At 42.9% G+C, this 261,192-nt stretch overlaps 6 protein-coding genes across 14 annotated transcripts in view; 1 reads left to right on the top strand and 5 right to left on the bottom strand.

Annotated features, from left to right (window-relative positions):
- The window catches only part of LOC129193059 (neuronal PAS domain-containing protein 3), a 179,858-nt gene extending 159,090 nt beyond the window's left edge, over window positions 1–20,768 (bottom strand). The window contains exon 1 of one of the 3 annotated variants that reach the window (XM_054797664.1): window positions 20,134–20,768. In XM_054797664.1, coding sequence (XP_054653639.1) covers window positions 20,134–20,315 — 182 coding nt within the window. In that variant the 5' untranslated portion in view covers window positions 20,316–20,768. Of the gene's footprint in view, window positions 1–17,888; window positions 18,509–20,133 lie in introns of those variants that run through there. The other 2 variants (XM_054797665.1, XM_054797666.1) reach the window with 2 other exon arrangements.
- A 17,041-nt stretch (window positions 20,769–37,809) lies between these two features.
- Window positions 37,810–166,289, bottom strand: akap6 (A kinase (PRKA) anchor protein 6). Of its 6 annotated transcripts, XM_054795647.1 has the most exons (24): window positions 166,211–166,289; window positions 165,917–166,130; window positions 160,236–160,466; window positions 159,941–160,112; window positions 153,504–153,613; window positions 153,283–153,424; window positions 152,660–153,217; window positions 152,255–152,542; window positions 152,039–152,176; window positions 151,840–151,962; window positions 151,493–151,750; window positions 141,700–141,822; window positions 132,352–132,448; window positions 126,296–126,489; window positions 86,449–86,579; window positions 85,010–85,130; window positions 65,470–65,616; window positions 63,540–63,776; window positions 51,665–51,748; window positions 51,262–51,414; window positions 45,370–47,895; window positions 44,007–44,957; window positions 42,517–42,606; window positions 37,811–38,764 (listed from the first exon to the last, which is right to left on the bottom strand). In XM_054795647.1, the coding sequence occupies exons 3-24, from the start codon at window positions 160,424–160,426 to the stop codon at window positions 38,723–38,725; spliced, it is 6,876 nt and encodes a 2,291-aa protein (XP_054651622.1). In that variant the 5' UTR covers window positions 160,427–160,466; window positions 165,917–166,130; window positions 166,211–166,289; the 3' UTR covers window positions 37,811–38,722. The 6 variants fall into 6 exon arrangements, with proteins under 6 accessions (XP_054651627.1, XP_054651622.1, XP_054651621.1 ...); XM_054795646.1 differs by lacking the exon at window positions 166,211–166,289 and having other exon boundaries at window positions 165,917–166,201; XM_054795650.1 differs by lacking the exon at window positions 166,211–166,289 and having other exon boundaries at window positions 152,039–152,173; window positions 165,917–166,201.
- Window positions 166,290–170,695: 4,406 nt separating this feature from the next.
- On the bottom strand, window positions 170,696–224,086 carry arhgap5 (Rho GTPase activating protein 5). Its single transcript, XM_054796104.1, has 7 exons — window positions 223,824–224,086; window positions 207,384–211,302; window positions 205,916–206,069; window positions 181,706–181,783; window positions 178,653–178,784; window positions 177,565–177,670; window positions 170,696–174,050 (listed from the first exon to the last, which is right to left on the bottom strand). The coding sequence occupies exons 2-7, from the start codon at window positions 211,104–211,106 to the stop codon at window positions 173,732–173,734; spliced, it is 4,512 nt and encodes a 1,503-aa protein (XP_054652079.1). The 5' UTR covers window positions 211,107–211,302; window positions 223,824–224,086; the 3' UTR covers window positions 170,696–173,731.
- A 24,159-nt stretch (window positions 224,087–248,245) lies between these two features.
- On the bottom strand, window positions 248,246–250,785 carry nubpl (nucleotide binding protein-like). Its single transcript, XM_054796678.1, has 11 exons — window positions 250,637–250,785; window positions 249,927–250,071; window positions 249,816–249,850; window positions 249,659–249,749; window positions 249,541–249,580; window positions 249,386–249,476; window positions 249,219–249,312; window positions 248,998–249,083; window positions 248,794–248,914; window positions 248,530–248,612; window positions 248,246–248,418 (listed from the first exon to the last, which is right to left on the bottom strand). The coding sequence occupies exons 1-11, from the start codon at window positions 250,763–250,765 to the stop codon at window positions 248,356–248,358; spliced, it is 978 nt and encodes a 325-aa protein (XP_054652653.1). The 5' UTR covers window positions 250,766–250,785; the 3' UTR covers window positions 248,246–248,355.
- Window positions 250,786–251,608: 823 nt separating this feature from the next.
- Window positions 251,609–254,749, top strand: dtd2 (D-aminoacyl-tRNA deacylase 2). Its single transcript, XM_054797477.1, has 3 exons — window positions 251,609–251,906; window positions 252,097–252,166; window positions 252,236–254,749. The coding sequence occupies exons 1-3, from the start codon at window positions 251,790–251,792 to the stop codon at window positions 252,553–252,555; spliced, it is 507 nt and encodes a 168-aa protein (XP_054653452.1). The 5' UTR covers window positions 251,609–251,789; the 3' UTR covers window positions 252,556–254,749.
- Window positions 253,133–258,262, bottom strand: im:7136021 (uncharacterized). Of its 2 annotated transcripts, XM_054797476.1 has the most exons (4): window positions 256,743–258,262; window positions 256,417–256,617; window positions 255,194–255,404; window positions 253,134–255,108 (listed from the first exon to the last, which is right to left on the bottom strand). In XM_054797476.1, the coding sequence occupies exons 1-4, from the start codon at window positions 257,446–257,448 to the stop codon at window positions 254,853–254,855; spliced, it is 1,374 nt and encodes a 457-aa protein (XP_054653451.1). In that variant the 5' UTR covers window positions 257,449–258,262; the 3' UTR covers window positions 253,134–254,852. The 2 variants fall into 2 exon arrangements, with proteins under 2 accessions (XP_054653449.1, XP_054653451.1); XM_054797474.1 differs by having other exon boundaries at window positions 253,133–255,404.
- Between the last annotated feature and the right edge of the window lie 2,930 nt (window positions 258,263–261,192).

The raw sequence follows: 261,192 nt of genomic DNA, 5'->3' as shown, positions 1-261,192 counted from the left end.
ACATCCACTCACCAAGCCAAAGTTAAAAACAGTGGTTCTTTTGAGGTGGACTTGCTGTCAAGACTATTTGCAAACAGAAGAACAAGAGTTGAAACTGGGTGAGATTTTTTCCTTTTCTAATGAGAAAGGGCTGCTTTATAAAACATGCGTCAAAGCCAAAGTAGCAAGTTAGTTTTCGGAGTGAAAAGTGTGGCGGAACTGTGCATGTTTTACTGCCATGCTTTTATTTGGTTTGCCGGACGTACTGGATACAGGAAGTGTTACGCCGAGTTTGTGTTGCTGAAGGACCCGGAAGGTTGGTTGAGAGTGAATTTGAATAATTTTTTTTTTTAGACAAAAGTAGCAAATATAGCATCAATTTCAAGTAAATGCCCAGGATAACATAGTGCCACAGCAGGCTGCTTGAAAACAGAAAGTAAAAGACGAATAAGGAAATGAAAGTAGACCTAATTAACAGTATAAATGGCAAACAAGAAAAGAAATGGAAAATGAAATCATGAAGAAAGGGTTTTCTACAAGATTGAGATGGTTAACTACATGAGACCATGGGGTGTTTTGTCTGAGGTTGAGAATAAAGAACGCTACACTGTGGAATCCTCCTTGCCTTGTTTGAAACCAGTCATTTACTAAATATGACCGAACGGAAGTTCTCAGTTCTCAGGTTATTGACAGGTGTGATACTACATCTGATGTTGCTCACAGAGGTCCAAGGAATGCTCAGGTCGTTTTTGTGTATGCTCAGACACTTGAAAAACTAGGGAGAAGAAGCCAAAGAAAAAAACAAATAAATGGCTCATAATATACTGGCGAAGAATGGAAAGATACGACTGCATAGTTAAAATGAAAAGTGTGGACTCACTTTGGCTTTTACAGCACGGACGAGACAACGCTGGATTAGGACTTCGCAGTATGGAAGAAGTGTCTGACGAAAATACGACACACGGGCATCCACGACAGAAATGCACAACCACCTCGTTCGTCACCATGCTCGTGGAAGAAAACGTCTAGTAAGAGAAATGTTCATTTTTCTATTCAAACGCTAAATGTTGTGTTGTTTAACCAAGAGACATGTTTCGTTTACGTTTTATATTATCGTACTGTCATGTACCCCGCCTCCCACCCAAAAGTCAGCTGGTACATACCCCCGATGATGACCGATTAATGATGATTAAGCGGCATAGAAAATAAATGAATGAATGAATCATTATGTTGTTGACCCTTATCCGTTTTTTCTCTGTCTCTTTCCAGTGAATACGTCACTTCAAATATTGATTTTGTTTCTACCTAATAGGGCTGATCTACTTGTAAGACATGAGATGTTGTGTTTTCTTCACGAGTTTAAAATAGCTTTACTGTGTGTCAGACTCCTAAGCTAAAATCTTGTTTACACTTACGTTGCACTAAAAAAAGGCTCATTCTTTTTGCAGCATTGCTGCTTCTGCTCTGGTTCAAATATGCTGTAAAAATTCCACCTGTTTTCTATATCGTTTACCCTCATTAGGGTCACGGGTAAGCTGGAGCCTATTCCAGCTGAATGCAGCAAAATACAAACTACGAAATTATTATTTTTTTGGTCCATCCGTATCGCCGTATCGAGATACTATCGTTATCGTGAGCCACGCATCGCCTATCGTATCGCATTGTGAGGTACCCTGAGATTCCCAGCCCTACTCCCAATACTTCATGCAGCCCAGCCTCACCCACCCCACCTCTTGCGGGCCACAGGTGAGTTTGAGAGCCGTGCTATAGTTGTTTTGGTGTGGTTTCAATAAAGTGACTGTTGATCGAGCACCTCTTCGTCATTCTCTCATCGTCCGGGCAAAAGCTGCAGTATTTTATATCAACACAAAAACATCCGCGAGATGTGTAACCTGGAAGACTTTCAAGGTGTGGAATGGTCAGTTTCCTAGCATGCATTGTCGTAGTTAAAGTTATCATTTTTGAGTGTCTTATGCCTCTTTAAGGTGTTCTTTTGTACAGACAGGTAATAGTTTTAGAATGTGCTGTTTTTAGTCATGTACAGTTCAAATATTGTTACTTTAACGGTGGTTGTGCAATCTGTACTACATATAAACACTGTGGCCACGTACATTGAGTAACGCTGCAGGAATAGATGAAACTGAAAGACTTACTTAATTGCACAGATCATCAAAAACACATTGTTTGAGGTCCGCGAAACAGGCCAACTTAATGCTTTTTTCCAAACAGTTCCGCGTCTTCATAAAATGACGTGGCGGGCCACGTCTGGCCCGTGGGCCTTGAGCCTGACACCTGTGCCTCAAGCAATACACATGCCGACAAACCCGTTGTATTCTATTCAAGACAATGTCCAGATTTTCGTCATTAATATTTCTTTAAAGTGGACTTTATTCTTGAGACGTCACACTCAATCTAATCAAAGAAAGACACACAAGCAGGCATGTGGTCCCAAAGCAGGTCAGAGCAGGAACAGGAACTTTAAAAATGCAGCGAAAAGGATGATGGTACATGTCAACCACAATGACAATCACATGTATTCTGAATAAAACAATCAATTACGGCGTCATTAGCGGATGCAAAGCTAACGATGTTTGTGCGTGTGTGTGCATCTGTGTGTGTGTGCGCGTGTGCCAATGGAGAAAGGCTTCACTGTGATTGATACAAGCTTGACTTTCAATTTGTTCCACTAGTGAACACTCCCCCCCTCCCTTCATGCTGACCACATTCACAGCAGGTTTTGCCTTCCTGTCCCTTTCCTCCAGCAGGCCGCTTCCAGTTGAAGTTAGTCTTTGTTACCATGACAACAAGAGTGCAATCAGTCTTTCGCATACATTCCCATACATGTATATGTTGGCCCGCCAAAATGAAAGTTAGTGTTGCCAACTTAGCAACTTTGTCACTAGAATTAGCAAGCATTCAGATCCTTCTAGATTCTCGTCTTCAAAAAAGCGACAAGCGACACTGTTTACTGGACACTTTTAGAGACGTTAACGTGAAAGCATGTATCCCTCTTCTCAACGAGCACCGGGTGCTGCTGTGCCCTCCCCCCCCCACATAAAAGGCACTGACAGACAACTCCGTCTTGCTTGTAACATAAAACAAATAACACAAAAAAAGCAACCGAAGAAAGTTCATTTGTATTTCTAATACAGCTGTCAAATGATTACAGTTTTTAATCACATTAATCAGTTTTCAAATTAATTAATCCTGATTAATCGCCGTTCGCCACTATGTCTGAAGAATGCCCATTTTTTACTGTATTTTATTGAAAGAAAGATAAAGGACAGGACAGGATTATAATTTATTTTTATGTATTAACAGCTCCAAATTAACTGAAAATTTTAATCAAGCTAAAAGATAGCAAACACGTCTGAAAATCTAGTTTCTTTAACACTACACTAGTTTCTTTAATAGTAGCAACATTTTAACCACACCTTAGCCGTGTTATTATGAGCAATGAGCGGTTGCATTCAAAGACACCACGTAACAAGTTGAATTCACATGTTTTGAGTTCTGGGATTTCCGAGCATACTTAAATGCAGCCAATTGTTCTTCCGCATTAAGAGTTGCAAAGTGAGAGATAAGAATATCCACTTCTTGTTTTTTTTTGTCTTTCTGTTTATTCAGACCACGAAATAAATATTGGTCGAGTGACAATGACTATTTAGACTGTTGTTCACCATTTTATTGTTATTACTATAATTTACCTTTCAAGATGAAATATCTACTCTTGGTCGCTGTACATTTCTCCCCAAAAATGTGACTTATAGTCCAGTGCGACTTATGTTTTTTTCTTCTTCATTGTGCATTTTTGGCTGGTGCAATTTATACTCCGGAGCGATTTATAGACCAGAAAATACTGTCATTAATTAAATAATTAGTTACCACCATGAATGCGCTATTTTTGCCCTAATTTTCTAAACATATTTGTTTTGCTTTTCATGTTTTTTGCCCACTACTTGTTTCCCACAGCATCCATAAAAATTACATGCATGCGTCATGGCCAATTATGAAAATTAGGCAACAATGCCATGTAACCCTCCCCCCACAACCCACTGCCAAAAATAAATTGTAGTCCTGTGGGAAACACTGTGCAGTGGTGCCTAAATGGGAGGCAAACACAAGCAAGATTTAACCTTTGTTAAGCTGAGGTGTTGTTGTTGTGTCCTAGTGTGTGTGTGTGTGTGTGCGTGGGTGTGTGTGTGTGTGGATGTGTGTGTGTCGTTGCGTTAAATGCCACAAGTGTCGCCTTCGTAATTTGGAGCCAGCAGAGTTCAAATGTCACCACTGCGCAACTTGAATAAATTCTAACTTTATTGGGATTCAGAGTGTGACAGCAGAGAAGCGGCCAGATGCCTGCAATAATGTCACACAGACACGTGTGTGCGTGTGTGGGGGGTGTGTGATTCAACCTGGAGGAACAACAAGACACTTGAGTGCAACACTTGTAATCAGAGAGGCTCGTGTCAACAAGGCCATCCCAAAGAGTCACTTGAGCTTAGGCCTGTCACGCTAACAAAGTTTGCTGGACAATAATTGCCCTACAAATTATTGTCGATAATCGATATTATTGACATCCTTTTTTGAGATATTTTTTTCATTAATTATATGGCAAAATAATGAGAGTACATTGTATCAAAAGCATCCATCCATCCATTTTCTATGCCGCTTATTCTCACTAGGATCACGGGGGTATGCTGGAGCCTATCCCAGCTGACTTCAGGCGACAGGCGGGGTACACCCTGGACTGGTCACCAGCCAATGGCAGGGCACATATAGACAAACAACCATTCACACTCACATTCATACCTATGGACAATTTAGAGTCTCCAATTAACCTAACATGCATGTTTTTGGAATGTGGGAGGAAACCGGAGTACCCGGAGAAGACGCACGCACGGGGAGAACATGCAAACTCCACACAGAAATGCCCAACGGGGATTCGTGCGGCCCCAAGATAAGTAATCATACTACGTATTTTATTCCAATCTGATGTTGTCTTCCGTTTGAATGGGTTGTATTTGAGCTTCACTTTTTTTGTCCACTCACAATGGCTATGGTTTAAATCTGCATATTAATTTAATGCCAAATTAGAGGGAAACGTTTAACAATCATGATAAAGCAGTTTTGGAGGGAATCCCCACTGTGCGGGGATTGGAATGCCAATATAAATGAAATCTTCAAGATTAAACACTCTTAATGCACAAAACAATCGTCAAACTTACGTATTTGTTCATATAATGCACACAGAGCAATAAACAACTACTGTATATGCTCTGTGTCCTTTCCACTTTCTCCCCCGTTCTCTTCTGCGCCGTGAGGCATGCAGGCGTAATTGTGAGTGTTGGGCGCTAATTGTTATTCATTTTTATTCACGTACCCCCATTACAATTGGTGTACACCTGGGGGTACGCGTACCCCACTTTGGGAACTTAAGTCACATGGTCCTAAGGAAGTCGCATCATTCAAATCCTCTGCAGGCCATGGAAAGGCTCACTCGGTTATTTTTCAGTATGTTCCATGATATTTCAACTATGACTAGGGGGTGTTCAAATATGAGCACAGTCGTGTCACCTAAATTATTTTTTGGAATGTTATTTGTTTATTCTTAAAATACAATTGTTTGTTGAATCACTCTAATGTGTTGTCAACATGCTATTAGCATAAATGCCATGTGGCTATATTTTACATAGCGGCTTATTCTATACTAAAAACTCACTCCTGTTACTTTCAGTCCTGTTACTTAAATGAGTTGCTTCCGCCTTAGAGAGTTTATACAAAAATGAAAGAAAGTTGCCTGAGATGGGCCGATACACATTGAAGTGTATTTTAAGTTACAACAAGCAACTGGCAGCAATTCAGGGGAATGGCCCCTAAACAGACTTGTGGGGTTCATGTTGCTATCATCACAAAGTTACATCATCAGTGGGGGACTACTTTCAGTGGCATAGGAATGAGCAGAGAACGAGAGTTGATCATCCTCTATGCTTTGCTTTGTTTGTTTGTGTGTGCGCTCCAAAGTGTCGACATTCCTCCTGGCTAAGCAAACCCGCTCTGTGCCTTCGCCAGAATAATCAATAACCATTTCACACTCGCCTCTTCATCGCTCAGGTGACCACACGGGGTCAAAGAGGCGATGAGAGGTAATGAGAGCCTGCATCATCCTGTGATGACGCTGCATCCACACATACACACACACACACACACACACACACACACACAACAGAAGTGAACACCTGTACCGGAAAGTGAACGGACAAAGTGGACAAAATGGAATTTCCAAATGATTCCTCCTGGGATGAATGCAACAATGTGAGCAGCTGTACAATCAAATGTTAGAGCACCTGCTCCACGCAGACACACACACACGTTTATCATCTCATTATCGTCGTCAGCAGTTTGTTTATCACCACATATTAGAAGCTTTACGGTATTTTACGTTACTGAGACCCAGCATGCACCGGACTGGACCGAACAACTGCAAACACTGACTATGTTTCCATGCACCCAATATTTTCTTTTAAGATGTGTTTGCATCCACAAGCAATAAGAATATTTCCGTTTACATATAAATCATGGTGGCCAAGTGGTTAGCATAGGTACTCCGGCTTCCTCCCACATTCCAAAAAAATGCACACAAGGTTAACTGGAGACTCTAAATTGTCCATTGGTGTGAATGGTTGTTTGTCTATGTGACCTGTGATTGGCTGGTAACCAGTCCAAGGTGTATTCTGTCTGTCGCCCAAAGCCAGTCGGGATAGGGTCCAGCTCCCCTGTAACCCTAATGATGGCAAGTGCTATGGAAAATGGATGGAGGGATGTTAATCAGCACAGTCCCAATATTTTTGCTAATGTCATGACGCCCGAGTTAAAGTAATAGTTTTTTTCTGCCATAAAGCTGGACTCAGAAGAAAAGAATGCTTTCCTTTATGTTCAATGTTCTTACCATGCGTCACATGCTAATCTAAAGCATTAGAGGAGGTCATTGGTCTAGGTACGAGTTCCGTTCCTACAACGGCAATGTTGAGGTTTAGTCTAAATGGGAGCTTTTACCTAAATGAACACACAGGTCATTCACACTGTACACAGAACACATGAAGGACATACAGTACAGTATAAAATACAGTCATAAAAAGATGAAATACAGGAATTAAATGAAACAAATCAAAAAAGAGAACAATTCCTTACTTTTATTCCTGTGGTTATCTTGCAGACTAGAAGGGTTGTTGCAAGGGAGGGAGAGACAGGCTTATTGCGAGGAGGAAGTATCAATAATAAGACCACTGCACTGTCTAGTTGTCACTGTCCATTTCATACGAGCAGACCCTTTCACGTGTTCAGAGATACCAAGTTTATCTTCATGATGGTAGCGGTAGTTGCAACCAATGTTGATTTCTCCACTTTCTGAACGTTTTACCGTGTCTAATTTCACTTCTTTTTCACTTTCACTTTCCTTTTCTTAGCCTCACGTTACATTTACACAATGAAGGAAAACTTAAAAGAACAAGAGTGACATTGCCCTTCTTCTATGTATTCTTCTGCCAAGTGCGTGTAACACGTTCTCCTTTTCTTTTTATACAGTATTCATAGTTTATGGAACAGCGTACATAACCACAAAACATCGCATCGCAAACAATTATATGGACAAAAGCGTCTTACAGATACCGGTATAAAAATATTAGTGTTGATGGAGGCACTCCACAATTTTGAAATATTTATGGATATCCATCAGTACATTGGTTTCCCTTTAACGCCACAATTTTTGTGTGCGATGAACCTGCGCACATCCTGTTTGACCCTCAGCCCACACCATAGTTTGAGAAAACGCAGCAGTGTTGCAGTTAATGTTGAGCCACTAGCAGGAGCAGATATTGAGCAGAAATGGACAAAGAAAAGGCTATTTTGAATAAGTTTAGCTTCAAAAGCCCTGGCAGATGGCTCTCTCGACAAGACCAAAGTTATTCTTATCTGCTGTCGCTGTGAGTTGAATTGTCACCGAAGTACTTCAAGTCTCAAATGCCGCTTGCTGGACTCTGAAACTGAAAAACTGAAAATTCTAGAGGATGTGCTGGAGCATCGCAGGTACAGTGGTACCTTGACACACGAGTGTCCCAACTGAGTGTTTTTTTAGATATGAGCCGTCTCTCGGCTGTCAGCTAAAATTTGGGTTGGCGCAGTCCAAGACACGTATTTGGAGGGCTTGCGTCATAAGGGCGGAAGTGACCGAGCACACACAAGCACACGAGTACTCAATGAGATGGCAGTAAAGGCTCACCAGGGTATTTATTAGCAATTTATTACTATTTATTATTTTACTTCATTTATTTATTTGTTAGCAATTTATTAGTGTTTGTTCTTGAACCCTTATAGATAAAAACCTATTTCTAGCCGTGATTAATTGTGATTAATTACAAGTTAACTGTAGACAAAATGTGATTAATCACAATTACATAGTTGAATTGATTGACAGCCCCATATGATATGGTATGATGTGATGTGATGTGATATGATATGATATATGATATGGTATGATATGATATGATATGATATGATATGATATGATATGATATGATATGATATGATATGATGTGATATGATATGATATGATATATGATATGGTATGATATGATATGATATGATATGATATGATATGATATGATATGATATGACATGATATGATATGATATGATATGATATGATATGATGTGATGTGATATGATATATGATATGGTATGATATGATATATGATATATGATATGATATGATATGATATGATATGATATGATGTGATGTGATATGATATATGATATGGTATGATATGATATGATATGATATGATGTGATGTGATATGATATATGATATGGTATGATATGATATGATGTGATATGATGTGATGTGATATGATATATGATATGGTATGATATGATATATGATATATGATATGATATGATATGATATGATATGATATGATATGATATGATATGATATTATATGATATGATATGATATGATATGATATGATATGATGTGATGTGATATGATATATGATATGGTATGATATGATATGATATGATGTGATGTGATATGATATATGATATGGTATGATATGATATGATGTGATATGATGTGATGTGATATGATATGATATGATATGATATGATATGATATGATATGATATGATATGATATGATATGATATGATGTGATATGATATGATATGATATGATATGATGTGATATGATATGATATATGATATGGTATGATATGATATGATATATGATAAAAAAGACCAGAAATGAACTGTGATAAACAGAAATATGAAATGTAAAATTCAGAATATAGACTCAGTACATATAGCGTGTGTGTGCATGTGTGTGTGCGTGTGTGTGTGCATGTGTGTGTGCATGTGTGCGTGGGTGCGTGTGTGTGTTTACGGCGTCCAAGGTGTGGCATAATTGAAGTGTGTTTTCAAGGACAGGTAGGTATTAGCAGCAAGGCGCGAGGTTGCACAGTCAGCAGCTCTGACCTGATTACACACTTTGTCTACCGGGAGGAGACACCAGGAGGCTGAGCAAGGAAGAGGAGCATGAGGACACAGGAGAAGGAGACAAGGAAGAATGGACACAAGAGACAGGAGAAATGAGAAGAGACAGAAGCCACACAGAGATTACCAGGCAACATGACCAGGCGCAAAGCTGTGGACGTGAAGAAGGTTGTGGATGTGTTTCCACGTGAGTCCGTGCAGGGAATGTACACGTATTGTTGTCTGGTGACAAACTGTTGCCACGGTTACGGCCACAGAGGCTTGGTATGCATTGTGCTGCCAAGAACAAGTCAGTATAGTGTCTATCTTCCGCCTCTGATGACAGTCTTTATGTGCTCGTCTGTACAAAAACAATCTGCTCTAATCGCAGAGGGACAACAACAGCAACAACAAACAAAGTGATTTTTGTTTTATTTCTACGTGTTGAGCTTCACAACACCAAGAAAGCAGCCAACCAGGGCATCATCGCGAGGTTTTTATTTAACACTCGACACAACTTCCTGCCATGAAAACACCTCATACCACACCTCTGCCAAAAGGGGGCGGGGCCTTTGACTGCGTCCAAATGTGTCTTTTGACTGCGGTGTACACGTTCATTCATTCATTCATCACCACAAGCTGCCATCAACACATGCTTTGCCAAATTTTGATAAAATATCAAAATAAAAGACAATTTGCAAAGACAAACATGCTATGTGCACACTCCACACGTCCGCCGCCTCCAGTGACACAAAACAAACACTCCGCCAGGCTCTGAGAGGGACTCATCCAGCCAGCAGGTGCGTTTGATTCACTCCCATCCCTCTTTCTCTCTCGGACTGTCAAATTCCCGCCTGAGCTGACAGGAATTTCTGTCACAGAATGAAAGTCCACAGGAGGTGGAGAACGCTTGACTCTTTGACACAAAGTCATGACAGATTAGCGGAGTACAACGTTCGACATCGCTTGATGGAGAATGAAATCCGGTAGTGTGTCGAGTACAGTAGATCACCGCTATTTGCAGGGGTTACGTTCAAAACGCGAGTAACTGAGACACCCATTTTGACACTGGATTATGCTGCTGCATCGAGGCGCCATTGTACGATACGGCTCGCTCTTCCCCGTCCAAACACTTCTCTGGCTTGACGTTGACGTTCTCCATCAATTATGGCTCACCATTTGCAAAACAAAGTGACCGTTGTAATTATTTGATGACATTCCGCTACAATAACGCTCCCCTTCTCTCTTTAATTGTCATTGTTCGCTCGCGACAATATAGAAGCCAATAAGCTAAATGCACAATCTAGGTTTAAGTCGTAAATATACCGCTCACGCTTATTAAACACATTTTAAAGTGTGAAATGTATTGATACCACTCATGAATGATAATGGAGTATGATCGATAGCACAGATGGAATCAGAGTCATGGTCTAACCCAGCGGTGTCAAACTGGTGCCATGGAGGGCCGAGACCGCAGGTCACTAAAGCAGGTGATTTTAACGATCAACACCTCCTTCAATTTGAGAGAAGAAGCTCGTCAATTAAATCACCTGCTGGAGAAACTGGTTGGAGAGAAAACCTGCAGTGTCTTGGCCCTCCATTGACACACGGTCTAACCTTTAGCCTTTTTCCCACAAACTAAAACATTTGTTGTGATCAAAAATCTACAAATTTGCAGGGACATGACTGCGGAATCACAAATATTCGTGGATCCACTGTATGTTAAACTTATTTGATGGATTTTAAAAGCTTCAAATGTATATTTAAATGTGTGCAATGCTGTCATCTAGCCACCTAGCATGGTGATGTGAAGATAAAGATGTGAACATCGTCCAGTAAGCCGGAACTCTCCAGAAGGCTTGACTGATTTTGGAGGTGCCTCTGAAGGCGTCTCCTCCATATGTTGTGCAGACGGACTCCTCTGAAGGATGCAGCCCCGTAAATTGCTGCAACCGCTACTAAACGGTGTTTGTCCAGCACTTGATGTCACAGCCTCTTTCAGTCGTCAATGCCATCATCTTGCTGATAGTGGAATCTTGGCTATGAAGCCTGTCCTCCTCCTCCACCCCCACTCACTTCCTCGCTCTCTACCTGGAAATTAATTTGGTCTTCTCCAGATGCCTATCGGGGCTCAAATGCCTCCAGAAATGGATCCGCACGCTGCAGCAGCTCAGCCAAAACTGGCTGGGGGGGTGGAGAAAGGGGAGGCGGAGGAGGCGAGCAGCAGATGGCGCGTCGGATTGGAGGCCGTCGGTGAGAGGAGCGTTGGAGGGCGAGGATGACGGATGAACGACGGCAGAAATTAAAAGATGAATTACAGACAAATGTGTACACTTTCTGGCTGAGACAAAGCGTCACTCGGAGGATTGATTCGCTTCCTGGTGGGCAGCGTTTGCCTTCATTTCTCACACAACGCGCAGACAAACAATCCATCAACATGCAGACGCCATCACGCCACCGGGAGTCTGCGTGAGGCATTCAGGGACACGGCTGACGTGGAATCGTCGGACACTCTTTGATGTTTTTACAACAACTATCCATAAAAAATAGATCAGTGTTCCTCCTACGCTTACAACTTGGCATCGCCACAAACACAGTGGAGCCAACTCTGATTGCGATCGCTCCTCTGCAGTAATATATTTCGGGTGTTCACATGCACAGCGTGTGAGGATGTGTCTGTGGATTGGGGGAGATTGGACTGCTGAAGCTGCCACAAATACAATTACGCACGCAGTGTAGCCAAGTCTGATTGTGATCACTCCTCTACAATAATGTATTTGGGGTGTTCACATGCACAGTTTGTGTGTGCGTGTGGATCACGGGGTATTGGGATGACAAAACCGACACAAACACACGCACGTGCACAGCGTACAGCGACTGTATTACTATCATTTCCCATATTTTCACAACAGAAAGCAATAGAAAGACTCCAAACTAATCTACAAGGTCAAAATGAAGACATATCATTTCATGAATGCAGTCGCTCCTCCACATGCAAGACAGCAGATAGATTGTAAATGTGACCATGAGGAGCCCACTCACGTCAAAAAGAAACCGGTCAACAATCCTTCTTCACCTTCCGGAAGACATTTTTAATGATTAGTCAAGCTGAACATAATTCAAAATGTGCTCGTCAGCTTTTTAGACACACATTTTTTAAAAAGTGCACTTCACACACGTGCGTGCTGGACTCCAATGCTTTTAGCCTCACACACACACACACATGCACACGCACCTGCAAGCAGTTTGAAGATAAGATGATGCAATCTGCCAAGATCTGAGCCACTGTTGCTGCTGCCAGGAAAAGCTTTAGTGGACTAACAGCAAAACAAGCACACAAACACTAAATAGTTTGCTGGACAACACGCACAGCTTACACGTTTCTTCTTCTGACACACAATTTTAGCTGTGACTCTTCCAGGTGACAGCCTTAAAGGACAACTGGGTGACATTATGTTCTAAATATTATCATGTTCCCATACATTCATTTATTTGTGGTGGCTAGCCACGAATACATTTGTACCACCACAAATAGAACAGGCGCTACCTGTTCGAGCTCGCTTATAAACACTGGGACTGTCTGTGAACGCAGCAGTTTGGCGTACAGTCGATGGCATCGTGACTCTGCCTCTTAACACCCCTCATTCGCACCTGGCCTACCAGAGAATAAAACAACGTAGCAGGAGGATCACTGTTGCCATCTTATATTTAGAGCGTATTCAGACCCCTGTAGATTCTGTTTAGAGCAACTAGCGACAAATCATGATTTTTCCTTTGGAGACTCTTACATGAAAGCATCTATCACTCTTCTCTACGAGCAGCGGGTGCTACTGTGAGTCCCTCCACCATCTAAAAGGAGTCACGGGCAGTCTTGTTTGTGACGTGAGAAAAAACACGAAAAGAAGCAACAGACGACAGTTCATTTGTATTTGTAAACACATTTGTCTTGCTTTTCATGGTTTTTGCTCACTTTCTGCCACAGCAGCCATAAAAATGCCATGCACATGCGGCATGGCCAAACATGTAAATAAGACAATGACGTTGTCTAGCGTATTTTAAGTGACATTTATGTGATTTAACATAATGTACTGCAACAATAACAACCCGTATCAATATTGTTAATTAATTATCAGTCTACAATTAGACATATCTGTTATATTTTTAGTCATTCAAACACAATAACACTACATTACAAACACAGCTAACTAATTATGACAAAGAAAGGCACATTTTAATAAAACAAAATACTAGCTTTTATATATCTTGCTATTGTTGGTGTGTCTTCATTGTGTGTCTGACTTGTTCAAAGTTGATGTTTTGAACATTTTCACTTTTTACTGACTGTGAACATGACTGCACATGCAATATTTACATTTCTTACATACTGTCGAACATACTTTTATATATTTCTTTGCAGGCGATGCACACATGGTCCTGGCTAAATATTGTAATATGACAGTTAGAACCTTCATGCTTTGAAACTGTAAGAGCATGAAGTCAAACTGAGCCTGTGAGCTTTGTGCAGCACTTCTTCTGACACTTCACTTTCACCTCTGACCCCCGCTGCCCACTCTGTGCTCTTTACCATCTTGCATATGTTAACGGCTGTTAATCTCACGCTGCATTCTGACCCGACATCTCTGACTCGGGTCACAGTCAGCGCCTAGAACTGATCTTCATCCTTGTTTTTTGTCCTGCACTGAGGCAGCATCGCAGCAACACCACCTAGCTAAGCTAACGCCTCAGTAAGTGTGTACTCCGTGTACTTAGTTACTAAGTGTGGGAATTTTGACAGTGTAGTGTTGTTCCAAAGTCCATTACTGTCAGATACAATACATTTTTTCTGTACAGATGCTCAATAGGGTTTAGGTCCATCACCTTTACCCTCAACTTCTTTAGCAAGGCAGTGGTCGTCTTTGAGGTGTGTTTGGGGTCAAACAATGCAGCCCACACTGGTGTATAAATGTTAGATGGTGGTCAGAGAGACCATCAGACCACCCCAGGGCAGCTTTGGCTACAGATGTAGATTAGCACCACCAGTGTGTGACGGAGGGGTCAATGAATAATGGCTTCCCATCACTGTGAAGCGCTTTGGGTATCTTGAAAAACGCTGTGTAAAATCCAATCCATTATTATTATATATAATTATTGTTATTATACCAGGACACTCCCTCCCCCATGCTTGACTGTACACAAGACACACTTGTCTTTGTACTCTTCACCTGGTTGCTGCCACACACACTTGACACCATCTGAAGCAAATAAATCTATTTTGGTCTCATGAGACCACAGGACATGGTTCCACTAATCCATGTCCTTAGTGCGATTATCTTCAGCAAACTGCGGGCGTTCTTGTGCATCATCGTTAGAAGATCTCAGTTTCAGGCTGTTGGCAATCTTCTTATAGCCTAGAACATCTTTTTGAAAGGCAAGTATTCTTTTGTTCAACTTCCAGTGACCAGTATGAGAACGTGTGGGAGCGATAACACCAAATTGAACTCGCCTCTTGCCCATTCACACCTAACACCTTGTAACACTAACAAGTCACATGACCCCAGGGAGAAATTTTGACAAATTTAACATAGGGATGTACTCACTTGTTGCCAGCGGTTTAGACGTTAATGTTTGTGTGTTGAGTTATTGTGAAGGAACTGCAAATGTACACTGTATCCGAGCTGTACACTGACTACTTTACATTGTACTAAAAGATACAATTAAATATTTGCGGAAATCTAAGGGGTATACTCTCTTTTGTGACATATCGTAGCTTGTTGTCTGTCATCACGGGCAATGTGCACACCTAAAGAACATCCCAGCATTCCCCTGGACGGCCGCCATCTTTGCGGGACCGGCGCTCCTCAGCATGAAGCGTCATCTGCAGCGGAGCAGGTGTCGCCTTGTTAAAGTGGAGGCCATAAAAGCGGCGGGCCGGCGAGGGAGGCGTCCTCAGCCAGCCGGAACAAAATGATCCACGGCGCCGCGGTAACGACAGATGTCGGTGTCGAGGTTACACCGCGGAAAAATAAAAACGTCTGCGTGTCACAACGCCGCATGCACCTGACTAACTCCATCACCTGCTTCACGTTTAACTCCTTCACCACCGCACGTGCACAAAACACAACGTGCTGCTACACACGTCACCTTTGAATAAAACATTCATACAATGCAAAGTACCAACGCATGATCTTTGACAACCACAACGTATGCCACCAGCTGACCATCACAATATATCACTGTGTTTATTTTCCAGACATGTATCACCAAATCTACCATACGTAATTAACAGCTTCTGTGCCAAATGAACTATTTTGATTTCCTGTTATTTCTTAACTAGGGCTGCACAACAAATGATATCATGATTAAACCTTATAATGGGCTATACAATTGATTCCTGCACATTCACAACACAAATTCGCTGATTTTTGGTCCAAAAGATGTTTTTGAAAATAGGTCAGGTTGTCAAAGTGACATCACTTCCTCCTTCTTCTCCAGGCTCCGACATAATTGTTTTTCAGTGGTGAAATGAGGTGGCGAATGTAATTAAAATTAAATACGGTGTCATGATCTAAAATCTGTTTTTATGCATTGGGATTCTAGTGCTTGAGTTGCTGGGATGGAAAACAACGATCAGCCACACCCTGAAGTGGACACTGATTGGCTGTCATTGTGTTTGTGATTGTTCAGCATCAGCTTCCATTGTAGTTGGGGGGCAAGGTGAGTAGCGGAGAGGAGACGTGAAAATGGAAGCGCATGTAAGAGTTGTCAGTCCAATGAATTTACATTTCAAAAATGCAACGACTGCACCGTTGATAAAGGTAAAGTGATATGCCTTCTTTGTAAGGAGTTTGCTTCCCACCGAAGCAGCGGTACCATACCGTATCAACGCAAAGCGTTTCATGTTCTAATTGAATGTAAATGTCTCGGACTGCAATTCAAGTCTGTTAAAAACAAATGTCTTTATAAAACACTTTTTGTTATACGGTATATCAGCATTTTCATCTGCCACAACAATGTCACAAATTTAAATGAAAATTCCTCAAAGTGAGAGCTTTTCACTGATATTTTCAGGTTAGATTGAAAGAGAAATTATTTCGATCAATTAATTAAAGATCATAATGAATTAATCTCTCAATTGTTTTAATCTCTTGACAGCAGTAGTGTAAAGACAGTAATAGATTTGGGCCAGCAATACACTGTCAAAATGCACACACTCAGGAAATAAGTGCACAGTGTAGGCAGTATACGTATTGAAGGGTACTGACGGAATTATTGCATTTGAGGCACCACCAGAGTGAAAGGGGCTGTTATCCTCAAACACCGTATTCTGTAACATGTAGGACAGTCTCATGAATAGGACAAAAAACAATTTAGATCATCAGGTGGACAAGCATTCAAAACATGTGAGCGACGAGTAAGAACGATCGTTTATGTTTTTAAAAATAGCCCAATAAGCTGTCATACTTCTCATTTATAAGCCTCACCCTGCCACTACAATTAAGCTAACAGTCAACAGGTGCATCGTGTAGCCTAAATAAGAACCACTGTATATAAGAACAATAGCGTACATAGATCATGTCTAAAAAGTAAATAATATATATAAAATAAATCATCTATACAAGATGAACTATGTATATAGGACAAATAATGTATACAATAAATAATGCATGAATGATAAATTATGTACAGTATATCAGAAAAACCATGTATAAAAATGATGTATATAAGATCACGTACAGGAGAAATAATGGATATGAGATCAATAGTGTATATAAAATAATACAGCCTACATCGTTTTTCTTATATACATAATTTGTTGTACATATTTGTTATATACAGTATATATAGTATTATATACATGATTTATATATGATTTATCTTATAAACAATATTGATGTTATATACATTGCTTCTTGTACACATGATTTATCTTGTATATGATTTGATTTACATAGATGATTTACCTGTATCAAATAAATAATGTAGGCTTATATAAAAAAAATATGTATACAAAATAAAATAAATAATATAATGTAAAATGAATAATGTCGCCTATATATGATAAATAATGTACATAAAATAAATAATATGTACAATAAATCAGGAGATAAATGTATAGAAGATAAACATAACAGTCACAGTGAGGTCACGTGACCTCTGCTCAGGCGCATTCACGTGCATGCCTCTACTAAAAACTTCTCACACACATCCACACGCACGCACCCGCCACTGTTGCTCATCTCAGACTGCACGTGCACGCATGCACGCCAAGGTGCAAAAGCGCGCGCGCGCGCACACACACACACAAAACCACAGTCAAAACACTGACACACGCACGCGCGCGTCTCCCGATCAAAAGGCGCCGTGGTCATGACACGCGCCGCGCGTTACCGTTCTCTGCGCGCGTGCTCCTGCTGGATGCTGGGCTTGGTGGGCGCCATCTTCCCCTGCAGTTGTTCGATTCCTCACTTCGTGTCCCTTCCCGCGCCGTGGCGGTGACAGCAATGCGTCATGTCGTTAAGACAAAGCCATGTCCGTGCGTGCGAGCGTGCGTGTGCGAGCCTCTTCCTCTCAGCAGCCCACAGACGTCAGGCGGTCAACGAGCTGCAGCAGCGGCGGCATGCCGGACGCGATGAGGGGGACCCCGGCCACGGAGCCTCTCACGTTCCCCCTGCGTGTTGTCGCCGTGTCTCCCTGTATCACCCCCGCCCCCCGTCAAATCACACCGATGTCAAGACGTAGCGTAAGCGACTGACATTCACGCCAGCAGCGCCGCGGAGCCTTCAACACTACACGCCGGCGCCGGAGCGTCTTTGGGCGGCCAGACGAGGAGCAATTTGTCCCCCTTCCTCCGGCGGCTGGCACATCCCGCGTCTTTTCTCTCCAGCCTGGCGCAAAAACACGCCGATCTCCGTGCGTGTGCGCGCATCCGCCAGCGTGTGTGCGTGTGTATGTGTGTGTGTGCTTTTATTTAATTCTCCCCCCGGTCGCGTCTTACAGGTTGCATCCAATTTCAGCCTGTCGAGCAAGTGCGGGGGAGGGGGGCAGATTGGGACGAGTGCATTGTAAACATAGTTCTGCGCGCACGCACACACGCACGAATGTCAAACTTTTATGATGGATTATTTGTAGCATATTTCAAGACAATGCATATGAAAATAAAAGGTCCAATAAGCAAAGGCAATGTGACATTGATACAATTATTACAAAGGAAATGATTACTAATATTAGATGTCATCTAATCAGTCTAATCAATGATTATGTCTATGTTAACAGTGTTTTAAAAGTATAATTCATTGTAATGTGGTCGCGTGGCGGTGTGATGAACCCTGAGGATCCTCCCTGCACGCCAATGACCTGTCAAGGTCAAAGGCATGCTGGGTATTCACAAACACCAAGGGAGCGGGCGGGGCTGTGGCGGGAAATAAAGGCTGGCGAGGCGACGCAAGAGCGGGCCGTGATCGGCAGTCTTTAAAAACACAAAATAAAACAATACTGGTCACATGACACACCTGGTAAAGGTCACAGCTTTGACCCTGTGATGTCGTTTAACCATCAACGATCCTTAAAGAATGGAAGCATCATAGTCTCTGGACTGCTGGTCTGGTTTAGAGCGGTCCAGCAGTGGCATCCTGTACACACTTTCCTCCAGCTGTTTGTTGGGGGGGTCATATGGGAGCGGGCGGCCAAGTCATCAAAACGTTGAAGCTGGCTGTCAAAACCCAGGTCGGGGGCCTCTGAGAGCCCCCGCGGGAGGTTCTGACAGGTCGTAAGCCGCCAGATGACGACATAGTTAAATTCCAGCAGGTTTTATGTCACAGCAAATGATCCCGGGACAAATCCTCCCGCCTGGCGGTCTCAGTGCGGCCATATTTAAATAAGAATGGAAGACTCATGGTGGGGCCTCGCTCTGATTTATGTCCCCCAAAGCTCTGAGACTTCATTGCTGTTCAGGTAATACCTGACTGTGCATGTGTGTGTGTGTGCCACCCCACAGCTTGTGATGATTAGAAAAAACAACCCCACTGAGCGGACGAGGAAGCAATCATTTAGACTGAGTGTAAGAGTGAAAGGAAGGAGGGAAGGAAGGAAGAATGAAGGAATGAGGGCTGATCTTGGCCGCTGTGGCGTAACGTCCTACTGGAAATCGACTGCCAAATTTCCCAAATTTCCACAAAGTGACCTCAACGCCTGTTCCCACTGATGTAGCAAAGTTAAATCTGCTTTTTTTCCACCAAATTATTTCAGCGCTGTCATCAGAAATAAAAGAACTTTTCATTTTGGTTTGTTTCATTTTGTTTATTTATCTTCTATTTGTTTGCCATTCGTTTGTCTTAATTCGTCTTCAACACCGCTTTCTCGCTGCTTCCTGTCTACGCCATGACGCCCAATGTTTGATATGCGTGGAGGGACGGATTTGGATTCATTTTAGGACATTTGGATCAATTAGCCAAGAAGAAATAAACCCTAAATGTGCCTTTAGAGGAGCACCGCAATGTTGGTTATTGACAGTACTAAATGATTTCAATGAATAAAATAATAGAAGATGTTTTAAAAAGTCTTTTATAGTTTAAGACGTCAACTTTGGCTAAATGTGTTTCTTCCTCCTCTTCCACTGCAGCTACAGGTCGTTTACCTTTGCTGGTAGCCCGGAAGTCCCTGCAGGCTCTGCGGGGTACCGTTGGTCGCTCCCGGGACCGGCATCCGACCCACCGGGGCTCCGGACACCATTCCTCCACCGCCTCCTCCTCCTCCACCGCCCCCGCCTCCTCCGGCAGCAGTCACCTGTACGCTAAAGTCCGGGAAGATCCTGATCATGGTCCCGCTAAGATGAGCTCCAGTTCTTCGTCGACGACTGCAATAAACACAGCAGGTACTCTAGAACCTTCTTCTTTTCGTCTTCTTTAACCTTCTGTTGGAACTCTCGAGCAAGTCCGGACCATGGTCCCGGTCCAAAAAGAAGAAAAAAAGCAAAGACGAAAGGGACTAAGTGGAGTGAATGTGTCACAAATGATCACAAATATTTCTCCTTTTGTCACTTCTTCCTCTGGGTTCCGATGTTGCGCGCACTGGTCCGGATCATGGTCCCGGTGTCTTCTGTCTTCTCGATCTAAGAGGACATCATCCAGGACACCTTCTCCGCTTTTCTGGCCGAGAGATGCGTCCTGTGTCCGGCCATCCTCCGTGGAGTGTGTGCTGAAGTGATGCTGATGAGATGCTCGTCAAGTGTGTCTGCGCGCGCGCGCGCGTGTGTGTGTGCGCAGAGTGTGGAGGAATGTCGGAGAGCGCCTCTGTGCGCGCACGCGTGCGTGTTTGCGTGTGCGCTGAGAGAGAGAGTGATGACGTTGTTTGTTCACGTTTTTTGTGCAGTCTGGAAGAAAACGGTGGAGCCGTTAATTAAAAAAAAAAAGCTTTATTCCACCATAAACAAGTAAATGTATACAAAGTCACGTGATGACTACTGGCTACACACTGCAGCTTATTTTTTCGTTCATATGTGATTTGTATCTGATTTTGTCAGTGTGAACAGTACAATTCCCATTTTTGAAAGTCTTACCTTCTTCCTTCCCCCCGTCCACACGGAAATGTTCCTGGGATTTTGATTTTATTTGATTGAATTTGCATCCCCACTGTGATTAGTAAATATTAGTAAATAGTTGCATCCAGACAGAACAGATCGCTGGGTGAAAATGATGTAATACATAAGGCACACCTACCTGTGGCGCTGTAAACAGAACCACGTGACACCAAAACCATAGAAGAAGAAAGAACGCATTCGCATAAAGTCCGTCATCTTCCGCTTTCTGAGGTTCGTCTCGCCTGACGACAAAGTGGAATTACTTCAGAGTCATTTTAAAGAAAAAGACCAAAAAATATCAAGAGAATATTGACTGTCATGCCAGTCGAAGTATTCAGACATTTTGTCGGCTTGTCGCTTCTGGTCACGTGACGGGGTAGGTGACGTCATCGTTTTCAAAAAGTAGCAGTTTGCCTGTCTACACAGCAAAGACAAGCCGCAGTTTTCAGATTTTCCCACCGTGGAAGCAGTTTTCAAAAATTCCAGTTTCCGGACACCCAGAACACGATTTCCATGTGGATGAATGTGTTGTGTTTGTTGTGTTGACTCTGTTTTGCTAGCTTACCTTGGTGACGTTTCTTTTTTTCTGTTCCCCCTTCGCTCCTGTGACTCCCTGAGTGGGCGGCGCCACGACGCGCACCTGTCGCCGCTTTCTCATAGCTACCTGTCTACAGGAAGAGGACGCGGGATCGTACTGCTTTGCACTTCCCGGGCACACTGAGTCCACATTACACACAAATACAAGTCCCATACCTTGCAGTGTGAACGTAGCTTTAGAGTAGTGGTAGATTACGTGCAGCGTTGGGCAAATTACTTACAAAACATGTGTTATAATACCTATTTACTTTCCCCAAAAAAGTAACTGAATTACTAAGAGAATTATTACTTTTCATAAATGCAATTTGTTAAAATGGAAAGTAATGATCGTGCTATTTTTGACAAAGCTTCAAATATGTGAAAGAATTGGGATTTAGTTTGTAGTGGTGTTAAGAGATGCTTCGTGAGGTTAGAGTTACTCATAATGGCCACGGACAAACACTTTGGACATAATGCACCCTCCACATGTACGTTCCTGTCTTTTAAATCAAGGAAGTTGAAGTAGTGCATGTATTTACACCCTGAAAACCACACTTTAGTCCGCTCTGGCTCGCCATTGTTGCATCGAGTTCTCTTAGAGATGTGATGTTCGCGAATGAGTCTTTTAAGACAAGCATTTCCCGGATGCGTATCAGAACGGCTTGTTCTTACACTCTGATATGTGCAAATCGCTCCTCATTGTTCACTTAAAAGAGCCGCTGAAAAGACCCGACTCGTTTGCGAACATCACATCTCCATGAGCCAGGTGGCGAGCAGATAACGGCCGTCAGGTATCAGTGAATAATAGCACAGCACATCTCACAGCGTTGTAACGTCTCTAATAGGAATTCATTACCTGTTACTGGAATACAGTAGCAACGTTGTTGGAGGTTATTTTTTAACGTCAGTCCTCTCAACAATCCAGCTTCTTTGTATTGTAAAGTTTCATGTAGTATGCATGCCAGGCCACTAGTTGGTGATATTGCTTTCTAAAGAAACAGGAGCCTTTATCAATGTACATGTCATCTATGGAAGTCATGTGACGTACATGAAATGACTTGAACTGCACTCAAATGTGAAGGAAACATTCATAAAGTTGACCTTTACCCTCCTCTCAATCAACGACATCCTTGACTTTTGAACTTTTAAAACCACTTTGTCTGTGTCCCAAATGGAATACTTGCGTCAGTACGCTTCAATCCGTATCCTGTGTATGTAAGTTATATGTCGTGTTCTGGCCACTAGGCGTCAGTACAGACACAAAACATTGATGAGAAGACATTACAGAACATCACATGACGTTACACTGCATGTAGTCAGCCATGGCATGTCCGACATGATAGAGTGAAAAGAAACTGTCCTCCTATTTTGTGTGGAAGTGGTACGTTTTTGCCTTTTTAGTTTGTCTTTCTTCCCCATTCCATTTGAAACCCTTTCTTAAGCTTAGGAAAAATACATTGGAGGCTAACTAGTTAGCTCACGAGCATGCTATGCAGTTGTCGCTTGCGTCCCTGCAGTGATCCTGTAGCCTGTGCATCAGCAAAGACTACAGGGGTGACTATAGGGGTACTGTTTCATGTCTACAGGGCTCTAATAATGATTAAAAAACATATTTATAAAGTCATAAACAGCTTTGTATGGAAATATTACATTTGTGGCGCCCGTGATGCTTGTTTCCCGGTTGTTTTTCGGGTTATTTGCTTAGCCTTCTGACTGTCACGCACAAACAGGCGGGTGTTGTCCGCATTGCCGTGTAAGCTGAGCCTCAAAAACTCACCATACTCCGTCAAGTGTTTGTTCTTTAAATGCCTTATTAAATTAAATCTTGTTACCGTGCTACCCCTGCAAAATCATTTTCGTGGCATGTGTTGGCAGCTAAGTTCCACACGGCAGACATGACTGTTATGTTTTGGCACGCCTGCGCACTGTGGAGGAAAGCGAGCGGAGGAGGCTGCCCAGGACGTTTGTTAGGGCGAGACACTGCACGCATGCAGGGATCACTGCGAGCTGTACGATTTTTCACGGAAGTCGGCCAGTACTGATCGGCGGCCGATCGATCGGCGCATCCCTACATATAAAATTGCAGTTTACTAATTGAGCAATTGCAAAGCACGAGCATGGTCCTTAACGAATAAAAGTGCAGAAACACATGACCTTCGCAAATCACATAATGTACCTGAGTTTTTGAAAAAGAGTTCAAGTGCATGTGATGGCAAATGTAATGCAAATATTAAATAAAACCTTACTGCAAATCAAATGATAATTTAAATGATAATTTAAAGAAAAAACATCAGATTAATCCCAGTTTTCAAATTAAATAATGATGATTAATCACCGTTGGCAACGATGTCTGAAATACGCCCATGTTTAGTGTATTTTATGAACAGAAAGATAAATGACAGGGCAGGGTTGTATTTATGTGCATGCAGGGATATTCAGCAGGGCATACAAATATCTTGAATGCATTTTTCTTTTTGACTTTTGGAGTTTGGAGTTAGTCCCTCCCCTTCCACTAATAGCCCAGATGGCGGCTATCACCATTTTCAGCGAGCATCCGTACTGACAGTGTACTGCATTTTGCTGCACTTCTTGGCGTAAACACACTTATGCACTCAGTGTGACTAAGTGTACTAAGTGTACTAAGACTAAGTAGGCAAGTGTGCCAAATTGAGACAAAGCATTTGCGTTTGACAGAACATTCTAGTGAAACTTGTGCTTGAGGCCTCAAGACATGCTAAGCTAAAAGCTAACTTGATACCTCCACAAACTTCCCAAAGAAGCTCGCATTTCCTCTTCCTTCTTCAGTTCTTGAACTCGCCACTGAGTCTCATTTGCATATTGACATTTACACTACACTGGGAATCAATCCCGAGACTCTTAGACTTTAACCGCTTGACTCGATGGAACTGTAATACATTTCACTACACCATCATCTTCCACATCCAGAACTGTCTAGTGTGTGTGTGTGTGTGTGTGTGTGTGTGTGCACTAATAATAGAGCAGATTAAATAGCAATAAAAGCTCACAGTGGTCGCTGGCAGCTTCAAGTCTAAATTAGATCTGCGCTCTAAGCAGAGACTCCTAATGAAGACCGCCACCACCACCTCCAGGCCCGCCCACCTCACACTGCTGCCTCCCACTAAGATAATCCAATCAATTGTGCTGTCTCTCAATTGGTGCACTTCTGTACTTTAGTCTTGTGTTCACACTGGGAAGTTGGGCACAATGAAGTACACGGCGAGTACCAGGATGTTGCACTCAAAGCACTCAAAATGGTGAGTGTGCAGTGATGGACACTCAACAGTTGCCCGCCATCTTGGCTACATACTGCAAGTGGAGGGACTACCAAAACCTTTCCAAACTTAAAATGGAGAGAACAAGAAGAAGAAAAGGGTAAATACATTCCTGATCAAAATTTTAAGACAAAATTAGAAAATGTATTTTGATGAAACTAAATTGTTTTCACATAACAGCCTTGTTGTTCTGCATAGCAAAGCATGTACGCTCCTCATCACAATGTTAAGGCCAGTTGAAACATCGCAAGAATTAACATTTTGCACTGTTGGATCTTCAGGAGGTTCTAAAGAGCGCTTCAAATGCAAAAAGAAGAAATGGAGCGAGCAATTTACTGCAAACAAGCATTATCAAGCATTAAACTGAAATAGGCTGTTCATCAATTAAGACCATAGCTCAAAAAACCCTCACCCCCCCTAAAATAGAAATAACATTTTCAATAGCTTCAGTAGCTGCACCATTCTTGTTAATCACCTCAAAAATTGGTTTGGGCATGCTCGATGCCAGTGTTTCCAGGATGCTAGCGGGAATGTTGCTCCAGGTGGTGAAGATGGCTTCAACGAGGGCATCCACTGTCTGGAACTGATGTCCGTTTTTGTAAACTTCCCTTACCATCCATCCCCAAATGTTCTCAATTGGATTTAGATCAGGGGAACACGCAGGATGGTTATTCCTCTGGAAGAAGTCCTTTGTCAGGCGGGCATTGTGAACTACAGTGTTGTACTGTTGAAAAACCCATTAACCACACAGACGAGGGCCTTCAGACATGAGGGATGCCCCCTGCAACATCTCCACATAGTTTAAAATGACCGGCTTACTGCATACAACCTGAGCAGTAATGGTGCGCTACAAGAGGCCTTGCTTAAGCGACTAAACAATCCAACCGCGTTCATCGAGAGAAAGCTCTTTTGCCTTTGCCATCAAGAGATCTTGACAGTGTGAATACCTGATTAAAATGACATTGAATCCACATTTTTGCCAAGATTTTGGCTTTTAAAGGCTGTGGTCTTAAACTTCTGATCGCAAGTGTGATGTGCAAGTGTGTTTGGAATTCATCCATGGATTTGGGATACATGGTCAAGATTGGCCCACTCTGGACTTGGAACTAAATATGCTGATTGAAGTGTACTGAGGGAAGTATTCCATTTGAGACAATGGATCCACATTCTGGACCCCTTGTCCCTTGCTCAAGGAAGACTGGGCACTCGCAATTTTCAAACTCTCAGTTCGATGTCCGGGCTGAAAACAGTTCTATTTAGCTGTGCATATGACAACTGAAAGTATTTAATCTTTTATTTTAATTAGGGCTGTCAAAATTAGTGCGTTAATGGCGGTGACTAATTTATTTCATGAATTACGTTCATTTTTTTAGCGTAATTAACGCATTCACATCATGCAAGCCAGGCCTCTCTGTTACGACGACTGACACACATGCAGCTCCCTTCAGAGTCACACAGTCTGACGCTATTTCATAACTTTATTCTGACCTGAACACATGAACAGCAGTGCAAGTCAAACGCCATATACTGTATGTATCTCCAACTCACAAACACGTCTCGCTCGTTCAGCCTCTGAACAACACTTCCTCATTGTCATTAGACTACTGTGTCAGGGACGCTCCGAACATCACAACAACCTTTCCATTATGCGTGGATGTGTGGTCGAAATAAACAGAAAGACAAAGAAAAACAATAAGTGGATATTCTTATCACTCACTTTGTCACTCTTAATGTGGAAGTACAATTTGCTGCATTAAAGTATGCTCGGAAATGGATGCAACCCCTCATTGTTCATAAGAACACAGTTAAAGTACGATTCAAGTGTTTTGCTACTATTAAAGAAACCAGTGTTAGGCAAATGGATTTTCAGACATCTTCAGAGATCTTTTAGCTTGATTTACATTTTAATTTGGAGCTGTTAATACATACAAATATATTCTAATTCTGTTCTATCTTTCTTTCAATAAAATACAGTAAAAGTGGGCATACTTCCGACATAATTGCAAATGGTGATTAATCATGATTAATTGATTTGAAAACTGTGATTAATCCAATTAAAATTTGTAATCATTTGATGGCCCTGCTTTTAATTCATTATTCCTTGTATGTTTTATGGAATGACTTTATGCTTTATGCAATGATTTTATGGAATGTTTTTAGAAGATTTTAGTGATATTTGCCTTCTTTTCTGTAGAGTACTTTGAATTACCTTGTGTCTGAATTGAAGTGCTCTATAAATTACCTAAAACAAGGCTGAGCGAGGAGAAGAAGATGGTAAGAAGAGAAGAAGAAGCGAGACAGGAAGTGACGTGAAGTAACTTGTTTGTTGTCGAAGTTACAGTGTTCTACTATTAACACTGCTTCACTTCTGTTTGCACTTGTGTGACATTAAAACATTGCCTGGACACCAGATGAAGCGTTTAGGACACATACAGTTTTCCGTTTCTACTGACGTGATTTCCAGTGGGCAAACTTTCTACAACAATCAATGGGAATGGTTTAATGGTGCTTGAACATCACCTCAAAGGTGGAAAGCACTTGAAACGAACAACAGTATCCTTGCTGTGCTGCATTCAGGTACCGTACAATTTTGCAGCGCTCTTGTACATGTCCAAAAGTAACTTGAATGAAGCAGGCAGACATTTTTGCCTCCGAGTAGATTAGTGATGCTGATGATGACGCCGTGATGAAGCAATGATGATGAAGAAGCGATGAAGACGTCCAAAGAGTTTAGAGTGATGATGACGAGAAGCAGCTCTTCATCAGACAACGACACATAAAATCAGAAGTCTCTCCTCTCCAGTCCGACTAATGACGTTCCCGTTCTAATATTTCTTTCCTCTCTGCGTCGTGATGGATGGGGTCGGCCTGCCAGCGCCTGGCCGGGGTCAAAGTTCAGAGCGGCGCGTGGGCCCTCCTTGCCGCCGCAGTAATGGGAGCTGAAATATTAGTCGTAAACGCCTCGGCAGCCGTGATGAATGAACTGTTAGCAGCAATTACAGGTCTGAAGTTTACACACGCACGCATGCACACACACACACACACACACACACAAACACGCACACATCTTAGCTGCACACCTCCGTATGCAAATGATTGATCATAGACATCAACTTATGTCTTTGTCTCTGTCCTACACACACACACACACACACACACACACACACACACACACACACACAGGGATGATTGATGGCGGCCGCCAGCGTCGCGGTCTGACGCCGCCATCATCAGTTCTTTTATTTTTGGGGCCTTTCGGACGCTGCGTGGCCTCTTGCCATCTTTTATCAAATTGTTTTTTAAATGTCTTTTGATGGCTGCTGTGAAAACTCAATCATTCTCAAACTACACACACACACACACACACACACACTTCATTACAGTCATCGTGATGTGTTCAAGGACCACCCACTCGCTGGGCTTCGCAGTACAAACACTTATTAAGTACACAAGCTAATAACATCCAACACAAACAAACAGGAAATGTATGTCGGTAGACGTACTAGACCACCACAATGTACGCCACAGGGCATCCTGTCATGTGTAAGACGGTACGTTAGAGAAGCGTAAGGACTGAACAACAACAGCAGTTCCTTCTTTTACATTCCTGATCTAAATTTTAAGACCAGTTGTAAAATGGCAAGAATTTACATTTTGCAGTGTTGGATCTCAGGGAGGTTCTGAGTAGAGCTCAAAAATGCAAAAAAAAAAAAAAAGAAATGGGAGTGAAAAATTGTGACTAAGCAATTTATTGCAAACAAGCACTGAGGTGAAACAGGTTGTTCAAAAGCCAAAATGTGGATTCAGTGTCATTTTCTGTCGGGTTTCCACACTTTCATGATCTCTTGACAGCAAAGGCAAAAGATCCTTCTCTCTTTGAATGCAATCGCACTGCTGGGCTGCATAAGCAAGACCTCTCGATGGGGCGCCTTTGCTGCTGAGATTGGACGCAGCAGGGTAGATTGGCCATGGGGAGCACCGGGAGCTTTCCTGGTGGGCCGGCCGAAACTGGGCGGATGGACGGAAGTTTCTTTGTTAATTTATTGCTGCGCCTTACAATTTTATGCTACATTAAATGGAAATTGAGATTGGTCAAGCACGAGGACCAAGCTCAAGTTGAAGCCTGTTTCCCTTCAGACCGCCCGCAAGTTCATCGATTCTACCATCTTGATTAGCCATTAGCCCGCTGTCACTCCATGGGCGCCTGGACGTGGCACACCGGTGTTTGTTAGTTGGCCAGGAGTCCGTGTTCATCTTCCTCTGTACGTTGGCCCATTGTTTTTACTATCACATATTATCTGATTTTAATATCACAGGTTTTACTGACATTGACATTAGAATCTGCATTCATGCCACTGGTTGAAAGCATGCTTAGCTGTCTCCTGTATGAACTTTACTTGACATAATACAGCAAACACGTTGTGGTGTGTTACAAAGTATTAGAAACCGATAAGCATGCTATACTGATTCATGACGAGTTGCTTTTATGAAGCACTTGAGTGATACTTTCATTAAAGGATGTCACACGTTGCAATGGGATGTTTAAAGCACATATATTTGCTATTTTAACATCCCCACAATCATGTCAGCCGATTGGCTGTCTGTCAAGACACGGGATGATCCTCAGCCCAAATGAAGGTTGTTACCGGTGCCGGCCGCAGTCCAATAATCATCAGACACCACAAAATTGCCCATTTGGAATTTTTACGAGAGCACCAAACATGGGACATTGAGAGGTGGAAGAAAGTTTTATTCTCTAATGAGAAAAAATGTCATTGACGGTCCTGTTGTCTTCCTGCGTTACTGGCATGACCAGGACATCTCACCTGAGATGTTTTCCACACGGCACAGTGGAGGGGGCACCATCATGATCTGGGGTGCTAACTCTGTTGTACTCACCCCCGCTAGCGCTAGCTAAAAAGGGTACGAGGTAACATGTCAAGGCGCAATGAAATGTGGGACAAATCGGAGGAACTTGTTGCGCATGTGCGAGTTTATGTGACTTGAGTGAATCGAGTGCCCGATTCACTTCAGTGAGTGACTCTTAAAAAGTCAGTAAAAGGAACCGAGTTTCCCATCACGACCGTACGTGCGCAGATGTATTTTGAAAAAGTGTGTAGCGGTGGAGTAAGTTGAAAGGTCACATAAAGTAGATAGACTCCTCCCCTTCCATCATCACACCAGCGTTTGATGATCACAACCTCAGCACTTTCCTTTCCAACATAATAACGTAAGATCAGCCCACGAGTCTGTTTTCAATCTCAACTTCCATTTCCTCGTCGAGAAGAGACGGAGGCAGCGGCCATGATGAAGCGGCGGCAGCGCTCATCAGGGCAGGCGAAGGCTTCACGCGGTGCCACCAGGAGGTCGTTAGGCGCCAACGTGCCTCGCTCGCCGTACGTCCCATTTTCATTTGACGGCAACACAAAGAAACACTCTGCTGCATTTGAATGCGACCGGCATCCTATCCTGCAGCCTGTTTGATTCCGACACTACGCCTTCTACTGTCATTCATATGACCATCATAACACTTATTACAGTTAGGTGATCAAACGTCCCGTTTTCCCAGGACATGTCCTGTTTTCACGTCCTGTCCTGGCTGTGCTGGGCTTTATTTGTGTTTTTTTTTAAGAAAATCAGGAAAAATGTCCTTTTTTCATTGGGCCATTACATTGACCGGTTATTTATTTGTCCAGGAAGACTTGAAAAGAGCGCTATTGTGTGTGTGAAGTGTGTGAAGGAGAGGTTTTGCAGGTCTTTCCTTCCTACTGCTGTCAGACTCCCTAACAAAACCTGCTCCCAAAATGCTGCGCGATAACCGTGCAATAAACCGTGCAATAAACGTGCAATAAACCTGTGGCTTGATCAACATGTGCACAGTTGTAAGTAGCGTGTATAACTTCTTGATTTGCATTACCTTGATTTTGCACTTTCTCTGCCTTTGTGTGCTTTTGTATCTGCTATTGTGTACTTTTCCCCTTGTGGGACTAATAAAGACATCTTATCTTATCTTATATTATATTATATTATATTGTATTGTATTATATTATATTGTATTATATTGTATTATAATATATTCTATTCTATTCTATTCTATTCTATTCTATTCTATTCTATTCTATTATATTATATTATATTATATTATATTATTCTAGGGATTGTAAAGTTATTTTTGCACCATTGAAACTGATAAATAGGTATTATTTTAGGCATAAAACATATTGGGTAAGCGCATGTCTTTGGTTCCAGATTTCAATCTTGTATTCCTGCAGAGGAGGCATACATTAAATGTATTGACATTGAAAACAGCATGTTTGAGTAAACTTCATTTGAATATCATCTGAGTACAGTGGACCCTCAGTGAGCGTACGCCCTGCTTAGTGTGTTATTCGGTTAACGCCCAAAATTTATGGCATCATTTTGCTTTGGTTCACGTACACTTTTAGCGTACAATACGGCGCGCATCTCGTCGTGTTATTAATACACGGCGTAAGTCCTTCTGTGTTTGTAATTAACATGAGCCAACGCCATCAAAGAGTACAAAACGTTACCAAACGTAAGCAAACAGCTAACTATTAGCGAACTGCGGTTAGCCCTAACAAGCATTAGCAGCCTGTAGCTAACATCGGTGTTAAAACTCTTGCTAACAATGTCGTAAACTCTATGTATGATTACTTTGCATGAGGAGGTATGGTACACATTAAAAGAAAGGCAAAAAGACAGGAAGTAGACGACAGGAAGCAGGAACAGCAGGAAAGCAGGATTTCAGAATAAGAAGTAAAAAAAGCAAATATTTGTAACCAAAGCAACATGATTTCCCTTCGTTTGCGCCGTGATAAGTTAACGTAAGACAGAATGTACGTTTGATGAAGTGTTTAAGAGATGACGTCCATAAAAACAATGTTTAAAGGCAAGTCTTCATCCTGGTGAGGAGGACACGATGATGATGATGATATGATGTGATCTCTTCAACAGGGAGCGTTAATGCGGCGCGAGCAGGCCCCACCCCCCCACACCCCACCCCCACCCGCCTCCCAGCCGGGCAGCAGTCTGAGCAGTAATTGCAGGGACGCCACGCTTGGACGAGCTCGACCTTTACGACCTTAAGAGCCATTTCCATTCTTGCCGCACAAAAAAATAACATATCTTGTTAATTGCGAAAAGTCAAATCTCCTCCTTTGATTTGTCTTTAAAAGCTTTTTCATTCATCACTCTTATCAGTCATGAGAGGACAGCCCCCCCACACACGCACGCCCCTCACCACCCCACACACACACACACACACACACAGCCACCATCTGCACCACAGCGCCACCTTGCTCATGACGAGCGATCACCTCGTCACCTTCTTGCTAACACACTGTCTGATACCAAAGAAATACGTTCCTTATATGAATATAAAAACATGAAACACCAAATGTCAACACAGTGCTTGGAGGACGCACGCTTGCTGTCATGATAACAACAACAATAATAATAATAATAATAATAACAACAACAATAATAATAATAATAATAATAATAATAATAATAATAATAATAATAATAATAATAATAATAACAACAACAATAATAATAATAATAATAACAATAATAATAATAATAATAATAATAACAACAACAATAATAATAATAATAATAATAATAATAATAACAACAACAATAATAATAATAATAATAATAATAATAACAATAATAATAATAATAATAATAATAACAACAATAATAATAATAATAATAATAATAATAATAATAACAACAACAATAATAATAATAATAATAATAATAATAATAACAATAATAATAATAATAATAATAATAATAATAATAATAATCATAATAATAATAATCATAATAATAATAAAAACAACAACAACAACAACAATAATAATAATAATAGTTGTCCCTCACTCAATCACGGTTTTCAAAAATTCATTAATAAATGATGGCTATTATTTGTGCCAAAAATGCATACTGAAGCAAACGTTACATATTGTGACTGAAGTATTTTCGAGCATTCTAAATAAAGTAAAACACAAATACAGTTTAAGGCAATACAAGACGTTGATGAACTGCAGCCTGCACTGGCCACTAGGTGTCACTAGTGACACATACTGGACGTGATCTGCAACGACAGGTTTTTATTATTTTATATTATTTATCTTGCAACAGGCACAATAATAACATAATAATAATAACAGCCATCATCGTCACCATCAAAATAATAACACGGGCTGCTGTTGTGGCCGCTAAAACTCAACTCTCAATCCTCGACGAATCCTCACTTCCTGTCCACACGTCCGGAAGACATTTATTGAAACACACACGACACGCGTCTTATTTATGTCTCAAGTAGCTTATTTTCTCTGATTCTATCTACGTCACCTGGGAGTGTAAGGGTGACTATAGGGGTGTTATTTCATGTCTACAGGGCCCTAATAAGTGGAAACATCCTATTTAGAAGCTTCCTGTGCTCCAGCTACAAAAATATTCCGTTCGTTAATATTGAATCCTACTTTGCGGAAATTCACTTATCGCAGTCGGGTCTGTGATAAACGGGATTGCTGTAATAGTATTTTTTTCCTTTTTTTCTTGTAAATGTTTCACTTTTTTGCTCATTTTCTGACTCTGTTCTTGTAACATTGCAATATTTGCTGGTAAAAGTATGACTTTTTCTTCTAAAATTACCACTTTTTCTCATAATATTCCAAATTTGAATTTTGCTAATTCTCTCCCAAAAATTAAAAGGAATTTCATAAAAGGAATATTTTTTTTTCTACATAATTTTCTCACTTTATTTCCATAAAATTGCAGCATTTTCCTCATAAAAATGATTACTTTTTAAGCAATTAAGTTTCTTAAGTACTTAAAAAACAGTAGTACTAAGTACTAACTTTTTTTGTCAGCTTGTAAAATTGAAACATATTTCTCATTCATTTACGTTTTTTCATATAAAGACTTTTTTTAAAATATTTTTTTTCTTTTTTTCTTCTATTTTGACTCTGCTCTTGTAACTTTTCTTTTTTAAAAATTATTTTATTCAGTTTTTTCTCATAATATTCCGACTTTAATGTAATATTGGTACATAAAACTTAAATAAAGTTTGCTAACGGTTGAAGCGTAGTCTGAATAGCTCCAGCTTATAACCCCGTTGAACTTATCCACTTGTTTATGTCCGTGTTTATGTCCACCTGGAAGGACAAGTGTCCCCAAGTGTCCCCAAGCAGGAGACGTTAACCACAGAGGAGGGTTTTCAAGCTCTGGCTTCTCCCTGGCGCCATCGCGAGGCGTGACTCTCGCTAGCCAAAGGTTGGGCTGCACTGTATGTCTTTTCCGAGTAGACGCATGACGCCATAAACACTTCCTGCCCCCCCCTCACTTTTGTGTGTGCCGTGGGGGAAGCCGGTACGCCGCCGTTCCGCACCGAAAAAATCCCGTAACGAATGCATGTAGCATAAAAGCATAAAGGTGTTTATGTCACCATCCGTGAGTTAGCAAGCACGACAGTTTGTTTACGTTCCCTTTTACGCCTTAGTTCCCATGCTTAGACTCTTATTTTGTAATCATTCCCTGCCTTGCCCTGTTTTCTGCTTCACATGCGGTACGTTAATCACTCGCACCTCTTTCTAGTCGGAGTCATTTACCTATTTGGTTCAGGTGTGCTGTCCTTTGTGTTGTCAATGGAACGCTCTCGCTGCGGTCCCACCGTTACACTACAAACACAATAATTAAAGAAAGATTTTTTTTTACCTGCGCTCGTTCCTGCTCCCTGCGTACTGAGGTCGCCGCCTCAACTCCGCTACGCCAAGACGTGATACTTGATATGAATTTGCGCCGAGGGGCCGTGTCTTCTTTTCCCCAAAGAAGCGACAGGATGAGTCTGGGACTGACGTGGGTCTCCTTCAATCAGGGGAACATTAAGACGCTTTGTGATATGAAAAGACGTCTCCATTCATTCGTTCATCTGTCACAACAAGGTCATTGAGATGATGATGAAGACGACAACATGTCCACACTCGTCACCAGGCTGGCAGGCGAGCGGCGGGAAAGAGGCTGATTGAGGGCAGGACAAAAGAATTTGTTGTTAATGATGCTTTTGTGAGAAGCGTGAAACCAGAAAAAAAGACATTGAGAGGAAATCAAATGTTAAAGATACTCGGCGGGGAAGTGAAGAGCTCACCAGGAAGACCTCTGCTTGATCCACTGCTTCTTCTACGATGAAGAAGTGTGTGGTCCTCTTTAGAACCTGGTAGGACAGTCTGGTCAGACTGGACTTACGAGAAATGTTTTGGTTTGGGCCATTCCCCCGAATTGGTGCCATTTTGCCATTTTTTCAACTCTAAATGTGATAGTACACATATTGAACTACTCAAAATGTTTCCTGAGTCATAATGAGTCATTTGAGTAACAGGACTGAAACAAAAGGAGCCAGTTTTAAGTATAGCATTAGCAAACACATGGCATGTAGCCACATAGCATTTATGCTAACATGTTGACATTTACCACATCACACTGACAACAAATTCCTTCCATCCATCCACTTTCTATGACGCTTATCCTCATTAGAGTCGCGGGGGCATGCTGGGGCCTATCCCAGCTGACTTTGGGCGAGAGGCGGGTCACCCTGGACTGGTCGCCAGCCAATCGCGGGGCACTGATATCAACAAACAATAAACAAAATAAGAACAGGACTGTGCTGAGATTTTTCCCTTGTTTCTGTTACTCCGCACATTCTGAAAATATACTTCAACAACAAGACGGAAGAAAAACCTGCAAAGTGGAAAAATCAGCAATCATTTTACAAGAATAAAGGCAAAATATTAAGAGAAGAAAGTTGTAACCTAACGAGAAAAAGTCATATTTTTACGAAAATAGCACTGTAGAAGATTCCGTTATTTTAGTCAAAGTATGAAGGAAAAAAAAAAATTTAAAAATATTTTTTTTAAGTCATAATGTTATGAAAAACAAACAAAACAGAGAATAAAGTTGGAGTTTTTGAAAAGTTAGGTTGGGCAAAAAGCTATACTACAAGAATAAAGTCATAATTTTCCAAGAAGACAAAGACAGTTTAAATAACAGCAAAAATTGGAAAAAACAGCAGTAACTTTACAAAAATAAGGTGAAAATGTTCAGAGAAAAAGTTGTAATCTAACAAGAAAAAAGTCATATTTTTACTAAACTAACACTGATATTATGAGGAAAAATAACGTCATTTTAGTAGCATGAAGTCAAAATATTATGGAAAACGACTTTAAAAGATTGTTTTTTTTAAGTCATATTGTTATGAAAAGCAAACAAAACAGAGAATAAAGTTGGAATTTTTGGAAAATTAGGTTGGGCAAAAAAGCTATACCATAAGAATAAAGTCATAAAAGGACAAGAAGACAAAGGCAGTTTAAATAACAGCAAAAATGTAAAAACAGCAGTAGTCTTACTAGAATGATGCAAATTAAGAGAAAAACAGTTGTAACCTACTGAGGAAAAAAAGCCCTAATTGAATAAAGTCATAATAATGTGAGGAAAAATAATATCATTTTAATTGCATAAAGTTCAGATATTAGAGTAAAAATGCTATTTTTAAAAGTCGTAATATTTTGAAAAACATGCAAAACATAGAATAAGGTTGTGATTTTTAGAAAATTAGGTTGGGGAAAAAGTTCTAATATTATGAGAATGAAGCCAAAATATGGGAATAAAGTCATAATTATGAGAAGAACATTTACAGGAAAAAATGGAAAAACAGAGCAAAGAGCGACGTTCATGCTAATAATATTTTTTTTCACCTGCATCGCAAAGCTGAGGTCTGCTTTTCTGGTGAAGTGACAGTACAGTAGTACCTAGCATAGCGTAAACCTCCTTTTACGTAAATTCCACTGAACGTAAAGAATTTATGGAAAGTTTTTGCATCGTATTACGTAAGAAATTCCATATAACGAAAAGCGTCAAGTCGGTGCAAGTTCAGAAATTCGATTTGAAAAGCTCGCGCGACAGAGAGAGGGAAACATTTTCCATGACTAACAGAGTACACTTGGTGACGCCTTCTGACGCTTCACGCTCTCATTGGCTGATTATCGGGGCACCGCCTACGCTCTCATCTCATTGGCCGACTTATACAGCGCGTACGTGAGTTTGTGTGAGAGACAGGCTTCTCCCTTCAACCTCCCTTCCTCTTCGTAGTCGCCCTTAAACTAGTTGATTGTTTTGTTTTTCAGTTTTATTCATTTACAGTAATCTTATTTATTACCTTATTTTATATTGGAATGTTACTCTACTATGTTTATGCTAACGTTTTCTTATATTTTCCCACCTTATTTGGTGGACTTTGAATATTTTGAAGGGCCAAAGGTGTGAGTTTGGGAAGATCTTGGAACGGATTAGGCTATTTACATGTATTTTACGCTTCGTATAACATAAAAACCCTATAACGTAAACGTTCTCGGAACGGATTATTTACGTTGTCGGGGCGTCTACTGTATATCACATCTTCTCATGTCTACGTGTTGCTTTACCAACTATCAAAGTGGCCCTTGGATCCTTTCATTTTTCACTATGTGGTGGAAAAAGGTTGGAAAAAGTGACAAGTGTCATGACTATAGGTGTCAATTTTTTTCTAGAAAATAAGGATACATAAAAATTAGGGCCATCAAAACTAACGTGTTAATGGCGGTAACTAATTTATTTAATTTATTATGTTACAATTTTGCCGTGCAATTGGCTGGTGACCAGTCCAGGGTGTACCCCGCCTCTCACCCGAAGTCAGCTGGGATAGGCTCCAGCAGACCCCCAGCACATATAAAAGAAATATGTATTTTACCGTTCATTTTATTGTGCATGTATATATATATTTATATTTTATTTCCTGGGATTGCAAATGGTAGCAATTGGTTGTAACGGCCCAGATAGCTGCTCACTAGCTTGACTAATAACGTAGCCTAGCTTGTCGTTTATTCCACAATCAGGTGACACAAGAAAGACAAATAACAATCGGTGCTAATGATTCTTTATTTTTTATTGAATATTAGCCTAGCTTAGCATGCCTCTCCCAGGATGAGGAGGTACAAGAGGAATAACAGGACCACCTTCTGATGCATGCTTTGCTAATTTAGCAAACAGACATCTTTGACGTCCTGTCACAGAGTGTTACATAAAAGAACAAACAACAAGTCTTGCAATGAATGAACTTTGCTCGCTAGCAGTTAGCAGGAATCATGCAGGCCACTTGTAACGCTAATGCTACCGAGGACACGACACACGGAGCTACACGAACACACACGGAACATTCCAGCTTTACAAATGTACACTAGCTCACTTCAGGCTCGCATCAACGTTCATCGTTGTCTTAAAAAGATGTCGGCATACAGCAAGGCACAAATACACGCTAAAGACTTGAGACTCGCGTTCACGTCAAACAGAAACACACACACGCTCGCGCGCCACCATCGCACACGCAACATGGCTGCTTTGGTCGTGTTGCATAGATTAAACCTTGTTTTCATCTCCTGTTTCCTTCTACGTTTCGCTTTCACATCATCCTGTATGCCTCGCCATGTCACATGCTCACACGGGCACGTTTCCGTCCGTACACTTTCTCGGCTTCTTCTTCTCTTCAGACCTTCTTCCACGTTCTTCTTCGTCAGTGACAAGAACATTCTTTTCTTCTTATTTAACACCACCGTTGTGTGTGTGTGTGTGTGTGTGTGTGTGTGTCATAGAGGTGTTTGCAAGTCCGTGTTACTGTAGGACGTGCTCTCCGTCGGTGAAGATCGTCGGAGGTCTCCTCACGGCTGGACTCGGATAGCTCCGCCTCCTGCAGGTCCACCCTGGAGGGGTGGGGGGAAGAGAGAGCCATGTCAGGAGGGGGATATGGATGGGTATTGATACCATCATCGCACCTGTGCTGACGTGATTGACAGCAACCAGACAGGAAAACAGTTGATATCGCTGCTTCATTTCAATGTGAAATGAATAGATACTACTGGTCCTCGTGTTTCATGGTTACATACGCACTCCCAAACATTTGTAACACCATAGAAAAGAAGGAGACAACTGCTGTAGTTACATGAAGAATACGGAGTTGTGCATTGTTACACTGAGGAAGGACACCGTCCCTTTTGTTCTTTTTCATGAACTTTTTTCCCTTCGTGTTGTTTCCCAAGCGGGAGGCAGACTCATCTGATGGTACTGCGTCAAAGAAAAGGAACGTGGAAGTGAAAAGTCAAGTGAAATGGAAGACAAGGTAGAATACTCGGAGAGAGGAAGTGCTGCACTCCCGGTCCAAGCTGCTCAAAATCTTCGACCTTCGACCAGGATAAAGATGGTATCGTTGAACACGTGACAGGATCTGATCCTATGAAATGGACGGTGCCAACTTGGTCTCATTATTGACACTTCCTGCTCCCCTTAAGCCTGTCTCTCCCTCCCTTGCAACACCCCTTTCCAGTGTGCAAGACAACCACAGGGATAAAAGTGAGGAGTTCTGTTTTCGTTTCATTCTTGTATTGAATCTTTTTATGGCTGTACTTTAGATGTCCTTCATGTGTTCCGAGCACGGTGTGAGTGACTTAGGTGTTCAATTAGCTAGCTAAAGTGTTCCGGCCTTCACCTGGAAAAAGCCGCTGAAAGTGATATTACACAAATATCGTCTTGTACTCGCAGTTACTAGCAGACACCGACTCCCGTATAACATCGCCACAATCAATGATCAATTTCTGCTCCAATTGTGTGGATTGTTTTCACTTAAGCTGCAAAATATTTGTTTTGCACACTCCCGTGTCTCCGGTGGGCACCTCCGTGTGGAGTTTGCATGTTCTCCCCGTGCGTGCGTGGTTTTTTTTTCTGGGTACTCCCGGGTTTCCTCCCACATTCCAAAAACATGCATGTTAGGTTCATCGGAGACTCTAAATTGTCCATAGGTATGAATGTGAGTGTGAATGGTTGTTTGTCTATATGTGCCCTGCGATTGGCTGGCAACCAGTCCAGGGTGTACCCCACCTCTTGCCCCAAGTCAGCTGGGATAGGCTCCAGCATACCCACGCAACCCTGATGTGGACAAGCGGCATAAAAAATGGATGGGTTGCTAGACTGTGATAATTAGAATAATTGATCTCATATTGGTGAACGTATGACATAGTTCATTTTATTGGAAGTATTTAAACGACTATTCTGTTCAACTTGTGTGTCACTAAATTCCATAAAAACAATTTGCATGGTTTTCCTTTTTTCTAAGTACCATTTAAGCATCAGAAGCGTTTGAAAAGTACCGATGTGGCACCGGCATCAGGTAATATGTAAAGCATACCCACTAAAATGTCACTAAAGTCACTAACATGACCAAGAATCAGTGCACGATATGTCAATCAATGAGCCCAATTCATTCATACAATCTCATCAATACAGATTTTAAAACTCTGTGTTTGTTATTTTTGTGGGTTTTTTGTGGATCCAAACTTTGTGAGCATGATGAAATCCGAACACACGCAAACACACACATTGTCTCCTGTGTGTGCGTGTGTGTGTGCGTGTGCTGTCTAGGTCACAGAGCACATCATGAGCAGCATTCACCATTGCTTTAATTGAGCCTGTGTGTGAGTGAACAGGTGGGCTAGACTGGGACACCCTATGGGGGTCAGCACCAGCTGCATGCATCACTGATATGATGTGTGCATGTGTGTATGCAGCTTTGTCCTCTGCTGTGTGTGTGTGTGTGTGTGTGTGAGAGAGAGAGGGAGAGAGAGAGTGCACGTGAACAACAACCTGCAGCTGTCAGAGCTTCTACAGGACTAGTGTGCCCTGCCCTGAGGGGGGTGTGTGTGTGTAGAGTAGAGGGGGCAGTGAGGTTTACCCAGCCCTGGAGGGGCCCATAGGCCAGCCAGCACACACACACACACACAGGTAGTCTTTGTTCATGTTCTTCAGCTTTCTGGTTGATTTTATTTTGTGGGGGGGAAAAAAAGAAATAAAAAAAAGAAAAAAGCCAGTTTAGATATGATGTTTTTATAATAGGTGCGCTTCCACATGCTAGAGATGTGTGGGAAAAGCAGAAGCGCCCCTCCACACCAGCACGTGGCACCGCCCTGTGTTTACATACTACGACTGATGTAGTGTGTCTCAAACTAAATACTTCTGTTGCACACTTAAGTCACCTTCTGCTCTCCTTTTTAATGGTGAATTGCAACCACTCCAGGTGGTCCCTCCCCTTCCGCTAAGTAGCCAAGATGAGGCTGCTAAGTGTAGCGTGTGTCAAGCTCAATACGAGACGCACGCTTTGTTGGCAACCCTCCATCACATAGCAGACGTGTACGCTTTATGATTGGCTTTGAAAGGCGTTTATCGGCGTACGCCGATCACGTCTTTTTTTACGGAAATCAGCCGACATTGATCGGTGGCCGATCAATCGGAGCATCCCCAGTGGGAACGGTTAGTTAGCACTGTCCCTTTCATAGGAGCACATCCTTTCACGTGTTCAAAGACAGCACCTGCCTCCTTCAGGATGATCACGTTTGTTTGCATGCAACCAATGTTGATTTCTCCGCTTTCTGAACATTTTACCACGTCTAATTTCACTTTCACTTTCCTTTACTTTGACACACTGCCAAGCAGCAGTCTGCCTCACTGTTGGGGGACATTATGAAGGAAAAAAGTTAACGAAAAAGAACAAAAAGGACGTTGTCCTTCCTGTAGCAAGGAGCGCCTGCGTGTTCGACCTCTGTGTGCATGTAACTACTTCTCCTATTAATCATTTGTGGGAGTACAGTGTTCCCTCGTTTATCGCAGGGGAAATAGCCCGCAATAAGTGAAATCCGCGAAGTAGCCAACTTAATTTTTTTTTTACAATGATTATATATGTTTTAAGGCTGTAAACCCCTCCCCATACACATTATACACTTTTGTCAGCGAGGCATTAACATTTTCTCATCTCTTGTTTAAACACTGTTAAAAAAGTTCAAACCTCCGTTTGAATTGTAATGCTCAACCTACGAGGTCGGACACAAGAAATTATGAAGTAACTCACGCATATTTCACTCATCTGACCGTGCCTTTTCGTCCCGGCGCTGTTCCGCTGTACTGTAGCGTTTTCGTATCCTTGTTAAAACATATTACTCCTGTCGTCGCATTGCCCTCGTCGTCTTCAGATTCATCTATTCCGCAATGGCGCCCGCAACTTCTACCTTCCTTCAGCATGTCCAGAAGTCCAACTTTGTGTGCGATGGTGAGCATCCTCCTCTGCTCTTTAGGTGCGACCGCAGGAGCCTTTGACGGTGCAGAACGTATCGTCGACATTGTGGGTGTTGTCGGGGATAAAACTTGCAAACATACTCTACAGCACTTCAGAGTCACACTGCTAGCGATCCAACATCTATATAAATTTGGCAAGCCGAATGCATTCTGTACTGCACAAGAAGGCACGGTCCCTTAGCCAATCAGGACGCAGAACACAGTGCACGTTCATACGCTGTAAAAAAAAAAAATCAGCGAAACAGCAAGTGCGCGAGAGGTGAAGCGCGATGTAGCAAAGGAACACTGTACATCGTAACAGGAGGACCTTTATTTTGTGATGTAACAGTAGACCTACTCTAATTGGCCCCATCCTGGAGGCAGGCGGTCTGATGGGGATTTGGCTCCGCCCCTGTGACGCCCTGGTGGTTTGATTGACAGAGCTGACCTAGCGAGAAAGAAAAGAGGCCCATTCAGCGTCAGCAGAAAAAGTCAAAGAAATGTAAACAAAGCAACAGATGTCGTTTTGAAAAAAGGCAAGCATCATTTTTCTTTTCGGAGTTAACAGTTTGTTCTCTAATCAGCTTTCTTGTTCTTTGAGCCCAAATTGATACAAAGCTGCAAATGAAAGCCAAAACAGCGTCAGGCCTTCCAGAACAATCCTTCCCAGCGGAGACAAGCTGTGAGTCAACGTGTTACATAGCCCTGCTTTAAGGCCACGTGGCCTTCATTGATATGCAGGAAACAGGCAAAGAGGCTAAAAAAAAAGCGCTAAAAGTTGCTAAAGCTAGCAAGGTTGCGTGGTCTCATTTGCATGAGGAAATAGAAAAGTTAAAAAGAGCACAAACACGCTAATTCAGCGACGGAACGAAGGCTGATGAATCCTAATCAAATCCGACTGCTAGTAATTATGCTGATGTTGTTCCGTGGACCTTAAAGTGAGACGTCTGCAAATCCCACCTTGCATTAACACCTGGGGGGGAGGGAGGGGAAGGAGCAAAGGATGAAAGGACAAAGGATGGAGGACACACATCACATTTACACACTCAACAAATGTAAGACCCATGATTTATTTATCAAGGATATATTTAGTGAATGTCATATTTTGTTTATTTATTTATGTAACTATTTGTCATTTTTTAACTTTTTTCTCCTAAAATTGCAGCATTTTCTCATTAAAAACATTACGTTTTCTCGTCATAGTCCATTTTTGTCATTGCACAATTGGAGTATTTTGTCAGAAACATGACTTTCTTGTAGTGGTACGATTTTTTTTTAATCGCACTATTTTCTCAGAAAAATTATTACTTTTTCTCGTAGTAGTACAACTTTTTTTCTCACGAAATTGCAAGTTTTTTCTCATGCAAAAGTATTTTCTTACAAAAATGATTACTTGGAAAAAAAGATACATAATTGTCCTATTAAAACTGTATATGTCTTAAAACTCAATAAATAAAAAAACAAAAAAGATTCCTGTTTGTCGTAGTAGTACAACTTTTTTCTTGTAAAACTGTGACAATTTACAACTTTTCCCGTATTCAGGCTTTGTTTTGCAAATTTGCATCTTTGGAATTGAATATTTATGATGTATTTCTTTACATATGTGTATATTTATTCATGTATTTGACATTATTCATTTATTTGCCGTTCATTACTGAATAAGCTACCTGTCTATTGTAAAAGTGTGTAGCGTGTGTACTTTGCATATCAGGGTGTCCTAGTGAGCTGTGAAATGGAAAAGGGAGGACTACACGCGGCCTCATTACATTCACACACACAGAGGAGATGGGCTGGGACTAATACCCGGAGCAGAGGGCTGAGGATCAGGCTAATACCCACGACACGAACCTGCTTGGCCGCTGTCGTGGTCGTCATCTTGGCTTCCTGTCGCGAGCCTCGCCGCCCTCTCGCCGTCGCCTCCGGCTGCTTGAAGCTGCGAGCATCCGCCTCTCCTCGCCTCCCCCCAGCCGCTCTATCAGCCTCTTTCATCGGCCAGCAGTTCATTTTGGGATTAATACGCGCAGCGGCAGCGGCCGGCTCTTTTGAGGGATTTGTAGCGGCTCCGCCGACACTTATCTTGGTCATTACGACGCCAATATTGGATTCAAGCGCTTTAGTGCGTGCTGCTGAGGGCGAGTCTATCAGGGGATGAAGATAAGAAGGAGCCTCATTAAGACTCGTCTCCCCCCGCCATGCTCCCACACCGCCGGCGACATCACAGAGGAGGCGTGGGTCCTCACCAGAACCAGAACAGGAAGTCTCGGCAGGGCTCTTCATAGGGGAGGTGCTGATGGAGAAGGAGCTGTAAAGAGGCTCCGGGACAGGAGGGATTACCTCCTCTGGATCGGACCCTCTGTGACGTGTGAGGAGAGACGCCTTGGGTGCTTTTTTAGTGGGGGGCATGCTGTAGCAGAGGGGCGGGCCCAGGTAAACCTCCTCTGTGCAGGCTGGAAAGAGGGTCTCCTCATCCCGGATGTCTGGGCTTTGAGGAAAAGAGGGGGAGGGGCTTGTTGCAAGATGATCATGTGACTCCAAGTCAAGAGCGCAGACCTTGTTGTCATCACAGCAAGTTGAGGACATCTGAGAAGTTCCCTGGCTGGGGTTAGTGTCCGGTTCTGGGCTGCTGAGGCCTTGCGTGGGCGTGGCGTATGCTGGGATGACGTAAGGCGCCGGTGTGGCGCTCTTGTCCTCGGTGCACTGAGTGACCTCACCGCAGTCGCTGTCGTGCGAGGAGAGTGCCAAGTAGGAGTAGAAGTCTCCTTTACGCAGCTGCAGAGGCTGGTGGGAATGCTGCAGCACCTGCAGCAAGTCCAAAGGAAAAAGATCACCGTTGTAAAAGTTCTTCAAGTGAGCACTGACACATCAAATGAAGCCATGGAGAAAAATCATTACATTTGTTTGCATATTAAACCACTCATTGACACTTTTAGCAGAACGGCTGCTCAGAAATGAACACGCTCACGCAAACTTTGTCATGCGATTGATTCAATTACTGCAACCAGTGAACATCTTTTAGTTTTCTATTCATTTGTCCTTGAAACATACAAAATATGAAGCCAACCAACACTTCATCAATCTCAAAAGATTCCTAAATATCAACAAGCGCATCCAATTATACTTTATTTGATTATATTATTTTGCATGAATTACTTGCAATGTCAAAAACATGTGACAGTGTGTGTGTGTGTGTGTGTGTGTGTGCGTGAGTTACCTTGTCTCTTATCTGTGCTAAAGAGGCAGGTCGGCGGTGAAGATCAGACTTCCTGTCAGTCTGCTTCAGTTCTTCTGGAATGTCGTTGCCTCTCCTGGCCATTTCCAGGATCTCCATGACAAAGTCGTGCACGGCCTCCTTCCTGCCTGGCTGGGGTGAGGAGGGTGAGGAGGGTGAGTGTGAGGTGAGGTGTTGGCAGCAAGAAGTGTTAGAACTTTTCCATTTTTTGGTTGGGAGGCAGGAATCTTTGTCTCGGACCTCGCTCCTGCTCTTTTCCATCACCAGAGAGGAGAACTTGAACTTCTCCTGGATGGTGATGGCCTTCCGCACACCAGGCCTGTCATCTGACTGCCGGTTATGTGATTGGCGGTCCAGGCGTGGCAATAGCGGCGAGGAGGAGGAGCTCTGGCAGGGTAACTCCCCCTTTAGCTGTCCCACCAATGAGGAGGTAGGTGTGAGGAGCTCACAGGACGGAGATGAAGGAAGTTGGTTTGTTGAATCTGTGGGGATGAAGACGTTGGAAAAGGTGTACGTCTCCCTGAGGGGTTCTCCTTTCTTTGTGAACACACTGGACTCCTCTCGGAGGAGCAGGTCATCCTGGTCTTTCCCACTAAAACAGCTCGGCTCTATATTCCCATTTTCCAGGTCATCCACGAAATGGCTGCTGAAGCTCCTTGGAGCGTTCCTGAGGTTCTCCTGCGCCTCCTGCTGCTCCCTCTCCTCTTCTTCCTTTTGGTGACGACAGTTTAGGAGCTGATGTTGCTCTGAGGAGGTGAGGTTACTCCCACACTGAAGTTCATCCTGAAGGCCCTCCTCTGTCTTTGACAAAGAAGAGGTACGAGTAGGTCGGCTCCAACCCTGCAGCTCCTTCTTCATGTACTCCATGTAGGAGTGATCCATTGTGTCTTCATCCTCGTCCTCCTCGTTCCCAGATGAAGCAGGTGTTAGCCTCTCCTCTTCCTCCTCCTCCTCTCCATCCCGCACTCCCAGCTCCTCCTCTGTCAGGGTGAGGGTGGAGGAGGACAAGAGGTCACTGTCGTCCTCATCGTCAGTGCAAGTGGAGGTGCAAGACACGTTGACCACCATGCTCAAGCTCAGGGCGTCCGCTTCCTCTCTCTGGCTGCTCCTCTTGCAGCACCTCCTGTAGAAGTTGTGCTTGTTGCTCGCCTGATCTGGAAGGAGGTTCCTCTGATTGGGGAGCACGGTTAGGTCTTCAGAAGCCAGAGAGGAGTCTTCAGTGCTGCTCAACTCTGTTAGCGAAGCTGAACTCTCATTGATGAGGGACGGCGGTGCCTTGCGTGAACTTCGAGAGAGTGCTGCATGTCGGCCTCCAAGAGAAGGAGAAGCTACGAGTTGACGACGGACAGGAGAGCTGCTCCGAAGCGTCATATCGGACACGCTACGAGTCATCTTGGCTACCAGAGGACTCTGAATGTTCTCCAGGCGCTTCAGAAGGTCAAGTGTTCTTCTGCTCAGCTCTCCTTGAGCTCCTTCACCAATCCTCTGGTCTTCCAGACCACCATGGTCATCATCATGGTCACCTTCCCTCATTTGGCCTAGGTCCAGCTCCACAAGGCTGGCGAGACTGGCGCAGGTGTCGCCGTCCACACTATGACACGGAGCTAGACCGCTCTCCAGAGACGCGCTGCGATGAAGAATTTCTTTGGAGGGGAACAGTTCCAAGCCCAGAGCCAGGAGGGACTCCAGGGAGGAGCCCTGAGATAAGACAGGACTGGAGGTCAGGTTTTGTAGGGCAGGAGGCGTATCCAAACCACTGCAGCTCAGGAGAGGCTTGGCTGCATGACGGCCTGAGTCAGGTGGTGCCCCGTTGATCAGGATGTCAACTGCTTCACTTCCTCCTGTCTTGTGGCTAAACTGCCTTTCATCTTCTGTTCTTTGAGTTGTGCCTCCTCTTTGGTCATCTTTGTGCAGCGTCACAGTAACATCTTCTTCCTCCTCATCCCCCAGGAGGCCACAGTTGGTGGTCACGGTCTCAATGTCTCCTCCATCGCTAACAATCCCACTTTCACTCTCTGATGGACGACTGCTGATGGATGACTGGCCGCTTGCCCTGCCCCCCTCCCTCTGACAGCCCAAAGGCCTCTCTCCTCCTCGCTCTCCTGGCATCAGCCCACCCAGGAGGTCCGGGAGAGACTCCATGGAGGAGAAAGTGGAGTCCTTACTGAGACTCTTCTGGAACATATGCTGCTTCCTCTTTTCCACCTTTGAGAAAGCGTGAGGACTGTAGAACTCGACCGTGTGGAGGCTGTAGACCTGGTAGGTGGCTTTGTTGTCAGGGGGAAAAATTTGGGATGTGATCTCAGGATTCTGGCTTGTCAGGATGCCGTCTGAAGTGGGAAGGTTGTGCGTGAGGTCGGGTTCTGGTACTTCTTGAGATTCTGTGATTGTCATGTCTGTCTCATCCCATTCCCACGAATCGTCTGGAGCCGGTGCCACCGGGGGGGCTCGGACTGGGCTAGGCTGGTGGATATCGACAAGCCCCGGTTCCAGAAAGTTCCCTGGGACCTGTAGACAAGACGGAAGAGGGGACATTTTTACTACATTTGCGCTTTTTGAGAATGAAACATGCACCCCTGTAGCCTCTGCCTCTCACTTTTAGGGGTTGAGCTGAGACTCCACTGAGTCTTAGCTGTTCAAGGTAAAACTACACTTTGTGGGCGGAGTCAATGAAGCGGATCAATCACGTAACAAAGACAAGCTGTGTGTTTGAAGAAGTGATCCTGGCTGTGATGATGACTGTAAAGAAGCTCCCCCCAGTCTCCCCTCCCATGAACAAATGACTCCTAAATGTGAGGGTGAAAGATTCCACAGTGGAACAAAGAGATGAATAATTCAGAGTCGCCTTGCGAGGGGCGAGAGAGCGCGTACGTAAACACGTAATCAAAAGCCTTCAGAAAGCTGCGGCGCTCTGCAAATGTGCTTAGATGCCGGAAATCTATAATTATACAAATTGCTCCTCATCTCGTTAATATGGGGGGGGGTCCATATTAGTCATTCATAGCCTATTAATCTCATAAACTAGTTGGTTGTGTGTGTGTGTGTGTGTGTGTGTGTGAGAGTGATGAATTTCTATTAAATGTGTTTATCCTCTTGCTGCTGATAGAGCATACATTCACTGGACACAAAGGGGCGGGGCCTCCATCGGTCTAATCCAATCAAATCCCCCCACAAAGCTTCTGTATTATTTATGTCTGTCATTGATTTCATTTCTGTCGCTCCTAAGCAGTTTAGCAGAAAATGATGACTTATTTTTTCATGTCAAGCAGTGACTTGAAGAAAACTTTCACCAAGTTTGAGAAAATTAACATCAGTGTCATGGAAGTTGGAGGAGGAGACAAGAATGCAGGGTTAGAAGGACTGAGCAGGAATCGGGCATTGAGAGTTTTCCCCATCTTCTTGTTTGTGACTTCAATGTTTTTCGAGGCCAAACGAAGAAAGTTTTTCCATTAGCTCCCAGGTGACTGCTCCCATTTGTTAGCTTAGCATGCGCTGGGAGCTCCAAGGAGAGCGCAGCTATCTGCTGCAGTCAGGGTGATTAGTCATGGCGCTGCAAGCGCCCCCCGCTAGCGACGCTCGCAGCGTCTCGGCCGTCAAAAAGCTGCAAGGCAGGCTGGCATCCATGCTTGGTTCCCGACAAGTACACGAGCACGGATGAATCACCTCTCTGTGCACGCAGGCACATGTTGATCTCAACTACGAGCTAACGGTGAAGAACATCAGCAAACATTTTTTACACACAGTCTGATGGATTTACAAGATTCACCACAAATACGCACATCTGACAACTTGTCCAAAATGATAACCAGTGTTGGGCAAATTACTTTGAAAAACTACTTTGTCATGATTACTAGTTATTTTGCAAGAAAACTAATTGAATTAGTAACAGAATTACTCCTTCATAAATGTAATTAGTTACCAGGGAAAGTCATTATTGTGTTACGTTTTTGAAAAACCTGCAAATATCTGGCATGTGCCATTGAGAGTTCACCATGTCAGTGCAGAATGCAACCACCTGCTTGTGTTACTGTATGTATTGATGTTCGGCGTTCCAATGTCAGGGAATTCACCTTGCATGTGATTGGTGGAGAATAAGGAAGTGTTGTGAGGGTGTGGGGAGGATGCAGAGCAGGCTTGTGCAAAGTTCCGTATTTGGAATTTCAATGCATTTAATTTGAAAAATTGGAATTTGAATTGACTAGGGCTCCACCCCACAGGATGTTGAATTGGACAGACATTCAGGTAAATTCCTTATAGTGAAGTAACAGGAAAAATGTGTCACATTTACGGTTTTGGCTTAACTACTTCAAATATCCATCCATTGTTCTCACAAGGGTTGCGGGGGTATGCTATCCCTATACCAGTTAACGTTGGGCGAGAGGCGGGGTCCACCCTGGACTTGTCGACAAACACTAACATTAAACATCCATCCATCCATTCTTTTTCTATGCCACTTATCCTCATTAGGGTCATGGGGGTATGCTGGAGCCTATCCCAGCTGACTTTGGGAAAGAGGCGAGGTACACCCTGGACTGGTTGCCAGCCAATCGCAGGGCGCATATAGACAACCATTCATACTCACATTCATACATATGGACAATTTAGAGTCGCCAATTAACCTAACATGCATGTTTTTGGAATGTGGGAGGAAACCGGAGTACCCGGAGAAAACCCACTCACTGGGAGAACATGCAAACTCCACACAGACAGAAAGATTCGAACCCAGGTCTTCCCAAACTCCTGACTGTGTGGCCAACGTGCTAACCGTGCGGCCTAACATTAAACACAAATTTTGAATTCTTAAAGTAAAGATAAAGTAAACCATTCTGGGTAATGAAGTGTTTATTCACCAGTTTTCATAATTTTTTTCATAAAACATCAAATAAAATAATCTGTTTTTTTAGAAGATTCTTTTATTTTCACTTGTTTGCTGTAATTAAAATATAATGTGTACATGAGGTTCATAGTAATAATATTTCTTATGGAATGTACTGTAAAGCATGCATCTGGAATACACCAAAATGATCAACTGGAATTTCATGTCATTTCATATTTCCTTCAATCCAAATTTGATGGCAATTCTACTTTTTGTTTGCAACCTCAATTCAAATCCATAGAATTGAACTGGAATTTGGGAGAACATTTCTCCCAAATCCATCAATTCATTTCGGAATTTTGCACAAGCCTACTGTGTACCTCTATCAGGACGCTACAATGACAACTCACCAAATTTCACCATAATAGCATTGTAACATTTTAATTAGTCATTACTTACATTACCCAAGGACAGCGTTACTTTAACGCTGATATTTCCAACACTGATGATAACAATTGAAGAACGCAGAGCAGCGCCACCTGCTTGACATTTCTCACCTGATGTCAAACAGGTGCAGTCTATTTGGGCACACAGGAAATGTCTCCTGAGAACACACACACACACACACACACACACACACACAATAGGAAGGCACAGACACTTCATCATGGTGCACAAGTGTTCATTTATAAGCCAAAGCACTCGTGTTGGTCTTCCTCCACACAGGAAGTCAAACGACTCTGCAGTCAGGCGGCGAGGTCACAGCGTCCCACCTCCCTTATTTGTCATCCCTGCTTGTGTGTGTGTGTGTGTGTGTGTGTGTGTGTGTGTGTGTGTGTGTGTGTGTAGTCAACAGTCTTAACTCAGGCGCTCCAACTGTTTAAAGTCATTTTTTATAGTGTAAAGCTCCTTGTCCTGCTCTTGGTGTTTTTTCATTGAATTCCCATGCAGATTGGTGAAGTGTAATAAAGTTTGACATTGTGATAAAGCATAAAGATACAAATGCATCTTAAAGATGTCGTTTTCTCCCCAAAAGGAAACGACAATGAGGTTCTAACCTGCTGTTGTCCCAGCTCCTTTTTGAGTCGGTTCTGCCACTGCAGCGTCTGCATGACGATGGCCTCCCACCTCCTCTCCAGGTTGATTGACAGCAGCTGCAGAGCCTCACGGTGCTGCTCCGCCTCTGGGCCCGCTTCCGCCGCGGGGCCGGACTGTACCACGAGCAAACATTTATGTTAGGTTATCAAGAAAAAAACAACAAAAAAACCCCTAAAACATTAACAACAAAATAATAAAAAAAAAAACATCAAAATCAAATAAAAAAATTACAAAATCTAATAAAATACAAATAAATAAAAATATTTATACAATATTTATACAATAAAAAGTGGAAAAGTAAAAATAAAACATTTATCGTCTCAATATTGATGGCAAGTCAAAGGGGGAGTCTCTGGTACCAACCTGGTTCTGCTGGAGAAGCTTCTGACAAAGTTTGAGGACCGAAGAGACTCCTCTTCGTCGGGCTCGCACGTCTGAACACAAAGACTGTTGACATGGGAAGAGGAAGGTCAGCTGAGAGAAGCACGCTCAGTACGTTACATGCTATATTGTACATCCTACACAAGGGGTGCCCATTACGTCGATCGCTCGCATAAACGTCACTTTGTAGATGTCATATGACATCAGTCAGCTGACATTAACCGCCCCTCCTGATTCGCTCTTGCTGCCCCGCAGCAATGGTGAACATTTATTTGATGGCTTTGTTTCTCGTAATGAAGTCCACTATAGAAACGTGTGTTTTCAAGATTCAAGATTCAAGATTCAAGAGAGTTTTATTGTCATGTGCATGGTAAAACAGCAGTTATACCATGCAATGAAAATCTTATTCTGTTAATTCTCCCAAGAAAAGAAAGAAAACACAAGAATAAATAAGAACATAAGAAACATAAACACATATACCAATAAATTAAGCAACAACAACAGAAGAGACATTAATACAAATAAATACACAAATAAATAAATAAATCAATAAATAAAGTGCTATGAGTGTGTGTGTGTGTTGCGTGCGGCGTGTGTGAGTGCTTCGTTGAGAAGCCTGATGGCTTGTGGGTAAAAGCTGTTTGCCAGTCTTGTGGTCCTGGACTTCAAACTCCTGTAGCGTCTGCCTGACGGTAGGAGTGTGAATAATGAGTGTTGTGGATGTGTGCTGTCCTTGATGAGGTTGTTTGTTCTTCGTAGGACTCTAGTTTTATAAATGTCTTGCAATGAGGGGAGGGCTGCCCCAACAATGTGCTGTGAGGTCTTGATCACCTGCTGGAGTGCCTTCCTATCACGTGTTGTACAGTTACCGTACCAAACAGTGATGGAGGCGGTAAGGACACTTTCGATGGTGCATCTGTAGAAGCAACTGAGGATTTTTGTGGACACGCCAAATTTCCTCAGTCTTCTCAGGAAGTACAGTCTCCTTTGGGACTTCTTCATAATCTGTTGGGTGTTGTGAGACCAGGTGAATCCTCGCTGATGTGTGTGCCAAGGAACTTGAAGGTTTTCACCCTCTCCACCTCAGTCTCATCAATAAACAGGGGTCTATGCGGCTCCTTTTCCCTTGTTCTTGGGTCAATGATCATCTCTTTAGTCTTATCTGTGCTGAGAAGGAGATTGTTATCATGACACCAAGCTATGAGGTCCGCCACCTCTCCACTGTATGATGTTTCAACACCACTAGTGATCAGTCCGATGACTGTAGTGTCATCCGCAAATTTAATGATGCTGGTGTTGTTCTGGGAGGCCACGCAATCATAGGTGAAGAGCGTGTAGAGGAACGGACTCAGCACACACCCCTGTGGGGTTTCAGTGCTAACAATTCTTGAGCTGGATGTGTGATTGTGGACTCTAACTGACTGGGGCCTGCCTGTGAGAAAGTTAAACACCCAGTTACAGAGGGAGGGAGACAGGCCAAGTGTGAGGAGCTTATGTGTGAGTTTGTGGGGGCTGACTGTATTAAAAGCAGAGCTATAGTCTATAAATAGCATTCTGACATATGTGTCCTGGCCCTGTAGGTGAGAAAGGGCTGTGTGTACGTGAGAAAGGGCTGTGTAGATGGCAGTGTTGACTGCATCATCCGTGGACCGGTTCTGGCGATATGCAAACTGTAGAGGGTCCACAGTTGCCGCCGGGATGCTCTTTTTGATGTGGGTCATGACTATTCTTTCAAAGCACCTAATGACAATAGGAGAGAGTGCTATAGGGCGATAGTCATTCAAGCAGGTCACGTTGCTCTTCTAGGGTACTGCTCATCAGGAGTTTGGGTGTCAAAGTGGGCATAGAACTCATTCAGCTCATCTGGAAGTGTGGTTTGGCTGGACGTGGCTACGCTACTCTGCTGTCGATAGTCTGTGATGTGCTGGAGCCCCGCCCACATGCGCCGAGGGTCTGAGATGGAATAGTAGCCCTCCAGCTTCTGTCTGTTTCTACACTTCCGTTTCTTAAACTATTATTTCATGATGAACTGGAAAATGTGCCCGTTGCTGAAATCTTTTTAATATGTTGCCTTGACTTCGGCTGCATCGTCTTTTGCACATCGTTTTCATTTCATGTAACGTTTGATAGCAAATGCTAACTGGACGTACTGCATCTGTGTCTAATAACTAACGCTATGTAGCTATTTTGATGGACATATTACTGGTACTCAGGTTATGCACACAACTATTGTGTAATTATCTTTATTGCCATATTAAATTGAATTGTGACTGATATCAGCTACTTTGATTACCTGTAAACTTGGAAACTGTGAATGTGAAATACTAATCATGAGTATTTAGTATAGTACTTTAAATGTTTACTGGTTAGATTTTATATATATGTTATATGTTTTATAGTAAGAGATAAATCATGTCGACTTACAACTGAAAAAGTGCGTGTACCCCGATATATACTGTATGTACAATGTACATAAATATTCATATTTATCAAGACAGCAAAGATATATTTTCTATATTTATAGTAGGCGGTAGATCTTTGGGACTTGGTCATTTTAAAAGTAGCTCGCAGGCTGACAAAGCATGAGCACCCCTGATCTACACACTACATAGAGTTTTGTTCTGCACAGGACTGCAATCTATTTGTGACAGTGGCGGGTTGGACTGGGAGTTTGGCAGGGAGCGACATGATGACGTGACTGTCGCATTTGCATAATTGGCCATGACACATGATGCAGTGAGTCGAAAACATTCATCGCAAAATAAATAGGTGTAGAATGCCTGATGAGCTTTCTTGTTACTTCTCACTCCCACGGAAAAGAGCGATGTGTGCGTTCATGTCAGAGTTGCCAAAAGTCTCTTCACTATATTTGTTGCTCGTCGCTTTTTTGAAAAAGAGCGCCTACGTATCTACGTCATGTTCAGAATATTCATGAATTACATTACCTATTAAGGGATTCATGGAAAACAATAACAATTTTAACACCATGACTCCCAACACTGGTGGTGGTATTACTTTTAAATCACCACAAGTTGATAAATGTGGATAATCATTCATGATGCTTTTTTCAGGACTCTAATTGGAGTATGTTTGGCAAACTCCTCCCCCTCCGCATGAAGACGACCGTCAATTTTGCAGGTCCTGGATCAGTAGCATTCCCGTTTAATACGGAGAACCAGCAGGAAAACAAGCATGCTGTGTTATGCTGTGTGCAAAGGTCAGGGTGTGTGTGTGTGTGTTTACACCACCTGTGCACGGCCATGCGACACATGCACGTATGCAACTTTACTCCCCAAACACGAGCACGCTCCAAACTATTTATGCTAATCCCGCCTGCTCGCTGAGAAGCACTTCCTTTACATTTTCTTTACATTTTTCCAATAAATATTAAACACTATGACAATGAAATGGGATTTCTCCCTCTTCTTGCACACACATACACACTCTGTCTTTCATCTCCTCTCTGGCTGGGTGCAGTTTAGCATATTTGTGGCGGGCCTGCTTGTCTAAACAGGAAATAGGATGCACGACACAGCAGACAGGATCAAGAGGACAAGCCTGCTGTGTGTGTGTGTGTGTGTGTGTGTGTGTGTGTGTGTGTGTGTGCGTGCGCGCGTGCACGCGCGTCACATCGATGTATTCCAAGCAGGAGGTGTGTGTTACGTGAGGCTGAAGGCTCTAAACAACAACAAAATCGGCGGCGTGACGCCCGCTCACAGCCAACATCGTGAGAAGAGCACGGAGAGGCAAATTAAAGCGTAAGAAGAATTCTTCATGGAGAAGGAAGACGAGCGGGAAGACATTGTCATGGAGTCAAAGAGATAATAAATGTCGTCTGAGAACAATCATCAGTAGTGATCCTCATCATCCTCATCGTCATCATGGTCGGACATCAGCAGAGAAGATGACCCTTTACTGTTTGCTTCTGATTCATCACTGCATCTGCACGTCACGTTGTTGACTGAGGACAGTCCCAGACAAATGATTGTATAAAGAGACGCCAGCATTCATGGAGGACTCTGATTTTGTAAGTTTGTTCCAATAAACCTAGCATAAAAACGATGGAGTGCTCATATCATCGTCGGGGTTAAACTTACTAAATCAAGATCCGGATCAAATACATATTTTTCCCGCTGCACATGAAAAGAAGTGAAACAAAGATTACAAAAAAACATGTGGCCATCGTAAAACCTACAGACAAGTGTAAAAATAAGTGAAGCAGTGTTAACAGTATAAAATGTTAACTTTGCTAACAAGTGCGTGTGTTGACACTATAGCCTTCCTATTTTGACTGTTCATGTAACTTCCTGTTGTTCTTCTCTTAACACTGCGCAAACAAAACAGCTTCTTAACGTCATGACAAGACGTCCTCGGTCCACGTACGAGTTCAACCTAAATGATCGCTAAATGAACGCCTAAATCACGCACAATGTACACAGAACATACGACGTATATAATACAGTAATCAAAAAATGATATACAAGAATTTAGCCAAACAGTCATATAAAAGACAGAACACTTCTTTACTTTTATCACTCTGGCTGTCCTGCACAGGGCCTAGCAAAGAAGCAGATCCTTTCACATATTCAAAGACACGAGGCACGTAAATCTCTTTGTGACAGACGATTCGATTCACCTCTAGATACCAGGTTACCATACGATTAAAAAACGATTCAATATGATTCCATAGTGTACAAACGATAGGATTCTACGGTTAACGTTTGTTGATGTAGACGTTAATCTTACATTATAAAACAAAGAAGGCAATTCTACAAAAGTGGCATTCTCACAGTATTTTCAAATGTGTTTTTTGGTAAGATGGAATCAATATAAATTATAGCAAAAAAAAGGGCACTAATGCAAGGCCCCTCAAATAATAACACATTTCTTCAAAAAGTGCAAAAATGTGTCCAAGTGAAGCACTATTTGCCACATGGTATGGTGCAGAGCTTATATTTAATCCTAACCCGTCCTCTTGTCTATTACTGATAATTCATTCACACCATAACTTCTACTTGTTCACACTTACAATATTTCACTTTCCGACATTCCTGGATGAAATGGGAGCAATGAAAATGTTGTGTTAGCTTGGAAAAATAAACAATCCCATACTGAAAATGTCATAACTAGGCCTGCCACGATAACAAATTCTGCTGGACAAAAACTTTCCTACAAATTATTGCCGATAAACGATATTATTGTCAACATTATTTTGAGACCATGTAATGATAATATATGGCATAATAATACAAATGCACTATTTAAGAATTTAATTTGAATGTCAAGAGTTTTTAAATACAATATATGAAACAAACAACATACAAAATTAAACAGACAAAAAACCCTAATGAATCGGTGTCACTTTCATTATTAAAAACGAAGAAATAACCCAGAAGTACTCTGAAGTTCACATTGTTTGTCAATGCAGACGTCAGCTCATTTGCATATTCATTTCCTTGATTCACTTGCAACATTGTGTGTGGAATACGATGTTTACATTTAATGGGGTGTAACGTTTTGTCGGAGTTTGGCCAAAGTACTTGTTTTGGATGCAGCAAACTGCTTTTGGTGCAAAATGAGGTGATACTCTGCAAATCACTGAAACATAAGTTCCTCCGTTTTGTATAATTCATTTCATTGCCTTTCTCACAAACCTTTTCATATCACACAATGACGATACACAAACGGGCAAATTCTGGTTGTGTTTTATACACAACAGGCACAAAGAAAGTATTCGATCGTGTAGCACATGACACACACCGCTAGCAAGTACTGCCCTCATTGACTGAATAACTGACAGGAGGGTTCACTCACTCCGTTCATTCCGCTATAGAACCAACGCTCCCAGTTGTTGAGACAGATTCACGGAGTGAACCCTCTTGCCATCCAATCTGTTTGATACGGAGTGAAGAGGAAAACAAACACGCATGTACATGTCAATTTATTGAGGCCGGCAAAATTGTCAAGTTTGTTTTTATTTATCTTGCGGTTAATTGATTTATTGATTATCGTGACAGGCCTAGTCATAACTACAGTAAAAGCGTGCAACATTTCAGCCTGGGCATGATGTTTTCAACACTCCAGGTAGGTAACAAAGGTGCAACATTTAAAAATAAACAACTTACAAAGCAAAACGGGTAAGCAGCATCCCTTGAAAAAAGGGTACAATTCTTGCCTCTGTTGGTCTGGCGGTCAAGATATGTTGTGCTACCTTTGGACTTGCATCTTTGCATCGCTGACAAATGGCCTGGCTTTTGTCGAGTTTTCTGTCCTTGTAAAATCCAAAAACATTCCAAACTTTTGTTTTTTGTTGTGCTGATGTGTTGAAAATCTTTCGCGGTGATTACCTAACGCTAGCACGCTGCTGCTATTGACATCCATTCTCGTCTTCAGTCATGGTAAGCTACGAAGCAATCCTTTAGCCGACAGCCCAGGCTCTCACGTTGTTTAGGAGACACCCTGTCAGCCAATTGCTTATCTCATGATACCCGACGCATGTCTCTGCAGTCGATTCACCTATGGACTTTTGGCGGATTCTTATTGATAGCCTCCTGTGGCTGCTACCTTGTCAATCCGATAAACAGTCGCATCAGCTTATCGATAACAACCCTAAAGATACAGTACCATCTTTATCCTTCATTATGGTTGCAACTTTTTAGTGGCGGGCATACAACCAGTGTTGATCATCAAGTCTAATTTCACTTCCTTTTAACTTTACTTTTCTTTGACGCACTGCGATCAGAATTAACAGAAAAAATCTAACTAAAAACAACAAAAGTGACGTAGTCCTTCTTCACTGTGGCAAGGCGCGACTACGTATTCTTCCGCCTACGTATTCTCCTGCTGCATGCACATAATTAGCCCTATTTTTGTTGTTGTACAGTATTAATCATTTATGCCAGTGCGTTGTAACCATGGAAAGTCATAACAAGAAATGTTGTAACATTAAACGTTGTGACACAAGGACCGCCTGGATGTTGCTAATACGTGACCACAAGGTCACAGTCAAGGTGGAACAGCAGAGGTAATGATGGACAGCCCAGGTATCCTAGCAATTGTCTCTCAGCGTTGTCTTCCTGGAAGGATGAAGGCATCCCGAGGAAGAGGAAGATCTGATTCCCTCTTATTCTTAAATCTCTCCTAAAAAAAAACAAAATCCTCTTAACTCTGCTCTGACTCTTCATCTCTGTAATCTAATTACATGGGGGTGGGGGGGTCATATGGCAATGTCACTCAAGCATTTGGACAAAGAAGAGCAAAGCCAAAGCATTTTTTTTCTGTTTGTTTGTTCCAAAGAAGACATAACTTTATGCTAACACGTTTTCATGTCAGGGTGCTCCTATAGCTTAATAACACTTTTATGTCCAAGTGTTATTCCGGGAAACAGAAAAGAATTGTGTCCATAAGAAGTTAGAGATGGCGACCAAAGACACCAAGGACAAAAAGAAAGGATTTTGTCAGCTGGACGCTTCAATCAATTAACATTCATTACAAATCTCTGGTGAAGTCCATTTGTTGATGAATTCCATTAAAAGCACGATGCCACTAATGAATACCTGACAAGCTGAACCCAACTGTCCTCATTGTCCTCTCGTCAACGCCCTCTGTCCTCCATCTTGTCTTGTGTTTGCTCTCTGATGCTGTGTCTCAATGGAACACTAGTATAAGTTCACTTCAGTAAGTATACTGTGTACACTGTGTACTTAGTTCCTGAGTGTGTGAATGTTGACAGTATAGTCCATCCACCCATTTTCTGTGACGCTTATCCTAATTATGGTCACGGGGGTGTGCTGGAGCCTATCCCAGCTGACTTCAGGCGAGAGGCGGGGTACACCCTGGACTGGTGGCCAGCCAATCTCAGGCCACATACTGTATAGACAAACAATCATTCACGCTGTTGACAGTATAGTGCATATGTCCCAAATTCATCACCGCTGTTGTCCACTTCCTGGAAATGACAATCACAATATTAACTCACTTCTTCTTCTTCTGTCCTTGGTGAATTGCAACCACTCAAGGTAGTTCCTCTCCTTCCACTGCGAAGCCACGATGGCGACTATTGAGGGTGGTAAATTTCCATTACTATTTTGACCGTTTTGAGGGCCAGGCACTGACAGTGCACTGCATTTTGCCGTCTTCCAATAACCTTTGAAGGACAAGCTGTTTGGAAGGTTCCACAACATTCTCCTTGCTAGATGACCAACTTCAATTGACCACCATGTTCTCTTCTCTGGTGTCATGTGACCTGTTGTGTTCTTTTTCGCCATTTTGGCTTTGATAGAACATCTCTTTTCACTAAATCAACTTTCTTCTTTCATCTCAGGCGGCCTGGTCTTCCATCTTCTCCTCTTTCTTCCTCCTCTCTATCTGCTTTGATTCCCCATCTCGTCTCTTTAGGCTGAGAAAAGTCTTCTTCTGGTCTCGCCGGGATGAAGATGAAAGTCTGTTTTTGTGGACGTTGTTACCGCGGCAACGCCTCACCTGTTGTGCTCGCCTTCAACCTCTAACGAGAAAAGTAAGCTTCAAAATGCCGAGTTGTTCTTCATCATGTTTGTTCGCACTCGCCTTCTGTGAGCTTCCAGCCTGCCGGTCTTCAAACTTCAAACATGGAGGACACGCACATGCGGTCATTAGTGAGTCATGTGACCCTCTCGCTAATTTGTTAGCTTCACCATCATGTGTGGGCGCCGTCCTCATGAAGGCCGCACAGTGTTTGCGGGCCGGGGTCGGTCTTGGAAATGGGAAGAAGGAATGATGAAAATAGAAAATTGAGAAGGTCAAAGAGCAGGCTTGGTGGGGCTGAGGGGGTGGGGGGCTAACGGGAATCAAACAGCGGGAGGGAGGATTCATCTCCACTCATCCACAGGGGGGAGACCGGCAGACTGACTGATAACACAACAAAAGAAGAAGAAGAAGACGCTTGTTGATCCTCTGAGCATGTACGCTCATCCTCACGAATCTGTGTGCGTGTGCGTGTGCGTGTGAGTGTGTGTGTGTGTGTGTCAGGAGGTTGCCTTCCTTTCGTGCGTGAACGTCTCCATCATGATAAGACAGCATAGGACGGAAGGACGGGAGGATAAAAGGTAAAGAACGAAGGCAGAAAGTAAATGGTATCAAAGTTTTAAATTATGTTCAAATAATTAACATTTAAAACTTTCATCTGCTAATTAAAAAATCTGTATCTTCATCCTGGGGCGTCAAAGTAGACATCAGCATCATCACACAGGCATGCACCCACTGGCGGCCACTACAATGACCTTTCACCTCCAGCTATAACGCCAGAAGGCCTCGCTCAAACACACACACACACACACACACAATATTCACCATCACGCTTTCTGCTAGAAAGGCAAAGTTTAACCTTCCAGAAATATCCACTGTGTGTGTGTGTGTGTGTGTGTGTGTGTGTCAGTCTATTAATTTTTGGTGTGTCTGCCACCCCAGAGCGCCTCGCCTACAATGGATAGTCGCAGCAGGCCCGAGGTCTGCCGGAGGGGCGTTTGGATGATGTGGTATCTTAACAGAGCACTAATTCAATTAAGAGGCAGGTTAGATGAGGAGGAGGGCTTTCTGTGTGTGTGTGTGTGTGTGTGTGTGTGTGTGTGTGTGTGTGTGTGTGTCAATGAAAAAATGAAAAAAAGAGGAGAGGACAGAAAGTGAGAGGACAGACATGAGGACATAAGTAGGTAGGAAACATCCCGCCTGCAGAGTCCCAGTTGACGAGACCAGGTCATCTTAATAGTAGATACACAATCACCCGCTTTAAAGACGCACAAAGAGACCCCGGCCCTCGCCGTGCTGTAATAGTCCACATTGAATACAAATCTTTCATGAGTTCACGCCTTCACAAGCAGAACCGACAAACGAAAGCAAAGTCCCGTCCCTGCACTTTGCCTCGCTCTCCTAAATGGCCGCCATCAATACTTACAATCTTTGGCGGCTCCCAGCTCCTTTCTGCCTCGAATCGATGGCATCCCGCTCTGAGCCGTGACGAGGATCAAAAGCGAGAACATCACTTGGTGCGATAAAAAAAAACCTTTATGACAGAATGACACTAACTTGTTTCAGTGCCAAGCGTCAAAATGGATCATGTGACATGTGACCACGCACCTTCTAATTTCTTCTACTTTGTCACCTAAAGTTGCTTCCAAGAGTGTTTGTGTGTGTTCATCATTGTGTGCTTCTTTATGTGTCTGCATGTATGTGACGCTCATTTGCATACATTTGCTTTACACTGAGTGTGTGTGTTGCTAGGCTAATCAGACGATGCTAGCTGTTCACTGTGTGCTGATTAATATCCTGTTAGCGTCATGTGGCGACGGTTCCTCCATACATCCTTTGCCCTCATTAAGACGATGTCTACGATACTCAGCACGCGGAGAAGGGTTTTTTTCTTCAACACTTTTCTTTTGATTGGCTGAAGCTTTGTTAAAGTTTGTCTTCTAGAACTTAGCTGCTCACCATGTGTATTGCTACTACAGTATGTTTGTAAGCTGGGGTGTAAAATGTACAGCCCAGGGACCATTTTCAACCCACCGCTTGTTTTTATTGTAAAAATAGAAAGGGTTAATTATTAATGTGATATATATATACTACCAGATATTACACTAAATTGCTTTGTCACCCATAACACAAAGCTAGAATGTGTGTGTTTTGTGCAGATAGCTTGGCATACGGGTCATTCCACTGAATTGACCACATTTGCGTCTGTTAGAAATAAGGGCGTGACGAAATATGAGTATATCAAACTATTTAACCCCATGATGGATTATCAGTACTCTCTCGCCGTGGATCGTTTTTTTTATTATCATTAAAAATGTGTCAAAGTGGCCTCCCGTCTTTTGATTCTTCTGCATGTGAACCCCAGGATTATGCTTATAGCAGTAGTGTGCAGTCAAGGCCAACAAAGCCTTCTCTGGTGGCCTATCAGAACCACTGACCTACATTTACAACTTAAATTCTACTATTTGTTCCACCAGATTGATTTCTTCAGTCCATTATCTTCATTTAGCAGTGTGTTTCTTGGCTGCACTGCGTCCAGTAGAGTGCGTGTATGTTCAATTTTTTTGTCCAATCAGATTTCAGCTTCCATGTGTTGCCATATCCCTGTAATCTGCTCAGGGCCTTGAGAATCAGGAGTTCTGGCCCCTGTTACATACACACTATTAGCAATGGGCTGTTTTTTTTAGCCAATCGGACGTCAGAATCACCTCTCAGGGCCAGCTAGCTGGCCCACAATGACATCAGCACTCTGGTTAATCAGAGAAAAACTGTTCAACAAGCCAAGTTACGCCCACAATAGCTGATTGAGGAGGAGAAACACCTCCTCAATCTACTCACCTCTGGCGAGTAGATGTATTTTACTTAAAAGGTTTTAGATTTTCGTCATGTTACTTGATAAATATAAACATGATGATGTTATAGTGTAGATTGTAGGAGTTGTCTGAACACTTAATCACCAAGCCATTCTATTTATGTTCGATCACCGGTGGAAATAAATGAGTCACTATCTTAAAGTTACTAGCAGTAATGTAAGTCAGGCATATTGGTGACTATGCATTCGAAGATTATCGAGAGAATATTGGTATCCTGGCAATCTTACGTCAATTGCTATCTGACTTAATGTACTGGACTTCACTCTTAGCTAAGCACCTGTATGGTGCAGTGCTATGTATCTGTCACTGTACACGCAGCATGGCAAATAATCAATATCATTATTTTTTGGTCCTGGCTCTCATGGTGTCTGGTGAAAAAAAATCTGTCCGACCCACTGAAGGCCCAGGTTCCAAATGTACCTTATTTGTTACTTTAATACGTAGCTCAGACATGAACTCACGTTGGAAGAGGCCACACCTACCTTGAAGCTGGCCAGTTGGGTTGAGGCTTCGCTGTCCCTGCGGAGGCAGGAGTTGAAAATGAGGAGCTCAGTGTGTCGTAGCCACGCCTTCAGCTCCTTGATGCGTGCCTGCAGCTGCTCCAACATGGCCGTGCTGAGCGGCGAGAGAGGGTTCTCTGCTGCCGCTGGCAGGGGGTGCACCTTGGCGGGGGAGCAGTGGATCAGCTGGGTGGACCCTGAGTGGCCAGACAGGATGTTCTGCAAAAAGAGAGGCTAGTGTGTCAAAATCCAACTATTATATATTTCATTTTTGGAGAATTTTACAAAACTTTTAAGTAAATGAAAGCAAATTTTGCAGGGAGATAATTATAATTTAACATGAAACAGTAATATTTCTTGCAAGGGAAAAAAAAAATTAAATCTGCTGTATGTCACTAGCTAATCTGCTAAACTTTTTTCAACCAAAAAACAAAAAAAGATATACGAACACCACCACCACTAGCATATGTTACCAACCGTGGTTTGAAAGAACAGATTGAACAAAAAAGGTCAAAATTATTCACTATTACAAATGAATCTGCATATCATCTACATAGTGATATGGACCTGTGTGTCTGCAACAAAGTTTCTATCTGCATACAAAACTGCCATCAATTCACTGAAAATATCGACTTTTGGGTGTATGAAAATAATACACATAATTTCTACATCGTAAAGTCAGGATTCTGTGCTTACTAACTTGTTATTCTATGTAATTAATTACCTTAACTAAACTTTTTAAAACTTACTTTAAAATATTATTATTCAAATATTGGTATTATTTTATTTATTGGTGAATTGCCTGCGAGCAGTTTTTTATGTTTCATTTTAAAAATCATTACAGCTGTTTCCACAAAAGTGAAGTAGTGTTTTCTTTTATTTACATATTGTTCCCTGAAGGCTTCACAATACAGAATAGTCATTACGTCTTGAAGCTGCTATGCTCTTCTGGACTGAACTGAAGTGACTTGTTGGCCACAGATACATAATAATAATTAGAAAAGCGCTCACATTTGCACATTTTTTTGCTGAGACTCTCCTCAATTTGCTTTTTGTTTTGGCGGATTTTACAATGTCCTTTGCAGTGAGGAAAAACAGGACAGGCTCGTGTTTTTACTTTTCATGGCACTTTGAAAGAGTTTGCCTAATTAGCATACATAAACGCCCCCATTGCTTCTGCCAGGCGAAGGCTCAAAGGTCTTGAAGATCAAAGTTATTTGAGTTGTGTTTGTTGTGGTTGACAATGGCAAGCGTTGAAAGGTCAGTGTGACCTCATGAGGCAAGTGTAGGTGAGGACGTAAAGGTGATTGTCGCTTCCACACTTTGTTGATTAATTCCAGTGCGCGCGGCGGCGACAGCTGGCGGTGCCTCATCAGGACGATGAAAGGCGACGACGTGACTTTGTTCCCGGGAAGAAACAAAAACCCTTCTCCTGTCGACCGAGCTCGTCGCCGCCGACGCCATCTGCGAGCGTCTCATCTGCTCCGCGTCCCTGATCGCAGTCGCAACGTTAGCAGAAGCGTGCGAGCGCGCTCTGACATATGTAAGCGCCCCTTCCGAACAGATTCCATCTCGGAAATTGAATGACAGCGGCAGATGAGGCGTCGCTCTTCCGCCGCAGTAAGCAGGCTGTGATTAAACTTCATGTTTGGACCGCGGCCCGCGCCCGTCGCCGGGGGACAAAGTGCCAGGGAAGCATTCACATTCTGAAGATATTTGATGCATAAGTGGACCTGAGGAACTGTTCACCGCTCAAACAACTCAGAATTCTACCTCCTCATGTTTGACCTCCGAGCCTCCACTGGATGTTCTTGCTTCTTTGCTAAATTGAATCCATGTGTGACATCATCAAATGTAGGAGTGGTTTTGAGGAGTGTGTGTGTGTGTGTGTGTGTGTGTGTGTGTGTTTTACCTCCAGCTGTGTCCAAGTGTGTGTCAGGTTGTGGATCTGATGGTGGAAGTTTGAGGGCAGTTCTGTCCCACTCCTCTTCAGAGACTCTGCTCGGCCCAGCAGGCTGGTCTTCCTGTTCTCCATCGCCATCAGCTCAGCGTGGCTGCTCTGCACACGCACACACGCACACACATCATGACACACTGACACACTCATGTAAAGTCACACATACTTTTCTCTCTGTAAATAAAAAGAGCTCCTGGGGTACAAAGTATAACTGGCTACAATGGAGCCAATGATATCTTACGTTCAGATTATGTCTAAATGGAATACTTCCATCAGTACACTTCAATAAGTATACTAGGTCAACTATGTACTTGCTTCCTGAGTGCACACATTTTGAAAGCGTAGTGCTGTCCCAGATCCATTACTGCCATTGCGCACTTAGCAGAAATGACCGTCACAATATTTACCTTCTTATTATTCTCCCCTTTTTAATGGCAAATAGCAAGGAATGAGGGTGGTAAGTGTCCATCAGTGCACACTCACCATTTTGAGTGCAACACTCGGGTACTGACCGTGCACTGCATTTTGCAGGAACGCACGTCTGCACTCAAAAGACTAAGTGTAAGTACGCAAGTGCCACAACTGAAACACAACCACAGTGTGAGGCAGCCATGTTTGTAGTCAACATATCAATCAAGCGTTTAACTCACTGCATTGCTAAATTTGACCACTTTAAGGCCAAATAGTGAAAACATTCTTGAGAGCATCAAATACGTCTCTTTGCCCGCTTCCACTCCCTGTGTGTTGGCTGGGAAGCGTTGCGGAGGTGCGGAGCTATTTTGGAACCAGAAGGTAAACAAGGTTCACTTTTAAACTAACAGCAGCAAAAAAAAATGACCAAGAATCGGCTTTCTCTTTTGTCAATCACTTCCTTCATCTTTATTTTCTTCACCGTCACGCTTGCTCGTCCTCATCTGCGTTGTTAGTGCAACTCTTCATCTTTTTAGCGCCTCTTCCCTCCTCCTCACTCCTCTTTTCATTTTCTGCATCGATAGCTGCTTGATTCTACTCTTCCTCGTCCTTCATCATTACCGCCGCCGCCATTTGAATATTTAAATGTCTCCAACGGCGCACGCACGCCCGTGTTTCTGCTCATGCTGACATTAGAGCGGCGGCGGCCGTTTCTCAATGTCGCCGATCCTGATGGAGATGGTATCTTTTGACGTGTGGCCACCATCCATCCCCTTCACTTAGGAAGGAGGCGGAGCAACAAGGTAAATATGTGGACCAACAGCCAGAAAGTGTTAAGATTTATTTGCTGATGGCAAATGTTGATCTGAAATAGGAGGAAGGACGTTTATCCCTCACTTGTTTGTTTGAAGGATGCCATTGAAGAGGAAGAGGAGGGAGGAAGAAAGCAGACATTAAAATGCATGAGATCCAAACTTGGAGATAAATGCTGATCTTGAAGAAATGAGGGTGAGAGGCGGAGGTGCACGGATGGCTAGTTGTGATGTATTCACGCCTGGGGACAATCGCCATGCAAGGATGGACGGAGACGTGGAGGCCTGAGGACGGAGGAGGATGAGGACGAGGAACAAACACTTTCCCACTTCCTGGTGGAAGAACATTCCAGACTCCATGGCTGTGTCACAAATGGAATGCTGGATCGGCTCCAGCTTACCCATGACTCTAATGAGGAAATTCAAGTCTGTCCATTAGAATTCCAAGCAAAACACAACACCCCCCCACTGCCCAACTGCTTATTGTGGTGCACCCATGTTATTTGCTTTTATTTGCTTTTATTTTGAAGGTAGCTGTGCTGCTCTGGCAGGACCAGAGAGGATTTCTTTCTTTCATGAAAGGTCAATTACAGGAAAACGATTAAAATGGTTGGGCGCCAGGAGAGAAGGGCAAAATATGGGAGCGTGTCTACGGGACAGCGCAGCGCCGCCCCAAATCTACGACTGACTGAAATGACAGTTGCAATATTTACCTTCTTCTTCTTCTTCTTCTTCCATTCACTACTTTACACTGCTACGAGTTGCACTTCAGCCGCCATTATTTCAAGTTAGTCCCTCCCCTTCCGTTATGTAGCCAAGATGGCGACGACCTGAGGGTGGTAAGTGTCCATCACTATTTTGGGAGTGCCACATGCACTGCATTTTCCCGTACTTCTGAGCGTGAGCGCACTCATGCATTCAAAAGACTAAGCGTAGGTACGCAAGTGCAGAGCGCAAAGCATGATGAGCCTTTTCACCGGTTGTGTTGAAAATGCTTTAAAAAAAAACTTTTTGCAAGAATAACAAGTCGGGTTGCATCAAATGGGTTACCATCACCATTATCCCAATGACGCTTGAGTCCATAGTAGTCCGTTCAGTACCCGTGGCGTATGCACATGCCTGCATACATACATTCTTCTAGATACATGAAAACAAAATCAGCATTATTTGACATCATAGCCACTTTTTCCAGTATTTTCGTCCCTTATCTGTGCATTATCTCAGCGAAAATCCATACAATGTGTATCCTGAATTATTTTTTCCCATTCAATTGTTCAATTGTTGGGGGTTCTTTTGACAACCATTTTTTAGTCATTGCTTTCTTACTACCACCCAACAGTGTTTGCAATAAGTATCTGTCCCCTCTTCTGCTATATTTCCCAAGTATAACCCCGAAAGTAGGATTTATCTTGATTCTGACGAGTTGTTTAATCGCAGAAATAACCCCAATACAGCAGATAATTGGACAGCTCCAGAAAATATGACAATGACCTGCTGAATTTTCACCACACCACATAACCCCCAACAACACCCACCATCTGGTTTGTTGTTTTGTAGTTGAGTTATTCTGGGGGGTAATAAAAAGCCTCATTCTTAAATTTAGAAAGTTTAGAAAAACAGTTTTATTCTTAATTTAAGACAAACACTCTTAATATCTTATTGAAAAATAATCCAAATAAAGTAGAAAGTCAAATAAAGTAGAACAAAGTAGAAAAAATAACTAATTTCTCACCAAAAATATCTTCATAAGAATTGGCTAGCTATACTTTTTTAACATGAGATTATTTTTCGTCTGTGAAAATTGCTAGACAAGATACTTTTTCTTTTTAGGAAAAAAAATAAGAAATGGTTGCTTCAAATAGGACTTTTTTACTTTCTTGAAATGTAGTTTTTGCAGTGTACAGTAGAAGGTAATCCCTCGTCTTAGCCATTGCTTGAATCTCCGATCCATTTTAGCTGGTAAAGAATCTAAATCATGAGCAAGCCAGTGTAATACTTTTGGTGATTTTTCAAATTTTGGATCTCTAAATTGTTTACACCAGAAGTTTAGGGGGACAGCACTCCAATTGGGACGTTTATCTGGACTTTGCTTCTGGAGATTCTTGTCCCCTAGAATAGATGAAAGGGGTATTTCTATTGCAGTGTGCTCTAGTTCTCGCCATTGTTGTGTTATAATCGCACCAACAGATTAAGGATGTTGAAAATGTTTACTGACGTTGAAGCGTTGAAGTTTACTTGATCACGCACAGCTGGTTACCATGGCTACGACCGTCCTGTGAGTCCCACCATCAAGACAGAAGTACTTTTTTTCATGTTGGAATCAAATATAATTAAAAGTTTTTTAGCATCTGCACAAGAGTCATCCAACGAGTTATGTGACTAATTGAAACAAATGAGTCGTCACTTAGCTTCCATATGCTGGAGAGCACACGTGTCACCATGCTGGCGCCCAAAAACGCCTCCAAACGCATTGTTGACAGCGGAAGAGAAACAAACATCCCTGTGCTGCATTCTTCCACCAGTAAAATAAAGAGACATTCTTATAAAGATGCTGGTCTACAGCTAAAGACATGTTTGAATGAAAAACAAACAACACTTTTCTTTGAATGAAGTGATGACAACAAAGCTCACACATGCTGTACTTTCGGCCAAACACACACAGACGGAGAGGAAGTTTGAGTGCTATGATAGGATGAGGATGATGATGTTGCTGAGGATGGAGAACAAGCACTTCCAGTAGAATATCTTGTAAATATTCATGAACACAGGCTGACACGACAGCAGAAAGCAGTCACACATGAAAAACATTTCATTTACTTTCTCATTCATGATGAGCAAATGTGGGTGAGACACTTTGGATTGGACAAGCCGGATTAGACGGTTAGACACTTTCGACGAGACATGGTGGATGAGCCATTTTACATGAGACATGTTGGGCTGGACACTTTAGATGGGACATGTTAGAGTATATGACACATGTTGGATGACACACTACATTATATGAGACATGGAGGCTGAGACATGTTGGATGAGATACTACATTATATGATACATGGAGGCTGAGACATGTTGGATGATTCAATTTATATGAGACATGTTGGATGAGACATAATGGATGAGAGACTATATGAGACATGTTGGATGAGACACTTTATATGAGACATGTTGGATGATTCAATTTATATGAGACATGTTGGATGAGAGATGATGGATGAGAGACTATATGAGACATGTTGGATGAGACACTTTATATGAGACATGTTGGATGATTCAATTTATATGAGACATGTTGAGTGAGACATGATGGATGAGAGACTATATGAGACATGTTGGATGAGACACTTTATACGAGACATGTTGGGTGAGACATGATGGATGAGACACTACCTTATATGAGACATGGAGGCTGAGACATGTTGGATGAGACATTTTATATGAGACATGTTGGGTGAGACATGATGGATGAGGCACTACCTTACAGTATATGAGACATGGAGGCTGAGACATGTTGGATGAGACATTTTATATGAGACATGATGGATGAGACCCTTTATATGTGACTTGTTGGATGAGACATGGTAGATGAGACACTACTTTATTTGAGACATGGTAGATGAGTCACTATATGAAACATTTGGATGAGACACTTTATATGATACATGTTGGATAAGACACTTTATATGAGACAGATTGGCTGAGACAAGTTGAACGAGACGTGTTATGCATTATACATGTTGAATGAGAAACTACTTTATGGATTGGATAAGACGCTATATACAGTTTCCTCCCACATTCCAAAAACATGCATGTTAGGTTGATTGGCAACTCTAAATTGTCCATAGGTATGAATGCGAGTGTCCAGGGTGTACCCTGCCTCTCACCTGAAGTCAGCTGGGATAGGCTCCAGCATACCCACGACCCGAGTGAGGATAAGCAGCATAGAAGATGGATGGATGTACACAGCGGGGGTGTAATGAACACATGTATTCTTATTCAGATCAAATCGGTACTCCGCTGTGCCAAACTGACAGCTCCTTTCCGATTCCCCACTCCACATTTCAAGTGAGGGACAGGAAGTGAATTGTGTATTGTTGCTGCGATGCACATCCACAAGCTCACGTAGAGTGACTAAAAGTGGACTGCATTTTGGATTCTATTTTTAACTTGAGAATTTTTTTACTTGAGATTGCAATGGCATTTCCACGCTTTGTTTAGATAAATCATCAACCGTACGTTACCACAATCTGTGATGGCGCCGAGCTAGCGAGTGATTGATGCTGTACGCTAGGTATGCTGGACTAGTAGGAGGCAGCAGAGCTAACTAGTAGCCACCCCGAGTGCTACTTCAATGCCGCTTTGATCGTGATGTTAATAGAACACATTCGCACAATATTTATTTCTTCTTTCCACAATTTGATCGACAAACTTGAGTATTTTATAGCCACACAACAACAATCCGAGAGATTTTTATCATCAGTCGGGGTGTCGGAAGGCAGAAGCAATTTCCGGAAGTCTTCCGCAGAATCCGAAAGAGTTGGCATCTCTGCTTTACTGTACCCAAACCATGGCCTTAATAGCGAGGTACGTTCTGCACCGTGAGGATGCCATACCGTAAGCAATGCTGTGTGTGTGCTGTGAGAGTGTGTGAGAGAAAAAAGGGACCATTAGGGCACATTTTATTCCTTCATTTCTCCCTGCCCCCTCTCTTGTTGTGTGTGTGTCTGTGTGAATGTCTCCGGTCGAGATGGATGTCCCAGTGGCTGTGAAAGAACAGGAAGTGGCACACTGACACTCCATTTATCCCCTCACACACACTCCAGCTTGTGTGTGTGTGTGTGTGTGTTAAATAGATTAGTTTGTACACAGTGTTTGACATTGTTGACCTTCAGGCCTCTCAAGGACATGATGAGGGATGGTAGCAGAGGACATATGATGTCATGTTTGTGTAGACATGTTGTGTGTGCAAAGCTACAATGACATTCTCATTACTCAATTACAGTATATATACACAAAATACTGTACATATAGTACATACAGTACATAATGTACTCTATATACTGTATATACAGATACAGATACAGTATGAGGTTATATAATGTGTTTGGGATCACAGTGGTTTCAGAGAATGTGTTGAGCGAATGAAAGCGGTCCGTTTGGACAAGAAGGAAAAGCAAAGAGACGTTCCCTATGAGGCACCCACAAAAGAGCCGGGAACACGTTTTAATTGTTGCCATGGAGACCACATGAATGAGCCATTTGACTGGCCGCTAAAGACGTCTCGCCATTCAATGCATCACGTGTGTGTGTTTGTGTGTGCGTGTGTGTGTGTGTGTGTGTATGTGTGTGTGTGTGTGTATAAAAGCTCATCAATCAGCATAGAAAGACAAACACTGGAATGTTTACATGAACAACCTACACCACACAACATTCCCATGACGCCATCTTTGTTGATGTTTACCATCCAGCATGCTGCCCTGTGATTGGATCGTTCGTGTGAGACGCTGCGGCTGTTGGTGCCAGGCGACCTTTGACCCTCTAAGAACCCTGGGAAATTTCTCACAGAGAAAAAGGCCACACAAAACCAAAAGAAGAATGACACCAAGTTCTAGCCGAATATTACTTTATTTTTGCGTGTTTTGTTCACAGTACTCTTGGTTTTTCGCCATTCGCTGGTGGTCCCAAAAATGTAATCCTCTTGAAAAGCGGGGATCAACTGTATTCCTTATTTGAAAAGAAGTCAACTTGACACATTTTTCTGTAGAACAAATGCACTTTCGACAGTAATGTAAGACTTTTCCTTGACTTGAGCACCTCCTCTTTTTGCATTCTTCATACGGGACGGAAATAAAGTAACGCTGGTTCAGCACGTCAATCAATGCAAAAGTGGTGTGGTCTGCCTTATTTATATGAGGATTTTGTGTCTGCTACCGGCTGTCACCATGTAGTCACCATGTAGGCACATGGCTCGTTATTACACCAGTATACTGTGATGGTGTGCTGGAATGATCCACATGCAAGAAAATGCAGTGTTGCAAAATGAGTGTTTCCTATTTTGACGAGCACACAGAAGATTTTCTCTCACCATCGTCTGTCATGCCTCCTTCTCGCCACAATGACAGCGCCTGTGCTTAACGCTCAAGTTTGCATCTTCCTTCCAAACATGCTAAAAGAGACGCAAATATACCGACCGCAAACAGGTTTCAAGTTGGAAAAATTACACTGCGTGTGCAAAACGATGACCTATGCCTCTGCTCCTCCCAATATTTTGATAATCTGCATATATTACACATATTCCTGAAAGCAAACTAGCAAAATCCTCGTTGCACCCTGTTAGTAGCTCAGCTTTGCATGCACTATCAAGTTTGCGCGTGTTTTTATTCACATAAACCTTTAGTAGATCAGGCTGAACATGTTTTTTATGGATTAAAAACCGAGCTTTGGGAAAACTCCGGAAAAGTTGTGTCATAAGAAATGTGTGACATTATTGCATTTCAAACAAAGAGACAAAGAGTGGATCAGCAGACCCAAAAAAAGAGACAAAACTTTGGATCAACATTTCCCTCGCTCGGACACGGGATACCCCCCTCTGGAGCCTGGCCTGGAGGTGGGGCACAATGGCGAGCGTCTGGTGGCCGGGCCTGCATCCATGGGTGTCCAGCCGGGCACCGCTTGAAGAGGTAACATGGGTCCGCCCTCCCATGAGCTCACCACGCATGGGAGGGGCCAAGGGGGTCGGGTGCAGAGTGAGCTGGGTGGCGGCCAAAGGCAGAAGCCTTGGTGGTCCGATCCTTGGTTGCTGAAGCTAGCTCTTGGCACGTGGAATGTCACCTCTCTGGTGGGGAAGGAGCCTGAGCTGGTGCGTGAGGTGGAGAAGTTCCGAGTAGATATAGTTGGACTCACCTCAATGCACAGCAAGGGCTCTAGAACCAATCCTCTTGAGAAAGGTTGGTCTTTATTACACTCTTGTGTTGCCAGCAGTGAGAGGCGACGGGCAGGAGTGGCAATTCTTGTTGCCCCCCAGCTCAGGGCCTGTACGTTGCAGTTTAACCCGGTGAACAAGAGGGTAGTTTCCCTTCACCTTCTTGTGAGGGGGACGGATCCTGACTGTTGTTTGTGCTTATGCGCCAAAAAGCAGTTCAGAATACCCGCCCTTTTTGGAGTCCTTCGAGGGAGTACTGGAGAGTGCTTCTGGAGAGGGATTCCCTTGTTCTGCTGAGGGACTTCAACGCTCACATTGGCAGCGACAGTGAGACCTGGAGAGTTGTGATTGGGGGGAACGGCCCCCCCAATCTGAACAAGAGTGGTGTTTTGTTATTGGACTTCTGTGCTCATCACAGACTGTCTATAACAAACACCATGTTCAAGCATAAGGGTGTTCATATGTGCACCTGGCACCAGGACACCCTGTGCCGCATTTCGATGACCAACTTTGTAGTCGTGTCGTCGGATTTGCAGCCAAATGATTTGGAGACTCGGGTGAAGAGAGGGGTGGCGCTGTCAACCTCAGATGGTGGGGGAGGATGCCGGTCAGACCTGGCAGGCCTAAACGCATTGTGAGGGTCTGATAAGAACGTCTGGCAGAGTCCCCTGTCAGAAGGAGTTTCAACTCCCACCTCCGTGAGAGTTTCGACCATGTTCCGAGGGAGGCGGCGGACATTGAGTCCGAGTGGGCCATGTTCATGTCCATTGTTGAGGCGGCTGATCAGATCTATGGCTGTAAGGTGGTTGGTGCCAGTCGTCGCGGTAATCCTAGAACCCACTGGTGGACACCAGTGGGGTGGGATGCTGTCAAGCTGAAGAAGGAGTCCTATCGTGCCTTTTTGGCCCATGCGACTCCGGAGACAGCTGACGGGTACCGGCAGGCCAAGCGGTCTGCGGCTCTGGCGGTCACTGAGGCAAAAACTCGGACATGGGAGGAGTCCGGAGAAGCCATGGAGAACGACTTTCGGACGGCTTCGAAGGGATTCTGGACCACCATCCGCCATCTCAGGAGGAGGAAGAAGTGCATGGTCAAGACCGTGTATGTTGCGGATGGAGTGCTGCTGACCTCGACTCAAGATGTTGTGGACCGGTGGAGGGAATACTTCGAAGACCTCCTCAATCCCACCGACACATCTTCCAATGAGGAAGCAGTGTCTGGGGACTCCGCGGTGGGCTCTCCCGATCTCTGGGGGTGAGGTTGCCGAGGGGGTTAAAAAACTCCTCGGTGGCAGGGCCCTGGGGGTGGATGAGATCTGCCGGGAGTTGATTAAGGCCCTGGATGCTGTGGGTGTGTCTTGGTTGACATGACTCTGCAGCGTCGCGTGGACATCAAGGGCGGATTGGAATACCAGGGTGGTGGAGGGTGTGTTTTATGTTAATTATCGTGGGATCACATTTCTCAGCCTTCCTGGTAAGGTTTATTCAGGGGTTCTGGAGAGGAGGATCAGCCGGATAGTTGAATCTCGGATTCAGGAGGAGCAGTGTGGTTTTCGTCCTGGTCTTGGAACTGTGGACAAGCTCTACACTCTCGGAAGGGTCCTTGAGCGTGCCTGGGAGTTTGCCCAACCAGTCTACATGTGTTTTCTGGACTTGGAGAAGGCATTCGACCGTGTTCCTCAAGGAATGCTGTGGGTACTCCGAGAATATGGGACACTGGACCACCTAATTCAGGCGATTCATTCCCTGTATGACCGGTGTCAGAGTTTGGTTCGCATTGCCGGCAATAAGTTGGAACCGTTTCCAGTGAGGGTTGGACTCCGCCACGGCTGCCCTTTGTCACCGATTCTGTTAATTACTTTTATAGACAGAATTTCTAGGCGCAGCCAGGGCATTGAGGGCTTCCGGTTTGGTGTCTGCAGGATTGGGTCTCTGCTTTTTGCAGATTACATGGTTCTGTTGGCTTCATCGAGCCGTGACCTTCAACTCATGAAGGTTTTGAGCGCTATAATGTGACCAAGTCAGCACGTGTGCTTTTTCAGGTTTCTGATTGGACAAAATGAACATGACAGCCAGTAAACGTGTTTTTATGTGGACAAGATTTTTTTTTTAAACTACACTCATTAAGAATTTTTTAAAATATCCGTGTTAGTGTGACATGACCGATGGTCATGAGCTTTGGGTTGCAACGGAAAGGACAAGATCGCTGGTACAAGTGGCCAAAATCAGTTTTCTCCGTAGCTCTCCGCTCTCCTTAGATATAAGGTGAGAAGCATTGTTATCCGTGAGAAACTCGGAGCTCGCTGCTCCTCCATATTGGGAGGAGCTGCATGAGGTGGCTCCGACATCTGGTTGGGATGCCTCCCAGGATGGTATGCCTCAGGGCATGTCCGAACAGTAGGAGGCCTCTGGAAAGACCCTGGACACGTTGGACACCCTGGACATGTCTTTCAAGTGGCCTGGGAAGGCCTCGGGATCTGCCAGAAGGAGCTGGACAAAGCAGCCAGGGAGAGGGAAGTCTGGACTTCCCTGCTTAGGCTGCTGCCCCTGCGACCTGACTGCGGATACGTGGAAAAAGATGGATGGATGGATGTACGGATTGGTGTGGACATAGCCTTATTATCGTGTAGTGTCATGTAGAAGTATTGATTAAGAATGGCATGACACATGGAGCTGATCCTGATGCTGACCATCTTATCGTAGAGGGGAGTGGCTTAGCTGTCATGTTTACTGGCCAACCTTGGCCCGACCTTGGCGCTGACTACTTTTGATTTGCTGGATGAGCTTTCTGCTCGTTTCAGCGTGCCAGCGTGGAGTTTGAGTCAGACGGCGTTCCTGGGAAGCCACGAGTCTCCGGAGAGACAACGATAGGAGCGCGGGAGAGAGAGCGGGCAGGAGAGGGGAGGAGGATGGAGAGATGCTGCTGAGTCGTGTCTCTTTGTTCTAAAGCAGATATATCCCCGACTTTATCAAGACTGACAGAACAAACGCTCAGGAAACTGTCTCCCACAGGACACCTAATCCACACACACACACACACACACACACACACACACACACACACACAGAAGAATCTTTGACAATGAGAAGGTAAAGGTTTGACGATGCACTGAAACACACTCACGGCTACACACAACTTCTAATGTGTGTGTGTGTGTGTGTGTTAAGGTGTGCACAGAGGGTGTGGAGGTGAGACAAGACATAATGACATACAATGACATCAAGTTATTCTATGAAGCTGATGATAAATTCTTGGCCCCGCCCCCTGACACACCTGCAGAAGTCACATGTTTCTAAATGAAGGATTAATGGAAGCGCCCCTCTTTCCTTCCTTAAACATCCTTTCTTTCACCTAACTTGCCTTCTGTTTTCTTTCCTTATCTGCTTAAGCAGTGTTCACACTTGTGGTCCGGACCAAAATGTAAAAAAAGATAAACACTTTGGTGTGGTTGATTTAGCTTTCACACTGGTGTTTTTTGTCTTGCGGCCAAAAGCGGTGCAGTAGAGAATGATACAACACGTTCTCGGAACCGGCAGAGATCTTCACAAGGATCTCCTATTCTACTGTATATATATTTTGAAATTGTTAGTGGTCGGGGAAATGGAAATTCCATGCTTGGAATTTAATTTATTGAGGTATAGTGATGATAATATGAATCTTGGATAACAGTTGGTTGATCGATGATTTTCTCCTGGATATTGGAAAAAAGGACACCATAACCTGCCAGTAGTATTGTGGTGGGTGGCTCTGACATGAACTGTAATTGAATCCTGTCAAATGACTTGGAGTGGAAGTCATTATTGTTCATTGTATATGTGCTGTTTGCAAAATACACACACAGTTTCAGCTACACAGATAATATTGGAACTTATTGGAAATCAAATAATCGTTCCCTTTCATGTCTGTGCCTTGAACGCCTTCTGTTTTTCTTCTAACACACACGAGCTGCAAGGCAAGAAGCTAGACTATAGTTATGGGGCCAAACGACTCCACATGAAGTTAATTATGTATTGATTACATTAATAATTAAATAATAATGAATAAATTATGGATTGATTGACACGTTAATTGTGATTAATTACAGTCATATTTTGTGTGTTATTTTTTAATAGCATCTAATTTTTCATCGGTAACTTTACTGTTTCTATTTGCAAGTTGCCTTTTAACCAAAATACGTTTTTTTATGTGTTGGGCTTCTTGTGCTTGAGTTTTTGGGCGTGGGAATCACTCAGTTGCACCCTGAAGTGGATATAGTGTTTGAACTTGCTTAGCATCCGCTGAGGGCAAGGTCGGAGCGGGCAGGAGATGTAAAAATGGAGGAGCATGTGAAAGTTGCCGGTCCAATGAATGGGAAATTTACATTTCAAAAATGCCCCGACAGCAACATTGATAAAGGTAGAGTGATATGCCTTCTTTGTAAGAGTTTGCTTATCACCGAAGCAGCTAAAATTTAGCCTACCACAGCTAACGTTAGCAGCAAAGACATTAGCAATTCAGCAAGCCATAGCGAAGCTCTTCGCCAAAGTAAACTTGAGGAGAACACCTCGTGTAGGAGCAAGTCTGCGATCGACAGGCTGATGAATGTTCTTGCCAAGTGGATAGCGATAAACTGCAGGCTGATGAACATAATGGAAGACAAGGGGTTAACAAGTTTGTAAATACACAGGACTTGATGGAAATGTCCTTCATGCCAATAGATGGTAATCACATGAGGAGTGGATGTTGAGAGTGGAGTGGGAACTTGTACACTTTAAGACACATCATCAGTAGTGTACCTTTGAATCAGTGGGTGTTTTCGGCCTTTCAAAACTAAACACCCTCATTAAAGGAGGCAAACTACAGGGCGATCAAGCCTGAGCCTGTGTCCCATGCCCAATCATGAGTAAGGTCGTGCCTGGAAGGTGGAAAGTACGCCACTCTCGTTGCCATGGCGAATGAGTGACTCTGTGATCGGTAGCATGGTCTATTTAAGGAAGCCGCGTGCACGCACTGATCCAGGATTGGTTTCACCTAGCTTGATTAATCCGTGTCTGCTCATCCTGGCTTGGTCTTTGTACAACCAATTAAGCCTAGATGCTCTTGTTTTGGATTGGTTAAGCTCAGCTCAGTCATTTATCCTGGATGTCTGAATCCTGCTTTTGTGCAACGGGCCCCTAGTCTAAAATGCCTGTATTTGATCAATTTTGAGAGAATATTCAGGGGATTCAGGGGATGATAAAAAATGTCAATGGGGGTGTAACTATAAAAACGTACCAAATACTTTAATTTGTTTAATTTGTAAAAAAGTTTAATTTTCAATAATATAATTCTATACTACTATACTATACTATACTGTACTATAGTATACTGTACTGTACTATACTGTACTATGCTATACTACAGTATAATACTACAATTGTGTTGCTTAACAATGAATAAAATAAGTGAAACACCATTGTTCTGAATATTATGACTAATTTGGAATAGTGTCTATCAAGTCAGTTGTCAAAGCAGTGTAACCAACAGTCAAGGAGCCATTTTGTTTGTAAAGTTTAGCCTCACCATTCTTTTAGGGTATGGTCCGGTGTGCTTACAGTACAGGTACATGTAAAACCATTTAACTTTAAACAATAACTGCAAAAAGACATATTTATTTTAAAAATGTGCTTGAAATCTTCACGTCATAATGCCTGTTAAATTCGAATTTCAATTCAAAAGTCAAATAGTGTAACCGCTCTTACACCATTTGATTTAGGATTAATCAGTTGGTGTAACCAGTATGTTTAATGAGAATGTTCTATTTTACAGAAAAATGTATGGGGAATAAGATGTCATGCTCTATTGCAATGTACGAACACATATCCTGACAGTATACACATCATTTGTCAGATGTTATTTACAAAACGCCAAGGGTTTTCAGCCTTCGTCGTGCTCCATATTGCAAAAACGCATACATTTCTTTTTTAAAGCAATCCTAATAACGTGGATTTTCAAGTTATATATTAAAAATAAGTAACTGTTTTTATAAGTACACTTGCATACACTTAAAACATAGTAAACATTTAATATTGCTCCTTTAGTTGTGGTTATATCAATTGCCATTTTCAGGGGGGAAATTCCGAAAAAACACTTTTTGAAAAAAAATATTCAAAAGCTGTTAGAAATGTAACAGACAGAAATACAAAATATGCATATTTGTAAACCGGATGCAAGCTTTGAAAACAATTTATTAAAAGATTTTTCAATTGCTCATAATGCAAACTTGTATTTGTCACTGACATAATGCTGCTGGGTTTAAAACATGGTTTATTTTTATATTCTGCTATGTTTACCAGCTTAGTGTTCGTGAAAAGCTTCTAAAATATACTGATAAAGATCAGCTTTTGTGACACAATATTCCAAACCAAAATGGCCCCTGCTGGGCTGAATACATGGCTTATTTTTATATTCTGCTCTATTTATCAGCTTAGATTACACCAACAGCTTCTAAAATATACTTTTAAAGCACCGACTGCACACACACACACACACACACACACACACACACACACACAGATGGGGAGAGACGAGCAGAGAGACGTGCACTTCCAACGCATTTTCGCTTTCATATTTGTCATTTCTGCAGGCTTATGGCTGTCATTTTAACACTGACTTCCTTCCGTCCTGTTCATCTTAATCCTTTCAACATTCCTTCTTTCCTCTCATCATTTCTACTATCAAACATAATTTCCAGCCTCTTAAATGGTGTGTTTCATTTATGAGAAAAGAAGAAAGTGTGACAACAAACTTGTTCTTCCACCCACCGTACACCCGTCCTCCCCCCATCGTCCCCCGTCCTCCCCCGATGGAGGGCAGCGCAGGAGGATAGAAGCAACAATTACATGTGAAATTAGCTTCGCCTCGTAGCCGCCAGTGTAATTTCAACCTTCTGAGGCATGGAGAAGTCATCTGTCTCTAATTAAACATTCTACCTCTCTCTCTCTCTCTAAAACTTCACTCGTCCTGTGGGGGTGGGGTGGGGGGGCTCTGTAGGTGTCGATGTGTGTGAGTCAGTGAGTGTGGGGGGGATGTTTAATTTGGTACAGCTCACATTTTTAAGCAGCTGTAAAACAAACTTTTACTTCTATTCATTTTGATTTGCAAATATCAGCTCTTTGACTGATATCACTTCATTGTTCATAATACTAGTTACTGCTTTCACTACTGCAGTGATTCCAGAAGTCTTTTATAAGCTGACAAACATGACTGCGATTGATTACAGGACATTACAGGACATCCTCATTGAAAACCCTCAGTTATTATTGGTGGGACTTCATCGTTTCTACCTCAGTGTTTCTCATCCACATCATTCATTTGCGGCCCCCCCACAATTATATTTGCCGCTACCTGTTTGCCCTACCCCATAAACACAGTACAACACATCTTGTCTGCCAGAGAAGAAGACGTAGCAGGAGGGATCTGTGTTGCCAACGTAGCAATGATTACGACACGACATTATGTCATCCCCCCAACCCGGTCCCCCACCCCCCACGTCTTACGGGAAACACTGTACTTTTACCCTTTGTGCTAAATCTTATTTTATTTTTGGATGAAAATAAGCTAACAATGAGCATTAATCTTGACGCTTGTTCACTTTGTGTGTAGTTTATGTATTGCTTGTGTGTGTCTCATTCTGTGACAACAACGTTGCCGGTCACTTTCCCAGAATCCACTTGGCGCTTCTTTGCACCTTTTTTACTCAATTACACCCAGTCCAGATTTACAGAACCTCTCAAGAACCCCAAAGTCACTGGTGTCAACACACACACTCAAACACACGCACACACGCACATACCCACACACACAGCCTTCCCCACATCCACGGTTGATAAGTGCCGCCATCTAAGATCACAATAAACAGTAGAGTCGCACTCTGCCAAGAAACAACTGACACACACGCACACACACACACACACACACACACACACAAAGAGAACTCGAAAAAGAACAACTTTTGTTGGCCCCTGGTGTTACTATGGTTACAGGGTCGAGTCCTCCCAGCATTTCAGGGGAACACTGCGAGGTTCTTTAACGGTCGCAGGCAGGAAAAACACATACACACATGCAGAAGAACAGACCTGCCGAATGTTTGTTCTTCTGAAGCATAACGCACACACACACACACACACACACACACACACACACACACACACACACACACACACACACACACACACACACACACAGTGAAAGGCTGCAGGTAAATAGGCCAAATGTTGAAGTTCACATTGAACAATATTTCACAGGGTTTACTATCTTAAAATGAATTTTTTAATTGGATGAATACAAACTACGAATGAATTACAAGGCAAGTTTTGGAATGTTAATAAACTTTTAAAAAAACGTTTCCTGGCAAGCGCGAGACACGGTACAAGACAGCGACCTTGGGCCCGGCCAGGAGGCGGCGTCGAGCGCCACATCAATATTTAAAGAGCAGAGTTGACACATCAAAAAAAGAGAAGAAGAAGAAGAAGAAGAATGGCCAGTGATTCCACGCTCATGTAAAATTGATGGCCGCCATGAATATTCATATGCAGATGAATATTTGAGTGGACCTCCTTTGGAGAAATTAGCTTCATCTTTACACTTATCAATAATTCGCAGACCAGGTGAGATGAATAAATCATGCCAGCACATGCACACACGTGCACACATGTAGTGTTGGAATACCAGGAGACAACATGGAAACGTGACAGTCGTGTGTCCAAACAATGGCCTCTCCAAACCCTTCACCTGTGATGTCAAGGCTAGCACATTTTAATCACAAATCTTAATGACATTAGAAGCCTCATCACACTAATGTAGCCCATACTTTACCGTGCACGTGGTGCTCAACAATGTGAGCGGATCGCACATGTGTTTGGACCACAACAGTCCAAGACAAACATGACATCACATGCTAGCAAGTGGCTGTGTCTCCACTGGCGGACGGGTGTACTTATACAGTCAAACCTGTCTTAGCGGCCACCTTTATAGAAGGGCCACCTGCCTATAGCAGCCACTGAAAAATCCCCCCCAGCAAATTTACATGTTATAGCAGTCACCTGTCCAACGCAGCCAGCAGCCACCCATTTTGTCTCCCTTGGTCAATATCTGACTGCATATACAGTAGCAGCCAAATTACCAACTCAAGTAGAAGCTTCATGCACGAAAAAGTTTTGTTTTTCAATCAATGAAGGCGTCGTGTGTAGACTTTAATTACTGAGTCCTAACTCAGTCACAATCATTCACAAGATCCACACAAACTGTCAGTTGTTCCACACAAAAAAGCCGTCTTCTTTTGAGCTTGCTATTTCCTGGTCAAACATGTAACTTTAAGAGCATTTGCACCAAAACATTACCGCAAAGTAGGCTGGGAACAGGACGTGCTCCCAGCGACGCTACAATAAAAAAAAAAACATATGCTAGCATGCATGCGGCAGCGGGAGCAAAACTGAGTTTGGTTGTACTTAACTGAAGTATTTTATCAGTTATCAGTTATTATTAAGCCTCTAGCTTCCTTTTAGTAAGTAAAAACCTTGGCTATGATTGCACTACATTGTCATGTAGCCTTACAAAGTACACTTGGAAGAACAAGAGGTGAATAAATGTATTGCAACTGATGTGAAACTGATGAGGGGTAGGATTAAATAAGCTTTGCTTCTTCCTACTTCTTTTTGGACATGCAAAATTGTGAATTGTACTATGTGATGTGCTACTGTTTGACTCATGCATGTCCAGGATGAAAACCATGAACCATGATAATAACAAGCCTAGTAGTGTTGTACAACTTTTATCAGCAGTCCGCAGTGCCATCTACTGGTCAACATTATTATTATTATTTTTTTCCCTTTTTTTTCTTTTTTTTTCCTCTACTGGTCAACATTCAAACTGGATGCCAACCTGTCTATAGAGGCCACCTGCAGACTCCCTCTAGTGGCCGCTATAGACAAGTTTGACTGTATTTAGTCTTTGGAGTGCATAAGTGCGTTTACACTGAGAAGAAGTTGAAGAAGTGGTTGCAAATCACCATTAAAAAGGAGACAAGAAGAAGCGGGTACAGTGGTACCTCAGTTATCGTACGCTCTGCTTTTCATAGGATTCAGTTTTCGACAATAATGATTGCCAAAAATATGTCTAGGTTTTCGTATGTTGTCTCGGTTATCGTATGGCCAAACATTGCGCCTAACAAACTAGTCAGTTTGCCTGCGTATCATACCACCAAATCGACTCCCTAAGCAAAACATCCGCACACTGGTGACTCTCTCTGTGAAAAATAGATAGTGGTTCTTCAGGAATTGCGCCACTATAGACAGATTCCAGCCATGGAATCCTTCAATCATCTTTATTATGTGTGGGTGTGTGGTTTATTTGTTTGTAAAACACACACAAAATGAAATGTTTCTGTCTCCTTCCTTCTTCCTAATAAGAACTGTGCACCCTGTGCTGATGAGGTGTTCACGCGCACTGCGTATTTCTGAGTTTGAGCCGAATACTGTACCCTTTCAGACCATTGGTGCTTTTTTTATTGAGTATGGCTGCAACATAAGCCATCACGGGGCCAAAGAAAAGTGCCAGAACTTTGACAAAGAAGGTAAGAAACACTATTGAATTCAGGAAAGAAGTTGTAGCAAAGTACAAAGGGTGCGTCTGTTACAATTGGATTGTAATGTAAAGGTTCCTAATTAACACAGGTTACAGGGGAAACGGTTTAAGGGACACACATAACAGAAAGTGAGCCAGGCCAGTGTGTGTAATGATGATTGCTAAGTTTGCAATGAAGTTCAAGTGAGCAAGTATACAGCTCTAACCGTCCACGCTTTAAAATGAAGTTTGCAACGGACACGGACAAGAGTGAAACAGCATCCACGTGGCTCTATCGTCCCCTCATCTCCTCCTTCCACTCATCACCATGTTAACCTTCAGTAATGGTAAAAATGATGTTAAATGTTCATTTCATTAGTTTTCTGCATGTAAAACTATCATTATGGATTATAAAATGTGTTTTTTGTTCATATTTTTTGGGTGTCTGGGACAGATGAATCTGATTGACATTATTGCTTGGTTTTCATATATTTTGTTTTTCGTGTCCTTTTGGAATGGATTAATGACAAAAAGCGAGCTTCTACCATCCATATTGTGACTTATCATGGCAAGTGTAAAACAGCAGTAATGGATTTGGGACAGCACTACGCTGTCAAAATCCACACACTCAGGAACAAAGTACACAGTGTATACAGTATACTTATGGAAGTGTACTAACGGGAGTACTCCATTTGGCACACAGGTGTGGTCTGAAAGCTTCTGCCATGTTGGTGAGGTGGACATTAGGAGGATGGTGAGTGAAGCCTCCTACCTTGAAGAGGTGCTCTCTCTGCTCCTCTGACATCATCAGCTGGTGACTGTCCGTTACCATGGCGTCCATGTCCATCAGCCAATCCCAGAGCTCCTGGTACTCCGCCTCAAAGTCTTGCACGCTGAAGACGAGAAAAGATGAGTTTTGTTGGAATTCATTTTGTTGTCAACCCTCGGGCCCCCCTCCGCCACCTTGGCCCCCCCCAATTCACCCCTCCCACCACCTTCCCTCGACACAGCCCATCAAATATTGATGCTTTTGGAACATCGGCTGATTGCTCAAACGCACACATTACTGTCAGCCGCTTTGTTAAGCTGTCTGTGTGTTTATGCATATGTGTGTGCGTGTGTGTGTGAGAGCGGTGGGGGTGAGGGGAGGGTGTATTATTTATACATTCGCTGGTCTTCCAGGTCTCGGCGGGGCTCGCCGACATGTTTCTCAACATTAGCGGCGAAATTGTTTGGAATTCTCCGGTCGCCATCGCCGACAGTTTGACAGCTCTGTCGGGCCCACGGTGACACACACACACACACACACACACACACACACACACACAGAAAAACACCGGGCGTCTGACAGGGTGTCAAAGTGAGGAATAAACTATGAATGAATTGACAAAAACAAGCAAAATACAAAGAAAATAAAAGTGTTCTTTTATCACAGGTCAACATGTTGCAACACAACTCAGTTGAGATTCATAACAAACACACACGCACACACACACACACAGTCACCTGACTGGATCATGGTCATACCTCTCCCCTCCACCTAAACCTCATTGTCAGAAGGACCACTGGGATAACGTGACCACATGGTACACCAATTGCACAGCAGGCCAGCAACGACTAGGCCACGCCCTCTCGTGTTCTCATATTCTGTCAAGGGTTCTTGCGTCTTTTCCAAGGTCTGATTCTTTTTCAAGTTTTTCCAAAACTTAACAACGGATTGAAATGAAGGTCACAATTAAATGAGGGCAGGAAGTCACTGAAGAAGAGTGATGATGGTGGAGACACCGAAGAAGAAGAAGAAGGAGATAAAGGAAGCGGAGGGCGGAGTTCGATCTTCATCACTTTTACAACGCTCCTCCATGAAGGAGGAAGCCCAGGAGGAAGTAGAGCAGACTGGTATGGCAGAGACGCTTTGGTAAAAGTTTGTGCACAAACGGGAAGGAAGAGGAGGAGATGTCAAATGGGACCCCAGGGTTGAAGGGATGGAGGGGGAAGGTGGGGTGTAGGAAGTGAAAAGGTTGAATGAGTCATATCGTCATATCGCCACCTTTCAGTCGGCGACATCGTTGGATTTATGAGGCGATTGGCCACCGCTCGCCATCTTTAATGGCTTCTTCCTCTGGAGATGAGAACAATGACAGAGCAGCAGCACAGCGCCCCCTGCTGACACTGCATCACTCATTCACACACTGGTCTTGTCATTCACCGTACCTGCTGCTGTGGACGAGTTGGCCATAGTGCCTCCTGCTGGAGGGCATGGTGTAATGCAGGCTGCTCAGTTTGGCCGCCATCTGCTCCAGCGCCACCTTCTGTACGTCATGGTGACTGGACACCAGCTCGGCCTGGGGAAAGATGGCCATGTTTGCATGAGTTACCACGGCGACAGTCACATCAAACCATCCTAAACATGAAAAAGCACTCAGCTGCGATCCACTCCATTCCAGAGGAGGCAGTATTGTGTCATCTGTCACATAGAGACGCTTTTTTACCACAACACTATTTGCTGGACCTGCTGGGTCACCAGGCTGTGTCTCAACTGACTCACTTCTCTACTTACACTTAGTCTTTTGAGTGCATACGTGCGTTCACAGTGAGAAGTACGGCAAAATGCAGTACAATATTGGTAAGGATGAAGATTGAAACACAACGGTAGGCGTCATTAATGTGACATGACATTAGATGACCGTCATACCGCATGTAGTGAGCCATGACATGTCCAACATGATAGAGTGAAAAGGTCTCCTCCCATTCCGTGTGGAAGTGTTAAGTTATTGGCTCCTTTGTCTTTCTTTCCCACTCCGTTTTAAAACCTCTCTTAAGTTTAGAATACAGTAAATAAATTGGAGGCTAACTAGTTAGCTCGCTGGCTTGCTAATGGTGAAAGCCATGGCCATCTCTTGAGTGCCTGCAGTGATCGCATAGCCTGCGCATTAGAGTTAAGCAATGTGGCAGTCGGGTCTGGAACCAGTTAGCCGCGATAACCGAGGGATGACTGTACAGTACTGCTCCTTGTCCACTTTTTTTTTCAAGAACACTCATGTCAACTTTCTCAGGAAAGAGACAAGCCCGCTCCACACTGACACGAAGAATTTAGTTGCACTGATTAGGGGGTTGACAAAGATTCAAGTTTCACTGACTCACTGGTTGACGAAGACTTGAGTCTCACTGGTTGATGAAGACTTGAGTCTCACTGACTCACGGTTTAAAAGACTGGAGTCTCACTGAAGCGTCTTAGAGACGCAAGGATTAACGAAAACATGAGTTTCACTGACCTACGGGTTGATAATGACTTGAGTCACATTGACTCAAGGGTTGACAAAGACTCAAGGTCCACTTACTCACGGGTTGACGAAGACATCGAGCCTCAATGATGAGTCTCAGGTTGATGAAAACATGAGTTTCGCTCACTCGCAGTTTCATGAAGACTCAAATCTCACTGACTCACGGGTTGACAAAGACTAGAGTCTCACTGACACGTCCTAGTGACGCAAGGGTTAACGAAAACATGAGTTTCACTGACCCACAGGCTGACAAAGACTTGAGTTGACAAAGACTCAAGGTCCACTTACTCACGGGTTGACGAAGACATCGAGCCTCAATGATGAGTCTCAGGTTGATGAAAAGTTTCGCTTACTCTCACGAAGACCTGAGTATCACTGACTTACGGGTGCTCTTTGGACGCGGTTTGAGACAATGACTCTAGTTAATCAAGTACCCTGTTCACTTCAGTGAGCGACTCCTAAGAACTTGATTCAGTAAAAGGAATCCAGTTTCCCATCACTAGTACACACAGCAGACTTATTGAAGTGTACTGACGGAAGTATTCCATTTGAGACACAGCAGCAGTGAGTGTATAACAACACTAATGTATGACAGGAAAGGAGTGTGACAACATGCATGGTTGTGTGTGTGTGTGTGTGATTAGCTGTTTATTGTAAATGATGGATCTTGGCGCCCTGTTGTGATGGACGTGCCCTTTAAAGCCCAACAATGGTGAACACGCCACCAGAAAGACACTCCAGCCTCATTCTGCTTTCACGTTTTGGTGTGTACGGTCACACCTCACACACACACACACACACACACACACACACACACACAAACAAATACACTCCTGCTAACATAAATCACACACACCTTTAGCATGAATCGCATTCAGCGGAACAAATTACCTCTCATACAAGCACGTAACCATGAAGAGTGTCAAACACACACATATAGACACATAAACACAAACACAGGCACACAGTGAGCGGCAGTCTCCTTCACGCACATCATCGCCAGTCGCACAATCATAGCGAGGCACACTGCGGCGCTCACGTGTAATTGCATACAAACTCTATGGAGATGAGGCTTCAATTGAGCCAATGTACAAACACACACACACACGCGCTTCACCTCATCCTGCAACAATCTGAATAAAAGTGTTGTGCGTCGTCCGCCGTCTCATCTACTTAGCGGACTCAGCGGAAGGATCTGGAAAGGTCATCCAATCTGGTGAAGGCAGAGCGCCTCAATCAGGGAGCTAATAAACAAACCGGCAACACGCAATCATCTGCGTGTGTGCGTGTGTGTGTGTGTGAGAGCGCTCTCACTTTGTTTAAATGTGCCTCCACTTTCATTCATTAGAGCGCACGGTGCCGGCTGCTGACTTGTTCATTACTGTTTTAGATTGTTCTTTTTAAGTCGCCAAGTCCCAAACTCAACTCAACCCAATTCTACCACAAGAAGTTGTCTTGTGGATTACACCAGCAGCCAATCACAGAGCTGGGCAACGTCCTGCAACCACACACGCACACGCACATGCACAGTCAGCTGAGGGCTGCATGTAGGTCAATCAAACAGTGTGGACCACTTTGTGTTCACATTGAACAAACAAAGTGAAGGTTGTGTCTCAAATGGAATACTTGCATCAGTACACTAGAGCAAGTATACTGTGTACACCGGGGCTATTCAACTGGCAGCCCACAGGCCACATGCGGCCCACCAAAGCTATTTATTTAGCCCGCCAAACTTCATGCGGTACTTCCACTGCCCTGGAGAGGGCAACAGAGAGGCGTAAGTGTACATTGCCGTACTTTCCACAGACATTTTTCTAAGTTTATCTTCGCTACTAGCAAGATCCGGTACTAGCAAGCGTACTCGATCAACACCAGCCACTTTTCCTCCTCTGAACTGCTTGAATTCCTCTGAACACTCAATAGACTATAAGTACGCAAGTGCACCAATTGAGACTAAAGGCCTTTATAAAGGAAAGGGAAGCCTTGACATCACCTGATTGGACAGTTTGGACAGCTTTAGAATATCTTCCAGCATATGAAACAGGTGATGTGTGACTATTTCATTTCAAGTGTAATGCCTGAATATTGACCTTTAACAACAGCAACACAATAGGAGGGCTGCAAAACAACTACACACTACAGAGAAAAAAAGGCTTAAATCAGCCAAGCTTTGACTTTTCAGTCTAACGTTGACGGTAATTTCTTGCGACATAAGTGTGTGTTTGTGTGTGTGTGTTTGTGTGTGTGTGTGCACGCAAGTCAATACTGCAGGAGAGATATTCCAATAACAGGGTGTTTTTGTCTTGATAGAGCAGAGCAGTGTGTAATGATACAGGATCAATAATGGATATGAGGGCGGGCGGCGGCGCACGCACATACAGGTGCACGTACACATGCACATCAATACTGTAATACAGTTTAATTTGTGTGAAGCTGCTGAATGAATGCTCCTGTATCATCGTGGAGGCCACGATAAATAACTGACAGAAGTACACACACATGTGCACACGTCCGTGTGTGACACAAACTCTTCACTTTTCACCGTGTTCGAAGGAAAAGATTGTCATTTCTTTCCAAATAGATGTAGATCCCCACTTTTGGTTGGGATTACCTTCCGGGACCAACAGCAAATGGCGGAAAAAAATGAGACGCCGATAAAAATGTCAAGTTTTGATATACGGCTCACTCCTCCCCTTCCAAAACCTCCTGCTAGCTTGACCTTGATGACTCAGATTTCACATCAGCATTTGCAATAAAAGTGACTGTAGTCATTATTTGATTAGATTGCAACACAATCCATCTTTAAAGTGCTCATACCACCCAAAAAAGTTTGAAAAAAAAACAATTACAAAATGAAAGTACTCACCTAATGAAACATTTTTACAAACTAGGAGTGAAATGAAGTGGTGATTTTGATCCGATTTTTTAACATGCCTCCACGGAAGTTCTCTGAACCGACTAGCGCTAGAAGCCAGCAGGCTAAAGAAGGTGTTTCTCCAAGCCGCAAAATGTGAACGCTTGAAAAAAAAAAAAAAAAAGATCAGTGCAGCATAAGAAATAAATATGTAAAAATGCTGGGGGGGTTTAACAGTAGCACATGAATGCTCTACATTTTACCTGTATTATTACATATTTAGAAATTATTACCCACTTGAATGAATCACATTTACTATGGAAAAATGACTTATTTTCAGACAAAAAAATAAATAAGGCCGCACGGTGATCTAGTGGTTAGCATGTTGGCCAACACAGTAACAGTAAGGAGATCGGGAAGACCTGGGTTCGATTCTCCGTTGGGCATTTCTGTGTGGAGTTTGCGTGTTCTCCCCGTGTGTGCGTGGGTTTTCTCCGGGTACTCCGGTTTCCTCCCACATTCCAAAAACATGCATGTTAGGTTAATTGGTGACTCTAAATTGTCCATAGATATGAATGTGAGTGTGAATGATTGTTTGGCGATATGTGCCCTGTCATTGGCTGGCGACCAGTCCAGGGTGTACCCCGCCTGTTGCCCGAAGTCAGCTGGGATAGGCTCCAGCATATTGATTGATATTGATATTGGTCTTGAAGGTCATTTGTGGGGGTGTCACAAGAGCTCGCGAGATTAAAATGTGACAAGATTTGTCGTTCAAAAAAGAACTGTCTCGTGGCACGAGGCCTGGGACGATAAGAAATCAATTCATTCATTACTTCGCCATGTGCATGCGTGTCTGTTTTCCTCGTCTCTCGCCTCCAAACAGGCAGAAAGAGTTCACTATGTGCATTGGTTTCAACACTTGGTGCGTTTGTTCCACAGAACAAGGGGCCCTTTTGTCAGTCATACAGTCTTTTTATATTTTTTCATTGTGCTTGTGAAGCGAAAATCTCATATCGTCTCGTTCTCGTAGTCCCAATGTCGTGTATCGTCTCATCTCGAGAAGTGAGTGACGCCCCAAGTCGTGTGTAATTTCATTATGACAAGCGCTGATGCTTTTTTTTTTTTTACATTACACAAAGTTTTGGAGACGTCCTTTCACATCTCCTGCGAGGAAAACAACCTGTGTTCCTAGTACCCTAAACGCGGCTTATTTTCCCACCAGTGTTCTTGAAGGCAGCATTAGTCATAATCAATGTGGCTGTATTTTAATTTAATGGTGTCTTTTTGACATTGTGACACTTATTGATGTTTTATTCTCCACCAACTAAATGTCACCTGCTGAACACTCGTGTGCCACCCAAAATGTCCCCCCCCTCACCCCCACACACACATGATGAAGATGTTGAAGAGCGAGGCAGGTGTCAGCAGCGCACTGGGGGCAGGTGTTACAGCAGCAGCCATTAATAGAGCTAATTAACATTAGCCACTATTGTAATTAACATGCAAACTAATGAGGAAATAATGAAGCGACATCAAAAAATCAGAAGTAAACGAGCGCGAGCTCGAGATGAGTCGACTGACGGAGGCGCGGAAGTGCAACGCATCATGGGACATGCCCATGTGGACTCGTTAAGAGCGGACCAATCAGCACAGTCATCTATTCTCAAGACTGAACTTTGATCATTGGAATTTGGCAAAGGTTGCGGAAATCGCAGGAGGTCCATCACTCAATATAACAGTCTGACTAACGGTGTCATCTTACAGAGAACGCTAAAATGATCACACTCCAGAGGGATCTTCCAGAGGGGCTGGGCTGTTGGTGGCAACCGTTGGCAAATGAACTGCTCTGCTGGGAGCCATGCAAATTTGGGGAAAAATTTACAATAGCTGGTTTGTTTATTTTGTTTTATTTGAACAAAATTGGTATTGGTACTTAGTACTTGTCTTGTACAAGTCCTAGCTACCTTTTGAGTGTTAAGTTGCTGTGTGTGATTTCAGCACTCTATGTACGATGACACTGTAAGTCAGACTGTTATATTGAGTGATGGACCTCCTGCGATTTCCAAAGGGGTGACAAGCTCATCGTGAGTTTTTTCATAGCTTATGATTGGCTCCTGTCAAATAAAGAGCTGCCCGGTCCTCAAGGACTCGTGCGTGCCATAAGATGTCATTTTATGACGTGGACATATGCAGTTTATAGTCCGGTGCGGCTTATATATGTACAAATCTCTTTTCCTCTCTAAATTTAGTGGGTGCGGCTTGAACACCGGTGCTTCTTATACACGGGAAATTACGGCAATCATTTGACAAGAAATGATTACAACATTACAAGAACAAAGTCAGAATATGAGTAAAAAAAGTTTTAAAACATTAAAAGCTCACAGGAAAAAGGAAAATTTAATTTGAGAACATGTTATAAACTGACGAGAAATACATTAGTAGTAGTAGTACAGTAGATGACAGTCACATTTTTACATGAAAAAAGTTGAGAAATATGAACTATGAGAAATATAAACTATGAGAAAAGCTATGACTTTTTAGGAGAAAATACCCCAATTTTACAAGATAAAAAAAAGTTGTACTACTAAGAGAAAAAGTTATATTTTTTTGTAAATTAAAAAAAAGGCCGAAATATTGTGGGAAAAAAATCCTTACAATACATTATTGCAAAGACGAAAAACGTTGTAAAAGATGAAATAGGTCGTCGTTTTAACACGATTTTAATTATTGGAGATTTACCTGTTACCAGCTTGCACTTCGTCTCATTTGAAAAATCATGACAGAAAAGCTAAGCAGTTTGGTCGTTTTGCATTTTGGTCCCTTACTCTACCTTAAAACACAGGTACATACCGAACGGTGATGATGGCGTACCGTTACACCCCAATTTATCATTTATTCCATTCACTTAATACGTAATAACAGTATGGATGTTGAAAATCACTGAGTGACTTTAAGAATGTCGTAAACAAAGATAGACTTGACATTTAGAAGTTTTCAGAGCTTGAAAAGTTGAAAGTCAGGAAAGCAGTAATGACAAGAGAGAAAATGTAATCCCACAATAAAAGAGTGGATTAATTTTAATCAAAGAACGTAAGAATGAATTCTATTTCCTTTCTTGGAAATGGGGAACATTCAAATGTTAAACAGCTTTGTTGTTTTTATTGGCTCTCTCTTTTTCGGGTGAAACGTGATCGCACGTTAGCGAATAACAACATGGCGTAGTTTCCCTTTGAAACGAGGCCTGAGCGACCTGTCGTTACCACGTCTGCCAGTAGAGGGCGCTGATGCCAACTTAGCGTTAAAACTGCAAAACCATCACGCCGCATACGACGACGTCTACACAGTGTGACATGTTAGTAAGTTGCTAATGACCAACATGGACGCCAACACACACGGAGCATCCACAGTACACAAGTAATTAGCAGGAGTGCTAACCAGACCACAGGCGGCATTTTCTGCTGGCCCTGGCAGAAAGACGACACGTTTTTCTTAAATGTTTGATTAATTATTTTGGTTCCAATCCAGTTCTGCTTCCCCCTTATTTAATTAAAATATCATTTTAAAACATAATTAACTTTTTAATCTGACTGCATGCCAGCGAGTCCACTGCAAATAACACTCTTTTTCTTTCTTTTTGTTTAGTCTTTCTTCCTTCCTTCCTTCCTTCCTTCATTACTTCCTGCTTGATTCTTTTCTTCCTTCTTGTCTTTCTTCCTTCCTCCATACGTCTTTCATTCTCCCTGTCTTCCATCCATCCTTCTTTCATTCCTTTCTTTCTTTCTTCCTTCGTTCCTCTGTTTCTTCCTTTTTCAATTCTTCCTTGCTTCCATATTTTCTTCATTCATTCATTTCTTTCTTCCATTCATACCACATCCTATCATTCTTTCCTTTCTTTCTTTCTTCATTCATTTCCTTCCTTCCATCCCATCTTACTTCTTTGTTTTCTTCCTTTGTTCCTTCATTGCTTCCCTCCATTTCTTCCTTTCACACTACATTCTATCATTCTTTCCTTTCTTTCATTCATTCTTTCTTCCTTCTTCCTTTTGTTTTATTCCTTCCTTCTGTCATCCTTCCTTCCTTTGTTCCTTCTTCCTTCATTACTTCCCTGCATTTTTCCTTCTTTTCTTTCCTACTTTGTCCCCACAATACTTCTTTCCTTAAAACCTCCTCTATACCATCCTTCTTTCTTCCTTCCTTCCTCTCTTTGCTTCTTGTTTTCATTCCTTTAGTCAATTCTTCCTTCCTTCCATACTTTCTTCTTTCTTTTCTTCCCTCATTCATTTCTTTCTTCCATTCATACTACATTCTATCATTCTTTCTTTCTTTCTTCATTCATTTCTTTCTTCCTCCCATCTCATCTTTCTTCATCCTTCCTTCCTTCCGTTCCTTCTTCCTTCATTGCTTCCCTCCATTTCTTCCTTTATTCCTTTCTTTCTTCCTTTCATACTATATTCTATCACTTTCCTTCCTTTCTTTCTTCACCCATTTCTTTCTTCCTTCCTTCCCATCTTACTTCATTCTTCCTTTTTTGTTTTCTTCCTTCCGTCATCCTTCCTTCCTTTTGTTCCTTCTTCATTACTTCCCTCTAGGCGTGCTCCGATCGACCGATCAGTATCGCACAATTTCTGTGGAAAAGCACGTTATCGGCATATCTCGATACTTGCTTTGAAACGGCAATCCACTTCTCCGATCAGCTCCGCCTCCATTGCAGCAGCCAGCCTATAGCCACCGTCTCCCGCTGTCGTGTGCGACTTCCTGTCATTGTGAGATATAAGTTTTGCACACTGCAAAACACGCCTTACAACTCTTTAGCTTGGTGCGGCATTTGGGCAGTGGGCACTTGGCAAGGTGTGGTGAGTTTTCACGGCCCGCGATGTGATCGTCGGTCAGGCGGCGGCTAATTAGCCAAAACGCGGGACACGCGCCCGTGATAGCCCAAACAGTGGTTGCATTCGTCAGACTGGATGGCTGGCCGTCGGCGGCGGTGGAAGAAACCGGGTTTGCCGACTGCCTGGGGTCCTGAGTGCCATCCGACTGCTCTTGCATCCAAAGTCTCCTTAAAGAAGGCGTCTCATCCTCTAAGTTTCACCAGTGTTTTGGAAAAAGTAAGTCAAATAGGTTTTGTTCCCCGTTTCGTATAATATAGCTCAGGAGGCACCAACGTGGTGCCCGCCTGCAAACGCCTGCTTTTCATGCAGGTTTTCAGTTAATGTGAGAACACTAGAAAGAAATGCCTTCTGAGAAATAAGATATGAAAATAAATGTTTTTTTATTTAAAAATGTACGCTTCGGTGATCGGTAGCGGTAGCGGTGTCAGCCGATTCCACTCATGGATGGTTGGTATCGGTATCAGCGGCATAAAAACCTGATCAGAGCATCCCTACTTCCCTCCATACTTCCTTCTTTTCTTTCTTTCTTCCTTCTTTCCTTCCGTCTATGCTTTCTTCTTTCCTTCCATCCTTACTTTCTTTCCACATTCCACTTTTTCCTTCCTTTCTTCTTTCTTTCTGTCCATCCTTTCTCACGGTATCTGTGAGACAGATGCCACCCGCAGCCTTCTTGCACACGCACACGCACACACACTAATGTGCAGTGCAACTTCACACCTGTTGGACCTGTACTGTGCGGGTGTGTGTTAATTTACAACATTGCAAAGTGTCATTTTGAGATTGTTTAATTAAAAAACAACTCTTGTGGTGTGTGTGTGTGTGTGTGTGTGCGTGTGTGTGATGATAGCGGGCGGGGAAAATAGCAATCAGTCAGTGAAGCTTTTATTTTGAAAGACAAAAGGGCTGATCCTATTACGATGATTAAAAAAGATGAAATCGCCATCGTCATCTTCCTCAAATCAACATGAATGACTTGAGTTTATTTATTTTGTGACGTATGCATGGAAATAAAGTCAATAAAAGTCAATGACATCAGAAAGGTTACTTTGATTAAGAGCGCAGATCACAACTAAATTGTCTTTACTGTTTTTTTATTCTTCCTCATCCTCATCCTGTCTCACCTTTAGTCCCCTCAAGGACGTGATTCCATATTTTCAATATCCAAGATGGAACATGAATCAAACCCCACCACCGCCCACCCCCCACCATCCACTGAGACACGGAGGAGGACACACATGAGATGACAAAGACGAGGACAAGCAAAAGAGCTGGAACGCTTTGTATTGAGAATTGTCTCATTGGGAAGACTCATGTTTAGAACATTTTTGGAGATGTTTTGCATCAGGCTACTAAAGCTTTTTTACTATGGCTATCATATATCCCCACATTCCAAAACATTCCCACATTTTATGTAATTCCGCATTTTCCACCTCAACATTCCCATCGAAAACGAAAACATTTCTCATTTCCCACAATTCTCAATCGATCTAACTCATTAAAACATGACAACAACTCATTCAGGCCGTTCGGACTAACAGTTTTCTAGGGCTGCAGCTCTCGAATGTGTTTGTAATCGATTGCATTCTACTGAAAATGATTTCAATCGAGAAATGGAAAAGATTAAGATATTGAGTTTTTACAGTGTTCAAAGTACAATGAAGACACCTGTACATATTACTCTACACACTGCTCACAAATAAGTGAGCGAGACACGCACTTCCTTGTTGCATTCCACAGTATTGTCTGCCTGAAATGAGCAGCTACTGCTCAGTGAGCTGCAATGTGTTTATTTTCCATCACTGTGCTGTGGTTTTGCAGATGGAATAAACCCTGTATGAAGTCACGTTACCATCCTAGTAAACTGCCACACATTCGACAGTAGTGGTAATTAAAAGAAAGCTAGCCCTCCACATGGCTAAGGTTATGTTAGTAAGGTACATTAACCTCAATCTCACTGATTTGCGCTACGTTAATTTGACCTCGTCACGGATCTTCGGCTCCATTCAGGAGGAGATGACGCAACATATCAGATGTGCTGTTGCAGGACGTAAGTGCCGCGTTACACCAGACACACGTCACGGTGTTCAACTTGCTGTTTGGCCACTTTTTCTGTCTGTTTTTTTTACATTTTGTTCGGCGACAAAATTGCAACTTCCTTTTGTTGCCTTGTCGCATTCGCTCGCCTCCTCAATCTTCCCCCGCCTTCCGTTTCCTTCTTCGTCGTCTGCGTGGCTGACGTAAGCGCATTGGTGACGTAAGCGATTCCTCGAGGCAGAAAAAAATTATCATTTTTAGGAATCGAGGTACTCGGATTATTCGAGAAATCGTTGCACCCCTAAAAATTTCCTCATCCCAAAAATGTCCACTTTTCTCAAAATTCCCATACACAGATTCTATTTAATTTCAGGAATTCTTACTACTTGCACATTTCTCAAACCATTCCAACACCAAAACCTTCAGCTCATTGAAAACATTCAAGCTATCTATTTTCCATATCCCAAAAATCCCTATCACTCCACATTTTCCATACACTATTTCAGTTCATCTTCCGCTGGTCAGCATTCACTCTCAATTTCTACAGATTTGAAGAAGATATTTCAAGGAATAAAGGCCAACATTCCTGCTATGGAGTGATGGCCCTCCTCTCAGGTGTCGTTACAGCGGCTGATAATTCCCGCCCGGTCCGAGCGGGTTTCCATCGTGGCTAACAAGGCCGTAAAAAGGCTCGCAGTCTGTTGGCGCCCTCTCCCCCACTGCTAATTTCAATATCCCCCTGCCGCTGATGTGCGGTAGCAGAAAGCATAAGCATGGTGGGAAGGAGACCCCCGAGGGAGAGGCTGCCATGCTGTGGCAGATGCCAACGCTCGTAAAACATTCTGCTGTCAAAAAAAAAGACAAAGCTTCTTTTTGTTGTCCACATCAGAACATCACCACATCACTCTAAAACATTCTGGCACCTGACATTTGACTCTAAGACTGTTGGGCTGCTTTCAGGATTAGCAGTCACTAAAACAACACAAAAAGGGTCATTTTTAGGATTAAAAAATGTGGGAATGTCATTTTTACAAGGTGCAAAAGGTTCAATATTACAAGCCGTAACGTAGAAGGAAGGAAAGATTTAAGAAGAACTGCGATAAACAGAAAGCAGTTGAGTTTCAACAATAAAAATGTTGTCTTGTCTCATAAACAACAGATGATCACTGCCTCTTAGAGTTGCTCTCACATTAACAATGTCACATATTCCTTATAAAACCCTTTACTTCAATGTAAAAAAGTAAGCATGTACAGGTATAATCACATTCCGTTTCAGCACAGAGGCGTACTGATTTCCCACACGGTACACATTAGATGCGAGGGGCAGGAAGTGTTTATGGCGTCACGTACAGTATCTGCTCGGCGAACAAATACTGTGCAGTCTAAATATTTACATCGGATGGTCTTATACATCTGCAAATTCAAGTGTTTTGGCCATAAACAGTAGATAGAACATCATGAGTTACATCCAAATGCGTGAAACAGCTGCTTAAGTATGAGTAACATCTTCATTCAGCCCAGCTTACATAACATCAAACGCCAGAGTCACGTCTGCTTAAGTATGAGCAACGAACGAAATGGCTGAAAAATGTCTGAAATACGTCCATCAACATCCAGTTTGCATCTTATAAAAGACCAAGCTCCACCCATCGCCTCATCACAACAGTCATATAGCTCCTGGACGCTCCACATCGCTCGTTTTGAAATGATATTTATTTATTTGTGTTATTTACTTGTATTAATGTCTCTTCTGTTGTTGTTGCTTAAATTCTTGGTATTTATGTATATGTGTTTATGTTTCTTATGTTCTTATTCTTTCTTGTGTTTTTCTTCTTTTCTTGGGAGAATGAACAGAATAAGATTTTCATTGCATGGTATAACTGCTGTTTTACCATGCACATGACAATAAAACTCTCTTGAATCTTGAATCTTGAATATTTGGATCGCTATTATCTTGGAATACAGGTTTCCCTCGCCACTTTGCGCTTTGAATTTCGCGGCTACGCTCTATCACGGTTTTTCAAAAATAGATTACTTATTAAGTCATGCTGTTTTGTAGTTGAAGCCTATTAGTCTCTTTTTGCCTAAATTAAGTATTTTCAAGCATAAAAATGGCTAAATGAACTAAAATACAAATACAGTCGTCCCTCTTTTATTGTGGTTAATTGGTTCCAAGCCCGACCGCGGTAAGTGAATTTCCGCAAAGCAGGATACAATATTAATAAATGGAATATGTTCGCAGCATAGAAAACCTGTTGATGACTTTCCAAATATGTTTTTGACTATTATTCGCGCCACGTAGACATGAAGTAACACAGACTCGATCACCAGAACAACAGGCTTTTATTGCAGGTTTGAATTATCTCACAACAGTCACAATAATACTTAACTCTCTTAAATCTCAACTCTCAACCCCACACGTCACCTCCATCCACCCCACCGGAACACATTTACAGTAGCACACAGGAGTACAAATCTTATTTATGTCTTAAAATGTATACTATATTGGGTAATACGAGTGTAAAGGTGACTCTAGCGGTGTTATTTCATGTCTAGACGGCCCTAATAATGTTAAAAAAAACATATTTAGAAGGTCGTGAACAGGTTTAAGATGAAAAATTCTATTTATGAATAAGGAATGCTACTTTGCGGAAATTCACTTATCACGATTGGGTCTGGAACCAATTTACCGCAATAAACCAGGTAATGCTGTACTTTTATTTTGGAGTACTATTACACTTGCAGGCCCTGTGCGAGGAACTTGCTGATCACCATAAGCAACTTTCTAATCTGCAGGAGAGAGCGTGACGACGAGCGCGCTGCCCACTTGAAATATATGAGCCCAGAAACTTGTATATTTCACAGATATGATTGCTGACCTGAATTCATTTCATTCTATGAAAAAACATGTCATGGCTGTGAAAACATACATTTTGTCAAGTTGCATGTGGTGAATTCCGTGGCTGGAGGAGGACAAACTGTCTGCCTGCCCAACAGCCATGGTAGTCTAAAAAGCGGTATGATTCTGCTCGAAATGGCCAAAAAACACCAGCGTAACATATGCCAACTGCCAATTGCTATCCAAAAATGGCTGAGGGAAATTTTGAACATGTCCAAATTTTGGAACAGCTAGACATTCATTCAAAGTTATCGCATGTTGTGTGTGAAAATGCTTCTGTGTATTGCTAGTATTTCCACCCTTTCCAAATATTGTCATCCTTTATCGTGAAATGTAACCAAACTTTCCAGCGTTTGTGCCGCCTGAGAACTAGATTTCCTCTGTCGATGTCTAGATAGTTGCTGGGGTCTCTTAAGTTAAGCGTTTTTCTTCTCAAAACAATATGCGTTCAAAAGAATTGCACCACAAAACCGTTGCCCACAAAAAAGTCAGACCTCTCGGTCGCTCGGCTTTATTTTGTCTTCGTTCATATCACTGCGCGCTGCCGCTTGTCCATTGTTGTGTATGTGTTCCACTGTGTTTACATGCGTGGATGAAGACCACTGCGATGCGAAGTCCCTCGCGCCACAGCCGTCTTCATCCGTGCATGTAAACACTGGAAAAAATGTTTTTATAGAAAAGTAAGTTTTAATTTTACAAGATGAACGCTGCAATTTCAGGAGAAAAAAAAGTTAGACAAGAAGAAAATACAACAAGAATAAAGTGCTAATGTTAAGAGAAAATCAGCATTTTACTAGAAAAAAAAGCTGAAAGATGAAAGTCGGCGTGTTATGAGAAAAAGTCCTAATTTTTTGAGAAAAAAGTTACATTTTACAAGCAAAAAATCCTACATTTTACCAGAATAAAGCGGTGAGGTAGTTATGCCTCATTTATCATTTTTCCAGACCTGACCATGAAAAGTACATTTCCACACAGTAGGATTCCTTATTTATAAATCTGATATTTTCATAGAGCATAGAAAACCTTTTTTACGACCTTCTAAACAGGTCAAGATCAACTTTATTATCCCCGAGGGGCAATTTGTTCTACAGCCAGCAGTATCACACAGACAACAAATCAACAATAAATATAATATTAAAAACAATAAATACAGCACCAACATTACAAAGAATTATTCAGCAGAACAATGGCTGCCGGAACTAAAGAATTCCTCATCCTATTGGGCCTGCATTAAAGAACACCGTATCTGTGACCCGATGGAAGCAACCTGAACTCATCATGCAGGGGATGACTGGAATCATCAATGACTGACTGAGCCTTCTTCAGAGTCCGCCTCTGGTACAACACAGTCAGGTCATTGAGTGTGGTGCCAGCAACTCTGCTGCACACTTGCAACCTGTTCCTGTTTTTAAGGGTGAGCAGCCCATACCAGGTGATAAAAGAAAAGGCCAGCACAGACTCGATAAAACAAAAATAAAACATTTCCATACAAGTGTTATCCACTTTGAAACTGCAAAGTTTACGGTAAAAATAAATCCTCTGATGAGCTTTTTTACACCTGAGATTGGAATGTTAGCCTGTGGTCCAGCACCATTCCAAGATATTTATACTGCTGAACCACCTCAATGGCCTGCTCATTAATGACGACATGAGAGAAGACTGTAGGATTCTTCCTAAAATCTATAATCATCTCTTTTGTTTTGGGCACGTTCACGTTTACAAAGGACGTGCTACACCAGTCAATGAACTCAGACACTACAGAGCCATGATCAGGGTCATCATCCCTGGGAAGAGACACAATCACAGAGTCATCTGCGTACTTGAGGACATGCCGCCCCAGGTATGGAGTTTGGCACTCATTAGTATACAACACAAATAAAAGAGGGGAGAGGACGCACCCCTGTGGCGACCCAGTGGAAGATAAAAGAACATTAGATAAAACACTGTTTACTCTCACACGTTGAGACCTCTCCGATAAAAAGCCCATCAACCAGGATATGAGGCCGGTCTTTCCGCGAAATATGGGGTTGGATGCAATTAAAAGCTGAGGTGGAGTGTGCGGGGAGCTTGCACGCAGCGGTGGAGCTACGTGGTGGCCAATGGTGGCCGTGGCCACCGCACAGGCCATCTAGACATTCCAGGTATCAACTTATTGCCACCCCTATGTTAGTAATGGTCTGACCTTGACTACGCCAATGAAACATGTCTGGCTCCGCCAATGCTCGCACAGGAAGTGCTGCTGTAACCGCTGGTTGTTTATACTAGGGACCGTCAATAAATTACTATTACTCTGAATGGAGTTTGTTTAAAAAATGTCATATATTTTAAATCACACCACAAATTGATCTCTAACCATGCCAAATGATTATTCCTACCCTAAAAGTGTTTTGCACTCCCATTTTTTCCAATTTTATCCTTTATTGGATGGATATTTTATTGGATTAGGGACCTGACTCACAGTTTGTTACGAAAGCCAAACAATATTGTTGGTTATACTGTGTAACAAAAAAGTAAATTCTGCAATACTTTAGTTGCATTATTCTTAATCCATCGGCTTGGATGTCCAGATCCGGTCACCCACCGCAGTATCCGACCGGATGATCTCTGCGGGGAGAGAGATCCACGGTGCCCAAACCGGAGAAGCGGAGAAACGGGAGGAACTTCCGGCCATACTGTAAAGGCCTCCGGAGTTCATAGAAGTCCCTCAATCTTGGCTGAGTCACAGTTGCTTCCATTACACGCCGATCAGTTGAAAAAAAAATATGACGATTTAAACACTGGTTAGAGACTACCACACACAACGCACTGCACGACTGCCGCTACCTTTGCTACCTGTTGCCATTACCAGCACCAAATACGCCCCTTTACACCTTTACACTCCTACTATTACCCAATATAGTAGACATAAAGAACAGAAAATAAGCCAATTGAGACATAAATAAAACATAATATAGATTCAGTGTTTTGCACTGGGAGTCACATTATCTCCTGCGTACTTCCTGCCAAGTCCATTGTCTCATCAATGTAACATTACTGACACTGGCCCTTTAAGAAAAATTGTATTGTGGGAAGTTCAGTGTCTCTCTTTTCCCTCTCTCCTCTGTCTGCACCGCCCATCGTTTTTCTGCGTCCTGATTGACTGTAGACCATTGTCAACCAATCTCCTTCGTGCCGCCCTGCCAGGTCTCCTGTGTCATAGCTTGCTAGCTTGTAAATGAATCATCGGCTTGAAGGAGGAGGACTGCAGCAATATGTTTTAACAAGGATACAAAAACGCTACAGTACAGCGGAACGGCGCCAGGACAAAAAGGCACTGTCACAGGCCTGAAATACACACAAGTGACTTAATACATTTCTTGTGTCCAACCTGTTGGTTGATCATTAAATTTCAAATGAAGGTTTGGACGTTTTTGAGAATGTGTAAACAAAAGAGAAATGTGAGAAAATGCTATTGCCTGTCTGAGAAAAGTGTCTAAATTGTATGCTGAGGGTTTTTACATGATAAACGTGATAAACGGGGGAACACTGTACTACGTTTCAACAACATGCATTTGAAGACGTCTTCCCAATGCCTTATATTTATAATTATTTATAAATAATTATATAATTTTGACATTTTTATGCTTGAAAATACAAAAATACGTAAAATTTGCTCAATAATGCATATTTTATAATAATAAAATAATTTTAAATAATAAATAATTTTATAATAATACACCATAGTCAAACACAAAACAGCATGATTTATTAATAAATTTTTGAAAAGTGTGAAGCTGCAAAATTGGAAGCATAAAGTAGCCAGTGATGACTGTATTAGGAGAATAGTCAAAATATTATTAGAAAAAAGTGGCATTTGTAGAAGATGAAAATGGTTATACACTAGGTCCCCAACTTACGAACACCCGACTAGCGAACACTCGCGGATACGAACACAAGCCGACTGGTCTATATTTTATTTTATTTTGCCTTGTAGTCGCTCAATCAGTATTTATACTGCTACTGTACATGCTTGACCCGTACAGGGCACCGTGACACTGCTAATGTGACGCTGGGGAGGTAAAGCTAAATGGAAAGGTAAATTATACAACCCGGACAGAGCGTGTGATTAAAGTTTATGAAGAGTTAATAGGCCTGCTTAATTCTACACCACCCACAGAACACTACCTCTTTTAGAAGAGTCTAACAACGACGACCATTTGTGCTTTTTTTCAATAACTCCTCCTCCAACTCCTCCACAACGACGTATGCTCGACCACTCCTCTGCAAAGGTAAATAACATTTATCATTACGTATTATATCATTTTTATTATTGTTTTTTTCATTAATTATCGTCGTTTAATATTACTACTGCATCCAAACTCATATTTACATACATACACATATACTGTATATGTATACACGTACATGTAGTACCTATATCATTGGTAATATTACCTTTTCCCCTACTTAAGAACAATTCGACATAAGAACGGTCGTCTGGAACCAATTGTGTTCGTAAGTTGGGGACCTAGTGTATTATGAGGTGTGTCACAAAAGTTCCAGCACTGTTGATGTTGATGTCATTCTTGGATGTGTGGGTCATTAGCCACTGAGAGTTCTTGAGTACCACATGGTCAACCAGCACGTCCACAAAGAGATCCTGCGGTGTTTGCTTTGTTCAGTGCGTGAGAAAAGGCAAGAGAAGCAACTCTTGGCTGCTTCACCATGCCAATGTGCCCGCTCACAATGCCCTGAGTGTAATGCTGTTCAGCCCTGCACCCTGGCTGGGGCTCGAACCTGCATCCACAGATCCCCACTGAGCGAGAGTTGAGCAGGGCCAGCCAACAAGCAAACAGCTCGAGCTGTCAACTTGTTTTCCAACGCAGCTCTTTAAAGCATCAGGGAGTGAGTGAGGTCTACCAACGTACTTTTGCAAAGCCACACCAGCTGGCATCCGTTGCATGAGCATCTGACAGTTCCTGGGATCCAGAACCTCAACCGTACAGGAGCAACTTCCCTCCACACCCAACATCTATGTGAATTTTTTCCTATTTCCCAAAATCATGGTGGTCATCAGAGGACCCGCTTTGAAGACATGTACTAATTCAAGATGGACGCGACCATGGAGCTGGGAAGGATCCCGCGGAAAAATCCTTCCAGTAGTGCATGAAGGCATGGCGGAGAAAGCTGGGAAAGTGGGTTGGACTCCAGGGGGAGTACTTCCAAGGAAAAAACTTGTTGCTTGTAGTCTGGGGTTGAAATATACCTTTTATGACATCAGTCCTGGAACTTTTCTGACACACCTCGTATGGGCAGATTTTATTTCTTGGACAATTACATGCAAACAGTCAGCATTTTGTTTTATTTTGAAAGTCATGAAAGCTGTTTACACCAACGCTAAACAGTGTTATGCTTTGCATTTTGTTCCCTGTACCCAAAACGAACAAAATGTCAAAGCTGAGGTACGTACAGAACCGTGATTATGGCGTACCAATACACCCATAAGAAAATAGTACCAGTACTAATAAAATGGTACTACTATTTTATTATCATTTTGTAGTTATCGCTTGTATTTTTTCTTGTTACTTTTTTTGCTATTCAATAAAGTCGTTGATGTGCTAACACTCTAGCTTGCGTGTGGCGTTGGGGCGGAGCTTAGCACGTGCACTTGGTTTTATTGATTTTCCATACGCGTGATTCATCATCATATTGCCAAAACAATCTTCTTCCTTTTCCTCTTTCTTCTTGTTCCTTCTTCTTCTTCTTCATCCTCTTCTTCCTCCTCCTCCTCTGCATCATCATCATCATCATCATCATCAAACACTGGTCAAAGCGGAATAATTGTCAATGAATATTTAACAAGGTTTCAGATGGAGGATAGACATCAACCCCTCGTATACACACACACACACACACACACACACACACACACAGAGCGAGGTTAGCGATGCGGCGTGGTCAATGGTGCGTTCAGCTGCCAGTGGATTGGTGAGGTTGGGGGGGGGGTGATGATGAAGTGCAGAATAAATACTAAATAAACACCCTCTGAGTCGCTCCACATACTGTAACCACGCTCTACACTGGCGGACATTTTGTGTCCTCCTCCAAGTGGACGCCGCTCAAGGTCGTGACATTGGCATCAGGCGGCGATATCACACATCCAGTAGCCAATCAGATATTGATTAAAAAAACGGGGGAGGGATGAAGTGGAAGTAACAGCACCAGGAGCAACTTAACACCAGAGTGCAAGGCTATTTATGAAGTTGTTTGGTGTTAGCAACAATGCTAGCTGTGTTTCAGAAACATTACAACCTAAAAGACGTCAAAATTGCGACATAAAGGAAGCAAAAACAGTAACTAAAACCTAATGAGGCGAGAGAAAAAAACATTTACCATTGCAAAAAGGCATAAATGTGTCCAGTGGTGTTTTCTACTGGAAGATCTTTACCTTTACATTTCCTTCTCTGACACTCAGGTCCAATTAGGCTGCACTCATTTGCATTTTTGTTCTTTTGTGTGCCAAATAACCAGAATGAAAGGCTGCACGCAAAGGCTAAATCTTAAATAATGTAATACACAACACACTTCCTGTTGCGCGTTAAATTCAAAGACATTGGAAGACAATACTTTGTAATGATGACATTTTGGTTGTCATGAATGTTGTCAATTACAAGAAAACCATAAAAAAATACTTTAATTACTGTTGTCATGTCCTGCAGACACGTGTACAGTAATCCCTTGTTTATCGCAGTTAACTGTTTGTAGACCCGACCGTGAGGATTCCCATTTTATGAATGGGATATTTTCATAGTTAGAGCATGGAACACCTGTTTATGTCCTTGTAAATACAGTTTTTAACATTATTAGAGCTCTCTAGACATGAACTAACACCCCTATAGTCACCTTTCCACTCCTATTACCCGATATAGTAGACATAATAAGAGTACATAAGACATAGATAAGACTTGTGCTCGTGTGTGATGTTATAAATGTGTTCCCTGGGGGAGCAGAGTGAGTGGCGAACAGGAAGTGACATCAGGGGTTCAGACTTGAGTTTTAGCTTGCCGTAGGTTGCAGCCGCAGCAGTAGCACGTGTTTTTGTTAGGGCTTTTTATAAATATAAAATATAAAAATGAAATAGCCTGTTGTCCCAGCGATCAAGTCTGGTGATTGTGTGTCTCACCGAACATTCCAGGATCATTACTGACACTTATACTACACATTATACGTCTTTGAATGCATCTTCTGAATGCTTTATACTGTATATGTATTTTAGTTTATTTAGCCATTTTTGTGCTTGAAAGTGCTTAATTTGGGCAAAACAAATCTTTTTGACTAATAATAGGCCGTATTCAACCACAAAACAGCACGATTAATGAGTGAAGCCGCGAAATCCCAACCACAAAGTGGCGAGGGAAGACAGTGTTTTTTTTCATGATGTTCTTGTGATTTGTCTGGTTCTAAGTCAGTGGTGCTCAAAGTGTAGCCCACCGGACATTTATGACCTGTATCTTGTTTTTTTATTGGCCTGCTGCTCAGTCTAAAAAACAATTACACAAAAAACTAAAAAAAAAAAAGACAACAGCCAAATTTTTTTTTAAAGCAAGAAGTCGTAATGTAACAAGACAATGTTGGAATGTTAATACTAATAACACTATATATAACAATACTTTTACACAAAGCTGACACACATTACACATACATGTACAATATATATGTAACTTCTTGCTTTTAGCCTGTTTAAACAATTAACACTACCAAAATGTCCCCCGCACCCCCCGTATGCAGCTCTCAGTGCAAAAAGTTTGGGCACCCCTGTTGTAAGTCGTGACACTCCCCCCACAGAGCGTTCCAAAGGAAGGTGCACGGCCTCGTTTGGGAATGTTCAGCTTCCTTGCAGCTTGTCTCATTGTAATCAGCAGCCCTCACAGCCAATCTGCTGCCCATAAAAACGTCTGCTGCTGGATGACAAACGGCCTGTAGAATTACCTTATCTGCCAGTGATTTAGTGTGCCTCTCAGGTGGAGACAAAACAGCCTCCACACCTCCAACACGCCATCTTTCCATCCACTCATCCATCCAGCCTTTTTATCACTCCTCCATCATCTTGCCCTCCTTCCCATCAGCGTATTCATCTTCTGCTTTCATCCTCTTCCGCCTTTCATTCAGCAGACATTTACATGCACGCTTTAGAGGAGCTAGCACCGACATTAACACACTCATTGGACTACTTGTGATGTATACATGTGTGACCCACATGTGTAACCACATTTACATGCTTACAGGGGGTCCTCCTTACAGGAGATCTACATGCGAGTTCTGTTCCTACAACGGCAATTTAAGTGTTTTAGTGGAAGTCGGAAGTTACCTAACTTATAGCTAAATGAACACCTAAGTCACTCACGCTGTACACAGAACACATGAAGTGCATATAAAATACAGTAATACAACGATTCTATACAAGAATTACATCATAGCGAATGACTCATAAAAAAGGGGAACACCTCCTTACTTTTATCCCTGTGGTTGTCTTGTACACTGGAAGGGGTGTTAAGCCATCACCACCCCAAAACCACTAAGGAGTTGTCCTGCTCAACCCTCATAAGGGAACACAAGCAGGTTGTGGATAGACGGGGGAACACTTCCAGACACTTTTAAACCAACCTGCCACTCCTGATCTGGCAGTGCTGCACGAGCCCCCCGGCTACCCAACTACTGAAGAACCGGATCTTCCACCAACCTCTGAAGTCTGGGCTGCAGTTAGGTCACTGAAGAACAACAAGATACCTGGCCCTGATGGCGTCCCTGCTGAGATCCTTAAAGAGGGAGGTTATCTCTGCACCAGAGCAATTTTCCACTACATTGCTGATGTATGGAAGTATGGAGCAGTTCCCAAACAATGGTGGGATGCAAATGTTGTAACCATATATTGTATAAAGGGAAGGGTGAGAAGTCTGTCTGCGGCAATAGTAGGGGAATATCCCTTCTGTTTGTTGCCGGCAAGGTTCTTGCCAAAGTGATGCTGTCAAGACTCATACGGAGCATAACAGAACACCTATTGCCCGAGTCTCAATGTGGCTTCAGGTAAAATGGCAACACTGTGGACGTGATTTTCACAACTCGCCAACTAGAGAAGAGAAGTGTAGGGAGAAACATCAAGATCTATGCACGGCTTTTGTGGAACTATCACAGGCCTTTGATACGGTTGCCAGAGACTTGCTCTGGGCGGTCCTTCTCAGGGTTGGCTGCTCGCACAAGTTTGTAAACATCCTGCAAAGTTTTCACGAGGGCATGATGGCAACAGGAAGGCAGGAGTCCAGGCTCTTCAGAATATGCACAGGTGTTGGACAAGGATGCGTGCTTGCACCTGTACTATACAACATCTTCCTCATGAGTGTCACCTGGCTTGAGGGAAGCAGTGGTGTGTTGGTGGATTACAGGTTGGATGGGAACCTACAACATCTGAAGGCTCCAGGCTGCCACTAAGGTCAAAACTGTGAACATAGTGGAGCTACAGTATGCAGATGACTGTGCTTCGTTGCACATACATCAGAGGCTCTGCAGGCCACGTTAACAGCTGCTGTGAAGGCCTTTGGCAGACTGGGTCTAACTGTCAACACTGTAAAGATGGAGGTACTCTGCCAGTGGAACTCCCCTGTAGTCCCAGACTTCAAGTATCTTGGGAGTATCCTCTCCAAAAACTGCAGCATAGACAATGATGTTTAAAATCGAATTAGAGCTGACTTACTGACTACGTAAGAGGGTTTACATGAACAAAGATCTCAGCATACATACCAAGGTAGCAGTCTACCAAGCCATCTGTGTCGCCACACTACTCTACGGCTGTGAATCTTGGACCCTGTATCACCGCCATGTCCAACAGCTGGAGAACTTTCACATCAAGTATCTCGAGCGCATCCTTGGGTTAACACTGCGTGATAGAACTGGTACCAACAGCATGGAGGCCATCTTTCTTCAGTACCAACTGTGATGGGCCGGCCACACCATCAGAATGCTACATGACAGACTTCCACGAGAACTGCTGCACGGTCAGCTACATCATGGCCAGCGATACAAAGGAGGTCAAAAGTGGAGACACAAGGACCAGCTCAAGATAACACTCGAGAGATGTGGAATACAGTCACACAGCTGGAAAGCTCTGCCTCGGATAGTCCTCTCTGGATGCAACTTTGCCATGCTGACTGCAGCGTTTTGAAGAGAAGAGCAGCGAGGCAAGGGAAAGGAAACGCCAGAGGAGGAAGATGGTCCCTGCAGCCAAGGCAACAACAAACACTAACTTCATATGACCCCATTGAAATAGCCCGTGCGGCTCTCGTACTGGACTTTTTAGTCAACTAAGAAGTCACCAACAGAAGAAATCATCATTGAATACGATGGACAACCATAAGCTAAGAAAGGGGTGTTGCAAGGAAGGGAGAGTCAGGCTTATTGGGAGGAGGAAGTGTCAATAATGAGACCACTACACTGCTTTGTTATCACTGTCCATTTCATAGGAGGAGATCCTTTCATACAGTATGTTCAAAGGTACCTGTGTCTAATTACACTTAGCTTTTCACTTTCCTTTTCTTTGACTCAGAAGAGCCTGCCTCACACTTGAGAGATGTAATGAAGGTGATGAAGTTCACTCTAAAAAATTCCCGTTGTCCTTCCTCTGTGTACCACCAACACGTGACTATGTATTTTTCCGCCTGTGTATTCTTCTGCCACATGCACGTAACCAGTTCGCTTTTTCTTTTTGTACAGTATTAATAATTTATGGGAGTGTGCACATAACTATGAAATGTCGAATAACAAAACATTGCAGCACAAACTGTAACACAAGGACCGCCGGTACGTTAATTTATTGGCTGTCCTCCCCTATCATAGTTAGCGCTAAAATGCATTTAGCTTCTTTCTTCTGCCCTTTTAGTTCAAAACTATTGCTGTGTCTCAACTGGTGCACTTCTGTAGTAACACTTGGGCCCTGATTTACTAAGATCCCAAATAACAAGCACTAAATCGCATGACAAAAGAGACATCACATCATCACAATAATGCTATACGAGTGTATTTTGTCATTATATATTTATGTTTTACACTACAACATGTTGCATAAATATATACAGTACGTATTTTACACTATTAAACAATACATTTACAGTTTATTAGGTTATGATATTGATGAGAACACTTGGAAAATGTACTTATATAGTGTTAGCTAGTTACACATTACTGAGATAGCTGCATATCCAGGTGAAATCCACACTAAAATCCATAATATTGCACTGTGGGACAAGACAGGGGTGCGTGGCTCGTTATTCCACCAGCACACTATGATGGTGCGTTGGAATGATCCAGATGCAAGAAAATGCAGTGCTGCAAGAGGTTTTTCGATGTTTTCGATTTTGTGACTGACTCCAAATAAGCCCTTCCAGTAGCTCAAATAGCTCAGGATAGATGATATTTTTATTTCTGACAGTCCAAATACATTGAGATGCGCACGTAAGATTCTCTCTCTCCGCCGTCGTCTGTCATTGCACTTGTGCCTCCTTTTCGCTACACTGACCGCGGCCGTGCATACCGTGCCGGTTTGCACCTGCCTTTCAAACGTGCTAGAAAAAAGACGCACAAATACAGACCGCAAACATTTTTCAGTTTGATAAATCTCATGCCAATATTTTGTGCATTCTGAAAATCTGCATAACTTCTGCATATTCATGAAAGCAAGCACGCAAAATGAACTGCAATTGCTATTTTGCAGCCTGTCCTTGTTAGTATATCAGCTTTGCACACGCCATCAAGTTTGCATGTGTTTTCATACATGCAAACCTTTGGTAGATCAGACCCTTAGTCTTTTGACAGTACAGTAATGGATTTGGGACAGCATTGCACTGTTAATGTTGGCACAGTCAGGAACTAAGTACACAGTGTACATGGTGAAGTGTACTGACGGAAGTCTCTCATTTGAGACACAGCACATCTGTATTTGACTTCTATTATTAATGATGTGTGAAAACCTTCCTCACTTTTAAGTGAATGGTAACAGCCACTGCTCCGCGTCGGCTTTTATTCAACGACATTGACTTCATTGAGAAAGACCGTGTGTGTGTGTGTGCGTGTGTGTGTGTGTGTTGTTTGAATACAAATAAGTTAAACAATGTGTTGAAATGTGTTTTTGATTGTGTCGCTTTGAGTGCAGCGGGAGGCGGGGTGTAATTGAGTAGCCAGGAGGAGGGTGTATGTATGTGTGTGTGTTTGCATGTGAGTATACGTGCACGAACACATGCACAGATGTTTACATCCATGGCCGTGCAACCTTGTGTTATGATGGTAAAAACGCGTGTGTGTCTTTTGTTTTATTATTATAGTGGGCTGAATTATTTCTCCACGCTCCCTAATGAAAAATAAATGGAAGCCAATGTTTTTGTCACACCGACGCACACGCACTAAATTCAGACTAAGGTTTAAAGAAAGTGAGCTAATCATGTGACTTGTAACACATAAAAATACACAACATCTATCTTTCTTTTCAGTGTTTTGCACAGAACTGCAATGTAACTGCAATGGGGGAGGTTACTTCATCATCTCATTTGCATAATTGGCGATGAGGCAGAAAAAAAAAGCAAAAAAACATGAAAAGCAAAACAAATGTATATAGAAATACAAATAAACTTTCTTCTGTCGCTTCTTTTTGTTGTTTTTTTAATGTCACAAACAAGATTTTATATGTGTTTATATGTTGGTTGAGAAGAGGGAGACATGCTTTAATGTCAATCTCCAAAAGTGTCCAATCGAACCAGAAGGAGCTGCTAAATTTGTCGCCTTTTTTGAAAGCGATTATCTAAAGACGTCTGATTGCGTGTCGCGTGTAGGGAAAGACTTACCTAGCATGCCTTGCGGTGTGTCAATAGGGGTGTCATTTTTCCTGTATGTTTGTGCGTAGATGTTTATTTTCATGTTCGTGTGGTGCAGTGGATAAGGTTTCATCATGTGCTCTGTGTGTTAACTTTCTGTTGTTGTTCGCACCATGAGTGAGGTGAGTGTTTGGATTACTGACGTCATGTTCCTTTGAGCAGTGCACTTAAGTACTTGCTAAACCGACGCTGAAATTTGCCTCTGATTAGTTCCTGTGTGTCTCAAGCTCACCACAATAATGGCAAAGTTGCAACATGGATCCCTCCTGCTACATCTTCTTCTCTGGCAGACCAGGCACTTATGAGGTGTGTTAACAAGTGCAGTTGCCCTCCATACCGCGACCCACTGTACGGCGTTGTAACGACAAGCTACATCACAGACAGTCCCATTATAATGGTCTTATAAGCAAGGGAGAGCAGGTACCGCCAATCTATTCATTTATAAAATAAATTAATGTATGGCAAACACTGGTTTTAGTTTTGTTTCCTTTTACAGAGCAAAGTGCTGATTGTATTTGACATCTATTCCTCCCTAAAGTGTCATACCTTCGAACAAGCTCGTAATTATTTAAACAACCAGTAAGTTGATGATTATTATAGCTTGTTACTTCATTTCCATGAAACAAAAGAAGGAAGTTGTCAGTGATGTTCAAGTACAAACATGAAGTGGTGACATGCTTAATTAAAAAGTTTCAATGGCGTTAAATAAAAAAGGATATGTAAACCTTCATCATGGCGTCATGTGTCGACTCTTGACAACTTTCATCAAACTGTCGCAGTGTTTAACGAGTCAGAGTGACACATGCAAAAAAAAAAAAAACACTTTACACTTTTACCATCCACGTAATTAAATATTTGAAAAATATCAGGAATGGGAAATTAAAAGAGAAAAAAGAGCGAGAGCTCAGAGCTGCTATCAATTTGTTAGCTCTCAGAGAGCATTAAAACCGTCACACTGCTGCCGGCAAACACACACAAAGAAACCCCCTTTAAAAATATATATACATATATATATACATATATCTATATCTATATATATATTCATATATATAGATATATATATATATAAATTCGCTTTATAAATTACATTTTGGAGAGCTTTCGCATGTTAATACCTGCCACCAGCGACAGCACACGCACACATCCTTAATTATTTCTTATTGGTAAGGGCGCTATTTGCATTTTTCATTTAGCTGTTGTGATGGGGGCGGAGGAGCAGCTAGACAGGATGCCTTTTTTCACGAATATTTGTCACAGTTTAAAATAAAAGGAGGACGTCTTTCACGCTGATTCTGGTGAAAAAACACATTACTGTGATTGGCCGCAAATGATCTAGAGATGGACAGGAGCCCCGCCCCCTTCATGTAGACAACTTGGCTGTATAGCACACAAAGTAGTGGAATACGATTAAAATCACTAAACAATATACAGTGGAACCTTGGTTAGCGTCTTTCATTCGTTCCAGAAGGTCCGGCTCAAACCAAAATGGACTCAAACCGAATCAATTTTTCCCATAGGAAATAATGTAAATCCAATTAATCCATTCCGGATACCCAAAATTATTAACACAAATTTTTTTTAATAGTTTTACATTTATAGTTGTGCATGCAGAAAATAATTCAAAATGCATATCAATGATGAATGAAAGGGATACATTTACATTTAATGTCCCTTTTACTTTGATTGAAGACTTGATTATTGAAGACTGCGATGACGAGCAGCGAGGAAGGAGAAGAGCGATCCACACAGACACCACCTTCGTGTTTTGCTATGAGTAAATTCTTGAATTCAATAGTGTTTCTCACCTTCTTTATCAAAATGCTGGCACTTGCAACTTTCTTTGGCTCCATTGTGGCTTATTTTGCAGCTGTGATCAATAAGAAAAGCAGAGACTTTGGGCGAAACTGTTAGTAAAGAACTACAGAGTCAACCGCTGATGATGTCATTAACGGGCGACAGAGCTGGGAGACTTGTGGTTTCGATTTTCATTTAGTTTGTTTTTGTCCTTAAAAACTGAGCTTTTGTAAAGCTCCGTCCAGAGCGGAGCTTTTCAAAAACTCCAGCTTTAGCGTTTGTGTGTGGACAGGTAAATGGAACTTTTTGATTTGTGTCTTAAGAAATGTGTGACATTTTCTCATGTTTTTAAATTTTATTTAATAACAGATCATGAAGTCATTGACTTCCAGGTTTTGGTTTCATTTTTTGCAGTGGTAGATACGCGTGTGTGATTTAAAAAATAATGTACATCTAATATACTTGTAACACTATAGTGATGAATAGATGCCTTATAATACACAGGGTGTATTAAAAAAGGAGACTCTCCAAAAAGTAGCCACTAAATTTCTAGTTGAATATTTTCATGAAATGTCTTTATTTGCATATGTTGGTATGGACATCATCCTTCGGTCCATACCAAAATTTATTGCATAATTGCATGCATGACTGAACACAGACCCAATTTCCGGGGGGCAAATAAAATTTTCCTCCAAAAAATTAAAGGGTACAAAATTTAAGGAGAAGTCATAAACTGTGATGCAAAATGAGAATTTTTGTTCTTGTACGCTGCGATACCCAGATTATTCCGACAAGATTGGTTTTGTCAGAAATGGTTTAAGTGTTGCACCGTACTTTTTCCCGCAATGAACGGTGACGATTGTCTCTGAATGTTGAATGAGCATGTCGTTCGTACTGTGAGGAATGCCGCGTTTTCGTCTTCAAGGAAATGGTCGGTTGGCACGTGCTTGGTGGGCCCAAGATGGTGCTCCACCACACCGGAGGAGAACTGTAACTGATCAGCTGGGATTAGCTTTTTGGTGACCATGTTATTGCTTTGAACCACCCAGTGGAATGGACCCCGAGGTCACCTGACTTGACACCGCTGGACTTTTTTCTGTTGGGCCATCTCAAATCAAAAGTGTATGTGACACCACCACATGACCTTGGACGACATTGAACAGCGAATCAGAGCTGAAGTTAACATCCTCCAGAGGGACAGGGGAATGATCAGGCGAGCAGTGCAGGACATGCGGAGGAGAGCGCAACTGTGTATCCAAAGAAATGGAGCTCATGTTGAGGACTAAGTTGACAAAAACTTACATCCATTACCCCGATGCAAATAGCTTGAAACAAAGGGGTCATCTGGGTGTCGCAGCGTAGAAGAACAAAAATTCTCATTTTGCAACACAATTTAAGACCTTACCTTAAATTTTAACCATTGAATTTTTGGTGGGATTTTTTTTGTGTTCTTTTTTTGTTCAGTCATGCATGCAATTATGCAATCAATTTTGGTATGAACCGGAGGACGATGTCCATACCAACATATGCAAATAAAGAAGTTTCATGAAAATATTCAATTGTAACTTTAGTGGCTACTTTTTGGAGAGTCTACTTTTTTTTGGTACACCCTGTATGACTAAGTCAGTTGTGGTTGCTTGCTTCTGATTGGCCAAAATGCGCATGACAGCCGGTGAATGCGTTTGACAAACACTTTTTCCCCTCATGTGGATGTTCTTTTTTTTAAACCACTAGATTGGGGAAAACGTGCATTTTTGAAAATATCCATGTTTGTGTGGATGTAGCCTGAGGGCGTGTGTGGGTTTTCTCCGGTTTCCTCCCACATTCCAAAAACATGCATGTTAGGTTAATTGGCGACTCTAAATTGTCCATATGTATGAATGTGAGTGTGAATGGTTGTTTGTCTATATGTGCCCTGCCATTGGCTGGTGACCAGTCCAGGGTGTACCCCGCCTGTCGCCCGAAGTCAGCTGGGATAGGCTCCAGCATGCCCCTGCGACCCTAATGAGGAAAAGCAGTATAGAAAATGGATGGATGGATGGATGGATGGATGGATGGATGGTTTTGTGTAATCTGCCAAAAAAAAAAAAACAATCAAAGTTTTGGGTTAATAAATCGTAGGCCTGTCAAGTGATTACAATTTTTAATCAGATTAATCGCATTTTTCATACAGTATTAATTATCATGATCAATCACCATTTGCAACTGGTTAGCATGTTGGCCACACAGTCAGGAGATCGGGAAGGTCTGGGTTCGGATCTCCTGGAGCTTGCATGTTCTCCCCGTGCGTGTGTGAGTTTTCTCCGGGTACTCCGGTTTCCTCCCACATTCCAAAAACATGCATGTTAGGTTAATTGGCAACTCTAAATTGTCCATAGGTATGAATGTGAGTGTGAATGATTGTTTGTCTGTATGTGCCCTGCGATTGGCTGCTGACTAGTCCAGGGTGTACCCCGCCTCTCGCCCAAATTCAGCTGGGATAGACTCCAGCATACCCCCGCAACCCTTGTGAAGATTTTCATTATTGTCTGAATATTGACAAAAAAAAAACAAGAAATAACCCGGAAATACTCTGAAGTTTACATTTTGTGTCAATGCAGACGTCAGCTCATTTGCGCATACACTTCCTTGATTCACTTTTGGCAACACTGTGTGTGGAATACGCTGTTTACATTTAATGAGGTGTAACATTTTGTCGGAGTTTGGTCAAAGTACATGTTTTGGATGCAGCAAATGCGTTTGGTGCAAAATGAGGTGATACACTTTGGGAATCTGGAAGCTGAAACATAAGCTTCACTGTTTTGTATTAGTTGTTTCATTGTCTTTGTCACAAACTTTGTCATGTCACAAAATGACAATGCGCAAATGGGCTGAAATTGACATCAGACAACAGGCACGAAGAAATATATCGACACCGTTTCCTCTTTTTAATCAATATGTTTGCAGTACATTTTCACATGGCGATGGCTTCACGTCACTGTAGTCTGTGGGTCATGACCCTCGAAGTAACTGCACTGCCGCTGGCACCCTTTTCAGAAGAACCACCCATTTGCATTTGCTTGCTTGTTAGTCCTCAATTGTGTGTGCACTAACTAGCGCTCCGCCTCCCCCCACTGGGACAAAGAGACTGAATGGCTGACAGGAGGGTTCACTCACTCCGTTCATTCCGCTACAGAAGCAACATGCCCAGGCGTGGAGACAGATGCACAGAGTGATCCCTCTTGTCATCCACTTTGGTAGAGACAGAGGAGGAAAACAGACACCCATGCACATGTCCATATATATCTAGGCCGGCAAAATTATCAAGTTTGTTTTTATTTATTGTGCGATTAATTGATTTATTGATTATCGTAACAGGCGTAGTTGTGCACAACCAAAAAGTGTCACCAAAAAGTTTTGCAAGCTCACATAACAAAAACTAAGTGGGATAAAGTATAGAAGTTAGTTAGTAAAATGATGTTAGCGCCGCAATGAAAAAAAAACATCTTTGCAGGGGAGTGTTTAACATGTCAACTTGTCTGATGTTTAATGCATCAACTTCATGCTGATCATACTGTGTGTATGAATGTGAGTGTGTGTGTGTGTGTGTGTGTGTGTGTGTGTGTGTGTGTGTGTGAGAGAGAGAGACGCACAAAGCCGGCGGCTGCAAACACACTCTGATGGCTTCCAAATGACCGCGACTTAAACACGGATTAACACCAACACCAACTTGAATGTTAAATGATGGTGCGGTGCGGTGGCGAGCAGGATGAGGTGTCTGATTGGTTGGAGCAGGTATCATGCATCCGTCCAACACTACCTCATTTACTGAAAAAGCTGCTAAGAACCTCAGGACAACATTTTCATCGCTCACAGGGGAGACGACACACCACCAATCCTTGCATTCTTTATATCTGACAACCTGGATCTTTGTCACATCCTCATTATCCTCCTCACTCTACTCGGCCACATCCTTATCCTACTCCTCATCCTCCTCATCCACATTATCCTCGCCTCCTTCATCCTCATTATTCTTATCCTCCTCATTCCTCTCATCATCTTTCTCAACCATATGCTCCTCATCCCTTAGCCTCCTCATTCTCCTCCTCATCTTCCTCATCCCTATCATCCTCATCCTTCTCATTCCCCTCATCATCATCATCATCCTCCTCATTCTTATCATCCTCATCTTCCTCATCATTACCCGCCTTATCCCTTTCATCATCCGCATCTTCTTCATCCCCTTCATCCTAATCCTCTTCCTCATCTTCCTCATTCCCATGATTCTCATCCCCCTCATCCTCACCTTCTTCATCCTCATCGTATTTATCTTTTTCCTCCTCATTCTCACTCACTGACCTCATCCTCTTTGTCAATCTCATCTTCCTCAACCTCATATTTGTCCTCTTCCTAATCCTCATCATCATCCTGGAACAAGAAAGGGTAATCATCATACACATAGCACCATATTGTATGCTAACCGGGAAATGTACACAAGCCGTGGCAAAATTTGTACCGAAAACCGGAAAATACGCTAGCCGGGGGCATACACTAACCGAGGTTCCACTGTGGTAGAATTTATATGCCGAAGAATAATATGCTGATGTATATTGTTATCACAAGAGACTGCAGCATATACAGTAATATATCATATACTGTGGTGTGAAAAAGTGTTTGCCCCCTTCCTGATTTCTCATTTTTTTGTCACACGTAATTTTTTTGTTACACGTAAATGTTTCAGATCATCAAACAAATTTAAATATTAGTCAATGACAACACAACTGAACACAAAATGCAGTTTTTAAATGAGTTTTATCACTAAGGGAGAAAAAAAGTCCAAACCTACATGGCCCTGTGTGAAAAAGTGATTGCCCCCCAAACCTAATAACTGGTTGAGCCACCCTTAGCAGCAACAACTGCAATCAAGTGTTTGTGATAACTTGCAATGAGTCTCTTACAGCGCTGTGGAGGAATATTGGCCCACTCATCTTTGCAGAATTGTTGTAATTCAGCCACATTGGAGGGTTTTCCAGCATGAAGCGCATTTTTAAGGTCATGCCACAGCATCTCAATAGGATTCAGGTCAGGACTTTGACTAGGCCACGAGGCCACTAGGCCAGTCTTCATTTTGGTTTTCTTCAGCCATTCAGAGGTGAACTTGCTGGTGTGTTTTGGATCATTGTCCTGCTGCAGAACCCAAGTTGGTTTCAGCTTGAGGTCACGAACAGATGGCCGGACATTGTTGAGGATTTTTTGATAGACAGAAGAATTCATGGTTCCATTTATCACAGCAAGTGTTGCACGTCATGAAGCAGCAAAACTGCCCCAACCATCACACTACCACCACCGTATTTTACTGTTGGTATGAAGTTCTTTTTCTGAAATGTGGCATTACTTTTATGCCAGATGTAATGTTTCCCAAAGGTCTTGGGGATCATCATGATGTTTTCTGGTAAAATTGAGACAAGCCTTAATGTTCTTTTTGTTCAGCAGTGGTTTTCATCGTGGAACTCTGCCATGCAGGCCATTTTTGCCCAGTGTCTTTCTTATGGTGGAGTCATGAACACTGACCTTAACTGAGGCAAGTGAGGCCTGCAGTTCTTTGGATGTTGTTGTGGGGTCTTTTGTGACCTCTTGCATGAGTTGTCACTGTGCTCTTGGAGTCATTTTGGCTGGCGAGCCACTCCTGGGAAGGTTCACCACTGTTCCATGTTTTCTCCATTTGTGGACAATGGCTCTCACTGTGGTTGGCTGGAGTCACAAAGCTTTAGAAATGGCTTCATAACCTTTCCTGACTGATAGATCTCAATTAATCTCACTTAAGGGGAGCAATCACTCTTTTAAATTAGTCGTTTAGATTAGTCAACTATTCTAAAAATGAGTCGAAAGGTTGGCGGCAGCACTAATGTGAAATAATACACAATATGTTCAATGTTTGAAACTATAGGTTACATGGGGAATTCCCTCCTACAGCCTTGAACACAACATCCATTTCTTGTTTCCTGCTTGACCTCCTTCTTTCCTTTCCCCTTTTTCCTCCTCTTCACCTTCATCCACCCCCACCTGACACACACACACAGCTCTTTGTGGTCTGTGGGGTGAAATAGAAGCCTGAGGCCAACAAGCTGTCTCCACCAGCTACACTGATAAGAAACGCGCACACGCACAGACACACACACAGTTGTCACACAAGTGCCAACAGTCACAATCACACTTGTACCTCAGCCACACACACACGCACATACGCACACATTATTTAAGTGAGCTGAGGCTATGTGAAATACTACCCAGGGGATCACTTATCACGTCTTACCTTAATATTTGCTGCTCTCCTACGAATGTACACACACACCACCAAAAGTGTTTAACAATATTACACACTTATGACATCACGTACGTGTGTGTGTGTGAGTGTGTGTGCGTGTATTGAGATGAGTTTAGTTGAGCTTCTCTAACAAGATTTGAGTCCTGCGTGTCCAAAAGAACATGTTCTAATCCCCCACCCATCACCTCAGCCCTACGTGACACTCCCCTCTGTCCTCCTCCCCCCATGAGCAGAATGATTGCTGTAGAACAGTGATTCTCAACTGGTGGGTCATGACCCTAAAATGGGTTGCCGAGCCATTTTCAGTGGGTTGCAGGATCTTTGCCAAAAAAAGTGTAATGACCCGATGTCCGTGAATGCCACCTCGTGTCTATTCGCTTGCTACACCACCATGAGGTGTGCGCCATGTTTATGGGTGAATTGTTCAAGCTTGAGCGGGAGGGGGAGGGACCACGTTGTGTTGCATGGGGAAATCCCGCCCAAAATGAAGACTACCAGGTAGAGTATGATGTTACTGCTTAATGCCCAATTCGATCTACTGGCCCAGGCAGAGGGGTGGTCTACAGATCAAATGGTCCACCTATTATTATGAAACTTACCTACTGAGTCTTGAATCAGAGCAACTGGACTCGCTTAATTTTGAACTTCTTGTTTCACCTCTCATCCAGGTCCATGTGCAAATGCTCTGATTCAACTCCCCAGACGTAACATGTACTGAAAACCTTTACACACACGTTTTTCCAAAATAATTTAAGGTGTTGCGGATTTAAACATATTGTTGCTGAACTGATCATAAAACCTTGTTTGTGCTGGTACATCGTGTTATTTTGCACTACCTCAAATTTAAACTGCACTTCACTGTCTTTTCATTAAAGGGACTGTTTGCAACTGGCTCAAAATTACATCGGCAACTCTTAGCAAAGGCTCCTTCCTGCACATGTGTGTGTTACCTGGGGCGCAGCAGGAAGAGGGCGGGATACAATGCTTGCAACATGTTCAAAAGCTAGCGTCCTCTAAGCAGTCACGTAGCCGTTGCAAACCATCTTTTTACATTTTATGAAATAAATGTAATTTACAAAATAAGATATTTGAGTTTACATAAAAAAATGTCCGCAATTTGGGTCGCCGCTTGTCATTGAAGGGTGATAGCGGGTCCCGCAGTCAAACCAGTTGAGAACCACTGCTCTAGAAAATCATATGTAATCATAGGTGAGGGGGTGTAGATGTGGATGCGGGCAAGATAGAAAATGTCCAGACCACGACCACTACAGTATGGCTGTGTCTCAAATGGAATACTTCTCTCAGTGCACTTCAGTAAGTACACTGTGTCAATTGAGTGTGTGAATTTTAACAGTCTACTACTGTCCCAAATTTAAGTGTTGTTGTGCACCTACCGGAAATAACGATCATAATTTATCTTTTACATCTTCATCTGTTCACTACTTTCCACCACTACGTGTTGCTCCTCAGTGGCCATTATTTCAAACTTGCCTTCTGCCACGTAGCCAAGATGGTGACTATTGAGGTTGCAAGTGTCCATCACTGTGCACTGACCATTTTGGGTGTTTTGAGTGCAACATCCAGGTATTTGGATGGATGACAGTACACTGCATTTTGCCATACTTTTCAGTGTGAACGCACTTATGCACTTAAGACTAAGTGTAAATACAAAAGTGTGCACTTATGCACCCTAAAGACTAAGCGTAAGTACAAAAGTGTACACTTAAGTACTCAAAAGAGTACGTGTAAATACGTACGTGTACACATAAGTGTGCACTTATGCACCCAAAAGACCAAGTGTAAGTACGCAAGTATGTACATTCTGGACCCAAAAGGAGGCGGCAGTGGCTCAGGAGGTAGAGCAGGTCGTCCAGGAACCGCTGGATCGATCCCTGCTTCCTCCATCCCAGTCGTTGTTGTGTCCTTGGGCAAGACACTTCACCCACCTTGCCTCCAGGGCTTCTCACACTGGTGAATGATTGTTCGGTGGTGGTCGGCGAGGCCATAGGCGCAGCCACGTTTCTGTCGGTCTACCCCAGGGCAGCTGTGGTTATAGACGTAGATTACCACCAGCAGTGTGTGACTGAGGAGTGAATTAATAATGGGTTCACTGTGAAGCGCTTTGACTAACTTGAAAGGTGCTATATGAATCTAATCCAGTATTATTATTATTAATACAAGACTACCGTAAGTGTATGTACACACGTGTGCACTTATACACTCAAAAGACAGAGTGTAAGTGCGCAAGTGCACCAAGTGAGACACTGCCCGTGTTCTAGTAGGAAGCAAGTTAGAAACAAAGTATAGCTCTTTAGCAGGAAAGCAACCATCCATCCATCCATTCTCTATGCTGCTTATCCTCATTAGGGTCGCGGGTATTCTGGAGCCTATCCCAGCTGACTTCGAGCAAGAGGCGGGGTAAACCCTGGACTGGTCGCCAGCCAATCGCAGGGCACATATAGACAAACAATCATTCACACTCACATTCATACCTATGGACAATTTAGAGCCGCCAATTAACATAACATGCATGTTTTTGGAATGTGGGAGGAAACCGAAGTACCCGGAGAAAACCCACACACGCACGGGGAGAACATGCAAACTCCACACAGAAATGGAAAGCAACCGCATTTGCTAAATTAGATTAACAAAATCATAAAAACTGTAAAATCATGTGACTTCTCCCAGCCAATCAGACAAGCTGATGCTTGCTCATGGAAGGAAATTTTGTCGTATTTTTCCATCATGATCCAATTAGAACATGTTTTCATTGTCAACTTTGCGGACGACTTCAAGTCTACTTCTGACGCACTGATGAAAAATCCTACATCAGTAGGATGTCTTTGTCGTCTTTGTCTAACACTGTCAAGTAAGATGTGTGTATTGTCCTGGTCCAACATGTCTTCAGTGTCAAAGATTTGATGGAGAATATTCCTCATGTTCTTCATGTCAAAGTATCTTCATGAGACTTCATGAAACATGAGACACTTTAATGACGTCTGAGTGATGAAACCGGCGAAAAAGATTCCATCTCTGCAGCAGGAACACTGAATACATCTATCCTCCATCTCGGTGTGTGTGTGTGCGTGCGTGTGTGTGTGTGTGTGTGAGTGCAGCAGACTCAATGTGCTCCTGTGTAATGTGACAGACAAATCCCACTAAGCTGTTAAATATTACACTGCTTTCGCACTCGTATTAAACACCTCTCTACCTCTCTTGTGCGCCCTCCTTTCACACACACACGCACACGCATGGACACACACACACGCACACACACACACGCAATCTTCAATATGCAACAAAACACTACAGATGTCACTTGACAATCCTCACACATGCACAACAAATCCTTAAAATGCGGCGACACACCGCAGTCGTCTCATAACACTGTGCAAAAGGTGTGTGTCTGTGTGTGTGTGTCCTAATCCCCAGTGCTGGTGGTCTTGTCAGAGCGTTATATTTGCTGCTATCAGTGTATCTTCTCCTCTCCGCCTAATCCCAGCACCCCGACTGTGATATTTCCTGACATTTACATGAAGCAGCTCTCCACACTCACAAGAGACCAGGATCAGGACGAGGACGAGAACGAGGAAGAAGAAGAAGAGGAGGAGGAGGGAGGCGGACAAAGAAATGGAAGGTGCAGGAAAGACACTTGAGGATCGAGTAGAGAAATGGATGATTGAACAGATGAATGAACAAATGAATGAACAATGGATGACGGATGAATGTATGGATGGACAGATGAACAAATAAACAAATGAAACAATGAGCACATGAGTGGATGATGGATGAAGGGATCAATGAATGAAGGAATGGATGGATTAATGGATAGACGGCCAGATAAACAAATGAAAGAATGAACGCATGGATGGATGAACAGATGAATGAACGAGTGAATGGATGGCGGGGATGGCGGAATGGATGAATGGATGGATGGGTGGTGGGTGGATGGATGAATGGTTGAACAGACAGACTAATTAGCAGGTGGACAGATGAATGAACAAACGGGCGAATGAATGAATGAATGAACAAACAAATGGATGGATGGATGAACAAATGAATAAATGAAAGAATGAACAGAATGAAAGAATGAATGAATGGATGGATTGATGAATGGATGGCTAGATAAACAAATGAAAGAATGAAGACATGGATGGATGAATGAATGAATGGATGGTGGGGATGCGGGATGGATGAATGGATTGATGGGAGGTGGGTGGATGGATGAATGGATGAACAGACAGACTAATTACCAGGTGGACAGATGGATGAAAGAACGAACGAACTGGCGAATGAATGAATGAATAACCGAAAAAATGCATGGATGGATGGATGGTTGGATGAACAAATGAATAAATGAAAAGATGAAGAGATGGGTGGATGAACAAACGAATGAATAGATAGATATATGAATAGATGAATGAATGGATGGATGTTGAGGAGTCAGTCACATGTTTGAATCATTTTTCCTCCATTCACATTTCTTGTTATTCTGACTTTTCCACTGAGGACTTTCTTCCATGTTCTGATTGGCTAAAAGCTCTTACAGCTACAGCGCCACCTACAGCTGTCTTACTTTAACAGTCATGTGTGGGCACATGGTATAGATGTAGTAGCGTACACCGTATTTCCTACATGTGTGCACATCTTAATTGCACCAAAAGTGAAGATGAGATAATGAATTATTGATACAAGTTGGTATTTAATCTCTAGTAATGATCTGCTGCTAATAAATATTGTACGAGGCTTCATCGTGTGATACTTTCATTCCAATTTGCCCTTTAGTTTGCCCTTTATTCAAGGTCACATTCATTTAAACACACACACACGCTGCTGTGCATTGACAACCACCACTTACATTGCCCTTGGACGACCTTGCACACACACACACATGTGCACGCACACACGCACGCACTAATTAGGCATGCATGTCATTAAGAGCATGTAATGAAGACACAGTAAAGACACAATGAGGACTTTTATGTCCTCACTGTGGTTGAGGAGAAGGAAAAATGTGATGGACGAAAAGAAAGGAATAAAAAATATTTAAAAAAACAAATCAAAAGAAGCCAAACAGGAAATAATAAAAAGCTCAACTGAGTATTTTTACCTGGAGGTGGTCTGCTGGAAATAGAGCCTGCTGATTGGCTGTCAGCTCCCCTAAAGGCTCTTGTGATTGTTTGGAGTTGAGGAGGCGGGTCTGGATGCAGCGGAGAGCGTGGAGCATCCAGCTGTGTTGGCGGCGGATCTGGAGCTGGAGCTGCTCCCATTGGCTGGACACCATGTGGAGGATCTCCCTGAGTCCTGAACGACAAAGGAGTTTTCAGGAAAGATGATGGGATGTATGGATTAAGGACATGTGATCAGCATTTTCTTGAACACGCTACTACACAAACATGTCAACAGAGGACACACAAAGTCAAAGTTGAAATATGTACATGTTTAAAATGTTGTACTCGTTCTACATAATGTGGAGTGGCTGTGGATTTTCATGACATCTTTTGAATTTCTCACATTACATCACAACTTTTGGAAGTCCATATATGATAACTTGCTTGAGGGGGGCGTGTCTATATGCAGCTCTGAGCAGGGGTGAGGGTCGGGGGTTGGAGCCAATCGCAACAGAGTAGGCGTGGTCAGGGAAGGAAGCTGCTAATTCTCGGAGTTTTCGCCAAGAGGAGAAGAATGTAACATTTATGGAGTATGTATCAGAATGTATGTAAATTGTAAAGCGGTAGGGATGTAGCAAGGAGCAGGAGTTAGTATTTACCATTAAAGTCCAAAAAAGACTGAGTGAAAAACGTGTCATGCACAAGTTTCCTGTGGTGTCACAGAAGGGGGAAAGTTTAATACCACCATCCTTATGGAACATTTGAAGCAGTATCACAAAAAACAGTATGAGGATTTTCACAAGACCACTGAAGCAAAGAGACCAAGCCCTCAAACATCTTACGCTATCTGAAACATTTGCAAAGCGTAAGAAATTCCCACGGGACTGGCTGGATAAAGTTTAGACATCTCAGCTTTTACGGGGATCCTAATCATTAAGGTCCAAATTTGCATGTTCCCAATGCAATTCTTTCATGTTCTCTATTTAATTATAGTGGAACTTTGGTTAGCGTCCACCCCAGTTCGGTTAACTTTTCTGTTATAATTTTGCCTCGGTTTGTGTACATTTTCCTGTTAGCATACAATATGGCGCGTGTCTCGTGCTATTACTACACAGCGTGAGTTCAACTGGTTTCTTAATGTATTTTTTTTTATCACAAAACGTCCTGTTAGCATCCTTAGCTTGCTAAAAAATGTCAAGCGGAACCAGAAGTCAGCTATGTCATCCGTCTATCATGTCATCAGAGGTTGACTCTCAGAAATGTTAACACAAAACACGTTTTTTATAGTTTTACACGCATTAAAAACATCTAAATGCATATACAGTAAATGACGAATGAAAGGGATAAATGAACATTTGAGCTTACTGTTACCTTCATTGAAGACTTGACTCTTAATGTGACTGTTCCAAAAACACGATGTGGCAGCGAGATACCACACGTACGCCATCTTCCTGTTTTGTCATGAGTTATTTCTTGAAATGAATAGTGTTTCTCACCTTCTTTATCAAAATGTCTTTGGGAACAGTCAAATCAAGAATCACGTCTTCAATGAAGGTAAAAGTAACCTTTATGTGCATTTCAATTTTTTCTGCATGTAAAACTATAATTGTAAAACTACAAAAACGTGTTTGTGTTAACATGTTTGGCTGTGTGGAACAGATTAATTGCATTTAATTTGTTTCTTCTGGGAAAAACTGATTCGGTTAGCATCCGTTTCAGTTAGTCTGACCTTCTGTATCAAATAAATGACGATAACCGAGGTACCACTCTATAGGACAGTACTTAAGAGCCCCCATTTTCACTGGGATTACCTTCTACGACTACCAGTAAATGGCAAAAACCTGCAAGTAATTAATCCGGCCATAATTTTTGTTCCCCCTTTGGTCTTCCATTCCAAACACTCCTGCTAGCTTGACGTTGACGTTCTCCTCCAATTTCTGAACAACTTTTGCAATAAAAGACCAAGCCCCACAAACAGAACAATTCAGCACTAGAGCAATTAACCTCCTAAGAAGATCATGATGTCCTGGGGGAACTCAATTACCTCCTGCTTGCCAAGGCAAAAGAAAGAAGTACCATCACTCAAGGCTGCTACTCAAAGACTCACAGCCTTTGCTACCTGCCTGAAGAGGTACACGAGAGAGGTAAAGGCCAGGAGAATAAACACGATGTTCTCCAACAACCCAGCTAAGGTCTACTCTCAGTGGCAGAGTACTAGTAAGACCGTAACAGGCCCGCCCAAGGCTGAGACCGAGCAATACTGGAGGAGTATCTGGGAGAGGTAGGCGTCACACAACACGTCCAATGGCCGGCAGACTTACAAGCAGAGGGCAGCAACTTCCCAGAACAACACCCAAAAGCGTGTCCAAAGTGAAGGGATAGACAGCACCAGGGACCAACATGACTCATGCCTTGTGGGTTAAGAAGAAAACTGCTCCATAACTTTCCATGAAGACCTGTCAGCACAAATGAACCAGCTGCTAAGATCCGGGACCCACGCAGAATGGTTAACCCAAGGTAGACCAGGCCTCATCAAGAAGGACCCCCACAAGGCAACAGCAACATCCAACTACCAACCAATAAACTGCCTCAGCACCACATGGAAGATCCTTTTAGGCATCATAGCAGCCACATTGAGTAGGTATATGAATCAATGCATGAGCAAAGCACAGAAGGTTATTGGCAATAAGACCAGGGGAGCCAAACACCAGCTATTGGTTGACAGGGCAATCGCTGGAGACTGTAAGACCAGGATCACCAACCTGTGCACTACCTGGATTGATTACAAGAAAGCCTACGACTCATTGCTATACACTTGGATACTGGGATGCCCGAAACTGTATAACATCAACAGGATGCTAGGAACCTTCATCAAGAACCAATGAGGCTGTGGCAGACAACGTAGGAGGCCAACTCAAACCTAGTTGCACAGGTGAGCATCAATTGTGGCACATTCCAAGGAGATGCTCTGTCCCCACTGTTGCTTTGCATAGGCTTGAACCCCCTCAGTCAGAACTGACCCAGAGTGGCTTGGTTATCGGTTCTGAAGTGGAACAACAATCAGCTACCTTCTCTGCATAGATGACATCAAGCTGTATGACATCGGATTGTCATTCGGACTAGATGAGCGTCGGCGAATGACTACTAGACGCGGGAAGATGATCACTACTGAAGGGGTTAAGTACCTGAAGGCAACATAACAATTGCACAGGACAGCTACTAATACCTGGAGATTCCACAGGTAAATGTCAACCATGAGGAGGCAGCTTAGAAAGTCAGCCACAGCCGAACACATGCAGAGGGTGAGGCAGATCTTGAAGAGTCAGCTGAATGGAAAGAATAAGATCCTGGCAATTAACACCTATGCCCTGCCAGTAATCAGATACCTTGCAGGCATAATACCCTGGCCACTGGCAAAAATGCAAGCCACTCATATCAAAACAAGAAAGTTCCTTTCTCTGCATGTGCATTTTGTTCTGACCCAAATCCAGCATCCTGAGGCTATACACAAAGTAAAAAGAGGGTGGCTGAGGACTGGTGAGTGTCACAGGCACTATCCAGGAGGAAACAACAGGCCTACAAGAACACATTAAAAAGATGACCCCAAGAATGACCTACTAAGTGAATGCCACAGGCAACAGAAGCCCAGTAAGGAGGAGGAACGAGACAGACTGTCATGGAAAGACAAGCCCCTGCATGGCATGTACCACGGAAAAACTGACAAAGTGTCTGACATAAAGAAAACCTGTAGCTGGAAAAGGCTGTACTGAAAAACAGCACGGAGGCGCTATTCATGCAAAAAAAAAAAGTTCTACTTCTAATTTGAAGGCAACAGTGACTGATCACGACACTCGAGGCAGTAACCCCAGCTTGGGGGTTACATGGGGGTGGATTTAATGTGTCTAACAAATACAAGGAACAATATATGACATCTCAGTCCAGAAGAGCGCAATACTCGGAACAGCTAAGATCCTATGCTTAACCCTCAAGCTCCCGGGTCTAAAATATATAGTAATCCTTCGTTTATCGCGGTAAATTGGTTCCAGGCCCGACTGACCTCGATAAGTACATTTCCGCAAAGTAGGATTCAATATTAATAAATTGAATATTTTCGTAGTTATGGCATATAAAATCTGTTTACGATCTTCTAAATATGTTTTTTAACATTATTAGAGCCCTCTAGATATAGTTGATATAGTTGATACCATCAGAGTAAATAACACTTCTTAGACATAAATAAGATAACACAGACAATTAAAATGTTTCTTCTGCCTTGTATTTTTGTATTTTAGTTGATTTAGTTACTGTAATTTCCAGTGTATAAGCCGCTACTGTTTTCTTAAACTTGGAACCCTGCAGTTTATAACGCGGTGCAGCTAATTTATGACCATGTTCTAATCTCGTGAAATCTCCTATACTTCAGAAGTACTACTACTTGTTTAGATACTGTGTCATTTGCGATTCACTCAGGAAACGGTAATGGTAATGGTAATGGTAATGGTAATGGTAATGGTAGCTCTTTCTTCACAAGCTATAAGGGAACTCACGATGAGCTTGTCAACCCATCGAAATTGCAGGAGGTCATTAATATATCAATATCAACATACATATATCAATATCAATATACAGTACATCAAAATAACAGTCTGACTCACGGTGTCATCTTCGATAGAAGGCTAAAATCATCACACAGCAACTTAACACTCAAAAGGTAGCTCGGAAACATACAAGACAAGTACGGCTGCCATGAGGGAGCGGGAGCTCATGGGGTGATGCAGTGAGGATTATACTCTTCTAAGATGACCCTGTGAGTCGGACTGTTATACTGAGTAATGACCTCCTACGATTTCCGATGGGTTCATAAGCTCATCGCGAGTTTTCTCACAGCTCAGGATTGGCTCCTGTCAAATAAAGACGTGCCTTGTCCTCACGGACTCAGGCGCGCCACTCCACAATGTGTCATTTTATGACATGGACATGTGCTGCTTATAGACCATTGCGGCTTATACACTGCTCAAAAAAATTAGAGGAACACTTCAAAAACACATCAGATCTAAACTGGGGGAAAAATGATCTTGAATATCTTTCATCAGGTACCGCAGCGATACCCTGGTCCAGATCTGGGGGGAGATCCCCCAGGACGTCATCCGTAGTCTCATTAGGAGCATGCCCCGACGTTGTCAGGCATGCGTACAAGCACGTGGGGGCCACACAAACTACTGAGAATCATTTTAAGATGCTACAATGACATTTTTTTTTTTTTTTTTTTTAACAATGACATTTTAGCAAAATGAACCAGTCTGCTGCATCATTTTTTCACATTCATTTTTAGGGTGTCTTTGATTCCCCCCCTCTATAGGGTGATCATTTTCATTTCTATCAAATGATGTGGCATCATTTTGTTACTAATACATCACCCAATTATTATCAGGAAAGATATTCAAGATCATTTTTCCCCCAGTTTAGATCTGATGTGTTTTCGAAGTGTTCCTCTAATTTTTTTGAGCAGTGTATATGTACAAATCTGTTTTTCGCTCTAAATTTTGTGGGTGCAGCTTAAACACTGGTGTGTTTTATACAGCGGAATTTACAATAGTTCATTTTGCCATTTTTATGATTGAAAATTCTTAATCAAGGCCGAGAATATGTCCAATTTTCTTAAAGATGCCTTTTTTTTAACTAATAATAGGCTGTAAACCACAACCACGAAACCACGAAACAGCAATCACTTATTTATTAATTACTTTAATCAAGGGTGGAAACTTGAGGGTGCAATGTTCGAACCGCAATGTTGCGAAGGATGGGATGACTGTATTCCTGATTCTACTCCCATGTTCCCTCCATGTTCCGTCCCAAGTTCCCTATTAAACGCTGACATTCCCAATTCAACTCCCACATCTCCTCCTATTCCGCTTCCATGTTAAAGCCACGTGTCTTTCAACCACGTTCCTGTCTGAAGGTCATTGTGTTAATCCAAACATTAATAATGAATGTAATGTGTGTGTGTAGGTGTGTGTGTGTGTGTGTGTGTGTGTGTGTGAGTGTGCGCACGAACCTGACTGGTGGGCAGGAATGGTGGCAAGGAGCGCTCTGCCATCCTCCATGATGTTCTCTTTGAGAGCACTGTGACTCTCCACGTTTAGTTTGAAGGTCTGAAACAACAACAATCATGTCATGTTGGTGTCCCTCCGCAACGTTACACAACATCGTGAGGAGTTCAGATGTGTACTAAGAGAAGGAGGAAGGAAGATGTTCCAGTTTGAGCTTAAAGATATAATGAGGTGGTGAGAGGTGATGAGAATGAGAAAGCAGTGTCGTTAAAAAACAAAGAAGTGGATGAAGTAGCTAAAAAGAATGAAATAGATGCTGATGGACGGAGGCAGCCAGTCGCCTCAGGCAATGCTCAAAACACTTCACTCTCATCTCGACGCCCTTTTTTATCTCTGATAGCTGCGTGTGTGTGCGTGTGTGTGCGTGCGTGCATGTGTGTGTGTATGTGTGTGTGCGTGCGCATGTGTGTGTAAGACTTCAAGCACACACACATATACTTGAAGCGTGACCTCTTAAAATGCAGTAATTGTAATTTAATGATGGGAGTAATTCCAATTTGATTATTTCATTCTGACCTCCTGACTCTGTTTTTTTTTGGTTGTGCTTCTCTCCGAGGTCAGACATCACACTGTGATTTTGTAGGAGTTGGAAACAGATGGGATGCAGTTTTTTTTAATGTATTTTATTAGTGGCGTACAAGTTTTTAAATGTATTTTATTTCTAGCGTACCATTTTTTTCATGTATTTTATTAGTGGCACACCATAGCACAAACAGCAGCCTGCATAGGCGAAACAACAGCCTTTTTATTGCAGTCACACAATCACCACACAGCACAACAACGCCTAACACGGGCCGCTGTTGCGGCCGCAACCCACGCCGTGCTAACTCAAAGGGAACTGCCAACACGGGGATCCTCTCTCACGTGACGTCCCAAGTTCCCATCTGTTCGTCTTTTCACCCCCCCCCCAACCCTGGAACACATGTTTCACGGCAACACATACACAAACACAACACAACACAGCCCCGCAGGTCGTATTTTTAATGTATTTTATAGGTGGTGTACATGTTTAAGTTTCTTCATGTTTTTTATTAGTGAAGTACACCTTTTTTTAATGTGTCTTATTTATTGGTGGCGTACAAGTTCAAGTTTTTTTTAATGTATTTTATTAGTGGCGTCCAAGTTTTTTTTATTTTTAATGTATTTTGTTAATGACATACACGTTTTTAAAAAAATATTTAAGTGTTATTGAGACAAAAAGTACAAATTAACAAGAAATACAACAAAAACAGATGTTGGCATTTTTAATTCTAGGTCAGCTTTAGCAGTGGTGGAGCCAGGAATTTTTCATTGGGGTGGCCGGAAAGTGACAGTAGCTCCGCCACTGCTTTTGAGCCATCTACTGTATTAGAGCAGGGGTAGGGAACCTATGGCTCGGGAGCCAGATGTGGCTCTTTTGATGACTGCATCTGGCTCTCAGACATTTCTTAACACCATCAAATTTTAATAACAGTATTAAAAATAACGTTCAAAATAAAAAAAACTTTGTCATGCATTTTAATCCATCCATCCACTTTCCAGCGCCATGCGGGTGGCCAGAGCCAATGCCAGCCGTCCTTCCCATATTTTCCAGCTCAAACACCAAAACTTGATTATTACCCGGGTCATTGAGAGGTCAAGAAGTAAACTTCCCTCCTTTAAACAGTCAGCTAGCTAATTCTGCACAGCAAACCCTTTTGATGAAGAAGATGGCAAAAAGAAAGACCGATACGGCGTACGATGTAAAACCATACGGCACCAGAAGTTGCATTGTGTTATCAAAAAGAATCAATTCAACGACTTATTGTTGGTCTTGCTTAAAAACGCACACATTTAGTTGTATTCAGTGTTGCAAAATATGATGTGGCTCTCACGAAAATACATTTTAAAAAAATGCGGCTTTCATGGCTCTCTTAGCCAAAAAGATTCCCGACCCCTGTATTAGAGCAATGAATAGCTGAGCAGTGTGCCGAGGACATGTTTTCAATGCATACTTTCTGGATTCTGCTCACCAACATGGCGGCCAAACCCGCGTAGGGCATAATATGGCAGTGCATGCCGATCGGCACTCCTTTAACTCTAGACTCCTTGGTTTACATGCCCCCTCATGCTGCTACAGAGAGCTTCCAATATGAACAGATTTATGTGCTGACTCACGCTTCAGAATTTAAGTCAAAGTCTACACAGTCAGAAAACTTGACCGAAACCGACCACCGGAAAGTTGGGTGCTGCAGTGAAATGCGTCCAAGCGGAAAAGGTGGTTTGGCTGAACTAATGTTCCTCACCACAGGGCTACGTTTGTCAAAATTGCAGAGAGTGACTAAGGGTCTCCGCAGCTCTGCCCCTGACCTGACAGGACACACTCTGACCTCGCGGTTGATGACTTAGAACGTCAAAATAAAAGCGCTAGTTTGTCGAACCTCAGCGAGATAAACGGTACACATCTCCTAAACACACAGTGATACATTGTTACAGTCATTACCGCTCAGCAAACAGACATGATAGAGTCACTTCCCAGCCGCCTCAGCAGCTCTCAGATAAGACGCCAAAGATGGCCGCTAATAAACATGGAGTGCAGCTAGCGGCACTCTCAGCCGGTAAGCAGTGAATTAGCACGAGCAGATTAGCCGTGTTATCTGAGAGACATCGTATTTCAGCGCCGCATTCTGCCGGCAACTGCGTTCCGTTTTCCTGCACTAAATTTATGGAGAGCATAGAATCGATAAGACGAGAACAGCTAGCCATCAATCACATGATGATAAGACGAGCAACAGCGCTGCTTTTACGCACGTCACACTATTTGGATTTATGTGAGTGTGTGTGTGCGTGTGTGTGTGTGTGTGTTGTCTTTAAAACACACTTTTCCCACTGCAGGTTTAAAAAGTATAAATAAATAATAAACATCAGTCCACATGTAAACAACTTGCCATGCTAAAAATACAGAGGGTGTTACATGAAATGTTACAACATATTTAAGGCATAAAATGAGTAAAAACGAATAATGAATAAAGATAATCAAATTAAAAAATGAATTTAAAAACTAAATTTCTTCAGTCTGTTGAAGTTCCACTCCAAAACAAGAGGGGCAGCGTGTTAGAGCAAAGCTTGTGTGTACGACAACAGTGAATGCTAACATCTTTGGCCAAACGTTAATGTTCAACAGCAAAAGAACCTCACTATCACTTCTGCAGGAAGGAAGTGGTATTACAAGCAAGCTAGCTTGTTTAGACACATAGTCTCACATCAATAGTACAAATACAACAATAAAATCAGGTAATTTTTCCTTAAAACATTTGACGCAGTCGACTCAATAAAATATTGTGCGCGTTAGCGTCACCAAAAACAGTTTAACGTGTACAGTCTCACTTCCAAGTGGTCTTAAACACATACGGTGTTTCAGCAAGTGAAGCTAGCTCTGTGGATTGGAGGATTTCTGATCGTCGGTGGCTGGCGGGCTAAAAAGGTTCAAACTCCTTAAGCTAATTTACATAACCACATTGAGTGGAGGCGCTTCAAAGCCTGGCGCATCAGATTACCTGTTAGCATTAGCATATTAGCCTGGAGCACAGGACCATATAGCACAGCTGCCTGCCACGCTTTAGCCCTTAGCATTAGCATATTAGCGAGGCGGGTGTGCAGCAAAGATAGGCAGATGACATTGAGGCGCGACTTTGACATTGTGTATCGGGCAGTACACGCGCACACACGCGCACACACACACACACACACACGCACATGTGCAGGGGCTTGATGAGACATGATTCAATCAAAGTGTTTGCTGTAAAGAAGATCAAATTGTCTCAAGCAGCGGAGCTTCTGCTGTGCACCTCAAGCCGTTTGTCTCATGCTTTGTCTAAATGGTGGACATTAAAAGCTTGAAAGTGTCATTCTTTGACATGACCAGCAGGGCATCGTGTACACAAGATCTACATCAGAAAACCAACACTATATGGTGTTAGTAACGTTATGGTTTGTGTTGTCAGTGTTGGGAATATATTGTTTTGCAGTAACGTGTAATCTAATTAATTACAATTTCAAACGTGACAACGCCGTTACCAATACCGGCGTGAATGTGGTACGTTATTATGCGCTGATGTCTAACGGCTGTTATCCACTCATAGAGATGTGATGTTGGCAAACGAGTTGAGCCTTGTAAAGGGCTCTTTTTTAAGTCAACAAGTAGAACCGGTTCGCAGATACAGTGGAACCCCGGTTTTGGTTATTACCTCCGCCAAGGAGGTTATGTTTTTGCCGGCTTTTATCTGTTTGTTTGTCTGTTTGTGTTCAAAATAACTTGAAAAGTTCGGAATGGATTTGGATGAAAGTTTCAGGAATTGTCAAAAATGGGATATGGAAGAACTGATTCAATTTTGGGGGTAATTTGAATCACGGCCTGGATACAGGAATTTTTTTAAAAATTCTTGAACATTATGAGATAGGAACATTTTCGGTATGCAGGGACATTTTCGGCATTTGTGCATACAACTCCACAAAAAATGGTTAGAGCACTTGGAAAAAAAATACAGCACAATTTTCCAACAGGTTCTACAAAATACAATCCTGATCAAAATCTTAAGACCAGTTGAAAAATTGCTAGAATTTGCATTTTGCACATTTGGATCTTAATGAGGTTTTAAGTAGAGCTACAATATGCAAAAGCAAGAAGGGGGAGTGAGACAAAAAGCATTTTGAAAAAGTAATTTATTGAAAACAACAATTAAACTGAAATAGGCTGTTTATCAGCTGATGAAAAGTTTAAGACCATCGCTCAAAAAATAACAAAAAACTCTCCAAACCAGAACAAAAAATGTTCTCAGTAGGACTCAGTAATGAGTAGCTCCACCGTTCTTATTAATCACTTCAAAAATTCATTTGGGCATGCTTGATGTGAGTGTTTCTAGGAGGCTAGTGGGAACATTGCTCCAAGTGGTGAAGATGGCTTCACGAAGGTCATCAACTTATAAATTTCCCTTGCCATCCGTCCATGGCGCTCGATCCAGATGACAACCGCCATTGCGGAAAATGTGATTTTTGTGAATAATTACTGAACTAATATTGATATCATTATGAATCCCATGTAGGACTAATAGTCTTCGGCATCCGTCAGTCTCGGAAGACTATGGGTCTGGCCTTGAGCTGGGATAGCGGGATTAGGACAACTTTGTTTGTGGCTGTATAGCCCGATACGCGAGTGACAGTCACGGTTGCAGCGGTTGCAGATGCAGGTGCTTGGTTTTGGTGTCTTTTCCAATGCATTTTTTCAAGCCAGTCGTTTTTCGTCGGCTGACTGACGGAGGCGCTCCTCTCCCCTTCTTAGTCCGTTTTTCAGCTCATGACTCCAGCGAGTTCGGTCGTCTGCAGTTTCTTCCCAGTTGCTCACGTCCAAACCCAGAGCTTTCAAATATTAGTCCTACAATCCAATGTAGGACTAATATTTATGGGGTAAATCACACTATGGGGGGAAACTATGGCGCTTGGCGGAGGTCTGCGCTCTCCGAGTGCTTTTCTAGTTATGATAAACAACAGTGGAACCTTGGCTAGCATCTTTAATATTATTGAATTCAAGATATAACTCATGACAGAACAGGAAGGTGGTGTTGAAGTGGAAGGTGTTGATCTCGCTGCCACATCGTGTCTTTAGGAAGTCACATCTTCAATGAAGGTAAAAGCAACCTTAAATGTTCATTTATCGCTTTCATTTGTCATTTATATGCATTTAGAATAGTTTTATGCATGTAAAACTATAATTGTAAGACTATAAAAAAAGTGTTTTGTGTTAACATTCTTTAGAGACAAACGCTGATGACATCACAGACGGGCGACATAGCTGACTAAGGATGCTAAGAAGGACACTTTGTGATACAAATATGTTGAGAACACGATTGGACTCATGCAGTGTATTATTAGTGCACGTCATATTGTACGCAAAATGTACGCAAACCCATGCAAAATTTTGGCATACATTTTTGACATTAACCGAAAAACACGCAAACCGGGGCGGCCGCTAACCGAAGTTTCACTGTAGTTTGTTGCACACAATATTGTAGGAAAAACAAGGTTTGACTGTATAAGAGTACACCATATTGTCACGCTTCGCAGGACAGAAGCGTGTACTTCCTGTCCTGCGCCATTATTCTGGCAAGCGATGTTTCCGGGGTGGCGGAAGGAACTGCCACTCCACGCCTGGTGGCCGCACAGCTGCAGTCAATTCTAATCACTGACAGTTAAAAGACCAGCGCCGTCGTATGCGCCGCGCTGGTTCATTGTTGTTGTCATTTCCATCGTTGATTTTTCCGTGCTGTCACCTACCTGTTTATAGTTTGTATTATTTTTCCCACAGAGTTTTTCCTCTGTCACTTTTAGTTTGTTCCTGTCCTGTGCAATAAAATTACTTTTATTTTTGCACTTCGCCGCCTTCTCTCTGCACCCTGGGGGTCAACCTGCCGACAGCTTCAACGTATCGTGACACATATAAGGACGAGACCTTCTCATTCTTCTGTTTTTCTTCTGTTACAAAATTATTTTTTGGGAAAAGTAACTAGTAACTATAACTACTTACTTTTTAAAGTAATTTGGACAACACTGCAACTTACACAAAAATACTTTTTCTTCTTTGTGTCATCCTCAGCTCTTCGGGTTGTTTCTAATAATTAGATTCACGGGCCAGGATCAACCATCAGCACTAATCAATAGTTCTTTCATTGGCCGCCCTCTCACAACAACACACAAAGACCATTCTGTGTGTGTGTGTGTGTGTGTGTGTGTGTGTGTGTGTGTGTGTGTGTGCGTGTGTGTGTGCGTGCGTGCGTGTTGGCATCCTCTCGCCTCACTGATCTCCCCTGGGTTCCGGAAAAGACCTGCACTCCTTCACTGCACGTGTCCACACACACACACACACACACATACACACACACACACACAAATACTCCACTCGGAGAGCGGCCATATTCCGCCTACTGCTGCTCTGTGTGTTCGCGTGCGTGTGTGTGTGCGTTTGAGGGAAAATGATACAGTTTGCTTTTTATACCTGTTTGGCTGATCATCTCCCGACTACTTAGGTTATCTACTAAGAGAAACTGTGGGGTTTTTTGTGTAGAACTATTAAAGTGCAGGTACTGACAGCAGACTACATTTTGTGGTGCTTCTCAGTGTGAACACACTTATGCACTTATAAATAAGACTTATAAGAAGTGTAAGTATGCAAGTGCACCAGTTGAGACACTAATTGTAGCCTCTTTCACATAGACTTCACTTAAAATTAGTGCAAAAGAGTCGTAATCGTAGAATGTTTTCACAGAGCACCCAGCAAAGGCAGGATATCGCCATAACTGTGTTTTCACGCAGCAACACCGCAGGCAGCATTCCGCCTCTGTTACAGCTCTGACACTGCCGCAGAAGCCCAGAAAATGCCTGATCAACGTCCTGTTGTGTGTCGGCGCTGTTCACACAGAACACTGACGAAAAAAATCCAGGAGAAAGCTGTCTCTGACAAGCAGGCTGAAAGGAGTTTACATTATTATCACGTGTACATTATTATCACATGTAAACACTCTGGAAACACCACCAGATCTTTTTGGCTGTTACATTCCTCAGTAGATTTGACTTTTTCCGCCTTTTTTCCACGCCTCTATTCTGTGTAACCAGCACCGACATTGAATGGGGGCTAACAAAGCCAACCCCACAATTTTCTGGCTTTTAAGGGGGTGTCACAGCTTTAACAGAGGCGGGACATCACCTGTGTGAAATTGTATTACACATTGACGGGACAGGAGTCCACTATTCCCACCTTGCTGTGTTGAAGCCATTGGTGCTGTCAGACAAGCCTTTCATACATCACACCCGACGCTGACGTTGTCTAATTATCTGATGGATGGATGCACGTACAGGTAGGGCAATAGCCCGCGTCTCTGTGTCTCTATGTGAGAGCACACACTATTGTGCTTCACTGGATTCTGTGTGAAAGACACACCCTGCCATATCCCGACTTACTGGCTTTTGTGTGAAAGCACACTAGTTACGGCAATATCCGACTCACAGCGTCGCTGCGTGAAAGCACGTACAGTTACGGCGATATCGTGCCTCACCGTGTCGCTATGTGAACGCACACACTATTGCGCCTCACTGGCTTCTGTGTGAAAGACACACCCTGCCTTACTGGCTTTTGTGTGAAAGCACACTAGTTGCGGCGATATCCCGCCTCACAGTGTTGCTGCATTAAAGCGCATACAGTTACGGCAATATCGTGCCTCACCATGTCACTGTGTGACAGCACACAGTTACGGCAGTATCCCACCTCAATCGGTTCTGTGTGAAAGTCACAGGCGAAAAGTCAAATAAAGTTAGAAGAGAGACAAAGTGAAAGAACAAACTACTCAACATCAATCAGCAAAACCCACAATTAAGCATGCTAGCGTACGCAAAGAGCTACAAAGTGCAAGTGTGACTATCAGCGCCAACACACACGCATGCAGAGTTAGCAAAGACGCTATCAAGAGCATAGCACTACACAGTCCTATTAGCCATGCCTTTTCATCCCGCTCTGCTTTATTTAACGAGAGGCGCCAATTAGGAGACGGCAATTCTAATTGAAGCTAACCGCCGCTAACGGTACCGCTGCTGGCGTGCACAACAAAGTTGACACGTGTAAATAAACACACACACAGAAGCAAAATAAATATCTAGATAGGCCAAGTGTGTGTGTGTGTGTGTGTGTGTGCGTGTGATGATGTTCTGCTGGGACTATAGATGCTCATTTGGAAGTCTGTCCAGGAATATGCAAATATATGCTAATAGCACCCAGCATAGTGTGTGTGTGTCTTATATATACAATGCAAATACAATCTGTTTTTCTGTGTGCGTGTGTGTGTGTGCGCGCACAATCTCTGCGTGCTCATGTCTCGTCTCATTGCACCTTGACTGCATGCGTGCGCACGTGTGTGTGTGTGTGTGTATGTGCACGTGTGTGCATCCATATGTTTGGAGCTGCTTGTTGTTTGATTTCTTTCCTACAAATGAGGACAGAGTGATATCAAGAGAGACAGCGAGAGACAACAGACTGTCTGTGTGTGTGTGTGTGTGTGCGTGTGCGTGTGTGTGTGCGTGTGTGTCTGTGCAGGGTGGGGAGGGAGGTCAGGTGGTACAAAGAGGCGGATAAAACAGGAGATTAAAAAAAGCCGCAGAAAGAAGAAGAAAGTGATGAACTTGCAACAAATTGGAAGAGACAGACAGAAGACAGGATGAAAGATGGCAGCCATTGTTGTCTTTCAACTCTACCATTCGTGTGGGCGTGTGCGTGTGCGTGTGTGTGTGCTGACCAGGTGTGTGTCCAGGTAGACTCTGAGGCTGTCCAGGTCGGCTCTGGGCTGAGTCCAGTTCTCCGTGCTCTCCAGCGCCTCCTGCAGCCAGGAGATGAAGCTGTCCAACTGCTGCACCAGGTTCTGTGGGACAAGTAGACATTTTTCACATGAAGGCATCGAACGACGAATTATGTAGGCCATTTTTTTCACCTTGAAGAAAGAACAATTGTAAATATAAAGACTATTGTACATATTGATATGCAAGAACATGAAGAACATTTTGTGTCGAAAATGTTGGTCAATTTCAATAAAAAAAATTTGAGTGAAGAGGACAAATGACAAAAGACAAGATGCGAAGAAGATGATGGACTGAACATGTCCCTCTGTCCTCACAGCAGACGGCAAAAGACAAGCGGAGTCGGAGAAGAAGACTTGGTGGAGACCTATTGCCACCTGCTGGCTGACACGAGCATGGACACACACACAAAGATCAAGCAGGAGGACGTCCAAAGTCTCACTGAAGCAGGATCCACTTTTAAGGCGTGTCCTCTCTGATCACTGAGGTGAAAACAGAAGAAGAAGACAGCTCTGGTCCATGCGTAGCAGCGTCTGATGTCTTATTGATCCATGCCGCTAAATCCACTTGACTCCGGAGCACCTTCAAAGAAAACACTTGGAAGACTGCAGCTATGAAGGAGACATGGAAGGCCCAGATCACGGCGCAGATGAACGAGCACTTGGACCTTCAGAGACCCACAGTAGATGAGACGTCCTTTTAAAGGCTGCTGGTTAGCCATCTTCATGTGGAACATCCACCTACTCAAGACTGGATTTGTCCTTATAAATGAGTCCATTGGGACCAACTCATGAGAACTATTGGAGCTGAAGACATGTGGACAGAACCTTATTTAACCACGTACTTGTCTGGGAGAATGACAACCTGAGCGCGTTTACGACAGGTGTCTCCACACTAGAGACATTAGGGAATAAAAAAATTCAGATAACCAATATATTGGCAGATAAAATATTTGTATGTTTCACTTTAAAAAAAGAGAAAATACCTGCTTTGGATGGGTTAACTACAGTTCCAAACGTGTTACAAAGATACGTAGCCATTTTACTATTTTCAAATACTGCTATTATAAGAAACGGAGTACAACAAGCAGCACATGAACAATTTCAACATAAAATTTCACCGGGTACTCCGGTTTCCTCCCACATTCCAAAAACATGCATGTTAGGTTAATTGGTGACTCTAAATTGTCCATAGGTATGAATGTGAGTGTGGATGGTTGTTTGTCTATATGTGCCCTGCCATTGGCTGGCGACCAGTCCAGGGTGTACCCCGCCTCTTGCCCGAAGTCAGCTGGGATAGGCTCCAGCATACCCCCGCGACCCTAGTGAAGATAAGCGGCATAGAACATGGATGGATGGATGGATGGATGTACAAAAGGACGGAAAACCGCTGGGAAACAAAATAATCATACAGTATATCAACAATATCAATAGTATCAATACCAAACGTAACACAGTATCAGATCGATAGTAGCGCGATGAGATGAATATTTTCAGTTGTCTTCTGTGTTTATTTTCACAAATACGTGTGTTTTTCTGTTGTGTTGTTCATATTGTTATATATATATATCTTCATATATTGTTGAACACAGGAGGACTTTGAAGGATTTGAATGAGCTGTGTTGTTTTAATTTGAGATTAATGAATTATGATCTGTAATTAATTGATGTAATTAATCTCTTTCTAATCTCGCCAAAAAATTGCTGAGAAAAGCCCTCACTGAGGTATTTTCATTTAACTTCATCGCCTTATTGAGGGAGATCAAAAGACTGATATATAAGGAAAAAAAGTGGGTTTATAAAGTCATTTATTATGTTTATGGCGTGAACAGATGCAGTCCTAGCCATTAATAGTATATTCCTCTGCCTGCAACCTTTAGTTTCTGCTACCAGGGCAGAGCTGAGGTTACCAGCTGAGGCCCAGTGATCTCCGGTTATAGCAACACAGTCGGATGCATTCTCCACCAAATTCTTAAGTTTGTTTTTCTTTTCGCCATTACACATCTTGTTGATGTTGGCGGCCGCTGCAGTTATGCACGGTGGCTTGTATGACGAGTCACTGGATGCAGTTTGCTATGTTTATCAGCCTGCAAGTCATCGCTATCCACTTGGCAAGAACGTTTGTCAGCCTGTCGGTCACAGACTTGATCATACATAGCAGGTCATCCCGAAACCGGAACGTTGGCGGTTCGATCCTCGCTCCCTCCACCCAGTTACTGTTGTTGTTTGAATGTGAATGAATGTTTGGTGGTGGTTGGAGAGTCCATAGGCGCGAATTGGCAGCCACATTTCCGTCAGACTACTCCAGTCAGCTGTGCGTTGATGTGTTAGGCTAAACTCGAGCTGCTTTGGTGGTAAGCAAACTCCTTACAAAGAAGGTATATCACTCTACTTTTATGAATGGTGCCTTCAGGGTGTTTTTGAAATGTAAATTTCCCATTCATTGGAGTGACAACTATCACAGGCGCCTCGATTTTCATGTCTCCTCTCCGCTACTCCCTGCTCCTCACCTTGCCCTCCCAACTACAGAGGAAGTCTGTCAGCTAATATTTTTACTTATTTTTGCTTTCCGATCTATAAAATCTAATTCCATACTTTTCCATACTTGCGTAGGGACCCTCTCATATGTTATATATACAATATTTACGTGTAGTAATACGTGTGTAATAAGTGTATTATTAGTAATGGTATTTGTATTAACATTTTAACTTTTTTGTTACCTTTCAAATTTTTGCAAATTTTTTGTTTGCTGTTTTTGTTTTTTTTAAGTCATGTTGTTTGATTGTATTTTTATAATATGCCAAAGGCCAATAAATGGTCCTCAGAACCAAATTTGGACACCCTCGCTTCATGACCTTGACAATACTACAGAACCTTGAGAAAACTTGTAATGGTGGGGCGGAGCAAGTGAAAGTGAAACATGGAACATTCTGGAGACGCCACATTGCTTAAATTGCTGTATTGAATTCTTTCAACGTGTGTGTGTGTGTGTGTGTGTGTGTGTGTGTGTGTGTGTGTGTATACAGGCCTTGACCGATTGAGCGGCAGTATGTTAATTACAAGCGTGACCCTTCAAAAAAAAAACGTCAATATGGTTGAGCGTCGGAGGAGAAATGTAAATGAAAAGTATTGACGAGAGGAAGAGGAGGATGAGAGGAGGTGAGGAAGGCAACGAGGGCAGAGGAGGAATATTGAAGGAAAGTTGAAGAGACAACACTGTACATGCAACAAAATGTATTCCAAATCCAATTACAACAACAACAGTGTTTCCCACAGGCCTGCAATCTATTTGTGGCGGTGGGTTGGGGGCGGGGGGTTGATATATTGATGAAGTCGTCAGATTTGCATAACAGGCCATGACGCGTTTGCAAAAAGTGAGTAAAAACCATGAAAAGCAAAACAAAGGTGTTTCGAACTACAAATTAACTTTCTTCTGTCGCTTTGTTGTTTTGCCACAAACCAGACGAGATGTGGACTGTACGGTGGTGTGAAATAGTGTTTGCACCCTTCCTGATTCATTTATTTTTTTTTTTTGCATATTTGTCACACTTGAACGTTTTAGATCGACCCATTACGTCGATCGCGAGCTACCAGTCGATCGCGAAGGTAGGTTGGGTCGATCGCATTAACACCACTTCGTAGATGTCATATGACATCAGTCACCTGTCATTAAGCTCCCCTCCTGATTCGCTCTTCCTCCCCCTCCCCGCAGCAATGGTGAATGTCACATCTCAAACTACTGTACATGCATAAATGCAACTTCCGTCTTTATTAATCCGATCAACTTTCGTCTTTATTATTCCGATTATGGATAAAATAACTAAAATAACTAACTATGGATAAAATATGAAGGGGGCTTTTTCACACCAATGTAGACTGTATGTGTAGAAAACAATAAAAAATGCATAATATAAATGATGACTCAATGAAATAAATAAAACAAATAACTTTAAATAAAACATTTAACATCACTTTTACCTCAATTGAAGACTTGACTGTTACAAGAGAAGAGGCAGAAGGGATGAGCAGAGATCCACTCGGACACCGCCTTCGTGTTTTGCTATGAGGTATACCTTGAATTCAGTAGTGTTTCTCACCTTCTTTGTCAAAATGCTGGCACTTGCAGCCTTCATTGGCTTCATTTTGGGTTGTTTTGCAGCCATTATCAATAAGAAAAGCAAAGACTTGTGGAGTAACTGTGTTAATTAGCAAAGAACTACAGAGTCAACTACTGATGGCATCATAGATGGGCGATGGAGCTGTGGGACAATGACTTCCGGGTCTGGTTTCCATGCTAACATGATGCTAACAGGGACATTTTGCGATAAAGACATATTATGAACACAGTTGGACTCAAGCAGTGTATTAATAACATGACAAGATGTGCACCGTATTTTATGCTAATGAGGATATGTATGCAAAGCAAGGCAAAATTGCTTGCAAATTTTTCATGTAAGCGGAAAAATACGCTAATAAGGGCATACACTAACTGAGAAGCCACTGTACGCTTGAAACTGCTTTTAAAACAACTGCTTTTAAAGTGGCTTCATTTGGACTGTACTAGTCTTGCTACTGTTCATTTTCTCTGACCTTGAAGATTTCTTACCTGAAAATTTTAATTTAAGTTCATTTCTACCAAACAGGTCAGAAGTATTTCAATTTTTGATATGTAAATCATTCCTATGGCATCCAGTAGAAATGGCCATCTATATCATTTCTATAAAAATCGCAAACCATGGATGTAAATGTTTTCGTTTGAGGAGTGATTATGTAAATGAGACGACTGCAGTGTGGATTTCATGAAGGAATCCACTCAGTTGTGATAAAATGACAACTTTACTGTCATACCATTTGCCTTTTTCGTCTCGTGAAATCTTTATTGTCGCTGTAAAATCCCTTTTTTTCTTATAAAGTTGAGACTTTATCGTCAGAACTCTAGAGTTTTGTTATGACAGTTGCAGCTTTATTCGTTGTTTTGCTTTGTGTTCATATTTTAACTAACACTGTAGTGCAACAAGAACAGCAGCATGACCGCGCAGATGATGACACGCAGCAAGGTGACAGGAAGTAAGAAGTCGGATGTAAGTATAAAGGCAGCATGGTCCATGTCCATCAACATGGTGCTATACAAGTGAAAGACCATTTACCATTTACTTCCATCAGTACACTTCAATAAAGTACATTGTAAGTACTTATGCACTCAAAAGACGAAGTATGCAAACGCGCCAATTGAGACGCGTCACTGGACTTCCTGCGGGACGGCGTTCCCAGGGGAATGTGTTCAGTTAGTGTGGTTCTGACATGAACGTTAACACAACATGTGTGCATTCCCTGCCTGCTTGATGATGATGATGTTGTTTTGTTACACTTTGACTTCTCAAAACCGCATCGTCTCTCTTTATCTTTCTTGCCGCCACCCCGCCGGGCCAATCAGACGGTTGTGCGGCGTCGCCCCCTGCTGGCAGCTCCGACTCAGACGCCTCACGCTGAGGCCAGACAGCAGCTGAGATCGCATGATGCGGATCTGAGCGCGGACTCTTCCAGAAGCTTCTTTAGCTTTCCTGAGAGCACTTCAGACGGCGACTCCTGCTGCTGCATGTTTATTTGGCGCCTCATGAACTTTCATGAACGAGCCGCAGCTTTACGTGCCCGGGACACAAATGTGGGCAAGCCGGGACCTCAAGGTCGGGAAGGCGGCCGAGGAAGAACGCGAGAAAATGTGATGAAATTTAAAACAACATGAAACGTTGTATAAACATGCTTCTGAATGACGTTGCAATCTGTGTGTGTGTGTGTGTGTGTGTGTGCGTGTGTGTGTGCGTGCGTGTGTGATTGGGTTCTGATGTGTTTTCGTGTGTTATAGTTTGCGTGTATTTTGTCATGTTGGGTGAAGTCGCATTGCGGCGAGAGAGAAGGTCGTCTTCTTCTTCTCTCTTCACTTCCTCAATTAGGCAGCTCATCCATCGCCATGATTACATGCTGCTAATTAAGCAGCTAATCAGCTAATTAGCCGCGAGCAGAGAGGAACGACCTGTGCATGTGTGTGTGTGTGTGTGTGTGTGTGTGTGTGTGTTTTTATAACAAATGAAAGCATTTCTTTCTTGCTGCAGAAGAGCAGATAAAACTCTTTTAAGCTGTCATCTGCAGCTTGATTGCTTCAGTCTGCAGAAGGTAGGAATCCTGTCAGTGACGTCAACTTGGTTTGTTTCCATAAAGAGTGTCTTTAAGTGGACAATATTTGGATGAGAGGAGCAGGCTGCTGCCTTGTTAGTCACTTTGGTGTTGATTAGGGCAATAACGATATGTGACTTTGTAATGAACCGTTTGGTACGCGACATTAGGTTCGGCACGAGCCTGTACCGTATTATTGAACGCAGGATATTATTTTATTTTACTATTTAAACTACTTAACATATCTCCGAGTTGCCCGGCGGACATAATTGAGTGATGGACAGTGGACGTGCCATTGAATTTCAACCTCCACTTTGTGCAGTGTCCAGTGTTACCAGGTCCACTTATTATAAGCGACTTTGGGCTTGTTTTTCTGTAAAGTTGCTTGCATGTTCCTTTTTTTTCTCTCTCGTGAGACCTGCCAACACTGGCAGCATCTCACACAATGGCAAAAGAGCCTGATGAGCTACAAGTCCCACCTGCAAACCTCAATTCCCCCGTTTGGGAACACTGTGGTTCACAGTATAAAATAATGGGCGAGACAAAAGTGACACCACCCGAGTTTGACCGTTAACGGCACGACTAGAAAGAGCATTTTGTTGCAAACTACGTTGTATGAAAAGAGAGCTTCCCTGACCATGCTGCTTGTGCTAAAGAAACAACCGATCCTGTTGGAGTTTTCATGTCATCAGAGCTACAACTGTACTCGGGATGTACGGTACGGTAAAATTGTGTCCCGTTCGGCCTGCCCTGTATGGGACAATCCACCTAATGGACCAGCGGTTTTGTGGTACATGTGTGTGTGCACGCGTGTGCCTGTCGAGGCTGGCGAAAAGCCCTCCGTGCGACGTAATGTACGTACCATTTCCCACACCGTACAGATCTCAAATGAGGGACAGTCTGTCTGAGCATAGGCAGTAACCGCGACTTGGACCTCGAATGCATAAGATGAACGCAGCGTGCTTCCATTGTTCAGTAAAGACGGTAACCCTGCACTTCAGGGGGTTATTTTTAGTAAGGGAGTTTACTAAAAATAAAATAATCATCACCCTGTTCAAACTATTACTGGTGCACTTGCACCTTCCTAAAAAGAAACACTGTAAACCAGGGGTGTCCAAAGTGCAGCCCGGGGGCCATTTTCATCTTGCAAGTGGTTCTTTGTTCTTTCCAATGAAATATATTATTAGACATTACTCTAATTTGCTTTGCCCCCTATAACAGAAAGCTTCAATTGCTTATAGTATAATATTCTGACCTACATTGGTTTGCTTTTAGCATTTTTAATATACACATCAAAGTGGCACCACACGTCCTTCAATATTTATTATTATTTAATAATCTATATTTTTATTTTTTATTTGAGAATCTTATTTATTGACGCCAGACTCTTCTGATAGCATTGTGTCAAAGAAAACGAAAGCGAAACTGAAAGTGAAGTGAAATTAAACATAGTAAATCAGAAAGTGGAGGTATTAACACTGGCTGCATGCTTGGTCCAAGCCGCTCAAAAAGGATCTGCTCCTATCAAGTGGACAGTGATGACTAAGCAGTGTATCCGTCCATCCATCCATTTTCTTCCGCTTATCCGGGTCCGGGTTGCAGAGGCAGCAGTCTCAGTAGGGAAGTCCAGACTTCCGGTCTCCAGCCACCTCATCCACTTCCACCGGGAGGACACCAAGGCGTTCCCAGGCCAGCTGTGAGACATAATCCCTCCAGCGTGTCTTTGGGCTGCCACAGGCCTTCTCCCGGCTGGGCATGCCTGGAACACCTCACCAGGGAGGTGCCTGGGAGGCATCCGGACTAGATGCCCGAGCCACCTCAAATGGATCCCCTCGATGTGAAGGAGCAGCGGCTCTACTCTGCGCTCCTCCCGGACGACCAAGCTCCTCACCCTGTCTCTTAGGGGGAGTCCAGCTACCCTACGGAGGAAACTGTCCGCAATCTCTTTCTTTCGGTCACGACCCAAAGCTAATGGCCATAGGTGAGGGTGGGGACATAGATCGACCGGTAAATTGCGAGCTTTGCCTCAGCTCTCTCTTCACCACGACAGTCCGGTATAGCGAACGCATTACTTGACTGGACCGAGCAGCCTGTTGACCTCACGCTCCAACGTTCCCTCACTCATAAGACCCAGAGATACTTGAACTCCTCCACCTGGGGCAAGACCACACTCCCAACCCGGAGGGAGCAATCCACCCTTTTCCAACTGAGAACCATGGACTCGGATTTGGGGGTGCTGAGTCTCATCCCAGAAGCTTCACACTCAGCTGCAATCCGCACCAGTGAACACTGCAGGTCACAGCACGGACCGCATCATCTGCGACTAACAGAGACAAGATCCTATGGCCCCCAAACTGGACTTCCTCGACACCTTGGCTGCGCCTAGAAATTCTGTCCATGAAAATAATGAACGCAATCTGTGACAAAGGGCAGCCTTGGCAGAGGCCAACATTCGCCGGGAACAGGCTCGACTTACTGCTGGCAATGCGGACCAGCGCGCCACCAATCCCGTACTCCCAGAGCACCTCCCACAGGACACAACAAGGGACACGGTCGAATGCCTTTTCCAAGTCCACAAAGCACATGTAGACTGGTTGGGCAAACTCCCATGTACCCTCCAGTAAGCAGGGTAGTGGTCTCGTTATTGACGTGTTCTCCTTCCAGTAAGCCCGTCTCTCCCTCCCTTGCAACGCCCTTTCCAGTGTGCAAGACAACCACGGGGATAACCACAACCAGAGTCTTTTTATGACTGCATTTTATATGTCCTACATGTGTTCCGTGTACAGTGTGAATGACTCAGGTGTTCATTTAGCTATCATTTAATTATAAGTTCCGACTCACACTAAAACATTACTTATGTTGTCGTGGTAGGAATGGACCTCATAAGTAGGCCGAGGACCTCCTGTTTTGATAATATCAGCTAAGACTGCAGACACCGCCCAACTCAGAACTCCATTGATGAGGAAATGGATTTCTGTGGTGGGAATGTGAGAAGAAGTCTCCAGAAGGAAGCGTGGACAGCAAAGTAAAGATATAAAAGCAGCGAGCATCGTCTAATTAAACATGCAGCAATGACGCACACAAACCCTCAGTGCTATTGACATTTTGCCATACTCAATATGGCAGATATGACTGATTAGTACATCGCCTCATCAATAATCCACCTGCCAATCAAATGTGACCTTTCCAGGTGAGATGATGGATTAACGGACCCGCAGACGATCCGATTGCGACGCTCCAATCCATCACGGCCACTGCCGTCAGAGCCAGAGAAGTGATTTGACTCCAACTTGTCGTTCTTTGTCACGATCAAAGTCTTTTCGAGGCAAAAGTGGACGTTTGCCTTGAGGGACCTCAGTGGACATCATCACTAACCTTTCAGGCCACGTTATTCACTGCCATGTTGGCGGTCTGGACTAAATGGGTTTGGTGCTTGTAGACAAAAGTGTGGAGTCAAACTTTTCTGCAGTTTTTGTTTGTTTTGAAACCAAAAAAGTCAGATTTGAGGCATCATGAATGTCTTGTGACCCTGAGACACTTGAAAGATGTGACAAAGGTGTTCTTACCTCAATCGTCTTCCAAACATCCGGGTTTTTGTCCTGGCGAATGTCCTCCAGCAGCTGCCGCACCAGAGATGCACCACCACGTCTGTCCAAAGGGGTTGTCACAGGCTGCAGTCGGTGGTCCGCAGACCCCCGGCCATCTTCCTCCTCAGACTGCAGCTCGCTCAGCGGGCCAGACTCAATGCTGTCATCCAAAGAGGGGACGATATCGCTAGAGGAGGCGGGGCTAAAGCGGCCCAACGGGTTTTGCCTGTTTGGACGCTGGGTGGGCAGCGGGGTGGGTGTCAGTGACAGGAAGTCGTTAAAATTGATTAAACGACATAAAACATGAAAAAGCTAATGTGACATACAAGTAAAGGAGAAGGAACATCATCTCCACTCTCAGGAGAGTCCCAGTCCGGGTTGAGCTCTGTCAGATCCCAGTCGTCCACATCCTGCAAACCATCACAGGTAACTTCCTCATCAACGGGCCTCTGCAACAAAGACATCATGGTTTGGTCCAGAATACGACGTGGGCTGAGGGTAGAACTTTCTCCAGCATCCACTCACCAACGTGCGGGCCAGACTCTCCAGGTTGATGGCCAGCATGTCGCTCTTGTGGAGCTGAGCAGGAAGCGCCAGGAACTCCTCTGAGCCGTACCAGTGCTCCCGGTCTGGACTGGTTTCTGATGAAACATGGACCTCCTGCTGGGGGGTACAGAAGATCTAACTGGTCCACAGAAGAGAAGAGAATACAGTCCACATACTCACAGAGCAAGGCCTAACCTTGTGTCCTTTGGGTTTCACCATCCAGACCGCCATCTTACCAGGAGGTCTGGGGTCCAACTCCTCTCCACTTGCCTCCAGGTCTGATGACAGGACCTGCTCCCTCATGGGGGATGGTAACGAGGAGTCAGAGTCACCCTCGCTGTGTCCACATGTCTCAGCTCGGGTTCTCCCTATCAGAGACACTCCTTCCTGTGGAGGCGGGGCTACGTCTCCTCGAAAAGAACCCCTGCGGTCCATCAGGGGTCTCATGTGATGTCTCTGGATGCTATGAACATTCATGACCTGCTGAAAGGAAATCAGGTCAGAGATCGGTTTCTTCATGAAGATAAGAACCGGACAGGAACTAGATGGTTTGGTTCAAATAACAAAAACCTAAAAAGGAGAGAAAACAGAGGGACAAACCTGCAGGTTCTCAAAGGACTCAGAAATATCTTCTGGGCAAACTGAGTCCAGCTCCAACCAGAATTTGGAGCGGTCTGGAGGATCCATGAGAGCAGTGGTGCGTTGATTCTGAAGCTCGGAGACTGGACTGACACTACTCAAGCCTCCTGTGGTGTCCACCACCTGATCTGCGACCAGAGCGCCTCTCTTGGGGAGCAACGGCACACTGTTGTGGTTCTGACCCGGCAGAGACCGCTTCGCCGTCTCGCTCTGGTTGGTTTCTACTGAGGGAGGGGGGGTATGGCTTGATGAGTTATCACATGTCACAAGTTTAGCTAAACCGTTTTGCAGTTCGTGTTTTGGTATTTCCGGTTCTTCGATCTGCTCTACATCTGGTTTTTGGTCCACATCCTGGACCTGATTTAGGGAGGTGTCTCGGGCCTCAGGTTCCTCCCCCGGGCTGTAGTCGCTCAGCTCAAAGGCCGTGATGCCGCAGTCCAGAGAGAAGTAGTCCTGACTGCAGCGGATTGTCAGCTGACCGCAGTCATCCACCTCTGTCAAGGCATCCAGACGACGGGTCTGCGGGACAAGAGGCTAGTGAGTAGGAAGCTAGGGTGGTAGAAACATATGTGCACGTGAAGAACCTGGTGCTGGTCTTGGCTAAAGGCCTGCAGAATGTCAGTCTGCCTGGTGAAGTTTCCGTTAGGGTCCTGCAGGCCCTGCAGAAGACGCTCCTTCAGAACCAGAACAGAGACCCTCAACTGGTGCCACAGCAGCTGGACTGTCCTAAACACACACACACACAAGCATTAGTGCACAGCTGAGAATGTTATCTGCAGTTTCTGATGGGTGTTTTGGTTCCGACCTGATGTCAACTATGATGTTGACCGAGTAAGACAGAAGCTTGAGGGAGAACTCTGTCTCCAACAAAGCGTGGATCTGCTCCACATGGTCCGAGATGTCCTCACAGATGTCCTGAAGCAGACCACATGGACACACATCAGAACCTCACATCATACAATCCTGTAGCTCCATTTGGGTCGAGCAACGTGTTCTACATTGAAAGCAGAACTGAGTGAACCTTGTGACATTTCCACATTTAAACATGACTCACTTCCACGGCCAACACGCATGACCCAGAACCCACACGAGTGTTTTTTCAAAATAAAGGTAGGCCTACTGTGGTCCATTCATGAAGAGGGCATGTCATTCCAAATGATTCTGAACCCACAAGGTTGTGTCTGGCCATAAAGTGCTGATGGTCATGTGACTATAAATAACATTCTCAAATGTGAATAAGCAACAGTCTCATTCTGGACTGCACTGGCGCCTGCCAGAAGAGAATGTGGGTCACAGACACTGCCAGCTTGGCTCGTGCTCGCTGGACTAACGGCGACGACGTGACCCGCTGATGGCTTTCCAAAATAAAGCTGCCACACTGTAAGCGGGCCTGAAACAAGGTGTCAGAACAACAGCCAGAACCGCAACACAGTCGGGTCAGCTGTCACTGTCACATTTAGAATGGGGGCAGACAGAAGGAGAGCAGTCCAGAACCAACATTAAGACAAAACTGGTCCATATGAGGTTCTGAAGGTTCTGAGCCTTCCCTACACACAAAAAATACATCTTATTTTGAAAGGCATGTCATAGCAGCCGCACACCAGCACAAGTGGAACTTACAGAACCAGCATGTAGAATTTGTTCAGATTTAGCAACCTGTTTCCCACAGGAACTAATGGAAAAAGCAATAATCTGTTCCGGGTTCAAACTGAGTCTATCATAGAAGCATTATTAAGTGGACAAGTTTAACTGTCAAGCAAGTCTAAAAAGAAGTGAAGCACTGTTAATAGTAGAAAATGTAAACTTTGATAACAAGTGAGGATGTGCATGTTTGACTTTAGAGGTTGCGCTCTAAGCGTGCGTGTGTGTGCATGCGTGCGTGTGAGACGTTGTGTCAGTGTTGCCTCTCACAATCAGGGAATCGAACACACGGATGGCTTTTATCTCACGACACCAGAGGACAAACGCCTCCTCGTCGAAAACGTCCCGCTGGGACATCAAAAAGCGCCCGGGGTGTAGAAGGGTGGGGGGCGTGTCATGAATTACATTACACACACACGCACACAGTTTTGCCATCAAAGTTGGTGCAAAAGACTGATGAGCGTCTTTGTGCTTCTTCACTCATTTGCACTCTGCTTTCATATGCTAATACGCACACACATGTAAGCACACACACATTAAATGAACATCAAGTGTGTCTTTTCCATCTGAAGTAAGATGTAAGATGTAAAAGACAGCTGGGAGATCATCATTCATCATAGAAAGTGTGTGTGTGTTTGTGTGTGTGCGCACGTGCTCGGTGTTCAGTGTAAACATGAGTGGCTATCGTGCACATAAGCCAACACACACACACACACACCCAGGAAGTAGAAGATGAAAGCATCAATGGACCATCACGTGCACATACAGCCAAGACACCAGCTGTCAATCACAGCGCACACACAAACACATGCTAGGCCCAGGTTCTAATGGTGGACGTGGACATCAGGTCCAATCTCGCCTCGCCCTCGTCAGCGCCGACATCAAAGCCATCAGAGCGGCGGCCCTCAAACGACCTGCGACAGCTCGGCCCATTCCATCCAATAACCTTCAAACTCCTCCCCCTCGGCCCGGCAGCGCCGCCGCCTTTCACCTCACCCATCAAACGCTCATACACACGCGCGCACACACACACACACACACACACACACACACACGTTCTGATGAAGAGACTTCAAAAAGGCCAAGGTTGGCAAAGTGGAAGCTTAGGAGCCAATGGGGCATGTTGTGCATGTAATGTGCATGCAGTGTGCATGTAAGTGTGCATGTTGTGGATCAGTTCCTTGTGATCCATGATGGTTCCGGAAAGAAAGCGGATCTAAAAAACACAATCTAGAATGTCCAAACTTCACAAAAGCTGTTTGTTGGTTGCCATAGTGATAGCTTAGCTCAGTATCGCTTGATTTGTTAATGTTGACTGAGCGGTCACAAACAGTACCTGAAGAACAAAACAATAAGGACGGGTCACTTCTTAACGACACTATGTAACCATAGCAACCACACAAAGACAAGGTGTGGTGGGTCACGTGACTACGTCCACTCGCTGACAAATCTCCACAAACTTTTGTATTAACACTCAACAACAACAACAACTAGCAAGAAGCACACACCAATGTGGGGTCAAAGGTCACACCCATGCACACCACCTTACCTTATTTCTTTTTTTTTTTTAAAGTCTAAAGAAGACAAGCAGCTCATACAAGGAAGTCAACGCTCCAACATCCATGTGGACTGTGTGTATGTGTGTGTATGCTGACCTGCTTCTTTCATGGGAGTGTTCAGGGGAGGGGGCACAACAGTTGCAAAAGTTATTTTTAGAGCGACCTCACCCACCCCCCTACTCACACACACACACAGATGACAGCTGAGAGGAAGACGAAGGGGAGACACGAAGGTGCCAAAATACCAAAAAGGACGTCAGTGTGTGGACAGTTTAGTTTTACACTTTTTCCTCTTTTCTTCCTTCCCAGTTCCCTTCCCTCTGTTCCTTCCTCTCTAATTCCCAGCATTCCAGACTCAGTGACATCAGGCTTCTGTTTTTGTGCCACGTAACTAAAGATCTGCAAGTCTGAAGCAGGGACACAACAACGTCCACTCTTTAGGACCTATTCCATCACATGCACACCTCTTTGAGTCCTTGCTTGTCTCCTCACTAACGTGCTAGTTAGTGGTGTGTCTCGATTGGTGCACTTGTGTTCACACGGAGAAGTAGAGCAGTGCACTGTCAGTACCTGAATGTTGCACTCACATACTCAAAATGGTGAATGTACTTTGTCTCAATATGCACACTTCCATACTTACAATTAGCATTTTAAGTGCATAAGCGTTAACTTATAAGCGTTCACTTATGCACTCAAAATGCTACTAGCAGTTCGTGTGCATTAGTGTTCATTTATAAGCATTCGCGTTTTTTAGTGCATAAAGTCTTCAATTAAAATTGAATAAGGTCCGTTTCTGCAATTTTTTTCACAGCATAGGTTCGAACCCTAACACTAGTTTCTTTAATAGTAGCAGAACATTTGAATCACACTTTAACCTTGTTATTATGAGCAATGAGGGGTTGCGTTCAAACACACCACGTCATTTAAGTTGGTTTCACATTTTGAGTGTACTTTCGGGGATTTCCGAGCATACTTAAATGCAGCAAACTGTACTTCCGCATTTAGAGTTACAAAGTGAGTGATAAAAGTAACCACTTATTGTATTTCTTTGTCTTTCTGTTTATTTAGATGCACAATAAAGACGTTCTTGTGATGTTCGAAGTGTCCCTGAATGCATCTCGCGGTTGTGTAGTGACAATGAGGGAGTGTTGTTCTGACGACAAAGGGACTAAAGACGTGTTTGTGAGTTGGAAATACATATGTGTTGTTGGAATTACACTGCTGTTGATGTGTTCAGGTTACATTAAAGTTATAAAAGAGTGTCAGACTCTGTGTGACTGTGGGTAGCTACACTATGCTGCCTTCTGTTGTCACAACAGATACAACAGATATGGCATATGCCTTAACCATGCTAAAAAAAATTATGTAATTAATGAAATAAATTAGTTATCGCCGTTAACGCGCTATTTTTGACAGCCGTAATATGACAGCCGTAATATGACCGTATTTAAAATCAGGGGACAGAAAATAACTGAGAGCATTGCTCTACAACACACTTATTTTGGCACCTGCATTGCATTTAAATGAAAACAGGACCACATTTCACATTCATCCATCCATCCATTTTCTATGCCGCTTTTCTTCATTAGGGTCGCGGGGGTATGCTGGAGCCTATACCAGCTGACTTCGGGCAACAGGCGGGGTACACCCTGGACTGGTCGCCAGCCAATCGCAGGGCACATATAGACAAACAACCATTCACACTCACATTCATACCTATGGACAATTTAGAGTCACCAATTAACCTAACATGCATGTTTTTGGAATGTGGAGGAAACCGGAGTACCCGCACAGAAATGACCAACGGAGATTCGATCTCCTGGCTGGGACTGTGTGGCCAACATGCTAACCACTAGACCACCGTGCGGCCCCACATTTTACATAAATAATAAAAAGTTTGACTGTGCAATGAATGAACACAAGAGGCCTATTTAAGTTAAATAAAACTGCTCCAGTTTCTCTGAAAGAATATTATTCAATATTCATTTAATAAGTGTGTCATTAACAGAATGGCTGTAACAGTACACTCTGTTAAAGTTTCACATTTTCTTGTTATTGTTGTAGCTGACATTGGGATTTGCCTGAATTTGTCACACAATTCCTCTTTTTGTTTACCTTTGAGTAAGATCTCTGCAGCAGAAGCACTCCACAACACTCCCGTATAGTGAAGGTGATTTTTTTGTCTTGCTCCAATATCCATACAATCCTTAGCGGCCATCACTGGGCCCTTCCGGACCCAGTCCGAAGTGAGCCATTTGGTGATGGCTGTAATAGACCATTGTGTTTTAAAAAATGACAACGTTTAGCGGCTCTAACATGCTGAACTGCATCACAATGCCAGCGGCCTCACCCTCACAGAGCAGCCGCGACTTTCCTCATGCAGCTGCTATAAGAGCACACATGCAGCTCAGAATGGCATGCTAACACACGCGCACACACGCGCACACACACACACACACAGGTTGCATCATGGTGTCCTAGCAGGCAGAGACAAGGTCATGTTGCAGTAAAAGGCCTGCAGGCAGAGGCGTCGTCAAGATGACAGCGAAAGGAAGCAGGGTGGAGATGAAAGTGAGAGAAGATGATGATGATGATGATTACCAGAGGCATGAATTCGCTTTGACATAATAACACTCTGCTAGTTTGACCTCCTTCATTAAAAGTCATGTTTATGTCAATCCTACTGACGCACCTTCCAAAGAGGAAGCAGAGTCTGAGGACAGGAATATGGGAGAGGTAAAGCTCCGGGGGTGGACGAGTTTCACCCTGAATTCCTTAAGGCCCTTCAAGTTTCGTGGAAGTCGGGAACAGTCCTACTGGATTGGCAGACTGGGGTGGGGGGGTCCCCCTTTTCAAGAAGGGTGACCGGAGTACTCCAACTACAGGGGGATCACACTCTACAGGTGAGGTCTTGGCCCAGGTGGAGGAGAGTTCAAGAGTCTCAAGACCTTATTTACGAGTGAGGGAAGGCTGGAGTGTGAGGTCGACAGGCGGATCGGTGCAGCGTCTGCAGTAAAGCAGTCGCTGTACCGGACCTTCGTGGTGAAGAGAGGGCTGAGGCGGAAGGCAAAGCTCTCAATTTATCAGTTGAGCTATGTTCCCACCCTCACCTATTGTCATGAGCTACAATAGCATTACCACCACACACGCATTCATTTCAACATTTGTATTGTATTGGCCTGGTTTTATGGACACTTCCTAGTTGTTGTTCCCTAAAATGACCACTAGATGGCAAAACAGCACCGCTGAAGTCGACTGCTGTTTCTTTTCATTCAACCAGCATTATTTCTAATAAAACTATGTTTACTACTTATTATTTATTTACTACTTGGCCTATAATGTACATTTGATCAAAAAGAAATAGCGAACTTTACTGTAATTATTTCATTAAAAGAATAAAAATGATTCTATTTTCTCACCACCAGATGACGCCAAAGAGTCCAATAAAAGTCACTTTCAAAAGGTTCTGCTCACACCAGCCATCTTATATTTAGGCCAAATACTACATGACACGACAGTCTGACGTCATCATCTGTCCCAAAAAAAACAGCAGATTGATTATTAAACTTTGAGTGACGTCCATAAATCAAAGAATGAAAAGTTGCATAAGGAAGATGAACATGATGGGAAATGTGGCGCCTGAGGTCAGAGGCTGCAATCTATTGATCAGAGGATGCTCACACTGACCCTGACCCACACCCACACCCACACCCACACCCACACCCACACCCACACACACACACACACACACACACACACACAGACAGAGCGCTTATTAATGGGCTTCTATATTTAGCTCTAAATTGGACCAGCTGCTGCAATGAAACCAGAACCAACAGGAACATCACATCATGGTGGTTGTGTTCTGTTGAAATATCCAAAAAGTATTCTTTCATTGTATGCTGAACTTTCACCTCAGAATGCACGCTTAATAGACAGTGGTTACCTGGTTAGGGACCTTTAATACGTTAATGTTGGCCGTAAATGTTTTAATATTAGCCAGAGCTGTCATGTGACCACACACACACAAACACATGATTACCTTGAGCTGCACCAGGTGTGCGTCCACGTGTCTGTTGGCACCATCTTGTCCAACAGAGTGCGACAACTGCGTCACTCTGTCGGCGGTCGCTCGAAGCCACTTCTCGATTTCAGGAAGGTGAAGGACGACCTTCCAGTCGGCGCCCGTGTGGAGAGGCGGCGGCTTCTTGGACCTGCGAAGACACCAGGTGACGCCCATCAGACCACTTCCTCTTCCTGTTTCGTCCAGGTTTGTTTAATTTCATTCAGGAAGTCAACATGAGACAATCATCATCATCATCATCATGACTACGTACCCTTGGGCCGAGTCTCTCTCACCCCGCCCCCCAGTGACGCGGTCTGGGAGGGGTCCCAACGAGGACCCCCCCTCCTGGTTAACAACAGTGGGTATGGCTGTGGGGGTGTCGGTGTCCAGGGTGGGGGTGATGGATGTCACCATGGGGGAGGGCGGCTCAGGGGCCACAGGTGAGAGGGTCAAGACGCTCATGGTGAGGAACAGATGATTGGGTGCCGTTCATGGGCGGAGTCTGAGGGGAGACAAATATCCATAAAAGGAGAAATAAACTAGAGCAGGGGTGTCTATGGATTTATGTACGTACTGTATGTATGTATGTATATACTGTATACACACCCGGTATATATATCCTATACAGTATATAGCCGCACGGTGGCCTAGTGGTGCGTGGGTTTTCTCCGGGTACTCCGGTTTCTCCCACATTCCAAAAACATGCATGTTAGGTTAATTGGTGACTCTAAATTGTCCATAGGTATGAATGTGAGTGTGAATGGCTGTTTGTCTATATGTGCCCTGCGATTGGCTGGCAACCAGTCCAGGGTGTACCCCGCCTCTCGCCCAAAGTCAGCTGGGATAGTCTAGCTGGGATACCCGCGACCCTAGTGAGGATAAGCGGCATAAACGATTGGATGCTTGGATATATATACTGCATATAGTTGTATAGATCACCGAAATCTGACCAGAACTGGACTTAGGAGACCAAATGGGAGGTAAGTCGCCGTTATTGTACTACAATGCTGATGGAGATGTCATACAACTTCATGTCAAAATATCTGAATTATCCCTTTAATGTTTTTTTTTTTTGTTCAGCAGTGGTTTTCATCTTGGAACTCTGCCATGCAGGCCGTCTTTGCCCAGTGTCTTTCTTATGGTGGAGTCATGAACACTGACATTAACTGAGGCAAGTGAGGTCTGCAGTTCTTCTGATGTTGTTCAGGGTTTTTATGACCATTTGGATGAGTCATCACTGCGCTCTTGGGCTAATTTTGTTTGGCCGGCCACTCCTGAGAAGGTTCACCACTGTTGTTGTTTTCGCCATTTGTGGATAATGGCTCTCACTGTGGTTCGCTGGAGTCCCAAAGATGTAGAAATGGCTTTATCACGTTTTACCTTTTATTAATATCAGTTAAGTTATGTTTTAATGGGGGGGAGGGCCATGTAGGTTTGGATTTTTCTCTCCCTTAATAATAAAAAGTTTAATTTAAAAACTGCATTTTGTGTTCAGTTGTGTTGCCATTGACTAATATTTAAATTTGTTTGATGATCTGAAACATTTAAGTGTGACAAACATGCAAAAACGTAAGAAATCAGGATGGGGGCAAACACTTTTTAACACCACTGTATATATACACAGAGTGGGACGAAATTCCATTTTTTTTATTCCAAACTTATTATTTTATTCTTATTTTTTATTTCTTATTTTTGTATTATTTTGGGGGACTTTAATAAAAACAGTAAGTGTGAATGCAATTAAAGGAAAGAAAATTGTATACCTACTTTTGGCACACCCTGATTGTTGGCCTCAAATGGGATATTCTATATATTATAACATTTAATGTTATGCAGTAAATTAAATAAAATTGCAAATTAAGCACATACCCGCGACCCAAGTGAGGGCAAGCGCTTTAGAAAATGGATGGATGAATGCAAATTAAGCAACTTAAAAAAAGATAGCAGTGTCATCTACAGCTATCAAAAAGGAATTATGTGTTCTTGAATTAGAATCTTACATAATCTGTTATCTACTGACAGTAACTGGCAAAAAGGAAATAAAATGAAACTTAAAAAATTAAAAAAAAAAACGTATCCTTTCATTTTTCTTGCGGGAAAAAATTTGGACACCCCTGAAATTGTGTAACACTTCCTAACATGGGTGATATTAGTATTACATTTTTCGTTATACAGTGGAACCTTGTTTAGGGTTGTAAGATTTCCAGTTGTAAAAATGGCCTCTTACTAGCCCAGGATAGCCGTAGCATCTGAAGTATACACCAGAAGCTGAGGTTGCGAGCTCATCATATTTATTCTAGGTACCACAAGACAGTCCAACAGCATTTCCCTCCTCCCGTTCATACCTATGGACAATTTCGAGTCGCCAATTACCTGTCACCGCACGGTGGTCTAGTGGGTAGCATGTTGGCCACACAGTCAGGAGATGTAGAAGATCTGGGTTCAGTGGGTTTTCTCCGGGTACTCCGGCTTCCTCCCACATTACAAAAACAATTCTAATTAATTTGTTCCAGAAAGTAAAAAAGTTAACAAAAACATGTTTTTATAGTTTCACAATTCTAGCTTTTCATGCAAAACCAAGTCAAAATGCATATACTTGTAAATACATATAAATGTTGACTGAAAGGGATAAATGACCATTTAAGGTTACTTTTACCTTCATTGAAGGCCTCAAGTCTCTGCTTTTCTTTTGATCACGGCTGCAAAATAACTCAAAATGGAGCCAAAGAAAGTGCCAGCATTTGATAAAGAGGGTGAGAAACACTATTGCATTCGAGAAATAACTCACAGCAAAACACTAGGTGGTGTCCATGTTGATCTCACTGTGAAGGGGAAGGTAAAAGTAAGGTAAAAGTTACCTTAAATGTTTATTTATCCCTTTCATTCATCATTTATATGTATTTAGACTTGTTTTATGCATGTAAAACTAGAACTGTAAAGCTATAAAACGTGTTTTATGTCAACATTTTTGGCACTTGTGGCGTAACTGTGTTACTTAGCAAAGAACTACAAAGTCAGCCGCTGATGACATCACAGCCGGGCAATGGAAATGATTTCCGGTTTCTGTTTGCGTGTCTTAGCAAACTGCTGACAGCAAACATTAAGAACACAGTTGCACTCACGCAGTGTATAAATAACACAAGAAGATGAACACCGCTAGCCGAGGCAAGATTTTGACGTACATTTTGGTGTCAAGGCGTCGGCTAACGGATGTTCCACTGCTATACTTGTGTGTTCTTTATCACATTGAAGTGTCGCGGAGGAGACGTTACTGCCGGTCTGCGTGAGGACCGACAGGACACCATGACGATGATGTCATGTGACCACGACAAAGAGCCTTTTTGTGTAACGCACATACACGCACGCACACACAAACACACACACAAAACATAATAAGAAGACACTGTACCTTAAATAGGTCATTTCTCTGCACTGACAGACACACGATTACATAATCACACGTGTACATGAACATGCATGTGTACACAAGACACCCGTGTTGTTTGAGGGAGGGGCTAACTAACAATAATATTAACAGTCAAGGATGTCAACACTCAGGATGTATTTAAAACATCATACATGATCAACAAGCTAAAATAACCTCAGCTAAACGTAGCTAAATTCAACAAAATGAACTTTCACAAAAAAAAAACAAATATGCATGCATGTTTTTTGTTTATATTTGACGGGAATAGTGTAATACGACCTACTTCCCATCAGGAATAACACAATATTTTCTACTTCCCATCAGGAATAGTGTACTATTTCCTATTTCCCACAAGATATAGTGTAATATTTCCTACTTTGAATCAAGAATAATGCAATATTTCCTGCTTTCCATCAGGAATAATGCAATATTTCCTGCTTCCCACCGGATATACTGTAATGTAATATTTCTTACTTCCCACCAGAAATGGTGTAATATTTCCTGCTTACCCTAATAGTGTAATATTTTCTAATTCCCATTATGAATAATGCAATATTTCCTATTTCCCAAAAGATATATTTTAATATTTCCTACTTTCCATCAGAAATAGTGTAATGTTTTCTAAATCCCATCAGGAAATTCTAATATTTCCTACTGCCCATCAGGAATAACGCAACATTTTCTAATTCCCATCAGAAAAAGTGCAATATTTCCTACTTCCCATCAGGAATAATGTAATATTCCCTACTGCCTATCAGGAATAACACAATATTTCCTACTTCCCACCAGGAATAATGTAATATTTCCTACTGCCTATCAGGAATAGTGTCATATTTTCTAATTCCCATCAGAAAAAATGTAATACATGCTACTTCTCATCAAGAAAACACAGTAATTCCTATTTCTTACCAAAAATTGTGTAATATTTCCTGCTCTCCATCATGCATAATGCAATATTTCCTACTTCCGACCAGAAATAATGCAATAATTCCTATTTTCCACTCCTTTCTAAACAGTCCAGATTGCAGCACAATGTACCAAAACAATGGCAGCCATCTTACTTTCTTCCATGTTGACATGTTCATATTTGAATCTGTAATACAACAAGCCGTCGTCAATGACATCATATGTGACTCAACTTAGTTTCCCATCATTTGAAATTCAAACTTTCAAACAATCTTAGTCATCTTTGTTCTTCTGTCCTGACGGTGAAACCTTCAGACAGACTTGAGGGTGAACTTAGCTTGTGTTAATCATTTAAAGCCCAGCAAAGAGGCCGCTTGCTACACACACACACACACTGCAGACATGCAGGGTGTGAGGGTCCCTGGAGTTTCCAGCACAGCCGCCATGTAAATAATGTATCGAAGAGGAAGAGGAAGACTACGTCATGGAGGACGCTGTGGCCCTATGCATTTATTATTAGAAAATCAAAGTCGGACAATCATCAACACCACCAATCAAATCTGCTGAGAGCCAAAAGTAGACTAATAATGTCAAGTTGTGCTTTTTATATAGTTTTCCTCAGTGGGGCTGTGGGAGGCTGCACCCAAAGGTGTCGTTTGAACACAAGGTTAAAGGAACTGTGATGCGTTTGGAAAACAATGCTAATCAGAGACACTACCCGCCTCTGATGTGCCATGTGTCGTCACTCTTCACATAGAAATGTTGTACTGATGACTCAGCTCACCTGGGACCATGATTTGATATCGTATGACATCACATTCCCGCCCTTCTTATTCCACTCCAGCGTGTTTTCCTGGCAGCTCACACCGTAGTATGCTAGCAAGGCCTTGAAGCTAAAAACTTCAAGTCTTAAAGCAGGGGTGTCCAGGCTTTTTCCAGTGAGGGTCCCGTACATAAAAATGAAAGGATGCTGGGGTAACAGCAATCCAATGTAGGTTGATACACGCTAAGCTATCAGACATCTTAGCTTTTTATTAGTGCAATATCCAATAATATATCTCATTAATCATCTTTTTTTTTTCCAATAAGCCGTGGGCCAAGAAAGAAACTAGCTGCGGGCCGACAAGGTCTCCCGGCCGCACTTTGGACCCCCTGGCTTAGAACCCCCCTGTCTTTCGGGTGACATGACAGCACGAAGGTGAGGATGTGTCATACCAAATGTTGAGAGAGTCATGCGTTTGAGGTTAGATGGCCTCGAGCCTCGCACAGGGGCATTGTGGGTGAAACGTAGAAAGTTGAAAGTAAAGCTTCAAAAGGATGACATTTTATTTGACACCTTCTATCATCAGTCCAAAACAAGGCAACGTTTACCCACATTGGGAGCACGTGCTGGAACCTTTCTAAAGGTTACTGACACACTGAGGTGTTGGCCTCTCGCAGGCAGAGCCAGCAGGCCGCCATAACAAAGCAGAAGGGGAGGCAAAGGGGGGAGATATGGGTGTCACCTCCCTGTGTCTCCCTTTGCTTCCCCTCTGGAAGCACTGGGAGGCTCCTGAATGCAGCATTGCATGAAGGATGACACACACAAGCACACATGGAGCATCTTCATCGCTACGTACCACATATCGTCCTTCCTCAGTGCTCCGCCTGCATCATCCTCCGCAGTGAGCCGGATGCTGGAGGACAGAGAAGGATGGAGAAGGACGGAGACGGACGGGCTGATGGGAGGGTGGTGCCTCACACGTCGGGACTGTCCCACTGCAGCAAGAATGCTAATGCTAAAAACTAGCCAGCTGCTAAGCTAAGCAGTGGGTGACGGCGATGATGCGGCACCTTTCAGAGAGGAAACACGAGCAGAGGGAAAGCGAGTGAGAGGAACGGGGGAGGGAGGAGAGCTGGGGGCCCCCTGTTACCTTGGAAACTGAAGAGGATGTGATGGAGAGGGCGGGCCCTACTCTGATTCGCTGACAGGGTGTGGTGCTTCCCGTCCTGGGGGAGGCAGAGAGGAGGGGGTATGACAGAGAAAAAGCCTGAGCAATGTCTTCTTCTATGCCTGATGACGGCAACAACAGCGCCCCCTGCTGCTGCTGCTCAACAGAATGAGAACTACAAAAGCAGAAGACACACCCACATTAATATTGATCAATTTTAGTGATTAAAGCTTATTCAACTAATGACACGACATGGAATAATTATCATTATAATCAATATTGTAATAGATATTCATTCCAGTCAGTATATTAATAAAAATTCAAGCTACACACACACACATGGGATTGATAACCACCTTTTTGTGCTAATGTTTACCACAAACTGAGACTGTGCACCACATTACCAACAGTTTTTTCCCCCTGGTTGTCAAACTATTGAATACTTAACAACAATACTTAACAATGTATGGGTGTTGCTTCATGTCAGGATGGCTCTAATAATGTTTAAAAAAAAACATATTTAGAAGATGGTAAGCAGGTTTTCTATGCCATAACTACGAAAAGGAGGAATCTGACTTTGCCGAAATTCACTTAACCTCTTGGGTCTGGAACCAATTAACCGTGAAAACAAGGGATTACCGTGTACCAAATTAATGCAGCTGATTGGTCAAAACGTTATCACTTCCTGTAAAGATGGGATTTTGTATATACCCATTCTGGGTGGTATAATTGTAATTTGTTTTGCACCACCACCGCAGCACAGTGCCCTAATGCCTCTCCACTTAATGGCCCAATGACATCAGGCCATTTTCATCACTTTCTGGAAAAAAAACGGGGGCTTTCATTGTTTAAAAAAAAGCTTTGGAAATGAGCTAGCTTACCTGACATGCTGCCATTTTGGGGGAGCCATATCCTGCGATAAGTCATATGGCAACCACTCCTAAATGTACACTTTCAAGTCCAACACAAAGCTGTATATGACGCATTTAACACATTTAAAGTCTTATGGCTACGGGTTAGAATTGTAATTGCAGGTTTGTAAGGTGCAGTTCGGCTTTACACCACCAGATGGCGGGGTTTACCTTGGAAACGTTCGTCTATTGAGGTGGAACCAGAAAATGAGTTCATTACCACTTTATACTTTATTTCACTTCATTAGGTAGACCATCTAATGAATCCGCGCAAAAAAAAAACTTTTACAGCGATAATAATGTTGACTTTAGAGGTATTGCTGTAACAGTATGTGTATTATTGTGTTGAACAATGTTATCATACTCAGAGCTGATCATGTAAATTGAGTATGATCGACGATTCCACCGAATCGGATCCATTTGATTGCTGTTACTCTCTCAAAATTACGGAGCCCCGTCAATTCCAACTCAAAATATTCCTCGAGGCCACCACAGAAACGTGTATTGGCCCATTTCAGAGAACTTTATTTAGTTTTTGTATAAGTTTACTAAGCCAAGACGACTCATTTAAGTAACAGGAGTAATTTAAGTAACAAGCTGTGATATGTAGTATTCTACACTTGTCACTAGGTGTCAGTAATGTTACATTGATGGCGACAATAGCCAGGAAGTACGCTGTCCAGTAATTCCCACTGCTAACGTAGGAGTCTTGTTTATGTCTCTTATTTTCTGTTATTATGTCTACTATATTGGCTAATACAAGTGTAAAGGTGACTACGGGGGCGCTATTTCATGTCAAGTGGGCTCTAATGTTAAAAATCGTATTAAAAGGTCATAAACAAGTTTTCTACGCTCCAATCTTAAAAATATTTGAATCCTACTTTGCAGAAATTCCAAATCTCCAAATCCGAGGCCATGGTTCTCAGTCGGAAAAGGGGGTGAGGTCTTGCATCAGGTGGAGGAGTTCAAGTATCTCGGGGTCTTGTTGACGAGCGAGGGAAGGTTGGAGTGTGAGGTCGACAGGCGGCTCGACCCAGCGTCTGCAGCAATGCGGTCACTGTACCGGGCCGTAGTAGTGAAGAGAGAGCTGAGCTGGAAGGCAAAGCTCTCAATTTACCGGTCGAGCTATGCACTGCAAAAACAGCCATGCTTGAAAGAAGCCCAAATTATCTTAAAATGAGACAATTTTTCTTATTTCAAGTAAAAAAAAGTCTGCCAATGGGGTAAGCAAAATTTGCTTGGCTAGAATTCTTAGAACTATAATATTTTCCTTGTGACTTGAGAATATAATGAGTCCTACAATAAGCAAGTTGTTCTTAATCACATGGCTAGATTTAAGTAAAACGTTCTTATTACAAGGTAAGAAGTAAGCCAAATGCTCTTATAAGATTCTTAAATTGAGATCAAATTTGCTTTTATGAGGCTGGATTTAAGCAAAAATGCTTTTACATATTGTAGATGTAGTTGTGTTATTCTATTTTCTTAGTCTCCAATTAACGTATTATGCTTACGGAAGGACGGGGCATAAAGTACACAGGCGGAAGCGTGTGAGTTTCCGCACAGATGTGTTCCAACGAGGATTTGAAAGCAGGTTTCCTGATTGAGGAGGTAACGCACTAACCACTCGGTCACCATGCAGCTAACGTCTTTGCTTGTTGGCATGTTAGTTATGTTGGTTACTTCTTTTCAACACGCATGAAACAAATTATGCGAATGGAACTTTTTTTTTTGAAAAAGAGTGTGATTGTATTCAACATTCACTTAATTCAGGAAAACCTATTGTCATAAACACTATCGGAATTCTTTTTTGCCATGATTTGCATGTAAATTCACTAGTTTTTACATTTATAAACTAGATTTAAAAAACTTTAAAAATTCTTGAATCAAGTTTAATAATATGACACATTTACCCAGATTTTATGACTAGATTTAATTTAATAAATGTTGGTACGCTCTATGAAATTTGCTGTGCAGCCTTCACATTGACTGATTTCTGACCAATCTTAACATTTATTTTCTGTGTGTTCTAAAATTTAGAAAGTTTAGAAACCAGTTTTATTCTTCATTTAAGACAAATATTCTTAATCTGTTGTTGAAGAATAATCAAAGTAAGGTTTTTAGCTTATTAGAAAAAAGAACTATCCATACATCCATCCATTTTCTATACCGCTTCTTTCTCATTAGGGTCGCGGGGGCATGCTGGAGCCTATCCCAGCTGACTTCGGGCGACAGGCAGGGTACACCCTGGACTGGGCGCCAGCCAATCGCAGGAAAAAAGAACTAACTTCTGGCAAAAAATGTTTTCATAATAATTGGCTAGCTATACTTTCTTAATAAAAGATTATTTTTCCTCAAATGATTGCAGTGTTGTTCCGAAATCAGCCAATCTTTAGATATATTTTCTGTGTGTGAGTCCGTTCTTAAATTTAGAAAGTTCGGTTAATTTCGGTTCGGTTAATTTAAGGCAAATATATATGAATCTGTTGCTGAAGAATAATCCAAATTAAGTTTTTAGTTCATTAGAAAAAAGAACTAATTTCTGGCAAAAAAATATATTAATATTAATTGGCTAGCTATACTTTAATATCTTAATATAAGGTTATTTTTCTCAAGTGAAAATTGCTAGACAAGATTTTTTGTCTTTTTAGGGGGGGAAAAAAGGCAATGGTTGCTTAAAATGGGACTTTTTTTTACTTTCTTGAAATTTAGTTTTTGCAGTGAGTTCCCACCCTCACCTTTGGTCATGAGCTTTGGGTCATGACCCAAAAAAACAAGATCGCGGATACAAGCGGCAGAAATGAGTTTCTTCCGTAGGGTGTCTGGACTCACCCTAAGAGACAGGGTGAGGAGCTCGGAGTAGAGCCGCTACTCCTTCACATCGAGAGGAGCCAGTTGGCTCAGGCATCTGATCTGAATGCCTCCCGGATGCCACCCTTGTGAGGCATGCCCAGCCAGGAGAAAGCCCCCGGGCAGACCGAGGACACGCTGGAGGGATTATGTCTCACAGCTGGTCTGGGAACGCCTTGGTGTCCTCAAGGTGGAACTGGAAGAGGTGGCTGGAGACGGCAAAGTCTGGACTTCCCTAATGAGACTGCTGCTCCAGAGACCCCCGACCCAGATAAGCGCAAGAAAATGGATGGATGCATGGATGGATGGACTTTGTAGAAATTCAATTATCACTGTTGGGTCCGGAACCAATTAACTGCAATAAACAAGGGATTACTGTCCAACATTCCTGCAAAATGTGAATGAATATATTTCATGGTAAAGTCCAATTTCAGGAATCAGGATGGGCAACAAATGCTATTTTTCCGGTGTCCAAGGTAGGTTAAATGAACCTTTTTAAATTGTATTAAGTCTGCAATCAGATCAATGTGCTGGACACTTAAAAAATGAAGTTAATTTGATACTTTTTATTCCCTGAGGACGCAAATAGCACCGTTTCGGTGTAATGGCCCTGATACGGGTGAACTCCAGGGCACTATAATGAAGTAGCAGTGTTAATTAAAGTGGCAACTGTTGATCATGACATGAAAAACAGTGACTTGGAGCAGTGTTGGAAAAAAGGGAAATTTATTAGGAAACGATTGAGAACGTCCGGTTTCTTGACTATGTTACAGTTGAGGTTCTTACACTTTGTGGCAGACATGAGTTGATGGAGACTACACAAATAGCGCCGTATCTTCAATTAGCTAGCAGCGGCACACGCCTCCTCTTAAAGCGCCACAAAAACTCTTGGCCGCATTCCATTCCCATCGTGTCTTGTCTACATCCTTGTCAGTCCAGCATCGTAAAAGCTTCTAAAGGCCTTCTGGCTGTGTTCCAATTTGAATATTTTGTCCCTTTAGTCACTCAGAAAAAGCATCTCTCTCGCATCACTCTCATTCCAGACGCACGTCCTCGCCAACATGACCTTCAACCAATCAAATTTGACGGCATTTGACGCCTTTCAGTCTGATTGGTCTGTTTCATCAAGGTTCAACAAGTGTCGGGCTGCATTCCAATCTGTCTTAAATGTTCACATTATTTCAAAAGCAATACACGCTCCCCTTACTTCAGGGTGTCCAGTGAGGGTCGCGTACATAAAAATTGAAGGGTACATTCTGTACATTAAAGATGCTAAAAGCAATCCAATGTTGGTCAATAAATGCTAAACTATCTGAACAAAACATCCACATCGTAGCTTTGTGTTCTAGAAGCAGAGCCAGTTGGCCCACTGGCATTATAAGCAAAGGCTATGGGCACCACTAAATCGGCAAAAAAAAAAATTCACCTTCAACATAATTAAAAGTAGTTATGACGTACTATTGAAACAAAAGCAATGCCCAATATGAACACAAATTATTAAACACAGAAAGTCTGTTTCTGTACAGTTATTTTGATTTATTTTAGCTCATTTTACTTATTCATTTACCGTATTTTTTATTCACTTAATTTTGAGTGCTTATTTAAATTTGATGCTGCTTGCTGTATTTCTAATTTATTACTATTATTGATCGATTATAGGATTTTTATTTTGAGGTAAGGGTATGTATATTGTATTTCTGATTTTTACATTTGTAATGTGTTACGCATGTAAAAACACTGCTATTCCACTTCTTTTGGGGGTGCCACGTCTGGTAGGGCCGGCTCTGTATCGTTGCATAATATCTAATAATATATCTCAATAATCATCAATTATTTGATTTTTACAATATACCCATGCACCATTTGCATTATAAAATAAGCAAAATTCTGATCTTCCCCAGGATGTGCTTATTATACTATTAGAAATAGGGAAACTATTCAAACAGGAGAGCGTCGTGAAAGAAGGGCAAATACGTGGTAGAAGACGACGAGAAGCAATAATAAAAAATAAAAAAACAGCTGTGGGGTAAAAATGGCCCCCAGCCCACACTTTGGACACCCCTGCCTTAGTTTGTTACATTCAGTTGCAATTTCAGTGGATGGAAATTGTGCACTTGAGCCAACAAAAAGACCTTTTGTTTCCATGTGACGTCACAGCTAGCCTGCCAACAGTCAGCGATGTAAACATGTCCACCGTGTTGGCAGGAAGCGGCGAGGACGAGCGCTAAACTTTTCTACATCCTTCCATAGCGTTCGACACAACACACACACACACACACACACACACACATACATACACACGCACGCACACGCACTTCCGCAAGTCATACATCCACACAAGTCATGTGACTGTGGGTGTGGCCTTAGGTGTGCCGGGGTCATCACGTCACAGGACTTGACAGGTGTTACGTGGCTTAAAACCGTCACCCGTTGAAGCACTTTCACATTTCTGTCTCTTTAAGAAGTCAAACATCGCGTTATTGCCGTCTCATCACGTTCCGTCTTTCCAGCGTCAGAAGATCATGCCACAAAAGATCATGCCACAAAGTGCTACGAGCGTCCGAACCTTACCCAACCATTACTTAACTTGAAACTTCTCATCCTGACGGAGGACAGTAAGACTCATAGCGTGCTGCGTTCAAAGACAGTCGGGATTTCATCTATATTGAACCGTTTTCTTGGAACATCCTTATTGGTACAGCATACACATACACACACGCGCGCCACTTAGCTTCTAGGAGTACCCGGTTACGTTTGAGTCCATCAGCAACATTCCTGCTGATAAATTCTTATATATTTATTCTTATATAAACTTTTTTCCTCTATTTAGGAAAAAAACATTTAACCAAAAATATGATATCAAGTTCAAAATAAAAAACTTCCCCTTAAACTGAAAAACATTCCGAATGAGAGATGCAACGGAATAAATGCGCCTTTTAGCGTTTTTTCTTTTGTTTTGTGTTTTTTCACTAAAAACATGCAGACGTCCCAAACGAGTCGCCACCTAGTGGTTATATCGCTCATGTGCCTCGGCAGAGGGCTTGTCCCTTCAAAATAAAAGCATCAGGAGGCGAAAACGCCAACAGGCTGAACTTTTTTTTTTCTTCCCTCCTAAATCCGACCATCTCTCTGTGGAGAAGGTTTGAATAGACACACACACACACACACACACACACACACACACAGGACATACATACATACACACACACACACACACACACACACACACACGCACGCACACAGACAGGATAAGAAATTAGACGACATAGAAATATATCAAAAAGAAAAGTCAAAATAATAAAAACACAAATGAAATGGTCAATTATGACCTTTGACACTGTGCTCTTCTTTGCGGAAGGGGGCTGCCCCTCCCATACTGAAATTATCTACAATTGATGGCGTCTTCAGCTGAGGTCAAACGTTACAAGTGTTGCTGAAATGTGAAGACCTGCAGGAAGACGGAAGTCATTTCAGCTCACCAACCACAGTTGGGGGCGAGTGGCAAAAGGGGTGGGGTCAGCTAGACGCCGTGTGCTGTGTCATCGGTGGGAGGAATCAGACCCTGCTAATGATTAATGTCATTGCTATGTGCTAAATCACGTTGCTAGAAAGAAAAGGTTCCAAAGTGGCTTCATGTTGGGAGTTCTCCAGTCCGGGAGCAGCGGGCGCCGCAGGCAGCGTCTGACGTGTCCTTACAGCCCGCCTGCAGACACCGCCGACGAAACCGCGCTCCCCGGCACGCTTCTCAGATGAGGGGGTCGGGGGGCAGGGCGTGCTGGATCTGCTGGGGCTGGAGGGGGGGCGGCAGCTGCAGGGGCAGCAGCGCCTCTACCATGTTGTGGCAGCGCGGGGGGGGCGTGCCCCCGCTACTCGAGCTGTCGGCCACCTCGCCGCCGTGGAAGAAGTAGTCACTCTGCACGATGAATGACTCGATGACTGCCTGGTTGAGCTTAGTGGTGGACAAGGTGTCCTTGTTCTCAAAGTCTGGTCTCATCAGCGTGGGCCAGAAGCAGATGGACAAGTTGTCTGCCGTCATCAGCGTGCTCTTGCTGTGCTGACTCACCCTAAAACACAAAGGAGCATTTTATGTAGTGTTTTCCATACGAACATTGATCCGTGGCGGCCCACCACACATAGATTTGCAGTACCTGTTCGCCCTCATTCATGAACAAATTATGACCGCACCGTTTGTGTAGCTTGTCATTACAACTCCGTACAGTAGATGGCATCGTACCTCTGCTCGTTGAGAAGAGTGTTATGTGCTTTGTGTTAGGAGTCTGCACAAGTCTCCAGTAAGACCAGTGAAAGTCACTTCATTTGTTGCGAGCCTCCTTTTTTGAAAAAGAGAATCTAGAGGGGTCTGAATGTTGAATGTACACATCAAGCTCGGCGAAGGGAGCCGCAACAAGAAGGCTGAAGAGCCGCATGCGGTTCCGGAGCCGCGGGTTGCAAACTCTGGCCTAGAACATCTTTATGTAGAGCACCAATTATTTTTTTCCCACATCCTCTTCAGAGTTCTTTGCCGTGAGGTGCCATGTTGAACTTCTCGCGACCAGTCGGAGAGCGCGATAACACCAACACACCTGTTCCCCATTCACACTTGAGATCTTGGAACACTAACGAGTCACAAAAGGCCTGTCACAAAACTTTTGCTGGACGATAATTGTCCTTCACATTATTGCCAATGAATGATATTGTCAACATTATTTTTGAGACAATTATTAATGTAATGATAATATATGGCATAATAATGCAAGTACAAAGCAATAAACTTTAATTACTCAAGAGGTTTTAGACAATTGGACAATGTAGATAATTGGAAAGGCTCCACTTTTTGTGGAAAACATAAGAGAGCGCTTGGTTTGAAAACATCTTACTGTGTATCTTTTTGCTTTTCATTTGATTTACTGACACTTAAGTAAAATAAAAAAGTCTTACCTCATGTATTTATTTTCCTTTATTTACATCAGTGTAGAAATATACTACTCCGCCATACAGTGGTGTGAAAAGTGTTTGCCCCTGTCCTGATTTTTATTTTTTATTTTTTTTGCGTGTTTGTCACACTTAAATGTTTCAGATCATCAAACAAATTTGGATATTAGTCAATGACAATACAATTGGACACAAAATGCAGTTTTTAAATTAAACTTTTATCATTGAGGGAGAAAAAAATCCAAACCTACATGGCCCTGTGTGAAAAAGTGATTGCCCCCTAAACCAAATAACTGGTTGGGCCACCCTTAGCAGCAATCAAGCGTTTGCGATAACTTGCAATAAGTTTCTTACAGAGCTGACTAGGCCACTCCAAAGTCTTCATTTTGTTTTTTTTTTCAGCCATTCAGAGGTGAACTTGCTGGTGTGTTTTGGATCATTGTGCTGCTGCAGAACCCAAGTTGGTTTCAGCTTGAGGTCACCAACAGATGGCCGGACATTCTTGAGGATTTTTTGCTAGGCAGCAGAATTCATGGTTCCATTTATCACAGCAAGTATTGCAGGTCCTGAAACAGCAAAACTGCCCCAGACCATCACACTACCACCACCATATTTTACTGTAGGTATGATGTTCTTTTTCTGAAATGCGGCATTTTACTTTTACGCCAGATGTAATGGGACACACACTTTCCAAAAAGTTCAGCTTTTGTCTCGTCAGACCACAAAGTATTTTCCAAAGGTCTTGTGGATCATTAAGATGTTTTCTGGCAAAATTGAGACAAGCCTTAATGTTCTTTTTGTTCAGCAGTGGTTTTGGTCTTGGAACTCTGCCATGCGGGCCGTTGTCCAGTGGCAAGTGTCTTTCTTATGGTGGAGTCATGAACATTGACCTTAACTGAGGCAAGTGAGGACTGCAGTTATTTGGACGTTGCTGTGGGGTCTTTTGTGGCCTCTTGGATGAGTCGTCGCTGCGGTCTTGGGGTCATTTTGGTTGGCCAGCCACTGCTGGGAAGGTTCACCACTGTTCCATGTTTTCACCATTTGTGGATAATAGCTCTAACTGTGATTCGCTGGAGTCCCAAAGCTTTACAAATGGCTTCATAACCTTTTCCACTTGAACTCCAGTGTGATAAACTACAATTAAGTTATGTTTTAACAGGGGTGCAATCACTTTTTCACACAAGGCCATGTAGCTTTGGATTTTTTTCTCCCTAAATAATAAAAAAAATCATTTAAAAACTGCATGTTGTGTTCAGTTGTGTTGTCATTGACTAATATTTAAATTTGTTTGATGATCTGAAACATGTACGTGTGACAAATAAAAAAAATAAGAAATCAGGAAAGGGGCAAACAACTTTTTCACACCACTGTATGTGGTATGTAATCGGCCTGATTTGAATAAGCTACTCTGAACTTTGAAATGTGGTGGATGTTGATGCATATAATTCCTTAAAAATCAAAGAAGTATTATTTTCCCCGAAGTGAGCGTCGCACTGTAACCAACAGGACATCATCTACGTCTGAGAAATTACAAAGACACAATGTACAATGACGCTGCCAATGATGATAATGATGCCCTTTGTAAACTGTCCCTACACACTCGTCTCAGCATCAGCTGTTGCAAAAGCACATTCTATTTCCTGCTCAGAGCACAAATTGTGTTGCTGAAGGTGTTGTCTACCGTCCAGTGGTTAAAAAGGCACATTGTTTGAGTTTCTGACATTTCAATTTTGATCTGATAACGCAGAATCTGTTAAGTGTGGCAATAACTCCCACAACTTCAATAAATTCCTCTAAAACATCTCTCGCCAACTGAGGGAAAGTTGGAGCATATCCTTCGTAGCCAGTATCCAAACCAAAGCCATCATTCAAATAGATTTGCGCTAGCCCTGCACACTGACTTTGGCTGACTGAGTTTGACAGTTTAAAGAAATTTATGAAGCTGTAACACAGGTGCATGAAATAAATATTTGAATGATCAATTAAATAATGAAATAATTGTTTAAATAATGAAATAATTGTTTGAATAATTTTATATATGTTTTTATATTATTAAACTGGCATTTTAATGGATTAATGACACTTTTAATCACACATTTATGCATTTTTAATTCCAATTTTAATTAATGACACATTGAAATAATTATTCAGTGGTGGATTTATTTATTTCCTGAATTAATGGCACATTTAAAAAGATATTTATGTATTTAATTAAAATTGCATTTAATTAATGAGACATTTAAGCGATTATTTAAAGATGTATTCATTTATTTCATTCTGTCCCATTTGATCCTCCTTCGTGTTGTCCCACAAAAAGATATACTAAAATATTTGCAAAAACGTGAGGGGTGTATTTACTTTTACGACATACCGTATAGTCAATTAAAGGCAATTGTAGATGTTTAAAGTCATATAATTTAGTATTTTACTTAAATAATACTTGAATATCCAAATTGTGATCAATATTTAAAATCTAAATGTTTGTGTTCTTGTCAGTGTGGACCTAATCATCCTTGGTAATGTTCTGGTGCAGGTATGTTCTGCCGTTGCCAGACGTTGCACACCACCGCTCTGCTGTATGCTATTTACTGTGTGTGTGTGTGTGTGTGTGTGTGTGTGTGTGTGTGTGTGTGTGTGTGGTTTTACCTGTTCAGGTGTGTGATGATGTATTTGAAGACATGGTAGTTGACCGAGGGGAACTTCTTCACAATCTCCCTCAGGACCTGCAGGCGCTCGATGTAGTCCACGATTTCTGTCAGGCACAAAAACAGAGCAAAGTAAATATTGTGTTGTTTTCCTTCCTTGATATTCCCCATTCTCCCGTGAGGCTTCATCACTTCAGTGTCGACAAGGGCTCACTGGAGCTGAAGCACGCCATAACATGATGACTATTCAAATTTCAAACCGACTGAACAAGCCTCTGACCTTCCCTGCTCGTCTCGGCTATGAAGTCCAGGATATTCCCGCCATTCTAGGAGCAGTGTGAAGTCTTATAACTCTTACACATACACACGGTTGAGATTTATTCTTTCTACACACCATCAGTCATCCAAACGAGGAAGCAACAAGAGCCTTTCCACCTCTAATGCTTGTGACAGGTCGAAGGGCAATAATCTATGCTGCCAGAGCTCATAATTAACTAAAAGTATAACAGAGTGAAAGAGCTTATATAAAGCCACCTCGAACTTTTGCCTACATCGGAGAGTGCCTTTATCCACGTTTTGCACAATAAACCACAGCTTTCGATGACTGCCTACATCCTTGAGTACCTTTAAAGTCTCGGTAAGCACGGCAATAGACGCCTTTCGATGATGTAGAGGGAACTACCCACAATGCAACAGCTTCAATCTACTTAAAAGGGACATTTTAAATTAATCCAAGCTTTTATGTGAGTAAAAAAGTCCAATATAGACGATGACAAGTAACGAGTTCGACTTTCATGTGAACTGAGTACTGAGTACAAACAAGGCAGATTAAATTCACTTTTGATATAATTGATCCCCATTAACAACAATCTTTGAAGAACTTAAAACAACCCTGACATGAAATGATGTCACTTGAGTCAGCGAGCTAACAAAGAAATCCACCCAAGGCGTCGCTGAGCTTTCGCCTTCATAGCGACAGACTGACAAGTTGCACAAAGATTGCCTCGAGCCAAGCTTGGCGTGAGCATGAGGAGAAGCCAGTATGGGGAGGAGTTTGGACAGGAAGTAAGCAGAAAGCTGTGTTCTTACTTGCGGCCTCCACAAGCTCCGGGTGCAGACTGTAAGGGATCAGTGGGTCGGGCAGGTCGGCGAAGAAAGCTTTGAGCGCTCCGGCGGCTGCGTTGACGGCCACGTCCATCACTACAAAGTCGATCGTGTGATCTGCACACACACACGAGCACACACAAAATCACACACAATCATTAACAGCAGTAGATGGTAAGGGTGCAATGGAACAGTTAACAGTTAACCCATGGTACAGTCTGTATCTCGGTGCTTGGGCTAGGAAGACTGTTTGTTTCTTTTTTTTTGCGTGTACGTTTTGTGTGTGTGTGTGTGTGTGTGTGTGTGTGTGTGTGTGTGTGTGTGTGTGTGTATAAAGAGAACAACTTTTTTCTCCCAAAATTGTCTTTATTATTTATTATTAAACGATTATTTTAGATCAGGGGTCACCAAAGTTTTTCCTTGTGAGAGCTACTTTTACAAAATGAAAATGGCCAAGAGCTACTCATTTTTGTAACATTTATTTTCAGAGCTTATTTTAAACCCAAACAAAGCGAAGATGCTTGTTTTACCAGAACATTAACAAAATGCTGGTGTCCACAACTCACATTTTGTATTTCAGAATGCATTTCTTTCTACTGTTCTTTCATTATTAACTGAAAACCTGAATAAATAGCAGGCTTGCGGGCACCTCATGTGGCCGTGGGGGGCTACCTGGTGCCCGCAGGCACCACATTGGTGACGCCTGTTTTAGATGATGGAACTGAAAATGTTCTTAGCAAGTAACTAAAGTAAACTATATAAAACGTTTTTATAAAGCTTATTTCATTAAATTTTGAATTTGTTAGTATAGTTGCAAATACTATGAAATACAATTCTTACAAATAATTAAATGTCAGATTCACTTTAATAGTCAAATCACACATGGACTTGGTGCAGTATTGTAACTTAAATCAACTTGTGCGTTTTCCTGTACTTTTTTTGTACAACTGTGTCCACGACAGAGATGGGCTGGTTGTCCACAGCAATAAATTTGACTACCTTTTCAGTGATTCGCTTTGCCTTTTCGCTCTCTTTTGGATATTTGCTTTTCCTCCAAAAGTCCAGAGGTTGATTGTATTAAATTTGTGATAATAAAAGTGCCACCCCTTGAAATTGTCATTTTGCAGACATTGCAAGTGGCTGTAGGCCTATTTTAATTTAAAATGCAGAAGTAATCCCACACTGATGACATGGCTTTGTTGGCCTGCTGCAAAAACAAAGCACATTACAGCAGCTGCTGTAAAGATTAGGTGGGCTCATCCTCCCATCTACGATCAACAAAAATGGCAAAACTCATCCCGATCCCGGTACCTGTTCAGGTGTGCGATGATGTATTTGAACGTAAACAGTATGTCATTACATCCCTACTAGATGGTGAGGAGTTGAGCATGGTAATGGCACTGAAGCTTGGATTACGTTTGAGAGAAGTCACTTCACGATGTTGCTCGCTGAGTCAATGCAGCAAGCAACCGTGACACTTGTTCCACTATTTAGCTTGTTCGTTTCCTTCATCATGAGTGAACCATGACACTTAAAGAGAAATGGAGCGTGTTATCAGAACTGGAACTAACCAATGTGCTACAACCGTCACTTTTATCGTAAACGTTGATGGCTGTACACCCTCTGACAAGATGTATCCACGCAGGAAATAACGTACTAAAAGCTGACCAATCACAAGGCTTTCAGCAGCTTTTACCCTGGTTTATGATTCTGCGTTGAGGCATCAGTGTACACTACTTAAGCTTGCGCCTCTACGTCCAAACCCTTGTGTAGTTAAGATGTGCACCTCTCAAAAAATTCAACCTTGCATTGCATTGACACAAACCATACAGGCTATGATTGTTTGGATTTTAGTGAACGTCAACTCCTGAGACGATCTCTGATCAACATTTGCAATTAGCGTCGCAACACATCGATTTGTTGCAGGCTGCCACTGTTCCCCACTGACAAGGGAAGCTAACGAGCTAAACATGGTTGCTCACTAGTTGACCGCCCCTAGCGTGTTGGCGGAAAATGTATGACACGCGCTTTACAACAAGGCAGAAGGTGTCAGAAAGAACGGTTTAGTGACTATGCAGAAACAAAAAACACGCTGAAGTGTGGTGCTGTTGGTGTGTTGTCAACACCATAACAAAACAAAGTGATGTTGTGTTTCTTTGACACACTAAATAAGGTTTTCAAACGGGAGCAATCTCTGAGCCGCTTCTTCTCCTCCAGCTTGATGAACACAAAGGACTTACATCACATCAAGATGACATCCTCTTAATCACATCAGAGCAGTGCACACAGTTTAAGCATTGTTAAAAAATATTTGAAAAATATGAAGTCGGTTGCTCTGTTTAGTGGAAACGTGGTGATGGCTGACGGGAAGGAAGAGCTTTGACACACTGGAGAAGACAAACGATGAAGAGTGGAAGAGGAGGGGGGAAAAAAAGAGGACAGAGCCCTGAGGTAACAACAGCTGTCACACTTAATCTTAGAAACACACACACACGCAGAGCAGAGCAGAGCAGAGCAGAGCAGAGCAGAGCAGAGCAGAGAAGAGAAGAGAAGATGTCAAGAAAACAGTGATAGCAGCGAGGATGTAAAGAGGGAAGGTATGACAATGAGAAGATAGTGACCGCATGATGAACATCAGGTGCTGACAGTTTGTGATCTATTTCCATTAATACGGACACATCGGGTCCTGATGTATGGTTGCAGCAGCTGATTGGCCGAAGGGCGTCTTTCACATCACATCACACAAAGTCACAACAGGTCAGTGCAGAAGTATGCGAATAACAGCGGAGGTTGAACTTGTCACATGCATGTTCACTAAGGTTGTGTGTGTGTGTGTCCCTTTAAGGACTAGAGTCAGTAGTGTGTGTGTATACTGTATGTATGTGAAAATAAATGCACACGAACACGGTTCCAGGAACGTCTTGCACAAACATGTACAAAGTTCACGCATCTTTGTGCTGTGTTTAATGTCATGCTTCATCTGTACATGTGTCGTCCACATTAATATTAAATCGTGATGTGTGTGCGTGTGCGGTTACCTTGGTCAAACTGCTTCTGGATGTTGTCCTGGTCAGTCTTGTTGCCACTGACGCGGTACAAGCCTTCTGTGGTCAGACCTGCCAACACACATCAACAACATGCTCAGACCACGGAGACCTTTTTTTTTTTTAATGATGATGATGATTATTAAGAGTTCAACTGTGGACAAGTGTGACAAGGAGGTAGTGGGCAGGGCTAAATGCTGTTAAATGCTGCTACCAGTTACACACGTCACAGTGAACATTTTTGTTAAGCTGACAGGGCTTTCTGTCAATTCACCCTCACTCATAAACATATTATAATGGGACTGGCAGTAAATGTGGCGTTGTTACAACTATGTACTATATGTGGCGGTATGCATTGTAACTCTTCTGCCAGACTTAGCGCCTTTAGTAGAATCAGACTGCTTCAAGGTAGTATTTTTCAAGCTGCTGGCGACAAACCTGCCAACTTTTTCGGGTCTTATTGGACACTTTTGGAGACTAACATGAAAACATGGATCCCTCTTCTCAATGAGCAGTGGATGCTGCTGTTGGCTCCCCTCCATTAAAAGCACTGACAGGCGGCTCACTCGGTTTGTGGCATTAAAAAGACAAAGATAAAGAAGCGACAGAAGAAATCCATCCATCCATCCATCCATCCATCTTCTTCTGCTTATTCAGGGTCAGGTCGTGGGAGCAGCAGCCTAAGCACAGAAGCTCAGACGTCCCTCACCCCAGCTACTTGGTCAAGCTCCTCCCGAGATGTTGCCTGGCCAGTTGAGTGACAGTCTCTCCAGCATGTGCCAGGTCTTCCCCGAGGCCTCCTGCCGGTCTTACGGGAGGCATCCTGACCAGATGTCTGGTCTGTCTCCTCTCAACATGGAGGAAAAGAGGCTCAACTCAGAGTTCCTCAAGGATGACAGAGCTTTTCACCCTCTCTCTAAAGAGACAGCCCAGCCACCCTGCAGAGGAAACTCATTTCGGCCACTTGGACGCGCGATTCAGCCACTACCCAAAGCTCATGACCATAGGTAAGGGTAGGAACGTACAACAAATCAGGCAATCCAATACCCCAGCCAATGATATCCCACCGACCGACCCAAACCCCCCAATGACACAGCCAATAATGCAAATTAGACATTGATGCCATCCATCACCCACCACCACAAATACCGGAGATTGTAGTCCTGTGGAAAACACTGAACCGTGATCTGCTTCTTTAAAAGTCATCACACACATGTGCGCAATATGATGACACCTTGGGGTTGTGTTCAGCAGTTTGTGTATTTGTGTTTGTGAGAGCTTTCCTGCAATGAGCCCACCTGAAAACAGTCTTTCATTTAGTGCATTGTGAGAACAGGATAGTTAACATATGTCTAAGAAAGTACCTTTATACATTTTAAAACCTGTTTGATGACATTTGGGAAAATATGAGCTCACTGTATCAGCAAGTATCTTTGTGATGGAAAGTTATCACTAACAGGAAAAAGCTCATCTTCATGATGTCATGCTATCCTCGATGGGCATGTCCAAACATTTGAGTCATTACTGAAGTGTCTAAATCGTTCCCATGTGCCTTGAATGCACCATTCATCTTTCCCCTCTGACTTTAAAATGACCCTGAAACACCCACCCCCAACTACAAGAAGTCACCGCCCTGCACATGGATGTAGCGCGCACGCACACACATGGACACACACGCACGCATGCTCAGAGTGAGGGGAAGGAAGTGAACCATAGCACTGATGTTTGCATGCTGGGATCAGTTAAGACCGGTGGTGCCGAGTTATGAGCTAATATCCTGGCACATTCTGTAGCTCCACCTCCACCCCACTCTGTGTTAGCCATCAAATCTGCTACGTGGTCTCCTGTCTCGTCTGCCAAACCCATTTCATTGCCATCACGACCAGCCGCCTGGGGGCTGGATAGATCAATGACTGAGTCGAGCCCATCATTGTCTATTTTTAACTAGTCTTAAGCTTTACACATTCATGTTATAGTACACACTACATTACATAATCCCCGCTGCCGTTTGGAGGCCCTGTATGTATGTGGCGCTCTCTGCCCTGAGCAGTGTGATGGAGGACACCTGTGTGTGAGGCAGACACGAACAAAGACTCAATACTGACTTGAAGATGTTGTCTCAACGCGAGATAATCAGATTTCAAGTCAAGTGTTCACACGCTGTCATCAAGAGGTTACGTGGCAATTATTTCCTGCACAGGAACATCCAGTGTCCACGTTCCCACGAGAGTAAGGAAGGGAACAAAAAAAAAAGAAAGAACTCAGGTTTTATAAATAGCAGAGACGTGTGAAACAACTAACAGCAGTTCTTTGAGCTCTTACTTCATACATCATAGTTTACATGTGAAAAACCTTTATTTAGCTTGAGAGGATTTCAAGAGAACGAACCCTTTATGTTTAAAACATAACAATCCCTGTGGACTACATTCAAAGATGAATCAGACTTTCTGTTTCTCTATCCTAATCCACTCGCATTCATACATTCATCAGTGTTTCGCGTACATTCATTTATTTGTGACAGCCCGCCACAGATACATTTGGACCACCACAAATAAGTTTGTGTGTCACCTGTTTGCCCTTCGCTCATAAACAAATTATAACTAGGGTCGGGCATCAAGTCTAGAGCATCAATGGGAACCGGGACTAACTTTCCAATTCTCCCGGGATCGTTCAAAATGTTTATTTTGATTCCTTGATTTGATGCCCACTTTGCCGAGCGGAAGAAATAGTCAGCAGTATGCCAGCTGATGTGGAAGTTCAGTGTACATAAAGAACAGGAGCTACGGTTATGGCTAGGCAGGTTTACCATTTGCACAGTATGCCTCGGTTAGCAACAGTCAAGGGACCTTCTCAACTCACAAAACACACTTCCAAATAACAGAGTTTCGGCTACATCCTTTTTTCCTGTGTTCATTCCACATACCATTCTTACTCACAGTGTCTTAAAAGGAAAAAAAAAGCCCTAAATGTGTAACTTAGCAGCCATTTACAACAACAGTAGAGCAAAGCACGCTGGGTTTGGTTGTGTGTATGTTGTCAAAACCGTAGACTATAGATAAGACGGCGTACATCAATGTCACCGCCATATTTGATGTGTCAAGGCTGCGCTGTAAATGAATACAAGTAAATTAACTTACTTTCATAAAGTGCCTTTCTACAAAGAAATTTAAGTTAATGCCTCTCGTTTATACATTCGCACACGCACTAATATACTTGGGAAACAAGCACCAAAAACAATGTATTTCATCTTCTAGGATGGCTAAGATAAGAACTTTACTGATCCCACACTGGTAGGTAGTAATTCACATTACATCAGCTATAGAGCACAAAGTAGTGGCCAAAAACCATACACAATATGCACTACCTTCTACTTTATTATATATATATATATATATATATATATATATATATATATATATATATATATATATATATATATATATATATATATATATATATATATAAAAGAACGACAAGAAGCGACAGAAGATGGTTCAATTTGTACTTGTAATTTGTACATAACTGTTTTGCTTTTCATGTTTTTTTACTCTTGCAAATGCGCCATGGCCAATTATGCCAATTCGACGATTTTGTCATTATGTGACAACCCACCAGCAACCCACCACCGGCACAATTATATTGAAATCCTGTGGTAAACGCTACAGTACATACACACGTACACCCATAAGTACGCTAGCCATAGCACCATAGCTCCTTCAAGTCCAATCAGCACATGAGCCGGCAAGTCCTACTTTCTGCCGTTGAGCACGCTCAGGTGCTCGTTACAGACGGGACATGGCATGATGAATGTGCAGGTACAAGGGTTTCTCTCCCGCGAGAGCAAGCCCACAATTTTCCCACAATCCTCGGCTGAGAAATGAGCTGCGCTTTCCCGTCTGGAAGTCATTCTGCCGCAGAGGCTTCACACGTATGTGGAAATAATGACCCACGGAGAGTGCATACATACACACACATTAATGTAGACACAATGTAGGTATACTACACACACTTACACACACACACACACACACACACACTGAGTTGAGTACTGTGGTGGAGTCATCAGTTTCTGCGCTGGTGTGTTAATTTAATGGCTGACCCTCCACACAAGCAAGGGTCAATAGAAATCAATAGAATTCCTTCTAGTTTATGTGTGCACGTGTGTGTAAAATATCTGGGTACCTTGTAATGAAACACACACACACACACACGCATGAACGCACACACTCACACACAGAATCCAGGAGGGGAAACGTGCAGATGTGACCAAGTAAAGATCACTGCTGTTAAATCACTACACTTCATTGCGCATGTGAAATGACAAACAACTCTTACTGTGAGCACCACAGTTTCATCCCCTGAAACCAGAAGCGAAAGCCAGGAACCTAGATCCTGATGAGTGTGGCCAAGGAGAGAACGGTGGTGACTCAGCGAAGCAACACAATCAGAGCTGAAGAAGTCACATGAGTGTTTGTCACCACAACAAAAGACACACACTGAGAGTCCAGTCGGTGTAAAGCTGCTCCGTGTGTGTGTGTGTGTGTGTGTGTGTGTGTTTTTGTTATAGGACAGATGTCCAGTTTACAGGAAGTGTCTGACAATACACACACATACACACAGTTTACTGTAATGCCCAATTTACAGATGGGCCATTCTCTGTAAATAGAGTTGTAGCTGTCGTAGTGAGCTACCAACTGCTCTATTCCACACATACGCATGCACACACACACACACACACACACACACACACACACACACACACACACACACACACACACACACACCACTCCCTTTCAGTGTTTGTGTTTCCACCTCCTGCAGCATAACATGATGTCAAACAATTAATCCCCTGAAATATTAACACAAAGCACAGGGAAGCACACATGCCGCTGTTGTGCTTTCGATTGCAGAGTTTTACAACATCTGCGGCTGCTGCACATCAATAATGCACAAAAAAAAAATCAGTGTGGCGCTAATGAAGCGGTTTAATTGGCATTAAAATTCAGGACTCATCACTTAAACTGAAAAAAAAAAAGGGGGACACGTGAATTTGTTAATGACTCCAATTAACAAGTCATTTGTTAAACACAAACACTTTGCTGACGTTTGCGACAAAGGCTGCCTGCATTCTTGGCGAGAGGATGAAGAGAGGCGCATCTTAACTTTGTGTTGGACAACATGGGCGAGCCTCTTCCTGAGAGGCCTTCATCACATCACAGCTGCATCATCTGTGTGTGCGCGCGTGTTGTGCCTGCAGCAAGGTACCGAGAGGTCAGCAGGCAACAGACTAAAAGCAGAACTTGAAAAAAACCTTGCAACGCATTCCCATTTGCAGCCTATGCGCCTGTTAAAGGGACATACATGGTGTTGTAGAGCCAACTTTCGGTACATTTAGACAACACCAATCCTTGGCCACTATATGCTAACGAGGCATGACAGTAGGTTTTCAATGAGGAAAATACGTCATAACTTGATAGTTCCGTCCCATTTGTCTGCTCATCGTCAACCTAAGATCTCCATTAATCTAATCAGTCCATCCTTGAGTGGTCATGTGTGCCACATGGAACGGGATTCTCTCCAGGCATTCCCAAGAGAGAGGGATCATCACAGAAATGTCAATTGGTCTGCTTCCAAACTGACTCCACATTTGCTGTGGCTGCACTAAAACAAGACAAAGTCTGCAGGTAACCTACAGCAACACTGCCCCCACCCGTTCATGGAGGACTGGACTGCTGTCAAGTGTCACCATCAGCTTTAGTACAGGATGCTAACATGCTTAAAGGGGCCCTATCCTGCTCATCTATCTCAAGCTCAAGTTTTTGTACAGGGCAAATCTGCAATCTTCTCCTCTTGGTCGAAACAAACAGACTCGGCAGCCTCCTTCCCAAACCACGACTACTCTGTTGCGATTGGTCAGGGGTCCTTGGGAAGCCCAAGGAAAGATACACTAATCTTACGTCCGGAAACACACTTTCATTCACAGAATGCCATGTAGAACAAGAGTACAATATTTCACACATATGCATTAGGTCTGAAAAGTTGTAAATATGGACAGAGGCACTTCAAGACAATTATCTCCTTGGAGACAGAAGAGGCTCTCAGTACATAAACAAGAGTGTTTTTGCTGTTTTTGGATAATACAAAAAAAATAATTTTGTGCTACCATTAACGTGCACACGCTGGCGAGTAAGGCCAGAAAAAAAGAAGCAGCTAATGGAGTACAGTGACTGCTCACACATAAGGGCCATTCGAGCAGGATGACTGTCTCGGAGCCAGGTGGCAGCGCACTCGCACCGCCTCCTCGCTCGCTCACACCCGTTCCCTCTCTCTCTCACGCGCGCAGAGTCTGCTCCCTCTGGCATGGATCAAACAGGCCTCATCTGAGCTTTGCCTTCAGGTTTGCTGCAATTGGACTGCGAACTGTGTGAATATCTCCTGCGCACGCACACACACACACACACACACACACACACACACACTAGGGGCCGTAGCCAATCGCCTTAATCTAATCCTCACATTGGCTTTCTCACTTCAGGCAATAAAATAAGACAAGGAGGGGGGGGGACAAAGACTGAGGACGCCGCTCGGCCCAAGCTAAACTCGTTACAGGCAAAAATTGAAGCAGACTGTGTCCGCTAAAGCCTTTTATATAATTAAAAAGTATGAAAGGCTTTGCTAACTCCTTAAATCACAGCGCGTCACAAATCATAAAACACTGGCTACATTTACCTCGATGGTTCATGTTGTGTGTGTAGCCAAGAAGCGAGTGCAATGATTATCAGCAGCATTGACATTTAGAAGGAAGGAAAGGTCGTTCAGTCATGTCAGTGGAGAGTGAAGGCCACAGTGCAGACAACCTTCCCTTTTCTACTCACATTGTGAGATTAACACACACTTACTATATGAACAGGACTGTGGGGAGTGGCAGGGCGAGGTTAGGCTGACGACTGTTTTACTGAATCACCACACAAAAGCAAACCGTGAGGCATCACGCCATGAGCCTCATTTCCATGGTCACTGGTGGAAAAATGTCTCAGGCCATACATAGCAGGCTGGTTTGCACTACCAGAGGGAAGCTCATGAAGCTCACTGTCGTCATCAAAATAATCATTGTAGCTTTAGGGGGAAGAATGTCTGAACAATGCTGTGGACGCTTGACTGCCACAGCCTCAGAACATACACAATAGACTTTTTTAGTGTCCTTGAGCGCCGTCCAATGATTGCTGCAGTGTCTCCACTGCCATCATATTACCATCCTGCAGCCCCCAAAAGAAGGAAGAAGGTCACATAAATGTAATGAACATTTTTATATAGCGCCAGATCACAGGGTTGTTCTATTATTAAACTCAATACAGTATATCCCTAATATTCAAGGGCCCATAAAAAATTTATATTTTTGACACACGGCTCGATGTTCTCCCCTGATTTCAGATCAACATTTGCAATAAGGGTGACTTTTAGAATTTTTATTACTAATACAATTGATTCAGCTCCGGAACCCTGCCCTTTTCGGCATACCTCACACACTTATTAAACCCCTAGGGTACCCATAGGGTACTCACCACGAATGAGTGATAATCTAAGATCATCCACAGATTGAATTGGAGTCAGGCTATATAAATAAATTATTATCATTATGACTTATTATAATAAATGATAAGTTTCACTTCTGTGTCTCAAAGCAAATACAAGTATGATGCGTTCAAGGACCGCCAAACAAAGGTGGGAATCTCGACACTTGACAAAAACAAATCAGTGAAGCATAAAGACATAAACATGTAAAACTCTTTTGACAGTGGTACATGTATGCTGCACATTTGAGCTGTACTATCACATATTGATGAATTATTACACACTTGTCCTATTTTTGGAGAGACTATATTTTAAAAATTATATGACCAAAAATCTACAAATTTGCAGGGTAGCAAATGCTGAATCACAAGTATGCTGGAATCCACAGCAGTCTCATCTTATTTATCTTATTTACGGTGGAGCGATCACATTGTTGTATGCACTGACATGTCTCGTCTCTGTGCAATTCCATCAATTCCATCCATCCATTTTCTATGCCGCTTGTCCTCACTAGGGTTGCGGGGGTATGATGGAGCCTATCCCAGCTGACTTTGGGCGAGAGGCGGGGTACACCCTGGACTGGTTGCCAGCCAATCACAGGGCTCATATAGACAAACAACCATTCACACTCACATTCATACCTGTGGACAATTTAGAGTCTCCAATTAACCTAACATGCATGTTTTTGGAATGTGGGAGGAAACCGGAGTACCCTTAGAAGCAAGGGGAGAAAATGCAAACTCCACACAGAGACGCCAAACAGAGAATCAAACCCAGATCTTCCCGGTGGCCAACATGCTAACCAACATGCAGCCCCCTGTGTGCAATTATAATAGCGACAATTTAATAACATTAAGTAGCTAGATAACGGCAATGTCTGAAGACATTGTGTGGGAATGTTGAAGCAAAATGAAGAGATTAAGGGAAAAACAGAAATGAGTAGGAAAGACATGAGTGTCGAAAAGCAGAATGAATATAAGAGTATTTAGGACACGGGGAGAGCAAGCGATTGTAAAGCATTATTGAATAGCATGGTAGCACTAATTGTCTGCATATGTATGTTAACACTTATGAAAATGTCCAAAAAATGCTACTATGCTAATCTTAGTATGAAACCGGCTAAAATGTTACTATGCTAAAGTTAGCAATGTTAACGTTAGCATGCAAACCTAGCATGATAGCGCTAATTGTCTGCCAATATTAACACTAATGAAAATGGCTAAAAATGCTACTACGCTAATGTTGGCATGATAGCAATGTTTCAATAAGTTCTACTTATAAAAACGGCTAAAAAGGCTAACGTTAGCATGCTAACTTGCTAATGTTGGCAACGTTAGCACCTAGCACGGAAGCGCTAGTTGTCTGTGTATGGTAGTACCCATAAAAATGGCAAAAATGCTCAAATGCTAAAGTTGGCACGTAAACAATGCTAACATTAGCATGCAACACCAAGCATGGTAGCGGTTAAGTGTCTACATATCTTAATACTTATTAAAATGTCAAAATCTACTGTGGTAATGTTAGCATGCTGGTGCTAACATGCTAAGATCGAACATGATAGCAATAAGTGTTTATATAAGTTTCTACTCATGAAAATGGTTAAAATGTTACTCTGCTAATGCTAGCATGTTAGCTATACGAACGTTAACTTGCAAAACCTAGCATGATAGTGTTAAGTGTCTGCCAATGTTAATACTAATGAAAATGGCTAAAACTGCTACAATGCTAATGTTTGCATGCTAGCAATGCTAATATGGTAACGTTAGCATGCTAAAAACGTGGTAGCACAAAGTGTTTCTATGAGTTGTACTTATAAAAACAGCGAAACATGCTACTTTGCTAACATATGCAACAACTAGCATTGTAGCGGTAAGTGTCTGAATGAAATGAATGAATGAATGTCCTGACTGTGTTAAACAGTTTGAGTTTGGAATGGCTTGAATGAATCCATCCACAGCGGATGAAGACGCCGCATCCACGCATGTTAACACTGTGGAACACATACACAACAGCAATGGACGCGCAGTGATACGACGGGAGAGAAAGTAACACCAGGCAATTGTCAGGTCTGATTTTTCAAGGAGGCATTTTTGTGATGCAAATGTATTACTCTTTTGAACGCACATTGTTTTGAGAAGCCAAACTCTTTACTTAAGTGGGCCCACAAACTAACGGGAACTACGTTCCTCATCACCAAAATCTGAACAGAACTCCGTTAACGGGACGAAGTGGGGGGTAAGATGTCATACAACTCCATGTCAAAAAATCCAAACTATTTATACCCTTTAAGTTGTACTGGGACATCCCTTGTCTGTACAATGTTTTTGATGCTTGACTTTTACAGCCTGAGGACAGATGTGTCCCTGAGCAACGTCCAACAATCACTCTATGGACAAATGCTATTCTATTCTGACTATTTTTTGACAGCAGTGACTTAATCTTTCTTGTCGACCCGTCATGCCACTGCTGAGCCCATCAGTCTGCATGTTTCCATCAGACATGATTTCAGGCCAGCAGAAAACAGAAAAATCAATACTGGACTTAAACTCTATGTGGGTTCAAACTGCATCATTTGATTGACAGGAAGGCGCAAACGAGACAGCTTATTAATATTCATTATTCGCCTTCCTCACACACACACTGGGAGATCTATGAATTATTTTTACAAAATCTATTTTGCCAGCAAGTGAGGAGTGGCAATGTGACTTCAAAGCAAGCAGAAAATAGCCAATAATCAGCTTTGTATGACGGCTGCTTGGCAAAGCGGCTGAGAATAAATCCCAGCAGAGGCTCACTGCACAGAGGTTTCTTGAGGTATCGAAAGTAGCTTGGCATAGTCAACATCACGATAGCTCAAAAAGTACATTAAATAAACCACCATCATTGCTTCATTTTTCTCACTGGATTAATACACGAGTACTATCTAACCTGAAATGATTAACAAAAAAGTCCTCCACAAGTCAAATCACCTGAAAAAAATTCCTTTGCCCATCTAATGGCGAAGCGGTCAAACTAGTCACTGTGCTCCGACACACACAAACGGTATTCTCAATCGATCTGCTGCCAGTGATGTCAAAAGGTTCATCGTGAGCCTGGTGTCTACATTTATTTTAAGGAGACTTATCTGCTAAAACAAGAAACAAGACTTAACATAGAGAAAAACTGCCATGTTGCTGACAATGTGTGAAACTTTCCTTGGACTCAATTTTTTTTTTTTTATGAACATGGGAAAAGGTACACTGAAGATTAGCTGTGTCCTAAATGATTCAATCATGTGCTCTGGGGTGTTTTACGCATCATTGTGGTCATTGAGAAACTGCACGTGATCATAGTTTCTCTCGTTTAAAAGTTCAAAAAATACTTCAGTGCATTTAATCAGTTAAACTCTCAGAAATCATGCTCAGAAAACGCAGAAAAGTTGAAAAGTGACAAGTTAAAAATGAAGCGGTAATAAAAAGATTTCCCAGACAGGTGAACTTTGTTTAGGTTTTATTAGGTCACACAGCAATGGAGGTTCTTGTTGAGAGCAGAGAGCACATTAAACCAAGTGCTGGGGACGATAACAAGCAATGGGATTTCCAAATGCATCAGCATCAAAAAGCCATTTAATCATGGCTGCCTCTCTTGCTGCCAAATACCGTCTCACGTCTCTGGGGAGCAGGAAACGTTTAATAAAATTTCACTAATCGAGTTCAGCGGGAGAGGACTGTGCGGCCTCGCTGGCGCAGTCGCAGCCATCTGTTAGTCCTCTGAAGGACTCCACTTCCTCTCCAAGACCCACTTTCCTTTTCCCGGGCCAAAGCCACACGTTCAGGACTTTCATGTACGCGCTGTGCACACATATCAAGCCCATTTAGTGCCATTAATGTTTTGACTCAGGGTCGAGACGTGGCCCAAAATAAGGACCGCTCAGGTTACAACAGAACTGGATGATCCAATTAGATGGATAATTCAGTTTGGAAAAACCACAATGTGTGCAAAAGTTCATTCAGTGCATTTACATGCACTAAAACAGATTCCCGAAATAGTTCAGTTTCTCCATTTTTCACACTTCAAAGTCCCAGTTTACATGCACTCTAACTCATCTAATTCAATAGTGTGCCTCCAAATAGCAAGGGGGAAACTGTGGTCATTTCAGTGTGTTTAGCTATGTGTGTAGAGGAACAAAATGCTCCATGCTAATAGCTGTCACTCGCAGGAGCAGTCTGTCTAACGGATAATACAGCGCTTTCGTGTTGTCGTTTTTTTGTGTTTAACGGGTTGGTTCTTGTGGTTGCGGTGCTTTCTATTCTATGCAGGGACAAAACAAATTATGTAAGACTCGATACAAACTGCTATGCAGTGAATTGTTTTTAAATTCATGGATTAAAGGTCAATGGCATCTAAACTGCTGTATAGACCTCGATACGTGAATTTCCGCAAAGTAGGATTCTTGATATGTAAATGGAATATTTTTGTAGTAAGAGCATAGAGAGCTCTTCTAAAGAGGTTTTAACATTGCTAGAGCCCTTTAGACGTGAAATAACACCCATATAGTCACCTTTGCATTCGTATTAGCCAATATAGGAGATATAATCAGAAAAAATAAGCCATTTAAGACACAAATAAAACTTGTGCTTGTGTGTATTGAATTAAATGTGTTCCAGAAGTGTGGACAGAAAGTGACGTCGGGGGTTCAAAGTTCAGTTTTAGCTGGATTATGGCAACGGTACGCAACGGTAGCTTGTGTTATTATTATTAATATTATGTTATTGTGCCTGTTGTGAGATAATTCATACCTGCAATAAAAGCCTGTTGTTCCAGCAATCAAGTCTGGCTTCACCTACTGACACCTAGCGACCAATGTAGATTGATTGATTGATTAAAGTTTAACGACACTATCAACACAAAGTGTTATGTAAGTGTCTGGACCTTAATATGTGAAGTTATTAATGACAAAACCTGTTTCTCGGGAGTGTAATCTATCAATTTAATTAGGGAGTAGAGCTTGTAAGATAGAAACTGTGATCTACTTTACTGGGAAAAATTCCCTACTCTTTTCGAACAGAGAAGTACGGTAGGTTCTTTAATGTTCAAATAATGTGGCTTTTCTTTATACGGGATGGCGGCTTAAAGTCTCCTCTGTAAGACTAGATACTGAATAAAATGGCCTGCCAAGGGCCTGTTTCCATTATCTAAAACCTAATAAAAAGATTTATTTCTTTAAGAAACTATGATGCAGGATCGCGGAACTTCGCTGAACAAGGTTTTCAGATCAGGTACATTATAAAAATTGACACGGATGTGAGCAAACCCAATGCATTCAAGAAGGATATGTTTAACTGAGAGTGTACTATTACATGATATACAACGGGGAGGATTTTCTGCTGCAAGTAAATAGGAGTGTTATAAGCGAGAATGACCAATTCGAATACGAGTTAGCACAGCGTCTTCCCGTCGCCTAGCTAACGGGATTGTAGTATGTGGTTCAATTCTAGGCTGATGTTGGTAGAGTTTGTTACCGGGATTTAAATCCCATGACGTTTGCCACTCTATTTTTTTGTATTCATTCATCTTTGGTTTTAAGTCTGTATAGAGTATCTTCATTTCTGTTACAGCCATATTAAGTGCCTCTTTTGCTAACATATCAGCTTTTTCATTCCCTTTGATACCTATATGGCTCGGTATCCAAACAAAAACTACCAGTTTAGATAATACACCGACTTTGTATAATGATTCTAGTAAGTGTACAATATAGGGATGTTTAACATCTCTACATTGTAAAGCCATTAGACTAGATAGAGAGTCTGTGAAAATAACATTGTTTTCCATCAGTGTTTTGTATTATACCCAAAGCCATTTTCAAAGCCAACAACTCGGCAGTGTACAAGTATATGGAAGCACTGTCTGGTAATCTAACCTGTTCTTTTACTGTGCCACTAATACAGGCTGATCCTACTTTATTGTGATCTTTTGATCCGTCTGTATAGATAGCATGGTAGTTCCTGTATTTGTGTCTTATTTCTCCAAATCTATCCAGGTAGACCAGATCACTTGTAATGCCCTTTTTGAATGTTGCTAATGTCAAGTCTATTAAAGGTTCACTGATCACCCAACGAAATATCAGCGGTACCAAGAACTTGCATTAGAGCTTCTTGAACACGAAAGCCAAACGGTTTGATGGAAGATGGTTTAAGGTCGTAAAAAACCCGGTATTGTGGTCTGAAGGTATGTTCATACGTTGGATTTAATGGGTTATTCTTTAATTTGATTGCATAGTTAAGAGATCGTTTTTGATATCTTAAATGGGCTCATTTGCCTCTACATACAAGCTTTCCATTGGAGAAGTACGAAAAGCTCCAAGGCAAATTCTAAGTCCTTGATTTTGTATTGTTTTTAACTTATCAAGGTAGGACTTTTGAGCAGAGCTATAAACTGCACAGCCATAATCAAGTTTTGATCTGACTAAAGACCTATAGAGACGTAGCAGGACAATGCGATCCGCACCCCAATCCATTTTAGATACTACCTTTAAAAGCGACCAATGTAGAATACTGCATATTGAATGCATCATTTTAATGCATCTTTTTAATGCCTTATATTTGTATTTTAGTTCTTTTAGCCATTTTTATGCTTGAAAATACTTCATTTAGGCAAGAAGTACATAACATTTGCTTAAATATGCATACTTTTTTTCACTAATAGGCCATATCATTCAACCACGAGACAGCATCATTAATAGAACCACCATTAATATAACCACAATAAAGTGAAGCCACAAAATTCAAACTGCAATTTGGGGAGGGAAGACTGTATATAGACATTCCAATCTTACTGGTATTGTGTATTTTGTTAGTCAGTGATGAGTAAACAACAATAACAGCGGCAGATAACAAAAGTATGGAATAAAAACATTCCCAACCAACATCCATAATCATATTTGATTTAGTAAAGTAAGAATTGAATGTCCATATAAAGCCATTTAGACATCCTCATTGACATGTAATCCACAAATTAAAAACAAGTCACTACGTAGCGGAAAGTTTGTATTTAAATAGTCAAAGCAATCTATCACCATGACAATTTTTTTCTATGCCTCTGAGGAGCACCACAACCACAAGAACCAAAGCAGATGTCATTTTTTTGTCCAAAAACAAAGCAAGACATATCTCCCCCAAAGAATTCCAAGGAACACATGGACCAATCCGCATCCAGATGAAACCGAAAAACACATGGAATAACATACCAAAACAACACATGACACTGCCCACAACTCATACAAACAAAGCTACTACAAACTAAAAAATGTGTACGTTTCAAAGTCCTTCCAAGTTTTTTGCATTTTTTTTTCCACAGTACCAAAAGGCACGTATGAGGGAGTCACTTTGGCGGCAGCACTTCAGACAAGTAGTGGGAGCTGTGGTGTCATACAGATTACTTATCAATTTTCTTCTTTTACTCTGAGCCCAAAGTGCCTTTAATACTGAAGGGACCACATTTACAATATCAGTTTTCTTTAACCCAATTTCTTAGCAGAAGATACTTTATCTGTGTCTTTATGAGGTGAATGTATATTACTTGAGGCTAGAAGATCAGAAAAGAATTGAATGCCACTATCCTTCCACCTCTTCCAAAATAATGTTGTATTTTGTATTTTAATTGATGGATTATTCCAAATTGACATGTGTAAAGGAGTCCCTATTTCATGACCTTGGAGGGGTTTTCCACATATTTAAGTTATTATTGGACAAATCTGAGGGAGAACTTAAACGACAGGAATAGCGCGAGGCCAAAACAGGGAGTTTTTTTGAAACATTGATAAGGTTTTACACATTTCTGCTCTGCTTTTAATACAGTCAGCCCCCACAAACTCACAAATAAGCTCCTCACACTTGGCCTGTCTCCCTCCCTCTGTAACTGGGTGTTTAACTTTCTCACGGGCAGACCCCAGTCAGTCAGAGTCCACAACCGCACATCCAGCTCAAGAATTGTGAGCACTGGGACCCCACAGGGGTGTGTGCTGAGTCCACTCCTCTACACGCTCTTCACCTACGATTGCGTGGCCTCCCAGAACAACACCAGCATCATTAAATTTGCGGATGACACTACAGTCATCGGACTGATCACTGGTGGTGTTGAAACATCATACAGAAGAGAGGTGGCGGACCTCATAGCTTGGTGTCGTGATAACAATCTCCTTCTCAATACAGATAAGACCAAAGAGATGATCATCGACCCAAGAACAAGGGAAAAGGAGCCGCATAGACCCCTGTTTATTGGTGAGACTGAGGTGGAGAGGGTGAAAACCTTCAAGTTCCTTGGCACACACATCAGCGAGGACCTCACCTGGTCTCACAACACCCAACAAATTCTGAAGAAGTCCCAAAGGAGACTGTACTTCCTGAGAAGACTGAGGAAATTTGGCATGTCCACCAAAATCCTTAGTTGCTTCTACAGATGCACTATCGAAAGTGTCCTTACCGCCTCCATCACTGTTCGGTACGGTAACTGTACAACACGTGATAGGAAGGCACTCCAGCGGGTGATCAAGACCTCACAGAACATTGTTGGGGCAGCCCTCCCCTCACTGCAAGACATTTATACATCTAGAGTCCTACGCAGAACACACAACCTCATCAAGGACAGCACACATCCACAACACTCATTATTCACACTCCTACCGTCAGGCAGACGCTACAGGAGTTTGAAGTCCAGGACCACAAGGCTGGCAAACAGCTTTTACCCACAGGCCATCAGGCTTCTCAATGAAGCACTCAGACACGCCACACGCAACACACACTCATAGCACTTTATTTATTTATTTATTTATTTATTTGTATTATTTACTTGTATTAATGTCTCTTCTGTTGTTGTTGCTTAAATTCTTGGTATTTATGTATATGTGTTTATGTTTCTTATGTTCTTATTCTTTCTTGTGTTTTTCTTCTTTTCTTGGGAGAATGAACAGAATAAGATTTTCATTGCATGGTATAACTGCTGTTTTACCATGCACATGACAATAAAACTCTCTTGAATCTTGATTTGTTGACGCTCATCAAGTGTGTTATATTGTTATTTCTATTTTATATGTATATTTGATACATGTTCTCTTTTTTAGAAATGTTGTTACAGTTGGTTTTAAGCTGTTATTTATTAGATTCGTTTGTTTTGCAATAAATGTCACGGTCTGTCTTTTACAATTAAAAACCAAAAAGGTGTTCTGAGGTAGGCTATATAACATTGAAATAATGTAGCAATGTATGCGCCTTACTTCGTGGTAGGAAACAGTTATTATGAACAGTTAAAATATCTCATCTGCCTGTGTCACAGCCAGAAAGCAGTGAAGAGTGATGATGTAATGAGAATCAATTGGTGTTGCATTTCTCAGTGGCTTCTTCCCCTTGGCCCTAGGTTTTAAGGGGTAGGGGAATTGGTAAGACGAAGGGGAAGGGCTAAGGGCCTGTAATGCAATCTTCAAATCCTGCCTGCACTTCCATATTACGTACGTGTATTATCATTCATAACAGCGATGCCAAAGCTCACAGTCTGATTGGCTGCCCTGTTGTTACGAGACAGCTTTTCTCTGGACGAGAACTATCGTCATGTTTTAACCACCCTAGTCAATACGAATGAATAAAATCTAAATTATCATTTTTATCCACTTACAAAATAATGCTCTACTTGCTGATGTACTTAATGTTGCTGACAGATCTCTAGGACTGACCCTTTTAAGCCATTGTTATGCTATTTGACTAAAACCTGAATTTAGTTAGATGCTTGTTTTGGGGTAATATGAATACATTGGAAACACATTGTTGACTAATTTATATTTAGAACAAAAAAACTTGTTACAGCCTGGGGTTGAACAGGGTTTCTTTGCCATGGCAGGTATGTGTACACCATTATACCACTCTGGTTTTCTGGCAGAAGTGAAATCATTCTATTTATTCATGATAACGGTGACAGCGCAGGCAAAAAGTTTGGCATTAAGTGTTGTAAAGCGCTCTGTCATTCATGAATGACACTGACATTTTATGACTTTTTTTTTAATTCTCACGGGAACGAGACAAATTGCTTCACTTTTGAACTCAAAACGGGACATGTACTTCTGTTTCTAAATACTGGAGGATTCCGTTTTTCAGTGCAGCCCTAATTGTCCTTTTACCTTTCGTCCCCCTCCTTTCTCGCTTTCCTTTTTGAAAAACTGATTTTATTTTACTAGGCCACATTGTACAGTATCTCTTTGGCAGCTACGAAGCACAGTCACCGGTCTGTGCGCAAAGGCAGAACCAAAGCAATTGATGCAGATATAGGGGGTTGTTTCTGCCAAACTCACAGACAGTTTTCATCGTTTTCACATTTCAATTTATACCTATGCTTTGGGGCCCCTGGCTTGGAAGTGTCCTTACCGTTCCCCCCCTTTACGGCGCAGCTGAATAGCAATAGCACCCACCAAGTATTTACTGTATGTAAAATATTGAACGCTATCTGTGGGTGCTGATTAAACTTGCATTAAAAGTCCTCTCAAAAACTGTTTATAAGTGCTTTTAGGAAGGTCATTTTTCCCAACCTAAGCGTCTCTCAGCTGACTACAGTGGTAACCTTTGACCTTCCAGCCTAATGCTGCATGTCCTCTCAGATGAAAGTAAGAGTTTTTACCTTGTACACTCAGGTAACACTGTGACCAAACTCTTGTTCCACAAAATGTAATGTCAGGACCTTTTGAGTGTGCTTTAAAGGCCACAAGCAAGGAAACTGTTCTGTTGTGATTCGACAGCAGTAATGCTGTGAGCTGAACATCAACCATACAGTGAACTTGGTTTTCAAACGCTTCAGTTTACCAAACAATAGTGTGTGTAACAATACATTGTATCTTACCCTTTAGTATGTTGTATGTATCTTGTGGTATTAATAAAAATGCGGAAGGACTACTCCTAGCATTGCTTATTTATTCAGCCATTTTGGATCACACACTCAACACCAAATTTGGCAATACGTAGTTGACACAATACTATGGTATACTGTAAGGCTCATTCATTTGGCAAATTCAAACTAATCCTGTCTGCCCACGTATCAATGTGCGGATTTGAGTGTTGAAACCAAGAATTCCACACTTTGGTTACTGTGACTGTGGTTCTTTGCTAACTAACAACAGTTACACCACAAGTACTTTTTTATTCAGTATGACTGCAAAATAACGCACCAGAGGGTCAAAGAAAGTTGTGAGTTCCAGCACTTTGATAAAGAAGGTGAAAAACACTATTGAATTCAAGAAATAACCCATAGCAAAACATGAACGTGGTGTCCGTGCGGCTCTCGCTTCCCCTCCTGCCTCGCCGCTCATCAACGCCATCTTTGGCAACATGAGTTTTCAATAAAGGTAAAAGTGATGATAAATGTTCATTTATCCCTTTCGTTCGTCAATTTTAATTTCACATTGCTTCTGCATCTAAAACTATAATTGTTCGGTCTTAAAAGTGTTTTGTGTTAACCTTTTTGAGCGTCCGAAAGTGATTAATTTGAGTTATATCGTTTCCTATGAGGAAAATTGTTTCAGTTTTCATACGTCTCAGTTTTAGATTAATCTTTTAGAACGGATTAATAACAAAAATCATTGTACCAAGGGGAAGTTAGAAGTCGGTCCTTCAGTCCCTTGGTAAAACATTTCCTGAGATCAAAGCAATGGCAGTACCCAGCTCATTTCAAGTTACTCCATTTGGGATAAGTACGATGATGGTCCATATCCTAATGATATTCACAGTAAAGGACGTTATGGAAGTCAGGGATTCATTTCTAATCATGTCAAGTCATGACCTCGTCACTTAAGTCTTCTACTCACAGAAACCCCTTGTTATTAAGCCCTGACGTTTACGTTCCTTCAAGTGGCCCTTGGGAGACATGTTGAAGGCACGGTTTTGAAAATACACAAATTGGCCACAAACGTCAACTTACGTTAACGTTTGCATAAAGATGACGTCTATGCACCTTCAGTACACAGTCAAGAAAAAGATTACAGAAGAGGAAATGCAGATGAAAAATCAAGTCAGATAACTGTTGCAAAATCAAACTCAACAGCTGAAAAGCTCACAGACGCACTTTCGCTCTTATTCACAGTTATGCTGACACACGTGCGCACACACACACACACACATACGAGGTCACACTTCTTGCTGAGAAACCGCTAACACCACAAACAGTCATCATCACCTCCCCCTGTCGGCTGCTGGTTTGTTTCATGTGGTCACAGCAGTTCCTGATAGAGGCAAACATCAGCAGCCGCTAGACGGATGCTAAAAATGTCACCCTTCTATCACATATACATACATATGTACAGAAGTGTTTCTGGAAGCAAAAAAACTACAACAGGCTGACTTCAGCTTCAAAAATACAAACATGCAAGACCAATAGGTTCATTAAAAACAATAAGTCACAAAGGTTACTCCCGGCAATTGGGTTAGTGGCTTGGCAAAACCACGCAAGTAATTTGACCCATTACAAGCGGTTCTACTGTTATGTTTTCTTTTACATTTTGTGGTTACGTACTTATCCCTACCAATTATTATTACAAAAATAAAAATAAGTAGTCAGTGGCCCTCAATTACATTTATCCAAGGGCCAGAATTATTTTTCTCGGCAGATACTTTGAGGACCAAATGGTATCATTAAAAAAAAAAAAAAAAAAAAAAAAAAAACAGAAGAAAATGAGATTTACTGTATTTTTTAGCAAATGTCTGTGTTAATAGACTCAAATATGATATGATAGCGCCATATTTGGTTCAATGTGAGCAGTCTTCTACTGCTGCTGCATTGTGACATATACACCTGACCGTTTCCCCAGAGAAAGTACTGCATGAGCGAGCACTTGTTTGGTTATTATTTGAGTCATGTTTAGCGGCCCAAATGAAAAGCTTTGACTGGCCAGATGTGACCACCTATTGAGGGCCATTGCTTTATAACCTCAATGTGTATTTTCAGGAAAATAATTTGGGGGAAAACGATTTTTCTGCTTGGCATAATCTTTTTTTTTTCCTTCTAAATGCACATCATCAACATTGAAATTGCACTTCTGAGAAAAGAGCATTAATGGTGAAAAAGATAACAAAAAAATCCTGAGTGGAGCCTAAAACCAGGTAATAAATAGATAGCTGCCAAAATAGTTGGCTCTGTAAGGGTGTTTTCTGGTAATGTGCTGCAGCATCAGCGTGGTACTGTTGTGGAATGCCAGCTCTGTTTGACAGTGCAAACATTGCACCACGTTGTCGGTCTTTGAGTTTGAAATGATTCCAACTTTTGACAGCTTCTGTCGATTTCCTTTGGGCTCTTTCTGTCGCTATTTTCGTTTGAGCCACCTCTCTCCGTTGCCACTCTCCACCGCACACCGTTTCCCAGCCGTGCAAAAACAATTTCTGCATATTTTAAGTTCAAGTCAGTCTGGCCGGTTTATCAATTTTATTGGTTACGCTCTAAACAAATAATCAGAGCAACATAACTACAATGACCAAACTTGACCAAACTACAATTTATGTGGGTCCAGCCCTTAATTGAGTGCCATAAGTAACATGGAACCCTCAATGGCACATCAAAACCTACTTCCTCCCTTAAGTAGATTTTATGTAGGTGCACTGACCAGAATAATGTTGATGTTATAATTATTTCCACTGGGAAATCATGTCGTGCTCAGAGGTCTGCAAAAGGAGCAGTCTTGAGGCATGATGCATCACACGTGCACCATGTACCTGTAAAGTTGACACCACGAGCACTTTCCACTGGTGCAGAGTGTATAGACAACACACTGAGCTATAAACTGAAATATGTTGGACACGGGCACATTAAAGCTTTTCCATGGCAGCCGGCATGTAAATTAAGTTCCCAGAACTTTGCACTGGAGCAATAAAACCTGCTGAAATGTAAATGTTCACAAATGTTCTGATTATGAAACACCTTAGACAACAGCAGCCTTTGAAATGAAAAAGCACAAAGATGTTCTCATTTGGCCGCTTATGCTCTGAGGAGATTTTGTCGAGGGGGAAGCTGGTCGGCCATGAATCCTGCAACACAATGTAGTCAGCTGGCACACTAACAATAATCCTACTTTTGGTTGGCAGACACAGGCGAGCTCATGTAGATCCAGCTGAGTATCAAAACATATTCGAGAGGGATTTTCAGGACAGGAATTAAGAATGAAAAATCTCAGGCGCAAACACCACCCCAAAAACTAAACTCCACATTCGCTCAAAGACAGAACACAGAAAAGAATGCAGGAAGTTCCTCCTCCTGATTTACAATACAAGACATTTGCTGCACATATGGAGCAGCAGGGAGAGATGCCAGTAATTCTGTCCAAATTGAAAACCAACCTTGCCACCCCCCCCACAACTCACACACCTCATGTGAACATAAACAACATATTGAACAGCATCAGGTCAAAGTCGTTTGGAAAGATTTACACATTTTTGACTGAGGTTACAGTTAACTAAGGATTTATATTCTGCTTCTTAGTACATCCACAGACACTGAACATGGGATTATGCATAAAATGATTCAAATAACAACACATCCAGAGTGGAAAAGATTTAATTTTGATGGTTGTTGACTTATATATTTTGATGTTTATGAATTTGCGTTGTGTTGAAAAACGTTCACCAAAGAAATACTGGGAGCCTCCATGTAACAGTTTATGGATATCCAACGACATCATGACTTCATTGTGGAATCTCTCAGTCAGTGTGCACAAAGCCAGACAAGACTCCCAGCATGCACTAGGTCTGCATCACCAGCAATGACTGCACATGTGCCAACATGCTGCTTTCCTTTAACTATACTGTAGTTTCACCATAATGGGTGTGTCAGTCACTCCCCTGCTGTCAGCTAGGTGACGCATGCCGATGGAGGATGACGGCCTGACGCAACCCACACATACAGCTCTACACACACACACACACACACACACCGCTCTGGAAAAAAATCTAAGAGGCCACACTGGACAGCATGCCGATATGCATAACACAAACGTTGACTAGTTACAAACATAGCCATGAATGACACTCACCTTCAAAGTATCACAGTATTCCAACAGCAGATGACAAGTCTGACAAATACGGTCCTGTTGCGTTGACAATGATTCAGTAAATGTATTCCATTAAAATCGTCAGCCCACACAAGCCTTACAGCCATAAACACACACTATCCCCTTCCGTCATATTGGTCAGATGCGCATATTTTCCACATATTATTGACTGTAAATTCAGTTACTGCTCTCACGCAGTGTACACACTATCCGCTTCCGTCATATTCGTCAGATGTGCATATTTTCCACATATTGTTGACGGTAAATTCAGTTACTGCTCTCACAGTGTATTAATAACACAAGACGCAAAATACTGCTGTATACAAAAGTCTGCTATTGTGCTAAAACGCTAAAAGTACATTACTGTATACCAGATGTGTCCAAAGTGTGGCCCGGGGGCCATTTTCGTCCAACAGCTCGTTTACCGACCCTTAGCATGTTGAAATGTATTCATTATTAATAACCTATATTATTAGATATTACAGTATTAGGAATTGTCAGATACAACACAAAGCTACAATGTGGCTGTTTTGTTAAAATAGCTTAGCATAAATTACGGGTGTCCAAAATGTGGTTGATTTTTTAAATCAGACCTTGGCACGTTTTAAAAATACAATTAAACAAGAAATATATCAAACACAAGGAAACTTGAAAAAAAGAGCAGTAATTTTACAGGAAATAGTAGAAATATTATAATAATGCCATAATGTAAAAATTGTGAAATTACGACAAAAAATTCCTTTCACAATAATTTCCGCAATCATTTTCGCAATATTAGTAACAAAAGAATAAAGTTGCAATTTTTGGAAGATTCGGTTGGGAAAAAGTTGTGATATTATAAGAACAAAGTCAAAAATATTATTGGAATGAAGTCAGTATTATGAAAAAAATTACAAGAGGACAGCTGAAATATTTGGAAAACAACTGAAAAAAAATGTAAAATGAGCAGTGGAGAAAAAGCAATAACACACTTAGTCATCTGGAACACAGCAAAGATGCAGGCTGTTTTTTCTTTAAATATGTACAGCTTTCTAGCATGTCTACATTGGTTGGTTTACACAATGTAAAATATTAAAGTGGCCCCTGTATCCTTTGATTTTACTGTGTGCAGCCCTTGCGAGGAAGAGTTTGGACACCCGTGGCATATATTGACCTACAATTGATTGGTTTATAGCATCTTTAATGTACAAAATGTAACTGTGGCGCCCCCCCAATCCTTTCATTTTCTGTGTGCGCCCCTCACTGTAAAAAGTTTGGACACCTCTGCTGTAGATACAAAAGTCTGCTATTGTACTAAGATGCTGAAAGCGTTTTGGGAACACATCAAGCACCCCCCTCCATTGAAGCTCATTGAACTTGTAGTGACCGGTATCTTGGCGAGTGCACAGGCACGCCAGACTTATAAACATGTTTGGAGGGGATAATCAGAGCCAAGACTTGTCTTTCTAAAGTCATTTATAGGGATTCTACACGCCTACATCCATCCTTCCACCCTCTCGGACCAAACAAAGGTAAAAAGCATTTGCATGTAAAATCAGACAAACCCCTTCTTTAAAAAGATGCAAATACACAAAAAGATGACTCACCTGTACGCTCAATGTAGTCCACACACTTCTCAATAAAGAGTGGGATGGGTCGCTCCGGGGTCACCAGGTTCTGCAGAGGAACGCCAAAGTAGTTGCTCTCCCACGTTCTTCTCGTTGGGGGGTACAGTGGCTTGGGGGGCTTGGAAGATTTGGCCTGTAACGGAGAAAAGGGGGTGAATTTAGAGAAAGCGAAAGTTAAAGGACGCTAATGGGCAAGCAGCAGAATAGGATGGTTGTTGAAGGAGGAAAAAAAAGGAAAAAGGGAAAGCTGACGGGGAAAGAATTTGAAATTGTGTTAAAAACAAGAAAAGAATGAACGTGAGGGAATGATGGGACAAAAACGGGGGAAAAAATCAAGCAGACATAGAAAGTGGGACAAAAGAAAAAAGTAAGTGTATGACTGAAGACAGGAAAAAAAATGAGAATAAAAATGTGGAGACACTGAAGACGTTTGAGACTTTTTTTTTTTTAGGAGAAAGGAAAGTGAATCAAAGGAAAGAAGCAAGAGATTTGACACATGAGGGAATGCAAAAAAAAGTTTTGGAAGAGTGTGAAGAGGAGGCGGAACATGTCGGAGGAGAGATGAGGAAGAGGAGGGCATACAGGGAACAGATCAGATGCAAAGTTAGTGGGATGAAGGCGGAGAGAGCAAAAAATGAGAAAATGTGGAGGATGACAAGAGACGTTCAACAGAGGACACCAGCAAAGTGCAGAGGTGGCTTTCATTTCCCACAATGCTTTGCCTTTCAAAGACTAGCCAGACCTACAGCGCTTCACGTACCGCTCTAGCAAGGACTACTAAAGGCCGTCATTACTGTACGACATCCCCTCACATTACCAGAAAAGGTCTGAATGTCCCCACAAAGCCCTGCATTCATAGCGACCATGTAGCGCCCAAGGCCGTTTCTCCACCAATTTGCACACTATTAACTGATTTGTGACGCCTTACATGAATGGCATCCGGACTGAAGGGAATAACAAATCATTTTGCTCCAAGCTGCTATCAGGTCACAGCAGTGCCACATTTATGTATATCATTTTGCTCATCATGCACTACCTGAGCAGCACAATACCAGATGATCAGCAATTTATTTTATGGAAGTCTTAAATCTTGAAGCATTCAGAATTTACTCTAATAAAAGTGTGTGTGTGTGTGCGTGCGTGTGCACCCTTTACAGGCCTGTAATCTCATCTTCAGGCTCCTCTGAGTAGTTCAAACAGTACAAAGATTGTAATAAGGTTTTTAAACATCTTTTGATGACAGCACTGGGTCCTTGTTAATCAATCATCTAATAAGAATAGCTGATATAGCTGATAAAAATACACAAGAATGACTTCTGCTCTCGTTCACATCCACATTCAATGCACCAACACGAGCCTTGACTTTGGAGTCTTTAAGGTGTTCTCCAATTAACCTCCATTAGTTAACCTTGGTTTACTAATGGATGTTTGATAAGACTAGACTCACCTTCTTCGGTTCCTTTGGTGTCTTGGTTGTCTTCTTCTTCTTCATTTTCTTGTCTTCCTGCTCGGGGTCAGACATGATGGCAGGGTTATCTATACCACCCTTCCAGGGGTCAGCAGGAGACAATAAGGGGTCCTCCTCGCTGCCCCGATGGGCCCTCCCCTTCTTCTTCTTTTGCGTGGCGGGGCCTGTCTCCTCTCCGTCGCTGTCCGACTGGAAGCGTCTTTGGTAGGCCTTTGTCTTGCTGAACAGGATTTTGGAGCGATGTTTGTATTTGGAAGGCCGCCGTCCAGCCTGAGATTTGCGGTCGTATCCATTCTCCTCCTCTCCTCCGCCGTGGAGGCCAAACGAGTTTCGGATTTTGACCAGGCGGCTGTGCGCGTCGTCGGGCTCGGCATATGTGTCGTCACTGTTGAAGCCTCGGGTCCTCAGCAGGGTGTCCACAGGGTCTGCATAGTTGTCTGAAGGCTCCATGTCATTTGAGTGCATCATGGGCCCACGTGGAGTCTTGCGGTTGCTTCGCATTCCAGCTTCAATAGTTTTAAGCAAGTTTGGGTCCAACTTTTTTACATTAGGCTTGGAAAGAGCGGGTTTGGGTCGGACAGGTGGAGGCACTTTGTGGTTGCGTTCGTGGTCGCCGATGGGTGTGCTATGGACCGGATACTCATTGCCCTCCAGGTCGATGCGGTACTTGGCCCGTTCACTGGGTGTGGGAAGAAGCTGAACATCATCGCCTATTGGACTATAAGGTGGGGGGGCTTCATTGTCCTCATCAGATTCCACGTAATAGGTGTTGTATGCTGGTGAATGGCTATGTGGTGAGGTCTGAAAGACCTCTTCACTGGCACCAGTGGTGCACTCCCTTGACGAGCTATCAAACAAAAAGGAACTCTCGATGTTTGGCTTTTTCTCAAGCACTTCGTTGAAGAAGGGCGTAAAAACTTCAGTCTGCCTGTGGTACTGTGACAGCGAGTAAAGTGCTGTAAATTTGGCGGCAATCTCTGTGGCAATATGCTCCCCTTCCGTCATCAACTCCTTGATGGCGTCGTTTTCAAAGAAGTCTGCCTGGCTGTCTGTGATGGCCACCATTTGGACAGGGATCACATCTTGGACCTCTGCCAAGAAAGCACGAAGGGTCGCCATAGAAGCCTTGCGTTTCGCCGAATAGACCAAGATGTAGCCATGCACCAGCTCATCTTTGCGTACACCAATGGCAGAGTGATAAGAGAGGATCGTGACTTGTATCCGCCTCCTGCTATCCCCAATGATCTTGTCCAACATGAGTGTGTTGCTCTGGCCCGGCTGCCCTGCGCTACAGCAGTGCGACTCGAGGAAAGGCGAGAGAATGAGGTCGACGCTGAAGGGGTCCCAACACATGGCGCACATGACTATCCGGAGGTCGGCCTCCGACATGTCTTTGATTGAGGGCAGCGGGGCGAGGACATCAAAGTTCTGCTTGAGCCCCTCCAGCACTGCTCGGAGGCCCTGCTTGATTTGGAACTCTGTGAACTTCCTCGGAAAGGCACCGGACGGGATGTCTACGAACGTGCACTGAAGTTTGTTTGCCAGCTGCTGGCCTTGGTGTCGCAGGATAGGTATGTTTTTACAAACACTGTCCCTCTGGTTGGCCAGGATGAGGATAAAAGGAAGAGGCGGCGCAAACCTCTCTCTTCTGCTCTGGGCAATCTCTGCTCTTATCCTGCCAATGCAATCCCCAATACAGTTGAGGGACTCTATGGAATTGAATACACAGAAGCAGCCATGTGGCTTGAAAGTGGAGACCCATGTATGACTAAAGAGCAGTGTGGAGTTGACATCCACAGGAAGAAGCTCCAATTCATAAATTTTGCCATCAACGGTGTACTCGTCGTCTGTGGACTGAGCTCGAATCTCATTCGCTAGTTCTTGTGAGAGACCCTCCCTTCCCAGGAGACAGAGGTTGATCTTATCTATGTTGGCACTATTGTAGTACAAATTGGAGCGGCCGTGGTCGAGCTGTACCAGCCTGTTTGCTAAAACCTGCTCCACTTTCAGGTCTACACAGTTTTGCCCGCTCAGGCATGTCTCCTTAGTGGGGTGGTAAACAAAGCCAATGTGTTTGAGGAGGAGTGACTCTCGGTCTGGGGCAAGTTTCTGCAACGCTCTGTATCTGGGCTCCTCATTTAACACGCTGTGAATTTCACTCATCTTGTCAAAGCTTGGGGTGGCATTCAGATCCAAGTCGTAGAACAGCTCAGCGTGTTCAAATAGCATTTCCTGAAAGTCCTCTTTGGCCCTTTCAACTATTTCCTGCTGGTGTCTACAGTAAACATCCCTCCTATCTGATTCTGCGATGTACTTGTAGGCTTCATCCTCCATAACAAAGCACATGACCTCCTCCCAAGGCTGCCCTGCACTGATAAAATGAACCCTCTCCAGCGTCTTCTTGAACCTTTCCTTCATCTCCACCCTCCTCTTCTCAGAGAGCAGGTGCTGGACATGGTTATGGTAGATCCTCTCACCATCAGGGGTGTTCAGAAGGTCAAACGGTATTCTCCGATCACTGTTGTCAATGTGGTCTGTCTCGTCCCACGGCGTTTGCTCCAGTACCACAAACCAGCACTGGAAATCAGAGCGGTTCCGGATCACACTTTGCGCCTCGGACCACGTAAGGTGCTCAACCTCTTCTAAGCGACTCAGGAGATTGTTTAGTGTTTTGGGCAGCGTTGTCAGGTACTCTTCTCTCCTCCTTTTGATTTGCTCTTGTTTCAGTTGTGCAATGTGCTTTGTGAACATATTTCTGCCCTTTCTTGAGCCCTCCAAGGTGATGAACTCCTCATAGTCCGGGTTACCTTTCATGTTACTGACCACTCCTTTCCATGTGGTATGGTAATCTCTCACCATCTGCACCATTAGTTTCTCAAATCTTTCTGTTACTGAGGCAACTAGCTGCCTTTGGACTTTAGAGGCGTCCAAGTACGGCACAGTTTTTGGCTTGCCTCGTGTTTTATCCAGCTGCTGGATGAGAGCATTGAAGCAGAGCTCCACGTTGACATTGGAGCGTGCTGATGTCTCAACAAGAAGTACATTTTTCTTGCTGGCAACAAAAGTCTGAAGGTCCCGCAGATGCTGCTCTACTAACTCGTCACATTTTGTGGCAGCGACAACAATGGGTTTCTTTGACTTTACAATTTGGGAGTAGAGGCTGTTGACAAACTTCATTTGGTCATCAAACTTTCTGTTGCAGCCTTTGCTGACGTCTATGCAGAGCACAAAACCATCAATATTCAGCTTTCCATCAGGCATTTGCTTCTGGTCAAAGTCCTGCTCCAAGCCAAGCTGGTCGGTACAGATATACATGAGCTTCTCTGCAGACTGAAGCTTGGTCGCCGCCGCCCGTTTGGTATACGGCTGCAGGTTGGTACTCCGGTGTGGAAGAAATGTCTGATCATCAATGAACTCTGTCTGCTCGATGACTTGGATTTTACAGTCCAGTCCCTCATCCCCTCTGTGGGGAACCTCTCCCCAGTACAAGAAGTGGTCATTGTTAACCACGCGCCCCCCAAAGTCGATTGTGCTCAGCACTGAGGTGTGCTCAGAGAAGTAGTTGTCCGCGTCAGGACGTATGTATCTATTGCACAGGCAGGACTTCCCCACGCCACAGTTTCCCTTATCTTTCTCCGTCCCGGAGAGGCCAACCACGCTGACAGCAAATGTCGGGGGGCGTGCATCCTTGTTCTTGGCCATTATATCCGCCCACTCATCGCTAACTCGCTTCCAGGAAAAAAGGTCAGGATATCAATCCAGGCCTGCTTGTCAGTGGTACGGAGGCACGTTCATTTTCAGATTCTCCTTCAGCTCGTGGTGAGACCCACTTTCTGGTTCTATCCTGGGTATTCTTGGAGCTGGGATAGAGCAGCTGGTTTCTCCTCTTATCACCTGCCTGCAAGACACAGCATTCACAATTAGAGAAAAATAATGGCTGAACAGTGTAAAATATGCATAAAGGCTATCACACAAAACAATTAGGTAGTCGTTTCAGTTGCCTTATGCCTGTGAGGCCAACCACAGTAATCTGTCATTATTCTGAATGAACATGATAAAGTAATCTATCCTATCACCCTGATCAAGTAACATGCATAACAAGCTGGTCTTAAACGGGATAATTAGGAATTTGAAAGAATTTAAACTCAGCATTTTAAATTGAGCCCCACTTTATTTTGAAAAAAAAAGTTGTTTCCAAACACGTGACAACAAGCTCTCCCCCTTCTGAGCAAACAAAAAGAGAAAGGAAAAGTGATTCGATGACAAGCCGCTCTTAACGTCACTTTTCCCCCGGGCGGAGAAAAAGAAGTCGTTTGGAGCGATTTGTGCCAAGGCAGGATAAAAATGGCATGCTAGTCTGGCCCTTTGACAGCCACTGACCTAGAAATTATTTGCTTCGCAGCGAGAATCAAACCACAGAAATCAAGTCAGAGCAGGGATCTGTTATAAACACCGCCACTATGTAAACCACATCATTTGGGGTGCTTTTCAGCACACATGTTTGAATAAAATCATCATGCTACATAAAAGACCATCTTATTTGCAGCATTTCTGTGGTGATAAAGGTCAACCCAGCCTGAAGGCGTCCGTGACATAACAGGAGGCGGCTGATTGTTGACCATGACGATGATGGCATCCTTTCTAGTGTTGGCTATCCCACTGCCAATGTGTCTGCATGAGCCAAGAAAGTACATGTGTGCAAAAATTCAGTCCACGGGGGACAAATGAGGTTGAGAAAAGATCATGTTTCCAGGGGGAGGGGAGACTTTAGCACCAGCACGGAATCACCCGATTAAGACTCACAACTATTCTGACTGAGTCTTCAACTTAACAGGAATGCCGAGCAAAAACATTATACAACCTGCAGCAACGATGCCTTCCGTTCTGTCACATGACCTGCAGAATGGCTACAACAAATGGCATCCTTCAGACACGCCCAAGACGTTGGATGATGTCAGCAAGAAAACGGTCCAGCAGGTATAGCAGGTTGGCAAACCAAAACACACCTGATCACGAAGAAGGCAGCTAAAGCACTACATCTGTGTACACAACTCCATTTGCACAAGTCATTTATGAATGAAGATATTTATTTCAATGGGTTTATTCACAAAATATATTTATGAATGTGTACTGAAATTTGGTAGTTACCGGTGACAACGATAGTAAAAAAAAAAAACTAAGTAGCTATCAGAGCCACATTTCAGTGCTGAATGAATGCAGACTCTGCCACCTGCAAAAAGTAATGTCTCAGTTGCTCTCTACACCCACACACACACACACACACACACACACAACACTTCCTCATTATCCACCAATCACGGCCACGGGGAGGTGCATTCACAAACACCGGAATTCTGAACATCAACATAACAGGACGAGCATGCCTTAACACTAACTTCATTTTGCTCGACTCCTGCCTTTAGGATTAAGTAGCAAACACCGTTGGAACTATTAACTAGCTATTGTGCAGAATGTATGCAGGGAGGGAGGCGGTCTGGTTGCCATCCAATCGCAGGGCACATATAGACAAACAAACACCACAGGTAATTTAGACTCTCCAATTAACCTAACATTTTGGGAATGTGGGAGGAAGCCAGAGTACCCAGAGAAAACCCACGGTTTTAATTCCTATTGGTAAATTTATAATTGTTATTTTATTTATCATATTGTAGTATTTAAATTGCAGTTCTGTTCAACTTGCATGTCACAAAATTATGACAGCATATCATTTTAGTAAACACACACAGGGCGACTACTACTACTCTGGCGAATAATAAACAACAACAATGTTGACTTTAAACAAGTAACTTTTTACAAAACAAGTGCCGCAAGGCATGCTGGGAATCTGGAAGCACTGCCAGCGATGCTGTGTAAGAGAAAGCGCTATACCAAGGCTCTGGCAGCAAATAATAGGCAAGAGGAGCCTATGTTCACGCTCATGTTCTGAACAGCCTTTTTTAAAATACTTGAAACAATTTTTTGTGGAATACTTGATTCGGCCCAGACTCTACCTCCAGAGGCCCCCAGGTAAGTTGAGTTTGAGAACCCTGATATAAATGATACCCAAATATAGGTAGTTATATATGTCCTGACTAATGCGAGCAAAAATGCAAACTATTGCATTTATGAAGTGACAGCTGAGAAAATGTGCAATAGTATTGTTTTTGGTTGATTGCCCAACTGAACATTACAGCGTGGCATTCTTCATTGTTGGTCGGCATCCAGACCGCAGTGTTTGAGCGAGTCACTCACCCAAATCCAAACATCTGGTTCACATATTTGGTGAGGCAAAATCAGTTCCCATTCCCGCCTGTGTCTTAAAATACATGTAAACAAACCGAAGATGGAGCCTGTATACGGTTCCACTTGGGCACAGCCTGTGTAAGTGTTGTGACTACGTACGTCACACATCCCTATCGGTGTATTGGTGTGAGGCTGCATTAAGGATGTATTAAACTATCACTCGGCAGGCTGCTTTTAGAGATGACTAAATGCTGTTAAGCCCCCTACCGCAGCACAACACACCACCAGGGACGGTAAACCTTGTCAACTTAAACCCTGCTCGATTAAAATAAACAGGTTGCCTTTTTCAACCTAAACCACTAAGCAGGCCTCCAACAAAGAAGAGTTTTACTTTAAACAAGCCAAGATGCTACTGACTCATCCCATTTTTCCCACGAGAGGTCCGATGCAAGAAGCAGTCTTCCAGGCGGAAAACATGCATTAAACTTTTAGGCAAATTACAAACGACCTCTCGGGAAGCAACATATGAGCTAAGCGGCTAGACAAGCCTCTAGCTTTGTACTTCCCTTGTCATAATTTATGACAGCTATGTCGGATCATGGAGCCTTCCAGGCAGTGGGAAAGTTTTACATGAAGATCTGTCAACATGCTCTTTTTATCTATGTCAGCCATTTTCATTAGTTATGCAACAAAAAATGCATCTCTAGTCACACTAACATGCGATCCAATTTCTAAATTGACAATATTTTTTATGTTTTAGTTAACGTGCTGCATCACAAACAAATCGTGTCATTTTTCATGAGAACTCACGCCGCACCTTCGACCTCCTGAAATTCATCAGCTCACAGGAGAAGCAATTGCATTAACTGACTTTTCTTTTGACTTATCTTTATAACATGCATGCCACTTTTTTAATTGATTGATTTAAATTCTATTCTATTCATTTGTATTTTAAAAAAAGAAACTCATTGCAAGTTCTTTCTTGGCAACGGCCTGCCCAAACAAAGAGCCGCTTCTCGTAAGCAAGCTGATGTGCCTCTGACCATCACTTGGGCAAAATAAGCGCACCACAATATTATATTTTTATACTTACTGTATGTTTTATTTTATTTTATTTTTACCACTTATGGCCTACCGTAGCTCAGGCTTGCAAACCCAAGTTAGTCACTACAGGTAAGTAGCTACAACAGCTACAACTGAGCAGATAACTTTTGTTATATCTTACCGCTGCGTTTATCCGTAATAAGAATAATACAGATAAAAGTTGTGTCTCCGTGTGTAGCTTGAAACACCGCGGGGGAGCAAGAGCGAACCAGGAAGGGCGCTTAATGTCAGCTGACTGATGTCATATGACATCTACAAAATGACGTTTACGCGATCGACCCAAACTATCTTGGCGATCTACCGGTAGCTCGTGATCGACGTAATGGGCTGCTATACAGTCCTTTGATTTCAATTAGGAAGGACAAAAGAATTCATAAATGTGTATTTATGAGAAACATTTCATCTAGATTTTTTTTTTATTTCACTTCACTTTGTTAGGACCTAATTAAAGAAAAATAACCAACCAAATATTAAAACCATTATATAACCATTAAATCGACAGTCAACATGCACTGAGCCCTGGCTACTTACGCCATTTTTAAAGCTCCAAAATGAGCAACAGGTGCAGTATAATGCTGTACGCAGCTGAGAGCGTGCTGTAGTTGAGCTGTACGTTGGACTCTTTCAGGGGAAATGGCTGTGTCTGGATGCGGAGGCTCATCTGTGTCCCTCAAGTCATCCGACACATTGCCACTGATGGCGGTTTGACTAAGAATGGCAGCCATGCGCTCATCCAGTGGGGAGAGCGCTGGGGTTCCCTCTGCTTCACCGGTGGCACACACATTGTTAATGTGCGCAGTGATGAGCTTTTTAGCCTCTCTTTTAATGTCTCAACATTTTTTTTAATCTCCTCCAGTGTTCTCATCACAGAACTCGCCCAATTCACGGCCTGTTACCTTCTGCTATTCTATTTGCTTTGTTTTGTTTGTCATCCCTGTGCCCAAACCTAAAACATAACTTTGGCACACAGAGTGTTTCATGCCGCTATGAATGAGCAGCCCGTTTGGGAAACATTTCCCCCCACAAACGTTCCTTCTCGTCATGATTACAGCATTTCATTCCCAATATGTCAATATCCGCGAGATCCCGCGTTTAAAAGTAGATTTCATGATTCCAATAGGGCCCTGGATTGAGTGTGAATTTCACACACATTGCAGCTATCGAACACTATTTAACTACATTTTCAACATGCTAATGTAAATACCATAACCTAAGAGGTCCTAAATGTCATCACTTAATCGCTTGTCACGTAAAAATGTATTGACACTACACAATGACAAAATACACTAATATATCATGAAGTGAAAACTTTGCATTCACATCAAATTCCTTCAAAAGGTATGCAAATTCAGAAGATTTACTCCTGTAACATGAGGCTTCCTTGTTATGCGCACGCACAGTAGCGCTAGGTGGCAAAACTTGACAACAAGCGACAATTGGCAACAGTTGCTAACAATCGTCACGACCCGGAAACAGAAGTGAAATTTGGTGACATAAAACTCAGCAAGTAAATAATCCAACAACTCCAAAACACTTGTGACCTGCACATTCACCACGCTTATATAACATTAACGTAACATTACAAGTTTATTTAAATTATTTATGCTGTGATCTTTTTGAGCCGTCACTGCATTTATCTACATTTTGCTTTGTTTTTTTTGTTACTAAAAAAATATTTGTGGTGTTGTGCATTAATTATTTTAATTATTAATAGCATTAAGAACTGCATTTGATTTATTATAATTCTGTTATTGTTTGTTATTTATACATACATATGTTCTACTTCACGTATTGTTTAAAAATGACAAAAATGTCCAACAGAAAAGTTTTTTTCCCCTCTTCTTTGCAATAAAGATATTTCAAAATAACACATTTTTGAGCTGTAATTGTAATACTGTGAAACTGTGATATTTTTGCCCAAGGTTATCAGACCGTCCCATGCCTAACAGATACTTTAATAATTCAGAAATTAAGTTTAACTTGGTTAAGAGAATTTAGCAAATTTAATCAGACGTATATAAATCATATTCAAACATGAAGTAGGACAATTGATGAGAGAGAACTTCCCATGTGGCGTTTGAAGTGAAGCACCCTGGTGGGCCTAATTGGGCTCCCCGTCGGGCTTCAACAATCAGAAGCTGCATGTACATTTCCAGAGGTTTTAATCATAAAATGTCGCACAAGCACAGTGTGGCCTCCAGACACACAATCTGATATTGTATCATCAGTGTTACACAGTTTGTTCACATTTGTAAAAGACACCATTCGCCTCGTCAGATCGGCAAACTTCGTGGGACAAATGTTTCCATACTGCCCCGCAGATGAAAATGGTAGGTCAAAACCCCACAAGATGCTCGATCGTGGAAAAGCGTGCCAATGTGGCACTAAGTCAATTCACATTTCTCCTGCTGATATGCTTCATAGTAGCCAGCCTAGTGCTCATGGCGGCTAATGCAGTGTGGATTCCTAACTGACGCGCTAGCTAGGCGGCTAATGTGCTATCTGCTGTTGCGATCACTGCCAGTAAAACGTATACACCTCACAACACAATATTAGTGAATGTTATTATTGTTGGAAATATATCCCTTTCTTCACGTGCGTTCATGGCTGTGCTTGTTTGCACCTGGTTGCTGGTGTCACCCTTAAGTGTTCTCGACCTGAATTGCTTGCAGTCACTCGTCTTTCTATTCTATCTTGCAGTCGATCTGTCAGTTTCAGGAAGTAAATAAATACAAACTTGTCTATAGCGGCCACTAGAGGGAGACTGCAAAAGTGGCCGCAATAGACAGGTGGCCTCTATAGACAGGTTGGTGGCCATTTAGAATGTTGACCAGTAGAGGGCACTGTGGGACTGCGGATAAAAGTTGTAAAGCCCTACTAGGCTTGTTATTCTCCACCACCCACAGAACAAAGCTGTGCTAGTATTGTCTTTTGTTATGTTTGTTTTTAATATATTGTTTTCGAATTTGGATTTGGTTGGCTGATCTTAAACTTTTATGAAGAAAATTTTAGTTTTAATAAAAAAAAGTTGTAATATAATCTTTACATTTAAAACATAATTACAGTACGTTTCTTGTTTCAAATGTGTTTATTATTATTTTTTAACAAATTTCAATTGCAAACTACTGTACACGTTTGTGTGTATGTAACAGGTTTACTTGTTGTGATTCCACTTGTTCTAACAGTGGATGGAATAATGATTCAATAGCGCCCTCTCTCACTCGTGGGCTGTATATACCTGTATGGCAGAGTGTCATTACAGCTTTAGTTCATCAGGAAGTGACGGGAAGTGACGGTGCAATGTCACGAGCAGGAGAGCTAGGCTGAGGCTAACTGTGAGTGTCAAGAGAGTTGGGAAGTGTGTGGATGTAAAGTCCTGCAGTGTTCTCCGCTGTTATTAAAGCGATTAAAGTGCATCGGCGACGTGAGTCTCTCCTTCCCCACAACAAGCGGCATTACAGTATTGACCAGTGCACATTGTCTCACACCAGGAAATAAACGGTGTCACTGTAGTAGCAAGCTCCAAAGAAGACGGCTTTTTTTTGTGTCGAATAGAGAAGATGAGGACTTTGATGGATTTGTGGATGAGGATTGATCAAAAATAACGCGAGTACATTCAAAATACTTCAATTAAGTACAACCAAACTCAGTTTTGCTCCCGCTGACTTTTTAAAAACATACGATAGCATGCATGCTAGCATATGTTTTGGCGTGCATGCAGTATTGTATTGTATTGTAGTGTCACTGGGAGCACATCCTGTTCCCCAGCGTACTTTCCGGTAATGTTTTGGTGCAAATGTTCTTAAAGTTACATGTTTGACCAGGAAATAAACGGTGTCACTGTCTGCAACAAGCTCCAAAGAAGACGGCTTTTTTATGTGGAACAACTGACAGTTTGTGTGTATCTTGTGAATGATTGTGACTGAGCTAGGACTCAGTAATTAAAGTCTACACACGACGCCTTCATTGATTAAAAAATGAAACTTTTTCGTGCATGAAGCTTCTGCTTGAGTCGGCATTTTGGCCGCTATATGCGGTCAGATATTGACCAAGGGATACAAAATGGGTGGCCGCTGGCCGCGTTAGCGAGGTGACCACTATACACAGGGTCTATAACACGTAAATTTTCTGCGGGGGATTTTTCAGTGGCCGCAATAGGGAGGTGGCCGTTCTATGCAGGTGGCCGCTAAGACAGGTTTGACTGTATATTTTATATATGTATATTTTATATATGTATATGTATATTTTATATTACATCTATTCTACGAACACTATGGGGTTTCATTTCAGGGCTAACTGGTTTTATTTTCCAGTTGTCAGTGTCACATACGAAGCCAAAAAAACATACTTGTGGCCATTTTTTTGTGTGTGTTATATCATAGTTATCATAACGCAAGATCAGTGAATGTTATGTTATTGTTGTGATTGTCATTTTCTTGGCTTTGCTGTGAGTTCATGGCTGCATGTGTTTGATTGAACATAGTTTAGCAGTGACGTCACAACCAAGATGCCGTCAGTTCAGAAATCTCCCTGGGGGGCGTGTCAGAATCAACACTTCATTTCACTCCTATTTCACAGTTATTTATCTATGACAGCAATATGACAAAAATGTTTTATTAAGCGAGTGCTTTCATTTTGTTGTTTTTTTCAATCTTTTTTTTGGTGTCACGAGCACTTTGAGGCTAAGACTGAGACTCACTTTCTGGTGTCTGGCTCTTCAGGTACATAGCGACACAGACTGATAACACTTTGACCTCTGCTCGGACCTTCAGGAAGACCACTGCGGTAATTTCAGCAGGAAAGATAAACAATTGATGTTTTGATTGGTGGGGGAGACACAATCATTAGTCTTCATCTCCCAGCAGGACTTAAAACAATTACAACACTGACTGTCACTTCCACTGGCTCAATGAAAAATAACACAACACCCCCCCCAGCATTACTAATGAACCCTTCAATCATTGGATGATTCAAGCATTCCAAGTGGTCCTTGTCTGGTGTGCTTCCAAGACGAAGATCACTTCTATAGAAATGATGCTCCCCAGTTCTGGTTAGGGGTGGGGCAAATCATCAATTCTTAGATGCATCACGATGCAGACATTGACGATTATTAATCGATTCATAAATGTCAATAATTGATGCTAACAGAACCAAAAAAACGGAACAAAAAGAAAGCGCAAGGGCTGCTCAGGTGGTGCACCTCATGTAAGACGCTACCAAAATGGCTGTGCGTAAACTCCGCACCCGCTGGATTTAAAGCAAGCGTCTGGAAGCACTTTGGCTTTCACGTAGTTGAAGGTAAAAATGAGCTGGACAAGAGCCAGACAATATGCAAGCTTTGTCATACAAACTTAAAATATTTTGGGAACACGACAAATACGAGAAACCACATGGCACGTTTCCACCCGAACGTGGAGGAAAAACAGCCAGCTGAAGTTGCTGCCAACTACAGAACCATCGAGCAGGTGATAACTAATTTTCCACCCAACTCGGAAAAGGCGAAGTGAATCACAAAGTCAATCGTAACGTTTATTGCAAAGGATTTGTGGCCGTATTGTTGAAAAGCAGGGCTTTCGTGCTTTGTTGCGCACTTTGGAACCCAGATACGTCTCACCTCAACGTTATTTCACAGACACTGCAACTGTGAAAAAGTTTAGCCGAGTTTTTTTTCTTGTTCTTAACATAACGTCTGCAAGCATTATTCTTGTATGACAGCCGCTAGTACAGAAATCTAGATTTTGTATGAAAGCTGTACAGCAAAAATATTATTTTGATATTCTAATATCAGTCTAATATTATTCTATGATTCTAATAGAGTCGATGTTCTGTATTTTAGTTTGAATTCAGAAGTCTTATTTGTGAATAATGGCAGATTTTTTTATGTTGGTTACTCAGAATATGCTGAAGTTAGTTAATTGTATACATGCTGCTACTGGCGCACTTTACTTTTCCTGCTGGTTCTGTGCAATGGCAAATATGTTGGTAGATTTAACCTTCCAATTATTAAAAGATAATAGAAGTAAATTAATCTGTTTCATGTTTGTTTTAATTGTGAATCGTTACAAATATGCTTTGCTTTAGTAGTACACAGTGAGTAAAAAATTGTATATATAAAAAAATTATGCACGAAGAAACAGACAAACTATTGATCACAAAAAAAGATGCACTGAGGTCCATCGTTTTATCATCGCATCACAGGCATTTGAATCAAATTGTGAGGTGGCCAGAGATTCCCACCCCTAGTTCTGATCACTGATGACTGTCACTGAGGCGGGCAAAAAGTCAATCATAGGAAGGCCATAAACCTGAATTATATGCTCCAGCGCAACGGAGCCAGTGGAAATGACGCAGGCTGACTCCGCCCGCTCCAAACCCTCTGGCGCAGCTTGACGCGCACCTCCAAAAAATTTCTAGCCTCACGTTAACTGCAAAGCGGACTGCAGAGCTGTGATTGGTCACCTTTTTTTTGTACACCATTTCACTTCTTCCCTCTCGCCAAAGTTTAAAAAGTCGGCCATAATATAAAAAATAAAGGAGCAAGTTAAAAAAGTTTGCAAATATTATCACCTATGCGTTAGTTTTATGAGGACGTCCCTTCAGTCACCATTGTTTGCTACTACACCGGAAGGGAAAATAGCTCGTCAAAGAGAAAAGTGGGTTGTGGTTGCTCACACTCAGTAAAACAATGTTTTTGTGGAGAATTGCACATCAAGGGCTTGCCCCCGGCCAAATGGGGTAGAATTAAATAAGCTTTGCTTCTCTTTTTTGGACATGTGGAACTGTGAATTGTAATATGTGACGCATTCCCCCTGTATGCATGTGTATCCATCCATTTAATGTTCTCACTCGGGTCGCTATCTTGGGTACACCAGTCGCAGGACACACATAGACCTTCAACCACTCACATTCACACCTATGGCAGTCAGAATGTGGGAGGAAACCGGAGTACCCGGAGAAAACCCACGCACGAAGATTCGAACCCAGATCTTCCCGATCGCCTGATTGTGTGGCCAACATGCTAACCCTGTATGCATGTTCAAAATAAAAGAATAAAATTAAACCATTACCATTACTCCGCCAGTTAAATTTCACAAACTTTCAGTGATAAGCTCTCATCGTGTTTGCCACTAACTTCTTTCATCATTCCTCTTTAGGGAGCCAGGGTCATCATTTTACATCCTGAAAATTTGTCCGGGCCGAAGTCACAGAAGAAGAAAAAACAAACAATGCCGCTAATATGGCGGATGCGAGCGATGAAGTTAAAATGAAAAATGCGCTGGTAGCGTTGAAAGACACAATGTGAATTCGCATGGGCGTTCATCATGTGGATGGGACAAAGCTGGATAAGGACTTTGCAGTATGGAAGAAGTGTCTCACTAAAGTACAATACATGGGCAGCACGAGAAACATGCACAGCCTCGTTCAACACCACCCTCCCTGGGATCTGAGAAAATTGCGCCCAGTAAGAGAAATGTTGATTTAGAACAATATATCGATAATCGCACTATCATCCTAATTCGCAGCCCTAACAGAAAGACTGCAAAATAATTCACAAAGTTAAAATTACGACGTGCTGTCGTATAAATAAGCTATAAAGATGTAAATAAGATTAGGCTATTTAGTTTCTTTAATAAAAAGGACAATGTATAGACCTGCTCTATACAAAATGTATAATGACTTGGCACGAAATTGACAATAAAGTGCCTTTCCGCCATGAGGACGAGACACAGATGCATATCTGATACACATTAGTGCCTTTTGCAGCTGTGTAAATATACAAATATGGGAGCAATTTAAGGTAAAAAACTACATTACCAGGGCCGGCAAGGTGCCTATAACTCATAAAGCAATAATACATGCAGCACACTTTCTATATACTAATCATGTTTTGTTTTTTTTGCTTTCAGTTGTGGTGACCTATAGTGCATGAGGACGTCTTGTCTTTGTACTGTCCAGGTTTCATACAGAAGTGGAAATATACACTTATCTTTCAAATCAGGCGAGCAATAACGTTTGAATTCAAACACTGACCACATTAGGATGATAAAACAAACACACCTAGTTTATGACTACTTTGATGATAATGATGAACATCTGTGCTCTTGAATGGACCAGTCATACATTATTACATTAGTTCGTAAGAATTAGACAATATGTGGTCTGTGGAGGCTGCATGGGGGGGATAAAGGTTTAAAGATACGCTTGGGAAGGCTCAGCTGCACCTTCAATGAGTCCAGAGGATGGACTGGGACTAGAACCAGGCCCGTGAAACCATGACGTGACCCAACCATGACACATTGAGCTAAGCTGACATCACAGTAGTGTGTCGCAATACACTGTTTCTGTCAAGTGTTTTGTTTTTTTAAACATTGTCCATCCACCCCCCATGGCCCCCCACCCCCACCCCTCTCCATTTCTGATCCACCCCGCCTCCTTCCCAATGATATCCTGCAGTAAGACCAGTAAGAACGTCCAAACTTTGGAAGCGATGAACCGAAAAGAGGACAGTCTGAGCTCATCGTTTAAATAGTTTTAAAATTGATTAGTCAGCGTTATCGGTCTGAGCTTGGACGACTGATGGTTAAAATGGGCCAGTTTTGAGTTGGTGAATTAAAGCAGCCGGTAGCGCTTATGCGTCAAAGCACGCAGCGAACATGAACCAGGACACACTTTGCTGTCGTGGTTACTCGCTTCTATCACAAAAGCAACACCACCCTGCTCTGTTGGGGCTCAAATTACAGTAAAGAGAAAAATTAAAGCACCTTTCGACATCAGATAAGATAACGTTCGCAGGGCTATGGGCTAGCTTAGCATGACAGGAGCCGATGCTAGCCGAGACGTGCTAGTTTAGCATGCCCGCTAGCAGCTTGCTCGCTTGCCGCAGCTCAGCCAGCCTGCGGCGGGGTCGAAACATAACTCGGAGACGTTTAACGTCAGGATGTGTGCTCTTATGTCAGTTTATTCCAACCCAGGATGGCCACACTGGGCAGGCAGGTCCTCCCCCCAACAGAGTAGTGGAGCTAGCCGAGCTAACGAAGTCCTAATCCAGCCCAGAGACATTCCAGTACCCACCTAGGAGGAACATGGTCGCTCCCACGTCCACATACCGCGGAGAAGAGCAGCACCCAGTCCCTCATGAAAAACGCAGAAAAGTCCTTGGCAACATCCACCATACAAGTCCTGTGGTGTCCCTTGGGGCTGCTCGGTCCGAAAGAAGGTGACGTCTGCTGCGATGTGACGATGAAGGTTGTGTTTTGGTGCTCCAGGAGAGGAATGTGTTGCTCTGCTTACAAGCAGCCAGTAATGGCGACTCTCTCTCTCCTCCACCATACACACACACTCAATCGCTCCACCATTCCATTCATTTCTCTCTCTCTCTCTCTCTCTCTCTCTCTCTCTCTCTCTCTCTCTCTCTCTCTCTCTCTCTCTCTCTCTCTCGCTCGCTCTCTCTGTCTCTTCGTCACCTGTTTTCATTGCCTTAAAAGAAACAACACTCTAGTTTAAATGACTTCTTTAATATTTATCCCTTTTCAAGTACAATGACGACGTAAAGGAACACATTAAACGTCACATACAGTTCGTCATAAAGCAGCCACTTAGCATAATAGTACTGTACTATCGGTGTGGTGTTTTGAGTGTTCTTTATTGTCTAGTTGTGCTCATTTGTATTTAGCGTGTATATTCTTCTAACATTATTCTACTGCCATACCTTGTTGTTGTCCATCAAAAGAAGAATGAAGACGTGTCACGTAAAAAAAGCCAAAGCAAAAGCAAGACAGTCCTGGATGAAGCGCTCATGTGATGTTGTGTCATTTGTGAAACTTTCATTATTTAATTATTAATTCTTTATAAAATTCTTTATAGTTCTTTATAATTAAATCAGAATTATTCTTCCCAAAAAATGTATTCATTCAGCTTTAAAACCATCACGCTCAACATATACTGCGGGGTGTAACTTCATACCCAGTAATCAAACGTGACATAACTGAATGATATTATTGATTCATAATGACTGTGAAAAATTACCTATTGGTCTTCGATAGTCATGGTCTATTTAAACTACTTTAAAGATCACAAAAAACAAATCTAATTAAATAGAACAAAATATAATTCTAAAAATATATGAGCACATCATGATTATATTAAATAGTATGACCAAAAATGAGCATAAAAAGAAAAGTGTAAGTGGACAAAAATTTTAAAAAGAGGTGTCCAAAGTCTGGCCCCGGGGCCATTTTTAGCCAACAGCTGATTTTTTTGTTGGCCCAGTGTTAATGTTCCCGTTTTTCAGTACGCCTTTTATTGTTCTTGCCTGCTTCCTGTTTCCATAGTCCCTTATTTCCGATGCAAGGCGGAGCAACGAGCCACACCGACAGTCACTTAATTAATGTTTAGTTAGCAGCGTCACGGCACAAGCGACGCCTTCTGGCTCCTCCCTTTTCCCTCCTCCTAAACCTCCGGCGTAGCTTGGTGTGCACCTCCAAAAATGTCAAGTCTCGCATTAAAAGCGACACGGAATGAAGAGCTGTGATAGGTCAGCTTTATTTAGTACATCTTTGTTGGTTTTCCATTGGCATTTTTTAATCCTCCACAACAAAACTCTGCCTCGTTCTCACACAGTCCGTCTTCGTGAGTGTCATCTCTTCCAGTTTCAGTGCAACATGTACAATAAAAGTAACTGTAATAAAAGTGACTGTTGTTTCAAAAAGATTAGTTCCAGCGCCAACAATGATCTGGATGTTGCTTTAAAAGTCACCATTGTTGCTTGCCGCAAATGTGCCAGGATTGCGGCTGTGTTTACTTCCGTAAACGTACTGAGACGCTAGTTTGTGTGCATGCGCGTCATTTCCCAAACGCATTGCATTCACATTCCACAAAAATGCAAGTCGCATTTTTTAGGTAATGTGAACAACAAAGATCGCATTTTACCACCCCACCCCCCAAAATTGACCTGCCGGTGTTGTTATTTTACATGCACCACCGCCTCTAAGTGTATTTGAATTTGTTGTCATTTTGTACGATGTGTTGTTTTTCATGCCCACACTCCGTGAGCATTTAAATAAATACTTTGTCAATGGCCGCTCCTGTCTCTGTTTTGTTCATATATTAAACTACATTGCATTGGTTTCAGCATTTTGCATGTACAAATGCATCAAAATGCGTTCCACATCTTTAATTTTTATATATGCAACCCTCTCTGGAAAAAGTTTAGGCACCTATGTCTTAAAATGATCAATGTTTTCCTGTGGCGGAGCACAGACAGTACAGAAGCTTCATCTGCGACGATAATGGCGGGAATTGTTTTCTGATTCATGTCGATAATCCTCTTCATTGGCAGGAATGTTTGATGAATAAATCAATCCAACATCAATGAGCAGCCCTTCCCACCCACCTCCGCACTCCCGTGATGTAATTACATTTGGTATGATTTTTTTTTTTTCCACCGCCATGGAAAATGTTTAATTATGTAAAATGTGCCTGGATTTACTCATCAGGGAATGGAAGGATGAGCTGCTTGATTGGCGTGATCATCCCAAACTAAGCTATACATGATAAACAGTGTTAATAACCGCATCAGATGTAAAATAGAAGATTTATCTGCATGTGAGGATATACAGTAGATGTCAGCTATTTGTAGAGCTTACGTCCTAAGACCACCCGCTAATGGCAAAAAACATACATTAATTAAGAAGCCATAAAAATGTATATTTCAAACACTAATCAAGCCTGGGCTGTGGCTGTGGCGCTAGTGTACATAACATCAATTTGCATGAGGAGGTGATTTACAACCATACTCATGCAACACAAACCAACAGGAAGTCATGAAACCAAACAGCACCCTCATTCACGGTGCAACCAAAAATCACAAGCAACACGTGTGGGACACACAATGCAACTGCACCACACAGACTATGCTGGTATTGAAATATACGCTTACACATGCAAATGCATGCAAATTAATACTATTTTATACTACTTTATAGCACGCGAGGCATGCTGGGTAACCTGTTGGGCCAGCATGCCTTGCGGGTGATAAATTAGTATCAAAAAGGACTGTATTGCATGTATACTACATGTGTGAGTAAGGGTGTAAATACAAAGTTATTATTTTCTGTGAAACTCAAGATTTTGGGGCAAATGAAATGGCTTTTCGACCAAAAAACAGCCTAATTATGGAGGTTAAAAGCACAAAATGAAGTTTTTTTTCCCCCAATAATTAAATAAATAATCTTCTCTATTCATCACAAATATTCCACTGACTACACGTTCATGGTTGAATCAGTGGGGTATTTGTCAGCTTTATCTCAAATCTCAGGATCTCAATCCATGACAGCAAAGAATGCTTTTCTTGCTGACTGTGCTCCCAACTCCTTTGACATCATGACCCAGCTTCTCTCTCGTCATTCTGGGCTGCTCCGTCACCGTTCTCACAAACATCCTGACCCCACAAGGTACAATTTTCCATGGAGCTCCACAGCAAAGGTTTTTTATCATTTATCAATGAGTGCACCAAAAGGGCTCTCTTTCTCACCATGCTTTTTATTGATGGTCTTGTAGTCCATTTCAGTCTTGCGCAGGTCTCCAATATTGTTCCTGAGGTCTTTTCACAGCTTTTTGGACTTGCCCATGGTGGTGGAGAGGTTTGAATAGAAGTGAGTGTTTGTATGACAGGTATCTGTCGTTTGCATAATGAGTTGCGATTAGAAGTATGCGGAGTACCCTGGTACCTCGGGTTTGGTGTTTAATTTGTTCCGAAAGGTGCGACAAAACCGAAACATGCAAAAACTGAGGGAATTTTTCACATGTGAAATAATGTAAACAAGGCAGAAGCTCAAAAAGAGAAGGAACATCATCACAGTATGAATGAAAAGTACATATCGGACGCCAGCCAAGTACATTAACAAGCATATTAGCATTGTTACGTGAGTTAATTACGACATAATGAAGGACACATGGTGATGATGCAGCAGAGACAAAATAAAGAACACACTGTCATGGAATGTTTACGCTCACAATCTTACGTCCTCTCTCTGGTGCATCATTCAAAAGTGACACCCGAGGGCTTATGAGAGTGCTTTTTCTGCAGGAAAATCTCCTTAAAGCCACTCTCTGAAAGTAAAGCTGGAGGGTGTGAGAGCTGAGACAGACGGCCTGTCCTCGCTTCCCGCTGCTCCCAAGTCAAGATGCTTCCCCGCCTGTTCCATCCCAGGCGACATCTGCCTTTATGTCAGGAAGTGATGCGTTTGAACAAGTCGTCTTAATTCAAGACAGTTTTAATACCTTCACATGTCAACAATGGTAATGGCTTAGTTTATTTCCAACATGCTTAACAAAGTTACACTGAAAAACATCACGTTTATTCTTGCACAATTCAACATCTTAAAAGGAAGAAGAACAGTTTCCGTGTCTCAGAAATTAATTTATTCACTTTCTGTGTTTAACATTTTGCCAGTATCTATTGGAAGAAAAGAATAAACATGTGAAATTGTAACATTAACAGGATTTTTAGATAGCTTATTCAGTAATATAAAAAAAGAAAGATAGAAATGAGTAAAGTTGACAGAAGAAGGCCATAAACATTGTGTAAGTAATTGAGATCTATCAGTCAGGAAAAAGTTATGAAGCCATTTCCAAAGATTTGGGACTCCAGCAAACCACAGTGAGAGTCATTATCCAAAAATGGCGAAAACATGGAACAGTAGTGAACCTTCCCAAGAGTGGCCGGCTAACCAAAAAGACCCCAAGAGCACAGCGGCGACTCATCCAAGAGATCACAAAAGACTCCACAACAACATCCAATGAACTGCAGGCCTCACTTGCCTCATTTAAGGTCAGTGTTCATGACTCCACCATGAAGAAAGAAACCAGGCAGAGTTTCTGCATGGCAGAATTCCAAGACAAAAACCATTGCTGAACAAAAAGAACACTAAGGCTCGTCTCAGTTTTGCCAGAAAACATCTTGATGATCCCCAAGACCTTTGGGAAAATACTCTGTAGTCTGATGAGACAAAAGTTGAACTTTTTGGAAGGTGTGTGTCCCATTACATCTGGCGTAAAAGCAACATTGCATTTCAGAAAAAGAACATCATACCAACAGTAAAATATGGTGATGGTAGTGTGATGGTCTGTGGCTGTTTTGCTGCTTCAGGACCTGAAAGACTTCCTGTTATAAATTGGAACCATTAATTCTGCTGTCTCCCAAAAAATCCTGAAGGAGAATGTCCGGTCATCTGTTTGTGACCTCAAGCTGAAACCAACTTGGGTTCTGCAACAAGACAAAATGATCCACCTCTGAATGGTTGAAGAAAAACAAAATTAAGACTTTGGAGTGGCCTCGTCAGAGTCCTGCCCTGAATCCTATTAAGATGCTGTGGCATGACCTTAAAAAGGTTGTTCATGCTCCACTGTGGCTGAATTACAACAATTCTGCAAAGATGAGTGGGCCAAAATTCCTCCACAGCGCTTTAAGAGACTCATTGCAATTTATCGCAAACGCTTGATTGCAGTTTTCTCTGCTAAAGGTGGCCCAACCAGTTATTACATTTAGGGGGCAATCACTTTTTCACACAGGGTCATGTTGGTTTGGATTTTTTTTCTCCCTTAATAACAAAAAGTTTCATTTAAAACTGAGTTTTTTGTTCAGTTGTGTTGTCATTGACTAATATTTCAATTTGTTTGATGATCTGAAAGATTGGGGTGTGACAAACATGCAAAAAAATAAGAAATCAGGAAGGAAGTTTTCACAACACCTTATAATCAGAGAAAAGAAGTCATTTAAGGTGTAAATAAAACTCGTGCTGGTGTGTGTCGCAGTAAATCTGTTCCGTGTGGAGGACAGGAAGCGACGTCACATGCTCAAGAGTTGAGTTTTAGCTTGTCGTGGATTACAGCCGCAACAGTAGCCTGTGTTGTGATTCTTATTTTTATTCTTATGTTATTATTATTGTTCCTGTTGTGAGATAATTTAAACCTCCAATAAAAGCCTGTTGTTCCGGCGATCAAGTCTGGTGCTTGTCTCACCGAACAATTAGTGACATCCAGTGACCGATGTACAATACTACATTCACAATTGGTCACAGTCAAATCGATAGTAGCCAGATTATTGCATGATAAAGAATAAATAACCCAAAAAAGTCAAGTTGACAGAAATATTGTGCAGTAATAAACACGTGCAGGATATGAGAGCTGCATGAAATAATGGATGGACAAATGCCATCAACATTCAACAATGAATAGATCAATACAGTCTGTTAGAGATGCAACATTGCCATTAATAAGTGACAACTGCCACCACAAATACATTACAGTCCTGTGGGAAACATCATAATACCTTATTAAGTTAATAAATGATGACTTGGGGATAGCAAGGCAAAGCATTTGTCTTTCTTGTAAACGCCATATGTTTGTAATTGTTTCTTAAACTGGCTCATATTAGTTTGGAACAATGACTTGAGCGTCACAGTAATGTGATAAATAACATGTAAGCATCTCAGGAAATTACATTTGAGCAAGTCTCCTTAGAGTACTGTAGTAGCTGGACTTCATCGCAGAGATGAAGATCAGCTGTCATTGTCAAAGTCTGCTTGACTTTTAGGGACTGTTAGACAAAAAGCCGTCCCGCTCTGAGCTCAGCAGCGTAAATGAGTCTTGTATAATGGTCCAGCATGAAGGTCTGCTGAAGGTCGGCCGCTCTATTGTGTCTGCCTCAGCTGGGATGCCGTGCCAACCCCAGCGGGCACAAGAAGGAAGTGGTCTGAGTATTTTTATACAACAATCCCAAGCTGGGAACATACAGTAGATGCCTGGATCAACCTCAAGGACGTCTTTGGAAACAATATTTCACTGATTCAATATTCAGATTAAATCAGGGGTGTTCAAAGTGCGACCCGGGGCCATTTTGGGGTTTTTTTGGTTTGCAGCACATTCTAAAAATATAATTTAACAAGACAACTAAAAAAAAAAAAAAACAGCAGCAAAAATGGAAAAATCTGCAGTAATTTTACAAGTTTAAAGTCAAAATTTGAAGATAAAAAAAGATGTAATCTGACAAGATTAAAAATAACATCGTAATGAGGAAAAAAATTGCGTCATTTTAGTCCCATAAAGTTGAAATATTAAAGAAAGATATTTTTTTAAGTAGTAATATTATGAAAAAAACATAATACCTCGGTGGGCCTGGTACCTCGGGGGCGGGCGGTGGCGGGCTTGGTGTCCCGGGTCTTCTTTGCTGGGCTGCCTGCCTGGGGGGGCTGGTGGGTGGGGGTGGGGAGGGGTCCGGGTCGGGTGATGGGGCGGGGGCGGGGGCGGGGGGGTCGCCCAGGGGGCGGCGTTGGTTGGCCTCCGGGGTGGTGGGTGGATGGGGTGCTGCATCCTGCGGGTGCCGGGCGCCTACTGCTGCTGGGGGGGCCCGTGTGCGGCTGGTGGCGCTGGCTCTCCCTCGCCTCCTTTGCCTCTGGGGGTGGGGCGGGGACTGCCCTGGGCCCTCCTGCTCGGCTGTCGCGTGGGGCCGTCCGGTGTGGGGTGTGGGGGCCGGCCTCTCCCCCTGGTGGGGGCGCGGGTGCCTGAGCCCAGCTGCCCCCGCGGAGCCATCTCCCCTGGGTGGGAGGGTGGTTTGGGTTGCCCCTTTTTATTTATTTATTTTTATTTTATTTTTTTTTAATTATTTTATCTTATTTTATTTCACTGATTTATGTGTGTGGTGTATGTGTGATAGGTGGGAGCTGCCTGTTATCCTCCGGCGCCTGTGGCTGTCCCCCGGGTGACGGGGGGCGCGGTAGTGGGGGTCGCGGATGTGCGGTTTGGGCTCGGGGTGGGGGGTGCGTGGTGCTGGGGTGGGGGGGATCCCTTGCTTTCTCCCCTCAGGGACGGGGCCGCTGTGGCTCGGTGGGTGGGGCGTGTGGGGGCCGTGGGCGGGTTGCGCGTGGGGGCGGGCGGCGTGGTGTCCATCTGCGTGGTGCTTCCCGGGATCGGCGGGGGGATGCTTGCTCCGGGGTGGGGCGGTCGGGGGGTGGCTTTGGCCGGGGGCTTGGGGGTCGGGCTGGCGGGGGGCTGGCGGGCGGTCCCTGCTGCCTGCTGGTGTCAGGCTGGTCCTTGCTTCCGGGCCGGCGGTTGTCTCCCTCCCTCCGGGGTTTCCCCCTTGGCGTGTTGGTGGATGGGCGGGGGGTGGGGCGGTGGCCGGTCTGCGGCGTGGCGGGGGGCGGGGCGGGCGGGGGCATCTGCTTGGGCGCCGGGCCGCTCCTCTCGCGGGCCCGGTCGTGCGGTGCTTGCTTCTCTGTCCCTCCCTGGCGCCTCTGGCCTGCGTGCTTCGTGGGTGCGGCCGTGCTCCGCTCTATGTGGGGTCCGGTGCTCTTGTGGTCGTCGTGGTGTTGCTCCCTTGCCGGCCGTGGTGGTATGCGGGGGGCGCGTGGGCGCGGCTCCCGCTGTCCTGGTGGCGGTCGGATCTGCCTTGGGGACGTGTGGCTTGTCCGTGGTGTTTGGCGGTTTGGGGGTGGCGCTGTGAACGCTACCTCCGGTGGGGCTCCGGTGTTGGGGGGCGCTGGGGGTATCGCCTCTGGGGGGTTGGGTGGGCCGGACTGGGCATCCTGGCGGGCCGGGTAGGGCCTGTGGTGTGTCCTGCGGCCTGTGGCACGCCCAAGCCTGGGCTGTGGTGGGCGGCCGGTCGGTCATGTGTCCTTGGTCCCCCCCCTGCTCGGTTTGGGCGGCGTTGGGGTGTGGGGCCCCCGTCCTTCCTGTGCCACTGCACCACCTCACATATATATAGGACATTGGGGGGTGGCCTACGGTCGGGCGTGATTGGGGAGGGGAGCTGCCTTGCGGGGCTCCTTTGCTCCTGCTGTGCCACTGACCTGTTGCCCCCCAATTTTAATTGCAGAGTAGACACTTAGGGTTTGGGGGGGCTGGCCAGGTGAGGGGCCCTCCGAGCGGCAGCTGTCCCCCGATTTTAATTGCATCATTAGCTATCATCCACATACACTCCATATACATGCACACAGATATACCATCCTCTTTTATTTTATTTTATTTATTTATTTATTTTTTTAATTGCATCATAGACACTATCACACCTTATCACATACACGGGTGGGGCGGGCTGGATTGGGGTGCCTCGTGCACCTCGGCGTCTGCCCGCCAGGGTCGGCGGTGTGGCCGGGGGCCTGGCCGTCGCGGTGGCTCGCCCGGGGCGGCCTGGCCTGTGGGGTGCCCTTGTCTGGTTCGCCTGCCCTTCCCTGGGGTGGCCCTCTGGGGCCAGTTGATGCCGGGGCTTGCGCCGGGGGGGGCGGCTCGCGGTGCCCCCCCTGGACTGAAACGTGCCGCGGGCGCCTCTGCGCTCTTGGGGCGGGTTCGGCGGTCTCCGGGGGGCGGTGCTGGTGCTTCGGGTGGCCCGTGTGCTGTCGCGGCGGCCGGTGGTTGCTGCGCTGTGGCGGCTGCTGGGGCACCGGGCCAGCTGGTGGGTTGGGGCTTGGTCATGCTTGTGGGTACTGTGGGCCTGGGTGGCGGGGTGGGGGTGGGGGGGCGGGTGCCCTGGGGCCGGGCTCGCTGGGGGGGGTCGTGCTCTGCCGGGCGCTTGGGCGTCTGTCGCCGTTGCGCTTTGTGCGCTGCCGGGCCGCTGTCTGTGTCCTCGCCTCCCCCGGTCTGTCTGTGGGCTTGTCGGGGGTGGGGCTCCGGTGCGCGGGTGGTGCGCTGTCGGCTCTGGTGGCATGTGGCTGGTCTGGCTTCTGGTGGCTTGTGGGGGCCGTCGGCTGGTCGGCTGCTGGTCTCGCCTTCTCGGCTCTGGTGCTTGGCCTCCCTGCGGCTTGGAGTGTGGTGCTCCCGCTCTCTCTTCGGGGTTTGCTGGCCCGCGGGTGTCGGTTGGCGCTGTGTGGTGGTTCGCCTGGCTGCTCGCCCGTTTTCCCGCCTGCCTGCTCGGTTTCCCGCTCTCCTCCTCGCTGACTCCCCTGTCTGCCTCGCTGGTGGCGTCCTACCGCTGGGGGGGTGTGGCCGGGTGTCTTCCTGCTCCCCGGCGGTCTGCGCTCTCCGCCCCTGGGTTCTGGATCGTATGTCTGGGACCCCGGGGTCCCCGGCTCCGCTGCTCCTTGGGTTACCAACGGGGGATAGGGTGGGGCTTCCGGGTGTCGGGCAGTCGACCACTGTGTGTGTGTGTGTGTGTGTGTGTGTGTGTGCGCGCTTGAGTAAGTAAGAGTGTGTATGAGCGTGCGCATAGGGGTGTGTTTGTGCGTAGGAGTGTTTATGTGCGTGTGTGTGGGTGCGTAGGAGTGTGTATGTACGTGCGTGTGTGTACTTTTATTTATTTATTTATTTTAGCTATTTATTTTTTTTTTGGGGGGGGGGGGGGGCATACAGGGGTTTGATCCGTGGGGTCAGGTGCTGGGCGATACATCTCTGCCGCCCGTGCCTCCGCCGGGTGGGTGGAGGGTGTGCCTCCTGCATCCCTTGGCGGGGCGGCCCTGTGTCGGGGGTCGGGCGGGGGTTGGCCCGGGGCGGGCCGGGCTCCGCTCCCTGGGGGTGGGGGTGGCGGTGGGCGGGAATTGGCGCTTCCGGCGCGGGCGGGCTTCTTTCCGGCTGTGGAGGCGTCTCTGGGCCTGCCGGTTTGTGGCCCCCGGTACCCGTCTGCCTTTGTGGGGTGTGATCTCTCGCTGGTCTCAGGGGTTGGCGGTCCTCCGGCCCGCTGGCGCCCTGTCCTTGGCTGGGATTACCTCTCTTCGGCCCCTTACTGGTCTTCCCGGGGGGGGGGCTCTCTGGGCTGGCTCTTGGGGCACTGATCTTTGTGCTGCCTGCCCCTATGGGCCTGGTGGCCTTCTGGCGGCCGGGGCCCGGCCTTGCTATTTGGGGCGGGGCTCTCTGGGAGGTGGAAGGCGGCCCCTTTCCTTTCATGCACTCTCAGTGACAATCACACGCCCACACATTCCTGCACCTTTACATATATATGAAGTCTTCCTCACATACAGAGATACCTGTACATATGCACACTCACAGTACATACGTACTTCCCCACATTACTCACTGAGTTAACCAGGGTGTTATTATGTTGTTGGTTTTATTACAGCGACGGTGATATCAGCAGTATGACTATATATATATATGTGTGTATGTGCGGTATATATGTGTATATATATATATATATATGTATATATATATATGTATGTATGTGTATGTATGTATATATATGTGTATATGTATTTTTTTTTTTTTACAATGATGTGCATTACAGTAACTTTGATTCTATTCACTATCATGGATAATCATTTCATTACTACAGTTATGTGTGACTGTTTCAATGCGGTATTATCATGGTGATCACTATCATAATTCATCATTTCATGACTGCTATTGTGTGCGACTGTTTCAATGCAGTATTGTCATTGTGATCACTGTCATAGTTCATCATTTCATGACTGCTATTATGTCTGATTGTCATTGACAGCTTTGTCATTGTGGTTGTTGATATTGATTTGTCCTTTATCCTTGTTCGTCTTTATAGTTGTCACGGACATTTATTTGCTGATGTCGTTCTGTATGTTTCTGTTGTTCTGTCACAATTGTTGTTGTTGCTGCTGTTGTCCTTGTCTCTTGTCTCTCTTTTTTTTGTTTTTGTCCCCTCTCGCCCCCCCCCCTGTTTCCTTTTCTCTTCTTCTCTGTCCCCTCCTGCTCCGGTCCGGTCGCTCCAAATTTGCTTTATAACAAGCATCAAGGTCGAATAAATTTTGTATGACAGGGGAAGTGTATATCACACTTCTCTCTGGCAGAGTAAATCTGTTGAGCACTTGACGGCATTTAGGTATACAATTCTATCTGCTTTAAAGGCTGGACAGGACAGGGGTAAAAAAAAAAAAAAAAAAAAAAAAAAAAAATGAAAAAAACAAAACAAATAAAGTTGTAATTTTTGGAAAATTAAAAAGAAAAAGTTAACATTACGACAATAAAAAGTCAAAATATTACGGCAATGAAGTCATAAATACGAGAAGAACATTTACTAGAAGAAAGCTAAAGTAGTTGAAAATATACTTTTTTTAAACATGTGACGCTGGGTGCGTGTGGAACAGTTAATTCCGGATCCCAAGATGCGGAGGACAAATGGTGGTAAAGAACAGGCTTTTAATAGTCTCTGTTGTACTTGTGAACAAAAAACAACGGTGCCAGCAGAAAACAAAAGGGCACCGCGACAAAACTGGAAAAACACTGTGGAGTAACTATACCAGGCTTGACGGAGCTACGGGACGTGTAGCAAAACTGCCAGGAGGAGAACCTTGGAAGTAGCAGCTGGAAGCGTGGCTTGGCGTTGTGATCGTGAGGAACAGCAGAGTGCCAAAAGGCAGTGACAGGTGAGTTTAAATGGGTAAGTTAATTGACGAGCAGCTGCAGCACATCCCGCAGCTCCGCCCAAGACAGGAGTGGCCAGGGTCTAGGTGCAAGACAAGGAAGGATGAGTAACAAGACACCATAAACTGGTAAACAGTACTAAATAATCAAACCATACCAGCAGTGTCACAGCAGGGTGTGACAAAACAGCTGTAATTTTACAATTTTAGGAGAATAAAGTCGACTTATTACAATACATATAAGAAAAAAAGTTTGTAAAAAAGGTTGTAAAAAGAGAAAAAAGTCACAATTGTACAAGAATAATAATATAATAACATTATGAGGAAAAGTAATGTCATTTTAGTGGCGTAGAGTTTGTTTTTTTAAGTCATAATATAAGAAACATCCATTCATTTTCTATGCTGCGTATCCTCATTAGGGTCGCAGGGGTATGCTGGAGTCTATCCCAGCTGACTTTGGGCGACAGGTGGGGTACACCCTGGACTGGTCGCCAGCCAATGGCAGGGCACATATAGACAAACAACCATTCACACTCACATTCATACCTATGGACAATTTAGAGTCTCCAATTAACCTAACATGCATGTTTTTGGAATGTGGGAGGAAACCGGAGTACCCGGAGAAAACCCAAACACACACGGGGAGAACATGCAAACTCCACACAGAAATGTCCAACAGAGATTCAAACCCAGGTCTTCCCGATCTCCTGACTGTGACTGTGTGACCAACATGCTGACCATGAGACCACCGTGCGGCCGTATGAGAAACAAACAAAACAAAATAAATGTCACACCTTACTGTGACACTGGTGGTATGGTTTGGCTAATTTCGTACTGTTACTCAGTTTATGGTGTCTTTTTACTTATTCTTCTCTGTCTTGCACCTAGACCCTGGCCACTCCTGTCTTGGGCGGAGCTGCGGGATGTGCTGCAGCTGCTCGTCAATTAACTTACCCATTTAAACTCACCTGTCGCTGCTTTTTGGCACTCTGCTATTCCTTATGATCACAACGCCAAGCCAAGCTTCCTGCTGCTACTTCCAAGGTTATCTTCCTAGCAGTCTTGCTACATGTCCTGTAGCTCCGTCAAGCCTGGTATAGTTACTGCACTGTGTTTTCCATTTTTGTCGTGGTGCCCTTTTTGTTTTCTGCTGGCACCATTGTTTTTTGTTCACACATGCAACAGAGACTATTAAAAGCCTGTTCTGGTCCACCATTTGTCCTCCGCATCTTGGGATCCGGAATTCACTGTTTCATACGCGCCCCGCGTCACAATAAAGTTGTAATTTTTGGAAACAAAATATCAAAGTGGCCATTGCATCCTTTCATTTTTCACTTTTTCAAAGTTTGGACACCCCTGGATGAAGTCATTCAAATAGGATGCACATGATGCTCAAGATCAGAGATGTACAGCACGGGGGATTTTTTCGGCCCAAAGCTCTTTTGTATTGGCCCTTTGTATGTTGTAAAAATAAAATGAATTGATTGATTGTAAAATGAATGAATTTATTATTAAGTAGATACAGTATATTATTAAATATGACACTAATTTGCTATAACTCAAAACTAAGATGTGGCTCTTTTGTTCTGATAGCTGAGCATATATCGACCTACAGTACAATGGATAACGTTTCAGCATCTTTAAAGTACACAATGTGTCAAAATATCAAAATGTTCGAATGTGCCCCCCATCCCCATCCACTCTAGCTGGAGAAAGTTTAGACACTCCTGGTCTAGAACCTACCCGGTCTCTCCGAGAGCCGCCTCACAGCTGACTTCCTGTCCGCCCGGCAGTGATATGCAAAAACAGATAGCAGAGTCAAATGAGTGATTTTCATCAGTTATCCTCTGACAATGACAACAGAAGCACTCTTTGTCTTTCCCCGAGGTCAAAGGCTGGCCTCCACACACTCTGTCACATGTGTTTATGCTTTTATTGTAACACTACATTAGAGACATGACACACTTTTACAGCCACAAGATAACAACACAATGTTGTTTTGCTCAAGTCAAACACTAAAACCCCACCTAAATGTGCTAAATTGTGTGAGCAAACAAAAAAAATTGGCGAGGTTGGGAGAGCAGCGTGGTCGTAAAAGAAAATTGAGGTTTGAAGCCATGGAGTTGGAGGTCTTGGTGAAGGACGCAAATGAACACAGCGGTGAAATCTAGCAGAGACGTGGCGCCATCATAATAATGTGACAATAGTGTACTTTATCATTTGATATACATGTTTAACACTCCATCATGTTTCATGTTGTGTAAATACCATCATTTCCGGCGTGTAAGACGCACCGGTGTTTAAGATGCACCCACTACATTTAGAGAGAACAACAGATTCAATGAACCATTGCAGCACCCTGGCAGCCGTGGCCAGTGAAATGCTTTGCTGGGAAGAAATGCATAATGGGAAACCGTTAAAATAGTCGTTTTTTTATTCTAAAGTTGTATTGGTACTTGTATTGTATATTTCTTAGCTATCGTTTGAGTGTTCAGTCGCTGTATGATGATTTGGGCATTCTTTCTAAGATGCCACCGTGAGTCAGAGTGTTATATTGAGTAATGACCTCCTGCGATTTCTGATGGGAAGGCTTGTCGTGGGTTCCCTTATAGCTCGTGATTGGCTCCTGTCAAAGGAAGAGCTTACGTTTCCTCACTAACTCACGGGCAGCACACTTTAAAGAAGTAGTTGTAGTTCTGAAGTAGAGGAGATGTCACGAGCTTCGGACATGGCCATACCTGAGTCGCACCGCTGTATAAGCCATAGTTTTAGTTAAGTTTAAGATCAAATTAAGGGCTTATACACTGGAAATTACGGTGTACGTGTTTTACACGACAACCGGTGAAATTTACAATTTATGGCCATTTCTTTCCTATAACCTTTCTTCCTGTTTTTTTTTGGCTGTGTTGTCACCAGAAAAGTAATCGATGGTCACGCAAGGTTTTCAAATTGTATGAAAAAATAAGAGCAATATGTTTGGTAGCAGTGGATTAAGGAACATGACAGGGGCACACAGCTTGTTGTTCCACCGGGCACTAACTGGTGCGCTGGAATGATCCAGACGCAAGAAAATGCAGTGTTGTCCTGGCTTCCAAACGTGCAAACCGTGCACATAGACACAACAAAAAAACGACCGCAAACAGGTTTCACATTTGCTAAATCACATTGAGGGTGCAAAATTTGGATATTTTAAGTTTTTGTTTAAGTTTGGATATTTTCTGCATATTCATGGAGGCAAACACCAAAATGGGCCGCGAGTCCTATTTGGCTCATATGACAGACGCAGTCCTCATTGCACCCTGTTAGTAAATCAGCTTTGCACACACAAGTAAGTTTACATTCTTTTTATACGCACTGTAGTAGATCAGGCCCTTAATGATGAAAAAAGCAGTTGAACGGGTGGAGCATTCACGTCGCTAATTTGGAAACACATTCAACATTGTTTTCTGCGTGTTACATTGTCCTGCTTTGTGATTTATTCCTTTTACAAGTCATTTGTCTTCCTTTGTCTGCGTGACATTGTGAAGGGGAGGGGCCAATGCTACGACATCATGACCCTCCAGAAGTCAAAGCTTTGAAGAATTCCCAAAAGAGTCCAAATTTGTTAGCGTCTGCAGGCAGAACAAGCACACAGAGGTTTCGAAATCAACACCAAACACTTTGTTGGCTGGCTCAGGAATATTTCATAAAGTACTGGAGTTCACCTATATCGCCATGGCAACCTCGCTGTGGTTTTAATTGGAGCCCCGGGCCAGTCTGCATCCCTTTCATCTTAAACACACACACACAGTGAAGCATCGTCTGGGTTGTTCTATCTCCTCGTCACAGGTTCAAACTCTGTTCATCATGTCACATATGCAGTATGTTGTATGCAGAAATAAAGTACATACAGTCTATTGTATGTATTGTATGTTATTGTTCATAATTGCACCAGCACAATCCAATCAGTTCAATTACTTTCGGCCTTTTGGGACTCATTTTCATAGGTTGCGCCTCAAATGGAATACTCTCGTCAGTACACATCAAAAAGTATACAGGTGGTTATTGTGCTATGACGTTTTGGGGTTACAACTCACTCCCATAAATGATTAATACTGTACAAAAATGAAAAGAGAACTTGTTTCGTGCACACGAAGGCGGAAGATTGCGCAGTTGCGCATCGCTACGCTGAGGAAAGACCACGTCACTTTTGTTCTTTTTTGTAAAATTTTCCTTTGCAAAAATGCACGGAACAAATAACAGGGCTAAGCAAGGCCAGAACTAGACTAGGGGTGTCCAAAGTGCAGCCCTGGGGCCAATTGCGGCCCGCAGCTGTTTTTTTGTTGGCCTGCAAACCTTCTGAAAATATAATTTAACAAGAAAACTTAAAAAAAACAACAGCAAAATGGAAAAAGCAGCAGTAGTTTTGCAAGAATAAAGTCGAAATACTGTATGAAGGGAAAAAGCAGTTGTAATCTAACAAGAAATGTGAAAAGAATAGCATTATAATATGATGAGGAAAAAATAATTTTAGTAGCATAAAATTGAAATATCGAAGAAAAAAGTTGCAATATTATGAGGAAAAAAACAAAACAAAATAAAATTGCAATTTTTGGAAAATTAGGTTGCATAAAAAGGTATAATGTTACGTGAATAAAGTCAAAATATTATGGGAATAAAGTCATGATAACCAGATGAAACTTTGCAAGAAGAAAGTTGAAATAGTAGAGAAAAAAAGAAAAAAAAAGCTGTAATTTTACAAGAATAAAGTCAAAATATCAAGAGGAAAAAGTAATATTCTAACAAGAAAAATGTTTCAATTTTACGAGAATTAACTTAAATCAGAAGGAAAAATCATTTTACTGACATAGAGTTGAAATATTAAAGAAAGCATTTTATTTTTGAAAAGTTGTAATAATAGGAAAAGAAACAAACAAAATATAGTTGTATTTTTTTTAAAAGAGGATGGGGGAAAAGAAATACTATGGGAATAAAGTCAAAATATTATGAGAAGAAAAGTTAGAAAGATAATTTGAGAAGAATATTTTTCAAGAAAAAAAAAATTAAACTTGGGGGGAGAAAAAAGCTAACGCCGAAGTTTTTACTAATAATACGCTTTTTCCACCTACTGTATATAACAAAGCTGAGAGGCCATTTTTTCTTGAAATATATATAACTTTTCAGCATATCTACATGTGTTGCTTTCCAAAATATCAAAGTGGCCCTTGCATCCTTTCATTTTTAGTATGCCGCCCTTGCTGGAAAACGTTTGGGCACCCCTGAGCTAGACTAAAGACGTGGCGTGGGGCAGAACAGAAGACAGTCCAGCATGTGGCAAACAGCAGGCGGGTAAAGGCCTGATAAGCGATTGGCAGCAGGTGTGCAGCAGGTGGCTCCGCCCCAGGAACTCCCAAATAAGGGCACTGGAATACAGAGGAAAAACCAACCCAGCAGGATCATGACACGGAGGACATCCTGTACTGGGTACATTGTGTACTTAGTACCTGAGTGTGTGAATGTTGACAGTGTAGTGCTGTCCCAAATCCATTGCTTTCATTCTACACTTAACTGTAATGACGTGAAATGTGAATGCACTTGCATGCTCAAAAGTATAAGTGGAAAAAACACATAATGCACATTTCCGCCACCTACAGGACTGGAGTGGAACATTATCACCAGGCAGATGTTCATCCTTGGCTGACACTCCATCACCTTGAATGGAAATGAGTCGGGTCATCTTTGAATGTTTCCGTTGAGTCAGGACCTACAGAACAGCACGCAGGATAATCCGGGTAGAAAGTCGCAGATTAGCTGTAGCACAATGCTAATAAGCGCTGTGTTTATTAATCCAAGAAGAGAGGGATTGTTGTCATGAATTATTCACTCAGACACGCTGGTGTGGTTGTGTGGCCTCAGGCGGGAATCACCAAGCCTGACACACACACACACACACACACACACACACACACACACACACACACAGTCACATCTATGGAAACACACACGGGACAAAAGGAGGCACCATCTGTGAACAGGAGAGGTGAACAAACACCATCTTTGTTGTGAAGCAGCAGAGCACACAGTATGATGAGAAATTGGATGAGGAAAGGTTCACGTTCGATCCCATCCGTCCTTGCACTTTTTCCAAGTGCACTGATTGCACGTGTGATTAAAAGAGAAGACAAACAACAAGGTTGCAAGGACGCTTGACTTGTACGTGTCTTTTTAAATGTGAATACAGTGTTCCCTCGTTTATCGCGGGGGATAGGTTCCCAAAATAGCCCGCGATAAGTGAAATCCATGTATTTTTTTACGTTTATGACGTTTTAAGGCTGCAACAACCCCTCACCATACACGTTATACAGTTTTCTCAGACAGGCACTCTCAAAGTTCAAATTTTGTCTGAATTTGAATGATGAAAGTACTAGGTTGGACAAAACAAAATTATTAATTGACACACGTGTTTTTCACTCCTTGGACCGTGTCTCTTCATCCTGGCGCCGTTCAGCTGTAGTGTTTTTGTATCCTTGTTAAAACATATTGCTCCTGTTTCCTCATCTCACAAGAGATGGCACGCAGGAGATTGATTGACAATGGTCTGCAGCCAATCAGGACACAGAAGACAATGGGCGGTGCAGACAGAAGAGAGAGAATAGAGCCTGTGCTAAAGCACATAATTATAACACTCAATTTCCCACAATGCAATTCTTCTTAAAGAGCCATGCTTGGTCTGTAATAGCGTTCATACACTGTATATATTAAAAAAACGCACTAAAATGCACTTAAAAAATCCGCAAGAGCGAGAGAACACTGTATTTAGGTTTGAGTTTTTAGGCGTGCATTGTGGTGACACCAGAGTGACAGAAAGTGATCCTTTATGGGAGATGTGACGTTCTCAAATGACTGGAGTCTTTTGAACGGCTCGTTTAAATGATGACACCAAGAACAAACCGCCTTCATGTGTCACCACCTGTGTGCCCCATGAGTCTGAGTTGTTCGCGACACCTGACATCCCCGAGTTTGAACTGTCCACAGCACACTCCAGTCACGTGAGCGCAGCTGTACGGGACGTGCACAGCTAACTGAGGAGAGGCGCTGCCTGACTGGACTGAAGACTTTTTGCCGCTGTATCATGGAGGAGGAGATATGAGTGAGTCGAAGGTTGCACCCATCTGGATTTTGAATGCACTTTTCTTGTAAAGTAGTTGAGGTGTACACACACTAGACCGGATGGTACAATTTTGCATTCACATTCTTATCATGTCCTAATTTGTATTCTATTTTTATAAACATAAACACACTTTATTCTTGTTTATGATTTTTTTGTATCGTTAAAATGTTCCTGTGTGTGAAGTTTGGTTCCAGTCCACGTTTGCACCTCCTGCTCTGCACTTTGTCCTTGCCTTCTCCTGTGTTTTTTTTTTTTTTTTTTTTAAATTTCAGAGGCCCTCTCCTCCGGCCTGAAGTGGGACAATTGGGTGCACCTGCTGCTGATTGGTTGCCAAGCTAATTACAATGATTGTGCAGCTTGGAGACAACGGTTCTTTTTTTGGATGCTCTCTTTTTGATGGTCCTTTTTTTGTTCAGTAAGTTGCCCACCATTGTACTTTGTCTTTTGAATTATCACTGAAGAGACTTCAACTGGTTTTCTGCCTCACGCGTCTGCATCTGAAGTCCAGACCTACACAGAACATAACATTTGACAGGAAAGTTGTCAGAAAAGGGAAGTTATGTGTAGCCTTTTATTGTGCCACAAAGTTTTCTAGGTGAGGAAAAATTGAAAGCAGTGATGTCACTGTGAAAGCATGGGAGTACGGCACCACCTTATGGAATGTTGACAATGAAAACAGTGAAATCCTCATCAATATTTCACATTTGAAGTTTAAATTTTCAAACCTTTAAAACTTTAAATCATTTCGACCCAAATCTGCTACCGGTGATCTTCTGGGCTGCACGATGGTCAAGCGGTTAGCATGTTGGCCACACAGTCAGGAGATCAGGAAGACCTGACCTGAATTAGCGACTCTAAATTGTCCATAGGTATGAATGTGAGTGTGAATGGTTGTTTGTCTATATGTGCCCTGCCATTGGCTGGCGACCAGTCCAGGGTGTACCCCGCCTGTTGGGACAGGCTCTTGCAAACCCCCGTGACTCTAGCCAGGATAAGCTGCCGGAAAAATGGATGGATGGATGTTTAAGTTTAATTGTAAATCTATAAAAACGTGTTTTGTTAACATTTTTAAGAATCAACCACTGATGATATCATAGGCGGGTGACATAGCTGACTCCTGGTTGCCATTATGTTAGCAAGCTATGCTAACAAGGATGTTTGTGAAAAAGAAAATACATTAATAACACAGCTGGACTCACGCCATGTATTAATAACACGACAACACACTCGCCAGGAGGAGCAGTGTGGTTTTTGTCCTGGTCGTGGAACTGTGGACCAGCTCTACACTCTCATCAAGGTCCTTGAGGGTGCCTGGGAGTTTACCCAACCAGTTTACAAGTGTTTTGTGGACTTGGAGAAGGCATTAGACCGTGTTCCTCGAGGAATTCTGTGGGGAGGGGGTACCGGATGACCTAATTCAGGCTGTTGTCTGTGTGACTGGTGTGAGTTTGGTTTGCATTCCCAGCAATAAGTCGGACCCATTTCCAATGAGGGTTGGACTCCACCAGGGCTGCCCTTTTTCACCGATTCTGTTCATTACTTTTATCCATAGAATTTCTAGGCGCAGCCAGGGTGTTGACGGGTTACGGTTTTGGTTTGCTGCAGGATTGGGTCTCTGCTTTTTGCAGAGATTTTTAATGTGGTCCTGCTGGCTTCATCGAGCCGTGACCTTCAACTCTCACTTGATCGGTTTGCAGCTGAGTGTGAAGCGGCCGGGATGAGAAGCAGCACCTCCTCTCGCCCGGAAAAGGATGGAGGGCCATCTCCACGTCGGGGATGAGATCCTGCCCCAAGTGGAGGAGTTTAAGTACCTCGAAATCTTGTTCGCGAGTGAGGGAAGGATGGAACGTGAGCTCGACAGGCAAATTGGTGCGGCGTCTTCAGTGATGCGGACTCTGCATCGGTCCGTTGCGGTGAAGAGGGAGCTGAGCTGAAAGGCAAAGATCTCAATTTACCGGTCCATCTACGTTCCTACCCTCAACTGTGGTCATGAGCTTTGGGTAGTGACCGAAAGGACAACATAGAGTATACCAGCGGCCGAAATGAGTTTTCTTCGTAGGGTGGCTGGGCTCTCCCTTAGAGAAAAGGTGAGAAGCGCTGTCATCCGGGAGAAGCTCGAAGTAGAACCGTTTCTCCTCCGCATTGAGAGGAGCAAGATGAGGTGGCTTGTGCATCTGCCTCCCAGACACCTCTCCGGGGAGGTGTTCAGAGCACGTCCGACTGGTAGGCCTCGGCAAAATCCCAGGACACGTTGGAGAGACTACGTCTCTCAACAAGCCTGGGAACGCCTTGGGATCCGCCAGGAGGACCTGGACTAAGTGGCCAGGGAGAGGGAAGTCTGGGCTTTCCTGCTTAGGCTGCTCCCCCCGCGACCCCACCTCGGATAAGTGGTAGAAGATGGACGGATGGACACCTGCCATAATGTACCCTAACCAGAAATTGTACGCACATGAGATTTGGGCATTAAAAAAAAAGTCCAAAAAAAGAAAAAACACGCCCTACCGGGGCCTACGCTAACTGAGTTACCAGACAGTCTTTTGAACGGCTCTTTGAAAGGAATGGCTCCTCAAGATCCGTCTCCCTTCAAAAGCCATAAATCCCTTCCCTATGGATGACCATCCCGTGGATTGTGTGCCGCTGACATGAGAGCACTTTTACATTTGTCCCACTTTGTGGGTTTGTTTCTCAAGTTGCAGAAAAGTTTGAGCCTAACCACATTCAATAATACATTTCAGTTTTGTATTATTCATGTGCGACTCATTTGGCAGAAGATTGAAGGCAGTGGAATCATTTGAATGTGTCTTTTATTTCTGGATTTTGGAGGACGACTTCATGGTGACAATATTGCCTTCAGACACTTTGATGGCCTGGCAGGAGCCAGCTTGACCATTTAGTAGCGTAAGAGGACCGTGCCAACAGTAACCAAGCAGAAATACTTCATGACTGTACATGAACTTGTTTGTGTTGTACTAGTTCTGTTAGGGCCCACTTTTGTGTGTCTTTTTATGTTTTTATGTATATTTTATATATTCACATTAACACGGTACATGCTTCTGCGGCAGAGGGCGTGGGTTACATTCCCAGCCAGGGTTGTGTCAGTAGGGGCATCCAGTGTAAAAACGAAGCCAAAACCATGCGTTTGTGACGTAAGTGTACGTCAGAACTCGAATCTAAGTTGCTCACACTACACACAGAACACACGAAAGGCATATAAAATACAGTCATCAAAAATTAAATAGAAGAATCAAACGAAAAAGGGAGCAACTCCTTACTTTATCCTTGTGGTTGTCTCGCTCTCTGGATGGGGCGTTGCAAGGGAGGGAGAGACGGCCTGAATGGGAAATCATCTGCAAAAGGAGCTCACTTGCAGACCTTTCTACCTTCTTAAAATATTGTCCCAGGCTAGCCCGGAAGCATAAACTCCTCGTCCACTCCCAGATCTCTTTGTAACAGCGCAAGGAATCCATGACCCTCTAGCATTTATTAGCAATCAGTCATTTTCAGTTCCCTTAAAGATGGTCGCAACCAGGGGCAGCGCACCAAACCCCTTTCCATCCGCCATACACACACACTCAGTACATTTACTTGCACTAACAAAATGACCTCATTAATTGGGTTGAAAGCAGCTTTTTCAAAAGCAAGTAAAAACTCTATTAAAGAGATGTTGCTGGACTTTATAAGGGTGGGACTAACATAGCTATGTGATGCAACTGGAAACCAGTTCTTTCTTGCATGTGTACGGCTCTCATCCATCAATCATCGAAGCCGGCGTTCTGCGCATGCGCCAGTCTCCCCGGCAGGACATAACAGGGAAGCACAGTAGATGCCACACTCCATGATCACAAAGCGCGCAATGTTTCCATTTTGATGTTTTTATTTAATTCATCATGTTTTTTCTGCAAGCATTAAGATTTTACATGGTATTTGATGGTCCTTGAACGCACCACAGCAACGTGATATAATATGGAATGTAAAATGTATACCGTACATCAGTGATTCCCACCATCACCCCTTCATGACTCAAATTACGTGTCCAGCGAGTGCGGGAGAGTAACTATCGTGAGGTTACCCAGCATGCCTTGCGGGTTGTAGGGGTGGGTATGGTTTTGCATGTATGTAAGTGTTTGTACGCATAAGCATTATTTTAGCCATTCTGACCATTTCCTGTGTGACCCAAGCTCACCACAATATACTAATAGCGCTTGTTTGTCTTCTTCTATGACAGCAGATTTCAAATAGTGAGCAGATGTGATGGTGAGCAGGATCCAGAAACTATGCATTGAAAACATGTCCTCCGCAAACAGCTCAGCTATGAATTGCTCTAACAGACGGTCCAAAGGCAGTGGTGGAGCTACGGGGGTGGCCAATGGTGGCCGTGGCCACCCCTGGTCACACTCCGGCCACCCCACTGGCCGTCTAGACAATCCAGGTATCACCTTATGTGAGTAATGGTCTCACCTTGGCCACCCCAATGACAAATTTGTGGCTCCAACACTGCAGGGACAGACCCGCAGCCCACTGAAAACAGTTTTTGGTCTGTGACCCAATAGTTGAGAATCACTGCTGTACAAAGCTTTCTCCGATGCTGTCAGACAGATGGATTTTTCCCTTTCGTCTATAAATGCTGGCTTTGTGTGTGAGTGAAAGGTCTTAATTTGATTAAAGAGATCTTATTATTGAACTTTCACAGTACCATGTGTTTTATCTTAACATGTGTGATGTCATTTTTTTTAAGTGACATTTCATTTTCCCAAGACGAGGGCCGCCGTCATAGCAGTCAACTAAAGTCACTTAGCCCCCTCTAGTGTTCGATGATGTAACTGCGACCTCATCCAATGCCGTCTGGAGAATCCAGCTATGCTAACCACTACACAACCAACGCTAGCTGGCTAACAGAATAGCTACCCCTGTCCTGAGAATGAAACAATAAAGTCAGTTCTAGTTAGAAATGAGGCTTAATTATGTGGCCTACACTGCTGACAATGTGGTAACTGCCCCCAGTAAACACAAAAGACAAAACACTTTGATAAATAACTTTATTAAATATCAGAATACTGCCAGAATGTTTTTCAGTGGAATAAAAGGAGAAAAGAATCAGTGCTCATTTCGGTGTCAAATCTGCAAGGCTGACTTCCCGTCAAGTGTTGACCTCCTCCAGTCTTTGGACGACGGCAGATGCCACCTTCTTGTATGCCTCCGCCTGCACACACACACACACACACACACACACACACAGCAATCAAACAGTTTGTCCACACAGCCTCTAATCATCACATCAGATGCATCGAGTAGGAAAGGTGATAAGTCGGACCTCGGGGCTGCTCGGACACGAGATGACCACCGGCTGTCCTCTGTCTGACATCTCTCTGATGTTCATATGAAGAGGAATGTCGCCTAAGATAGAGACATCCAAAATTTTACTTTGTGTAAGTATTGGGACACATCTCTTCATCAATGAATCAATCAGAGGAAAGTCCTTAGCTGTCTTCATTCTTCATCTTAGCAAGACGAGTCTACAATTTGGTCCCTTCTCCCATCCTGGAGGCGTCCCTCCATATATTTTAAGGTGTGTCACCTAATAGTTTGACTCCCAGCGTGTCTGCCAGTTGCCGGGCCCCGTCCGATCCAAAGATGTGAGTCTGATGGTTACATTTGGGGCACTGGAAGACGCTCATGTTCTGCACCAGACCAAGGACCTGCAGCCACAAAGACACAACACAAGCACAAGATGTTTGAGGAATAAACTCAATCAGTGGACGCAAAAAAAAAAGCTGCTTACCGGGACGTGAACCTTCTTGAACATCTCGGCTCCTCGACGAGCATCCAGCAGGGCGATGTCCTGCGGCGTGGACACGATGACCGCACCTGCACATGGACGGCACACACCCAATCAGGCGCTTGACAGCCAGCAAGTCACAAGCCCAGCCTCCCAAAAGTCCCCACCCCCTCAGGCTGGGAACACATCAAGCCTCTGCTGGACGTGCCAACACCCATGTTCACCTGCTACTGGGATGTTCTGGGAGATTGACAGCTGGACGTCACCTGTCCCGGGAGGCATGTCGATTACCAGATAGTCCAGCGAGCCCCACTCCACCTACACACGAGCACGTGTAGGTGAAAGAGCAGCGCAGGGTGAAAGAGCACGACGGAGATATTTGGATTGGAACCTGTCTGAGCAGTCTGTCGATGGCGGACATCACCATGAGGCCTCTCCACACGATGGGGGCCACGTCCTCCACCAGGAAGCCCATGGACATGCTGAGGACGCGGTGGAGGTTAGAGGTCATGACTCTGAAAGCAGGTTGTTGATGTTAGGACTCACCAAGGTATTCCATAGTTGGTCAGCGGCAGCATCCGATTGCCTGCAAGAAAACGTCTGATTTATGAGAAGTATGAATGAGGATGTATTGTAGATGTCACAGCGTAGCAGGGAAACGTACTGTCCGTCAGCTCCGGGTTTCCTGTCAGGTTCATCAGTTTAGGAATGGACGGGCCGTACACGTCAGCATCTAGCAGACCGACTGTCTTCGACTGACAGGAAGAGGCCGGATTAAAAACATGAAAACAGTGAAGAAGCCTTCTGGGAAGATTCCTTACCGGATCATTCGCCATCAATCCCAGTGCCAAGTTCACTGCACAGGCAGAATTAAATACATTTAAACTCAACAAACCATTTAAATTCTCTCTTTCCAACCAGGAAGCTGCTACCTGCCGTGGTGGACTTGCCCACACCGCCTTTCCCCGAAGCAACGACAACAACCTGTTTGACCCCTGTGATGGGCTTCTGCTTGGGAAGACCTCGAGCCATCTGCTGCTTCTGTCTTTCCTGTAATACCTTGCTGTCCACAGACCTCTGGAGAACAAACAGACAAAATAAAGTTGGCTTTCGCACACAAAACCTGGATCTTATTGCTGCACATTCGAACATCTGCAGCTACAGCCTGCAATAATGACTAATTCAGTGCAGGCAGGCTATTAGCTACTACGCAAACCATTGTTAAATGATGTATGTATGTACGGTATGCGATTTCAGTTAATAACACATCGTACAAGCTATTCTATATACAAAGAGGAAATACAGAGTAAGACATTTCATGATAGTGGGACTGTACGTCAACTAATGTTGTCATGTGGTAGGGTTGTCAATTTCAGTCAACAACTACAGTCACCCTTCGGGTTTTTTGTGATTAAAAGCGAATATTCAGAAATGTCATTGCACGTTAACGCGACGAACGTACCACAGAAAACATTTAATACGAAATTAAAGACAATTAAAGAAATTAAAGGTAGTCTTAAATGTGCATGGATTTTAATGAACGTTACGGACGTACGCATCACACGACTTCCGGTTTCCGACTCAACTGCTCAGCTAGCCTGAGACAATGAACGGCGTCCGTAGAAATGTACTGATGACTTACCTGGAAGCGTATAAACTGAACCCCCAATGCAGACGCAGGTTTTATTTCTGGTAGATTCCATAAAGCCGACGATTTGTTTACGTTAATTCGCATTAAACAAGACAGTCTGCTGTATGTGACCTGCGCCATCTTTGCAGTCTACAATCGGCTCAGTTTGGTAACTTGAGGCGCGTCAACATTGCGCAATAGCACGCTGTGTTGAAAAAGAAAAGTTTTTTGTTGTTGTTATTGTGATGTTAAGTGATCATCTTTAGGATATATTCTAAAGTCAATTTTAATTTTTTTATATTTGAGTTAACAGTAGTTCTGAGTGGGTATGACAATGCAGTTTTCATTCTTTGAATTAGTGATGTGTCCGCCGCGAACGAATCGGCTGTCAGAGTCGGCTCTTTGAAATGAAACACAGAAGCCGGCTCGCGTCGTTGGGCGCTAATTGAGAGCTGATTATTTTTTTCCTCGTCTTTTTTTCTGTGAAAGTGTGACGCCATAGGGGCGGTTAAACACACACAGCACACGGAGGAGGAGCCTTTAAATGCCCGTCTTCAGTAAAGACACAAATGTTACCTGGATGCGTTTTTTTCTTTTTGTTTTGCTCGCTTTAATTTATGTTTTGTTGTGTGGTGTTTTGTTGATATTGTGTTGTTTGATTGTAAATAGTTAGAAATTTGCATGCAGAGATTTGACCTTGTCTATTGAGATAGGTCTTGTATTAGTATATTTTTGTAGCTGTTCATTGAAGATTTCAATAAATTCATTTAAATAATAAACATTTGATATGGTGTATTTTTACGTTAGTAACTCTTTTCACAGTACACTTAATTTTGTAATAAATTAATTTAAGACAACAACTAAAATCAGTCACTTAGGAGCCGAAAGAGTCGACTCTTTTTAGTAAACGGAGCCAAAAGAACCGGCTCTCTATGAAAAGCCGAAATTTCCATTACTATTTTGAATCGCTGCTGAGTGCTGAGACGTACCAGGAAGTGTGAGCCACGCTGTGTCACTCTTTCGACAGTTAACCTCTTTGTCTTGTTTTTGCAAGACGCTTCTTGGTTTAAAACTTCACAGGTCGTATGTTTTATGTGTTTGGGTTTTTTTGAGTAGTCAGTAAGACAGTCTCGGAAACGACGACCGAGCCTTGTGTCTGAGAGGAATGAGTGACAGAAGCTGTGGTTCTATGCCGGTGGCCCGCACTGTCCTGCAGCAGTGTCTGCAAGCCAGGCTGCAGGTGACACCTGCCGAGGAGCACTCGGAGGCCCAATGGGTTCAGGTGACAAACGTTATTTGATCAGAGCATTTCCCAGTGCCCAAGTATATTGCAGTTGGGTCAAAATGAAAGTGAAGCAAAGCTGATGACCAAGTACAAAAAAAATATCAGTTTAAAGTAGCTACTTTAGCAGTGTTACAGATCGATACAGAAGCTAACACTTCCTATTTTTTTGTACTGTTTCTGCTGACAGATTGAAAGAGGAATGGTGATCTATGTGTGTTTTTTAAAAGGTGCAACAGATGACATCCTGCCCAAGATGGGTGAGTGACATGTTGTTTTGAACATTCAGAATTCCGTGTAAAAATGTCTTTATTGTGTGTCTGGTTTAGTTTCCACGCTGCTGAACTTGCGGCTGTGCGAGTCAGACTCCGGGAGGATGGTGTCCGTGCTGGAGCTTCCTGGCAGCGTGCTGGTGGTCCCTCAGGCCACACTGGGAGGCAAAGCCAAAGGCAGAGCCATGCAGTACCACAACAACATCGGCAAAGAAGATGGACTGCGGCTCTACAGTACCTTTGTTTCACTTTGTGAGCAGGAACTGGCGGCGGCTGTCTCTTCAAATAACGTGATAGTCCAACATGGAACCTACGGGAACAGACAGGTCCTGAAGCTGGACACCAACGGGCCTTACACGCATCTGATGGACTTCTGAAAAATAACAAACCTTATCTTATAAAGTGTGTATTCCTTAAGATCCCTTATGCTACAAGACACCCTTCTTTGACTGTCTTAAATGGAATACAGTACTTCCATCAGTACACTTCAATAAGTACACCGTGTACAGTAATCCCTTGTTTATTGCTGTTCGGACCGTCCATTGTACAGAGTAAGGCCCACCCAGATTCTTTTGTTCTAACAGCTGCAGGAATAAGCCTGAGCCTGAAGTTAAGTTTAACAGCGTAATATTAAAAAGGAGTAGATACAAGCGATTGCAACGCCACCGCTGGAGAGAACAGTCAGCCCGCCAACCGAGATACTGGGAGGTCTGAACGGTCTCTGAAGTGAAACTGCGTTCCTCTTGCTTTGGAGACAGTCCCAATGCTCAGGAAACTTCCTGTTAACTGTTGGTGGGTACAGTGGTGTGAAAAAGTGTTTGCCCCCTTCCTGATTTTTTTTTTTTTTGTGCATGTTTGTCACACTTAAATGTGTAAGATCACCACACAAACTTAAATATGAGTCAATGACAACACAACTGAACACAAAATGCAGTTTTTAAATGAAACTTTTTATTATTAAGAGAAAAAAATCCAAACCTACATGGCCCCGTGTGGAAAAGTGATTCCCCCCACGTTAAAACACAATTGAGATTATTAGGCTGATAAAGGTTATAAAGCCATTTCTAAAGCTTTGGGACTCCAGGGAACCACAGTGAGAGCCATTGTACACAAATGGCCAAAACATGGAACAGTGGTAAACCATCCCAGGAGTGGCCGAGTACCCAATATAGTAAACATAAAAAAATAGACACACATTAACGTTGGGAAAGTTCCATGTATTCTGGACATTTTTGGTGGTATTGTCTCCACAATGTAACATAATGTAACATTACTCCCAGTGGCCAGTGTACAATACTACATACCACAACTACAACTTGACTTTGAATGGGTTTTCTGAATGCCTTATATTTGTAATTCAGCCATTTGTATGCCTAATTTAGGCCACAAATATGTACCATTTTCTTAAATATGCACATTGTGAAATGATTCGAGTAATTTGAGTACCTCCATTACAAACAAGGATTTTTTTTTTTTTTTTGCTTCAAGGACTCGTAAAGCGTTTTGTTAAAGATTTTCTTACAGTATCAAATACCAATGTATGTACATACTTACGTACATATCAAACATTCAAGTATCACTGTGATTCTCTGTTTATTCTCTAGAAGTGGAAAAGTACTCTGAGTGGACTGAGAGAAAGCGGTTGAGATAAAGAAGCACCTTCGGTGCAAGGCACGACCAGGGCTGTCCCCCCACACGCGTGAGCTAAGGACAATTCAAGGTTGACAAGCACATTCCACAGTCATGCCCTAAGCATGACTCCTCAACAGTCCACTGCCGGAACTAGCTTTGACTTATGTCGCAACTTAACTTACCACGTCTATCTATGTCAATAAAAAGAAGCAGGAGAGTATTGCAGTGTGGCACAGATGCTCTCTCCTTGCGCAAGAAATCTGAAGCCGTCGAGTCTGTGTGTCATTTTGTTAATTCATTGGTCGAGGGCCAAGTTCGCCTGACACGTGTACGGTCTGGGATGGATACATGTATCTACAAAGAACCATTGTGTAGTCCTGAGCAAGCAGTTGGGCTAATAAATAGCATTATAAACATGATAGTCCAAGACATGCACCCACTGAGCGTGGTGGACAAATAAGTGGTTGTTCCTCTGTTAAATGTGAATTTAAAAAATAAAGCTATTTAAAATTTAAACTAATTGGTTCATTAGTAAGTGAAATGTCTTTTGTATTCATAATTGCTCTTTAAACAAGTAAACATGTTTTATTACTTCATTAATCTGAATTTTCAGTAGAATACTCGATTACTAAAATATTCAATAGCTGCAGCTCTAGCTGAATTATTTTGACACCATATTAAATCATCACAATTGTTACATGACTTTTAAGTGACTTTTAATGTCAAAAATTCAAGGGCCCATTTTAGGACATTGAATGTGTTGCTGACACATGTTAACATTGATGCCTATGAGTTAATGTCCCTTCTTCATCAGCAATGCATAAGCAACCACTACAATTACTGATCTAAGTCATCTTCATCTATTAAGTAGTGACAAATGTTGGAAAAAAAATTCTTGTCAACTATATGAAGTTAAATTAAGTTTTCATCCAAATAAACCATACCATGATTCAAAATGAGAAGCCATGACAAGATGATCATATGTGAAATGTTCTCATTCTTTCACAATGAAGAAGTTCAAAGTTCTGCTAGTGTTCTCGGATCATCTGTCTCCCTCCCAAACACAGTTGCACTCCCTCAGGGGGTTTCTCTGGCGCATGGTAGTGATGACAGTGATCCTGTTGGCCGACAGCTCTCGCAGCTGGTTGATGAGCTCCTGGACGCAAGGGCTGGGCCATGGGTGTCCGTTCAGGTAGTCCCTCAGGATGAAGGAGCGCTCCACCAGCAGCTCCAGACGCTCCAGGTGTCGCAGCCGGTGGAGGCTCAGCAGGTCCTTCTCCGGCTCTCGTCGGAAGAACCTGGAAGGTGAGAGAACAGCGCTCGTGCGCGTGAACAGAACATGCTAAAAGTCTAGTCGTGCTGATCTGGATGTGAGGGCTGAACCTTATGCGCAGCGTCCTGAGCTGAGGGAACAACATGGGGATGCGCCGACACAGGCTGCCGCTGGAGCGATTTTGCTCAATGTCCAGGTGCTCCAGAGACAGGACTTTTGGAGCGATGGAGTCCAAGTCCTTGAGAGTGATGGCCACACGCAGCGTTAGCCTGGTCACGCTGGCAGGGATGGTGGTTGTGTAGAGGGCCAAGGAGTTCCCGCCTGTCAGGACGATGACAAAATATTAAATCATTCAATACCAAATGTATATTTATAAACCCGAAGGTATGATCCAAATACGTCTATTACAGTTTTTTGTGCGAGAGGCAAAAAGAGGTGATGATGCAACTGCACAGTAAAAAGACGTCACTTGTAAAGCAGTTTTAAACCATAAAAACGGCCACGAGGTGGCAGAAGTGCATTTGGTAAGAGCTCGGCAGGGATCTTTTGCCTGTAAAAACACACTTGACAGCAAGGAGGAAGTGGAAGAGCATGGGTTAGGGTTAGTGTAACGTGCAGAAGGTTACTCATTGTAGGGAAATTTTAACGCACACGCGTGCACATAGTTTAGTTCCAAATGTGAATTTGTAAATCGTTCATGCTGTTATATTTGTAAATAAATTATTATTTTGATGCCACACAACCCTTTTTGTATTGTTTATGTTGTGGTACAGTTTTTTTTTTTTTTTAGATACTTGAGCTGTCACAAAAGCAAAAAAAAATGTGTCAAAGTGGAAGTGATGCTTGAAATGTACAGTACAGTATCTTTTCACAAAAAGCTGTTTTTCTCCATTTTCTTGTTGGGAACTGAGATTTTCCTGAAACTTACCGATGCTGATTACTAAAGAACAAAAAAACGGTAGAAAGAAACTTTTCTGATGAAAGACAAGAGTGTAATCTTTTCTTAGTAGGTTCCATGTCTCTATAGCCATGGAACACAATATTGTGTGCCTTGAAAAATCAGTCAAAATCGTCTAAAATGGCCGGTCCTGAAGGGGTTGGGATTGAATGAGTTAATGAGTAACAGAGGTAACTTTGTAGCGCACAGAACGGAATGTCCAACATTTTACCAGCGAAGGTCCCATACATGAAAGGACGATACAATTTATATATTCTAGATGCTAAATGCAATCCAATGTAGTCAATTCTTGCAACGCTATGTGAACAAAACATCCACATCATATCTTTGCCATACTGTTCTTCCTTGGTGGAGGTAAGCTTCACAAAAACTCACCGATGATGCTGAGAGTCTCCAGCTGCTTAAGAGGACTCAGCCAGGAGGCCAGGCGACAATCCACGCCATCTCGAATGTACCTGTAGCGCACCGTCAGCGATCTGAGCGACGTCAGGCTCCTTAAGGCCGTCTCGGGTAGGATGGTCTCCGGGTAGTCCACCAGCTCCAGGCTGGTCAGAGCTGGGCCGCCGTACTGGGATCCTGAGGAAGTCAAAAGAGGTTCTACTTAGACCCTCTCAGCCTTGATGACTTCACTCACAAACTCCTCCAAGCGTGTTCCTATTCAAGTGTCCATGACGAGAGTACTGGACAATAAGTGTTTTTACCTGGATGCTGCGGGTCCGGAGGGCTCAGGTAGTCGTCGGGCAGAGGTTCCCGTGGCTCCCCCCTCATCCCCCATGAGAGGTGCGTGAGCTTCTTGAGGTGGACCATCATGTTGTGGAAGTCTTTACGGGGCACAGGACGCACCTTGTCCAGGCCGTAGCCTTCCCCCTGCTGGTGGAAGACCAGGTGCCGCAGGTTGGTCAGTTCTGACACCGCTTTAATGAAGCTGATGGTGCACGTCAGGCGGACGTTGCACACGCTCAGGTGTGTCAGCTGATCCCTCAGGTGGGCGCTCAGGCCGGGGCCCAACATGGACTCACCCCAGGAGGTATCCCGCACGCCAAGATCCCTGATGTCCGAAAACTGCATGAGGTGGTCCAGGTACTTCTGCTTGTACACCCGCCCTCCATCCACGAACACGATGGCGGTGAGCGACGGGAGGAACTTGACGAGCCGTCGCCATTCTTTCCGCCGCAGGTGACGTACCGCCACCCGGGTCAGCTTGCGGTGGCGCAGAGTGTCCCAGAAGCCGAACGTGTAGCGGCGGAGGTCTGACAGCACCACTGTATGCCTCCTCCACAGGTACGGGTGGTCGACGAGCTGCTTGAGGGCCCTGCAGCAGCAGCGGACGGCGTGCTTCTCTTCTGTGCTCAGGTAACAGAACACGGACACCCAGAGCTCCGGAGGCAGAGGCGGCAGCTCCGACATCTGCTCCCTGGTCAATCACTGCTCAGCGGCGTGGATGGTGCTTGCTCATGAACGTTAAACTTCTGGCGTGTTGACTGTGGTGGTACTTATGTCATCAATAAGCGCTGTTCTCACCTGTGCTGTGTGTGGCCGTAATTGATGAAATGATTACTGTACTGCCTTCAACCATCTAAATGCCCGAATGTGGTCTCCCTCGACTTCCTGTAGGAGGGCGTGCTCGCCAGCTACACCAGCATGCATTGTGTCAGTCCGCTTACCCACTACTTTTAACCTTTACATTTTACACTTGGTTTATCTTCTCTTCTGCGGTTGTTCTTCTCAGACTACGTGAATGTTTATACAGAACAAAAACATAACTTCATACCGCAACCGAGGGACAAATATTTACCTTAACGCAAACAATCGCTTGGTCGCCCTCGAAAAGTTATGACGTCAAAAACCTAAGAGGATCGCTACAGTTTTTTTTTATTGAAGTCAACAACACCCAAAACATATCAGGGCAATCAATAAAGGGAAAATACAGAGGTACTTGGACAAAGAACGGAATTGGAGACATCAGCCCATGGCCGACTGGCCTCCGCCGCTTTCGCCATTTTACCGCGTGAGAGCCGTCGATCGACGACAGAAGCTTTATTGTGGCTTTAAACTTCTAATTGTTGTATTTAATAGCAAAAAAATGTCCCCGTAATTGTTAAATTAATGACCACAGACCCTATCCGTCTAGTCTGATTTCAGATCCACGGCAGCCGAATATTAAGTACTTCCGCCTCCGAATTCTTCTTCGTGGATAGTCTGGAAGTCAATCAACGACGAAGGCTCACTACTGACCCCTCTTTTTGATCGCGTAAAATCAATCAATCCAGATTACTGATGGTTTTATGTGAAAATACGAACAAGATAAAAAAAGTTCCAGACTTAAAACTCTTTAAAGCTCTTTAAAACTCTTTAAAGTTACGTCGTACTATTTTTTGTTTGCCTGTCGCCCCTTGATAGCGTCTCAATCAAGGGCTCCAGTTTTTTTGCATCAGTTTTTGTTTCTATTTCTTTAGAAGAGTGGTTCTCAACTGATTTGGCTGCGGGACCCACCATCACCCCTCAGTGACAACTGGTGATCGAACATTTTTTAAACTCAAACTTCTCAGACATATTTTAAGGAACTGTTTTCAACACAACTTGCGTCAGCGTTGAGACGCTGTTTCTTGATCTCAAGCAGTTATTTGCAGCTCTGTGTGGGAAGGATGGCACGTTAAGTCTCCGCTCGATGTTCCTCTCAAGTTTGACAATGTCACCCAGAAACATGGCTTGCGCTTTGCGGCGGCGTAGCAAGTGAATAGCGCAGACAAGAACGTGAGGTGCAGTCACAGACATTGAGTAGTTACATTCTTTTACTTTTTTTTCCCAGGCAAAGACCTGCAACTCTCTGAAAACGGGTCCGCTATCCACTTTTAGGTCGCAACCCACCAGTTGAGAACCACTGGTGTGGATGATAACACGACTTTTGAGTGGCATACACACACTGAGTGGCAACGTATTGCGAGAGGACGCAATTATCTTTATAGCTAATCAAATTTTTATCGACTCCTGCAGCTAAATTTACTAAATATATTTGTAATGATCATGACATATGAACGTCCCTTGTGGTGTGCCAATTATTCATGTTTGCCCAGGTATGCCCCTCATTCATTCACCTGTCAATCCTCCCGTTTCCTCTGGGAAACCCTTTCTGATGGTCACTTTAAACGCCTACCATCACCAGGTCAGAGACCGTCTGAGGCAGAGTAGGGTTGAAAATGCAGGATCAAGATGTAAGAAGAAAAAAGAGATCAGTTGAAGAACAGTTAAGTATTAAAATTGTGAATTTGAAGCATTTCTTATACATCATGACTTTGTACAGCCTGTGTAATGTCTTTAATGTGTGTGACATCATTATTCTTGCTAATCGGACAATAAAATGAAATGTCATACGGGAGGTGCTGCAGCACTCGCTCAATCCTGAAAAGCTGGGGGCGTGTGCGAGCTGGACAGGTGCTCGTCACTGCTGTCCTTCCGTAGAGAAGAAAAGCCAGCACTTTATTTTGACAGCAGCAGTGCAGCACCAGCTGATGAGCACATGCATTAAAGATACTTTTATGCTCCGCTGAATGAATGAATTTAACTGTCAATGTGGAGGATTAGAAATCCAAGATCACCAGAAGGCGATCAGACTTTTACAACAAAGTATCAAAACCTTTTCTGTAGAAGGACAGAGTGCATGTACTTCACATGCAAATAAAAGGTAAGACCTTCAGTTAATAAAAACATAACAATTTGCAAATCTTTTTTTTACCAAAGTGAATTATTCTCTTATTTTTCATGTTATCCTCTCAACAAGCAACCTGTATTAACTTTTTTTTTAATCCCAAAGAAATACTTCACCAGCCATGAAGTGGAGGAAATGTGCATTTTCTAAAAGTGTTTGAAATACCCGACTCACCGCAAGTCCCTGAATGCGGGGGCGGGGGCCAGTGTGTGCAGTGAGACACAAAAAAGACGTCTTGTTAAGTGTGGAAGCTGGTTGCAGTCATCACTGGCTCAAAGAGATGTGGGCAAATAAGCCTATTTGTAGCCAAAAGTCATGTCAAGTCAGAACGAAAATGCCTCATACTGTAGTACATACGTTGTTCTTGCATGTCGATATCGTTCAAATAGGCATTTCATGTAAAAGTTCTCACTAAGATAGCCCATCATAAAAAGTTCAAGAAACAACCTAACAACGCAGAGAGCCTCTTTACTGTTGGAACTGAAAATGTTCATGAAAGTGGGGAAAGCAAATAGACTTGCCTCACAACTGAAAACAGAAAAAGGTTTGTCAAGCTCCAATTATTCAATAAACACCATAAATATAACTGTTGCAGGAAAAAACATAGAAATGTAACACTTAAGTGGTGGGGGGAAAGTCTGCACTTGTCATGAACACAAATAAACTGGTGTTGTGGCAGAGTGATGCAATCTAGCAGCAAATATGGACCGCCCATGTCAATCAACTGCAGGCTACCGGGAAGCAACTCAACAGGGTGGCAATTGTGTTGCTTTCATCAAATGAATGATTCAATTAACACCCCCTTTGGAAAATCAATAAGGGGATAAGGAGATAGAGGACACATTGCAGAATGTATTCATGCAGACTGATTTGGGGTAAGAACGCAAATAGACATGTCATACCCCCCGGAGAGGGTGCGGTGAACTGAGGCAGGGAGGGCTTTCAATATGAGTGCACGCCTGCCAACATGTCTGATTTGTTGTACTCAGCATTTGACTCTTGAATATGCTTGTGTGCTACACTCTCTATTTTGTTGCATTTTGCTGGTTTCAGTTTCGAGTTCAGTCTGTACAGTATAGATAAATAAATAGGTATTATCAGTTTCTCAACAGTATTTAAAATTGGGGGAGGATGACAGAAAATAATTGAGAACCACTGCCCTACAACATACTTATTTTGGCACCTAAATGAAAACAAGACCAAATTTCACATAGATAATAAGAAGTTTGACTGTACAAACAATGAATGAACACAAGAGGCTTATTTTTAAGTTAAATAAAACTGCACAGGTTTCTCTGAAAAAATAACATAAAATAATCATTTTAAAAGTGTCTCTTTAACAGAAAGGCTGTAACAGTACACCTTCTTAAAGTTTCACATTTTCTTGTTGTTCTCGTAGCTGACATTGGGATTCGCAAATGTAGGGACAACATTTTTTCCAAAAA

The sequence above is a fragment of the Dunckerocampus dactyliophorus genome, chromosome 13, assembly GCF_027744805.1.
Source record: "Dunckerocampus dactyliophorus isolate RoL2022-P2 chromosome 13, RoL_Ddac_1.1, whole genome shotgun sequence".
Taxonomy (NCBI): Eukaryota; Metazoa; Chordata; class Actinopteri; order Syngnathiformes; family Syngnathidae; genus Dunckerocampus; species Dunckerocampus dactyliophorus.
The sequence above is the reverse complement of the archived record's forward strand: the minus strand, read 5'-3'. Positions and strand labels throughout refer to the sequence as shown.

Bases quoted from the DNA above. Each gene is read 5' to 3' on its own strand.
- dtd2 (XM_054797477.1), top strand. From the start codon at position 251,790: ATGAGTGACAGAAGCTGTGGTTCTATGCCGGTGGCCCGCACTGTCCTG. The intron at 251,907-252,096 runs GTGACAAACGTT...TTCTGCTGACAG, and splicing joins CGGAGGCCCAATGGGTTCAG to ATTGAAAGAGGAATGGTGAT. The intron at 252,167-252,235 runs GTGAGTGACATG...TGTCTGGTTTAG, and splicing joins TGACATCCTGCCCAAGATGG to TTTCCACGCTGCTGAACTTG.
- akap6 (XM_054795647.1), bottom strand. From the start codon at position 160,426: ATGAGCGTCTTGACCCTCTCACCTGTGGCCCCTGAGCCGCCCTCCCCC. The intron at 153,218-153,282 runs GTTCTTCACGTG...CTTGTCCCGCAG, and splicing joins TTAGCCAAGACCAGCACCAG to ACCCGTCGTCTGGATGCCTT. The intron at 141,823-151,492 runs GTAAGAACACCT...CTTGTCCCACAG, and splicing joins ATGTTTGGAAGACGATTGAG to AACCTGGTGCAGCAGTTGGA.
- arhgap5 (XM_054796104.1), bottom strand. From the start codon at position 211,106: ATGGCCAAGAACAAGGATGCACGCCCCCCGACATTTGCTGTCAGCGTG. The intron at 206,070-207,383 runs GTGAGTCTAGTC...TCTCCGTTACAG, and splicing joins CACCAAAGGAACCGAAGAAG to GCCAAATCTTCCAAGCCCCC. The intron at 177,671-178,652 runs GTAAGAACACAG...TGTGCCTGACAG, and splicing joins GGAGCTTGTGGAGGCCGCAA to AAATCGTGGACTACATCGAG.
- nubpl (XM_054796678.1), bottom strand. From the start codon at position 250,765: ATGGCGCAGGTCACATACAGCAGACTGTCTTGTTTAATGCGAATTAAC. The intron at 249,750-249,815 runs GTAAGGAATCTT...TCTTCCTGTCAG, and splicing joins GATTGATGGCGAATGATCCG to TCGAAGACAGTCGGTCTGCT. The intron at 249,313-249,385 runs GTTCCAATCCAA...GCTCGTGTGTAG, and splicing joins TCGACAGACTGCTCAGACAG to GTGGAGTGGGGCTCGCTGGA.
- im:7136021 (XM_054797474.1), bottom strand. From the start codon at position 257,448: ATGTCGGAGCTGCCGCCTCTGCCTCCGGAGCTCTGGGTGTCCGTGTTC. The intron at 256,618-256,742 runs GTAAAAACACTT...TGACTTCCTCAG, and splicing joins TCCGGACCCGCAGCATCCAG to GATCCCAGTACGGCGGCCCA. The intron at 255,405-256,416 runs GTGAGTTTTTGT...TCGTCCTGACAG, and splicing joins GGAGACTCTCAGCATCATCG to GCGGGAACTCCTTGGCCCTC.